The sequence below is a fragment of the Pseudomyrmex gracilis genome, unplaced genomic scaffold (assembly GCF_002006095.1).
Source record: "Pseudomyrmex gracilis isolate BER0280 unplaced genomic scaffold, ASM200609v1 scaffold_11, whole genome shotgun sequence".
Taxonomy (NCBI): domain Eukaryota; kingdom Metazoa; phylum Arthropoda; class Insecta; order Hymenoptera; family Formicidae; genus Pseudomyrmex; species Pseudomyrmex gracilis.
Genome location: NW_018020595.1, coordinates 117,675 through 406,032, shown reverse-complemented (window position 1 = coordinate 406,032; position 288,358 = coordinate 117,675). Strand labels below are relative to the sequence as shown.

The 288,358-nt window shown below is 41.3% G+C and overlaps 16 protein-coding genes and 2 long non-coding RNA genes across 44 annotated transcripts in view; 9 read left to right on the top strand and 9 right to left on the bottom strand.

Annotated features, from left to right (window-relative positions):
- Positions 1-4,251, top strand: part of LOC109863261 — a 20,713-nt gene extending 16,462 nt beyond the window's left edge. For both annotated transcript variants that reach the window (XM_020443501.1, XM_020443498.1), the window contains exons 3-5: positions 1,434-1,574; positions 1,684-1,821; positions 2,497-4,251. In XM_020443501.1, the coding sequence (XP_020299090.1) occupies positions 1,434-1,574; positions 1,684-1,821; positions 2,497-2,715 (498 nt within the window). In that variant the 3' untranslated portion in view covers positions 2,716-4,251. The remainder of the gene's footprint in view (positions 1-1,433; positions 1,575-1,683; positions 1,822-2,496) is intronic.
- A 63,829-nt stretch (positions 4,252-68,080) lies between these two features.
- LOC109863615 lies at positions 68,081-73,436 on the top strand. Its single transcript, XM_020443939.1, has 4 exons — positions 68,081-68,106; positions 69,147-69,409; positions 70,365-70,673; positions 70,929-73,436. Exons 2-4 carry the CDS (start codon positions 69,263-69,265, stop codon positions 71,424-71,426), a joined length of 954 nt encoding a protein of 317 aa, XP_020299528.1. The 5' UTR covers positions 68,081-68,106; positions 69,147-69,262; the 3' UTR covers positions 71,427-73,436.
- A 2,926-nt stretch (positions 73,437-76,362) lies between these two features.
- LOC109863654 lies at positions 76,363-78,772 on the top strand. The gene is made up of 2 exons (XM_020444038.1): positions 76,363-76,707; positions 78,259-78,772. Exons 1-2 carry the CDS (start codon positions 76,363-76,365, stop codon positions 78,580-78,582), a joined length of 669 nt encoding a protein of 222 aa, XP_020299627.1. The 3' UTR covers positions 78,583-78,772.
- A 14,075-nt stretch (positions 78,773-92,847) lies between these two features.
- LOC109863608 lies at positions 92,848-142,868 on the top strand. The gene is made up of 3 exons (XM_020443921.1): positions 92,848-93,141; positions 136,555-136,592; positions 140,943-142,868. Exons 1-3 carry the CDS (start codon positions 93,057-93,059, stop codon positions 141,888-141,890), a joined length of 1,071 nt encoding a protein of 356 aa, XP_020299510.1. The 5' UTR covers positions 92,848-93,056; the 3' UTR covers positions 141,891-142,868.
- Positions 142,869-143,833: 965 nt separating this feature from the next.
- On the bottom strand, positions 143,834-145,664 carry LOC109863609 (ES1 protein homolog, mitochondrial-like). 2 transcript variants are annotated; one of them, XM_020443922.1, is made up of 4 exons: positions 145,382-145,664; positions 144,765-145,051; positions 144,355-144,518; positions 143,834-144,265 (listed from the first exon to the last, which is right to left on the bottom strand). In XM_020443922.1, exons 1-4 carry the CDS (start codon positions 145,538-145,540, stop codon positions 144,051-144,053), a joined length of 825 nt encoding a protein of 274 aa, XP_020299511.1. In that variant the 5' UTR covers positions 145,541-145,664; the 3' UTR covers positions 143,834-144,050. The 2 variants fall into 2 exon arrangements, with proteins under 2 accessions (XP_020299511.1, XP_020299512.1); XM_020443923.1 differs by having other exon boundaries at positions 144,765-145,059; positions 145,382-145,466.
- Positions 145,665-147,299: 1,635 nt separating this feature from the next.
- LOC109863641 (ankyrin-2-like) lies at positions 147,300-228,446 on the top strand. Of its 18 annotated transcripts, none has more exons than XR_002251369.1 (38): positions 147,300-147,605; positions 149,471-149,836; positions 170,702-170,803; positions 170,917-171,049; positions 171,282-171,445; positions 171,731-171,886; positions 172,034-172,162; positions 172,250-172,447; positions 172,535-172,831; positions 172,977-173,174; positions 173,258-173,404; positions 173,476-173,625; positions 173,713-173,853; positions 173,952-174,107; positions 174,191-174,289; positions 174,493-174,690; positions 174,785-174,968; positions 176,981-177,085; positions 187,518-187,646; positions 188,151-188,256; positions 190,520-190,597; positions 193,575-193,799; positions 193,895-194,055; positions 194,168-194,379; positions 194,570-194,774; positions 196,461-196,650; positions 196,760-196,895; positions 197,025-197,355; positions 197,482-197,685; positions 198,611-198,852; positions 199,160-199,211; positions 199,679-199,906; positions 202,091-217,405; positions 218,712-218,783; positions 219,981-221,273; positions 222,766-222,943; positions 226,504-226,582; positions 226,866-226,886. XR_002251369.1 is itself a non-coding variant. In XM_020444010.1 (38 exons), the coding sequence occupies exons 2-38, from the start codon at positions 149,645-149,647 to the stop codon at positions 226,996-226,998; spliced, it is 18,954 nt and encodes a 6,317-aa protein (XP_020299599.1). In that variant the 5' UTR covers positions 147,300-147,605; positions 149,471-149,644; the 3' UTR covers positions 226,999-228,446. The 18 variants fall into 18 exon arrangements, 15 of the variants coding, with proteins under 15 accessions (XP_020299599.1, XP_020299587.1, XP_020299585.1 ...); XM_020444010.1 differs by lacking the exon at positions 222,766-222,943 and having other exon boundaries at positions 202,091-211,455; positions 214,672-217,405; positions 219,981-221,303; positions 226,866-228,446; XM_020444000.1 differs by lacking the exons at positions 147,300-147,605; positions 222,766-222,943 and adding exons at positions 148,005-148,148; positions 148,385-148,833 and having other exon boundaries at positions 149,488-149,836; positions 219,981-221,303; positions 226,866-228,446.
- LOC109863643 lies at positions 168,782-170,060 on the bottom strand. The gene is made up of 3 exons (XR_002251372.1): positions 169,955-170,060; positions 169,212-169,512; positions 168,782-169,130 (listed from the first exon to the last, which is right to left on the bottom strand). It is a non-coding gene; the product is annotated as an uncharacterized LOC109863643 (long non-coding RNA).
- Positions 228,447-229,971: 1,525 nt separating the features above from the next.
- On the bottom strand, positions 229,972-232,371 carry LOC109863017 (eukaryotic translation initiation factor 1A, X-chromosomal). The gene is made up of 5 exons (XM_020443195.1): positions 232,214-232,371; positions 231,820-231,903; positions 231,488-231,724; positions 231,255-231,355; positions 229,972-231,026 (listed from the first exon to the last, which is right to left on the bottom strand). The coding sequence occupies exons 1-5, from the start codon at positions 232,227-232,229 to the stop codon at positions 231,021-231,023; spliced, it is 444 nt and encodes a 147-aa protein (XP_020298784.1). The 5' UTR covers positions 232,230-232,371; the 3' UTR covers positions 229,972-231,020.
- A 347-nt stretch (positions 232,372-232,718) lies between these two features.
- LOC109863002 lies at positions 232,719-238,796 on the top strand. 3 transcript variants are annotated; one of them, XM_020443179.1, is made up of 5 exons: positions 233,138-233,285; positions 233,542-233,760; positions 234,924-235,262; positions 236,153-236,332; positions 237,825-238,796. In XM_020443179.1, exons 3-5 carry the CDS (start codon positions 235,202-235,204, stop codon positions 238,064-238,066), a joined length of 483 nt encoding a protein of 160 aa, XP_020298768.1. In that variant the 5' UTR covers positions 233,138-233,285; positions 233,542-233,760; positions 234,924-235,201; the 3' UTR covers positions 238,067-238,796. The 3 variants fall into 3 exon arrangements, with proteins under 3 accessions (XP_020298778.1, XP_020298772.1, XP_020298768.1); XM_020443189.1 differs by lacking the exons at positions 234,924-235,262; positions 236,153-236,332; positions 237,825-238,796 and adding exons at positions 232,719-232,977; positions 234,012-234,226 and having other exon boundaries at positions 233,124-233,285; XM_020443183.1 differs by lacking the exons at positions 236,153-236,332; positions 237,825-238,796 and adding an exon at positions 232,721-232,977 and having other exon boundaries at positions 233,124-233,285; positions 234,924-235,206.
- Positions 238,797-239,800: 1,004 nt separating this feature from the next.
- On the bottom strand, positions 239,801-246,742 carry LOC109862980 (protein spaetzle 3). 3 transcript variants are annotated; one of them, XM_020443164.1, is made up of 8 exons: positions 246,030-246,742; positions 245,042-245,120; positions 243,746-244,658; positions 243,363-243,603; positions 240,935-241,059; positions 240,463-240,735; positions 240,254-240,379; positions 239,801-240,019 (listed from the first exon to the last, which is right to left on the bottom strand). In XM_020443164.1, the coding sequence occupies exons 3-8, from the start codon at positions 244,207-244,209 to the stop codon at positions 239,824-239,826; spliced, it is 1,425 nt and encodes a 474-aa protein (XP_020298753.1). In that variant the 5' UTR covers positions 244,210-244,658; positions 245,042-245,120; positions 246,030-246,742; the 3' UTR covers positions 239,801-239,823. The 3 variants fall into 3 exon arrangements, with proteins under 3 accessions (XP_020298753.1, XP_020298750.1, XP_020298747.1); XM_020443161.1 differs by having other exon boundaries at positions 245,050-245,120; XM_020443158.1 differs by lacking the exon at positions 245,042-245,120.
- On the top strand, positions 241,067-243,356 carry LOC109862995. Its single transcript, XR_002251272.1, has 3 exons — positions 241,067-241,165; positions 242,477-242,578; positions 242,891-243,356. It is a non-coding gene; the product is annotated as an uncharacterized LOC109862995 (long non-coding RNA).
- Positions 246,743-253,021: 6,279 nt separating the features above from the next.
- LOC109863590 (ring canal kelch homolog) lies at positions 253,022-256,250 on the bottom strand. The gene is made up of 9 exons (XM_020443894.1): positions 255,617-256,250; positions 255,305-255,451; positions 254,804-255,208; positions 254,451-254,704; positions 254,149-254,376; positions 253,874-254,046; positions 253,655-253,795; positions 253,315-253,570; positions 253,022-253,235 (listed from the first exon to the last, which is right to left on the bottom strand). The coding sequence occupies exons 1-9, from the start codon at positions 255,694-255,696 to the stop codon at positions 253,045-253,047; spliced, it is 1,875 nt and encodes a 624-aa protein (XP_020299483.1). The 5' UTR covers positions 255,697-256,250; the 3' UTR covers positions 253,022-253,044.
- A 1,289-nt stretch (positions 256,251-257,539) lies between these two features.
- Positions 257,540-264,431, top strand: LOC109863319 (U2 snRNP-associated SURP motif-containing protein). Of its 3 annotated transcripts, XM_020443567.1 has the most exons (21): positions 257,540-257,585; positions 257,681-257,800; positions 257,912-257,957; positions 258,044-258,160; positions 258,243-258,339; positions 258,420-258,734; positions 259,066-259,130; positions 259,228-259,393; positions 259,463-259,626; positions 260,309-260,368; positions 260,868-260,911; positions 261,102-261,206; positions 261,286-261,513; positions 261,693-261,935; positions 262,036-262,222; positions 262,319-262,505; positions 262,587-262,720; positions 262,810-262,898; positions 263,007-263,166; positions 263,255-263,412; positions 263,543-264,431. In XM_020443567.1, the coding sequence occupies exons 3-21, from the start codon at positions 257,934-257,936 to the stop codon at positions 263,817-263,819; spliced, it is 2,820 nt and encodes a 939-aa protein (XP_020299156.1). In that variant the 5' UTR covers positions 257,540-257,585; positions 257,681-257,800; positions 257,912-257,933; the 3' UTR covers positions 263,820-264,431. The 3 variants fall into 3 exon arrangements, with proteins under 3 accessions (XP_020299156.1, XP_020299166.1, XP_020299160.1); XM_020443577.1 differs by having other exon boundaries at positions 257,542-257,800; positions 259,069-259,130; XM_020443571.1 differs by having other exon boundaries at positions 257,542-257,816.
- A 139-nt stretch (positions 264,432-264,570) lies between these two features.
- On the bottom strand, positions 264,571-269,293 carry LOC109863593 (WD repeat-containing protein 87-like). Its single transcript, XM_020443896.1, has 9 exons — positions 269,105-269,293; positions 267,773-267,970; positions 267,265-267,672; positions 266,893-267,188; positions 266,731-266,821; positions 266,273-266,347; positions 265,701-265,943; positions 265,283-265,597; positions 264,571-264,743 (listed from the first exon to the last, which is right to left on the bottom strand). The coding sequence occupies exons 1-9, from the start codon at positions 269,154-269,156 to the stop codon at positions 264,571-264,573; spliced, it is 1,851 nt and encodes a 616-aa protein (XP_020299485.1). The 5' UTR covers positions 269,157-269,293.
- A 226-nt stretch (positions 269,294-269,519) lies between these two features.
- LOC109863622 (adenine phosphoribosyltransferase) lies at positions 269,520-270,729 on the bottom strand. Its single transcript, XM_020443957.1, has 4 exons — positions 270,619-270,729; positions 270,293-270,524; positions 270,135-270,213; positions 269,520-269,985 (listed from the first exon to the last, which is right to left on the bottom strand). The coding sequence occupies exons 1-4, from the start codon at positions 270,717-270,719 to the stop codon at positions 269,840-269,842; spliced, it is 558 nt and encodes a 185-aa protein (XP_020299546.1). The 5' UTR covers positions 270,720-270,729; the 3' UTR covers positions 269,520-269,839.
- Positions 270,730-270,882: 153 nt separating this feature from the next.
- On the bottom strand, positions 270,883-273,245 carry LOC109863621 (zinc finger HIT domain-containing protein 2). Of its 2 annotated transcripts, XM_020443956.1 has the most exons (6): positions 272,858-273,244; positions 272,407-272,695; positions 272,042-272,305; positions 271,754-271,957; positions 271,508-271,586; positions 270,883-270,959 (listed from the first exon to the last, which is right to left on the bottom strand). In XM_020443956.1, exons 1-6 carry the CDS (start codon positions 272,896-272,898, stop codon positions 270,952-270,954), a joined length of 885 nt encoding a protein of 294 aa, XP_020299545.1. In that variant the 5' UTR covers positions 272,899-273,244; the 3' UTR covers positions 270,883-270,951. The 2 variants fall into 2 exon arrangements, with proteins under 2 accessions (XP_020299545.1, XP_020299544.1); XM_020443955.1 differs by lacking the exon at positions 270,883-270,959 and having other exon boundaries at positions 270,966-271,586; positions 272,858-273,245.
- A 1,136-nt stretch (positions 273,246-274,381) lies between these two features.
- On the top strand, positions 274,382-276,803 carry LOC109863614 (lachesin). Its single transcript, XM_020443938.1, has 6 exons — positions 274,382-274,798; positions 275,010-275,251; positions 275,332-275,588; positions 275,665-276,068; positions 276,379-276,496; positions 276,610-276,803. Exons 1-6 carry the CDS (start codon positions 274,753-274,755, stop codon positions 276,629-276,631), a joined length of 1,089 nt encoding a protein of 362 aa, XP_020299527.1. The 5' UTR covers positions 274,382-274,752; the 3' UTR covers positions 276,632-276,803.
- A 1,790-nt stretch (positions 276,804-278,593) lies between these two features.
- LOC109863650 (D-arabinitol dehydrogenase 1-like) lies at positions 278,594-281,015 on the bottom strand. Its single transcript, XM_020444024.1, has 5 exons — positions 280,725-281,015; positions 279,767-280,024; positions 279,336-279,573; positions 279,044-279,222; positions 278,594-278,954 (listed from the first exon to the last, which is right to left on the bottom strand). The coding sequence occupies exons 1-5, from the start codon at positions 280,863-280,865 to the stop codon at positions 278,751-278,753; spliced, it is 1,020 nt and encodes a 339-aa protein (XP_020299613.1). The 5' UTR covers positions 280,866-281,015; the 3' UTR covers positions 278,594-278,750.
- Positions 281,016-288,358: the final 7,343 nt, after the last annotated feature.

The following is a 288,358-nucleotide window of genomic DNA, read 5'->3' as shown; positions in this document are numbered from 1 at the left end:
GGGACACGCATTATCTACCGCTGGAAACAAGCGTTATCGAGCGTAAGGTTGAATAAATAAAAAAAACAACCATTTTTGTAAATTGCACTTTTAGCGGACACGTTTTTGGCGCAGAATATTAATATCGAAATTCAAAACGGTTGTTTGAAACTCCTTGGTTCGGATATCGCGATTGTTTGTCATAACAAAGAGGCCAACGACCTGCGCCTGAAAAGTTTATTGGACCGCGGTGTTGATGCATCGGAGCATTGCGCAAGCGCGAGATGCAATTTCAACTGAACAATCATTGCGCAAAACACATGCGCATATATTATGCATATATTATGAAATTTTGTTATAAATTACTTTTCTAATAAATGTACGATTAACGGTACTTGTCCGATCATCGGGACATTTACCTTATTTACGATACACCGAGTCGACCTCGAATCAAACGACTACTCGCATATTACAAACATCAAAGCGCGGCAAAGCGACATCGGACGTATTACGCAAACTGCGGCGGCAACCGTTTTCCCTTGGCTATTTCTTCCGACACCTCCCACCTCGGTGGATGATTCATAATGACTCGTGCGATACGTAACCGATCCCGGATGAAACACATTTTAGCGTGTGTCCCATCGAAGCCGGCGCTCCGAATTTCCGAGTAAATTCTCGGTAAAGGGACTGAGCTGGTTTTCGTCAGCCGACCCATCTCGGTATTTCCGAAAAGTCAGCGCCGCCGCACGTCGAAGGGCACGCGCCCGAAGACTCCCCGCAAACTGTCCGAGTTGTTACTCATTCTAAACGGTTCGCACGACCGAGCCCGCTCTGCGTTTTCATCGTACCAGGAACTCAGTGAATATCAGTAGAACTGATCTCGCGCGCGCGCGCGCACACGGGATGTTACACTGTACAATCGGTGACTAAACTCGACATGCAGTGGCGTCGCTGTGAGAAATTAACGCCGATACGGAGCGCAATTGACGGTTACTCGGAAAAACAATAAGCTGTTTTGCACCGGTTTTTTTTTTTTTTTGCAAAGCGAAGCGACGAGGTGCATTACCGCTGACATTGCAGAGTAACGTGAAATGTTGCTGCGTGCGTATTTTGTGATTAAAAAAAAAATATATATATCTCTTTGAGATAGCACGTCGCGCTAAGTAAAGCAACAAGTGATTGCTCTTCTCAGTAATTTATGATTGGAGGTTGTAGCTATAGATGCGCGTTACGCGCACCGTTTCACATACTTCAATCTTCCGCTCCCGCAACAAAATAAGAAGAGACATGCAAAACGCTCGCGGCAATAACGCGCGACACCCACGCGGAATAATTTTTCTCGAATTCCCGTGAGATCGCGAAAGAACGACGAGACGCGGAAATCCGACTCCTTTTTCCGATCGTGGCACAATCGGCATCTAATCGCGTCCACGTTTCTCTTCTTTGATTTACAGCTCGAATACACATTCGGGTCGGATTTAAGCAGCCTGCATTCGCCGCAGTTCAATCTCCACTACGGCTGGTTGCCCGGCCAGAAGGAAATTCCCAAACAGTTAGGAGAGAATCTCGACCAAGATTATCTCAAAAAAATAGAAGTGAGTATATCTTTTGGATGAATATATTTTACGAGCTTTTCTACAAGCGAGCGGGTTGAAAAAAAAAAAAAAAAAATATCGGATTTTCATCTGTGTCGTTCGGTTTTAGTTGGACGAGATTCTGCTCAACGTGTACGAAAACATGCAGAAATTTGCGGTGGGTCTCGAGCAGATAGTCTGGGATCAAGAGGATTACGGGCTCTCGTTCCGCAACGAGTTCAAGGAGGCCGAATTCAAGCTTCGCGGGGTGAGTTGTTTTTTTTTTTTTTGAGATTGATTTTCCGTTACACCTTTCTAAGTGCGCGCGCGGTGAGAAAAAAAATGAAAAAAAAATCTAGAACCGCCGACTTTCACAATAGGCACCGGCACAATTAGCCTGAATTATTCTGTCTCCTGTTGCCGCAAGCGCGATAAAAAGCGCTTCGCCGAGTTTTACGAGCGTTTTACGCAAAGGTTGAGACGTTAAGGATCGTCGCTGAGAGGCGAAACTGCCGTTTTATCGGCCATTCCGACGAATATAGCTTTCGGCGCTCAAATTCCTATTGGACTTTTCTGCCGTGTTTTTATTTATTACTCCCTTCCTATCTCTCTCTCTCTCTTTGATATAAATTGCGCAGACTTCGCGAATATATACAGAATCATAGTGGAAAACTGTCCGTCGAAAATGATCAGTTCATGTCAATTTTCTTCTTAAAGAAAAAAAATTCTCCGTTTCTTTCTAAAAACAGCGTTTCTGAGCGTTTGCGGACGGAAATCAAATACACATCCAACGTTCTCGGTTTTGCTTGTGAGCTTCAAAACGCTCTTGAAACGCAAAAGTTTTTTCCCCTCTAACAAACGTTAGACACGCGGACAATTAAATGTTTCAACACGCGTACTGAGAAGTAAATACAGATCTAATGTGTCCCCGTTTCCTCTCCAGGTACTTTGTGAGCTTCAGGTGGCTCTGGTAGAACGCGGCCTAACTCCACGTCCGGACATCACTCGAGACATCATGACATCCGAGTTCCGAAAGAAGGAATCGCGGACACAGACCGAACTGAGGGACTGGCTGATCTTCCGCGATTACATGAACGGATTGGAATACGTGGTGCAAGTGTTCGAGCATCTAGGTCAACGATTGCGAGCGGAGCAATCTTGAGAACGGCAAGGCGAAAGCCGAAGAAGGGTCACCAGGCGACGTCCTTCTCATCTTAGGAAACTGGCGCAAACTTAGAGGCTCTATATACTCTCTCCTGGATATAAACAAAAGAATGGCGTAAAACAAAAAAAAAAACAGGAAGAATTTCCGAAGGAAAAAATGTTGACAAAAAGAGCAACGAGTCAGATTGACACATAACTCTCACACATTCACACTCACATACAAACACACATATCTGCTATTCAGTATCCTCAACGCTTTTCCGTCGGTGCTCTGGTGTGATGTCACAGTGTAAGAATGAATGAATAAAGAGGTAAAAAGGAGGAGGATTAGAGTCGCGCCGTTGCTGGCCTATTGGCTTTCGCCGATTTAGTTCACCATCATCATCCCATCATATCGCGATCATGCGCAATTTCACCGCTCATATTTTACCGTGACGCCTCGTGCAATGATGAACAGCACACGTTGCGCGTTTGATATTTCGCGCGCGAAAAGAAAAGTGATAGATTCCGCGCGCGAGAGATTGTCACCAGTAATGCTCGTTTGGATATATAAATTTAAGTAATATAAATTAATAATATAAATTAAGTATAATAAATTAATTAGTAATCCGTATGTCGTAGAGAGAACGCACCGATTGCCGAGAACAAAGGAGCACGATATCAAATCCGAAGTTTAATTTAATATCAGCTGAGATTCTAAGCTGAAAAGAAAAAAACTAACAATAGAAAAAGAATTTACTAGATTTAGGTTTACTAGAATCGAATCTCTTTCTTTGGCACCGTATTCATAAAAAACTACGAAAGGTTCTCGCTCGATCGTCGAGAAAATATCACGGTTGTGAGAGATTTTTCCGGGAAACGTGTGCAACATCGTGGCGCGAGCGACACTCATCTCTCGCACTTCATAATCATATACAATAATCACACACAATAATTTATTGACTAATTGTATTACTAATACTATTATTAACTAATTGTATTAGCATATTTATTTACAGATTATTTATTTTATTTTTTTATATGAAAGTTTTTACACACATCCCGAATAGCGCTGTATTAAAAAAAAAAAGTGTATAGTTGAGCTTAAAAGTGCTTAGCGCATTTGAATGAAACAGGGATATACCATTATATTATATTAGACTTCGTGCATACACGCGTGCTACCGTGAAAAAGCACCACCAGCGCGCGACGTTTGTATTAATTACGTTATTGTGTGCAGCGCGGAGGAAGAAAGGCGGCTTCGAAGACGCGAGGGGAAAGAGACGAGAGTCAGCGACGTCGCCGCGCGCGTGCCGTTGCCGCTTCTCTTCTGTTAACGTGCAATATACCTTTGCAGGGTATGAGTACTTTAATCAGAAACCTGACGAGGCTCCATTTCCGCACTTTTGATCGCAATTATCTCACTCGCAAACACGAGATTTTCTTATAGTATTACGTTATGTTTTTTACACATTGTATACAGTTCTTTTTTTTTTAAGTTTTTTTTGCCTTTATCTTTTTTTTTTATACCAATGACATTTTTTTTATTTTTTAAATTGAAACTGGCAAAAGAATGTGTTTTATTTCTTTATTTTTTTTTAATCGATCCGAGTTTACAGTTTTTTTTACGTCTCACGACATTCTCTTTCGGCAATGTTATTTTATAACTGCATTATTAACAAAAAACCGATATACACGTATTTTTTATATGAAAATCGTACAACATATATTTTTATATCGCAATCTATATCCATCGACGTTTTATTTTTATACGATGTTTTGAATCAAAGAAGAAACTCCATATTTTCTGATATGCCTTACACACTAGCGGTCTTCGAAACTATCGGAAATACACTTTTGTGGTACTTACACAGCGTGGCCGTGCTTTTTTTTTTGTAAAAAACAAAAAAAAGATCGGTCTTGCTACATATACATATATCATTGTGCATTATGCGTCTACGAATATACAAATACATCAATAGACGTAAATTATCATACTTAATTTTCTCATCAGTGGCGTGAAAACTCGTAAACTTCTCGTAAATCTTCATGTGTACAAGTAGTGTATGCGTACAAAAGAAGTTCGCATTTATCATCGACGCAATTGTTCTGCGTAAATTGTTATTTATATAAAACGCACATCATACAAAAATAATTTTTTATTCTCATGTCATCGCGTCTGTGATATGCATCCTATATAGAACATCCTCAGGCGACTAATTGTCCATTAAACGAATCGATCCACGCTTGCTTCCGTTTTGAATGATGAAAAGAAAAGAGACGGAGAGAAAACAAGCAGAGACGAGAAAAGAGGAACATAAAATGGCCGAATATTCGTCACCTTTTGGTTATTCTTTAATATTTTTCTTACAATTTACGCTCTGTTACGTTTCGCGATGATTAGTTGGAGTCTTTACTGATAAATTTTTAGTTTGAAAAATTTTCTCTCTCTGTCTTTTTTCTCAACACAATTTGTATACAACTATAAGAACACACGTGTGGAACGCAAGAGTAATGAATAACGTACAAGTGACAACAAATTACGTGCGGTTTGTAAGAGCAAACGGTTCCGTCGATGCGGAACAAAGTGAATATCTAGCAGAATTGTAACGGACAAGGATTAAGCGCGTTCCGTGTATCGCGATATATGAAGTAAGATCATAAATCAACTAGCGCGATCGCTTCACACATAAACATTGTACATAAAAACAGATCTGATAAGATACAGTAAATATAATTTAGTAAAAATAAAGTGCGAATATATAAAATAAATATATATATATGTTAAATATATATATATATACAAATATATATGTATAAATATATATAAATATATATGTGTTATATGTAATATAAAGAGATATACCGGGCTCTCTTCTTAGAGAAAATCAATGCCCGTTCTGTTAAGTATTAAACCAAAGACAACGTTCAAGATACGACAAACTGTTGTTAGTTCTTTACCCTTTTCCTCTTGTCCAGAAAAATGTAATTTTTTAATTGTATATATATACGCATTATGCGCACATTTCTCTTTCTCTCTCTCTCTCACCCTCACTATCTTCTTATTTATTCTTTCGAACGAGCATATTAACGAAGCAATTCTCCGATCATCGGCACGTGTTGCTCGAGCAACATTCCGCTCTCGTACGTTGCCGGCTTTGAGACAAAGCCGGGATTTGTCTTTTTCCCATGATCAGTGTCCGATGCCGTGTCTCCGTAGCTGTCGACGTCGCCGGTGTTTGAGAGGAAACGCGTAAATACATGATCATCGGACTCAGGTACGGCTCTGTTCCAAGCCGCCTCTGTTTGCGCACGCTGTTAGCTCGCTTGTCATCGCTCTCGCCCAACTTACTTTCTCATAAGGATTTCCACTTCTCTCGTGCGCCAAGACTCCAGTGTGTTTAACGATCCTTGCCGAGTTCTCTCCCTTCGCCCGAGTCCAGATGGTCTTCTGAGCGCCGCCCGCCGAGGTGTCAATGTTTTGCCTAGCCATTAAAAGATCCTTGGCTCTCGTCTTTCTAAGCCGCGCACGACAAGCGATACGATTCTCAAATTTTACAAGCCAATGGGATAATTGCCTGGCGTCTCGAGAAAGAAAAAATCATTTTTTCTCAACTCGTTGATTGAACAGCGTTGTGCAGAAACGTTGGAAAATGAATTTTAAAAAAATACTTTTTTCCTTCAATAACAAAAAATCTTATTTCTCTCATCATAAACGACTTTGTAATTATTGCAAAAAAATATATTTATAACGATAATTACATTGAAACTTGAGATCACTTACGAAGATGACTCCGGCCGAATACCGAAGCATTGCCACCGAGCTCGATGAATCTTCTGCAAAGGGATCTGGGAATATCCGGCGCGTACATGTCGAATCTCTGAAAGAGAAGAGCCGCATGCCAGAGTCTTCGTTGGTGTAGGGATCGACGATCGAATCTCATAGGGTAAGGTATGAATGAATCGTGAGAAGAGGCCGGCCGAAGAAGATCGACCGGCATTATGAATGGCTAGGAAAATCGCGCCGTTTTTTTCTTCGTGAATCACACTTTGCCTCTCTTCCCTCCTCTCTCTTTTTATCTCTCTTTATCTTTCCTTCCCTCTCTCCTTTGTTCTTTCTACTACTATTATTTGGCGTCTCTCGTTTGCTTCATCATCGACGATGTGCCGACGTTCCTTTTGCACTTCGCTCCAAATGAGTCCTGAGAGCGGCCCGGAATTGTCTAGCCCCCGCCATTGCCGCGGGCAAATACTTCGGCTCCTTTCAGAATCTTGAAAAAACAAAAACAAAAAAAAACAAAAAAAGAAGCAAAAAAAAAAAACTAGGAGGCCTCGTTGTAATTAGGACAGTGCGCCCGCATGGGCTGTTAGAGGGAGTCTCCGCCACTCGCTGTCCATTCTTCTTCATCACCCGCTATCTGACTCGTCCTGTCCTTACCCGTCTTCGCTATATCCTCGAATATCCTCCCGCTACATTCCTAGTGACCCTCTCAAGACAACTTTCAATAATGTCGAGACAAGAGTCTTCTAAAGTTGAGTGGTTTCTCGCAGAGGAGAGAGGGAGAGAGAGAGTGAATACGCCGTGCTATCCTTGAAAATACGACACGTTATTCGATATATATCTCTAAAAACTACAAATAGCATAAATTTATCGTTTTTTTTTGTTTTTTTTTTGTACAAAACACACAAATTTGTTTTCAGTAGCTTTTTCTTTCTCTCTATTGACAAAGGTGTTCGAGGATTAAACCCTGACATAGAAGTCGTCCGAGTAACCCGAGGAAAATGAGCACGGCACACGATCATCCTTAACTGCTGCTGATTGGGGGGCGGTGCCGCGCTAATAGGTTCCATCCCCTGCTCTCCTACGCGAATACCACGTTCTAACTCAGTCTAGATTTATTTCACGACTAATTTTGCCTTGTTAGCCGACAGGACGTGACTGGCGAAGGGGTTCTCTATTCGCGCGCGCACATCTTTCATCGAGAGAGAGAGAGCGTAGATATTAATATTCCACCACTTTGCATCGAATTATAGTCGATGAAGTACAATATTTTACTAAATATTATAATTTTTTTAAACAACAAGTAAAACAATAAAATTTTATTTCATAATTCAAACATATGACATAATTCAAACAAATATGACAAAGAAATATCGAGACACAATGAATCGAAAAAAGATAAACGGAGTTAATGTTCTCTCGCGCCTCATTCCGAGTTAGCGATCGCGACGTGATTTCTCTCGGCGGCGGAATGGCTTCAGAGAAAAGAGGTGCCATTCGTGGGAACCGTGGGACAGCTTCCTAGAAGCGCGAACACACACGGACGCAGATATCACTCGCGAAAAAGAAGAGAAACCGCGCGGGGAAGGAGGACGTATGACGAGGAACGATCGGCATTATGGAAATACCCGCTCTTTCGCAATATTGAAGAGATCGCTCTCTTGCGCGCGGACGACGACGTTTTCTACTGTCGCCGGCAGCTCCGGAGCCCGTTTTTCGGCCAGATGTTCCGGTCAAACGAGATGCATTTTGTCGCGAGATAACGCAACGGGGGAACGGATTCGGGCACGTGGGTGGGACGACGATAACCGGTGAAACACACGAACACTTTTAACAGCTAATTGCCGTAGATAGGGAACGCGCCGAGAAGTTGGCCGTGGGGAGTTGCTATATATCGATGACCATGTTCTCGCGAAATGCATGGGAACCAGAGCCATCCCGACCGGTGAATGCGTCATCGTCAGCCTGTCGTGCGAATATTTGAGCTTCGGATGATGCGCCAAGATTGATTGATCGTTTTCGAAAGTTGCCAAAGCGAAAAAGTGACTTCTCATGTACATCAGTTGTATTTACGGTAAGTTTAATGAGCGTCACTTTATTTTCTCATCGAAGCGGGATAACGATGCGAGAATCGTTCTCTCCGAGGAAGTCATTTTAAAGAAAAAAGTTTTTCACAATCCGTTATACACGTCGCAGTATTATAAATAAATAATATAAATTTAACTCTGAAGGACGCGAGTTCAAAGGTCTCACCAACTGATGAAAATTGAAAAATTATATCGCAAAATGTTTGGAATTTATTCATATTCGTCATTTGTTGCTGCAAAAAAATGAACTTGTACTTGTATCGAGAGTTAATTATCAAATTGATAATAGATTTAATTCTCACGAGTGAAAATATACTCTCTTTAATCCCGTCCTTCCTTCGCTGTCGATTATCTCTGTAAGGTTTCTCGCACTGGCGCGACCATTACGTATGGTTACATATCTTCCAGACCCTTAAAGGGGAGTAGCTTCAAGCTTTAGTAGTCGGTTTGGTTGGGCGGTGATGGTTTGAGGAGGCAGAAGCAGTACGACGAGGTCGCGACATCGTGACCACGGCCAGCCACTGATTTACATATTGTCCACCGGTGAACCAGCATCGCGCGGCTCTTTGTTTTGGAATGCCTGCCGGGAACGAGGAGAGAGACGCTCGTCTTCTCCTCGTCGCGCTCACCCGAGCGTTTCTCCCGCTCGCTTCTACGTTGGTAATAGCGACCAGATCCAGACGCCGCTGCTATCCGCCGAACCACCAACGTCGATCTCGCCAACAACTCGACGCGAGAGAAGGCGTCGCGGTAATGCATTCTCAATTTTTCGAACGGCAACACCCTGTCCTTCCATTCCCCTGAACGCGCACGAGTCAATAACGATACTCTGCCGATTGCGACATTCCTCTCTGAGACACGAACGAGTCAGATTTTTTTTTTACCACAAAAACAGTTTTAAATATTTTTCAAAGAGAGAAATGGACAAATAACTACAAGTAATATAAAAAGACCTTAAAGCAAATTGAGACGTTGACATGTATTTCACAATTATTAATTACAATATACTTAGTACGTTTTAATCTCTGGGTCTTTTTCAGCTAATTTGTCAAATTAACACTAACATAAAATATGTTAGTGTCCATCTGCTTTCGATCTGTTAAACATATATTCTGTTGTAAAAAAATTAAAATACTAGAATGTAGTAAATCGTAAAACGTGCCGCAAAAACTGAATGTCTCAAATACCAGTAAGGTGGCAGTCAACAGAAACTCACTCGGAAAAAAAAAAAAACGCAAGAACATGCTGTGCGAAACATCCGAGATTTTGCTATTTGATGTTATCCGTTCTTGGTCGGTCCGGATACCAGCCTTTTTGATCACTTGATCTTCCACTTGTTGCCGACCGCAGTCAGGCACGAGACTCATGTTGATGACTCTTGTTAACATCCGCGAAACGAGCGATAGGAATCCCAAAGAGCCTGTCGCATTAGATCCGGTCGAAAAGAGCTGTTTTACGCTGGCGCGCATCTTCGCGCGAGGTCCGATTAAAACTGTACCGGGGTACAAAAAAATCATCGTAAAAATACCGAAGAACAGAGAATCTTTTATTGGTTGTATCCTTCGATCCTATTTTTTGTTCTATTTTCAAAATTATCGTAGAATCTATGTTATTTCACACATAAAACGAATTACGTTTTTCCGTTGCGCGTGTTCACCAAAGAGTTTTCCTGACTTTGATAAATTTCAAGAGTTTTAAGACTTCAAAGTTTTCAAAAAAATTTCTTTATCTTTCGAAGGAGAGATCGCGGCGCGAAATGTGGCACAGCCACAAGGTGAGACATCGCGTCGGCACGAAAAAAAGAGATCACCCACACGTGGGAAAGTGCGAGGTCTGACCGTGGGGGGTTCTCAGTTTTATTCTATCCCGTGTGTGTCTCGCGTACCCTTGTTCTTTTTCTTTTTCTTTTTCATTTTTTTTTTTTTTTTTTTATCCCGAGCTCTCTCGCTCGTATCTTCGAGAACATAGCTCTGTGCAATGCGGAATCGTATTTCTTTCGGCGCGGTTGTATGTATAAACCGGTCGGTATGTAACGGCGCGTTGGAACGAATAGCGCGGGAACTAGTCGGCCATATTGTCGGCGACTTAAACAGCGAGAAATATCCGCTTACCTGCGCTAAGAGCTCACACACATATCTCGCTAACGAACAGCTACAATAATGTCCTCTCAATGTGTATTACATTATAAAATAAATAATAATAATAAATAATTTATGTAAGTATCGATAATCAGTGGAAGCTTGCTGTGTATGTGTATGTGTGTTGATTTCTAAAACATCTACTTCGTCTAAATAATTTAACAGTTAAATCAAATTTTAACACACAGCAATGTTTCAAACGTGTCGTATAGTTGAGGGAGAAATTATGTCCGCGCGAATTTTGATACTTTTGTCTTCCTCGACCTGACGTGTTCTTTGTGAAACATCGAATGTGAAGCCGCTCTCTCTATTAATGCGCGCATATTTGTATCCAGGCATCTCCGATTACCGTAGAGCTAGACCTTTTTTCGGTTCGCGATCCAGTCGGACCACCGGCGGTAAGCAGAGAGATTGCTTTAATTTTTCCGACACTCACGTCGCATATATCACGTTTGCGGTGATAATATATTAGCCGAGCGAGCGGTAAAGCGGCGACCCGAGTGAGTAATAAAAAAAAATGACACTCTCGGAAATTAAATGAATTGCATTACGGAACGTTTCTCGTAATTCAATATGTAATTTTGCGACAAAGTTCTTGTAGAATAAGTGAACGTGACGCGTGTCGTATATAACAATTTTCAAATTAGCAGTTACGCAAGAAATTTCTATGAAACGAATCTTTTAACTATGATGTAATCGAGACTGTGACGTACGTCATAGCGATAATCATCACGATTAATCAATAATCGCTCTGTGTGCGTCACTCTTGTTGCAATTAAATGTACTTTCGGGCGTAACTTTACAACGGTCACGGGCGCAAGTGTAATAGCGTGAAAACGCACGTGCTACTTGAGTAGCACGGCATCAAGTGGCGTCACGCTCCACCCTCTCGGTTTCACGCTTCTCAAACTTCGGGATCTGCGATCTGCGAACATAATCTGCGAGCAAATTGCGATTTCACGGCTGGCGAGTTGCGGGATGCTTCTCTCCCAAGATCTACGAGATCCGTGTCTGATTTTGAAGCTGTGCCCGGCTCTTGAGAAAAGAACCGCCGACTGGTTATTCGAGAAGCGCTCGGTCTCTGGCGCCAACCATTTATGAAATTACACGGAACGAAATTAATACCCATCCGAAAGTCTTCTTCCGTATCATCAAAATAATTTGATATCTCCGGTTCACATAATAGATTTGTTGTTAATAAATGTTTTCACAATCGCGTTCTAATCTTTTCATAACAGTGAACCCACGAACCGGAGTATAATAACACACAGCACGAATGAGAAAGAATTTAGTTAACAGTAAATGCACACAATGCAGGATATGTATTTTATTTCTCCTTAAAACTGTGAAGAAAATAACATAAATTTTTTAATCCAAACAAATTTGAACAAAAATATTTTGAAAACAAATAAATAAAAATAAGTTTGTGACATAATGTTCTCACGAATTATTTGCACGCGTGTTATTTACCGAAGATCATGACCTGACCATGTCACTTGAAAGAGAGGAAACGCAACGATTAAAGCGAGAAATTCTTATATCCAAGGCGCGTTCGCTTGGACGACGGGGTGTGCAATATGGTCACTCGCGATTCCGCTAGCAAGCAGATCGTATGCCCAGGCACGTTTGGGCCACATAGACCGTGGAAAAGAAACGCCGAGGAGAGAGGTCCATACAACGTAGCGACGACGCGATGCAATTACACAGAACGTGCAAAGTCGACGACAACGCGCCGGTTAATTGTATGCACACCCCGGCACATTGTTCACCAAGACGGGCATTTGAAACGACCGCCCGTGAGTCTTGCCGGCGGGTTCTCTCCTCTCCGGAGAACCGTAAATAGGCCCGGAGGAGAGACGACGTTGACCGTTGGTTAAAGTCAAGTTGATAGAAAGTCGTATATCGCCCCATTCGCGAGACCTTACGTTGGCGCGAGCGACATTCATATCATTCGTTCACCAACATTTACGACCCGGCATTATCGCCCGTCGTTTCTCCAAAATTCACGATTATGGGGCGATTATATGACAAAGAAAAAAAGCTAGTAAATTTGCGCGAGTGACGGTAGAATATAAAAATTGACAAAACTAAATCGGTAAACTTACTAGCAATGTTAAAAAACCAAAACTAAAAATAAAAAAAAAAAACTAAACTGAAATAAAATAACAAAGGTCACGTGAAAAAGTTTTTTAGTCGTAACCGAGTAACAGATGAGAGTCGAATTTCAAAACTTTTTGGGAATTTCCTTTGCCTCTCTCAAGGCAAACGAACTTCGCAGAATTTCACAGAAATTCTAAGGTTTACAATAGCAAGTTAAAAATAGCAAGTTTAAAATAATCTAGGATGCACAGGTTATATATAGCTACTTTAAAATGCCTCTCAGTTAGTTACTGACTTAAAAATACGACCCTACGTGAAGATCTCCAAAAATACACTTTTTGTTAGAATTGTATAGTATCTACCTAAAATAAGATACGGTGGCGTCAAAACCAACAGCATAAAATCGTCGTTAAAATTTTCTTGACCGACATAACAGGAAAACTACGCAGAACAAGAGTATTTTAACGCCAGGCAAAAAAATCTTTTGTTATATACATATGTTTGTTCGAAAACTAGTTTCGGCTAAATCGTTTTGTTACTCATTGATATTTCAAGGTAACGAAAACACAAAAACGGCAAAAACCCTGATGCAATTCTAGCTGTGCGAATTCCCAAGAGAATCAACGAAGAGCCAGAAATACGATTCTTCAAGCTGCACATATGATTTCCAACAATTCACGACGCTGTTGAACCCTGTAAAGACCGGCAAATATTTGATCTTTTGTTGAAAAGAAGAGAGGGCGCGCGGACGTAGACGCGTTGGCGAGAAAAAGGACAAACCTCGTCTCACATGGGCACGAGGCTCCCTTAATGAAATTACAGGGCCGGCGCTGCCGGCCAATTAGCGTGAGAATGTCGACTGGCAGTGGTGTCGCACCTCAGAACGGAAGATCCTGACTCCAAACGAGATGGCGGGATCGTACGCCAAAAAGAGAGAAGACGGACAGACTGCTATCCTTGTCATTTCGTTGAGGTCTACCCAAGTAACTCTCCCTCCCGCCCTCGGAGGCTCATCCTTAGGACCAAACACGATGATATCGGGGACGCCGAGAGAGCGCCTTGTTCTTCGTGTGTGTTATGCGCGGCTATTGAGTTGTTGGACCCGCCAAGAAACACATACCGAAACCTCGTGAAACACGATCGGACACAGATGCACACGGGCGTTCAAACAAATGAAAAACTACACACGTCTTTTATAGACAAACCACGTACGGCACAAATTCTTGCAAATATATCGAATATGGCAATATATAATAATATAATAATAATTATTTGTTAGAAAATTGCCTATTGATATTTGAATTAAATTGAATTCAAATTAAAAATCTTAATTTGTGCAATTAATATACATTGTATTTATATCGCGCGTACATGTATCAAGCGTTTGGCTATTATTTGCTTTGTCTGTGTAATCGCTCGTTAATATTTTCTGTCACGAAAATTTGTCTCTGAAAAATATTCGACAAAATTGATCACACCGACTACGAAAAAAACTATACCTATAATATTTTGAATGCTCGAAGAACACAGTTAAGAGTGACGATGACGGAGCGGTGATGCACAAAAGCGTGATAATTTCGGTGGCTGTCAAAACTAGTTAACCCCCGAAGAAAAGGCCGCGTTCCATCGCGACCGTGAGCGATATCGAACCTCATAATCTTGATCCGATTTAAACTCAAAAAACCTCCTACACGGTTTTCACGAGGGAACAAGGAGGGTCGAAGACGGGTTAAAGGCGAGACGTGAAGCTATGTTTCGTATCGCCGCGAGAGTGAAATACACTGTCTTCGATTTTCCTTTGCTCTCTATAGATTATTTGCGTCACAAAACAAATTTACTATAACAAAACACACACACACACATTCGTCTCTTTCAATGTCGGATTTGTAAAGAACTCTTTTTAATCGGTCACATAACGCAGCGTCGTGAAAAAAAATCCGAACATGTTCGTACGCAGATTACCTGTTAACCGCACAAGAAAGATATTAATAAAGTGACGATTGAATCATGAGAGCTGTGACTCGTCGTCGTGGAGAAGATATTATTGACGCCGAGCGTCGTTGTCGTCGTGAAACGTCATCGTCGACGTCGAGCGTCGAGTCACCGTGGGACGTCTCGTCGTCAGTTATAAAAGACGGAAACCAACGAGAGAGATAAAAGTATAATGTGAAACTACAAAGGCGCGGTTCCGACAGCCACGGATTCCATTCATAGCTAACGAAGAAGTGATCTCATGCTGATTTCACTTGAGATGGCGCTCTTATGATATTCATCATAATTCGGATGGTGTCAAAAAAATTATAGGATATTTCCGTAGTTTAGTTCTCATGCCGAGAAATTTTCTTTAGATTGAAAAGAAACATAATTGACATTGGAAAAGAAGTAGTTCAATAAATTACATTTATTCTATTTTCTATGTGCGTCGTGGTGGTCGAAGTGATAAATGTTTGAAAGAAGCAGTGTGGCGAAAAAGTGAGGTTCGGAGTTAGTGGTTGCAATTTTGTTCGAGATGAATGAAAGGAATGGCGTTCACGGCTACCAGTGCGCCAGCGTGTCCATTGAGCTCCTACATCGTTCTGCTCTTTGTCGGAGAGGAAAAGAGACGCGAGGCGACGGCGAGGTGGAGGAACGAAGATCGAATTAGACGAAGCTGATTGTGAGAGAGAAGCCGGCGCGGCGGGTCTGGGAGGGAGAGGGTGTGTTCTGGTGTCGCGTTACCGTGTGGAGGCCACAAAGGATCGCGGAGGATTCTTATCTTAGTATCGCCTAACTTGTTAACATACCTAACCTACCCAAGGAGCTCACGGAGGATTCATCCGGCACCTTGGGGAACAACTCAATTCTCCAGGTCTTCGTCTCTCCACCGCGACAATCTTCAGTCCTCCTTATTTCGCCTCTCTTTCGCCTCCTCTTGTCTCTCTCTCTCTTTTTTTTTCACTTCGTCGCGGTCTCTCTTTTCTTTCTCGCCGCTTCTCCCTTCCTGTTTTTACTGGTGCCGCGTTAAGATAACGACCTTGTACGCATTTGGGTGCTCATGCCCCGTTTATATCAGACCGACCTGAGGACTAGATCGACCATTTGCTAATGTACGTCTCGCGAAACGAACGAACGGAAAACGACTCCGAGACATGAATATTTATCTCTCTCAGGGGTAGGAGCACTTTTGCTGAAGAAAAGGTGCCGTGCTTAAGTACCGGTCGTTGTTACGAACAACTTGAAATACTCCCACGGTCAAAATCTATCTCGTCAGATGGATCAAGTTTTCGCTTTGTTATATTAATTTTTTTTTGTAATGACTCTTCGCTGAGCAGACTGCTCCTAATGGAACGTTAATGATCACCCGAAAAACTTGTCATTTTCTACTCTCCCGTTTTTTTTTTTTTTTCCTAACTTAAATTGGCAATTCCGTTGAGACCGAAGAAATATGTGAAAAATCGTGATTTGCGAGTTTTCTGCAACTTCATAAATTCAACCTAAAGCTAGTCTGAACCTACGACATAATAGTATCAAATAATTGTTTTAAAAAATACTTCAAATAATTTATACATTAACAAATTAGCCACCATACGCTAGTGAAATATTATAACATAAACTCGCCGGTCCGTTAAAGGCGCGATCAGATGTCAAACGGAGGCGCCGCCGCATTTTTTTTCTCCCGGCTTACAAAGGCTTGTGGGAGTGCAGGACGAAATGCGAGGTAGAGACCGCTGATAACGCGCACGATAAATAAACCCGAGAGAGTTTACGCTCGTTAAAACGTCGCTGGTGGACATGCCGAGTAAGTCATCCTCGGTTTATGCTAATCTTGTGGCGCGGCTGGCCGGGTCTCTCTCCGTCGTCAATAAATTCCGGAAAAATACGCCCCAATTACAGAAATGACTCATCAAGTAATTGCGTATAAAACAAACCGCCTTCGCGGGAGATGCTTGTGCGGCGATAGCGACGCGGCGACCGCAGTGGCGGCTCTGCATTCAGAGCACACACCGGACACCAAATAAAAACGCAGATAAGGCACAGCTTTCCCAAGCCACCCGATGCAATCGGCTAGATCTACAGGTAACTAGTCAGACATTTCGAACCTTGCGACCACTTTCGGCATTTAAATTTCAGAAGAGATAATCGTCAAAATGGCTCATTTCATTTAAATTCTGATATTAAGAAACAATGTGAAATAAAGCAGCATCATTTTTATTGTCAAACGTTCGGATATGAATTTTCCAAAACTACTCTTTTTTTTCATGGAATAACTTTCATCTTTAAATTCATTAAATGCAAAATTCAGAAGTCTAAATGCGATACAGATAGTTTACGATTGTTTGGACATAAACGACTTTATATGAAACAAGAGTAATTGTTTTCATATTAAATTATGTACATATATGTTATATTATAGCTCCTACAGCTTGGTTTTTGATAAACAATCTCGGGTGTCTGGTTGCATTTGCCAGGCGCCGAACATGTTTGATGTGTGAAGTAGTATATAGTCATTCTCTCTTCCTCTCTCTCTCTCTATACTTCTTTTATCTCAATTACTTTGCTGTCGTAATTGTTATTTAAAAAATACAGAACTCTACTTTTATTGAGTAATGCTACATAATCCGTTCTTTGTCAGTTTTATTCTTGTGTTTTAATTTTTCTAGTTTGTCCAAGTATTTTAACCTTCAGTGACAGACATAAAAAATGACATACGAGTTGTCCAGGCTGGGTTGTGAGATCTACGCGGTTTTAAGTTTAAATATCTCCGCACAAAAAGCAATATTTTTTAATTTCTGTTTTTTTGAATCGAAAGATTTGAACGATTCTGCGTTGATCAAACGAAACAGATTAAAGAAATCTCCAGTAGTTTTAAAGATACAAGCGTTTAAAAAAAATCTGACAACTTTTTTTGAAAAAAAGGCTTTTTGTTTACAATTTCATAACTTTGTGTAATTAAGATTTTTCCAAAATTTCAACGCAGTTTTATACAAACTCGTTTGTTTTTTTTTTTACAACAAAAGTGTCTTCTAAAACTTGTAAAATTAAAAACGTTTTCACAATGGTTTTTTGGGAAGAATTTTGAAGAATGCATTTTTTTAGCGTCCAATTGACATGCAAAGTTTTGAGCTGATGATTTATTTACAGATAAAAACTATTTTTTATTTGAATTTGTCTGCGCGCGATATAATAAACATAAGCTTCCAGGAAAGAGTCTCCACCGTGACCAGTAATGAAACTACTGTGCGATACTTAACCGATAATGAAGATATCTGCTCGTCGCGGTTTTCGAACTTTCTGTGTTGCAGTTTTTTTAGTTATTTTATTTTATACTAGCACAACACAAGCGCGCGCTACGTGCACGCTGTTATTGTTTTTACTTTAACGTGTTGCGCCAGTAAACTTAACCTGTTACCGCGATGACAGCTAATATTACGTCTTACAAACCATATAATACACATGATGTACATATAAGAGATGTCAGAAATAACGCAAAAAAATAAACTCAAAAAATAAAAGAAAAAAGAAAGTGGAAAAACGTGACTAAAGTCACGTGTCTTTAAAAACGTGACTAAAGTAAGGTCACGTGACAGAGAAAAAGGTAAAAACGCACACGCTTTTTCTACTAGAATATATACTTACTTCGACTTTATAATAAAATGAAATAGAATTCAACAACTTTAGAGACTTTACGCAGCTAATATCTATACAGCTTCGTAACAATAAAAGTGTTTTTACACATACTACTGGCTTGGTGCAAATTAATGTTTAACAAACAATCGATAGATGTTAATACATAAAAAAGAATCAACAACTTCTGTACCAAGCCAAGTTATGACAGCCACTTCCAGTCGGATCAGTCGCAGTACATCACCGAACGAGACGTATAAATTAGATTTCACGATAATATAATAAATTCCGTTTGAATGCGTTTTAAACGTCTCGCCGCGTTCTCGGGCGAGAAAAACGATATTTCACATCACGGTTTGCGCAGGCGGCGCACAACGCGCTTCTCTTCTGTGGGACACATCGCGTCCAAAGGGGTAATAAATATCGCGCGCGATTCCCGAATCGAATGATTTAAAATTTCATAAAAGAAGATCGCGACGGAGATCCGTGCGTTGGGCGGTCGCGACAATGTGTATAACTCTTCTCCGCGACGGGGTCCGCGCGCATATAGAAGCCAGTTCAAGCACCTAAATAAATCGTGGGAAAGACTCGTGGTTTTGCCTAGAACTTTTATGGGAGATCGTTTCCCCGCGCCACAGAAAGTCGGCGAGGTGATAGATTCTTGTGCCGAGTATCCGCTTCCACGAAAAGCGATCGCTAAGTGCTTATTGCGCGTTCATTACGCTCGCGCTGCCTTCCGCGGTATTGTGGACTTTACGAAACTTACACGTCCAACTTCTTTTTCTCTCAGACAGTAGATTTCTCTTAAATATATAAAACCCGCGGCTATTTTCCGTTCCCAATATTCGAAAGTTTCCGATTCGAGGTTTTGTCGAACCACTCCTTTGTGTTTCATTGTAAAATGAATAAAGATATTGCAAGAAAAGGAGTAGGCAATGTACGATAAGCGCGCGACGAAGTATAAATTTAATAGAATGTAATTTTACACGAAATGCAAGATAATGCAGAACGTGCGTGGAATAAGGAAGCGAAATTCCGCTTCGTTATGTAAGCATAAAAAAACAAATAAAATAGGACAAATCCCCCCGAGGAATGCGTCGAAGATTAATGCAGTCTCATGGATCTGCATAATTTGCATACTAATACGCGGAGAATTCAATGCGCTCGAGTTGTTGCTCAACCGTCCGACGCGCAACGTGCAATATATATGTGATCAAATATGCCAGCCGACGTCAAGTCATCAGTCCCATCACGTGTATTTAGCCCGGGCGATTAAACGCCGGCGGTAATCCCGACCGATATTAAGACAGATTGATCAATACAATTTTTAATCATACTGAAAAAAACCTCCCGTGTATTGTCCCTTATTTTAAGGAGGGTCGTATACCTTCCTTTGTTCTTTGAATAATGCGCAGTAACAACACGAGCATTTCGCGCGTGCGCGCATTTCCCGAGGAAAATTTTATCTCTCGCAAGCGATTCGAATTAAAAAATGATCAACTATTTGACGTGTTAAACTCTTTTTCTTTGAAACAATAATAAACTTCATAATGGACAACCGGTTCGACAATCAGCTCGCAACCTTGATTCTAACGCGCCGCCGATAAGAGAGATCGTCGACTACTCGCGGCGCTCTTCTTTGTCACGGATAACGATCGGGAATATCTCCGTTTTCAATCCCGTTTCATGGCACGACCGATGCCTCGGTTACAGCGCGATTTTTACGGCCAATAAAAATATTAGTAGGTGATCCTTTTTCTACCGGACCGTGGTCGCCCCGTCCGTTTTTTCTGCCGCGCTCTGTACTGTAACCCTCTCGCACGGTCACAAATTCCATCGTGATTCTCTCCAAATGGATTTTTAACAGAACGATCTTTCCTGACGATATATTTCATATTTTATGATTTGTAAAATGTTCTCGCTCGCATACACGCGCTCTTTTTAATCGCCGCGGATCGTCACAAAGTTGATTCGTAAAAGAAGACGGTGTGAGTTGTGACTCCGAGCGTCCGCTTGGTTTCGCTATTTTGTCTATTTTATTCTACACCGCGTTACTGGAAATTCGCGTTTGGTGCGTCGCCGACTAAATCGTGAATGAGCGGCGAATTCGGTGGCGGCGCGTAAACGGTGGCGAGAATAAAAAGAACGAACAAAGGCAGCTCTGATTTCCAATTACATGACGTTCCTTTAATTATGCAGCATCGGCAGACCGGCCACGAACAGTTCGTAGGAGGCAGCGACCGGCTTTAATTTGGGTCTCTGGAAGTTTTGCTTAGAACCTGCTGCCCGGGGCGCCGTACGTGGGAACACAACCGATCCACCCGATCCACGGAACGGATCGGTATGGGTGGCCGTCTACACCACACTCCGTCTGTGTCCTTGGTCCTTGGACCAAGATAGTCCGATCTTGTCTTCTTCTGCGGTTGGTCTCCCGCGAAAGACCGAGATTCTTTCCCGTATCGGTACGGGAGAGCTCCGTCCGGTCTCGAAAACTCAGAATTGGCCCGAAGACGCCGCTTTCTAATCAACAACTTTTTACCGCTTAGCGAATTTTACCCCGGAATATCGGGTCCGCGTCCGTTCTTCTTTTAGCCTCTGCTGCTGATGACTAACACACTTGCGCAAAAGAATCCGATCGAATTACCGTACCTGTGTTTCGTTTGCTGTTCGAAGGATTCGAAGCGAAAATCGTTATCCAACGTCTTTTTACGTCATAAATACAGATGTAATTATTAAGTGGTGCAATTTTTTTAATCTAACAACAAAAAGCTATTCAGTAAAATATTTTTTCTATACAAAAAACAAAACATATAGCTTGTTCAAAACACGGTAAGAAACTAGATAATTAAAAGTAAAAAAAAAACAGCTGGATGTTAAAAAGAATTTTCTTAATTAACGTGATATTATTGTTAAATATTTTTTCTTACCTTATAAATAGCCTTAAAAAATATCAGAAAGAGATAATTTACTTATCACACAAAAGGGGGAAATATAAAGAGCTTATACGCTGTAGCGATAACCGGGATTCCACGCTTCTGCTTTTTTTTGTCACAATCCCCCGTTGCTATTGCGATCGTAAAGAACGGTTGACCTTATAAGAATCGCGCAAGGAGAAGTTCACTTTATAGAGCGAACGATCCTAAGGTTGTTCGCGAATACAAAGAGGCGAGTAAAGCATAGCGAAACTCCGTAAACCGAGATTAGAGTAAAATCAGCGGACCATTGAGACGGGTCTCGATATCTTTCGCGTCGAAAAGCCCAATGTACGATTGCGCATATTTTTCAGACGCGCACAATGTGCGCGTAATGCTAATCCACTTTCATTGCGGTGCGTGGCCAACTCAAACGATACGACTTGCAACCGAAAATGGCGCGCAACGACATCGTACGGTGCTAGTTACGAGTGTCTATATTTTGACGACTCCCCGTCCGAAGGGACGACTTGTCGGATAATCGTTTGAACACGTCTCGTTGCACATCTGCGGCGCCGAAGAAATATTTCGACGGCTACGTCGATCGTCGGGCACGGCTCGGTCTCGAAAATTGCAGGTAGACGAATTTCGCTGGCGATTACGTTAATCTACTCCGATGACGACGATCTTCTCGAGCGGATAATAAAGGCGCCGTTTCTTTGCGTGTCGTTACGATTTACCGGAGATCTTAAATCGTTGTCTTTTTCTTTTCTTTTTTTTTTTTTTTAAGTCGCGCTGTTCGAATTTCGCAACAGAAGCGCGCACATTAATTACGATCGAGATATATATATATATGTATCCGCAAACCACACACAACTTGCAGTTATCTAATTATTCATCTAATCAATGCCAAAGTACGATTTGATATATTCCGTTACGTCGAATCTGTCCTAGATCTCGCTAATGCAAGACGTTAATAATTCCTGGCAGATAAATTACTTTTATGCCCCTGCGTCGGGCGCGGATGATAATTTTCCACCTACAACGAGCTCCTTTCGAATCCGATAATATCGAATCTCGATAAACATTCTAACGACTTTGCCCTCCGGTCCTGATAGTTTTTTTTTTTTTTTTTCTTTCTGTTCCACAGAACCGCGCTAATGCGGATTGGAGATAATTAGCTGATACTTGTGCTCGACATAACGCGGCGTTCCCGCCATTTCCATCTGCGGCTGATTGTGGGACGGAAGGTGCGATGATGACGCTCCCGTCTCTAAGAGATCCGCGCAAAAGTATTTATACGGTATTTCTCAGAAGAGAAGCGCGTTACGTTTTTGCGCGCTGCGACTTATCCGGCTCTCTTTTCCTCCGGCACGGCTCATTCTCCGGCCGAGAATTATTTCCACCTTGCTCACCAATCGGCCTCTCCGACTGGCGACGTTGCTTAATGACCGTTCAGTGACAAATAGACCCGAACAAGCTACAGCAGGCTCCAGATGTTCGCCTTCGGCGGCGTGCCATGGCTGTTGGATAATTGCACCCCGATGGATGTATAGGTACGACTTCAAACCGCCTAGCACCGCCTTCGCGCGGAGTACCTAGTACTTGCGGTTACAGTTGCCTGGCTCGCGCGCACCGCCCCATGAATGCGCGCATTATAATGCGAACGAGTCGAAACGCAAAAAGATTCGACGTTTAATGAACTTCCTAAGCGTTGTTAATAAATTCTCTCTCGTATTTCGCTTCGTACAAGTACGCGAATGTGCAACAATGTTGTGTCCTTTCGCATCTGCAGCGCGCGTTGTACAATTGATTTGAATATAAAGGACGTGTCCTCGAGCTCAAAGCGACGAATCTAACGATGTAACAAACAACTCTAGAATATAGAAGCTGCTTTTTTCGTGTGTTTGAACAAATTTTGCACAAAAGTGATTAAATCCAAAAATTCTTAATGTTACACAGTTCACTTGAACATATACGTCGAGAAATAAAAAGATGTTACAAGTCTTCAAATAATAAAACTGATAAAAACGTCAAAATTCTTCCAATGAGCGTTCGCATCGCAAATTGCACATTACAAAAAACGAGCGTCCGTGTTTTGTTGGAAAAACTGACTCAAAACATACATTTGGCGCGTCATACAATATCGGTGCGCGCACTTCGATCTGATTTGGCTTGTAAATTACGGAAACTTACAAGCCTCGGATACATCAACGCCGTTGTTCGAGCAAACGACTCGTTTCGACACGCACCCTACGAACGGACGCGAATAAAGGGGGCGAGAGAGAGGAGTACCGAACGAGATGGATCGCGAAGAGGATCTGCCTCGCGAGAGAGAAAGAGAGAGAAAAAGAGAGAGAGAGAGAACGAGCGGTAGAGCGTTTCGGCATAATTTTTCGACGTGCCTCGATCTTTATGCAGATCGGGAGCAAACATCTAGTCCGACCGGCTGATTGGTATTCCTGACGGCACGCTCCTCACTTTCCCCCCAGATTTATCGTACAAAATTCGGCCCGCATTTTTATATTGATAATCACTCACCGGGGGACTCGGCAAGGGGAGGACGCGAGGAATGTGGAATGGTCGAGCGCGTATAGTCGCGACAATGACGTCACAGCGGCTATGGTAGCGGGTATTGTCGGCTACGTGTGTGGGTAGAGATAAAGAGCGCGCGCGAAGATTCTCTCTCTCTCTTTCTCTTCGTACGTTTTTTTTCGCATTACTTTTCCGTTACATCTCGACTCTCGAGTGTGTCTGATTCACAAGACCGCGATTACAATGTTAATCCGTCTCATCATCGAGTTATTTTTACACGAGCAATCAATTATCATTCGCTCGATCATCATCGATATATAAAAGAGATTGCGTTCCAATTGTTATCGCGAGGCAAAATCTCGGTTATTCTCGCAAGCTCGAGAGAAATATAACTGACACTGGATGGACACAGGCGAATGGAACGCATCCACGGTACGTGATATTAAGATGTTTGGCGAGTAAACAAAGAGCGACATCGAGTACCGCTTCGTGAGCAGAACCAAGTCCCCGTCACACGCTAGGCACCGCGTCAGGTGGCTTTTTGTGAACCGCCCAGGGTGTGTCCTCGTGCAAACTCAGTCAGAATGAAAGAAAGAGAAGATCTTTTCTCCATCTTCTTTCTCATCTTCGCTTCGCTCCGTTCCGTGTCCTGTTCTCGATGCGGCGTGCGAATGAACTCGTTAAATGCCGAACCGATTTCGCCTTGCGTCTGCGACCCACCCGACGTCGTCGCGTCATCGCGGCGAAAGAAAGAAAAGTCCGCAGGGACTTCCGCCAGTGTTGTCGTCGAACTTCTCTCGCTTGACCTCATCGCGCGCGCGGATTGAGCAAACGACGCGACGATGAGTTTGCAGATAAATCTCGTCGCGCGAATAAAAATTTTTCCCCGCGCGTTCGAACAGCGACGCCTCGCCAGACCCGCACGAGCGCTCGATGGATGACAAATAATAATAATCGCGCAATTGTGTGTTCGTACGACAATCGTCGATACGAGATATGGTCGATAAGATCAACGAACAGATTCGATGTAGCAGTGATCTCACTGCCTCGGCATGAGCCGCGCTGTGTGATGGTATCGGGCCCCGCGAGATATTGTGTAACACTAGCATTGTACACTTTACGAGTCGAGAAGTTGCGATATACGGTAGGTATCGGCAAATACATGCGCGATTTTTACACGCGCAAGTCTACACACGAGAGAATCGCAATAAGCTCGAGATATAAAAAGCACGAAATATTTCGCGAACGCCGCAAATGGAGTGTTAAAGTAAAAAAAAAAATAAGGTTTCATTCGAGCATCTCTTTGCTTCACAAAAAAAGCAATTCCCCGCGCTTTTGTGATATCACGTGAATTCTCAAATTAATCGGTAAAGGCGCCCGTTATTCGGGCGCGAGTTTCTGGTAATCGAGTAAAAAAGTATGTCGGCAGCATCCACATAATAGACGATCCACACGAATAGAACTTGACATTTAGAGTCCGATACAATTCAATCTCTGTACCGCGGGAGGCGCATAAATTGGATGACTAACTATAGCTTCTATTTCCATCGTCATCTTCACGCTATTATTACACACGATCTTGTAATAGACGCAGACAGCGTTGAATCACACAACAAATCCATTTCTGCTCGCGTTTTATCGTTCTTTACCGCGAAAAATCATTTTCAAATTACGTCAAGAAGTTCCACGCGCGCGCGCGCGCGCGTCATAATTGAAACAATATAAATCAAACAAATAGCTCCGGGGAATTGAATCTAAAACAAATATCATCGGACATAAGCAGCTGTAATACAAATGTCAGCGCGTAATCTCGAATGATATAATTGGCGCAAAAAAGTGCACAAATGTTTTGACCTACGATCAGGTTCTCTTTAATTCATCGTTTAAAACCAAAATAAATTTTGTTTCTAATTGCGCAGTGTGTTGTAGTTTTTTAACCCTGATAATATTTGTTTATTTAAGTAATATTCACTATCTTCACCGCGTGCGCGCGTTGCATAAGACAGAGAGAGAGAGAGAGAGAGAGAGAGAAAAGATAACGGTAATCTATTTAAAATTCCTCAATTATCAGCTCGATTTCTTCGTAACATTGTCCTCGGTCGCGATGAGAATGTTGTGATTCCTCTCGGAGATTATTCACATGCCGAGGTTGCATCCGCCGCAAGTGACGCGGTTTTAAAGGTAAACGTCGGTCCGATAAGGGCTCGTGCTTATATACAAAGGGATGGCGAGAGGAAACGAGATGAGGGTAAACTGAGACGATAACGCGCTTTGCAGGTGTCTCGATGCTGATCCGCACGGGAAGTCTGACGCGATATAAACCGTAGCTACGTAGTTCCCGGAGCGACCGATGACATAATCACGGCACGTCCGAACTGTGTCACCTGCATTATATCAGCGGCGAGTGTGCACGGACGGCAAAAAGTTGACCCTTTTCCGAGTAATAACGGTCGGGAGACGAGGAAGAGAGGGAAAGATTTTCATTTCTCGCGTCGGTGCTGACCGCATATCACGCGTCTCTCGCTCGAAGGGAACGGGAGGAGATATCACTCAGATATTTCCCGTATCAGTGTGACTTGTTAACGTCGCAGACGGCGACGATGTCATGCCTGCGATTGAAAAAGAACGTATGTAACACACACGGCGAGGGGTAAGAAACACTTCGTGTGCACGTTTGCACCAGATCTTTGTTTTCGTAGATAAAATCAAACGATGACGAGGTGAGGACTCGTATCTCTGATCTTGCCGCAATAAAATTGTGCGATCGAGCGTGCTGATTCACAAGACGTGCGATTATCGCTATCTCGAAGTCTCTCGTCAATAGATTTCGTCGATCTTTTATTCTCGCGCGCGTTAACGTCTTGTGCGTCGAAACGAGAGATATTTTGGTTCCGCCCAGAAAAAGAAGAAGAAGAAAAAAAAAGACGCTTCCGATGCGTCTTGAAAATTTGTGTTCCTTTTGCGTTTTTTTCCGTCTCGCTTAAATGATATTCGCCGCATTAATTCAGCCGCAAAGAGTCTCCCGAAACGCATTGTTTAGGTTTTGAAAGAGTGTTAAATTGGCAGCCAAATCTTCCAAATTGCATTCCGAGTCGAATTAATCTTTTCGAACAGACAACACAAGCGTGAACTTCTCTGCAATCTACACTGTTACGGCACGTTGCGTCGATACGCGCGAATCGATTGGGCGGCGGGATCAAAGGTGCGAGAGCGACTTCTGCTCGATTGTTGTGCAAAAGAAATATACGTTATCTCGAAGGATTCGCGCGCGGAATCTCTAGTTAGTGAAAGAAAGTGGGTAGAACGTTCTGTGCCAGAACGCTGCCAGATCCACAATGCGATCTAATATTAGTTTTATCGTCCGCATTTTCGACAACGCGCGTAAAATTACCTTTCAAACCTGGCTGATTCATCACCGCAAGTTTGACCAGAGACCACCGCGCGCGGAGGATTTCCGAGTGTGAATCATAACTGATACGTTCGATACTCCGATAAACTGCGATCGGCACACGGATTCAATCGTGCGTAGGCACCGACGAAGCCACCGGGATCCTGTCCGGTTAGATCAGCTCTAATTTTACGAGGTTAGCCGGCGCGTGTGTCCGCGCGCGGTTTATTTCAACCTGTCAATTTGTTGTGTCGCGCGACCGCCTCCGACGTGTCGCTGAACTAGGTCTTCCTCAGTTATTACTCCACGTCTTAATCTTTTTCAAGAGAGAGAGATAGTAAATACAATTAATTACACTTATAACAATCCCGGCTTGACAATTGTGTCAATTGCTTTGTAAGCCGCTGATAATAAAACGCCGGCTTCAACCGGCTTTACTTTTTGCAAAGCTCCCATCGCTCGTTTTTTTTTTTTTTCTGATCGCAAAGCTATTAGCTCGCTAAGAACAAAATTGTCGCGCGCGAGATAACCATGCAAATCATATCTTATTTTCAAATTAATCTGGTGGCCTTTCATTATCGAGGGATCTAATGGATATACGATGTTCAAAGATCGCCGAAGCGTGATCGTCGCCGAGATCGACCACGTCGTAGTTAGGAAAGCGGAATTCGAAGTGTGTGTGTATGTGTGTGTGTGACATCACTCGCCCAGAGGAACATGTGTTGCCAGCCTGTCTGGTCTGTACCGGTCGTGATCCTCGATAACGAAAAAACCATCACGATCCTATCGGGTATATTGGCTTGAAGTCGCGCTTGCCGCAGGTAATCGACACCTCCTGTACACAGTCGATACGCAAAGAAACGATCCAACTGCAATGATCGTTAATCGCGTACACAAATTTCTGACGAAATTGTACAATTGCTTTGCGTAAGTCTTGAAATAATTTATTAATTTAATGATTTGTTTTTAGTAATTTCATTATTAAAGATAATTAAGTCGACGTACGAATAAAGTAATCGCGAAAATTGTAACCAATTACGTAATAGCGATGAGAGAGAGAGAGAGAGAGCTACTTCTTTTCTTTACAACGTAAGACTGTGAGAAATAACTGCGGCGCAATTCGAGTCACATTTTTTTTTGTTTCGCGAAATTCAAACGCAAAAAGTGCGCGATATTGATTTTATTTTCAGAATTTGCCGTCAAGCGACCGCGTCGTAGAGAGGGCGTGGTGCGAGTCTTTCTTACACATTGCGTTATTAAAGTTTCTCCGGCGCAGAAAATGCGCAACGGATCGACAACTCGTTGCTTATTACGCGGGTATGCAAGCAACTGCAGCATCCAGAGCGCCTTGTCATTACGCAACTGTCGACAAATCCCTGACGAAAGTATCGGGTCGTTGTTCAATAAGGTCGTAACGCGATTTTCAATAGACCAGCAATCGAATACTCGCCGGCGCGTATCGAAGAGACTTTGAAACTCGCGCGCGCTAAATTTAAATGGTAAAATTTCAACATTTCGAAGAGACACGCTTCGTGAGAGACAACATCGCGGAACTTTCGGAACTTCCCGATCGGCTCGATATTTCTCTTGCTCCGCTTTCGGAAAGCGGACTGTAACGCCTGGGCGCCGCGCGAGTCGTCATTCTGGTTCGATGCGCAAACAAGCGCATTTTTTATTTTACGAACAAAACGCTCGAATATAATACCACGTCGCTTTCTCCCTCGACGGGAACACCAAACGCGATACTTAACGGCGATGATAGGGGGAACGCAAAAAAAAAAAAAAATGTGTACAAAGAATCTATACACGCAGGACATTAATAAGCAATGACAAAATATCTTGTAGCAATGAAAAACGTCATTTGTAATGCAAAAATTCACTCAAATAACGACCAATGACAGTAATCACGTTTCTTTAGCGCGCTGCAAGATGTCATTATCCCTGGGAATGACTTCTGAGGTGAAACCGGAATTCTCTTTCTCTTCTGCGTTAGTCGGATCGAACGCCGGAAGAGACAGTAATCGTCGTTGCGTTTTAGTTATTGCGCGTTATATGAACGCCGAACCGATATAACAAATTTTCGCGACAGCACAATATATTTACCTAATGAAAAAAAAAAAAACAAATAATTTAAATAAATCCATTAAACTCCCGATATGCTGCGCGAAAATAAATTGTTAGGTGAATTTCGAAGTGTATAAAAATTAATAAACCGCCGAGGCGTGCGAGACAGCGACGCTTTCACCTTTTTTTCGTATAATTTTATCGCGAAAGTATCGCCCCGACAAATCGCGAGCCGGGGAACTGTGTGCGTAGGACGGACATGACGGACAGGTAAAGAGCGGCGGTTCGCAGGAGAAAGAAAGAGAGAAGGGAAGATAGCGATCGATTAACGAATCCCATCGTGACTCGGAGAACTCGCTCTGTCGTCAATTTTGTCATTAGGTTGTAAACGCGATTGCGGAGTTTCTCATCGCTGGTCGCGATTTTTCGCGGGTTGATCGCATCAAAAATGTTCTCTCCCCGAGTTCTATTTATAAAACGCCAGCTTTTATCTGGGGATAATGTCATCAGCCGAGCGTCGCTTGTAATAATACTATCGATATCTCGCCGAGAAGTCATAATTTAACTCGCGCCGAGGCATATATCAGACCCCTATCGCCGAACGATGTGTGCGATGCGCCTAACCACTGTAATCTCTTGGCTCAACTGGAGTATATCTCACATACCCGTGCACCGAACCTGGCGCATTGTCTTTTTAAGCGCGCAAAACGTACCCGAGTAAAACGTACACAGGGATGTAACGTGCGCGCGTTTCTTTGTTTTAGATGTGTTTCAATAAAAGAATTAATTTAAAAAGTGTGTGCTTTCTCTCTCTTGAGAAAATACGCTTTGAGGCGCACGCAAACTCTAGAACCGTTTCGTGTGTGTGATAAATATGATTTTGGCGCGCACGGCAAAGTCGCGAGAGATGAAGCATTATTTACGCATACAATAGCGCGAGAGACTACCACCTACGAGCGGCGCCGCGCGCCCTTCGGCCCCCTCGAACCATAAAATCGGGTCATAAGATACACATAAGATGCAGTTATCGCGTGCCCGCGCCGCTCATTACCGCGGTGAATTTTCGAGCGTAACGTATCCGCGCTGCCGCGACATAATTCGCCGTATGCGGCCGAGGTGCGTGTACAATCCCCGTAATTGCTCGTTCCGGGGGCGTCGGGGCCGCATTATGAAGCGCCCTCTCTGCGCGTTGCGCATTCGTGCCGGTTGCATGGCGTGCGCGTCACGAGCAGGAAGAGAGAGAAAGAGAAGAAGGGAAGGGGCCTTCATTTGTCGTTGGAAGTGTTAATGGCCCGGCGTAAAACTCGGCGACGACAATGCGGGGCCCCGTTGGCGTGTGGGCGCCGGAGATATGGGCCAGAGTCCGCCGCCCAGGAAAGAAAGAAACGCGCTCTGCACCCCGACAGAGAGAGACTAACACACGTCTCTCTCTCTCTCTCTCTCATTTTCTCTCACTCACTTGTAATAACGGACGAATGATTATCTCGCTTATTGCAAGATACGCTTCGCACAGCCACAGCTGCTCGTTTATTCGGGAAAAGCGGCAATTAGGCGAACCATCGCCGCGCGGACTTTCACGACGTTTCTGTTATTGGACCGGGTAACTGTACGAGTAACTGCGGATTTCTGTATATACACACTTCGCCACGGCCGCGCCGTAGAAAGTATCCGCGTTACAAACGAGAGTAGGTATTATAATTTCCCTCGGCATGATATCACGTACCTTCGCGGTCACTTTCGCACACCGACGATCGAAACTTTTTTCTCTTCCGTTCTTCCCGCTGCTTTTTTTACCCGATTTTCTTTTAGTATTTTTTTTTTTTTTTTTGTAATCTTTAACGCGCTCCTCAGATGAATACTTTTAGCCACTTATTTTTTTTTGTTTTCACTTAAATATTATAGAACTGTAAATAAGCAATATAATATTAATAAAATGATTTTTATAACAGTAACAATTTTTTTGTTACAATTTATATTATCACTAACCTTCTAAAACCGGGAAGCTGACTCATTCATTGATCTTTCTGTCAGAATTTTCTCGAAGCGCTACCAATGATAAGGCGCAATAGCCGTATCTTCATCGACGTCCGCCTTTAGACGTGCAATATGGAGAAACCGTGTTACTTCGGTCATTCCGAACCACGGTGAACACCATAACGAACAGCGCTGCGAATTGCAAACGCAACCTGCACATCCCAGTATAGGTAGGAGGAATAAACCGCGCATCGCGGCAATCGACATCTTCATAATATCGGCCGACGCGCTAAAATTGTCACGGAACTCGCGAGCCCGAGTGTATCTCCGCGCGTCGCGAGGCGCGACAAAACTTCCTCCGGTGATGACAACCACCGTGGGCTAGTAGAACACGTGATTCACCGGACTGCGTAGAGTATTGAGACGCGTGCGCGCATAATACGATCGTTGTAATGGCGACATAAACTCTCGATAGATCGTAAAACCAAAAGTGTGCGTATGCGCCAGGTTCCAACCTACGTGGCGGAATTGACTGGTGAGTAAAGAACGCGCGTCGAATGACAATGCGGAAAAATCCGATAGAACACTTGTAAAGCAACAGACACGATTTCTGCGTTCTTTTGAACTACACACACATATAGCGTGTAATATATAAAATATTTGTTCTTTTCCTCTAATTAAAATCTACTGCGTGAAAAAAATCTTGAAAAACTACGCACATCCGCGAGATAACGCTGAAATATGTGCCGGTGTGTGAAATGCCAACCTCTCTCTCTCTATCTCTCTCTTGTCAGAATCCTCGCGCCCTTCGTTGCCTCAAAAGCCTTCTTGCGTGCGGGACAAAGATTATACCTCGTCGCATGCATCCACAGCAAACTGCCCCTCGACCCATCTATATTCATACGACTCGTAAATGCGAACAGCTCACGGACGCCTTCTAAGCGTTTTCGATGCGCGCGGTTTCAGGTTACGCCCGCGAGGACCCGCCTCGGAACTTTTGTGTGTATTACAATTTGCAAGGATAAGCACCTACCGACGATTTTCGGCGTGTAATGGTCGCGCGTATGCACAAAGGAGCGGTCGCGGCGACGGAGCGACCCGGAGCGTGTGTGTTTGACAGCGGCGCGTTAAAATGTACGTCCATAAAATATTCCGCGGAAGGTGAAGAATACGACGCCGCGCCACGCAAGTTCTTCGGAGGATTGGTTGCCGTGCGAAATAAATCAATAATATAAATGTGATTAATTAAATAACTATCGAAATTGAAAACTTTCGGAACGCAATAGAGTCAGCGCGCCGGTGCGTGAAATAATTTAATTAATTTAAGAAACTGTACCGCGTATACATCCACGAAGAAAAAATTTGACGAAATATTGGATAAACCTAATCCGAAAAGAAACTGCGTCTTGCGAAACGAATTCTCTCTCTGAGACTAACAGACTCTTTCGCTTTACGTCGCGACACGTTCACGTGACACATGTACATTTACGAAGTCGCAACGTGTACCGAAACGGTTCGAATCTTGTTCGCCGCCTTGTTAACATCAAGCGCGCCTATTCACTAATATTCCATACCTCATTCACGCGATATTCAAACGGTTTCACCGCAGCGAATCCGTTCGCGGCGAAGGTGAGTTACGCGCATGAATAAGGCAGGCGAACATGTATATTATCGACACATGTGTATTCCCGGTATATCGGTCCAGGATCCGCATCGTATCACGCGATACGATGGGATCATTAGTCGAACGATGTGGAATACTCGTTATTGTAATCGCTCGCGGTTCCTCTCTTTCCTCTCATCGTCTCTCTCTCTCTCTCTCTCTCTCTCTCTCTTGAGAAAGAGAGAATGCATTGAATTTCACGACGCGCGTTGAATCCACAACGCCGCGACACGCCGAGTACACACATCGCGTATGTGTTGACGACGTTGGCGTACGTACGATTTGTTGGGAGGCTAAGGTCCGATCGACACATCGCGCGGTATATTTTATTATGTACACGTCACGCATTACACAGAGGAAGGGTAGCGCAGCGCGCCGAGGAATTAACGAGCGACACGAGCAGAGGGAACAAAGGAGCTTCGATCCAACATGGGAAATAAGTCCCTGGTTAAATACGCCACATCCGGTAATAGATAACAACGTGAGAGACGTTATTGATGGCGGCGAGTAATTAGTACGTCTGCCAAGAATCGTTTGTCAGATTGGAAATGACGACCGGTCATGTCAAATGAGCGCGCGTGTGTGCCAATCAGATTGAAACCTAATAAATCCCACTGGGACCACCTCACTTTTGCAAGAACTGGTCGGGAGAGCCATTTGCTATCGATGTTCATATTTATTCCGGTCGCAGTCGGCGGTAGTTTTTGCGGCACGCTCGTTTGGTATTTCTTATGCACCGCGAAGCCTCGCAGAACTGGTCGGAGACCGTTACAACGCAGCCTCCATTCGCAATTAACAAATCACAATGCGCGGACGAATCGGGGGAAGATAAATGTGTCCCGAAGATTATATTATATTTGTCTCCGTCTCCATCCGTTTGTATTTTGCATCCGTTTTTCGCGAATTATGTTTTTTTTTTGTCCCTTCTCCCATATATTGCGATCTCGCGAGCCGCGTATGACGCAGCGAATGGGTTCAAGGTACGACTGTGAGAAAGACCTTAAGGACTCCTCCTAGGGCGTGGGCGTGCAGACGGGCGCAGAAGAGATGCAGCAGTGGGGCAAAGATGAGGACGCTGGTGCGTGCCGCCGGTTCACCGACAACGGGTTCGCCAAACCGTCGCGCGGATGAGTCGGGGGAGAGAGCCCCAGGAGAAACGGAACACCTGAGCTTTCGTCCTGTCCCACAGCCTGACCCCGCTCTCTCTTCCTCTTCGTCCTCTTCGCCGTCGCTTCTTCCTGCCTCCTCCCCCGAACCCCTCGCCGTCCGGTGGGTACCCTATCGGATCGCACCGCGTCCTCCGGCTTTGGACACCGAGAGCCGAGAACCAAGCGCCGAGGAAGGATGGCTCCGCACTAACTCACCCACGTGGGACGCGCATTTCCGAACTCTCTCGTCATCGACCCTTTTAGCTCGATGCCGCTTTTGCACCTCGAACCGGAGCACCTACGAACGAAGGTCGCGAGATCGATCGCGAAATCCCGGAGGGTTTACATCCATCGAAGGGGCTCGTCGGGACTTAAGCTCGTTCGAGGCCGAGAGAGTAATTCGCCGGCACGAAAAAAAACACGGTGGTCCCCGCGCGCTCGCTGACCCAATTTGTCTCTGATTCACGAGCATCCACCTCTTATTTGCGATATAACGTGAAAGTATAACGTGTCATTAAAGACATCAATTTGTTGCTTGTTAATTCTTACATTTACGAACGGAAAGGATCACTCGTTTCTCACACGGCCCTCGTTATTTTTACACACAAAATTCGCGTTCTCCTTAATTTTTAATGTCGTCTGCTCGACATCCGGTCCGCTTTGTCGAACAGGTGTGAGATAAAGTCATCTTGGCGAACCGTTTCTCCGCCTAACCTTTTGCTGAATGATTTTCTTTGTCCGGGGAACCACTTTCTTTGTCGCGTAATGCGAACATCGCACAGGAGAAAGAGAAAGAGAGAGAGAGACACCGTTTTGTGCGCGCGGCAACAAACCTTATCCGAAGGCAGTAAAAGGGTACAAATTCGCGCGTCATGTCGCGCACTAAAATAAACACACACCGAGATAATCAGACCGGATTAACAATTTACAACGTACGGTCGGTCTCGATACTCTCATTATCTCACCCGCTCCCGATAACACTGCGCGATATTTTCCATCGCGTCTAAAGATGGCTGAGGATTTCTCAAGCGGCACGTCGCGCGCGTACAAAGAAAAGCTCGTGACTTTAATTCATCATTGACTTCTCGCTCGCGCTCTCTCTCTCTCTTTTTTTCTTTGTGATACCGCACCTTACCCACGATATTGCCACACGCCCGCCGGCTATCTCTCGTTCGGTCTTCTTACGGAATAAACGACGAGAAGGAAAAGGATAAGATGAATAGTGCCTACTCGTCCTATCGCGCGCGCGCGCGCGCGCGTGAGCGCAGCGCTCGAGCAAAACAAATGGTACCGGAGGCCGCCTACGTCCCCCTCGGCGTCCACAACGAATTATCCGCCGTCTCTTTTCGTTCTACGCCACTGCGCGCGCTAATGATATTTCGCGACTCCGCGCGCTCTCTCGTTACCGTATCAATAATTTCCTATTACACTCGTGACAAATACGCTTAACTTACGAAAAAAATCGCCGAGCGTATCGGTAACATACGTCAAATTTTTTTATGAGCGATTAACCCAGCGTGGAGACTTGTAAGTACGTGTAACGACCGAAGGGATATCGTTTACACGTTCGAATTTTTCGTCAGTTTTTCAAACAATACTCGATGCCGTTTGGGTGCGACAAAAATCGCAGGAAACTACGTTGCGTACGGCGACGCGGAAAGTTTGTAATGAATGTTCAGCGCATTCAGCGGCGCGAAATTGTTACATTTGAAAATACGTCATTACGGTTACAAGCGCGCGCGCGCGTATATCTTTCCTGGAAATGTAATCTGATTTCAGATTTCCTGAAAAAACTCTGCCGTGGCTCGTTAAAACATATTGAAAGCCAACCGTGGTTCCGGCACGCCGTCACCACGTCTCGCCATCTAAAGCGACACCAACCGTGCCGTGTGTGCGCGCGCGCGCGTTCGGTGGCGATATGGAATTAGTTTTAAAATATCCCTCGCGGGCATAGGCAACGCTCGAATCTCTCGCGATCGGCTGGCGCGCTCGTGTGTGCGTGCGACCGGAGCAACAAATGCATCCACGCGCGTGTCAAAGACACGTGCGTGCACACTTTCGAGCTTGGTAACGCCCGTGAGATCGCTTATTGGTTGCCAATCCCAACCGCTTTTTGCCCATAAGAGAAATTGGCGCATATCGCGGAGGTGCGGTACCAGTTCGCCGGGACTAGATTTACGAGGAGACTGCTTTGAAATTATTGTCGCGCGCTCGCCTCGATTCGCTGACGCACGAGCGAATCGATAAAAGCGACTCAAAATTCGCGTACGCGCGAACGGGGAACTCTCCGCGTTCAGAAATCGGAGCGCGTTTTTTTCGATGATAAAACTTTCGTCGAGAGCGAGCGAGATTTGCGCCGAGAGACACACGGTGTCGCGACACTGCGCGCGCGTTCCCTTCAGGGCGGTGGGACAATACTATCGTGATCGGAGGTGAACGCGCTCGCGTGCGTTGTGTGCTATAAATTGCGGTATGCAAATTTAATAACCGCGCTGAGATACGGTCGTTGCTCACCGCGCGAATCTTCATTGCGCGCGATTCCCGAGAGACCGTATCGGTACCTTGTTGCGAACGAGCGTTGATGCACGAGATTTATAAAGCACAGACCGTAGTATATTAATAATTCCAGAGATATGTACAACGCGCGCTTTACTTTTCCGCGAGACCGAGTCGAATTCCATTCGCACAGTTGCATTTTGCGTCTCAAACTTATCGACGAAGCACATTACGTGAACATAAAAAGTAACATGTTTCAAGAGAGAGAATAACGCGCGTGTGATTTATCCTAATCGATCCTGCGATCATCACTCATATCGATCCGCGTGCGATTCTCGAGGATTTTAATCGCCTCCGAGACACGTCGCGTCGTCGTTTCTCGATCGATTCCAAGTCGGAAAAAAAAAAATAAAAAAAAAACAATACACGCGGAATCATCCGTTAACGAGCGCGATGCGCAACATCGCCATTTTCATCCTCGCGGAGAGACTCGCGGATGAACATAATTACATCGTATCGACAGCAGGCGTGCCTGACCCGCGCAACGCGCGACGCTCTGTGATTTACAGTTGCGCCGCTTGAATTAAATGCAATTAAGTCGCAGTAAATTACGCGCGTTCCCGCTGAGACTGGCAGATAAATCAGCGTCGTGTTTGCCTTCGTGTGTAATCGCAGACGAGGGCGACGTATAGGGAAAAAGAAACCTGGAGATACAGAGAGGAAGAAAGAAAGAGAGAGAGAGAGAATGAAGAGAGAAGGAAGACAATGAAAAAAGAAGACGCAAAGAAAACGCAAGTGATGCGCCAGAGGGTTGAACGGAGAGGAAAGATATCGCGAGAGAGAAAAGAGAAGGAAAATGCGCGCAGTGGCGCTTCTTCCAGCATCTCTTGGACGGAACTTTATACCGTAAGAGGGTAGGATGCGCGCGCGTGCTGCAACCACCCTGCTCTCCGCCTTCTCTTCGTCTCCGCGCGAGCTGACCTTCTCTCTCGCTCGACCCCTCCCGCCCAAGGGCTGCACACAAATAACTGTCGGCCCGTAAACTCCCTCTCTACGACACTCAGCGCGGAGAAAGAAGCGTTACTATATTCCTCCGGCAACAATCGGCCGCTCGTCGAGACCTGCCTCGTTATAAGAATGAGATTTGCCGTTCTCCCGAGGTCGTCGCGCCGGGAGCAAAAAAGAACGGCGCGTAAAAATCAGTCTCTACGACATTTCGCGCCGAAGACAAGCAGGTTACCGGGCTTGGCGCGTGCTCTTTTTTTTCTTTTTTTTTTTTTTATTTATCCGCGCCGCTATTGGACCTGACGTTTTGATGCCGCTTTAATTGATCAACACGCATATGTACACCGTCGTCGTCGTCGTCGCACAGCCTCACGCATGACAAATGGCGACGCGTTTTTTTTTTTAGTCAGCGTAGTTCTCGACGAGAAGAAACACTCCGGAAATTTATTTAAGGATATTCAAATTTGCGAGATGCTGCGTCGTAAATTTTTGTAACGCAACGAATTTTCTCGAATTTTTTGTCGTGTGTGACAGCTAAGTCATTTTTTCAGATCCTCTTTCGGAGACGATTTGACATCGTGAACGCAGCGCCCGGATCACAGACGCGCGCCACACAACCCCAGGAAGCCGCGCGCCATCGCAGTTTCTCCTCTTTCTCTCGTCCAGTTACACACTCCGGCATCCCGGCCTTAATTTACATATCTCCGTATATCTCTGTTACTAACTTGCTTTACCGGGCGCATACTTTCAGCGATACGCGCTGCGGGCTTACGTTTCACGATCGGCCGCCACTACATAGATTCCCGCAATGGGCAAGAAGGTTACCGGAGTAGAGTAACCTCCAGGGGTCCATTTATTTCGTGGAACGGCGCGGAGATTTTCACTTTTGTGCCACCGGCATTATTTTCTCGCTGATATCTACGTATATATAACACGTTTACGACCGTTCTCTTCTCTACGCGCGCGCGGAGAGAATACGCGTATGTATATATACATTATATTTAATACATCTACTGAAAACGCAAACGAACTAACTTCTCGTCGAGTGATCTTAACGGAGAGCCAATAGTCCCGATATCGAATCATCGAACGTGTCATTTGCCGCCAATTGCTGTTATTACACCGAAAGTCTTGTTGCTCGTTGCGAAAGGGAAGGGAAAGAGCCACGGTTGTACCTATATGTAAGAAAGCACGGTATGCCACAATAATTTGCGGCAAAATTTCCGATCAGCTTTCTCCGCCGACCGTTGCGTTTCCGTTTCTTCTTTTCGACGCGACACACACGACGGCATTGATGAAGAGAAATCTCACATTGTTAGGTGCGGGTCGTAAATCACATTTTCTACGTTGTTCCTCAAGTAATCGTGGAACATTTTTTCGAGTTAAACTCCGTTCTCTGAATAAACATATTAAACGGTAGAACTTGTGATAATAATCACATTGTACATCGCGCGTTGTAACGTCGAAGAATAATTAGAAACAAAATGACCATAATTTGCGGCAAATGCAAATAGCGGAAAACGGATATTACAGAAATGATTTAGTGAGAGATTCGTTCGGCGACGTGTCGTTGACGTCACGCGGAACTGAAAAAAAAATTTAATAATTTTCTACTTCTAATAATGCTCGGAGCGTTTGAGGGGGAAATCCTTGGATCTCTTGAAATCAATTGCATAATGCAATTATTTTGCTTATTGTTCGTAGTCGCGCGTCACTCCGCGCCGTGTGACCGTCGGTATCTTTCTTAGAACGTCACCGGGCGACGCAATTTGCGTGCCCGGCACATCGCGTGCAATCGTCCTGTCCGAAGGATGACCACTACGATTTTTCGCGTAAAACGTGTACTTCTTCAATTCGACAAGAATATGTCGCATACGAATACGCGTCATCTTCTTTTTACGATATGTCCAGTTCGTTTATTCGTTATTACGTCGGTTTTACCTTGAAGGTTCTGAGGAAACATGCACGCATCTTTTTATCGCCATTACGTGTGTATAACATCAAAATAGGATATCTCGTGTCTTGTGTGGAATAAGAAAGAAACCTGCACGAACAATATATTTCGCACACAAATACATTCATGACACAAGATAAATATTATTATTATTTTATATATTATAAAACCAGTATATTGTTATTACTGTAATATTTATAAAATGTGATATATTTAAATATTATGTAATTTGTATATATGTATTTATTTATAATTAATTATTATATTAATTTATTTCGTTCTCTCAAATTTGTGATTTTTGTTCACATCGCAGAAATGAAAGAAAGAGAAAAAAAACGAGGCAATGCCGTAACAAAAGTAACGAGGCTAACCGTCAGAACTTTTGTGTGAGAGATCGTGTGTCGTCTCACTTTTGTGCGTATAGAACGAACTCTCGGTTGTTTCGCCGTCTCGATCGATTGAAAGTATCGAAACAAAGTTGAGGAACGAGAGGCGATCGCGTCGAAGTTGCGATGCGTGGCCGAAAGGCACACGTGCACCAGACGATCGTGCAATTAAGACAGAGACAAAAGAACAGATTCCGAAGATAACATCTCTCGGGGAGGGGCCTTTTCTCCCCTTCCTAACCAGCATCTTGTGAAAACAAACGTTATCCTCGTGTCATCAACATTCTTGGCCGAAGTCATTACCGTCGCTTTTGTATCCGGTGTCTGTAATATTTGCACCGATAAACGATGAGTAACAAGACGAGCAGGAATCCCCGCGAAATGACGTATCATTATGCGTATTCGTTCTTCTCTCGTAGCGGCGGCTACGTAAGAAAGAAAGGATGAAAAGGAGTCTCGAGGAGAAAGAAGAACGAGACCCGGGGAAAGAGCGCGGTGAAGCCGCGGAGCGAAAGAGAAAGAGAGAGAGAGCCGTCGCGTTTTTCGCGATTTTCTCACGAGGATAATTTCGACGATTAGCGCAAAAAACCGGGGTCCACCGCGCGCGGGGTCCGCGGCGCGGTGCGGTGCGCGCGAGAAAATGACAGACAGAAATTGTTTTGCCATGCCGTATAATTTGCAGGGCCGCAGCCATCATGTATCATTTGCGCAAATTATAAATTCGTTATTTCACAATTATCATAATGCATTTGCGAAAACACCGATGACCCGGTCACATCGGATTGGCGTATACCGATGTAAGCAAATGAGCTTCCACTGGGAAGAGATCGGGACTCAAAATGAGAGCCGCGAAACGAGACGTGTATGTGAAACATCCGAAATTATACCGTGTCCGAAAAAATCACGCGAGATGATAACTACACGAACCGCCTCGTGCGCGAGAACCACACCGTCATTTTACAATAACGGTCAAATATTTAATTTATATTCTGCACAATCATCGACTATTGCCAAGTACGTATCCATACGCACGCGCAGCATTGCAACACGCTAACAACAATAGATTATTCAACGCTTGTTTGTCATTCAAAGCTATCTTTTTATCTGATACGCAGAGTGTTGTTATTATTAACAAGAGAGTACGATAATTCACATCTTGCCACACGTTTGAATTTTTCCGCTTCGCATAAAACCTATTATCGCGAGGCTACACGCTGAAGGAGAGAGAGAGATTATATCGATATTTCGCGTTTTTCGTTTTTATTGCGAGAGAGAGAGAGAGAGAGAGAAAACTCGAGCATTAACAGATAAATTGTATGCCAATCCGTATCCGGGGTCGTAAATCGCGCGCGGCTTTATCTTCGCGTTAAATCCGCCCCTGCGCCCGTGACTCGTATTCTGCCTCGCGGAGAATCGGCCCGTTGTGTATTGAAGAGGAGTCTCTCACGGAAGCTCTCCCGATCAATTGTGAAGATCGTGAAGGATCGCGGCTACTGTCAAGTGTACTGTCAAGACCGCGTTGGTGTTATCCAGTCTGTTGGCCGGCGCGACTGGAATTAATTCGTTCCGCGGCGTGAACGTGTGCGCGCGCGCTGTTCTCGCGTCGCGTCGCGTTCGCGGCTTTATATCGCAGTCTCGTAAACAGTCTCTCGTAAACGTTCACTTTATACAGAGACGTCGCCAAGAGATTCGTTACGGCGACGATAGTCGTCGACTAGTTTCACGACTGACTAATGCACTTTGATGCGAGCAAATCGCATATTTTCACGAACTTTACTCACGTTTCGTTGTTGATTTTTACACGTTGAAAACAAATAAAGTAAATAAATGATCACATTAATTTTTTTACAATATTTTACATATACACATTTGTGTACGTACAAATTATCGTTCTTACGTAAGAGTATCGAAACACAGCACGCGTGTTTCGAGTTAAATGACGTGTGGTCATGAGTTCGAACGAAATTATATAAACAGAGAACACAGTACTGACGGCAGAGATTCCTTTGATACACGCAGCAGGTTGGGGATTTCCTCCGGAAATAATCTTTACATAGATCGCAATAGACGTGTAATTTGTCTACGCGCACGCGCGTTGTCGGAAATGACATAGCCGAACTGTGTGTGACACTTGCGTCGCGGTCGTCTTCCAATTATGGTGACACCGGGTGGGCGTGAATCTCTTCCCGGAAGGGTCCGATTCAATCGCGGGCAAATATTTAGAGACTCGGTCATATCGCGCGTCGTTGGCGACGTCATCGTGACGTTGTACTCACGATGACGCAAGAACGTTTCTCTCTCTCTTTCTCTCTACCTCTTTCTTTCTCTCGCCGAGCTGTTCGCTCGTGCAAGTAGGCACAACAGAGAACAAGCTAACAGCCTACAGAAGGCGACGTTAATTTTCTTCTATTTTTAGCGTTACCTCGTCTTTCCACTCACAATGGAAACGTGTGAGCGGCGAGATTACTCGCGTTTCAGCACGTGGAAGAAAACAGCTGACAGGGAAGAGGATTTTTTTTTTTTTTTTTTTTTTTAATAGAATCCGTTGACACACACATATACAACACGATTCTAATGATAACAATCTAAAAAAAAAAAAAAAAAAANAAAAAAAAAAAAAAAAAATTACGTTGTTCTGTCGCGTCTTCGACTGCAGACTATATGCTTACGTTAATTAACGTTACGTAGGTTGAAATATACTCCTCGTGTTTTGCCAATTAAAAGACGCCATTCCTACGACAAATCTCTCGTACGCTTGGTTGCGAGAATATTGCAGGAATCTTGATTCGCGCTGCAATGTCGCTATAATAGAATGACTATTGCGTTATCGGCAGTCTGTGAGGAACGAAAAGACAGGAAACAGGATGTTCCGATGCGTAATCCAACCTCATAGATATTACATTTAACGCGCATTTTGTCACAAAATTATTTTGAGTCATTTTTCTTTCGCGAGAGAGCGTGTTACGTCTCGGTAAAGTAAATCGCGTGCACACTTTTCGATACACACGGCCGGTAATATTTACGAAGATACACAAGTGGGAAGAGAGAAGAGGACGGAGAAATTTGTCGGCGGGACATATCTAGACGGACCTGCATCGGCCGGTGCGGGCTTAATGGACGCGTCAGCTTGTTATTAATTGCGGCCGCGGGCGACCTAATTCAGTCACGTAATCAGTGTCTCGGTCAACTTTTTCGGCCGGTGACGCGGATAATCGCCGTACCGGTCGATTAATACAAGCCATTAGGTATTGAGAGAATGCTCCGCGTCGCCGGTTGACAGCTGATACCGAGTCACGTTCGAGAAAAAAAAAAAAAACAAACAAACAAAAGAAAAAAAACTGAAACAGCTCAAGATACTCGAAAACCCGCGACCACCGTGCTCGCGCCGATAGCGTGGCTCTGTCATCACACAAAGCGATCCCATTTCTGTGTGTATCGCGAATGAAAGATGTCTCGGATGTATTTGTGCGGTCTCTCACCGAGTACCATTTCTCGTTTTTAAGTCTCGCATTCAGAAAGAGACGAGCCGGTTTTTTTTCTCATCGCGCGCGATTAGATATTCTTCGAGAATACATTTTCGAGACTTGAGATCCGCGCAAAGTCGCGTCTCACCTTTTCTCGTCGGGGTGGGACGAAAAGAAAGCTCATTGAACTCCTCCGCCGAAACAAGTGAAATCCAATTTGACTACCGAAGAGCTCGCGAGATCGCGAATGTCATCGACAATAAAATCCGCTGACTCATCTCACATTTGCCGATGCTGGCTCTTTCTCTTTCTCTTTCTTTCTTTCTCTTATCTGTTAGACATCGTAAAGTCGCGCGCGAAGGTAAATGACTGACTCACTTGTTTGGTGCGCATTAATCGGCCAGTCAATAAGTGGCAGCGCGGTGATACGCGCGGTGCAACCAGCATCAGCGAAGGAATATATTGAAACTCAAACAACACACGTCGTCGCAAAGTACATTGCACGCGATTGAAATTTGCATAACGTCAGTCCTTCTGCGCAACCTCTCGCGCGAGCTCACGTGACGCGGCTCTTATCTCCTACACACTATTGAACTATTCCCCACCTCCGAGGAACAGAGGCTGAATTCATGAATGGAAAGGCTCTCCGCGCTTACACCTCCGTTCTCGCGCGTCTCGCCGCGCGCGGACAGAGAGATACCGCCGCCCGCGTATGAAAGTTCGCGGAAGAGAAAGTCCGTCTCTCCCGCGTGATGACGATGACATCATCGCGCTACACCATGGTCATGGTCTTCGCCGATTCTGGATCAGAGAGCGTGTCGAATATTTCAACACAACTTTCCCCCGATGACCTTTAAAATGCCGCGACTTTAAATCACCGCGCGCGATTTTGTAAATTTTATTTTTAAACGAATATAAATAAAATGATTTTCGCGCGCGCCTAGTGAAATCGCGACTTTCTAAACGCGGCCGAACGCGTATGTGAAGTCGTGTAAAATTAAAAGTTCACGTTGTTAAATTTTCCACGCAATGTGTATAAGCGCGCGACATTTTCCAATTAACGGCTGTCGCTAATAACGAGAGTTAACATTTAGCGATTTAGGTTCGCGACCAACGCGAGAGATCGTGTTCCAACCTACCCGCCTTCCTCCGCAGGAGAAGGCCTACCGGTCTGTGTGTTAGAACCGACTCTTGCTCACTTTGTTCCTCGTCTAGCGATAAATACTACACGCCGAGGGGAACAATGGGGCACCAGAAAAGTGACTGACGTCACGTGGATACCGACACAACGAATTCTCCTTCCTACCTTCTATGGTTTTCAATCTAGGAAATCACACAATGTACCTACGTAAAACAATTGGAAACATAACGTTTGAAGAAAATACGGAAGAGAAAATAGCTAGACCTTAAGTATTAAGTAAATACAAATTACGAAGTATATGTACAAGTTGAAAACTTTTTCATGACAAGACTTGTCGCGTTGTTTTTTCTTTTTTTGTTTTGCGAATGTGATTTCGAAAAAAAAAATTCGACCAGATCTAGGAACCCTAACTATGGCGCGACTCTCGCCGAGCTTCGTAATCCGTAATTCTATTCCCCTCATTAGGGAACTGGACGTGGAAGGTAATTGATACTTTCATAACCTGGCAGCATTCCCACCTGCGAATAGCTGAGTTTTTGCCGCGGCCTCGTTAGAGGTGACAATAAGTAGTTACCAGTTTCCAGGTACCTACCTGCTCGCTTGCCTGGAACGTCGCAAATTGCAAAGACGGCGCAATTGCACTGCATTATTACGGCTGCGATTTTGCGATTTTTTGTTACACACGGAATCCAACGAGAGCGCGTCGAGCGCAACAATAAGTCAAATATTTCGAAACAAAAGAATTCACTGAATTAATCGCATTGCAGTTTTTGTTTGAGCTGTAAACTAATTAAATTCAATCTCCGAGTTAAAATTGCAAGCTGGTTAAACATTCTTTAAATTTACATAATTTTATTTTGCACCCAAAATAACGATTATTATTATTAACAATGATAAAATTCAATAATCAGTTCTCTAAATAAACGACCGGTCTTATATTTACAAATTGCTACGAGATGCGTTAACAATTAATTACTTCGTTATACAAGCGTTGCACTTCCCAACGACTACATTCTGGCGAACTTTTTCGCATCCAACCGCGAACGATTCTTTTCTCTTTTCCCCCGTCTAATTATATAAGTTGTGTACACATAAAATATCCGTACGAGTCGCGCCGATACCTACGTGTGTGCATGTGGTACGTACGCGCGAGAGTTTACAAATTAGCCGCCGTTACGAGATGCGTGTATACCATGAGAGAGTGTCGGCGCAACACTAATCACGGTGATTGCAGGGGAGTGCAAATCGTCGGCGGGATAATATTCCGTGTAATTGGTTCAGCCCCTGTCAACCTGTCTAGCTACCGGACGATGTCTTAACCGAACATCTACGCCTATATACGTACACATACGTATGCGTGCGCGGGACGCACGCATTTTCGCAAACTAATCCCCCGATACCTCTGTCATCCGTATCCGTTCGTGGAATCTATTACACGTCACGATCTCTGCGTACCGCGCGAGCAATTGAATCCCAGTCAATCGCGATCACGACATTCTCATCTCACGAGAAGATTCAGAGAAACAAAGAGAGAGAGAGAGAAAGACAGAGACCTCGTGTCGTTTTGAGTTAACGCGTGGACGATCGAGTGACTACATCAGCGAGAGAGACGTAATTTTACCGCGGATGCAACCTAAGCGTCGCATTTACAACTGAATAAAACGTGCAATAGATGTCAACTTCGTGCAACTTCAACTCTTTCTTGTTTCATTAATGACAGTGTTATTAGTGCCGCGCGCTCTTCAATACAAAGATTATTTTTATACCTCTCGCGTATCTCAGTTTTCACGAATAGGCGAATATACTTGGAAAATGAGATACAACTGTGGACGGAGTAAAATGCAGAATAACAAGTTTTAATGTTTATTTAATTAAAAAATAAATAAATTTTTATCTTTATTTGATTGAAGAAAAAGAAGAATTTTAATCTTTATTTAATTAAACAAAACGATCTTAAATATAAGATCTGACTGTATAAATATTGTCGTAAGAGAGACAATGTAAAATGTAAAATGGAAATCGATATCGATCAGATAAAAAAATAAAATTAAAAATTATATCAGAGTTTATTTGTCTACGCACGTTCGATGTGATTATGTCATTTGTTGTGTTATATTTTGGTTCTTCTAAATGAAGAACTCTATCCCGTATTGACGTATTCTATTCTGAACTTTTGCCGTCATATTAGCATGCATTTAAATCTCTCTTTTTTTTTAATAAAATGTTTTCTGACAAACTTAGATTTACGCTAAGATACGTTAATTTCGTAACACTAGCGTCATAATCAGTAATTACTGTCTGAAACAATTGAACGTGATTATGATAAATTAAACTATTTGATAATTACACTGTGTAATACATAATAAAGCGTTTGTGTGTATTACGATTAATTCTGCATACGACAATTAAGATTGTTATCGCGCGCGTGGTTGCTAGGAAATTGACCCAATATATGCGCAAGCAGTGATGCAACTGATAACGAGACATCATCACAACGCTGAAACTTCGCACAAGTGTGACTCACACAAGACTGCGCTTTAAATGTTAATTTTGAAAGAGTTTGCAATAATAAGTTACAATCGTGTAGGTTTTTCTCACTTTATACTAAACTTTTTCTAATCGAATTTGTAAAATGGAAACAAGATAATTGTCTGTCTTAATAATAATCACGTCTTTTTTTTATGTATATTTAAAAAAATATTAAATTTCTCAATATAAAATTATGATAAAAATTTATATCCTAATTTTAAAAATCATATCAAATATTTCTACTTTTTAATTTTAAAACAAGAGCGTAAGAGTCACGTCTCATGTTACTCTGAATAATTTTTCATTTAATTTACATATTTTATATGTAACATTTTATATGTGCACATGTATTATACATTCTATATTCTTGTATAAAAAATAAGTTTTTAAATAATTAATTTTTTTCTACAATATTTGTTGTTAATTTCTCTTTTGCCTACTTCTTTATATCAACTTTGCACATTTCCTTCATACATCCTGTCCGAAAGAAAACGACAAGAGGGAGTGGAGTCGCTTAGTCAAGCTGTGAGGAAGCATATGTTCGATGATGTCGATACACACTGAGGGAACCTCACATTGCCCGATCAGTGTCGTTTATGTAAACTTCCAATAAAAAAAATTATAGCGCCCGGATGTAACGTCTTGCCGCGTGTAAGTCACTGCAAGACGATCTTATTGGCCGAGAGCGGACGGCCCAAGGTGTAGAGGACGCCCACAAGGTTATATATGTAGTACTCTAGCGTGTGCTACGTTCATTCATAGTTCCACCTCAGTCTAGCCATTCATTAGCCTGATACGGCATGAGTGTCCTTACTGAGATTGCGCGGGGCAACATCTGAATCGCTCGAGTTGATCCGCTTTAATCCCCCGATACCCCGCGTGGCGATCACGGTGTATGTGTCTATGTGTGTGTGACACGTGTACTCGAGAAAAGCATCAGCGCAAGGTGTATTAAAGACGAACAATCAAAGAACCGCAACAAGGTCGATCGAATACGCAATTTAAAAAAAATGAGTAAGTAGAGCATCTGCAATTTGGATTTGATTTAGCGAACAAACATTCTGTTGAAAACAAAAAAATCTATCCCGTCAGAATCGACGAATTTGTTCAATCTGTCACTTTTTTAGTCGAACTAAATTTGTTTTTCTTTGCACGCCGGTAAATAATTCTTAACACTTGAGCGTCTTAAGAGAAAAGCTTCGCGCGTTCAGATCCTTCTTGAAGTTAATTAAAGAAGATAGTCTAATGGTCTGTTTTTGATCTGATGACAATCTGTATACGACACTTATTTATTTGCACGAATGACTCGGTGTCTGTCAACTGTTGTAATTGATAATAGCATTTTACAATGCGATATCGTCTCGCTCGTTTATATCGGCTGCTAAAGTTGTTAATTACAAACAGTGCCGTAGGGTAAGAACTTCCTCGTGATTGTTTTTATACATAAAACTCGCGATATACACCGCGCGTATCGTTGCGGCGAGCCGACGACGTCCGAAGAAACGTGAATTGTTCGGATTTTTTTTTCTTTTTCGTCGATAGCGGCACTTGGGGCTTCTAATCTCGCGTTTTTAACGGAACCGATGAAATTTCACGGTTTGTGATCTCGCGGCGGGGGAGCAGAAATACACCTGCGACAAATCGCTCAGGCCACAACGTTCCACCGACAACACGACGCTCGCGTATTTATCCAACGGTGATTTTTCATCTTTCTTCTATTCCTCTCATGTTGATTTTATCGAGGAGCGGGAAACGTCGTTCCGTTTCTTTCGATAACGCATCTGTCGTTCTTCTTCTCTTCCGTGTGAAACCCGCCGCTGAATGCCGCGATCGAGAAAACTGAAACCGGGAGCGCGATTTTGCGCGAGAAATTGCACAGTTTTATTTTTCATAGAAATTCTTCGAAGATTTTTTTCCAACATTTTTGCCTTTCTGACGTGGGCGTCGTGGCGCGCGGTAAGGTATCGTTGCCAGCGTCGATTTGTCACTTGTGTACTACATTACAAGACAATTTGCAGCAAGACGGTAACGTAATCGACTCGATAGTATCAGATAAGCGATCCATCGGCAATTGCGCACGTAAGTTGACAATTCCGCAATGAATAAGCAGGACTTGGTGCGCTCGGCGTAGTTATCATCGTGAATCATCTTCGTGGCGCCTGTTTCAACTTGACTTCGCGCTACCTGTGTGGTGTTGTATCGTTTTTATCGCAACTCGTAGGTTTCAATGCGCGCGATTTCGACTATGTTCAATCTTCCACATTCGATTATGCTTTTTCTTAAGTCGCGACGATGTACAAACGCGCGTACAACAGATGTAGTACATTTCGATCGAATTTGTCTTAATCTTATCGCCTGCTCGGATCGGATGAATACGTGCAAAATCAATACACGCAGGAAGCACAGATTAAAAAAAAACGTCACTACTGATACGCAAATCTTTCGCTCCGATTACCGCCGTAAAAACAATCTTCGTAGCATCTCGAACGCGTCAATAAACAACATTTTTTTTTTAAATGTTGTTTATTGACGCGTTCGAGATGCTACGCGCAAGTAAACATTCTTCAAACACAATACAAATTTTCTGATAAAACGTGATTCACGCAAGACAAACAATGTGAGAACGTTGCGAATGTGTTGTTGGACAGTTCGCTCGCAATGTTCACTCCTACTTTGCTTTTCTCACGGGCGTTATTTGCGCGCGTAAGTTATAACAAGCGAGTCGCCGGCCAATCGAACTGGGCAGTTCAGTTCGCGAGACTCGACCAATCGTATCAAGTCGAGCTAAGATGGCGGGACAGCGAAATAAAAAAAAAAAAAAAAAAAACTTGTAAGTGAACCAAGGACCTGGTGGCGGTAGGAGAGAGCGGAAGGTATTTCCGTTCTGACGACTGGCAAAAACTCGACGTTACCATCGACATAGTAAGATCAAACTTGGAAAACGCGCGTGCGCGCAATGTGTGTCGACAGATCACAGCCGATTTTTTAAGTTAGCCGAGCGTGACGTGAGAATTTTCCATTTTCTCCTACCAAAGCGCCGCTATTCCCCTCGGAAAAAGCCTGCTGCAGTCGCGTATCGCGGCGTTACATAATGGAAACGTTAAAAAGGTGCAATTTAATTGCACAAGTAAAACCCCGGGGAAGCCCGCCGCTAATTTTGTTTCCCTGACGCCATCGATTCTTATCGGAAAAACTTTGTAACGTTATGTCGGCGCGCGCGCGATCGTTTTCGATTGTCGTACCGATAACGACGCCACGTAAAACCCACAAGTTGTTTCAAATATGTAAATGCGCGCGATAAACATGCGCGATATGATATTTGATATATTGTATATTGTCCGGTAAAAAAACGCGTACCCATCTAACCCATCAACCTAATGAAGTAAAAAAATTCAGGTCAATAAAACATCATAACTTGCAACCGCAAGAATTATATGACGTGTATAACAATCAATAACGTAATTTTGCAAATTGGTTTTACAGTTTGTTTTTCACACATTTATTGTATGACGCGTACGCGTTTATTTCGAGGTCTTTACTTTTCGCGCGCGTCTTTTCATCGTAGGATGGATTACCGGTCAATTAACGACGTGACACTATAATTGGCGCGGTAATTCGATCCCCCTTACGGCCGGGAGTCCTCTCCGAAGATGCTCGCGCGCACCTCACGGATCCCGAGAGAGCTTAAGCGGCCGCGCGCACTTCGTTAAATTAAAATCCCGAGGCGATTCGCCGGCACCGAGTTCGTGGCCCGCGGCGAGCCGTTCAGGCCGCGCTGCCGTCTAATTTGTAGCGCATAATATTCGAATAATTTGCACGCGTTAATGGAACCGGCCGTGTGGGACGGTCTCTCGTCGTCGTGCCGACGACGCAACGCGCGGAAACTTTGCGAATATATTCCCGTGCAATATAAAAGTGATTCGATCTAATGAGTGTCAGACGGAGTCACGCCAGAAATTGGAGCGAAAAAAAACCGCGCGTTAAAATAAAACAAAAGTATCTTTCGAACGACAAAGAAAAGAGAAAAAAATTGACAATGACAATGAAACACGTTAAATACATTTAATTTACTTTTTATTTGTTTACCCGGATATGTTTGCTTTATTTGTCGTGACTTTTGTAATTAAAATCGATGAGATTAAAATCGACTTAAACGTCTATAGTCGCGGATGTTACATATCTTATCACGATGACGTATCGTGTAGCGACAACGCGCGTTTCGATTCTCTCCCACCTCTCTCGCAAAGAGAATAAAAATATCCCCGCCGCGCGCCTTCCACGTTATCTTCAGACCGGACGTTGTTTGCAAACTTCTACACACGCGGAACGGATCGCGATTTTGCTCTCTTTTATATACACGTAACAAGACTGTTCGGGACTCGGGACGCGATTGTGACGAGAACTGCATCTTGAAGTGAACGATGTTGTTCTATCTTTAATTGAAAAGAGCATAAAATTACACGGTAATTTTATTATATATCGCATCTCCGTGAGAAATGTTAGTAACTCGTTCTCGAATTGTTTCGTTCGGGCAACGACTGTTCGGACAACGCGATGTTAAATATATATATAAACATCGACTAGACAAGCCGCATATTAAGTATTTTTTTACGTACGTATATAGCGAGGCCTTAGTCATCAACGTGTCGAGAATACACACATCTTCCCCGCGAATATTGATTTACGAGCCACGTGCTCGACACAGAAACTTACTTTCCTGGTTGTGTACCAGGTTGCGCGATTGGTTTCCGCATACACATTGCTGCGGTTATTTCCCCAAACGACGCCGACTCCGATCGTCGCACGATGCGATGCGCCTTCGGCAGCTTGGAAACAACAGCATGTAATACGGCGTGGATGACATCACGCCGCGTATTGGTTTCGATGCAGCAAAATTTTCTAAGTAATTGGCATTTATTGTTATCTTACACGCAACATCTCGATTGCGCATCCCACACATTTTATAAAAGAATCTTCTAGTTTAAGACTCTCTCATTTTTTCCTCTCCTCTTCGCGCATATCGTTACGCGCTTCTTCGACAAGACGATTCTTCGAATTTGGAACAATCGTCCGCGCAATCGTCGAAGAGCCGGCAATTTTCCTTCTGACATATTTTTCCGTGTATCTATACCGAAACACGTTGTTTCGCATCGTGTGGTTTAATACCCGCGTCTCCGATTTCGCCCATGCTCCACGCCTCGTTTCGTCTTGTCTATCAATTTTTATCTATCGCACGGGTTGTGTCCGGACCCCGTGAAAGCGAGGCCCGGTACACGTTTAATGACGACTCGTTCGTGTAACGAAATTGACGTGGCCCGGGGGTCCGGCGCGCTATACGTCTCTCTCTTTCTCTCTCTCTCACTCCCCACGCGGGGATCGCGCTCAGTGAGGGTGGCGCACAGGTGGGAGGACAGGGAGGACGTGCTGGTAGGCCCAGGATCACGGTGGGGTACGGAAGGGGGCTGGAGGAAGCGGCGGCAGGAGGGAGAGAGGTGGGACCGAGTGGCGGTGTGAGCGAGCGAGAGCGAGAGGACGAGGTGAGTAACTGAGTCCGTGAGCTCGAGTGAGTAACTGGGAGTGAGCAACTGGGGGACCCAGTCAGTCACCACGAGATCGGCAAGCCGAATGGTCAACCGCGCCGGTGGTTCTAAGAAGTTTCGCGACGGTGCGAGAGGGTTAGACTCTCTCGAAGGAGTCTGTGGCGTCAGTTCTTCGTCGAATGTCAAACAGGCGCGACAACGATTTGACAACGTTGCCCACTTGACTTCGATATATCGCGGATGCAGGTGGAGGAGAATCGGTCAGCAGCCTGTTGGCGGGAGAGCAGAACGAAAATCGTTTCGCGAACAATGTGGAAATTTTTCGTTCGTTGTTATGTCACTTTTGACGTCCATCTAATACGCAAGTAACAATCATTACGTATCGGTGCACTCACACGTTTGTTCCGTGATCTCGGATCCTCTCTCTCTCTCTCTTTCTCCCGAGCGGTGACAGTTCGCTTGGACAGTGAGACCCCCGCGCGACGGTGCCGGTACGTCGTATTTTTTCGGAACAACCGGATTAGAAGAGGGGGGTGGTTCGCCAAGTGCGCAAGTGGATGAGAGCGGAAACCGTCGCCCGGAGCAGCCGAGGATTCTCCTGCAGGAGGACGAGGAAGAGATGATCTTCGAGCTGCTGGTGGCCGGAGCGTTCGCCCTCGCCACACTAAGGCGGTGTGTGTACATTGCTGAATTCTATCCACTTTCTCTAATGCGTATATACACACATATATCCTCTTTCTCTCTTTCTCCCCGCTTTCGCATCGCGCGTCGTCGTCTCGCGGAGACGAAGTGTCCGACGCGCGCAAACATTTGCGCTCTACACAACCGATTCGAAAACGAGTCGCGCGCTCGCGAGTTGCGTTGGCGCGCTGTTCGTTGCTCTCGCAATTCGCCGGTGCACATAGCAAACGTCGCGGCATTGACGTCTCCGCGAGATCTCATCTCCGCCCCGTTTTACCCCCGGGAAGGGGAAGGAGCAAAAATCGCGAGGTGCACTCACTTGCCGCGGAAACCGGGGGGGAAAAAAAAAAGAAAAAAAAACAGAAAATGGTTGTTTGCACTCGTTCGAGCCGACGACAATGATGCAATGACACGTGAGGAATTCGCGCGATGTTTAAGATACCGTTTCTCCGCTCGGCGCGATGAGCCGTTCTTTGTCGTTTCTTTTATCGATTGCGCCTCGCAACGGTCAGTGTTCTTGCACTTGCGGAAGACCGACGGAATGAAGAAGATAATCGAGCCGCGTTTTACGTGCCGTAAAACGCGGAAAACGGAAAAGTTTCGCGAAGGCGCGTCTAAACATCTCATTGTATAAAAGCGATAGGTTTTCTTCCTGGTACCGATTTCTGTCCGCTTCTGTGATGTAAAAATGCCCTTTTTTCGCAGCTTCCATTTAAGAAAATTGAATTTTTCGCTTAACATTCCTTTGTATGGTTTTGCTTCATTCGAGTGGAATCACTCAGGAGTGTAATTACGACGTGACGAAACAACCTTGTTTTCTTGTTGTCACATTGTAATTACACTTTTATAATAATCGTTAATTACATATACGATTAAATAAACACATGACTGTACATTGTCGTACTATTGTATAAACATCAATTTAGATATTGTAATATTAATGTGAGCAATCTTGAGAGACAACAAAAAGATTAAAAAACTATAAAATATATATTTATACGTAAGTCTAGAATTGATCATTCATTAGAATCTGCAGAAATTATTTATCAACTTGCACAACTTGCACTTTTCAGATTCTGAGTTTATAAATAAAAATATATGAGGTATTATATTTCAACGTTTTTCTTTTCTCATGAATTAAGAGTTGGCAATCAAAATACATAAATTTATTTTCTACTAATTCAAAATACTAATGAATCCTGACGCAATTCAAATAGCTATAATTTAAATACTTTAGATTACCAGCAAATAGCAAAAAAATCGAAAATAATTATGTACCGATGAAATCGCACACGCTCAATTATGCAAATTGTCGTTATAAATAAAACAAAACGTATGCGTTAACATGAATGATGCTCGTCTGTTGCGCGACCATTCCAATAATTTAAATCTCAAACGCTAATGTGACGAATACGTTTAAACTTTACCTTTAATGATAACACAATGCGCACATTTCTCACACACAATGTGTAGAAAGACTGTGATAGTTAAAAAATTTATGGTCTCATTGTTTGCGGAAACAACACGACGTGCAACGCATAGTTGACGTTCTATTTGCCGATGTAATCTCGAGCGTTTTCTCGAGAAAATATTAACATTTATTCTTTTGTTTTAATTATTTGAAGTATCTCATATTTATCACTAATTTTAATATTTATATTATCTGAGACGTGTTGGTTTTTAAATTATCTATTAAAACAAAAGATAAAAAAAAAAACAAAAATTTAATGATTTCTCAATTGTGTCTTTATTTTGCGCGAAGTCGGCGCTTTCGATACACCACGCGCGCGCTTGAAACTTCTTGATTGACTAATTAATGACTAAGCGATAAATCGAGTCGGTGAGATTAGACCGCTCGTGTGTTTATTTGGCTTCGACTCCAAAATTGATGTGCGTAAGAAGATACTATCGATAGCTTAGCCCTACAATCTCGTTAGCGCTCCGCTCAATCGTTGATTATCGCGCGTTGTGATCTGTTTGACTTTTGTGCCAGATAAATTTTTATACGATCTCTCTCGAGAACGATGCAAAATCGTCGTATACATTTCGGAACAGAGTAACGCTGATGCATAAAGCCCACGTGATGAGTCTCTCTCTCAATAAGCTCGTAAATTTGTTTAGAATTATTTATACATGCAAACGGAGTCGACGTGGCTGGTGTGAAAAATTGTTTTATTCACGTGCAAGCAAAACAATTCTGCCACGAATAAAACTGGTTATCTGTTTTAATCGACGCAAGTACGCAACGCGCTGATAAAAAAATTCCAAGAATTTATATCTATTGGTCATTTTTCTATTTTAACTAATGTTTTCACTCTTAGTTACCAAGCGTGATTCTGCACGACCGCAATGAATAATTTATTCAACCACATCTATTTAATCGTGTTCATTTTCTACGAATCAAAAGCGGTTCCTCTTAACCGCCGACGCCGTTGTTCCGCGTCACCGCCACCTTCGAATTAGTCTCACTTATTGCTACTTAATCCGTCATGCTTACCTAGATTTTCAACCCGTTATAAGTGACCGCTTGAATTAATTTGCAATTAATCTGCCGCAAGTGGCCGGTTGTGATACTTCAAATAACAGTTGTATATAATGCGTATATCATTAAATCAAGAGTTCATAATAAAAACAGACATTTCTAACTCTCACAGCGATAAGAGAAACGACGAACGTTTGTTTATTTTTTATACTCTAAGCAAATTACGTAACATAATATTTGTCAAACAATATTTAATTGTGCACTGCCTAATTCGTTTAGGGACCCGAAATCGATTGAAATAGCAACCGCGATACAAATGGTGTCCCCTTACAATAAGATTTTCCCATTCGAAGCAGTGATTTTCTAACGCCGAGCACACGACAAATTTGAACTCGTCACCGAGCACTCGGTCTGGTCGCTCCGCCTCCGTAGGGTCTTTCACTTCTCTGCGGAAGGTACCAGCCGCCGATAGAGCCGCGCGCGCGTTGTGTTGATACGGGACACACACGGACTGTTTGTTCGTGGTACCATCCGCGGACCCTTTTTTCATGTAGACCTCGAGTCTCGAGTCACAACACTAGTAAAGTTACAAAAGCCGAAGGCAAACAGATCCGGGGACGGGCCTTAACCGGTTTATTAAACACTCGTGCGGGTCCCCGGAGGTGGTCCGCATCGTCGCTCAAAGTAGCGACGACGCGGTCAAGCGAGTGTATGAGAGAATGACAGCGACGTCGACGCCGGCGTCTTCCGAAACTCGCGTACGTGCCGCGTTTTTTTTTTTTTTTGTTTACAATGTCACTTTTCTGAAGAGATCGCGAACGAAGAGGCGCGTTGATTACGTGAGAAAGTGCAATTTCAACCGAGATATCAGAAAAAAAATTAAATATTCAACAAATATCAGTTTACCGTTTACACATCGCGAGCAACTCTCGTTCGCAGATCCAATTATAGACGCAATTCGAACAACTCGTACATGTAATTTATTTTTATCCATAAAAAAATATTTTGCCGTATCCTTTTTGATTCTACACAGATCATCGGTTGTTGAAATAAGTGAGGGAATATTTCTTGCGGCCTCCTGTACAATACAAAGTTTTGACGAGGCACATCGTGGAATTTTTTTGTACGTCCCTTAGTGTCACCGAGTGACTTACGTCCTACGACAGAAATAAAAGGAAAGTAAAGGGCCCGGAGAACGGACTTGGACGCGTACTGCGTTGTGGTTTTGGGTTCAGCAAGGTTCACTGGACATATTATGGGACAGACGACCACTCCAGCGTGAAATGAAAATATTATGCCAGCGCTCAGACTGCTGTACCACGCGTGACACATCGAAGAATTACTATATGGTTGTAAAAAAAAAAAACAAAAACAAAAAAGAAACAATAAACAAAAACACAATCGAAGATTCACATATCGCGCGTGTAACGATATTTTTTTTATCGCGAGTCATTCGTACGGAAAGATCACGGTGACTTCTACTTAATCAATGGTGTGTGCGTCGTGAGATCCGATCTATGATTAAAATCGAGCAATAAAGCAATATTTTTCTCTATAACGACACAGATGCCGATTTTGCTCATTATTTTTTGTGTTTACTTTGTTTTTTTATTCTTGTACGTAAGCAATGTGCACAGCAATTTTCGTTTTATAATTTCTTTTTTTGTTTTGCAAACATTGTTATTAGTCTTGTTTAATAAGCAGTTACCAGCTTGCATTTGATCCCGATGAACATCGAACACACGTTAACGCACACACAATTGCTAACGGAGCGTCTCGAGCGATCTTACCGCAAGACCTCGAGGTTACTTTTTGCGGCAATTTGTTAATCGTACTTAGTTACAACCGAAGGAAAGAAACGTGAGCCGGCAAAAAAAAAGCGAGAAAAGGATGAGTATAAATCATGCCCGTGACAACTTCAATTTTACGTAATTCTCATCCTACATATTTTTCTCCGACGACGCGACGCGCAAGTTTACGTCCGCAAGTAGTCTTTCAGATACCTGCCTAGCCAGGCGCGCTGCGCGATCCAATCAAATTGATCGCGTGCGAATCGGAACTTTTACAAACATGGCGGTAATACTTTCGCGTCCGCGTCCCCGTTTTCCTCACACACACCTGATTTGTGCAACATCGCGGAGGCACTTTTTTCTCGCTCGGTTGAAAAAAAGAAAAAAAAATTAACGCGCACATGTGTGGACGCTTTGCGCGGCAAAAACTCAAGTGGACCGTCCATTATGTTGTGATGCGAGTGGGGAAAATCGCGCGTAATAACGCTAATTATCGATAAATAATGCGTATGTTAATCACGTCCTGTGCTAACGCGACGATAAGCGAGCGCGACACACGTACCAAGACGTTGTACGTATTAGAGCTGTTTATGCAAGATACAATGTAATGCAATTTGTTATCCTTGAGTCATCTCTCTGTCGCTTGAGATAATACACACGCGCTTTCTTGCAAAATAACATCGAGCGCAGCATCTCTTTTAATGTCATTTTCAGTGCTACTTCTATAAATACTAACATTCTTCAACGACACATTGACAGACCGAGAAAAACTAATTAACACTAGAACGCCCGAGTCGTTCGAGTCGCATTGACTGCTTTGAGTCTTGTTAGAAAAAACAGCGGTCTCTTGACTTCTTCCTTGTTGAAAAATGCTCATCTGTTAACGACAAGATTTCAGATAAATTGAGAAATCTGATGTGTTAACTATCGCAACTGTGTCGAAGTTTTACAACAGACAGATAGATCAGACAATTCGCATTTGCACTTGACGTCCACGATCTATTTCCACGCGCTCGACGACGTTACATTACACGAACGGATTTACCGCACTTCGTAGATAACAAATTCCTTGCGACAATTTATTCAAGAGTTGCGAAGGTAGGTAATCTCGCATTGTAATTTAGAATTAGCCGCGCGCTTTCGTTATCCACGTCGCTAATTACGTCGGATTTACGAGCGCGCGTTGAGTATCCGGCGACTCTTTTATATCGCATTTTTATGTCGCGTCGGCGGATCGTTCTCATCGCTTTCTCAAGGTGATTCTCTTCCGATTCTGTTCCAACGCGCTACTTTCTGAACGCAACTTTTTGTCGTTTATTTTGCCGATATTTTTCAAACTATTTGCACAAAATCGATTGCGATATTCGTTAATCCGATTGATAACGAGCGGATTGTATCTTATCGACATTATTTCCTTGTATATATCACCGACGGGGCGATTGCTTAATAACCGGTCGGTCGCTTTACGTCATAAAGTATTCAAGTAACCCGCAAAAATCGAATAACGCATGATTCAGAAATTTTTCGCGAAATTGTTCAAATCCGGTCCACGGCCGATCCCCGCGATCATGTTTCTCCGTTATTGACATTAGCGGGCTATTACATATATATGTATATCGGTCGTTTTCGCCGATCGCGTTTCTAAGAGGGTTCGCCACAATGCGGGTGGTAAGCGCGCGTACAGAAGTGAAGCAATGTTTAAATTACACGCTGTAGTACAGTGAACCGAGCTTTACGAGGTCCCGTCGCAAACTCCTCCGTTCCACCACCTACGATAGCAATTACGAAGCCCGAAGCGAGTTCGCGCGCTTGGCACACACCACAATAATAATGTGTTCACTTCCGCGACCAAGCGCAACATCACGTGGAAATCGTATATCCTTCATTCTTCGAGGGACGAAAGTCAAGTCGCGGGCTTCGGAGACGAAGACTTTAACGCTGTGCCGACACGTACCTATATAGTGTGCATGCGCCAAGTGGGCGTGCGCGGATATTCAGCCGCGGTATCGCATCAAACGCGCGCGTTTATATGCGTCTTGCGCTCTTTTCTTTCTTCGATTCAATTATTTCCGCTCTTTCGATTCTCGAGAATCTGTTATGTTCCATCGTGGGCGCGTGCTCGATACCTCGAACAATTAAAATAATATTAAAACTTGACAAGGCAAACGTTAAAAGTAACCTTTCTCCGTTATTTTTGTCGGTGTCGAAAAAATTGGAAATTATTTTATCGCAAAGAATCAATTAATCGTGTGAACACGTTGCGTGTTTGGTTTCCCGGCGAGTCCGGGCAATTACAGACTAATTAGCGATTAGCCGCGCGACGGATCGGAGTGCGCGATCTCTCTCGCCACCTGACGCTATCCATCGTTGCGACGGCTTATTGCTATTCTCTACCTTGAGGCCGCGCGCGCGCAATGAGCAATGCGTTCATTCATGCCGCAAGTGGAAGTGTGTGTTCGCCGCGAATATACAGACGGAATAATACACGAAGGGGAGGATCGATCCCGTCGAGAGACGGGAGAGATCTAAGCCGGTATATAAGCTCGGCCGATGCTGCGCAATCCGCGGGTAAGACATGTTTATTATTCGGAGCGAGGGAAGCGGATACTTAATGTCCCGGTTGCCCGTGCGTATATACTTAAGGGGCCATTGTGGGTGGAAGGTGAAGAGAGCACGCGATGAAATGTGACGGGACTGATTCGATATTGTGTACACAGGACGGACCGTGTGCCCGCGCGTATCTTCCGCAAGTTCCTTCACATATCAACGCGGCCGGTCGTTCTAATATTCTTTTAAAAACACGTTTCTCGTATGATCTACTATTCCCGTATATAATCGCACACCAAAAAAGTGATTTAAAGCGCGATATGCCCGACGAAATTTTGATAATTTTCGCGGCGAAACAAGTTGTCACGCCGGTCAAACCGTGAATTGATTCAGTTCCGCGCTCGATAATTTGTTTTCTTCGCGTTTTTTTTACGAACTATTCCGGCCATTTGTCACCTCGGGAACGAACTGGTTGCGCGCTGGTGTGTGCACGCGTAGTGCTGACCACACTAAACCTATCAACGGGTTTCGTAACTAACTGCATCGCCGCGTCGTTAAAAAGAAACAATACGAATCGGCGGAGAACGCGTAGGTAGAAGTCGTCCGCGTGAGAGTGAGAGAAAAAAATTCATTTCGCGAACGCTTCGTAAAATCGCTTGCGATATCGACATCGTGTGGAAGGATACTTCCTCGCGTGTACTTCCTTCGCGCGCAATATCGTGGGTGGAGCGAGAGACTCCGGCTTCGTGCCTGACCACCGACAACTTTGATTCAGTGCGATTGTTGCGAGCCGGTTCAATGATCGGCGCGACACACCAACCGCGCGCGCGGCAGCGGTGGCGGCGGCGGCGGCGGCGGCTCGGGTCTGTATAACGACGCGCGCACGCAAAACACACGTACGCGATCCACTAGCCGGCCAAACGAGTCACGTTTACACACGAAGCACCACGTGCTCGCTCGATCGTGCTCCCGGTAATGTATGTCGCAGCTCCGACGATCGGCCGGGGAGAAAGAGAGAGAGAGGAGAGCGCGCGTACCGATTCCTTCGTTCTTTTGCGCACGACGCACGCTCAGCCGCTGGCATCAGAAACGGCGAAAGACCGTGAAGGGTTAATCTCTAACCGGCGGGCATCCGATGTTGCAGCGCTCGTTCCTTACGTCCGGCGAATCGACGGGCTAGTTAGAGACGCGGAGAGATTGAGACAGATATAATTTCGATCGAGACGTATCGCTACCACGAGTCACGCTAGGCTAAGTTCCATGTTTATTCGCCACAGCTAAAACGCGATAATTGACAGTGAGGCGAGTTATACAAACGCGTTTCCGCGAGGTTCTCTGTGTTTATATTATCTCCCAACCCGCGTTTGAAAAACTTAAACTGAAATTATTAGCGCGCACTTCCGATGAATTATATTTTAACTGACGACTTTAAATGACGTAACGCCGCATAAATTCCAATACACGTCGAAACCTCGAGGATCATTGTCGTCGATTCAGCACGGACAGTCTCGGTCATCCGAGCGATGACAGAATCTCACCGTCTTTTACGATCCGATGGGTCGTTATTGGGATTTCTCGTGTCTCGGCGCTACGCGAAGGAAATCGTAAAGGGCCGAAAGGGTCGACAGTGAGGCGTGGTACCGTACGTGTACGTTCTCTGGTCCCGTCTGAGGGCTCTCCGCTGACGTCTCTGTATATTCACGGTGCTCGAGATCGTCGTAAAGGGAGTCCGTATAGAGTCGCGGCGTGCGAGAGTTTGATTTTATGCCCCGTCCCGGACCGCCCGCCGCTAGTCACACGATGAGTGTCTTCGCTTTTCTTTTTAACGCACACGTACTGCGTATGTATGATTTTTTTTTTTTTTTATTTAAAAGCTTGCGGTGTTGGATGTTTCGCCGTGAAAACAATGTCATCTTGTTTTCCGCGCTATCGGAGTCATCATTCTTTCTTGCGGATCTTGAAACTCGTGCGGACAGAAAATCGTCCCGGTTGCTCGTAAAAGAGACGACGCGCGACAAATCGGCGAATTATCGTCGGTCGCAACGAGCCCGAACGACCAATCTCTTGTCCATTGTACTCTCGTCCTTTTCTCGCGAATCCAAGTGGATAAAGAGAAGTTTAAATACGAAGAACGATCTGTAAATCAATGCGAAAATATTTCTTGTACATGTGACGCGTAAACAAATTACTTTATTAATAGGAAAGCAGGAAAAGATGATTGCGAACAAATTACGAGAAAAATAACAGCAATAAATTGATTGATACAGAGAGCTCGTTGTCCATTTTTTAAAACTACATTTTTGTAGTTTAAAGTCACACCTGAGCGTGATCCAGACCGACAGGAATGCACACAATGAATAATTTATGATGCTGATTATTAATTACATACACCGTACTGTGATTTTATCACGTGTATATACCATTCGCATTGAAGTGCGATAGTGTCAATTTCCAGCATAATTTATCTTGATGTCATTAATGTCGCTGACTTGCGTTAGTTCATTAAAATGAATGGTTTTTCTCCTCTATCCGTGCAAAAGTAAGAGAGAAGCCACGCTAGCGCGGCGAAGAACGATGATAACGATTCGTATCATTTTGATGAGGACACAACAAGAAAGATAAAATCCGACTTCGTGATAATAAATCATAATTATTGATTGTCGTTATCTACGAATGGCCAAATTAAAAGGCGGCTAATTGAGAAGCTTTTAATTGAAAATAAGATCTCAAACGACACATGTTGTTTTGAAGTAGATTAACCGAAAGATTAATCTTCGCTTTATCTAACTATGTTACATCGAGATCTCTACTCGAAACCAGTTATCTGAAACCTGTTTGTTTTGTTTTTAAAGATTTTCTTTTAAATATCTTTCAAACAAATTTTTTTAAATAAGTTCGCCAGTGAATTTACAATGTTCCGAAATTTATCTCGACAATAATAATATCAAGCGAACGAATAATTGCACGAGCACGATACGCGCGCACGATAAGACGATTAAGCTCGACTGACACACAATCTGAGGGAAAAGTGCTTCCAATACGAAGCACTCGCGTTTTGATATGACCGATCGTACGACGCGTGATATGACAGACTGCGAAAGCAAGCAAGGATTTGCGGAAATTGCAGATATTTCTTGCTTCGCGTATTGCGAGAATTTCGAGAAAACACACACGCTGTCAAGATATCATTCCATTTTTGTCGGTGCTGGATATCTGATTTGTCGAAACGCGGACGGGATTAAACACAATAAAGTGCAGATAGATTAAAGATCGCGCGTATACTTCGCGAAACGAATATCCCTTATATACGCAAGAAGTCATTCAACGACGGATATTTTGCTCCCTTGGCGCGGCAAAACAAAAAAACAAATCCGGATAACTTACGTAATCCTCGGTCGAAAGAAAAAGAGAAAAGGAGAAAGGATCGCGGGAGAGAAGATCCCGAAGAAAAAAGGAGGAGCAACACACATCGTCGCAGCCTACCGTCAACCGAATCGCGATTAACGCGCGCATACAATCGGGGCGCAATTTCTTTACGCACGTGTGCGCAAATGCGTGCGTGTGTGTGGGTGAGCGCGCGCGCGCGCGCACGGCCTATCGCCCGGCCGCAGGAATCGAGATAACGTAATCGACGATGACATTGAACGCCGTAGTAACCGACCGCGTGCATTCCTGCGCGCCGCGCCTCCCTCCCTTCGTCCTCGATGCTGCGGTGGCGGAACGTCGTCTCGTATCGAGTCTTGCACCGATGCCAACGGTAGGTTGTCACCTCTGGATATAAACGACGGATGACGTCAGTCATGACATCAGTGATCCATATCGTCGTAACACCGTAAGGCGCCTCCTCGCCTTCGCATCGCGTATTACAGACGCTTTACGACGCGTCAGCGTAAAGACACCTTTGATAATTCGATGCGTCGGCGACGCAGCAGGTAGACCGAAGAAGACGCGAGGGGAAGAAAAGAATAGAAGAGATTCGAGAAAGAAAGAGGACTAGAAGCCGAGGCAGGGAAAACAAAAGGAGCACGCTGAAACGGAATTGGTGAGAGAGGATGTAAAGGATGAAGGTTAGCGCGCAACTCCGGCGCAACTTAAAACCCCTCAGCATTTTATGGGTGGGGTCGCCTTCCGAGAGAGAGAGAAAGAGAGACGAGAGACTGTCCCGGTATACGCCTAGTAGTCCCAACCCAGACTAAAATGCAAATCTCGCGCCCCGCTAATCTGTCTGGTGCATCCGTGAGGTCGGGACAAACCATTGGCGGAGACTGTGAGTTTTCCCGCGTACCTCGTAAATCAAAGTCCTTCTGCGAGGGAAGGACTTTTTGCAGTTGGCTAAAGAAGGAAGTCGGAATCCGGCGCGCACACATGACGCATATTCCCGATTCATATTCAACGAAAGTGGAAATACGCGCCGCCGCGAGCTGACAGAGAGAAATCTGATCCGGGAGATTGTCAAAGTCGAAATAACGCGCCGCGACATGTCGCAAAATGCGATCCGCTCATCTTCCTTTTTCTTTTTTAGATTTCGTCAGAAATTACACAACGAATGACAGAGCGCGCAACAAATGATCTCGCGATTAAGTTATCGTTTTTGTTTTGCGCGTTAACTTCTGCACCCTTCGAGCACTCGGATCGGTTCCTCGTATCTCCGTCGACTTTTTTAATCACTCGCTCGGATTCAGAACCCGAGTGGGGAAGAAACCCGACGCCTCTGCAGGCTCCCGACGATCCCCGATGCGCATACCGTATCAAATGTTGCGAGCTACGCACAATCTATCTTTTCTATGGCGCTCGCCGAGAGCGCGTTCACCCGCGTGTGGTGGTGCGACACTCTCGCCACATAGGTGCCGATTATACCAGCGATGTTTCGCTCGGCTTATAAACACGACTTACGGATAGGACAAGCGTTCACATAACGTGTATACTTTACTCGAAGAAGGAATAGAAAGAGAGAGAAAGAGAGAGACGCCGCTATGCGTCCCACATACCTTTATGAATGACGTTGCAGTATAACGAGAAAGGCGCGCGTTTTTCATGATAAAGTGTGTACCCGACAGTCGCGTGTCGCTTTACACGTACGATGTCTTTACATATCCAAGATGCGTCATCATTACCTAATGATTCTCTCTCTCTCTCTCTCTCTCTCTCTTTCTCTCTTCAAGAACTTTCCTGCAATATTTATTACCTCATTAAAAAAAGATAATAATCTGCAAATAAACAATTTGAAGTATTTTATAATTTCACACTTTTTTTTTAACTTGCAATTAAACTTGTAAATTTTTCCACCATCTTATTTGCGCTCCTTCTCGACTCTCTTATTTGCTCGCCCGTCCTTTTTCGGTGGTGAAAACATCAAGTGCGTAATGCATCTCATTTTCTTCTTTCGGAAACACACGCGCAAACGCTAAAACTCCCTCATTATCCGAACATCTACGCTACGAAAACTCCTCCGAACGAGAACTCGCTACTTTATTATTTCGCAATCGATAAAGATTACCTTTCCCGACTAAAGTAGTACCTACAAACCGCGCCGCGCTGTGTACAAGCAATGACACGCGAGTCGCGATTTCCTGCTCTCTCTCTCCACCCTTTTCTACGTACTTATCCTCCGTGCGTGCGTGCACTTTTGAACGCACCGTCTGCACACTCTGTCTTTCTCTCTCTCTCTTTCTCGCTCTCGCTCACCGATATGGGATCCGCGCGAAGCCAAGTCCAAATGGCTCCGTATCGGGCACCTCGCTCCCACACTCGCTCTCGCACAACGGCGATAATATTGCGCTCTTTCTACCACTTCTGCGCGTCCTCCTTTCATGTGTGTGTGCGCGCGCGCGCGCGCGTGTGTGTGTGTGCGTGCACGCGCGGCCGTACTTTGTGTCTCTCTCCTTCGCTCTCTCTATCTCTCCGCGAGCTCTCGCTCCTTTTCTCCATTCCGTCTTCCAACCCGTCGGTCCAAGGAGGCGAAGGTGGAGGCTAATCACCACGCAATCACCGCTCCCGGGACTCCGACCCGTTCCCAGAAAGCAGCAACCGCCTTTTGCCGCCCCGGGGGCATTCACCACCGCCGCGTTACCGCTGCTGCAAAACCAACAATCTTCGTCCTGTGCCGCGGAAAAAAAGATCACCGCCCTCCCTCCCCGCGTCCCGCGTACCCTTCCCCGCCTCTTTTCGCCAAATCAGCCCGGAGGGCCGACCGATCGTCCGACTACTGGCATCCGGGGAATCCATCGCGAGAATAGCCGCGATTCCATCACGGGGTCCGAGAGGATCCTCCTTCCCCCTATCGAGAAACGGGGAAAGAAAGCATGCATTAAACGCGCGCGCGAAAGGATAGCCCCCCTATTTCCCCGTGTCCGCACGACATGCCGAATGGTCGAAAAGAAGTATATTTTGGGATAATTTCCTCGCGCGAATGATGGACGTTTCGTTTCTGAAACGCGTATTTTCGAAATCGACGTTATCGCGCGTAATAAGAGTGCACCGTGGAAACACAAGCGAGGATGAGGACGCCCGTTTCGAATAATTGCGCGCGCCGAAAGCGCCTACAACCTACGAATAACGTGATTATCGCGTGCGATTTGGGAGCCCCCGTAGGTGGCGACGTCGCGCGATTACACGAGATAGTTTGCCGGAGGAAAGTGCACGCCGCACTTACACAACTTCTCTCGGCGCGCTTTCGTGATGAATTAATTGCCATCTGCTATCAATTATATTTTATACGCCGAAGAAATGTTCGAACAATTTTGTACTCACATTCCGAGCGGATAATAACGGACGGCTAATGCAAATCTGAATATAAACCCGTTCTTCTCTGATGGCGCTACAACTCACGGCCGTCTTCACTTTTTTTTTTTTTTTTTTATCTTCAGACAATTCGACACGTTAAGTTTCTTATGTCATTTCACGAAGTTTACGTTAAATTCGGTTTTATCGGAAACTTACACCGAGACTGATCATTGAGATTTTTTTTACAAACTAGGTTGCCAAACCTAGCTCTTTTATCCAGATTAGAGGATAGTTCCAAAAACTTGTTTTTTTTTACATTGAAATTCCGACACATTGTATTCACTTAATCGCGTTCTGTACGAAACTAGGGATTTGTTCTCGAAGAATATTTGTTTTACTTCTCAAATGGAGATTAAATCACAGCCTGTCAGAAACAAGTAAGTTCGCACGAAGGTACTTTGTTGCTCGTCTCTACCTTCGGATGCGGGATAATGCTTGCAGAAAATCAGTAACTGGTAGGTAAGAAGGTAAATTGATATAGGAGAGAGTCGGGGGCGATGGTCGTTACGAGTGTATATAATATTGGATGCACCTTTAGCGCACGCCCACGCGATGTGCGCGGCCAACGATACCAAGACGCCTGAAACTGCGCGCAGCGGCTCGGGGCGAGACTCCGCAAAAAAGAGAAGGAGAGAGGCCACGAGTTTACGATAAGATACACGGCTACACAACTTCCTCCGGTTTGTCTCGCGCTAACGGGCTAATCGAATTGGGACTTATTGTTATGTCGTCCGCTCAGGATTCGCTCGATGCGTTCGTGCGAAAACTTACGAATCGAGATTATCGAAAGATGCAAAAAATGCTGAATAAAAAAAAAAAAACACGCAAAGATTCAGAAGTTAAAATTAAGAAGTGAATAATCTCGAACGGATCAAGAAAAACTTCAAAAACTGAATAATTGCAATAAAAAGTTGAAAGTCGAGAGCTGTTCTTATCTCGAAAAATATTGTCGAGGAAATTAACGTCTTTCTCGATCAAATATTGTGCGAGGAAGTTTGATATCTTATCTTCTTCTAGAAGTTTTTACTTCCACTTCGATCCGAGGAGTAACCAGACGAAGTTTCCAGTGATAGAACCTACAACTTCTAAAGTGCATCACACAGATATTAAATCCGGAAATGAATATAAGAGATACACGCGCGCGGGTTCACGTAGCGCGTGTGCCGAGCTTTCGCCGTTTCGTGACGATGACTGCGCGCCGTCGCGCGCGAATTATAGGTACGAACCGCCGTATCGAATTGTCATTACGCCTCGCATCTATCGTACCGCTCGCGCTGTCACTTTTAATGGATCCACGTACACACACACACACATTGTTTTTTCCTGTCGACAATCGACGCGCGCGTTAATTGTCCGCGCATTTTGTCGGTACTCACGGCATTAGCGCCATTGACGGTAGACTTTGCTGAAGCTAAGTGGCACTAATCGATTCGAATTGATTCGATGCGTAGCGCCGCAACGATGAGTACGACGGAGATGTTCGCAAATTCATCAATATGCATGGCTGCAAATCCAAACTACTTCAATCTTTTTGACTTACAATGGAGATGACAAATTATGAGACTCTTGTCTCTGTTTATTTGTATACTAGATGTTTGAATTTTTTTATATTCGTATTTACAAAAAAAAGAACAAAAAAAAAAAGAACTTGGAGATCACGCGCGCTAAAGATCGAAAGGGTCGCACATACTCGGGGTAGTTCGCGGCGAATCGTGAGGGAAGTCGTAAGCTGTGACGTTTAGTTGCGCAATAAATCCCGATTCTCCGATTTGCAATCCATTTCCTATTGCGGGGGCGACGATTGGTTGTTGCTAAATTGGCGCGTAGGTGCGTTGGTACGTACCTACGTACCGGTGTAGGTACGCGCCGAGTGTGAAAGTCGGAAGGACCCTCATCTTTTCCTTTCCCTTCTTCGCGCGCGCGCGCGCGAAATGCCACTCGGTCTCTTCTCGCGAATCCGGTTAATAACGTCATCAACTCAGACCGCGAGTTGTCTGGCAATTTCGAACCGTAAATAAAATCGTCATCTCACGGTTTTTACGACATATTTGTCTGATTGAAACTGATATCTAAAATCGTTAACACGTTAATTGAGTAAAGAATTCAACACAAATATTAACTTCCGAACATAGGTTTTACACGAAAAATAACGAGGCATGTAATTTAACACGTGTGTTAAAAAGTTACCCATTCAAGCATACACTTAAATAATCTCCTGACATTTTTTCTGACGATTTGTTTGTGTTATTTATTTACAGATTCGGTGGCAGGAAGTCGTTTCGCGTCAAAGTGTCACGTTTTCTTGGTGATTTCGTGGCAGGTGGCGGTCTGCGGTGCGTCCGATCAATCTGTCGCGACCACCGCACCGGAATACATGGCCCATCAGCCCTGGTTGTACCCTTGCGGTAGCTTAACGCCGGAACAAGAGGACGACATGTCCAAGATACTCAAGCTGGTGCTGCTGGAGCTGAGAATCGTGTACTTCAACAAGTCCATCTCGCAGTTCGAAGCGTACTCGGAGGTAAGGAGAAGCACACGAGAGCGCTCTGCCGCTCGCGACCGCGATTCCGTAATTATAATTGCAGCACAGTGTCGCGGGGCAATGCCGCGTGGGTAGCGCGCTCGAAGGGGACTGCGCACGTGCGCACAATGCAACCGTCGCGCTGGTGCACAGTCCTACTTTTCCCGTGCGCGGCGATTTGCATCAATATTACGATGTGCCACGCACATCGCCAAGCGTAATTACCTTTTCTAGAGCCCGCCGGCGGCGTTTTCAGACACCTCGCGGATTCGAAGTAACAAATTGCTTCCGTCGAACAAGAGAGAGTACCGTTCGATATAAGAAAAAAAAAAATTGTCACGTTCTCGTAATGTGATTTAAATGTTGCTCTTGCGAGATAGATAAATGTGGCTGCGTTTGCGCAAAAGGTTTTGTGTTCGTAACGTCGCGAGAAGAGAACGAGATGAAATATGTTATTGTTTGGTCTACTATAGAGAGCCTGTAGGATTGAGTTTGTCACGGGGCAAATCTCGCGCAGCGGCTTTGATAGAGAGATTTATTTATCGATTTTTATCACTTCAAATCTTAGTTCGGAACGTAACCGCATTCCCCGACACAAACTTCTAGTCTCTTGTATACTTTTTCGAGTGCGGTACGTGTACGTGGCGCTTCATTTGTATACGAATCGAAATCGCAAACAAATACTACAGCGGATAATACAATTCTGATTCATTCACGAAAACAAATGTAAATATTGAACACGTAACAATTCTCAATTTTTTAAGATATGTTTTTAAACATTAATTTTTAATTCTACGTATAAATATATACTTTGTGTTACAATATTATTTCTCTAATGTCCGATCACTGTGTGGACTTTAAAAAAAAATCTCTCGTAAAGAATTCCACAGACGGTACTAAAACGCGGCGTACAAATCGTAAAATTCTGGAAAATGACCAAATGTTGTTCTTTCAGGAGCCTACGAAGAACCTGCATATATCGCACAGTTCTCGCAACAGTCTGAACTGGTTGCCCAACAAGAACCAGCTGGCGTGTTTTTACAGAGAGATTTGCAACTTGGACAAGCCGGTGAGAAGAAAAGTTGCGCATATCCTTCCGCATTTGTACAACATGCTTCAGAGGTTTGACATCACGTTCTACGCTCTGAAAGAATTTCAATACGACGAGATCGAGCCTATCGTTCAGGGAGAAGGAGGAAGCAAAGTCACGCTCAAGACTAAACGACACGAATTCTTTTTGAAGCTGCACACTTACAATTTACAGGTAAATAATCTAATATTCATTTTCTATATATAATATTCATTTTTTATATATAACGAGAGTTATGTGTCAACAACAAGCCGGAGAAACACTTCGCTTTTGTCGCTCGTCAGAAATGCTCGTAAATCAAATCGATCGTTTTAGTTCAAGTGGAGATACGAGTTTGCGCGCGCGCGCGTCTTATATTTCGCGCAGTGAAAGCGCGAACGTGTGCGTATTGTAAAAATTGAAACTTCTGATCTCGCTGTATGATTGCAGATCATGTGCGAGGTCCAACGGGGTATCAAAAAGTTGAAACTGAAACTGCCCGCTCCGGAAACGATGCAGATCGTGATGGACAATCCGCATTACAAGAGTCGCAGCAATCAGATGACCGATATGATACTTCAGGACAAGGGTGTGCTGGCCATGTACAAGACTTTCTTGCACGAGTGGATGAGGATTATTCGCGCGATTCGCCAGCCCGCGCGTTGCGCACCGGTGAAGAATCAAACGATGAAACAGATCGGCATGGAGGAACACGCGAGTCGTCACGCGTACTCGTCTCTGCGACAGGTTACGAAGCACCGCGTTCAACATCAACCCGTGATAAGACATAGCGCGTATCAGGGAGGTGTGAAGAATCAAATCAAGCGCGCGAAGAATTCTCAGCTTGATCTGACGAGCGCTACGCACGTCAGAAAGCAGAGAAAATGGGCCAGAATGAGGAGGCAAAGAAAAAAACCGTTCGCAAAGAAATGCAAGTGGGGCGTGTAAAACCGTAAACCCCAACAGCGCAAGTCTCTAACTTGGATCTGGCTCCGAGAGATCTTAGACGCTGCTCTGTTTGAAACGTCGAAATGTATATTTATTAGATTGGACTTCAACACTCGCGTCACGAATAACGAACGGCTGATTTAACGTCCGTGCGATTTTTATACTCTATCGTGCTGGGATCACTCGTTATTCAGTTTTGTTACACAATGAATCGAGTGAGTGATTTGGATCGGTACTTCGCAAACTCGTCAATCGAATCGCGACCGATTATTCTTATAAGAGAGATTAGCGTTAAGATTATTCTCTGCAGCCATGTGAAGCGGTTTACTTTAGCTTGATAAAATTGTCTTCGCCAGATAGGACGGATCCTGATTGTGTTTCACGGCTGCGCGTACTAGGGACCAGTATTAAGAGATCTATTTTTACTTGGAAACAGTATTATATCTCATAACGTGTATTTAGATCGTAAGAGTTACATCTAAAAATATAGCGTGCGTAGGTGATAATGAGAGAAACTTTAGAATCGAACTATATAAAATATCGGAATATCGTGACTACGATTTGTGAAATCTGTTGTATCGCGCAAAAGAAATGTCAAACTCCCGTACCAGAGCATTTAACCGAGAAAACGAAAGACAATGTGTTATCACAATTTTGTAATTTTTTTTTTTTTTTTTTTTTTTTTTTTTTTTTTTTTTTTTTTTTTTTTGTTAGAAGCAAGTACTTACGCGATCAGAGCTAATCATTGTGTAAACTAACGTGTATGTTTTTGGAACCAATTCCAAAAACCTTACACGTGATTGCTGCTCTGATCTGAGATTCATAGTATTCACGGTCGGATTTTGTTTGAGATCGTCTTCAGACGGAAGCTAATGAGACGGTTCGTACCGTTCATCATCTTAAAATTTAAGAATTACGAATATATGAGACCTCACTCTGCCGAGTGAACAACGTAATCTGTGCGCGATGCGCAAATGTCGATAGTACGTGAAAGGATTGACAACGAGTTCGGCACATTTAGATGGCGAGAAACGTGAAACTTATTTATTGTAGCTTTAACTCGCGAGCGGATGAGCTTAATTTTGTTTTAGCTGTGATATCCCGAACGTACATTAACGTACAGAGTTCCTACATTTATATATACTTGCATGTACATAACATACACACGCACACATACAAGTACACACACATTACTGTATCATGTAATACACACTATATAGATAGACATCGTGCTTGAGAACATGTACAATACGTACTTTAGAACGTAAGCAATTCTTCTTTTTCCCGTCGCACGTAGAATCTCTCTTGTCGCGCAAAACGTGACGACATCCCATTTTCTCAAGCTGGTTTCCGCGTTGACCACGACTGACGTCGCGCGCAAATCGCGCGAGAAACCGAGCGAATTTCAGCGGAATCGAATTTTTCGAGGAGATTTCGCGGTTCCTTTCTTTAGATCAGATTTTTTTTAGTATAGTAGCCGACAGTGCGCCGATAGAGCTCGACAAGGTGTATCGTTAAGAAAGTGTAAGAGAAATCACGCACGCGTGTGCGTTTGAATTCTGACCTGCGCATGTAATTTTATTCCACGACGTTGCGCACTTGAGTTTTACCTGTTGTACACGTAACGTATACGTACGATAGAGTAGAAATATTTGTAATTGCGTATTCAATGTTTCTTTTTTTTTTACACACTGTACTTAAGCTCGATCGTAATTTAGTTTTGTTACATAACTTTTTTTTGTACCGCGAATACGCCGCGATATTGAACGTAGATGCGTATTTTTTTTCTTTTTTTTTTTTTTTTTTTGGCTTAGAACATTCTGTTCCCGATACACGGTAGAATATTTATTCGGACACGTTTCCACGACGTTTCTCTATTTATTGTATCACGTTACCATTGCATGTATTATACGTATATACATATATATATATATATATAATATATATTTATTGTCATTGCTTTATTTATACGCAACTGTCTCGAATAAATACGATATTTTGTATCACGAACTGAACGCGTGAATTTTTTCTCCTCGATGCAATTGCCCCAATAATAATCCCTTGAATGATTATCTAATGTAATTAATTAAATGACACAAATATTGACTTGACCTACAAACACACACACGTACACACATGTGAATGTGCAAAGTGTACATGTGACCGGAAATATCAGGAGTGCATAAAGTGCTCCTCTCGCGCGTTCCTCGTAACGTTCGATCACCACCTGTAACGTGCAACGCGGAAATAATGCAGATAAGAGCATACTAAAATGTAATAAAACATGACTCATCGCCGCAAAGTGAGATATTAATATTTTAAGTAAAGACGATTGGATGAGCAATGCGCGTAATGACGTCGTTCTTTTCTTTTTTGCGACCGCAAATGTTTACAAACTTGTTTTGCACGCTGCGCGAACGTGTAGCCAATGCACCGTGACACAATTCACGGAGTTATTGTTGTTTTATAACAATAGTGACGACAGAGACGAGATAATCGGTTGTGATTTGATTTCATTCACATGGCGCGGATGTAACGTGTTGCATCGACAAACGTCGCGTACGAGAAGGAACTTTTTTATAGGATTTCTTTTTGTATATATATTTATGTGCGCGCGCGCGCCTCCGAAATTATATCACCATTTTTATGTACATAAAATGATCAAGCTAACATCGGGGCTTAGCTGCATCGTCGAGAGAACGATTTCCCAGACGCATTAAATATTGTAATAGGAGTGCACGAAGAGCGGATAGGTTGTAATCTCACACACGGTTTTCACTCGTATGTACGGTTTTTACTCGTGTGATTACAAGAGAGAAATTTGAAAACGTGTTCATTTTAATTACCCGTTGCGTTAATGAACTAATTGCGATGTACATGTAAAAAACAAAGCGGTGATAATATCTTTCTGTTCGGCTTAATCTATTCGCTCAGACAAACATGTGTAATAAAATTTATTGTTTACATAGTTGTCTAATTTATTTCTTAATATTTTTTTAATTAAATGTAACGAGTTACACTGTGTATTGAACTATTGTATTGAATATGTATTATAGAAAATAAAATCTTTATCTCAGAGAGAAAAAAAATGATAGTGATAAAACTTTTAAATTTCCGTTCTCTTTGCCGCGACTGTGTTACCGCGCTACAGTTTTTCATTTTACAATAAACGCGCTAATTTTGCAACAAATATATCAGCGAATAAATATTGTGTGCATTGAAATGCGATTTCAACGAACTTGGGGAGGGGAAAATCGCGTTCTGCTGCGTATGATGCGCTTTCTGCGGATGAATCGGGGGCCGCTATTTGTTTTCCTTTGATCGTGATACGTACGCTCTCGCGCCACTCGCGAAATAAACGCGTCACGTCGCAACCTAATCGGGCGTGAGAAAATCTCTAATCTTAGTTCGGTGAATTCACGAGCAACCTAATTATAGTATCGCCTTTTATGGCGTATCCTTTACGAGCCGCGGCACCGTTTACGTGCGTTACACGCGTCGACGTACGCAAACCCGTTACGTCTACTTCATTCAGTAGTTTTTGTCAACCCTATCGTCTCCGTATCTCGACGGGAAAGAATTGACCTCCTGACGTCAAGATTCCTCCATGAATGAGCCGTTGAATCTGCATGAAGCAAATTTCAAAACAAATTTCTAATTTATAAACACAGAAATTTTAATTTAAAATAACAAAAGCGTGCACCGCGCGAATAGACACGAATCAAATATTTTGCGGACTGCAAACTGTGCCGTGCAAAAAAAAAAAAAAATTCCATTGTATGTGATATTGCATACATTCAACTTTCCGGAATCGCATATCAAATCTCGAAATAAAGCAGATGCGATGATACGCGCGCAGCAAGAAGTCGATGCGCCTTCTGTTATAAATATTTTTCGTTTTCTTTTCTCGCTTCCAAGTATAACATTTATGTGAAAAATGTTCGGATAACAATCAACATAAGTTTGCTACAAATTTAACTCAAGAAACGGGGACGGGGGGTCGAATCGATCGGACGAGCATTTGATTTCCAGCGATTTTATTTGACGACACACGGCTTTCCCATTTGATTCACAGTGCAAACACACACCGTCGTGTGAATAGCGCGCGCGGCATTCGCGAGAGATTTCTCTGACGGAATTGTTGCGCGCAGTTGCGAATGCATGCGCTACAAACACGTGACGACAGGTATATACACCGTTGGTGTTTCGGGGAAAATCTCAATGTTCATGTGGGCGAGATCCGCCTAACGCATAGCCGATGAGGGATCATTGCGCGGTCTAAGTGAACACGTCACTTAGATAAATTTGGATAGCTTGACGTGACAGCATATCTATGACGGATGTAAGACTTCATTCATTAATACACACATACACACACTTATAGCACAGACCGGCGAGGTTGCTATCTCTCAGAATCCCACAGAACCTGAAATTCAACTCTGACGTATTTTATGGTCGCACATCAAATACTAATTATAAACATTGTGATTCGCGATAATTTCGTTATTAAGCAGCGACTTGCGCATCGCGACTGGCATTGCATAAGTATTTGCGTACCGAAAGTGGTTTGATAAAAAAAAAAAAAACAAACTCTCTCGGTTTCAACGACGTCGGAGGCTCGTTCATGATATCTCTGGGGTTCCGTCGACGGAACAGCAAAAAATCAGCGGACAAAATCTTCGCCGCAACCCCACCGCGTCTTACCGCAACGTGCGTGCGTATACGTTCGATTTGTTTACACAATCCCATATATAAGGAGGAAGTACGGGGAGTTTGACAATCTCAGTTCACGATCTCACGTCGATCGAGAACATCGTTCTCGGTGCTTTTGTCGCGTTAACACACGGTGCAACAAATCGAATTCGACGAGATCGTTCGATCCGAACTTTCAAGAAATCCGCGCAACAAATACAACTGCGAAAAATAATTTCGAAACATGTTCCCGCAAAGATTCGGTCTCATCTCGATTATACTCGTTGTCGTTACTGTCGTGCCGAAAAGGACGATGTCCAGACCGACGGTACCGACGTGGCACCTGCCGTGCGGTAGAAACATCGTCACGGAGACGATCTCGTCCGACGAGAACGACCTCAGGGGCGGTCTGGACAACGTAATGCTGCAGCATCAGCTGACGCTGAACGATTACCTGAAGCAGGACTACGAGTACTTCTACGAGAAAGTGAGGATTAGCGTTCGCGACCACCAGTACATACCCACCTGGGTGCCCGGCAAGAAGGACGTGAATCTCGTGAAGAGACTTGCCAACGCCGATTCGCAAACGGTGAGTGGACTTAACTCAACATTGTTGCCTGTCCGTGTTTTCGCGACCTAAGCTCGCCGTCATTTAAGTGTTTCGCGTAACGGCCGTCGTCCGTCCGGCCATCAAAAACTCTTGACACCAATGCGCGTTGCAATTGCAATTACCTTGCCAAGTTAAGACGCGTTGCAAAAACTCGATGAAAAATCGGCGCGATCTTTTCTCAAATTGCATCTCTAAACGACACCCTTAAGTTCTCGCGACGCATAATATGTAAGACTCGCATATAATTTGCCGCAACATTGTCGACTTGCGCGAGCTTCCTCGTCCCGTCGCAAGTTTTCTTTGCGACATTGTGTCTCGTTAGTTTCTTCGCGATCATTAATATTCATCGTTGGTAAGCGTCGTTACCGTGTAGCAGAAGCGAAAGAGCAACCCGTTGCAAGGTGTTCTACTAGCGTGCAGGTGTGCAACGAAGAGCGAAGTTCGCGGGACAAAAAGAGAAAGAGAAAGAAAGAGAGAGAGAAAGAGAAAGAGAGAAAAAGAGTTGCAACGCTTCGTGTTTTCAGCGTCCGGCCAACCTGCTGACCACCCGGTTGCAATTGATTAACGCAACGTTAAATAACAAATTTTAATGAGACGGTAATTATTATAAAGTAGCAGGCGAGCAGGAGCGAGCGCGGTCTCTCTCGTTGTGGTGCGCGCGCAACCGCGACCGTACTCGCGGCAGTTATGTTCGCCGGGTCGCGCGGCTGCGTAATCGCGCACTTCTGCCTCCTCGATGCAAGCTCGCTGATAATAACGCGGACTGATATCGCGACCCGCGGTACTCCCCAGATGCCGGTATTCCGCGTGTAAAGGTAGAGAGAGAGGTGGAGAGAAGAAGGGGAAGAAGAGAAAAACACGCATCTCTCCCTTCCCGCTCTCTGCCACGCCTCGATCTCGCCAGACCGAGCGGAGCATTGATCCGCGTAATTGCGCTTATTTTAGGATTTTCGTTCTTTTTCGGAAGATAACATTTTTACGGCTCTCTCGCGTCCCGAGCGGCAATTAACTTGCTGATAACGACAGAATAACAGGTGAATTTGTATCGCGTTGCTCCGCGCGTCTCTATTTTATTTACGTTTCATTTCCTGTCAATAAAACATTCGTTTTAGATTAGGCAACTTTAAAGCCGGATGTTGTTCGATAAATACCCGACGTACGATGAGCAATGAGAAGAGGAATAAAATTGTTACACTTGCGTGCGAATGTGTACGCGACGCTAAATTTACACACGCACACAACTGAACTTCATATGTACAGGGAGTTCCCCTTTTATAATCTTGCAAACATCACTGAAAATAATACTAAAACAAACCGCTCATAAGTATGTATATAAACGAATACCTACTAACAATGAACAATATTTACAAGTTGCATTAACAGTCTTGCGAGCTGCTTGAGAAAAGATGTAATTCTATTCGCGCGGGACTTCAAGTCGAAGTTTATTAGATGAATAAAATTTTTGTGTGAAAAAAAACGTTAATACGAACAAGCTGTATAATAATTCTTTATCTTGTTTTTTGTTTACAGATTGTTAATCACTTGCCAAAATTGCACATGGACCTTCAGAAGTTCGCCGTGGCGTTCGAGGAATTGATCGAGGACGAGATCAACTCTCAGCTACAGAAAGCTCTCAGAGAGACGCAATCGCAGTTGATGATGATGCTGTGCGAGGTCGAGAGCAACATCATGACCTTCCCGACTCTGCAAGTTCCAACTCGCGTGGAAAGAAGTATCATGAACAGCATCGAACGCGACCCGGTCGACGAAACGAGGCGACTCATCAGAGATTGGGGCATACTTCTCAAATACCGTGACTATTTGCACGCTTGGAGACATGTGTTCAACTATTAAGGACAAAGGGATATTAGACTATTGTCAGGTGATCATCGATCATCAGACGTGAGACACGTATGTGAAAGATGGCGAGCATAGTGCATTTGCAACTGACGTAAATTGATATTTAACACCTGCTGAACATCTCTAAGCCGTAAAAAGCGCGTCACTATCCGCAAAGCGGGTACTGCAAAGTCATTGACGATCATCGTTGGTCACGTAGCGACTATTGCGAAATCGAAGTCTACGCGAATTTGCCTTTAGCTCGTGAAAGTTTCCTATCTTATTTATATATTACCAAAACGATTATTTATTATTTATTATCTCAAGCAAAAATTCACTGCTTATTATTTATTCTTTTTTATATATGTATTAAATTATTTATTTAATATATTATTATTATTTATATTTAGTTCGCGAACTCTCGATAGAACTGTGACAGACAATCGTCTCAAAGTTAACGTGCAACCAATGTCGGTCTACTCGATTTTTTCGGTTGCATATGTGATAATCGGTCACGCGGTTTCAACAATCCATTTGTTGCACCTCGTTGACAAGTGATTACTCGTAGCGATAAATTATTTATGAAAGACATTTATCTCTAAAAGAGACAATTTTTATCTTTCACACAGTATTATATATTTATGATAATCGAATAAGAAATGTAATATATATATTTATATATATTGTATGCTTTTTCATAACTTATTTATAAATTTTATACACACAAAATTATACGCAATAAAGTGATAATTTATTACAAATATTTAATCGTATCTGCTCTCATTGTTAATATAATCAATTAATTTCCGTTTTTCTCTTTCATTTCCTCTCTCTTTCTCTCTGTAATATCCTTGAATCCTTACAAATCACAATCCTGAGATGCACACTTTGTTTTAAGATATCTACCAAGGGTATCTCATCGATAGCAAATATAATAGTTGAAAACTTATCCGGTAACGGGTAAAACTTTGTATCGAATCGGTACGTTCCGTCGATACAACAGTTTTCTCATTTTTCTTACACGCACGTGTGTACCTTTCCTCTTTGTGTATATCTCGAGAAACGCGCGTTACAAGAGGAAACCTCGAATGTGTGAATATCGCACATTCAAAGTGATGAGTGAAACAAATGCATGTGGGTGGTAAAAGTAAAGATGAACAAGGAAGTTGAAACCGAACGTGAGAAACTCGAGTTCGACAGAAGAAAACGAACGTATTACGTAGACACTCTCGCTCCACTAATCTTGTACTTTCCACGAATGTTCCGCGAGTGATTCATTTGTCATCTCGAGTTTTGCATATTATTATTACAACATTAATTAATATGTACGTGTTACTCGTTTACTCCGCGCAAGATCATCCCGCGACGAATAATGAAGTAATTAAAGCTTGACGATCTCTGATGTAAATGCGAACGATATGCAAATGCGTTTATAATAGCGCGATGAGATATTTCCGGCACTCACAAAGTGCACGTAATTATCTTCCTAATTAAAACCCGCCAACGAGAAGAAACACACTCGGCCACCCTGATGGTAACATAAGCAACAAAATTTGTGCAAAACTGCATTCATATGTTAATTACACGTTTTTTTTATAAGCTTTATATGATATTTTATTAGTAAACATTACACGTTTCTTAAGAACGAATTGTAAACACAGAGATTTCTCTTTGTGTCGACTATACGGTTTTCTCAAAACTAGAATTTTTGCAGCTTTCATTTTCGCAACTTTTCCACAGAAGAAAATGTTTTGTTATTACACGAAGCAGAAAGCTGTGTTGTCTACTGAAAGTTTTACAAACAATACTTTTTGCACAGCACAACGTTCCACCGACCGAATCGCGCACCAATTATTGGACATTTATATTTCAAAAAAATAAAAACTAAAAATCGCGATTATTGGAATATTTTCATAAAATCGTCAGAAATTATTAAACAATAAATTAACGTTTTTAATTCAATAATTACATGCACATCTTTCTTATGTTTATGTTGCTTCTGTCACTTTCGAAAATATGTTTTGAAAATTGCTAGCACATATATTTTGTTGAGCAATCAATATAATCTCGAAAATTAAAATGCGTTAAGTTTTGTGTGTCAAAACGAAACTGGTATCTCGGGCGTTAATATCGCAATTTGCACGCGATATTTGTCATAAATCGTGATTTTAATGTGATTCCCAACTAAAATTGGCACAGCGCGTTTTACATCAGTTCACTTTCTCCACTCGCAATTCATTTTAAATACGAAATCGATTCTGCTAAATATTGCGCGAACTTCTTTCGCTACGTTAGTAATATACTCATTATTACTTGCCGAAGCACAATAAAACCGAAAGTTTCTCAGCGCGTTCTTATTAAATAAGAACTCTTTTGCCGCGTCATTTTGCAACACATGTCGCACCTACACCAAATTCAAATAAACACAAGAAAATTACACGGCAGTAACATATTTTGTATGACGTTAAGGTTAAATTCGAATTGTATCTTTTGCGGATTATTGTGTACGTGTGTCGAGAGCGCACGAGAAGTTCCACGAGCGTGATTAAATTAAAAGCGAATTTACAATAGAAGAGAAGTCTCGATTCCACAAGGATCACGAAGTCCGTGCCCGATCATAGCAGATGCCAGCCCGTTAGTCGCTGGCATTCAAATGCCAGGCTCTTTGTTTGCCCAGTTTCCACACCGTGAATTACACTCCTGCAGATGGTTGCCGCGCCACGGCAACACATCCACAGAAGCATTATCTTTCGTACGCCTCTCGCATCTCTCAACAGAGAGCTCGCAATAATTAGACAGCGCGGGACGCTCACGAATAGTGTGTCGAGTCAGCGGAGATCGCCTTCTTCGTGGTCGACAGTCATTATCGATCGTCGTGATTTATCAGCAGTCGTTGTCGTGAGAGTTAAATCACGGAGAAGAATCGCGGTGACACCGGAACATCGACGGAGAAGGAGAACGTTTCTACATCATCTTGTATCACACAGACAAGAAAAACCGAAGAATGTTCCGACATATCTCGTGTCCTTAATTTAAAAAATCGCAATTATCGATACAGAGTTATACAAAGAAAACCGCTGACGACACACACACACACACAAGGATCTCAGGCGACAAGAAGTTAATAGCGTCGAACGACCGTGGCCGCCTTTTTCTGAAAAGCGAACAAGGGAGGTATTAGGACAACACATCGTCAATCACCAACAAACGATCGCGTTTGGCATCGTCACCGAAGTGTTCGCCTCGAAAAAAAAAATGCGCAATGATTCTTCAATATTATAATTCACGGAACCGCCCATCAAGACAGCCCGGCGTCGCGGAATCGCGCAATAATCCCGATGACGGTTCGCGTCGCGCGAAATTGCCGGTACTTCACCTTCACTCGACGTGAATCACTAGTCCGTGGAGTACCGTGCGTTCCCCGTCGCGTACAAGAGAAAAAAAAATCATCTTTCTGCAGTTAGTTAAAAAACTTTTCGGAGTCACTTCCACCCGGAATGATTACCGATTTCTATCGTTTTTTCATTAAAAAAGAAATTCTTCCTCAGTCAACATAAAAGGTAGATATTTTTTTATACGCGTGTCTGATTGATTTCGCAATCGGTTCGTACAGCGAGTAAGAAAAATGTGCGATGCCGTCTGTCGACGGCTTCGGAATCCAGAAATCGAGAAAACGCAACCGGTAGTCGACTGAGTTCCGACTCGGTGAAGTGACCGATGTAACCTACGAGTCAAGAATCTCGATAAAAATCTACCGGAAAAAGTTTCTCTTAGTTATGGTTACTATCGCCTATTGCTCGTGACGCAATTTGTTAACGCTTCAACTTGATTCTCCCTCATCCGAAGTATTTCACTCTGATTATTATAAATTATAATTAATATTTACATATCTATAATAATTATTTCTTCAAATGTCCGACGCTATTGTACGCGCACGCTATTGTTATTTTTATTTAACGTGTTGTCAGTGAACACAACCTGTCACCGCGATGACAGATAGTATATACGTCTTATAAACCATATAATACACATATGAGAAATGTCAGAAATAACGCATAAAAATCAAACTCAAAAAATAGTGAGAGAGAGAAGTGGAAAAACAACCCGTGACTAAAGTCACGTGACAGGGAAAAGGGTAAAAAAAAGAATATTATATATATTATATGTAATATTCTATATCCATATATAATACACACACATACGCATATATATAGATATATATACCGTAATCACGTGACCAAAGTCAGTAACACCGCCGCGGTCGCGCGGCCGAGGTCAGTGACTCCACCGCAGTCACGCGACCGAGGTCATTGACCCCCCCCCCACCAAGGCCGCGCGGCCGAGGTCAGTGACTCCACCGCAGTCACGCGACCGAGGTCATTGACCCCCCCCCACCAAGGCCGCGCGGCCNCAAGGCCGCGCGGCCGAGGTCAGTGACTCCACCGCAGTCACGCGACCGAGGTCATTGACCCCCCCCCCACCAAGGCCGCGCGGCCGAGGTCAATGACCCCGCCAAGGCCGCGCGGCCGAGGTCAGTGACTCCGCCAAGGCCGCGCGGCCGACGTCAGTGACATTACTGTAGTATGTATATAATACATACAATACAATATAAAGTATAATATTATAAATATATAATAAATTATATGTATAATATGTGTATTATTTAATGTTATATATAATATAAATTACAGTCACGTTATTTTCACGTGTTGTTTTTCTACTTTTTCCTGTCACGTGACTTTAGTTTTACGTTTTTAATTTTCTCTACATATACGACGAACTGTCTCAAAATCGCTTTTCATTATTTACTCTCTTGATCTTACCGATTCGATTCGACTCGATCAATCAACCAATCAATCGGCAACGCGGAAAAGAGGAAACAATAGGTGCGATATATTCGACTCCAAACGCGCACTTCTCGTGCCTTTTTTAATATAGGATTGTCTCATGAAAATCTCCTCATTCTTAATCGCATGAATTTCGCGTATAAAAGGCACTACACCGTGCCTCTTGATTTACGGAGTTGATTTTTTTCTTGCTGCTCCTCGACAATCGCATACCGTGCGATTTGTACGCACTTCACGTGTTAATAATATACGATACGACGCTGAGAAGAAAATACATTCCCGCACGTGAGCACAATCGTGCGGGCCTGTCGGGGAATGAACGCGATGCGACAAACAAAGATCGCCCTGTTTCTTCGTTGAGCACGTCAACGACCACGAAGTCACCGCATTGTGCATGCTTCATCGGGACGTGCTCGTGTCGGCGCGCGGGTGAAAGACACGTTGAGAAAAGAGCGTCCTGGCATTTGGGACAGCGATTGTCGGGAATGCAAGGGCACGAGATGTTGTAAACATCTTTGCATCCTCGTATAGTCGTGCCGTTAAAATATCGCCATTACATTCTTATTTAAAATTGTGAATATTCAGACAAATATCGCCGTACCTGGAGATTTCCTCCGTTATAATAAGAAAATAAATAAATTATCGTCAATACAAGACATTCGCGAAGAAGTTCGAGCGTGTGCAGACATCGAACATCGAGGAGAAATCGGGAAGCGAGCTGGGTCGAATTCTTTCGTCTGTCGACGATCGATACAAAGATAGCATTATCGATACTTACGCTGATTTGCGAGCTAATAAGTTTGTCAATCGGATGCACGCGCATCCAACAAACAAATTGGAAAGCTGAAAGAGAAAAGACATTTTCGCGTAGTCGCGAGCGCGCGGGCGGCGAAGCGATGTTACGTTTTGATCGAGGAAAATTACACACACGTATCTGGCAATTTGAGGCATATCTCGCACAGTCTCCGCGCGATTATGTATCTCTCTCGTTCCGACAATAAAAAATCAAACGTAAACTCGTAAGACGAATTTGTCTCATCTCAATCGTCACTTTCACTTTCACCCACTCGACCGATTCTGAATTTCTTCTTCTTCTGTTCTCAAAGATACGAAATAATTATATGGTAATTTATTTCTGCAGTTAGCAGGAGGATTTCCTTCTCGTGATTTATTCCAAATTCTCTCACCGGTCGCGTTATAACTCTTCGAAGCTCGTAAAACCCGCAGCTAACTCGACAAATTCGCCGTGAAATGTCACGGTTTGAAATGCCACCTGTTTTTGGCATCTCAATCTCGCACAAGGAGAATGTATAATCGATGTGTCAACGTGTTAAAAGAGCGCCGCGGGTCTCTCTCGCTAGTTTATTTTTTCTTTACACACACACAGCACCGCCACACCAGATGACTCGAAGGCGTGATCGCGAAATATGTAAAACGCGTAAACGTCAGCTTGTCGCTTTAAAAACTAATTTCCCGCCGAAGACAAGAGAGTTACTGCGCCTGGACGCGGCCCGGGCGGGTGATTTACGAGCGTGCTTCGGGTGGATTTCTGCTACAATTGCTAATTATACGCGCAGATCGCGACCCGACAGCTCCTCCTCCTCACTCGCGTTGTTGCGTGCGTTGCTAACGTACGGGAATAACCGCGTTTTATATCACGTCGTAATTTATATACGATCTCGTACGACGATAATTCATAAAATACATCTCGTTATCATTGGTCGTTAACGTGCTTCCGCCGTTAATTGTAGTTTTCATTGGCGCGCCTATTATTTTACGACGATACGCGGCAGATTTGTGTATTTCGCAAAAACTACATCGCTAAGCTTTACGTGCGCTCTTTTGTCAAAATATAAAATATGATACACCTGACATCGTTCACTCGTGTGGCAAACGCGTGAGCAATGTGTCCGTACAATGAATAGCAAAGGTATTTATTAAGGACCACACCTCGGTGCATGACTTTCAAATTCTGCACTTGCGGCAGGATTTCACCGTACAACGCGCAGATTTCCAGCAATCGAATACAGCAATCATCTCGCATTGTTCGCGACATCGCGAAAAACGCGAGGATATAACACGCGTATATTATACTATCCGCTAATATTGGCCGCAAAGAAAACAAGTTCTGTTTGTCGGTCATGGGATTGTTTATCCAACACGCGTGTTTTCCCGCTAAAGATCATTGACGTCAACCCACGACGACAGTCGTATAATGGCGACGCGCCATCTACCTTGGAAAGACCTATTCTTGGAAAGTTCACGCGACAAGTATGAAACCGTAGATGCACCGCGCATGAGATACGCACGAGAACGTTAAATACACAGGTGTCTTCGAGCATTGACACGATATGCCATTAATACACGAGTCAAGCAGCTCGCGCGTGGCCGCTACGTGTAAGCCGCGCACAATGGTGAGAGATGCGCATTGACCTATTCAGCGCCGCCGGATTCACCACGGCTGATTTAATGGCGAGTCGAACGGAGGCTCGAGCAGCACCTTACTCGTCGCTCGTGCAGGTCAACTTAAAGTCACGTGAATAGACCGCGGCAATCTCGCGTCGCGACCGCGAGTACACGTTTCGTGGGGAAACAGAAACGCGACCTAGTTTTTGTACGGTTTAATTGTACCACATTTTCTCCGGTCTTACACACGCACGGCATACCGAACTGAGAAACACGTCAAATGTTTTAATATGTATAAGTTCTCTCGCTTTCTTAATTTTTACAATGGTGCGGTCCACAAAAGATCTCATTACAGTTAATGTAATCTTTTCTCTGTACACCAACCATTGTAATGTTTTTTTTTTTAATTTTAATTAATTATTCAAATCAAAAATTTGCACGTATAAATTAGATTTCTCCTTTGGAATTTCATCGATCTCATCGTTGTAAAGGTTAATCGTTCTCTTTTGACGGGAGATTCGGAGGAACATTCTCCGACGAGCAGGATTTCCGCTCGCCTGTCACATTTGTTACGGCGAGAATTACTGAAGAAATGAAGGTTGCGCTGTGTGCGCGTGTTTATATGTGTTCTGTGTATTTCTTTGTAAGTAAAAACTACTTTGAACGATCTCGCTTAGACAGTATTTGTCAATCAGACGCGATTGGGAGAAGCGCGCGGCCGTCGTTTATTTCTCAAGAAGAAAGTTATGTCTCTCATCTTGTCGAAAACGTGACATTCGCGTGAACCGCACGTCGATCGTTTTCTACCGTAGAAACGTTTCAAGTGAAAGCATCATATTCGCGCGTTATTTTACACCATAACGTCGCACACACAGGAAACACGACGGCAATTTTCTATAAAATGACAATTTGCTCTTGCCGTCGTGCGATGTAACGCGCAATCTGCAAGACGAATAAAATTTGTTTTGCGCAATCCCGACTGATTGTGCGACCGAAACGTGAAGACTGTTACGATACGAGCTTTTGATATCTTCAACAGCGACTGTTATTGTACCACTCTCTTCAATTATCAATCTCTCTTCTCACAATAAATACATAGAAACTTTGGTGTATAAAAACATTTATATAATAAATAAAAAAGGCAATATATATATATATATGTATAAAATTCCAAGCGATATGTAACGATCGAAAAAGAGGATCGAATTACGTAAGATTATCCGCGAACAATGATCAGGTTGCGTAGGTAAAAATGATTGTCGCACCAGATGCTAGACACGTGTTAAGTAGGCAGATAAGCGCGCACTTGCGCGTAGACTCCGGAAACGATAATTGCGCAAGTAACAAGACTCATCGATATCGAGTCACATAAAGCCCACCGTGAATGCTAATGACGTTCGGCTATCGCTGACTTTTGAATTCCGTACAACGTTCCGTATAAGGACACAAGATCTAATGTAATCGTACATCGAAAGGTCGGCAAACCCGACCGATCCGCACAATCGCTCATCTCGACAATGTTAAGAAATCATCAGGCACAATTTCGATCAGATGATTATTGTGCCGTTATTGCGCTCATAACGGTGAATGTTGTAACTCTCAAGGTTACGTAGTAAAACTTTGGCATAAAATTCCGAGACGAAATTCGATCTCGACGCGGTTCAACCTTCACCGATGTGAACTGGTTTACGTTTGAAGTACGTATTTGGAACAATCCGCCAACGTTCGCTCGAGAATCGATCCTCGTTTAATATTCATCCATTCGAGTTGCTTTACAGCTTCGTAAAAAAAAAAGAGTTTGCTCGCGAATTCTTCCGCAATTTGGCGGCGACGTTTTTCTCTCGACAAGATAATTTATCACTTGCCTGTTTACCGACTACGGAAATATAAAATGTCTTTTTTTTTATCCCGCCGTGTGAATTTCTCAAGATTTTCGTGGAACGCATCAACATAATTGTTACTAGTTCACGTGTGTAACGAACTAATTGTACGAGGGATATAACTCACGTCACTAATTATAATTACATGCCTATCGTAGTTGTTGGCTTGAACGCTCGACTTTAAAATACATTGTGTTTAAAACGGCGTGTGCGCTGTGAGACACACATGACGAAAGTATCGTGAAACAAAACTTTACTGCACTGTTTTCAACAACGTGCAATTGTGCGTTAAAAGAGTTCACCGATACTGCGCACTTTACCGCGCGTACTTCAAACCGAACCTATAATACAGCGCCGCGAAATGTGTTATTACGCGGTTCTCCAAAGTTTTTTTTGATGCTCCAGTATTGCAATAATTAGTAATAATTAAAATTTTACAGTATATATACATATTGAAAAACAAGAGTTACATACATACATCGTATAAAAAAAAGAAAAAATAATTTTAAATAAAACTTCCGCTAACACACATCCCACTTATCTCGCACACAATCTCCATTATAATAATTTTTAAACTGACAATGACGGAATTACGCGCGCCGAAGCGACAAAGGACGCGTAATTGTAACAAAAGAACGGAAGAAACGTGAAAATTAAAATTATACACTCGAGCGCGCGCCTGTTCAAGTCACCTTCAACAGCGAGGACGTAAAAGGCACGGGCGATTATTTTTCATACTGTCGAGCTTTATAATAGTTGTAGAGATAAGATAGTTTTTGTGATCATTAATTAAAGCCAAGATGAGATAAAATTTTACGGCAATGCATTGTTCTGAGCGCGTCGTCGACGCGCGGGACATAATAAATCGCGAGTATAATAAATCAAAATTTATTAGTTTGCTACGGACCGTTATTTCTCCTTTGAGTAGAAAAAAAAAAAAAAAACGAAATCGAGACTTCGTATCGCATACACGGGAGGATTAACAGGAAGGCGATGTAACGATCGATCACGGTAGATCGAGCACTCGGAATGTTCGTTTTTGAGAAACGAACGGCAGAAATGCACGCGCCGATATATATACGTGATATATCGATCAATCCGATCGGACGCGTACGAGTTGCCTGTAGGCTTCACGCACCGCGACACCGTAGTAAGATTTTTCCATTTTTATCATGGTGGTTTTCGCCGAGGTGTCGATAGACAGCGAAAAAAAAAAGGATCTTTATCGCACATACATTTCACCGGCCTAGCGATAATATAATTGACCGCTCGCCATTTGCGAACACACGTATACGGAGGACGCACGTATTACGAATTTCGAAATCGCGCGATTTATCGAACGGACTTCATTTATTTCCCTCAGCGAGCTAACGAGGGAGCTATCGCCGAGTCCTTGAACGATAATCGGTATTAATTGGCAAACCGCGTACGATACCGCAGATCTCTCTTTCGCATTACTTAGCTGTTTCGTTTAATATACTGTTACTTGTATCGGCGAGATAAAAAATAAATAATATCCACAGCGATGACTGTGTGTTCATGTTTTTTTTTTCTTTTTTTTTTTTTCTTTTTTCCGTCTCGAGATGCAAATCTGAGTTTCGATAAAAGCGCGCGATATCGGGACAAGAACCGCGCGGGTTCCAAAACCCCGTTCCCGAATAACAGCAATAAACGCTCAATGTTTTGCAATATTTAACAGACGTTATCGACTTTACGTGTCACGTATGATTGATACTCAACTATTCATTAGTAGTCTATAAATATTAGATACCGGTGCGCAACGTTTACGGATACACCTTGTAAAATATAAAAGACCAAGTTTCGCAAGCCTCGGTGAAAAATGCGATTGCTGTACCGTGATTAAGTTCAACCGTAATAAATTGCCTATTTCTAATTAAGTGTAAATTGAAAAAATGTTGCCACAATATATATTTTTTTAATGCAAAATCTTTTCAAAGTTTAAAAAAAAAAACAATTCAAATTTACCGCAGCATCAAAGCAGATTAAAGAAGCGACTGCATTTAAGATGTGTACTCGTGTAAGATGTGCGGCAATTTAGAACGATCCGTAAGTTTCATCAGAGCCTACCCACGATCCCGTTGTGTGTGCACCGTGTGTTCTCCCCCTCTGATGGCGGTAAATGTTGGTAAACGAGCGGCAGTAACCGCGAAATCATGCGCGTTTTCTCGTCGAGATAATTAATAACGCAGAGCTCGGTCTGATGGCATGAACGTCTGTGGCTACAGCAAGTGCGAATGTAATTAACCGAGTTCCGATCGCGCATAAAAAGTTAGTTAGTATGTATTTTGAGATCTGAGCGTGTCTCGTACAAGTCATTTATCGATCTACTATGTACTGCCTTCGCGCAAAGACTCCGACTCGCATCGAGGAAACAAGTTCCTGAATCGGCGTAAATGTCTTAATGATCGCAACAAGTATCTCTTAGTTGGAAATTTATTCAAGAAATAATTACGATCAAGTATATTTGTACAAAGTATCTAAAACTTTTTGACAAAATTGTGAAAGTAGATTAGATCACGTTGAACCAAAAAGTTACGTACTACTTTGCAATATTTATTTGCAATTTATTGCAATATTTATTTTGCAATAGTTATTAATTAATTACATAATTCGTCTCTCACGCGCTTACTGGTTTAATTGGCACGTCGGTCTCGTCAAAAAGTTACTACGTGTAAAGTCAGAAACTAATAATTAAAAACTACTTGAAACATTGAGAACTGTTATAATTAATATTGGCACGTCTAATAATTATTTCCTCAACAAATGTCACTGCTCCACATCCGGTCGTTTATCTCGCAAACTTTTTACTTACAGTGAAAACGCGCAGTGCGTGTAAGAAAGAGGAAGTTCCTGAACGCGAGCTACTTGTTTTGATTTTCCCGTTAATTAAGATCAGGGTCAAGTACTTTGACACACGTTGCGAAAGACAGCACACGATGCAAGAAATATAATTAAAAGGAAAAACGTTGGAACGAGAGAGCGATGGTGTGTCGACATTTCCCTTAGCGTGGCTAATTATTGAGGATGTTTGCACCACCCGAGATTAATGTGTCATGCGCGAACTCGCGTATAGTCCCTCTCGCCGAGAGACATTATTGGCTCGAGGGAAAGGAGGCGAAAAACGCTGGTTTAATTAAATCAGCATCCGTAATTAGAAATACCACTTGGCGCGCGCGTGATTAGTATCGCGGTTTTCCGTTTTCTTCGACGTTATCTCACTTTCGACGTCTCCGAAACGCGTAATGAGGGAACGCAAATTGAGACGTGCAAGTATCTAATGATAAATAACGTGCCGTTACAACCTCTCTCGTAACTTTGACGAAAATCACTTGGAGATCTGTCTTCTCACAGATTCTGAAATGATTAACGAACTCGGAAACAAAATCTGCCCGAACCTCGGCATAACGATGTTTGCTAAATCGCGAGAGAACCGGTTCGTATGTTCGGGATGAAATACATTTTCGACGCTTCCTCCCTATTTTAACATGTCGCTCGGTCTGTGCGTAATTTTCATAATATTGCGCTTTCTAACAATCACCAATATTATCGCGATATGAGGTCGCTCGTTAATGCACACGCACACCAACGTCTGTTCTACGACGTTGATGCACGATTCTGAAAGTGACTCCGGGTACGTCAAAACTCTCGAGAGTTAGATTGGCGTCCTCCGCGCGTTAGCTAATGCAAAATGCATACAACTCGGGAAGATTGTCGAAGCTTTCGAAACGCGCGAATTATATGTCCAGTGACCAAGGATAATGATCTCGAGCGCAATAATGATTCATCTAGACAGCGACTGACCGGCAAGGTGCAGCGGATAATGAATCAAACCGCACGTTATTCCGCGACTAACTCTGTATGAAACGAGAACGTTCCTCAAAGAAAAAAAATCCACTCGATCAGCCTACGTTTCTTCAACGTGAGAAACGTTGGACATTGACCTAGGCTTGAGAGAAATATAATAAGGTCGATTAAAAAATCCATGCGCTGGACGTACGTGACTATTTTTTTAAATGTAACTATATCTTAAAAGTAATTTTAAAATTCAAAAACCTACACCAAGTTGTTTTTTGCGATGATTTTTTCAAATAAAATTCACAGGAAGATGAAGAGATTATTTTCAGTACGAGATGCGAATCGCGCGAATTCGATAGTTCTTCAAAATATAAAATTAATTCGAATTACAAATGTGTGTATCTCTTAAAACTATTTCGTTCGTGGCTTTTTTATTGGCTTTTATTATTGCTCTTATAGTTCGACACTAATGGAGCTACGTGTGATTAGTCGATCGATCTAAGTTGTTACTAGCAGCGACAGACAACAAGTATAATATCTCGTAAATGAGCTTCGGCTTCTCCATCAATTGCAAATTTGTTTCTTTCCAACTGGACTTTTTGCGTGTAATTTAAATGCCACTGTGCGTCGTTTGTTGTTCGCATTGAGAATAATATTTCATATACAGACCTTATTTCTTACAAAGATGTGTGACGTACGTTGAATAAAAGTCCTTCGCGTTGCTTTCTCACACAAGTATCGCTCTCACAGATAAGAATAATGATGACTCATACAATAATTAAAAAGAAAACTCGCAAAAATCTTCGTTTATCGACCTTTCATCGTACGTTTCTCGGTTACACCGACAATTAATCATGGAAACGGTCTGCAATAATGACTGGTTGCTTTGATAATGACCGACGTTGCAAGCCGAGACTGTATGATTTTCGACTCATCCTGCATGCAGTCGATAGCGCGGAACGCGCCTGTAATTCTGGATTCTTCATCGGTAATCAAATGCGCGTTAAATAGTGCAAAGTGTCTTATCTGTTGATAATTAGATTCAACATGTATTTACTCTCTAATTCTGAACATTTGTTTGAGGCATCCTTAAAGATAAACCGTCTTCGAATATTGAAAATATCTTCTGTAATTTTAATTATTTTTGTCTCCCATCGCTAAAATCCCGTTCGAACACTTCGTAAAACCGAGAACTTTTTTCGATCTTCTGCCTCGTGGACGCGCCACGACACAAGAGTCGTATAGAAGTCCCCCTCTTTCCAGAAGAGGTGCTTTCGCGCGCGCGTATAAAGCCAGTGAAAGCGCCAGACGACCCTCCAGACCACCGCACAGTCCCGACAGCGACAGGAGAACCTCCGCTGTATCGCACGGCGGACATTAGATTATACACCACCTGAGATTCTCTCTCGCGTGAGTTCGCACGCCTAACGGCGGTTTCGAGGAATCAAACTAAACGTGCGCTTTGGTTTTGTTTCGTCGTGTTTCGTCGCGAAACTTTTCGTCGTTCAACTTGTGACAGGAATAGAAATCGTCCGTGAAGATGCGTCTCGCTGGGACTTTGGCTATTTTGCTGCTCGTCGCTACCAAAATGTCGGGACATCCTCCGCAAGAGAGATTAATGCCAGGTATGTAATAATAATTGTGCTTTTGCGTCGTTACTGCGCGCGAAAAAAAAAATATACGTCGACGTCAGACTGAATTCTGATAAACTTACAACGCTCGGTGTGAAAATAACCAACGCGGTTCCAAATCCGAAAACTCTATATTCAGGAATTCTTACACAACACACCGCGAGAACATTAAATATCAAATTATATACTGAGAGAGAAAGAAAGAGAGAAAGAAAAAAAGCAATTGTTGTTCGCATTGTCGTTAAGACATTCTATAATTCTATATAGATGACTTTAAAGTTCATGGTTGAACCTTGCACAATGCGCGGTCGTCCAATGTACAGAGAGAGAGAGAACTCACAATGAGACGTCGGTCGCGATCGCAGACATTATCGCGTTTCCACACGTATCGTTTTTGTATTATCCAACACAGATGTATGTACGTCTTCAACGGAACGGCGGTTTCAATAGCGGATAAATTATCTATTCATACTATTGCTCTTTTTCTAATCCACAAACATAAATATTGTAGTGTTCTTCTTTGTGTTAAAAACTTCTCCGCTTCACGTATGATCCTTCAACATTCTTCTCACGCGCCCTCTTCCGTTCGAAACTTCGACATTTGCTCAATAAACATTGATAAAATGTGCAATTACAACACGTGTCACTCGAACGCATTGAAAAGTCGCATTGAAAAGAAACGGTCTGTACAACGATCGTATGTGTACAAGCACGTGAATTTACCTCGTCATAAACCACGATCACGAGATTCGCTACCTACGCACGCATGTCATCGCCGTCGCTGCAAGCGGTTTGCAAGGACTTCAACTTTGCTGCATTTTTGTCACAGACGCGCTGACGTTAGAAGCGAACTCGCCCGAATAGCGGATTTTAAATTGCAATCACACAGAGTACCGTTTTAGCAAACGATGACTTTGTCAACTTTCGATAAAGAAATATTATATCAATCTTTAATAATATTAAGAAAAGTTTGTAAATTAATTTCTTGTGATTAATAATAATTTGAAAGTTTCTGACACTTAAAATATGTTTTTAAATAAATAATCTATCTATAAAAATAATTCCACAAATTTTAATCGTTTAAAGTGTTCCAATTAAAAATTCTAACAGGCGTACAATTTGCTTGAATTTAATTTAAAATCAATTTTTGCCAAATTTATTTTTATCATTTAAAAAAATACGTCTCAGATTTCTTTTGCAAATTCTGTGCGATGCAACTGTGAAAACTTTGAGAACATTCTCGCGCACGTATTCTCGTACTTGAGCAAAGTTGGTTTTACCGAGATTGAACCCTCTCCGAGCGCGTTTATGTCGTAAATACGATCTCGCAATCGCGTAATAATTGTAACATTTAGCGTTCGCACTTTACACATGCGTGGCGCGTGTATTATAAAATTCAATGCCGTTGCATAGAACAGGACACACGGACGGATAACAACAATTCCATGTAGCCGCGCGCGAAGGAGTCGGTTTCACGTGCCGCACGTGATCCCATGTGCTTTTGCACGTGCCCGTTTATTGCCGATCGACGGCGAGCGCCAAGAGAAAGACGGAGAAGGAAAATCGCGGTTGTTCGCCTTTCTTTTGCGGCGGCATTTAACGCCATCGAAGGGAAAAGTCCGACAACACCTAGTCACGTGCACTCGCCTCGAATCACGCGACCTACCATTCTGTCAATTAACAACCGCGCGCGCGCGCGACGTCTTCTCGACCGCACAGCTTCGCTTGGTTCCACGGCGCAAGGCCGCGAACAAAACTCGTTCGTGTCTCGGCGCGATCAACTTTCGATCTCTCAGAAAAAGCGCGACGCGTACTCTCATAAAAATGAAAGTTCCAGCAATATTGTTACAATTATTCTTACTCGTAAGATTGCACGACACACTCTGTTTGCAAACTTTATAATTAAAAGACGAAGAAATATATTGCGTTTTCATCTAATATGTTATTTTCGACACGAGAAAGTGTGCGCACAAATGAAAGTTATACCCTCTCCGGTGAGAGAACTAAGGTTTCCGCGACATTGACCCTGGAAGTTTCTCAAATCAGCCTTGTATAAGCGCGCAAGTGATCGTTAAAAAGTGATAATGGTCTTCGATGTCAGTCGGAGCTATAGTCGGCAAGGGAAGGAGAAAGTGTGAGAATTCAGGTGAGAAACTTTGCGGTGGTATTATTTTCCCGCAGAAAAAAAAAGGACAGAAAGGCGACGTGTATCCGTCATTGACACTGATTCACTTTCCCGTATCTAGCGCGCCGAGGTAAACTCGTACATATATTTATGACATTCTTCAAATCGAATTAGCGCATGACTAATCCCGGCATAATATTCATGTATTCCGAGGTACGTGTAATGCCTCGCGGTAGATTTTCGATTAGCTGCAGCTTCCGGAGACACCACAGCGTTCAACGCGCTTTCTCCGTTTACAAAATACGAAGAAACGAACGAAACACGCGAATTGAAACGCGTCGAAAGAAAATCACGCGAGTTGTGTTAATATTATTTCTGTGTTTTTTTTTATTCATTTTCTTTTATTTCCTTACACGATTCGCAACGCTGCTGAGAGAACCGAATCGCCTGAAAACGCGAGGTTTTTGTGCGCGTATTTTCTTCAGTCCCTTCGCGTGTTAATGCGATGATTAATGCGTCATTACTCTTCGGAACGTAATTAAAAGCGTCTGAGTAAATAACAGAGTCATAACACGCATTACCACAAAAGTGTGTTGCACCTTACGCAAGTAATTATCGGAGAAACGTGTGCACGCGATAAAGGTAGACTGGCATTATTATATATTAGTAGTAAGTGACCTTCCATTCTTCAGACACGTGACTTTGCCCTAACGCGACAGTTGAAAAGATTTAGCGAGACTTCTTATACGTATGATTAGCAGAATAAAATTTCTGATTCTCAAATTATATATTTCTTGTTGCAGTTTCCTAAAAAAAAAAAAAAAAAACCCTAAAAATAATTTTCATACACTATAATTTTGCAACACTATTCCACGTTTTGTCCGTCACGGCCTTAAAAATATTATTCAAAACATAAATAAACACTCTTAAATACGCGACAGGTTTGTCAAATAAATATTTCAAATAATTATTAGCTAAATCAATTTTTCATCGTTTGCGCGGATTGACGTACTACTAGTAGATCTACTTGTACGATCTATCTTCGTGTAATTAAACAAGCGGTACGATTGTCAGGTTTTCCTGATCTAACGAACAGTTTCAGTGACATTTCAATTGTACAAAAACGAGTAATGACTATGATCGCCGGTTTTATAGAATTGCTTACACGTGTATATCTCGATCCGGCTATAATATAATCGAGATATAAATTCGTCGTTGGGCGCGGTTCGTTTTTTTGGCTCGACTTTCCACGATTCACGATCGCGATTCGATATACTCATGGGATTTTTACGCAGCCATGCAATATCGCCGTTCGCCTCGTTGCTGGCGACAAGTGGGTGAATTTAAACGTCAACTTTCTACCGGACGGTTTCGACCATAATCAATGTTATTAGTATCGACGTACTGCGCGCCCGCTGTCAGACAGATTTACGACAATACGAATTTGTTAATTAAGTCGACGCGGAAAGGACCGCCCGCTTGGAAGACCGCGCCGCGATTCATCGTAATTCGAGCAATTAACGGTGTTAAATTGTCAGTGGCACAAACCGCGTGATTGATTGAGCGGAGCATTTTAAGACCGACTTCGGCTACATGTAACTCCGCTCTGCAGGTTTTGTTTTATCACAAGAAACGACAAATTCTTTCTCGGCAATTATTGAGCGCGCCCTAAAGCCTCCCAGCCCTCTTTCTTCTTTTCCTTTCCACTCTCGATGCGTTTGCGAAATCGATACAAAAGTCTAATTGTTATTCCGCTTACTTTAAACACGGAAACTGCAAAATTATGTATTTCCTGTTATGCAATAAATGTTTAATTCATAATTTACTGTGCATGCGGATTTTAATTACCCTTACGCTTTGGTTTAACTTTCTCAGCGTTCCAAAATGCAAACCTCGTGTCAAAGGGTCAGATGTGCGCCACGTATTTGAGATAACTTGCGAATTCCATGCGGAATTAAATTTTCGTTTGTTCGCGCGAGAACGGTTGTTTATTTTACAGGTACACATGGTGCGCAACGCGATAGAAATTTCCGCAATAGGCGCATTTATTCTCGTTCGCTTTTATGCAGAATTCACGTGCACGAGAGCGTGGCCGACGGTGCACTGTCCGATGCACGTGACGAGCGCTTGCGATATGCTTGCGCGCGGTCACGTGCACCAGTCGCGCGCTAACGTTGTCTCGCTACGATAAGTCAAGTTATGAGATGTGGCATTTATGAATCTCTCGGCGCACTGAACAAGCAGGAAAAAAAAATGATGCTACACAAAATCATTTAGATTGAGTAAAAAAATCGCGTTTTACGAGAACCTTTTATTTTAAATGTTTTAATTCTAACCTGAGTTAACATTATGTTGACACATGGTAATAAGTATATTTTACTGCACTCTGTGATTACGCGAGTAATCTTTTTTTTCTCTTTCTCTCTCTCTCTCTCTTTTTCAGCGAAATTTATTATAGTAATAACTTATCACAATAATGAGATTTTATTATGTCTAAAACGTACACGTAACTTGTTCGTGTAATTTAGATTGCAAGTTTGTTAAAACAACAACGATATATTTTATCTTACGTTACGATGCTACGTGTCGGCGTTACGCTCGCGCGGCAATAAAGTTTCGTCGCGCGTATCGTGGTAAGCAGCGGTAAAATAAGATTAAAAATAACAAAAAAACAAAAAAATAAGCTGCAAGGAATACGGACAAACATGTATCTCTACTTCTTCGGGAGTTTAATTGCGTTACCGGCAGCACAGCGACCGTAATTGGACGGTGTTCGGCGCGCGGTAAAGGCCGTTCGAAATTAAAGCACTGATAATAACCCTTATACCTTAACAGGGAACGGCTTCACGGCAAATCGTAATATACGACGTTGTTAATGTCTTCTTTCGCGTTTCGAACGCGGACTAAATAAATATTCGATGCTGTGGCGAGAAACACGCTGGCACGGCGAATTCTTGCACGTTTTATTCCACGATATATACATGTATATCGATGCCGCGTGTGTGGCAACAACGGTTCGTTGAGGTTCTATCTATCGCGACCAACGTCGGCCCCCGACGTCGGCGTTTCTAGGTCGGAGCTCATGTTGCGCCTAATAAGTAATTACGCCGGTGAACGCGCGCGAACTACCCGCGCGTTTGACCGCGCGCGCGCGCAGACTCGGGAATGCGGTTCTAAATTCACCCCGGTTCAATTTTTACGTTTACATCGATGAGCGATTAAAGACAAGTTGTTGCGCGAACACACTGTGTTTACGAGATGGTGAGAACACATTTGATATTTTCGAGACATTTATTTCTGTACTTTTGCATATCGGCAACGCTATAAATATATCAGTCTCGCTTTTATATATCCTTTATGTAAGCGAAATTGTGTTGCTTTCTTTCTGCAATGACCCGCGACTTCGTTACCGTGATAACATGTTAATTAATCTAATTAGAACCAACGTTCTACAAGTAATTAATTGTTTACTTTCTAGCAATAATCTAATATGGTTGATAGCTGTATCTCTATCTTTCTCTCCTTGTTTTTATAGTCCATATATCGTGTGCAGAAATTGCATGTTAAATAAACAGTAAAATTCCGCGTGCATAAATTCCGCGTTAAGCGAACATCTGAGTTTCGTGAGAGAGACCGCGCGAGCTCTCGGAAATTCTCTGACACGTTAACATCGCACATCTGGTTTGCTGTGATCTCATCGTGGTATCGAAGCGCGCGTGATATTGTAATACGTCTCGTGTTAACGATGACGGACGATCTTTTCTCTCGGCGACACGTCGCATTTATGTGATGCTGAACGAGAGAGCCAACCCACCTGAGACTTCGGGGTCGAACAGTCAACGCTCGTGCGTGTCATGTCTCGTACCAACGTCATCCTGTCATCCTTGAACGTAGAGATGCAGTCGCGCCTGCCTTAACAGGCGAACAAAAGAGATACGATAATGAGCAACTTCTCGGGCACGCGAGGAATTAGCGCCTACGTATCTCATTATCGACGATTTTTTAAACGTTCCTCTAAATTAATGACGCATTGAAAGCGCGTTGCGAAACCCATCGGCCGCTTATCATTTGCACGTCATAGCTGTCACTGTGCTTGCACAAATTTACAACTGATCGTTACGCGTTCGAAACTTCGGCATGCGAAAAGAGCATTTGAGACATTAAGACGTTACGCGTAATAAGGATGCCGATGTTCGCAAATTTATTGTTCATTAGACATTAAAATTTACAATAATTTTGTGTGTTACTGTTTATGGCTTTACATCGTTAGCTCATCATCGTCTTTCGTTCAACTTCACGTATGTGCGTGACACTAGTTTGCCAACGCGCAAACAATTTTAATGTGCAACAAACACTCTTGCATTTCTCGCACGCAAAGATACGTATCGAATATATTTGTATAAACACTTTATTAGCCTCTAATTGCGCATCGATGAAATCGATTTCGAACGCGCAATTGATTATAAATAAACATCTTGTTATCGAGTGTCTGCTAAGTATGTTATCTAAATATTTAATTATTTTATATAATAGATTTGTTCTTTTTTTGGGGGGGGACTATGTGTCGCTAACGGGCTTGCGATTCGAAACAACGATACGGCGATAACCATCTAATCAATAGCGCCATCGATAGACGCGGCGAGTTACAGACATTTCCATCGAGAGATTCGAAAATCAAACACCAAGACCTATCGCACCTCTCTCTCTCTAGCTCCGTTCACATTTTATATCACCCGACACGTAGCAAATATTTAGAATGTAACAATTAAGTATTGCTGTGATAATTGAAGTTATCGTTGCGAGCAAAATCATTGATTCATTTATCAGCCCGTACACAACATTCACCCGTAAGTTTTAAATTACGTCAGAAACAAAACAGACGGACTTTTGAAAACGCATATTATTCAAGATCTGAGATCATGAAAATGGAGATTAATTACAGAAATTGGGTCCACTCGCTTTTTTTCGACGCATTTTTTTCGATGAAGGCGAGCGTCGGTTTTTTCTATGCGGAAAATTGTCTGATTTCTTAATTAAAGGCGAGCGTGTTCAAAATGCAACTTGTACACGGTTTAATGTAAATTATTTATGACACATTAGGAAAAAAAAGAAAGAGACTAAAAGATTCGATTTATTTCCTGGTATGCGATAGAAAAGAGAAGCAGAGAGAGAGAGCGATGATAAATAGTGCAATAATTAAGAATATGCGCGCATATCGTCGAGCGAGCTGCTCATAAAAACAGATGATTGATAGAAAAATCCGATGGTATTCTTAATATCCATCTCTCAGGTCCGAAATATGCATTTATGCGATTATACAATCGTTCCGAGCAAATCGTACGTGAGCAATTTCTTACGTACGAAAGAAAACGCGACGACCATCTCGTATCTCTGGCACCGGACTATCAGAATCTTGAGAGCAAGAACAAACGGTTTTTCATCGTCGATAAATACCGCGCATAGAAATTTCATTATACTTAATTAACGGTTACTTCAAACAACCGTCTCCGGTATTCGCTTCCTACAGGCAACATCGACGTCCGCCTGTTGTGCAATTATCCGATACGATTTAATCGTTCTGCGTGGCAATAAACGTCTCTCTTATTGTGTCAAAAGAACAAAACCGCGCGGCGTTTTCGCAACGGAATTACATTCGCCTTTTGCGCGCGCGCGCATCAACGCCCCCGCGTGAAAACGCGATTGTCCCGCGAGACGCACAATAAGTAGCCGCCGCCGTACGGAACGGTCTCTCGTCCGATTAGGATCTAAAGAATCCGATTATGTGGGTCACTCGTGATCGAAAGATAATATCTACGAGCGAGCACAACATTGTGCGCCGAACCGTTCTTTCTTTGTCACGAGACGCGCGACGACTGGTTGCCGTTTATTTTCACGCAAATCCGCTCTAGAACGTCCGGATGTGCGTATAAATAAATAGAGATTTCTCGCCGAAGAAGTCGTAAAAGTTTTTACCGAAGGTGATTCTCGGATCGCATTGGCACATTTTCCGAAGATAAAAATTGCCGCTTCGAGTTGCGACTCTTTATTGCACGCGCGCGCACACGTGCGCGATTGTCGCGCCTACTCGATTTAGGGTTTTCACGCTCGCGCATTGTACGAATTGCGCCTTTCGTAAAGCTCACTCAAGTACTATAAAGTCGCGTGTTCAAATATATTGCACTGCTGTTTGACCGTACAGAGATGCCAATGATTGGCGCGTTTGTTGTTGATTTATAGAACATTACGAAGTTACGGCGGTGGTATAATTAAAACCATCGCCTCCGCTGCGACTCGTGTCTCTCGTTATCGCGCTCCATTAGCATTCCGCTTCGGACCAGATCGCATAAATTATTTCCCATCGCCTGAGCGGTTTTGTTCGCGGCGCGCGTCTAATGATCCCCCCCACGGAGAGAGAAAGAAAAGGAGAAAGAAGGTCGAGATGTCAATATAACTCGTCGTTCTGACTCACGTTTACTCTCGAGAGAAAAACCAACCGATTTTTTCCGTCCAAGCCACGCTTGACCTTTGGAGGCGACTAACAATATAAGTTGGAGTCAGGCGAACGAAGCGTAAACACAGTGTAAGTCAATCGAGCGGATCGAATAAGAACCGCGGCATTCACACTTATATGCGCCGCTCCGTGAAAACAGAAATCGCAATGAAAACCCGCAAATAGAAGAAACAAATCGTTTCGTTCGATTTGAATCACCAACGCGCGCGAAAAATGCAATCAAATCCGATTTCATTTGAGATTGTAAAACGCGCGCCAGTTTTGAAATCCCATTCGATTCACAATATTCGTTCGTATCCACCGCGCCTATCCACGTAACGCTGTAATCGAAAAGCGCGCCAATTAGCGGCACCAAATCATTTCGCGAGAAACTATCGCGGAAACATAATAGAAGCTGGAGGTTCCTGCTGAGCACATACAGTTACCATCATTTACGTCGAAGGAGCTCTTTAGATTCTTTTTCTTTCGGGTTATTTATCGGCACTCCGCGGATTTTCTCTTGCCGCGATTCGAGTATGTATGTATTACTTTGGCCTTTAATCGATCGTAAACGTGAGTATATACTATAATAGTAAAAGTTAGGATGGGCTTTTTTCATGTACAATCCATTCCTTTCTACCTGTGTACCGACACACATTTCCGGGACATTTACGTATAAATTATAGATGCGTGTGTATATACAACATAAATAAACCTAATCTTATGCAACCAAATTAACAAAAACTTCTTTCATTTTCTAATTAAAAACATTTTTTAATCTACAATTTTATTTTTTTTTTTTTAATGTACGCAATATTCGGTGCATCTCTCATTTGCACTCCGTCTCTTCAAAATGTTGGTATTATTTATATCTTGTCACGTGACGAAAACATAAACGTACGAACTAAAGCCACAAGCGTTTTAGTAAGCATCGGGTTAGTCCACAGCTGTTTTTCGCGACGAAACATCGGTCACTCGGAGAAACCGAGACGGAAATAGGGCAAAAAGACAGCCGTTCGGAGGGATCGGAGCACAGTTAGGAAATCCTGGCAAATATTGCTACAATATATATATATATATATAGTGTCTGGTAATTACAACAGAAATAGGCGGACCGTTCTCGGCACTGAGCGTGTCGTGCAATAAAGTATCCTCCAGGATTTATAACGCGTTGCAAAACGAACAATCTCGACTTGTTCGCGCGACAGACGTACAAGTGTCGGCGCACATCGTGAAATTGGGCGATTAGGGTGTTGCTTGCGCAATTCGAGCGTTATTGAAGCAGCGCCGTCGTTACACATCTACTGTGCGTTAGTTAATCTTCTTACATTCGTTTCTCGTGCGCGAATTTCCACATGTGTGAACGTACACATAATGCCGTCAATCGCGTTGTTCATTAGCGCGCGGATTAGCAGTATCTTGAATTTTTTTTTTTGTAACATATTCTGCGTACAGATGTAACTATTCACCGGCGACGCAAGATGACACTCGCATGATGATGTACGACGCGATAAAGCGTTTTCGAGTAATTGAATATCTAAATATTACGGAGATAATTGAATATAAATATTCTAAATGGCAATAATTGAGAAAATCGCAAAAATTTGCTACAAGTTACTTCATAAAAATTACAATTCTTGCGCGTTGCTTCTTTCAAAGTGGCGCCGGCAGCTGCCAATTGATTAAACACCTACTTCGCAAATAAAATTGCAGAATTGCACATTGAGAGATGGAAACGCGAGTGGAATGGAAGAGCCCGTCGTAGTAGCTACAGCTCGCCATCGCTCTTTACCCCTCCTCCTGTTTCTCAAGTATTTCTAATTGACTCAAACGATAATAATGATGATTTGCAACGCCGAGCCGATTCTGACGCTCGTCGAATCTAGGATGCGCGCGCGCGCGCGCGTTGCATCTCATTGCACTCACGACGACGGGTATACGTTTCAAGATCCGCGTGAACTTTAGCCAGTCCTTGAAATCGAGTTTTTCTTTACGACAACGTCCGATGCAACGCGGTGTATTCGTGACTTGTCGCGGATGATAAAGTCGCCGGCAAAAGTCGTCACGATTACTTTACGATCTTTCTTCTCGTTCGTCATCCGGCGCGCGGTGCACGATCTCGTGGTGCAACCCGTCATCCCTGTCGATCTCGAGAAATAAATCCAATAGGCGATCGTGACGACTTTTTTGTCGACTCGTGCCTCGAACGCTCGAGCTAATCTCGAAGCAGCATTCTGTGATCTCCGCCTCGCCGTACGTCGATTCTTTCTTTTTGAAAGAATCTTTGATCGTACTATCTATCACTCGAAGACGTAATCTGTCCTTTTGATAAATTTTTAAAATTCCAGTTTTTTAATATCTACAACACAGGCGCGCGCTATTATTGTTTTTATTTTAACGTGTTGTGTCAGTGTCACATTATAGTTACGTGGTGTTTTTCCTCTCCTTTCTGTCACGTGACTACTTTAGTCACGTTTTTAGAGTTACGTGATTTTAGGCACGTGTTGTTTTTCTTAGGATTAAAATTACTGTTTTCTCTTGCTTGTGTGACGTTATACTCTCGGTTCTTTTTTTTTTTTACACTGTCAATATGTTCAGTTTGACATAGTCATCTAATCTTGCCATCTAAACACACATCGATATTTCGCGACGTAGAATAATAAAACACACAGCCGGTGTCTCGCTGTTTAGATGAATCAGATTAAGATATAAAGGGTACCAATAATAATCCGCGATATGCATCTCGCCGCGCGAAACTTTTACGCCTCTGATAGTATGCATTCTTTGTCGCATAATTGCCGACCGTCGCGCGCGTTTGATCACGAGATCTCGCACGCGGCTTCAAAAAGGTGCCTGCCCTTTCGCGCTGCGGCAGTCCTTGAATCGAGCTTCTGGAATGCAATTCGCCGAGCACATTGTTCGTGACTCGCGCGGAAATAAAAATCGCAGAAATTTATAGACTTATCTCTCTACTAGTCTTCGTCTGCCCGTTACGGCGCAGATCATCGTCCGAAGATGTGTTTTATCTTCCTAAGCTGTTCGAATCATTTTAGACTCATCTCGCAACATTTATAACAGCTACTAATTTAAATAGAAATTATCTTCCACTCGCGATATTTTCTACGCCTTTCTCTTTACTTTCTAATTATTTCAAAATTTTGAATTTGGTCATAACGATTCTATCGATCTCGCAATCCATTTAGACGCGAAATTTACTAGCAGAGATACGGTCACAGTTCGGAGAAGGATTAAATACAGAAATAAACTTGTGTCAAGATGCGACGTATACATCTTCAAAGCGCGTGTTTCCGCGCAGCGAAGAATCTTCGACCTAAACATTTTTTTTCTATGTTTAAAAAAAACAATCCTAGAGAAAATCACAGTCTCTAAACTGTGTGCAATGCGCGTTGCGCAACAAGCGACTCGCGCGGGTTGAGATAAGAACCCACACCGTAAGTAACCGTCTGCAATTTGTCGAAGAAAGAGAACTCCTCTTCTCTCGGTGGGTTTCGTGACGCGCTAAACTTTATTGCCGCAATGCGAGCTGCGATTGCGAAACGGCACGGCTTTCCTCAATGAATTTAGACTTGTGCGCGCGTCGAAGAAACAACGTGCGGAGACACTTATATACTGTCTTTAGAATCGGAAGCTTTATTCGCGCGCAACGCTCGAAGCAACGATGCCACCGCGTAAGGTGTGTATTCGCGATTTAAGTCACGGCTTTCCTCCGGCTTTCGCGTGTTAACTCGCAATCGCGCGCGATCGCACACACGCTTTTACCGGACATACGTGGCAAGCATCGCAACGAAGTTCTCGGTTATTAAGACCTAGATTTACGCGAAAGATAAGAAAATCTATTCCTCTTCTGTGATGACGTAAAGCTCCGCGCGCCGCTTTGGCAACGACGACGGCAATGTGTTTTTGTACACAACTATCGAACTTATACGTATATACCTACTCGGCCGCTTTCGAAAGCGAGCGGCTATGCTCGTTGCTACGTTGCGCGCGATACGCGTTTCCGCTTTTTCTCTCCATAAACATTCTTATAAATCCGATGACAGGAATTCGGTAAATTTCGCTGCGCACGCAGGCTGAGTTTTTAGCAACAAAGCCGCTTTCCCTCGCACGACCCTGATCTTTTCAAGAGCAAAAACTTGATGTTTGGCGTAGACTCGCGCACGGATTTATTGTACAGGCTGTAACACAAAATACTTTATGTATCTCTCTCTCTTGTTTTTCTTTTATGTTTTACTTTGCGAAACATTCGCTTCTACTTTGGATATGATATTTCTATTAATTAGCCAGCAAATCTAAATTGACGTCACTGACACACCGGACTTAATCAAATCGTTTTTCGAGGAGAATGAACTTCTGTGCAATTACGAAGCGAATTCGTGTGATTTTGCATATCTAGTTTTTGCGAATCAAAATTATAATGTGACAGAGCAAATTGGCGGAACTGGAACCGATCGTGATTCGCGAGTCGGAGCGTTCGCGAAACAAACAAGCGACACGTGCACGGATGAGCACGTGCGCGGTTTGGTTGGCCTACATGTTCAGTGAAGGGTTTTGTACAGTACAATCCAATCATGCACAGTAACCAGTATAATTTTCATACATCTAAATATATTAGTTTCGATGAAACACAAATTATCGATGTGTACAACATAATTACTGTGTAATTAGAGGCGGGCGCAGAAAAGTTTTGCTCCAGAAACATGTGCGTCAGAATCTAAAATAATTATATTCATTATATTGAGACTCATTTGCATAAATGATTCCTGAGCGATTTTGCACGCGAGAGCGGATTGCGATTGGTAATTCGCACGTGATTTCGTAAAATTTGCGAGCACGATCGACCGTGTTTTCTGCAAGAAACAAAAAAAGCAACAATGATTCGGAATCGAAAAATATTTTAATAACACATTTTGTGTTTTTCAAGTTAAAGAAACAAAAAATATATATATGACAACTTGTACAGCCTGTTGCCACAAACTTTCCAAACAACTTAGTGTAAGTTACACTACTAAGATGCTGAGAATATCAATTATGAGATATTCTCTTGTGTGACCTGCTCGTGTGACTTAATGAGGCGAATTGTCCACAAAAAAAAAAAGTGAGACAGCGATTACGTTCGTGTGCTGTTGATCTATTGGTAGCCGCAATGTTTGAAAAGAGAAAAAACTATTGTTTTCACACCTTATTGTGTGTTAGCGTAACAACGAGGCAACGATTTTATTACGCGCGATCGCGTGTGTGTGTCGTTCGTGAAAGGCGCGTGGAAAATATAAATCGATCAATTTTATTATACGTCGCTCCGATCAATAAACTCAGACGTACACACGTTCTCGAACTATGTATGTATATTGCGTGCGTCCACCGGCCGTCACGATATCCCGTTGACGCGATTATTCGCCGCGGGTCCAGCTTAATTTGAGTTCGCGATTTCGTCTGTCACAATATTTCATCGTTCGTATTGGCCAAGCGCGCACATTCGAATCTCGATTGCCTGTTATTTCTAATACGGTATTCAGCTTTCGAGCTGCGTAGACATTCTGTGCACAAAGAGTCTAATCATCGGTACGCAGACGGAATGATCGTTTCTCAATTACGAAATCAGTCTTCGTATCGTATCGCCGAGAATAACGAACATTTGTACAGTGATAACACAACTGTATTCAAAAGATTTCACATTTATATTTTCAATATTTTTGCATTATAGTCTTTTCTACAGAAAAAAAAACAAAAAAATGTTTTACATTTGCGCGATGAGATCTACGTCTTCATAATTTCTCTTCACAATACTGACAACGCATCGATAAGTAAATAAATGAGAACGAGTCTAAACCCGCTGTTTAAAGTAGCCTATCGGTAAATCAACAATCCGCCTACCGTTCGCGCGCCGAGAGTTAGTGCGCGAGAAAAAAAAAACGCTTTTCGCTCGGATTATCGTTCGGCGAATCCACGAGCGCGAGAGCGTTTCACCGCGCGAGTTATATCGCCGATTTCCGGGTGTACGACGCGGCGGCGTGATACGTGAAATTATACGCCGCCACGTATAGTATCGCGAATTTCGCGATCGTCCTCCGACATGCCGGCGCGAGTTTCTTGAAAGAAAACGCTCGAGTGGGAACACGATGGCGTGCGGTTTCGTTCTTCGGCGGTGACTTATGTACTGTCAGCTCTCGTGCGGAGCTCACATTAAACACTTTCTCGATCCCGATCCCGCTTAAAATACCCGACCCTCGAGGATCGCGCGATAAGAAGCCGGCGGATCGCGTTACGAAACACACAATGCAACGATCTTCCTTCCGCGCGCGCGCGCGCGCGCGCTACCGCCTGCGAAATCGCGTTCTGGACAGTTAACGCTTGCACATGTCATGACCCAAGAATTGTCGGGTTCGAAGTGACTTAAACGGATAATTATCAACCTTCGCCCGTTCATGACTGTGAATGCAAAAATCAATTTATATAACTGACGGTTAACAGATCTCTACGCGACGAAACAAGAAAATTACCTTGTTTTTAAGAGAAAAAAATAATTTCACGTAACAATGTTTAGAAAAACATTATTGCTGAGAATAATTTATACAAAAAAATTATTAAAATAATTTTATGTGAAAAAAGTAACATGTAATTCTCTTCAAACGAGATAAATAAATGATTAAAATATGTAAACAAATTAATTGCCTTTCTCGCTGCCGGTTGTTTTTTTTTTTTTTTTTTTTTACGTGGATTCAGCTACCAACTATGCAATCGACTCGAGAGCATTGGAATCGCAAGCGGGGTTGCATAAGACGGTCTCTATCACACACCGCGAAGTATCGAAGGCATTTGCCGAAGAATGCATTAAATATTGCGGTAAAGATTTTTGCCACGCGCCACACTTTCTATCCTTTGTGCCGAACAATTACGTCGTCGCACGAAAACAAAAAAAAAAAAATGAGAAACCCGGATGCGATCTGCGCGCACGATTGGTACGCTTCGAAAAGGAAAACTCACACGCGCGCGCGCGCGCGCAATTACAAAGAGACTCGTCTCTCTCTTCCTTCCGCCGCCAGATAAGTTTCATGTAACGGTTATTCAACGACCATATCTCAATGTTTCACTCTAGTTGCGTATGAGATTTTAAAAAGTTGATATTATTATCTGTGGTGTACGAAAAAAAAACACAATTATTACGAAATAACGCCGTTGTTTATAGAGCAGCTTCGCTCAGCGCGAGAATAGTAAACGTAAACGGCGACATTATGACATCGGATTAGATAACGGAGGAGTCATTAAACTCAAGGAAGAGAAAAGTACCGCGGGACGGAGCGGGCGCGAGAGGAGAGCGAAGCCAGATGGAAATCGTGCGATGCGCGATTGCGCGCCGAGAGAATTTCAATTTGTCTATTCGGTCGGATCGCACGGGAAACCAGGTGGCGAATAACAGTCTTCTCCGTTCATTTGCCAGAAAATCAATTAATGCGAGAGAGAGAGAAAAAAAAGAAGAAAATAAACGGACAAAGTGGAGTATGCTCGTCTTCGGGTGGAAAATAATCGAAGAGAATCATCAATTTTCTTGACACGCGAGAAAAGTCGAAGATCCTTCAATTACGTCGCTTGTTGACACAAGTCCTCACAATCGCGAGATTTGAATCGACGATTATCGTCCACGACGCTCGCGGTCAAACAGTTTTCCCTCGGTGCGATTATTTGCGTAGTTCGCGGGATTATCCGCTGTTGTGACGAGAGACTTCGCGAACGCGTTAGGCAAGATCGCGAACACCAGACGACGCGCTTTCCATTTTATTTTATCGTCTCTCCCGCGATTTAATTTCAGAATAACGGACGCTCGTCGACGCGACATACAGTCTCCCGGCGTGTATCCCGTCTGTTTATCTTTCGTCAGGATATCGCTCCTTTGATGAAAACGCGAGATAGAAGATTTTCACCGCGCAATACATTTGAGACAGACTGAGTTTTGAAGCGCATTTTGAAGCGACACCGCACGATCTTCGGATAAACGAATACACATGCGCGTAAGCGCAATTCGCGAATAAATCTTTATTATTTAGAGAGATGATATCTCGCGTCTTGCGGTAACACACCCGCGGCCGATTGGGAAATAATGAGATTTTGCACAACGCGCGTCTGTGTGTCGTCGGACACGGGGATTTCAATTAGCAGGAAGTTTCGTTAACTGATTATTTAGTCAGGAAGTTGCGAGTTTTTAAGCAAGGAGGTTAAAAGCGGTGACGATATATGTTCTCTCCAAAAGTTAACTTTTGCAATATCTCAATATAATTGAAAAATTACATATACAGAGAAGAGAGATTACGATCGTTCGATTTAATTAATTCGTTTCGAATTCGAAATTCCGCAACTTCGCGGACGACCGCGCGCATAAAAAAATATTCGACAAAATAACAATTGCTCAATAAAAGTCGCACTGACACAACAAATTCGAAACCAAAACGAAACGGGGCGTACACGTGAATTTAATTATTACCGAAACGCGCGAGTAAACGTTTCGTACGTGCGCGAATGCGCGCACTTGCATTTCCTCTCCGAAGTCGGCTGAGCTCTCGCGGCGGCGAGAGGTTTCCTACACGGTAAAATGAACGTGTGTGTGCCAATAGCTTGCACGATAATTACATCAATTATATCCACGTACAGAAAGAGAGAGAGACGAGTCGGTGCCGAGAGTTTCACTTCTGTTTTCCCAACGGCTGATTAAACAAATTCGATTCAACACCCGCTGGCGTTTCCTAAACGCTCAATTGTGTCGCGCGTAATTTCACCCGCGCGCGTTCCCTAATTTTCCTATTGCGACACACGCATTAATAATAAATTCTCTCGTATATATCTCCCGATGATTCTCAATGGAAAACGTGTTCGCGAACCGACGACGAGCGGCGTTTTCTTTTACACCGTTTTCGAGGCTACTCTCGACGCGCGCGATCGCGGGTTTAAAATGCTACGTACTTTCTTGCTCGAATTGTGAGCTCGCAAGAAGCGCGATTACATCGTGCTTCAGTAAATTGCGGCGTCTAATAATAATCATCGTCCGTGTAATCTCTCTCTTGTAACACCCGCGTTATTATTACCACGTTCTCGTAACACCGGCGCGAAATTATTTTGCTGCTGCTCGACAATGCCACGATTTCAAACGGCGGCGCGCGCAAGTGGCGCAAGTGCGATCTTAGTGCGATTAAAAACTGTCGACTTCGCGTCGCGTGATTCGACAAAAATTTTCGTTAAAAATGATAAAATGGCCTCGCCGGTCATTGTCGAGAGCAGATTGCAGGTTGATCTCGACGTGGTCCGGCGAGCGTAAAATCGACTCGAAAGTATCGCTACTCGATTTCTTTTTGCGCAGTCGCGCTTGATCAGCCCGTTGAAAGCCGAGAGACATGTCGACCTTCTCTTTCTAAATCCTTTAATTCAATTGCGCCCGAGATTGTGCTTCGAACAATTACATAAAAGCGTATGAAAAGCGAATTTAAGCACCGTTGAAGGTGGGTGTCAAATGTGTGAGTTAGCGCGCTAATCGTATCTATCGATTTCGTTTATTGAATCAATCAGATCGCGCGCGTATCTGATCAACGGTTACAAAACGACGAGTACGACAGTCCGTTGTCGGGGGTAGTGACAGTTAATTGCCAAGCACCGATATGTACAAAATAGAGCTCAACGCACGCAACCGTCAGTCGTCGAATCAGCGATAATTAATTATCGTTCATTGCAACGTTTTACGCGTGTGTGTGTGTGGGAGAGTACATGTGAAACAAATTGGTATGCATGTAGCATTTGAAGTTTCGTATTTCTACATTAGCAAAAATAAATCATTCCACTGAATTGCCGCTGATTGAATAACTACTGTATTATGGTTGCAACATTTTTTTTACGCTCCAAAGACGAGAGCGCGATAATCTTTATGACCCGTAAAAAAATCCGTTGCGCAACATCAACGGCAGCTTTTTGCGTCTACGAAAAGAGCAAAAAGAACTTTGAAAATTTTATTTTTATTATTATTATTTTTTTTATTATTATTTATCACTCTTTTAAATTATACGTATATATATAGCTACGTCAGTCGTATCAAATTCCTATATCGGTGTTCGATCTTAAGAATCAATTAATAAAGCGATACGGATCGTTTCTCAACACATTATCTCTCCGAACGAGCGGATGATCTTTTTCGACGTCGGGCGACGGGGATCGCTTTGCGCATCGTTTGATCTCTCAATCGAGATCGCACCTTGCTGCCGATTGACTGACAACGGTGTAATTACCGGCGCGGGAGAGCTGTACATTAAACGTCGGGTGTGTGCGCGCAATATCGACAGATGCGAACGTCTCGTAACGAACAGGTCGTCTCTTCGCGATTTCGCGACTCGGTCACGTGTCCGATCGAATGAAATTCTCGTACCGCGGAGTTTCGCGTTTTCCTTTTCTTCGCATTGCGACGATATCTCCGACTAATATCATTTACCTGTCATGCAATTTTACGTGCAATTACGAATATTTGATGACGCGATATATCGCGAGGTAATACAGCAAACTCCATTTATTTCCTCGGCATTCGCACTCCTTTTGCCTCACGTGTGTGAATTAGCAACCGCGATATTCGAGCGAAGAAAGGGCGATGTTTCGACTTTCTCTTTTTGATGAAGACGAATTAGACTCTAAACGATTACCCTCGCGATGTGTTATTATAGAAACACCGATCGTTACACCTGATGTAATTACACAGATCTACTGTGTAAAGCTACTGTGGAAAGTTGTGATATATTATAAAATTGAATTATTTTTATTTTTATTTTTTTTTACGCTCCGTGCCTTCAATATAAATAAATAAATAAATAAAATAGTTTTTTACCATTTTGTCATACCCCGCGCGACGATTATCTCGCTGGGTTTTTGCGTGAACAACAATGACAAGTAAAATTTGTTGAAATTTTCTCAACCTGCCGTTACCGAACGGCGAAAGAAAACATTTGTGCCGGAACGCGGCGGTTCGGTTAATCCGTAAGAGTAATGAATTGCCGCGGCGGACTTGTAATCATAGTTCACGGAGCGACAATTAAGGCCAAAGTAGACGAGATACATTTTCTCGTTTCAACGATAATTTATCGAGGAAGCGATACGGTCAGGCGGTGTTTTATCGTTCCACACGGATTCAGGGATTGTGAAAATTCGCTCGTCACATACCTACTGTACTATACTTACGACGAAACGATTCGAATCTCCGGGGGGAATTGCGGTCATCGAGGGAAACTTTTGAGATGCATTAGCGCCGAGATCGACAAATCGATGCGGCACGGTGCGTTATTAACGTCATTAACCGCGCGCGGTCTTTCATCATTAGAAAGCGTTTTCGTTGATGCACGAGAAAGTGTTTCGGTGCGAATTGACCAGTCATCGATTCTCCGCCAAATTGCTAATCGGAAGAGCACGTTGTTAATGAGTATCGAAACGCCACGGGTACGGGCACGCAGATTTCTATAAGCCTTTCAAATTTCTAACAATAACGCGAATGTAGGCGAAATATATTTCTCGCGCGGAGAGAAAGGTTCAAAACAAAAGATTGTAAATAACGATTCAATCGCGAGGGATTATGTCATCTCTCTGTCGGAATGTCTTTCAGGCTTAATCTGCATTGTAATTTATGCGCGCTCATAATCGAATTAAATCCGAGATCTGAGAGATGTGTGCGGTTTTGATGCGTGTTACTCATCGATTAATTACAACGACGCGTCGCTTTGCATCTGGCAGGACTGGTTTTGCATATGGTTGCGCGCAGATGTTAGAGAGACGAGCGACGTTTAAAGTTTTTGATGTATATGTACAGGATGAAAGCGCGCTGTGCCCACGTAAATCAATTGTGTTACGCGAGGAGAAGAGAGATAGAGAAAATGTGGGGAAGTCGTGAGAGGAAAATATTACCGTAACGATGCACCGATAAGAAGCAGCGCACGCGCCCGAATGCGTAATTACTAATCCCACGTGATTCTTATAATACGTAAACTTTCTACCGATAACAGCTTCATTCCCATCGATACGCGGAAAAAATTTATATGTATAAATAAAAATTTGTTCTAATTCTTTTTTTAATAAATAATCCGACGGTAATACCCGTCCAGTCACGAGAGACCATTTGTCTAATCGCTTTGCTGGTAAAACTTTTGTTTCGACACGCATTCTGGTCATACACGGTTTTGTTATTCTGTTGCGGGAGAAAGAGAGCAAACGAGGGAACTGCTATTACTGTCAGCGTTAACCGTGACCCGTAGTAACGGTAATACGTAACACGCAACAGGTGCGATACACCCCGGGACAAACGTCGTCAATCGCGAGCGGAATGGACGGTCGCGATGCATTTCGACGATATTTCGTTGCTACATCGAGAATAAGCGACACGCTAGAGTTTCTACGGAAACTAAAAAAAAATCCTAACCCTCAAGAATGATGAAAACGCTGGTTGCGTCAAGAATTAATTACAAACTGATCGACGGGACTAAACGATACGTCGGAGATTATGAGTAGAAAATTGAAGTACGCGATCTCTTCGAGAGCTGCCGTTAATAATATCTTAAATACGCGATTGAGACAAGCAAAGATCAAATATATATATATACGTCTTGAAGAACGAACGGACGAAAACCGGCAGTCGCGATTTTCCTTCGGGCAAATCACGCAATTAACGGGCGCGCGCATAAGCTCCGCTAAGATATATCGGGGCGGCAAGTGACTGCCGTTCGTTCAAAGAACGATTCAGAAACGAACACAATCCGACGCCCTGCCCTGAGATTGCACACTCCTTTCGTAAGTTCTTTTACCTATTCTATTGTTGCGCACAAAGAACGACCTTTGAAATTTTCATTAGAAGCTGATGGAGGCGCGCGTCGCGATCTTAAACCACCTTCGAATTAGAATTCAACGCGACGTCGTCGACTCGCGAAGCGACAAAATACGTTCAAATTCTATCGGCGATCGTCATCGAGAATGGAATTTTCTGTCTCGTCCGCGCGCGTTGGCAATTACAAGGAAAGGCTTTCCTCTCGATCGCGCGTACCGGAATATAATATCGGAAATATTTTTAACGCAGCACGCGCTTGGCCCCCGTAAGAGATATTACCCGGTTAAACCAGTTGCTCCGACTCGTTATCCTTGACAAACATGAATATTCGTATCCAGAAACACGCGAGAAACTGATTTGATATGCAGTTCAGACTGGCGAGTTCTTAACCGGCTCTAAAGTCCGGAATTCACTTCCGAATGAAGCTGAAAAACAATGAGCGGAGAAATCGTACAATGTGCGGACCGGAATAATAACAATCAAGTTCGCTCTTTTCTCTTTTTTAACAAAAGTCGAAATTTGAAATCCTATACTAGATCCGTCTGTGGTTTATCACAAAATAATTCGGTTTCTATGGGACAGGCGCGTGATCAATGTAATTTACATTTTATTTTTTAATAAAAATAAATTTCACGAGTTTTGATTCTATCTACTGTTATATTTTAAATTGCCTTTGCACACGTAATTAACAAACGCATCTCTCTTGTTTATTCGAACGTTGTGGCAAAATACAGTGCTCTTGCGACACGACCACTTGGTCCCGATAAGCTCCTTTCGTGCTGCAGAGGAGCGACCGTTGTTGTTGCGCCGCGCGAGAGAGTTGCACGCGAGATTCGTGTCAAACGAGAGACAGCCACGGTATCGATCACCGAGGTTGCGGCGCAATGTCCCGGTAACGACCGTGGAAACGTTCCGCTCCGACATTGTCACTTGTACATGCAAATCGCGGCTGCCCCATGACAAATCTGACCGGCCAAACCAGCTACACGACTCGTAGATGTGACACTTGACTGTCTTCGCGTTTTCTAGCGGTTTCAGACGCGTACTCGCGTGAATACGAAACAATTGTTAATAACGTACTTGAAGTCTGTAACGAGTTTCTATATACTGTGTTTTTCTCGGATTTGCAAACAAAAACATTGCAAGAGCGATCTGATCCGCGTATCTAGTAATTCATTTGTTTGTACGCACAAATACACGTTCTTTCGTTACGACTATAAAAATTGTTTGTTATTGTTTCGCGATGTCATCATTTTTATATTTTATTTTTGTTGCAGGTAAGTTCGAGACAATTTTGAAGGTTCAAGAAGATTTCGAAAGGGTATGCGATATAGTCTGACATTTACATCCCTAAGATGGAAAAAAGAGCGCAATATATATTTGCATGCGCAACAGAATGTGATCGTATATCTTCGTGTGTATCAAAACATCCTATGCAAATAAATATACGATCGCTCTCTAAGCTCTTTCTCTTTCTTAGCGAAGCGTGGTTGGTAATCGTGTCAAACGATTCGTTGCGCATCGGAGGACGAACTTCGTGTTCGGCGCCAACCGAACGTTTTTGACGCCAGAACGTTGCACAATTTCTGGACGATTACCAACACCAACGATGCGCGTCGCGCACGCGATTACCCACTTTGGAATTCCATTCCAATTCATTTAATGTGATTACGTATGCACGCGCTCTCTTTTTCTCACCACGCTCTCTTTTACAAGCGACGGATTTTTATGTGTGCAACTTTCTGTGATGCAACCGGCGATAGTTCATGCACTCGTTCCTTCGAATCATCACGATTAGACGTATACATACACATGTATATCGCGCGTATATCGACTTGTTTCCCGAAATATGAAGAGTCGACAGACTCTAACGCTCGTGCGAAGCAGACTATGACGAGTGTATGAAACAGGAAGTGCGCGCCGTAAAAAGAGATCGTAATACATAAAATATTTCCCTACAATATCTCCGTTCACGTAACTTATATTTCCCTGCTTCTTATTCCCCACGAGTTTTATTTTATTTATTTTAACGCGCGTGAAGAAGTTTATATTTTATGTTTGTCAGAATGTTTATACGCGTTGTTAAATGGGAAACTTGTGTAACAAAAGCAGAATAAAGGGGAAACACAATTTGAAATTTCAGGGATACACACATATAAAATATATAGCAAGATAAAAACATTGATAATAATATAAAAACTTCTGTAAAAATTCACATATAAAACATGTTTATCGAAAACATATATGATATAACAATAATTGCAAAATATGAATCATGCAAAACTTAAATGGTAAATAAAGAAAGTTGGTAAATAAAATGGTGACTAAAGAAAGTTACTTCTCTCATAATGCGGAACCTCTTTATTTACCATTAAAAATCAGTGCGAAAATTAATGCGAACACTACTCTACATATGAAATATTTAATCTGTTCTTTTTAGTTGTCTGATGTTTGCATATAGAGAGTATGTATTTAAATTTTGTTTTCGTTTCTTGAAAAAAATATACACGATGGAATATATAAACTAAGGTTTCACTATACGTGATAATTTCAAAAAAATTAAAGCCGGTTTTACAAAAAAGTAATTACTTTCATTTTTAATTTGATATAATTTTATCTCAAATCTGATATATTTTTCTCGCATCAGCATATAAAATTAATCCAATGATATATAAAATTTATAAGAAAGAAATGTTTATTTTAACTAAAAGGAACAGAAACAGAAAGAGTTTTCATTTGTACTCATGTGTGCGCGGCGTCCCGCGTCGTCCATCGAAGTATTTTCCTCTCCTCTCGTCTCAAGAAGCGGGTCCACCAGTCACTTCACGTCCTCCTGTCATCCTGTCTTAGAAAGTGGTCCAACGTCTGCGGGTTTACCAACTCCTCTGCATCTTCCTGTCATCCTGTCTTAGAAAGTGGTCCAACATCTGCGTCGTGGTCCATCGGTGATTTATGCTACCTCGGTAGCGTTCTCGCAGATTTGCGAGTATGGTACGAGGACAGAGTGCCTCGCAATATAATTTGACCGAAGCATAATTTTGTCGTACGAGGAGTAAACAAAAACGTTTGCATAAAACACGCGTAAATTTTTTGACTTTAACGAGTAATCCGACTTTTAACAGTTAAACCGAGATTGTATAATATTTACATACGTATAAATCTTATGAACAATTTGACGCGTCGTTAAAATTTTTATCTTGCAAAACTAACTTGACAAACAATCGAAAACAAAATCTCGTGTTTACGATAAACTAATAATCTATCTAAATTCTTTTCTTTAAGATACGTGACTCTACTTTTTCATAAAATATGGATAATATTCAATAAAACAATTCGAAAGTATATTTCAAAAGTAGCAAAACTATAGATCTTCGCGAATTTGTAACATTGCGCGTGATTCCACGAAATTGCTTCACAATATAAGTGTCAATTTCGACGCTTTGCGGACAACAGTCCATCTTGGTTTAGAAAAAATAATGCAGTGAGCACGCAGTATAAAAAAATATTAAAATATATACTATCATATTCATGTTTCTTTCTTTCTCATTTGTTTTCCAATTTATATTTTAAAATTTTATATGAAAATTTGTAATATATTCAAGTATAAAAGACAAGAAAAAGTTTCCAATATATTTTTTTCAAAACAAATATGAGTTTTTGTTAATGTGCGCAATGCTTTATTTTCTATAATTTGTTAGATTTGTCAAACTACTATACATCTATTGTTAAATATGTACTAAGCGTTCGCACTGATTTATAGCAAAAAACACCACCACCTGTTACCTTAAAATGTACTAACCAAGGGCTGGTCACTTTCAGCTACAACACCTCTGTAACAAAAATATAAATTTTATCGTTAGTTATAAAAAAACTTCAATTATCAGATTTCTTTCATACAAGTCATGCTATAATGTTAAAAAGAAGATAAATTTACAAAAACCATGTTTTCAAAAAAAGTTAAATGTAAAACTTTAAACTTTGATTTATTGTAAATCTTTCAGATGAAATTTTGCTAGTTTGTGAATAATTACAAAAACTTTGTTTTCTTTTTATTAAAATTTTGAATCTTAGATATTTTACAAGTTTATTTCAAATAAAAATATAGATAAATCATGTACCTTCGTACCAGCCCCCATATAGCCCGAAATAGGCTTCTCCGGTACCACAGACATCTGTCCTGTTGATAGAAAATCCGTCGATGCCTGAAACAAACAATAGAATACAATAAGAAAAACCTGCAAAGCAATTAAATATTGAAGTATATTTAAAGAGCAAAGATTAATATAAAACCATATATTTTATTTTTATAAAGATATGCACCTTTTCATGTAACTTCAATCACTTCTTCCAGTGTGTTGCAAACACGTATTAGCTCGTAAAACGCCCGTCGAAATCTGTGAAATGTGTGCGAATGTTCCGTACTTCTGTAGTAAACGATGTTAAGGAGTCCATCAGGATTTTCTAAAACATCAAGTTGACTTTTACAGATTTCGACTCTCTCTATCACTAGTTTCTTTATGTAATTTTTATTTTCTGTATCTATACCGATATTAGAATTCGAAATATTTTACTACCGTCTCCTCTTATTGTAGAAAATCGTGATTCTATATAAATAAATCTTTTATTTCAATATTTACTTCTGATAAAACACTTCTCTGTTACTCGCTCACGCCGTTGTCACACGAAAATCCACAAAAAGAATACAAATTAACTTAAACAGAAATCGCGATATTGTTCTTAACGCGACACTTGTACTCGACGAAACAATTTTTGCAAAGTAACGATGCGAATTAAGATGGCGGTTCCGGACTAACTGCGCGCGCATGAAATTGACACGAAAGATACACGCGCGAAATCGTCTCTCTCTCTCTCTCTTATTAATTTTATTTTATTCTTTCTTTAGTTCATCGCGAATATACTGTGCCGTATATCAACGTTGTAAAAACAGAACGTAAAGTAGTAAACAAAAAGTCGCGACATTTTACTCAAAGCAGCACTATATTGCGTATTACCTAATGAATAGTTTTATGTGGAAAATTTCGTCGAAGTAAATGGAGGAAAGGAAGAATGGTGTATTTTTGTTTTTCGTCGTGTTTTGACTCGGTAGCGGAGAACTTGTAGGCAAACACAGCTACGGTGAACTTGTTCCACCACCGCGCGCCGTATTTCGCAGCAACAGTCGACGCATCCATCCCGCTCGGCCACCCGGAAGGAAAGAGACCGAGTTACGCGTGTCCCCACCACTGAGGTGCAACTTCAGCGCACTCCGCGCGCCCCCACTTCTGCCACCGCGCATAGACGAATTAAAAACAGGCCAATGGTCTCGGGCGTCTCTGCCATCGTAATACGGAACGTGTGAAAACGCGCGTTAAGCCCCGTGTCGAACTACCGAGAATTCGCGCTGCGAAATTGAATGGAGTCTCGTCGAGCGGAACGAACAAGGTCAAAGACGGTCATCTCAGATATATAAACCGAGTGTGTAATTCGATCTTATAATTTTATATTATACAAATACCAGCCTCGTTGCGAATAGACTTTGTCCAGATCGAACGAATCCAATCTCGATGACTCGAGATCGAAGCGAGACATCGATCGAGAGTCGCGATCTGTCTTGTTTTGCAAATCGGAGGTGTATCTCGTGTTCAATGTCGCGTGTTGAATCATCTCAAACATCGACCAAACGAGTAACCGGGCGCGGTATTAAACACACCGCGGTCAATTTGGAATCGGTTTATCGTTGCACGAGGCCTCTACAAAGGAGACGTTGTGTCGTGATGGTGTCAAGGTATGTAAAGACCGTTACATGTAATTGATATGTGATCCCGATGGCCGCAATAAAAACACCGCTCGAAAGAGTTACGCGTTTCTCGGCTACTTACGTGTCGCCATAAATACGAGAGACGGCAGTAAAAAAGTACGCGCGTGATTATAGATGTGAATCGGTTGATTTATACACACACACGCTCGGCGATACTTGTGCAACCCTTCCGCAATCGGAACACACACAACAGTGATATTACTACTCTATATCGTACGCATATTTATGGCGCATCGTTTCGCTACACGCAATTAAAATTATAATATGATCATTACGCATTGTAACAATTCAGATTTGCCGAAAGCAATTTTCTGTCGATGCCGACGCGTGATCGAGCGTCTCGCAAACGCGACAGATCGGCGAGATGAAAAAATTCGAACTTGGTAAAAAATTTTTTTATTTCTTTTTTCCAGAAAAAAGAATATTAATTAAATTTCTATGTTTTCGCGAACGTACAACGCGCGGAAGCGGTTTTCGAGAGATATTTTACTTTCTCCTGCTTCTTTGTATTATAATTTTTATTTTTTTTTCTAATTGCTTGACCGCGAAATACAAAACAAAAAAGAAAACAAAATTACTTTCTCCAAATAACTTCGCAACGATCTGTGTTGTAGGGAAGATCGGCTCGCGTCGGCATGCGATCTCTCATACCGATCCACGCACAAACCATATCCGATTCGAAATTACAGTCCACGAGAAACCAGTACAACTAATTACGTTTGTAAAACACCGCCGATCTATGCAATCTACCGCTTCGATCTGTTCTTTCATGCGATCTCATATAATTCGATTCGGACCGGTGCTCGCTTCGCCGATACCTTCGCCTTCCTTGCTCATTACGGATTTGCAAGATATATATACATATATATATATATATATATATAGATTTCTTTTTTCAGATAAATTTACCGCTATTTTTGTACTTTTCTTCCTTTATGATCTGCCGACGCGTTTGTTCCAGTTCGCCAATGAAAGTTTTGTCGAAGAAATATGGAAACGGATTACAAATTAGTTAAAAGAAAAACTAGAAACATTTGCACGCTGCGGTTTTATTTACATAAATAAACACGTTTCTTTACGCGGAATCGCAACTTGTCGTATATATTCTTTAAACTTAGAAAAAAGTTAAGTTACTGTTCGCGGTTTATCAGTGTCAATATTGACGTCTTTCTTAACGACGTTTTGTAATGATTTTTCGTTCTCTCACGTCGCAGTATATCATTCGGTGATTCGAGATAATTCTGCGTAACAGTGCGTGCGGTAATAGATGCGGTCGAGACATTTGGACCCGCTTCGCAATAATACACTCGGTTATTTCAACTTCGATTTTGCGGTTTTGCTACACCACCAACTTGTGCATATTCGATTCAGAGTTTAGAAATTTCTCTCTCTCTCTTTTCTATCGCAGAGCAGATAGTTCTTGAAAATTTCTTACCGTGTATATTTATTTATTGTTTTACGCAAGATCGGTTGCTCTCTCAACAAAACTGTTGAATAAATAACTTCGTAAAATAACAGATCGACGCGGTGCTGAGTGCAAACGCAAAAATCTTTCTCTTCGAATGACGTAAACTGATAATACGTCCGATATAATGATTTACACTTCGAAGGGTTGCATACCTTTGCGCGCGTTTCTCGCCGTGTTTTACGGCGGTGCGAAAGAATTTTCTTGTGTTCCGCGAGAGCAAAACGCCGCGGCGGATAATATACCGCCGTTCACCGCGAGGTCCTTCCCGTAACGCAAAAGGAAATCGAAACGTACAGGTCACCCCGTAAAATTTCCTAATAATATGGTCTTCCTTAAAAGAGAGCCGTTCGACGAAAAAACCGAACGTTCTAGACGTGCCTTAGCACCGACCCGACAACAGTTCCTTTCGTTTTTCCGGTTCTTTCCGTATCTGTCGATTCTTTCGAAATCGCGCGACACCTCACAATTGCACCGCCGATTTCGATACTCGGTCGAATGCCGAGCTAACGAGCTTGAACTCGAGCGAGAGAGATTCGTGGGCGACTTGTCGAACGAGCGCGTTTGATTTTTTTTTTCCACGGTCGTGCAAAGTTACTTGATATTCTGAATAAATTTTTCGGTCCAAAAATTAAAAAAAAACTTCGAGCGTAATACGAGGTGAAGATTGCGCACTTTATACGATAGCGAAGTTAAAAGCCAGTTCCTCGTGTCTCACGCAGTTGCCTTTTAAGAAATCCGACCTGAGGTGAGGTAACGGCACTTGTGTGTGTCTTTCTGGCCTCCTCGGTGCTGCCCGACTTCTGTCAGGATCACACGCACGCGGTAGCTTGATCGACAGACGAAAATGGTAGCCGCGAGACATTCTCCGATCCGGTCAACTCTCGTAAATAAGGACGTGCTATTTGTAACGTTTGCGCTTCGTTAAGTACCGATCGTTTTATCGATCGCTCCTTTGAGACGAATTGAATCCCCTTCCTCTCCCCCCCAAAAAAACAAGATTAAATGTAAGACTGTAAATACCGGCCTAATACACTCATTAGCCTTGTCACGGACTTTAGCGCGTTTTTTCTCGCGTTCATCCGCATAACATCCGCGTGTTCGCCTCGGTAAAACGCAACGGTTGAACGAAAATGGCGAGCGAGAGAGACATTTTCCAGCTGCTTGGCCGTATAAGGGCGCGTAATTTGTAATAGAGACTCGGTAATTTATAATAGGTAGCGGAAAACGCGGAGCTTGTGCGCAAGCGACAGCGTAACCAGGAAATCGTCGTTTGCCATCAGAAATAAGAATGGATGCTTTATATGTGTACCAGAGCACACGCTTCCTCCTTTCGAAGATTATGTCTTATCGTTACTTCGATGAGATCGACGGGAAAAAAAGTAAATAACCACGTCAAACAAAATTTGTATTTTTAAAGATGCGGAATCGATATATCAAACGTGACGTGCGGGCTGATCGCGGGAAACGCGCGAATGGCAAGCATGGCGAATTTTAATTTGTTTCGCAAATTAGGCAGGGGTAGCGCTTGCGGAGATTCAATTATTACAAGAGAAAGCTAATGCGCCCAGGAAGTGTGTGTGTCTATGTATATTTCAAGAGTACAGGAATACACAATCGAACACACACACACACACACACACATTCTTGCATCACGTAGTTATAATATTTTTTGCGCGGGCGTTGCACATTGCAATTCGAAAGTATCATTAGATAATCACCGGCAAAAATGACGTTATTAGACAACACGGGCGCAAGAAGTCCCGATCTTCCGATTAAGGTACTACCGTTATAGAAACTGCGAGGCTGTAAAACCGCATCGAAGTCGAAGTTACTTAGTCGATCGAGCGATCTTAATCTCCCACACACTTTCCCGGCAATCAAGAAGCCGAGATCGCGCGAGTTTTTCTTGACAAATTGCTTCGTATTATCGGTGTATTAACCTCTCTCTCTCTCTCTTTCTCTCTGTGCCGCGGAAAAGAAAACAAAAACAGCGAAGACCAACGCGCGTTCCAAAAGGCGCGCGCGATCGGCGCTTCGAAATTTGCCATTCCAGATAAACGAGCGGCAATTTGTTCTGCGACGAAAGAGCGACGGATGTGCGTCCATTCATCGTTCGCCCGCTTCTTGATCCTTAAACGTCGTAAATCATCGCGTGTAGGCGATTCAGCAGTCGATCACGTTTCCGATAACAATTCTGGAACGACGGGATGAGCGGCGACAACCTCCGTTCAACCTCCTCCGATCACAAGCACTTTCTCCGCGTGTCCCGGTCTCGGACCGGAATATCTTTCACTCGGCGAGTCGTGGATTACTCATCTGCACGCGCGCGTGTGTGTGTGTATGTGTGCGCGCGTGTATGTATGTACATACGTACGCGGTGAAGAGAGAAAAATGAAGAAAGAGATGTTCTTTGTGGGCGAAGCGCGACGATGTTCAGATTCCGGAAATCGATCGCGACAGACAGAACCTGGTGCCGGTCAAGAATGTTTATGTAAATTTCAACTGTCATGCAAATTTTCTTAAATACCGCTCTTTCGATCATTTTTTTAAATAATACTGCACTCGCGCGCGATTTCCCGATCCCTGATTATACTGTTTAACGCGGTCTAACATCCGGCGTTAACTCACATAACACGTAAAACTTAGCGTTACAGAATACCAATTTCTAGTGATAAACAGACGCGTAACGCGAGTGTAATGCAAGCTTATCGCCCGTATGACGCGCATTAGTTACGTGTGTGCGTTGTATATCACAGGTTATTAAAATGCGAAATCACGCGCGTTATGATCCTCACAACGCGCGCGTTACGAAGTGGATCTACAGGACAAGTTCTGTCTCGATATAGAGAGAAAGAGAGAAACAAAACACATTTTACTCGCGCGCAATGTTCTTTCGACATCGGCTCCGCCGTTAATTTAATATAAACTCTTTACATAATGCTGTTATTTAGTTTTTTTTAATTGATAAATTAATTATTAATGTTGTTTACTGTTGTATCGACGAAACTCAATGCGCGCTGGAGTTCGTAATGTAATCGCGATGTTGGGAAACTCGCGGAGAATGACTCAAGGAAGTCATTAGACGATCGGTAAGAAGAACCTATCGACGGAATGAGCCGTAAGAAAGTTTATATTAAACAGGAAGTCATAGAGCGCGTTTTTTTTTTTGCGCGGGATGTTCTTCAGATCGGAGCGCGCGCGCGGAGACCACGTATTGCTGAGAAGAGATTTTCAATCTCTTCCTCTTCGCTGAGATGCTTCGTGAAAGTGATGCCATAATAGCGAAGATGTGCGTGCGCAGTTTGTTGATTTCTATATATGTAAGTATAGTCTGATATTTTTAGAAAACACATTTTAAACTCGAGAAGAAAATCAAAATCACGCGCGAGAGGCGAGAATCAACGCGCGGTTGACTTTGAAACGTGTAACGCGCGTGCAACAATAAACCGGAACAAGGAAAACCGTGTCGATAGATAATCTTGCGTGGCCTGCGATTCATGCTTAGTGATCTCCGCCAGAAGTGCTAATGAGAACCGATTAGAATCGGGGAATTCATTATGTCCGGCCCCCAGAAAGAAAGACTCTCTCGAGCCGCTTTGCAATTCGTGTGTTCGCACATGGACGAAATGCTACACACCATAACGCGAAAGAAAGTGTCTGACGAGAACTCTTTCTCGTGATAACCTGAACATTTTTCGTTCACTTTCACCGGATCTCCTTCTTTCTCTTGAGTCTCAACCCGTTTATCCTCCCGCGCGCTTATGTTTCGCTGACGATTCGCACGATATATCTCGTGCGATCGATCAATCGATCGATCGATCGATTGATCGATTCGCGTTGGCTTTCTAGATACGCGCGTATTCGAAAGCTTATTCGCGCTCACGTGAAAGCGTATTTTGTATTTCATCGCTCACAGCCAAGAAAATTGCAGGTTAATGTAACGTCGCGTTAAAAGCGCTCGATTATTGACTGCCGATAATCAATCGCGCCATCTAAATGACATTTGCTTGAATTCGCGAGTACTTTCTCATCATTGTATAGTTGACAAATTGTGTTCCCGTAAGAGGCAATCAATTATGCCGACAGGTTAAATGAGAGAAGGTGCAGGCGTAACGCGTCGTAACGCAGCGCGAGTTTCGAAAGCAGAACAAAGTCTCTCGTCGACTCGCTTTGTATAAATTCTCCAAAAAATCGTTTGCCCGACTACCAACCGTCGTAAAACCGCGCCCAGTTTTCTGCAAATTTACATATATATCGCGCCGCAAAATCAGCAACGCACATACTAGTCCGACACACAAAGTGAGCGCGGAGACCTGCTGAGAGATGAGGATATTACTGAAACACAATTTCGCGAAGCAAAGTGATTTAAAGAGACGCGAATAAGCGAACACTTGTTCGAAATGCGAAGCATCAAATGAGGCAATTGTTGTAATTGCAATAAACGCAGCATATTTGCTAGCGCCTGTTGATGCACTTTGTTTTTTTTATTTTTTTTTTCTTATTTTCTCTATTTTTATACATTATTTTCACGAGTCACGTAGAACTGATTATTTTCAGCTATATAAAGTTGCGACTTCTTTTTCAAAATAACTTTGCGCTCTTCTCGATGAATTTTCATACTCGTTACAACTAGAAATTACCAGTGAATGGCATTGAAAGCAACGTTAGCGAGTAAACACGCAAACGGTGTGTGTGTGTGTGTGTTACGACAATCTCTCACATCTCTGACATCCGCGCGCGGCGGATTCTCGACACGTCACGCGCGGTAGGATTTACTCTCCGAAATGATATATCGCGGGTCGCGAAAGTGCATCGGGATTACGCGAACGGCGTAAATTTGCCGTGTTATCTGTGTTGCTGTTGTTTGTGAGAAATCTCAAACGAGGACATTCTGAAGACGGCAGGATCGCGTGTAAAAAAGAAAACGTGCGCGCTTCACGAGCGATGCGTGCGTGCGTGCGTGCGTGCGTGCGTGTCTCTTGATTTTTGCACGTGTGTATCGCACGGAGGATCGTCGTCGTTGTCGTTATCACGTGATCTACGGAATCATGCGTGACTCGTGAGCCTTGGCACGCATATTACGCCTATTATTCCGCGTGCACAATCAATAGGCGACACGCTCACGCGCGCGATATGCACATTCCCGCATATCGAGCGGTAGCCGCGCGACGACGACGACGACGACGACGACGTCGACGTCGACGTCGACGCACAACCTACGCATTTCGTCGACGGATCATTCACCTTCGCTCGTGTGGCATTCGTGCAGCTGCACCCACACAGGTTAACGAGGTGCACGACAATGTACACTCTTTTTCCGGCGTGTCGCACTAAAAATAAAACGATCGCCGAGGTGAAGTGATCTCGTCGAGAGACGTTTATCCGCTTATGCATCTCACAAGAGACACGCTCGAATATGCAAAGCGAGAGAGTTATGCAGATATTTCGAAATGCGCCAATAAAATTTGCTTCAGCGCGTAGTAGCGTAACGTAATTTGTAATGTTACACACGGGCGACGTTGTTCCACCGCCACGACAATGTGGCGCGGTGATATACTCTCTTACCGGTTTCTGCCTCCCGAGCTTCCGAGCGTAATTTCCGTCGGGGATCGGTCAGCTGACATTTGCGCGCGCCTCTGTGCAGCGCAATAAAGAAAATGACTGATTGCCGACCGGCCCTCGATCACGTAGGACGTCTATACACAAGCAAACCCCGCGTTTTCTCGTCACGCCACGCCGTCGTCGGAGCGCCAATTTCGCGCGATAATGCCCGTTAATGCTCGGTGACCATTAAACTTCTAATCGAAAAAATATCGCTCAAAATTGTCGCCGTGTTTACTAATCGATCGGCTGGCTCAGTTGTGTTGGCACAATAGAACGGACAAGATGATTGACGCGTTGATATTGTCGTGGGTCGATCGGTATTGTCGAACTTCGATAGCATCGATATTAAATCTCGTTGACGGTGGATCGCTCGAAATGAGTTGATTAAATTGTACAATCCCAATTAAATATATTTATAAATAATAAATACAATATAGTTGTTTAACTGTAAAAATATATATACGCTATGTTTGTGTTTGCTCGAAGCGACTTTTTGATTGTTCAATGGAATACGAGTCAGAAGTGACTCAGCTATCGAAGGACACGTTCTTCGAGAAGCGAAACCCATTTGCAGGGAATAATTGTATTGTCAGGAAACGGGAAAATCTAACGACGAGATCACAATCTCTCTCGATGTGCGTATCCATCAATATTTCTGATTATGGCATTTTCATGGTATTCTCGCGAGAACATAAATCACAAAGCGATGAAAAGCCTGTTTATAACGCGCCACTGACCTTTCTTTGAGAGACTTCACACGAAGTTCGACGAGTGTAAACTCGCTTGTAGCGAGAGTCATCGATTTTCCTCTCACGACAGCATCTCGCGCTCGTGCGGTGAGAATGACAACTGTCCAGCCGGGGAGGAGAGAACATATCGAAAATAATTGTCTTCGTTAAGCGTGACTTTGATTAATGAAGCGCGGCTGGGGAAATAGAAACGGAGCTCTCGTCATCCGGGACTAATTGGTTAAACCGCGGATACTTTAATGATCGAATCGTCCTTGTTGTGCTGATGATGATCGAGGCGCGCTCCACATTCCCCACCGGTTTGACTAAGCTGGAAGAAAACGGTAACAAGGATTCAACGTCCTTCCTCAACAAAGACACTCGCGCGGCGTGTTCTTTCGCGTTTTGTCATCGATACGCGTAACACGAAGGCCTAATAACAGCGTGGAACAGCGAAACACAGAACCATCGGTTGTGTTTCGCAAGCACGATGTCCTAGAACGCGACGACGCGTCTTTCTCGCGCGCATACCTTCGTGCGATCTCGTAGAAAAGTTTTTGTAAAACTTCCAACGGTGCGTAAAATCTGTGTCGATCGGAGGAAACTGTCGGTTTCAGCACAGACAGAGAGAGAGAGAGAGAGAGAGAATTTTCCGTTACAGACAGAAAATAAGAGAGGTATCTAATATGAAGCTCTACAATCATAGCCCGAGGGAGATTATGAAAGCGAACTGCGCTTAAGTGGAGAATTGCGGTTCACGCAGCGGCATTAACGTGTCTCTCGCGATATCGCGAGAAAAGAACCTGCGGGGGAAAGAACAGATTCAGCAGCGGTTTGAATATTACGCGAATCCGCGTAGTCGCCGCGGCGGGATGAGGGATAATCGCGGTAGCCACTTTTCTCCCGGAGCAGCCGTAGAAAAGATCGCTTTGCAACGATCCGGCCAACGATCGTGCCCGACGGGCGATCACGACTCACGACGATTTACGTTCTAAGTCGCGTCGTTAGAACTCATCTACCGCGGTAACGTGAGAAAAAACTGCACGGTTAAGAAAATCGAGAATTCTCTCGTGTCAACGTGTATTCGATGTGTATATGTATATGTATATATATATATACACATACGTGCGTCGTGACACCCGGAAGTTAAGCGGGTACGTCACGACGAAGAAAGAGAGGGAGAAAGTTGAGGAAGTTATTTCGATTGTGATCAAAATTGCGCCAGTTTCTCTCGTTCAATCAGACAAATTGAACTGGCAATTCATTACGTATTTATGACGTGTAACAAATCTAACAATTGCAATTGATTTTTAAGGTGTCGAATTCGAACGGCTAATGGACTACCGATCCGTGTGAAATCGTCGGTGTTATTTTTGTTCTCAAAAGCGAGACAGCTTTTAACGTTGCAAGGTTGATGAGAGAATTTGATGAGAAAACGAGGTGTCAATTAGCAGGTGTCGCTCCGAGGCGAATTATGAACAAAGAGAAAGTAGAGGAATCGAATATTAGATATGCGGTGTCTCACGTCTGCGGAATTAGAGCTAAAACTTGGAAATCATGTGATCGCGCGCGCGCGAAAAGTTGGTAGTGAGATTTGCGACAAAACTTGAGGATATTTGCAATCTTCTTGCAAATGGTCAAATATATATCCCCCGTTCGATATGTTCGTAATGCGATATATGTATTTTGATCGAGCGCGTGTGTCCTACTTCATGCGAGTTTGGAAAACGAGTTTTATATAGGAATCCCTCCGCGCGACGGGATAATTATATAGCTCTGATTCGTGAAAGTGGCATCGACCTGTGTCGTGGTCGCTGAACACCGGCTTGAATGAGTTGACCGCACTGTCAAGGCCAATCTCATCCAACTGCGACTGGTGCGTTGACATTCGCACGATCAGAAATCCGAGACGTGCCGGTTGTACGTGATATTATTAGATTGCAAGACAATAAATTTTGTTATTTATTAAATAACAAAAACAGCAATTAGTTTTGCTAGTGTGTTGCTTAATATACAATTTGTTTTTGCCGGATGTACGCGCTTAGTACCAAATAACATAATAGAGCGAGAAGAAAGTTGTTAAAGAAGGAACATACGCCACAATGTAGTGGTTTGTCGGTCCCGCTGAGACTTCCCTTTGGGAGAAAGTTCGTGATTGAATTCTTGCCAACGCCGCGGCAAATTAAACGAAAGTTTAAAGTCGTCACGTTCCCTATGAAGCCTATCGCTACCACCTATACGCGCAGTACCGACGATGGTGTACCGCTTCGATGGTGTATCGTGTTATGTCGAGCCGGATGCTTTCACTCTCAAGAAATATTTTCGAGAGACGTTCGTCCTTCTGTCTCTCTCTCCTTCTCTCTCTCTCTCTCTCTTTCACTCGGCATCCTCTCGGCAATCCTTTTCAGCGCGATCTTTCAGCGAAGATAAAGGTGTGGCCCAGCTTCAAACTCCCACGTTCTGCACCGTAGAATTCCCATGATATCGTAACTATCAACAATGCAACTTTTAATATTCGCCTTCGCGCATCGTGTCGTCGCAAATAAAAATAAATAATTTTTAAAGTCGTTCGTTGTTGCAATTGTAATTCTCTCAGTTCGAGAAGGAAAAGGATAAAAGGAGAAAGAGAAAGAGAGACAAAGAAAAAGACTACGTATATCTTTTATTTTTTTTACTTTTTCTAAAGAGACAAGTTACGAAATTTACTTATTGGTTTTACTATTTTTTAGTAATTTTGCAAATTGGAAATCTTTACCACGTACAAAGATCGTGTCAACTTTTTATAATTGCGTTAAGTATTTTATTATAAAGACTGCGTCTAAGATCTTATCAAAAATAGTTGTTTTGCCATAGAAGATGTTGTAACGAGAAATGTGAAAAAAATATCTGATTACCGCAACACTTCGTGCGGAACAACCTCGGGATTCTGTAAAGCTCACTCATTCAATTATCGACGTTGTAGGTGACGTTGATTCAAGATGCGGATGCTTGTTGCACGAGACCCGGTGATCACGGGATCGATTAACGGTAGCTCGCGCGCGGTGTAACGTTATTTCCTAGAATGTACCAGATTCGTTACGAGAAAGGTGAACCATCTGGAGCAAATGTCGAAATCGCCCGAGTGTCATTTTACAAGAATATACGAGGAAGCGTCTGTCTCATTAGCGAACACTGACGCAACAACGATTTCTTACGAGTGAAAGAATCAATTTTTCAATTTCTCGAACATCGAGTTATTCTCGACGTAAATTTCAATTTAAATATTTACCTACTTTGTCGTTGCTTTATATACTCGTTCGTTTTCTCCTATCGTTCACTCCAGAACCGGAAGCTCGGTAAATCACGGAGAACGTCCGTGTGCATTCCTTATGGGGGTATTCGGTGTTACGTGTTGGCTTAGCCAGCGGCACGGCGGTCGTTGATTTTTCGGAAAGTTTGAAAGCAGGAAGCAACCAATGCTCTCCGCGATTTTAATTTACCCGACACAAAATTTTCCTCTCGTTTCTCGTAATAGTCCGACGTTTTTTTCCCCGTCGCGACCCAGGGCGAAAAAGAAACAAAAGGGGCGGTCGTACTTCGGTCGATGGTAATCACTTCCTTGTCGGCGCGAGCGACCGCAAGAATCTAACCTGATTTGCGATTTGATTATGTCGTTCGCGTATCCATTACAATTTCAAAGTAGTCGTCGGATCGGAATGGGAAACGGGGCGAGCTGTGCGCGCACGGTGAGACGCATGTCTCGTTTTTTCATTGGCGTGTCGTCCGTTCGTTTGGCACGCACTGAATGTTGCACTCCCATGAATGTTGCACGAGAGAAATATCCGCGCGTTACAAATTCTGTACAACACATGTTTTATCGTAAGTTTCTTTTTTTTTTTTTTTCGATAAAAATTCGCGTTTTACATAAATAAAAATTTCCAAATAATTTTTAGTACGCCATTATTCAACTGTTATCATCAGCATTGCAATTTATTTTGACAAGAAAAACAACCAGAGTGTAATACAAAAAAAAATAAGACCCGCCAATTGGCAATTACGGGTGGGAGCGATGAAATCACTTTCTTCGCCGGGCGCGCGCAATTATCTCGTTATCGATTCTTATTATCGCTTAAAATCCGCTTTTTAACGTCGTAGCGCGTGAATTGCAAACCAGTAACTCTTTCGTGCTAATCGTTTTTACGCGATCTTTTATTATCGATGATGCAGATGCCGCGAGACACTTACTTTTAAGACAACATTAAGCTCCCGCTGCGAACGGCGCTCCCGACAACCGTTTTATTCCACTCCCGAGGTTAATGTTTTCTTAACTGCGCAATCTTACATCTCTCGTGTATAGCAGAAGAGTATATATAAATAAAATCATCGCCGTCGTACATCGACAAAGCGACATAGATCCCGGTATCAACTTTCATTCGAGGTGTGATGATAGCGCAATGTTGTTTTTTTCTTTCATCTTGTTTTTTTTTTCACGCGAAGTGAGCGCGCGACGGATGAAAAAAAAACATCATCTCCGGTCGTGTGTCGCAAATAGCGTCGTCGGGACAATGTTGAGAGCGCGACGACACCAACGCGCGAGGAAGCGAAGCGTTCCCACATTGGTGTCATCTCTCTATTGTCGCCGGATCCGCATATATGGAACGTCATTGAAAAAAGGCCGTGAGTCGTTAACTGACGCTTAATTGCGTATACATGTACGATATGTATAAGCTCTTTCATGGCGAGAATTAATAAAAATTCTTCGCGCTGCGGCGCGCGTCTCCCGACGTGAAATAATGAGTTTTTTGTAATATACTAGCATAACACAGGCGCGCGCTACGCGCACGCTATTATTGCTTCAATTTTAACGTGTAGTGTCAGTGAATTTAATCTGTCACCGCAATGACAGCTAACATATACGTCTTACAAACAATATAATACACATGATGTCCATATGAGAGATGTCAGAAATAACGCATGAAAATCAAACTAGAAAAATAAAAGAAAAAAGGGAGAATGGAAAAACAACACGTGACTAAAGTCACGTAACAAAGAGTAAAAAAGAGAATATTATACATATTATATATAATATTCTATATCTATATATACCGTAATCACGTGACCAAAGTCTGAGACCCCACCGCGATCATCCGGCTGAGGTCAGTGACTCCGCCGTGGTCGCGCGACCGAGGTCAGTGACCTCCCCCCCCACCAAGGCCGCGCGGCCGAGGTCAGTGACCCGCCAAGGCCGCGCGGCCGAGGTCAGTAACCCGCCAAGGCCGCGCGGCCGAGGTCAATGACCCCGTCAAGGCCGCGCGGCCGAGGTCAATGACCCCGCCAAGGCCGCGCGGCCGAGGCCAGTAACCTTACTGTAGTATGTACATAATATATATAATATAATATAAAGTATATTATTATGAATATATAATAAAGTATATGTATAATACATATTTTATTTAATGTTATATATAATATAAATTACAGTCACGTTTCTTTAGTCACATGTTGTTTTTCTACTCTTGTCACATGACCCTACTTTAGTCATGTTTTTAATTTTTTTCACGCATACAACGAACTGTCAAAATCGCTTTTTTGTCATTATTTACTTTTTCGATTTTACCGATTTGATTCGATCTCGACTCGATTCGATCAACCAACTAATCAATCGGCAAAGCGGAAAAGAGATAACAATAAATGTGATATATATATATATATATATTCGATATCGAAACGCGCACTTCGCGTTACACATGGATTTTTTTATATAGGAGGATCCGCGCAATTTATGCGAGCATTGTCAAAAGTAACAGCCGAGCGGACTGTTACTCAAGAATTACATTACGCACGAAACATTCAGTCCGCGTGCTCTTTCATCACCCGGGGACTTGATTGTTCCATTATGCAGAATGCGCTCGCGGTTCGTCGTCGTTAGAAAGTAAGGTACGTCGCGCGCGTGTTTAAGGAAGACCGATGGCCGTGTCATCGTGCAACGCTTCCTCGCCGTGAATCCGACTCGCTTCACCGCTATAATAAATGTCGCTAATGAAACCACGAACGATTGAACGCACGGACTCCGTATTAGCGTTTAATTAATTGACATCTTTATGCTCGGTCGCGGAAAAGAACCGCCGACGCGGAAAGTGAATTTTACGTTCTATTGCGTTCCGCGCTCCTCTCGACGCTACGATATTTTTCTCTCCACGCGAACGTTGTCAAACGCTTGTAATTCCACGCGTTTTATAGTTTCTTGCGAAACAATTCCGCGCGTTACGTGCTCCCTAACGTACAGAGCGTGGATGTAAAACTGCGTATGTAAACATTGTTTTAATTAATAAAAAAAAGATAAATATCATCTGTGTAATATCGCAATGAAATATCGAAAGGTCGTGTAATCATAAAATTAATTAAACATCGTATTTTTTAGCCAAATATGTGAAATTTATTTATATTTGCTTACTGGGATAAGAATATGTAAATTTTTAATTAATCGAATGATTTTGAATATTTATTTGAGCGATTGACATATGAATGTTACAGTGAATACGAATGTGTGTTGTTCAGTTAATTATTTTATCAAGTACAACATTGCAAGAAAATTATATTCTTACCTGTAATTAGATTTATATCAAAATGATAGATTTCTCTCAATTTGCTGAAAAACACAACGCTCCGTCTAATTGCAAGTGCAAGGTAAGTCGGAGATGATAGGGCGATAAATTACGACAATCTCGCGGAATCGCATCAACAAATTGCAGGTTGGTGCCTCATTACATCGCGACGAGGCCGTAATTGGCGTGGTAAGATGGTGAACCGTTGACAGGCCGCGATTTAACAAGTTCATTCGGCTAATTTCTCTCGATCCCTCAAAAATTGGATCGCGTTGCGAGCGCGACTTCGAACAAACACCCCGAGACATTTAAAAAGAAAGTAAGCAAGCGGAATATACACTCGCGCACCTAATCAGAAATGCGTTACGAACGCGTGTTCTTGTCCCCGCGTGATCTATTCGGAGTGTTGTTACATAAATGCCTTGCATATCTCTCATTAAAAGCGATTACATCGATGTAATTCGCTTGTAACGCGCGCTACCGCGAGATTCGTGCCGATCGCGTTGAACGAAAAAAAAAAAAAAAAAAAAAAATTGTCGGAAGGAGCGCCGCGTGTCTCGAATCGGTTGACAAGCGGCGCCGAGGGAGAACGAAGGTGCACCAAAGATCTTAACTTCATTCGACGGACATTCGCGTATATAAGAATCTCTAGAGACGCATACGGTAAGTCGACTTGTCATCGACGTAATTGACTTTCTCTCTCGTGCGGATGATGAAGGAAAACCCGGCATGTAAGATCGATCCGTCGGGTGGGCTCGAACTAATTAAGGAAGTCCGCGGATTAATTAATAACGATCCGACGACTAGGCGCAATGGGCGATTTATTTTTGTCCCGAGTTGTTTTTGTTATGTACATACGCGTTTTTCCAAGAAAACGCGTCCTGTTCGTTTTTAAACGAGTGTTTTCGCACAGCGTCCGGTTTGTAATTCGCGAAAAGCGCGCGTGGGTGGTTCAATTTTCAACGTTCGTAAAAAGCGGCGAACCCACGCGATTGAATTTGTTTTCGAGGACGAACGCGCACAAGAGAGCGCGGCCGGTTTGGCGGACAAAACAGTCGTTAAATTCCAGATTCGCATTCCAGAGAAGAGCGTAACGGTCTTTTTGCATCTTCGCGTACTCGTGAAAGTCGATACTTTACGACGGGAGATTAGTATGTGCGAGCTGTTATAAAAATAACTCGGGAATTGTCGTTAATTCAGATATCGTGTTGCGCACGGTTTATCATTTGTCCGAGAAAAAAAAAAAAAAAAAAANAAAACATGCGCAAATTTGTCTCTTAATTCGATGATAAACGAGAGCGTAAATTATCCGTCTTGCGGCAATTCTCGCGATGTCTCTGCCAATACGTCAGGATAAATCTACGTGGGAGGTTTTTTTTTCCAAGGTGTTCCACGAAGAGCTTCTTGGAAATCGCGATACAATACCGGTAAGTATTAATCGCCGTTGTACGCAAATGATGCATGCGACCGGTTTGATGATCTACGCGCACGCTCTCGCTCGAGGGTGTCGTTAACGTGAACTTGCAATCATATTTCGTCGAGTTCTCGATATACACCGAACGATACACCGAACGTCGCGGCTTGTTTTCGCGTGTTCCGTCGCCGGAAAAATAAGATACCTCGGCTCTCTCGAGGCCCGATCCGGGTCGTAAATATATCGGCGATATTCTTAACCAGATATTTCGCGTACCCAACCACAATACGACGGCAATCTTCCTCACGACGATTCGTTCTTTGTTTCAGATGGGACGCCGGTTTCCGAGGACGGGGTCGAGCACGAGGTAAGAAGAAGAAAAGAGGCGCAATAAAAAAGAAAGAGAAATCCGTAATGTGTACAAGCGCGCCGCTATCTCTCTCGCCGTGACACAAATCGAAAGCCCGATTCCAATTGGAAATCGCGATATATACGCGTGAGGTCAAAGGATTGCGTGTGTTCTGCGCATATTTTACATGGATTATCGCGGATAGGTCGCCGCGCGAACGAGAGAGATATCATCTCGTTCTCAACAGAGAGGAGAACATTGAATCGCGCGTCCTCGTTTCGTATTAGTTAATAATATTTTAAGATACATATCTGCGCTCCGATTAGTAACGCCAAGTGTTGTTCGATTTGAAGAGAAATCGTCTGATAAGCGTTCGACGTATGTATTGTGCAAAATGTCCTTGCGCGACGATCAGCCGCGCGTATAGCGTCGGAAATTAATTTTAAATGAACGCAAAAATATTTCGTTGTAATGTAAAAATAATTTAACAGCAGTTAATTTAGATTGTGCAAGAGTGACGCGTGGTAAATCACACGTGCAATTATATATCTCAGCTGAAGATCATATCGCGACGTGTACCGTAAATGTAAATCACATACCCCGCGACAGCACAAACACGAGCAATCGTCAACGGTGAACCGTAATGTTTTAACGACGCGATAAGAACCGGGATTAAAAAAAAAAATGTGTAAATCAATTGATTTCTACACCGTGACGCGCGTAATATAAATATGCATGTCATGCGTAATATGTACATTTTTACATACATAGAGTTTGATAAGTTTGTAATTTCAAAGCGTTTTCGCCAGATAAAGTGAAATGAATTTTCTCTTTGTTCGCAGTACACACATTCCGTATTTTTTGTGTTCCGTATTTCATTATTATTATCTATTACACTCGTAATTATTTTCAACAGTAGAATTGTTACTTGATAATTTAATGACAAATGTGTTCTGGCCATTAAATTCCAATAACGTTAGTTTTTCCTGCGAACCGATCTGAATTTAAGTAATCCTTAACGAGGAAAAAAGAGATATACGACAGGATTGAACTGACGAATCAAAGAAGCGCAATAAAATTACAAGTCCTTGTCTTTCACGATCGATCGCGGTCTGAGCGATTTCGCTCCGGGATTTTCTGCGCCGTCGTTGTGACTTTCGCGTGTCACAACAGCGTGTGTGCGTGCTTCCATAATAAAACGCTTCACATAAGGTTTCTTTGACGAAGGGTAAGACGATTCGGTCTACGAACGAACGTATTATTCACATCGTGCGACCTCTCTCGTCAGCTGATTGCCTCTAATTCACATATAATTCATATCATCGAAAAAGAGACGGAGAAGATGCCGCGGCTAATTGGATAGCGCGTGTACACAACACATCGACACGCGTTTGAGAGATAATAATCATCGAACGTCGATCCCGCAACACACACGTGCGCGTGCAAACTTTATTCTAGCACGTGAAAAACTCATTGCGAGAGACTCTAATTTGCGTTCTGTAATCGCGTAATAATAGCGTGTCGTTTCTCTTTCTTTTTTCTCGTTGTCAGTTCATCCCGTCGATCGTTACGAAGGATATTGAGAGCCTTTCATGCCGCTTCCTTCTCTGTGTTGGATAGTAATAAAAAACATAAAGTCGCGAGACAAACGCGGCGAAGGAGATAATACGTATGTGGGATCAAGCGAGAGAACGGCGGCGCTGTAAGAACTTTCTGGTTTCAAATAGTGCGCGCGCGCTGGTTTATCAGTAACGCCATAATTCTCGAATTCACAATCACTTAGCATAGTGTGTCCGTCAAGTGTGCATGTTGCGGAACTAATTACGCACCGTAATTGTGTGTAACGGTTATAAAATGTGTCTTTCTGTGTCCTTCTCCCGCTCTTTCTTGTTTGTCGCTAATCGAGCATGATATCTGATATGTTGGGTACGCTTGTCCTAAGAGTACATATTTGGTTTTGCTTACTTACAGGTACACGTATCTTTTTCCCTGACGGTATTATCTAACAAAACACACAACGTATAATCCCAACTGACGCGCGCGGTATTAATTCTGTCGGTCTTATTTCATCGATTTTATTCAAATATGTGAAATGGAATAGCGCGCGCTGACGCGCATACATTACAGTTGGTTATTCAACAAAATTACGAGTAACATTTTTTTAATGACAGAAGTTTAACGAGTGCGCGCGTTTGTGTGTGTTCGAATGTTAGATACATTCAGATCTGTATCTGAGAGAGGAAATTAAAAGTCAGAATGCTAATGCGCTACTTCATTTACAGCAGCCATCTTGCAAGCCGACGCGATCAACCGGGTTGATTAAATTATGTATTATAATTGCATAATTACAGTTTGTTTTTTTTTCTTCTCTCCCTTCTATATTTAATTCTTGTTAAATTATAATATTCTTGTTTAATTATATGATTGTATACAGGTATAGGTGATTTTATCTCTGTCTCCCTTTGATTTCCCGCTTCTATTGTTTCCGATCATTCGTACGCACTTTGTACATTATTGCACGGAGAGAGACTTGCATATTCTTGATATCGTATTTGGATCTGTGTGTACACACCGTACGCATTGCAATTATTGAATTATAATGAACAACAGTTGCACCACACGCAAGTAATTTATTTTCAAATTAAAATTATAATGATTCATTAGCGCTGTTATTACTGTTATTACGGATATTTAATTATATTGTTGCACATCTCTCACGAGAGCCGATAGAGATTTAATGAAAGCGCGTCCGAGTGCGAAATTTAATATCTTCTGAGATGCGGGGGAAGGTAGTGTGTATTTCAATTTGCCTCGGTGTGTAAGAATGGGTAGCGCCGACTTAATTGCATTAGGTAGAAACGGGCGAATAATTACACACCCAGAGTTTGATTTACTGCGACACATTACTTTGTTGCCCGATACGATCAAAAGTCTTCTTCGTGCGCGTAGGATCTCGCGCAAAACGCCGTTCATCCTTCATTTCTCATTACGAGCCGCGATGAGGCATCCATCACGCTTATTGCTCGGCGCATGTAGCATTTATTGTCTACATCCACACGTGTCCGCGCAACATCCGGATAGGCCGTTGTGTGTTATTCGTGCTTGTCGGATTTTTCTCCGCCGATTTGATTTCCAGCCGTGCGACTTTAAGCGCCCATATTTTTCTTCTTCGGCAAATTATGCGCTTATTTAATAAAGAGAGTTTTTTTTTTTAATTTGTGGCCTGTAATTTAGGTCGCAATCGCCTTAATCTTATTTTTGACACGCGAGCTTATCTACACTGATTTCTTCAAAGCGTTTGCGATGCTTGTTTTTTCTTTGAGCAGCAAAAAAAAGATAGAACAGATTTCAGCATCGCTTTTAAATTCAAATTGTATTCCTAGCGTGTTCGAATTGTGATTCGACATACGTAAGAAGATTAGTATCGGATTTGTAGGGACAGACTTTGATACGGGAGCGGAGTGTATTACACTAAGGCGGAACGCTGACCTGACATATTCGTAACAATGCTAGGCGTGTCGCCGACGTGTTGCAACCGATTTCAACCAGTCATCTATGTGCGCTTCGTTCGTTACATTACATCGTCGTAAGCGCCCGCGCGAGCATGTGCGTGTGCACACGCGTATACCGCGCGCTATTGTGGCACACTCCGAACGGCGGCGCGCCAACGTAGTACGAGTCAATGTATATGACGTACCTACGGTGGTATAACTAGTCTTGCCGGTATACGCGAAGATTCCTTAAATGTCAAGGCGAGGACACGGTGGGCCGCCGTCACTCTTCGCTCGATGCACCCCGCGAAAGGAAAACTAATATCGCACATCGCAGTCATCATCGAAACCTTTTTATCACAGACTCGAGTAATCACAATTCGCCGGATCAATTCGCCGGATTGTTCGATGTTTTCGCCAACGATCCCGATTCGTCGCGTAACGTTCAATTAAGAACGTTAAACGGAAGTAGAAGAAACGGTTCTCTCGATCGCCACGAAACAATATTGGAAAATTATATAACAAAAAGATTTAATATTCTTTTCTATTATGTGTTCTCGTACGATTATCGTCGATAATCTCGGTGGTTCGAAATCGATTTCCTAGTTTTAAAAGCCCATCGACCGTTCCGCTCGTTACACAAATTCCCCGCACGTTGTGTCCGCGCGCACAAAACACGCGAGGAAAGTTCATGTATTACCGGCAGTCTGTTTAGGAGAGTACTGCAGTCTCAGCAGTGCTCGTAAAATATTTTTCTGTTCGTGCGCGGACTACCACGGCGGACTTTCTCCGCCCGTATTGGCATTTATTGTTTGAGAGACAGCGTTCGTGGTTTCAGCATATATATAATTGGAGAAATTTCTTTTTCCCTTTGTAGGATTCCGTGGCGTCCGCGTCGGAGGTAGGCGAGGAGTACGACGATTCCGACATGTATATGGAACCGGACGAAGTCGAAACTACTCCGCAACCGGAAGAAGCGAGCACGGGAGAGAACAATCAGACGGAGGTGTCGACTATTGCCACCATCGAGAGCAACAACGAGAAGAACACGACCAAGAGCAGCGAGAAGTCATCCGAAGTCGAGAATCCTGACACCTCAAAGGAGGACCTAGAGGCGAAGAACACTCAACACAACACCGCCGTCACGCAGTTCGCTGATGTGGAGGACAAGAGTCTGGAGACCGACAGTCAGAACTTCTTCCCGTCCTTCGCGGAGCTCTTCGCGAATCACCGACTTCCGTTCACGGAACAGCAGCAGCGATACCGTCCGAACAGGTTCCTGGGCTACTTCCAACGCGACCGCGGCAACTATCAAGCCGCCGCGACGAAGGATCATCACTCGTTACTGGGTTCGGGCAACTTCGGCGTGATTCGCGGCGGCACTTATTATCCGGAGGACAAGGACAGCGACGAGTACTCGGTGGACGAAAGTCTGTACAATCCGTATTATCACAGTCGCGGCCGCTCGCAGTATTACAGAAATCCGAAGCCCCAGCCGATACGCGGCGGCGATTTCTTCGCGAACTTCCGCGACTTCGCCGACATCACGGCGCCGCCCAAGTCCAGTTTCTCGCATCTGTCCGTAGTGTACGCCAACAAGAACGGTAGCGCTACCGGACGCGTCACGGAACCCAGAAATATCATCGAGACCCTCAGGATGTTGGAGGAAGAGGAGCTGTCCAACGCGGAGGAGGTCTCTACCACGGAAGTGCCGAGGAAGAAGCAGAGCAAGGGCAAGTGGAAGCTCATGAAGATAAAGCAGTACGAGGACGACAAAGCGAGAAGGTCTCGCATGTCGGTCGAGCCGTTGCTCGCCCTGAGCTGAGCTGTGGTTGGTGTAGATCTAAAAAAAAGTGTACGCTAACGCGAACGCAAAACACGGAATTATTATTCCCAAAACGCGGAATCTGGCCTCGAGATCAGAACCAAAGTCTGAAAAGCGTCGTCTCTCTCTGTAAAAATGAAGGAGCAATGTGCTGAAAAACGTGCAATAGAAACAGAAGAGACTCGCACTTTCGCATATTTGCGGGACAATATTGTGCGCGCGCGCGCATGAACTTCTCGATCAACAATCACAATCCGAAAAAATCCAACGATCCGAGAATCGTATTTCGAAATTTAACAAACGCGTGTCGTCGTCGTCGTCGTCGGTTAAAACGGCAATATTCAATTCCTAGACTTGGAATTCTGACAGTGGTACGTAAACACGGACTATGAGCTTGAGTGAAAACACCGGTTCGTAGGTTTTAACTTATAAGCGTCGTACAAAGTTTCATTTCCTCTGAGCGATAAAAACTATTTTAACCAAATAAGTATTTTTAATAAAATAACTGGATCTTAAGATTCCAAAGTATCGCAAAAACCTTGGATGAATAATTGCTGTTTACAATTTTGTGTAAAATAATTGAACTCGGTTAGAAAATTCCTCCCGCAGCGCTATGTGTATTTTCTCTACACCTTTCGGAGGAGAACAGTTCTCGTTTCGACAAGGCGTTCGGCAAAGCTAACTATAAGCGGCGATTATTCACGGAGACCTTTTTACGCGTCGATTGAATTCACTTGCTCGTACGCGAACGTTCCGCTCGAGTAAGTCACGATTCCGGAATCAGTAATTCTTTCAACGACAATCGCGTTCGGTCAAAAGAAAAAAAAACGAATTTCCACGAGGCTTGCGCGCGCGGCCTCGTTATCTTAATTATACAAAATACGCGTAAGCGTGGCACGTAGGATATATATTACATGTTTATTTTAGAATATACATATATATATGAGATCTGTTCTTTTTTTTAGTTGCAATTCTTCTTCTCTCTCCCAAGGCAAGTGACCTTGGTTTTATTTTTAGGTGTCGAAAGAAGATGAAAATATAAACACAAAAAAGAACAGAGATCTGCAAAAAACTTGTCCGGCAGAAAAACTTGTTTGACTTGTGCGCAAAAAATACGATGTCGTAGAAATAAATTTATATCTCGATTCGGTTTTTTACTACTTTAGTTTTTAACTTTAGCTAAAGCGAAATGTGACAAATGTTGCATTCGTTAGAAAAAATGTCTAAACGCGTGGCTGATGACCTATTTGCGGTAAAACGCGTACGTAACATTTCGAAATTCTACTCTTGAATCTAATTAGAGACCCAAGTCTAAGGAAATTACATTAAAGACTGTACATTTTGCATTCGCTATTGATTACGAAAACTCGCTAATTACAATTTCCGTCATGCTTGCGGTCTGGAAGAGAAGACTGCTTCGAAATTGTAGACGTAAAAGAAAGACTAAAATAAGGAAATCTCCTTCGAGAACATTTCTTGCCACATTCGCAATCGTAATGAAACAAAGAGAAAGAATAATAATAATTAACGCTGAAATTTCCAAGACTTCTCCCCCTCATTTTCATCTCAAAACGAAGTTCGTGGCAAATATCATCGCGTTATCTAACGAACAAGATCCCCCACGAAACTCTAAATCGACGAAGGAATCTTGTTAATCTTTCGGTGCAGATCTCGATTTGTTGTTTCACTTGTTGTTGATTACTTTAACTGTATCATTAGGCTTACGTGTGTATTAACTTACTATAAAAACCATATTCGAAAAGCGTGTCCCGATCGTCTCTCACGTCGCTTTGAAAAAAGGCGTGATAAAAAAAAAATTGAATAAACTATATTTTTCGACAAATAACACTCCTGACCCCGCTCTCATCCATGTTAATCCCGTGTTAAAAGAAATGCGTATTTGTAAAAATGAGTACACAATATGTGTATTATTTTTTAAATATTTTTAAAACAAAAAATCGCGCGCATATACAGTACGTGCAATATAAAATTGCGAAAGCACTTTAATTACACAAGTTGGTGCAAAAAAAAAAAAAATAACAGACTTTGTCTGTCGAAAGCACGTAAATAGATAAATATAAAAAAAGTACAAACGTGAAAAATGGCAACAACAAAGAGCGTTGTTCATTTCAATAATTTCCAGAGACAGTAGCCGACGTATCAGTGATTCATACATTTCTTCAACATCTTGACAAGGTTGCCAATACCTTCGTGAACTTCCGCGTAAGTAGCTTGTTCGCATAACCAGGCTGGCGTGCTAATAACTTTGTAATCTTTGTCCACCGCTATTTCGGTAACATCTTTCATTTCTAGCTTAGCACCCATTTCCTTGATCCTTTTCATGAATTGGCCGTGTGGCCACCGTTCCTTAGGTGCTGCAGAAGTATTTATTTTTTTTTTTTTTTTTTATGTTAGGGAAAAAGAAAGGGTTAAACAACGAAGAGACTCAACTCAAGTGACTCACAATCTTTGCCAAGCGTAACCGTCACGCCTTTCAACACCCTGGCAACAATTGCGCTGGCAATGCACATCGAACCGATTGGTTTTTTCTCGCAGTAAAAGTCCTCGATAAGGTGCTGTAAATCGGGCAGAACGGTGCACTGAGCACCTTTCTCAATAAAATTGCTCCTTTATAGAAAGCGAGAAATAGAACAGAGTTAAATTTTTGTCTTAATCCTCTCGGAGGAAAAAACGTCGTACCCTTCCGTGTCTGGGTCACTTCTGATTCTACCGAATAATCAAAATGTTCCGCGTATGCACTAAATATATTTTTTGTACTTTTTTTTTAATATTTATTAAGTGACCCAGTCGTTGTCAACGAAGAGTTTAGACATCAAATTTAGACATAAAAAATAGATTGTTGCAAACACTTACAAAGTGCGCGCGGCGCCAAATCCTCCTGGTATGAGAAGACCGCCGTGTGTACAAGCTTCGCATTCGCACAAAGGTTTGCAGCACGTTCTCGCTAATCTGGCGCCTTCAACGAGAGCATTTCTCTTCGGACAGGTGGCATCCGGTTTTTTGGCGAGATGATCAACGGAAGGGTATTCAATGTCCGGCGCGTAAAATTCCGGCTTCATATTGTTCTGGCGCAAGTTTATGGCCGCCGAAATGGCTTCCGAAATTTCAGTACCGTCGAGTCGGCCACATCCGCACAGGATCTAAAATTCTAGGTTTGTTAAACACCAGCCAAGTAACGCGAAACACCTGTGAATTCGTATCTGATAATTTAAATTGAGTATACATAAAATACACGCGTAGGAAAAGAAGGTCATGAATTCGTGGAAACATGTAATAAATAACCGTATCTATCTTTTCAAGGATAAATTGCTATCAACCGTTTCTCTCGCGGTAATTTGCAATTAACAACAGTTTTTGTTACTTTCTTCGCGCAGATAAACTTTGCGCAATTTTTTTCTTCTATTCGCGTATTTGCTAGAATTTACCCACGCTAACGTATTATTGTTACAATGTTATATTTGATAACTTACTACAGCTACGGGAATAACTTGAGAATTTTTATTTCGTTTTGATTTATTTTTCCCGGCAGAAATTTGCGGCGATGTGTAAAGGTTATTGGTAAGTGCGTAGACGAAGGTACGAAGACGAGTGTCGTGTCTCAGAAAAGACGCGATTCGTGATCGCAACATGGTTATTGTGCGCGGAAAGGGAGAACACACGCAATTTGGTTGTTTATTGAGTAAACTCTCATGGACATTTACGATTTTGATCAATAAATAATCGTACCAGAAAAAAAAAAAAAAAATTGTCTTCCGCGACGCGGCACTGCGATTTTGATTTGTTTCTGTCATTGCGCGCTTCAAGACGAATATTTACTTCCCGCTATTTTCCGCGAGAGTGCAGATTGATTCGGAATCTCAGCCAGTGCCCTCTCTGATGTCTGACAAAAGTTTCTTATCTCCGTCGATAGTTTTCTGACAATCAGACGGTTAGTTAAAAAATTTTGCAAACTTTATAAAAGAGCGGACAAAAGGTTTGGATGAAAAGATTTTTTTTACACTATTTACATGTGCAAAAACACAAGCAATAGTACAAATGTAAGTCAAATATCGTTGCTCATTGAGCTGATGATATAGACGTTTTCATGACGCTGCCTATATTATCCAGCTCGGTACGCGACGTTTTCTGTTTGACCAGAGAGAAGACTGAGAGCGGCCAGGTCTATAAGAGAACGTGTATAATCGCAGAGAGAAAAATGAGAGCGGCCAGGTCCATTCCGATAGAGCTTTTCCGTTCCGTAAGCTAGCGCATGTCCACGAGTGGTATACATTGGCAACTACGTAGCGATGTCCACGAGCGACTTGTCGATACGCACGCTATGTCCAAATGTAGACGTGGTCCTACATTTGGCACAACAACGTGTTAAGCCTCTTGTACATACAATGGACGGAATAGCGATAGCGATAGAAATAACAAAAGTTTTAAGCCCCTTGCACAATGAAAGGAATAGCGATAGCGATAGAAATAATACAGTTTTTAACACAGAATTCCAACTCGTCGGAAATTTTATCGCTATTGCTTATTCCGATTTTCTGATCTGCATTGATACATGTGTAATTTTGTACGTTAGATTCCGCTGTTCCTACCTTTATTTTTAAATATAAACTCTTTTAAACTTTTGTTATTTCTATCGCTATCGCTATTCCGTCCATTGTGCAAAGGGCTTTAAAGAGTTTATATTTAAAAATAAAGGTAGGAACAGCGGAATCTAACATACAAAACTACACATGTATCAATGCAGATCAGAAAATCGGAATAAGCAATAGCGATAAAATTTCCGACGAGTTGGAATTCTGTGTTAAAAACTGTGTTATTTCTATCGCTATCGCTATTCCTTCCATTGTGCAAGGGGCTTTACGCGCGTCTTTAAAGCCCCAATAGAATAAACCAATCAGAGTGTCCTCTCTTCTAGCCTGGATATGAAAATGTGATACTTTGATTAGTGCATTCCTTCATGTGAACGCGGTTATATTGTGTGCGTTCAGATTTGCATCTTTGCACAAAACGAAATTTTAATCGTAATCGTATAAGATCGCAAACCTACATCACACAGACCGTTTCATCGCTTTGCGGAACGTCTGAAGATGAACCTTAAATTTCATCTCAAATAGAAGATCCGACTGTGAATACGACGTTTTATGACAAGTAAGTTTTGTATGTATAAATTTCTATGCGATATTAGCGCATCCAAGCGGAGATACGTTCAACTATAGAAATTCACGTGACCGACGATTTCGTTCTTATCGGCTGTAGATGATGCGACGGCTGTTACTTTCGTTCGCGAATTCGCCATTGCGCGCGCATTCGCGGTGGGGAACTGTGGGTGGGGGAAAAAAACTCCTTCTCTCGAACTGACTCTCCGACGTCGTTGCGCAGAGTATCCGGGAGGGCGGCCGTGTTACGCGTTTCGTACTTTCTTGGTACGCGACTCCGTAGTTTTTGAGGTAGTTGTATATGTGTCGCGCACAACCGGTTAATGTGAAGAGGCGAGGAGAACACGAAGAAGAAGAACGACGTGATGGGAAACATGACGGCGCGCTATTGTGTGATTTGACAAGTGGAAACGAAGAGAATCGCCCGATGGGAGAAGTGTTTCGTTAAATAACCGCGCGGTGGTTGATACACGCACCAGAGTAGTGGGACTCGGAGAAGGTATCCACCGCAACCCCGCTACGTACCGTAGCCTCCTCACTGGTTAGTGCGCGACCTGTCTTGTTCTCTTTTTTTCTCTCTTCTTCTTCTCCCTTTTCTCTTTTTCTCGTCTGTCTCTCGTTTTCTTGCTTCCTTGCTGCCGCATTTTTTTTCGCTGCGCGTACTCGGAGTAGCGTTCGACGCGTGATCGTTCGATAATCGTGGGGAATCGAGGCGCCGCGCGTCATCGAACAGCGACAAAACTCGGCCGAAGTGCGGGAAAAAGGGTTCGAGAGATCGATCGCATCGCGAAACGTTACCGCATCAGAGAAGCCAGACCCGGCGCCGTCGACGCCGCACCGACGTGCACATATACGTACGATATAACGCTTATATGTGTGTACGCGTATATGTGTGTGCGTATAATTGCGAGCGGAATCCCGGTTTAGCCGTCGTGGAACGCTCGCGCGGGATGCGGCTGTCATTTTGTTACATATTATCCACCGGTTTTCCCGCTGAGAGAGATCGCGCTCGATCCGGTTTTGTTCGAGATCGACTCGCAGCATCCTTAAATGACCGAGGCAATTTATTCCGCATAAGTTCAAGGTAGATGTTCGTAAAATCATTTTTTCAATGACGAATTTACAACAAATTGCAAAAAGTTGCGATCATAGAAATTCTTTTTTTTGTTTTATCTTTCATTAATTTATTTAACAATTAATGTCAAAATTTGTTCGGAGAACTGCTTTTAAGTTTTCAATTGACAGTATGATAAAAAAAAACAACAACATTGGCAATTTAAAGGGAGCGCAGCAGAGGCTTATAAATTTTAAATTTCAAAGGTACGCTCCTCGGAGTGGATGCTGAGAAACTGGTCTTCGGGATATTCAGTCGTAAACCCAGAACGATCGCGCGCGGCCACTTTTATCGCTGCGGCTCTCGGAGAGGCGCGCAGAACGGACACGCTCGGAATCGATTTTCCCTGTGCCTCCACCGCGTCGACCGTGTGCGGGACTTACGCTCTCTCGCGATTTCCTAGAGTTCTTCTTCACGCAAGTCATCATCAAGAAGTCTCTCTCTTGTGTTTGCGACAACGCAATTATCTCCGGTATAAATAATATACGTGATCGCGCAACAATGTGCGGGTCGCCGCCGTTATCGTCGGTGCGCAACGTACGTTCCCCGTAAACGCACGTCGTTTCGTGCTTTATCGGAGTATTCGCGATCCCGGCCAAAGGTTGTTCCCGCCCAAAAACACTTGGACCTGCTCGATCGTGAGATTACTGTTACGGTAAATATTTAAAACCTTCGCGAAAACGTTTCGAATCTTCGTCAGCGACGAGATTGTAGCTCGAAAAAATTTGCTGCGTCGAAATTTTTTCCCTTGACAAAATAGTACGCGAACGGTGCTCGCTCGCACACAATGTGTGCCTGGATCTCGTTCCATCATGTACGGTTATACCACCCGTATCGTTTAGTAGAGACTAAAAATAGCGTTCCTCAAGAAACAAGCAAAGTAATTCGGCCATGGTTGTGTGTTTGATGAAAGTCCGTAGTTGCGTTCTTGATATATTTGATTTTATTATGTACATCGCGTGTGTATCTTCGTAAAAATCGTTAATTTTTCAGTCACGTGATAGATTAAGTTTGCAATTAGATTTTTGTTTGTAAAACTAATATAGATATTTAATTTTATTATACAATCATTATCTAAAACAAATTTCAGACAGACACGATTCGTACTTGATAACTTCTTCTATGACGATATGATTTTAGAGATTCGTATGTTAATAGTTGAAAACAAAAACACATAATTCGTGCTTTGAACAACAAAATCCTCCGCCGTAAGATCGAAATATAAATTGCACGTTATTGCAATCAAATGTTTGTTATCGCCGTCGCGTTTTTGACCTGATCCTCTCTGATAGACTCGATCAACCGTCAGATATCGGGATTTCTAACCGTGGACCGAGGTTGGGATTTAACAAGCGGAAGTATCAACGGGACGGGGGAGGAGAACAGGCGAGGACGGCGGCTACGGGGGAGCGAGAGAGTGTGAGACAAGACGAGAGGGTGTGAATCGACAGAAGAGCGGCCGAAGGATGACGGGCGAGGACGGAAAGCGCGGTGGCGGCACCGGCGACGTTACTAGCGGAGCAAACATGAATACGAACGTCACCGACAACGTCAACAATGTCAACGCTAACATAAACGTCAGCCAGCAAAACGGTGGACCAGAAAAGGCACCCGTCGTCGGCGGCACCAACGTGGAGACACTGCCACGCGCCGGAAAGGTAGGATTGATGAAACTTTTTTTCTAATTGAAGCAATCGAAATCGCGAATGTGGGATTTAACACATTGCGGAAATTTTATCTTATGACGAGATATCTCGTCACTCGTCCGCATGTGTTATAGAGTCAAATAGAGAACTCGTTTCGCGATCTGAAAACTCGGTTTGATTGAATGTATCTTTAATTATAGTTATGATGTGAGAAAAGAAATTTAAACCGAACTTTTCTACAGTGTCTTGAAAATTTTTTGGATGTTTTTTTATATATTTTTTTTTACCTAAAGATACAAGTAGAGAGGAAATCCTGTCAGAAAAACGATAATGCTTCCAAATGTTTCTTTTCACTTTTAATGAACAAAACACAGGAAGTCACATTGAATCTCTGTTTGAATTTTATTTATACTTTACATCGTATTTCGGACGACACTGAAATTTAACATATTTTCACACCTTTTTGATTTTGGATTTTTACGTATATTTTATGTGCGTTTATTTAAAAGTAAATTATATTTTATTAATTGTCAGTCATCTCCGGCTTGTATTGGATGTTTATTTTATTTGCGTCGTTTAGAAATTTGCTGTTTCACGCAATAATGTTGAAGTTTTTAAAGTTGAGTGCTGCATGATGTGTGTGCATTGGTTCATCACAAACCAACGTACATACATACGTGATGTATTTTTGACCACGAGACAGGAACAGTAGGTAGCATTATCGCAAATAATAGCCGTCGTATGTATTACATGGCATCTAATAGCATGTACGGGCTCACGTTCTACTGTGTCTCGCTGTGTGTCAATCCTCAATTTCTATTGCGTGAGTGAAATGCGAGAGGGGAAGTTTAATACAGTTGCACCCGGTGCAGTTTAATGGATATCGAATGTGTATATCGAATCAACGTACGTTGCTACGACTTGGTCACAAAACTTGTCTATTATTTTTCAAAGTTGCGTATATGATGGTTGAAGAAATTGCGAAAAATTCAGAGAAACTTTAATATATTTACAGAAATGTGTAAATTACGTTAATTGAATTAACTTCCGATAAGATACATCGCTTAAACGAATCTTTTTATGAAAAAATATTTGCAATGTTAACACGTCAATATCGTAAAAATAAATCGGAATTAAATTGGCGACTTTAAAGCTCCGGGAAAACGTTGCAAATCCATCGCGAAAAAAACTGTGCGAGCGATGGAAAATCTTTTCCGAGTTTATTTTCGGATTCCTCGCACGTATATACGAAAACACACGCGGAATCTCACGTGACAGATTTGTCACGAACCGGTATTATTTCGCAATAAAATCAAATACCAACGTTAAAAAGCGTATCTCATCGGGTATTTAGACGTGGAGACGAAAATAGTGCCGTTTGTCAATGTCCGCTTACACAGATCGCGCGAATATTGCGACAGAGATCTTTACTTGCTCTCGGGGATACACCCGAGAAAAACCGAATGCTTTTGTCGCGGATCGTTATATGTTGAGTGCGGCTGTGGCAGCACATGCAAAGTGACTATTAAGACGAGCCGCGGTTAGCCGGCCGATTGTTGCGGCCGAAAGGTCACGGTTACTCTAGGACGTAGGCTGTTGCGAAGGTGTAGCAGCAAGTAGGCAGAGAGGAGTGGTAGGTGCACGTGCACCGCGGGTTCACGGTTCCGGAAATCCCGAACACACTTCTCGTAGGGAACTCTAAGGAAAAGGATCTTTCTTCCTTCTCCTTCAAGTCGAATCAGTGCGCGCAATTTCGAAATGACCGCTCGGACAATCAAGCCGCTTCGTTAATTACAGTCTCGCTCCGAACTGTTCGCTTTGATTACGTCGTTAAGACGACTAGTTACGTACAACGGAGAGCCGAGGTAGTAGTCAGGTAACGGAGAGACAATCCGAACACAAGAGAGTTTCGGACAAGGTAAGTTTCTCGCTCAAGGATGAGAAACCAGTTGCGACATTGCTTGGAAGAAGCTGTAAAGTAATAAATAATTTTACCTCTTGTTTAAGTTTCTTATGTTAACTTTACGAAAAAAAGTTTTCCTTGACCTATAGCTCTCTTTTACTTCGTCTTCTTGACTTCGGCATACGTTTGTATTCATCTCTCTCTCTCTCTCTTTCTCCCTGGAGGCATGTACACCTGCGCCTGCATAGATGCATATTTTATTCGGATGCCAAAAGTAAAATATTTTCTACTTCGCTGTTTTTCTTTCACGTCTGCCGGAATGATGTCACACACGTGTCTATATATATATATACACACGTATTTACGAGAATTTGTAGTAGCTTAAGAAGGTGGAGCTCTGACGGCACACGGCACGTGTATCTCGAGAAGAGCATAAGTTACCGTAGTAACGTGAGTCGCTTTTTCTCACGACGAGCAACGTGGCGAGAATATAAATCGTTGCTAAACTATTTTATTTCATCTGATGTGACGTCATACGCTATGATACTTCTTTGACGTCTCGATTCACAACATGTATATGTACATATACGTGTATGTCTATCGTTATACTCTTTATCAAATCTAAAAAAAAAAATCGATACGTATATCGGTAAACAAATCAAACATTGATCGTTATCGCAAACAAGAAAATCCTTGACTTAATTTTATTCGAATGATTTTTTTTTTAACGCAATTATATTCCAAGAGTACAAATTTTACACTCAGACATTGTGACGTTAATTAATTTTTTATTTTATATCAACAATTTTGTTCCTAATATAAACTGTACTGTGTAGATCTTATGATTTGATTTTCAGTTAATAATAATTTATGCCGAGAAAAAAGTTTGCGATTATTACACATTTATATCTTATCGCATTAGAGTTGAAAGGTGACATATTAAATTTCACTGATACACCAGGCCAACGATAACGCGACGTGTAAAGCGATCGTCGCGGCGATTATCGCTTATCGAGATTCCGTGAAATCTGCATCAGTAAAATTGTCTTACGCATCACGTGCGTAGACTCGAGATCGAGAATCTTGTTACAATCGATCTAACATCCAGTATACGCTCTTTAGCCGCTGTTCTTATGTGCGTGTTCCGAACTCGGTGATTGCGTCACAATTTCACCATGGACCCTCGCCAACGAACCTTGAACAATGTCTCGAGGCCACGGTTAACCAATCCCGTTGAGAGAAAGAGAGAGAAAAAGAGAGAGAGAGATCCGGAAAGCGAGAACGCGATTGTAAATAAAAATACGTTTCCGTCGAATTACGCTCGCGCTGACTCACATTGTTAGATAGCGAATTGATTAATTGATCGGGACGCTGGGCTTAAAAGATTGCCGGCCACTAGAGATTGCGTGCTCTCTCGATGTAAAACAAACTCACTGCTTTTTATCACGGGTATCTTTTGATATCAGTGACCTGCGCGCGTCTACGATTAAAAAATTCCGAGGCATCGAATTTATGCCACGACCTGCAAACACGTTTTTCCGTTATTACTCGCCGAAATTAAAATCTGTTTCACAACTCTATACAGAAAAAAAAGTTTTGTTTTTTAATAGCAGAAGATTAGTTACCATATATAGCCGGCAAGAAAAAATTTGAATTTTTTGCCAATAGAAGATTTCGTTGGCTCGCAGAAATAATTCTGTGGGCTTAGCAAATTTTTCTTTCGCTAACCGTATAATAGCGAATTTTTTTTTTTGTGCGGTCTTACAAAGAAGAACTTCGTCGAGAGGCTGCAGGGTTGCGTGTCGCTTTTCGTATTGCGGAGCTATTTGTATTAGCAGAAAAGCGACACCGCAATTTGTGCCGGCTGATTTGAAGCCGCATAGCTGTTCGCTCAGGACGTCCGTGCGCACGATAAAGGACACTAAGGTGGTGCTGCAGCGATCACCGAATGTAGGTCAACTGTGTAGAGTTATACATATATGCACATCGTACGGAGGTTTCGACCGGGCTGGATTCGTGTTTAAACGGGCCTTTTCGTGATGCGCTTTTAGACGATTACGTTGTCGTTACTTGACGTGTCGCACGAAGGCTGACGAAAGCGTGATGATGACCAAGTGTGACGTGTTACGTACGATTGCTCTCAATAATAAGACAATACGCGTTACACCGCGTCGTGACACACACGCGTGTGCGTTCTTTTTTTACGGATGACGATGTGTCATTCTTCTTCTTCTTCTTCTTCTTCTTCTTCTTCTTCTTGTGGCATACTTAGTCACACAAGTGCCCTAAGTACTCGAGTAATTTAAAGGAACAGTCACGGCGCGATCGTATCGCTAATTTAACGCAGCGTGTCTCATAAGAGCCATACAAATTGATTTATTCGTGTTCTGGAACACTTTCTCCGAGAACTAATTTGAACGAGCTAAAAAAATTTACGAATATATTTTCTACGAACGTTCCAATTTTTAGCTCTGTTTGAATATTATAAAAATGAAAGACCGTGTGCGTGATTTAATGAAACTGAAAGATACAATTTTGAACAAAAACGAACGTAATGATCTTTAAAATCGCGCGCTTTGGAGTTTAGAAAAAAAAAAAAAAAACACGTGATGTGAAATTTGCGCGTACGTAAATCCCGTGCTGCGCGATGGTCGCGGATATTATTTGCCAATAGAATAGCTTTATTGAAACGTGATTTGCGCGAAACGATTAGATAAACGATTTCATTGATGCGAGAGACCGGCACAGCCACATGAAAGGATTTTCGATCAGTATCTTCGCGTATATCAATTAGCAAATACATTGCATTTTTACGATTCAAGTTGCGCATGCGTGCGTACGTACGTGTTCGTACAATACGCACATCACATTTTCCATTCGGCGATTTCTCGCCGGATGAGATCGCGATGCTAAAACGCCGACTAACGCAGGACGCGTGTTATGTATGTATGTGCGGTAACGTGTGTACACTGACCGGCATCGAGTCGTTCCGCGAGAGAAAGGAAGGAAGTTTTCCTCCACCACGCATCGTCCTTATATGTCGCGGCTTAAAAGTCCGCTATTGGATAAAAAAAAACAAAAATGCTTTTCTCACTTTTTTCCGTGCGTGTATACAAATTAGAACGAGACACGCGAAAGACACAGGAGGGTGTGAAAGAGCTTTCTTCCGTCTCGCGGAATCGAATCACTGAATCCCGTGTACATCGCGTCTCTTCCGCAAAGGTGGGCTGAAAATAAATGCTTTCGCGCCGCTACGTTGTTGAACGCAATTGCGTTCAGGTCTGAGGAAACGCGGCTTCCCACGTTTTACGCTGAACGAACGTCCGGCGACGACAAGCGCATCTCCGTGAAATTTTCGCTTTAGCTCGCGGTGTCTCTCGAAATCGCGGCAAATCGTCGGATCGTCAAGTATTTATACGACATCATCTGGCACACCGAGTGTTCAGGAACGATTTATTATAATAGGATGATGAGTCTATAGGGAAATCGTCGAGTAAATTATTTTCAATGTCTGTTTTATGACGAGAATACGACGAGCGATGAAGATCGTTGTGTCGGAATATGTTGAGCGAATATTAAATATGCTGAAACACTTAAAATATTCAAAACAAATGTAAATTGTCACTACGCTGCATAAAATTAATATAAAATAGTTTTTTTTTTTTTACAGAAAGATATACTTGTTTGTTATTAGAAGTCGAGCTTGTGATTTAATGTAGAAATGACGTCATACAAAGTGACAGCTTAAAAAGTGGAATTATTAATTATCTTGTGGAAAGATTACGCAATTGCATGTTCCAACAAGAGTGTTTTATTACGTTCTTGACGAGATCTTCCGGAGAAATTTGGCGTTTCGCCCTTGACAAATTCGCGAACATCAAACGCACCATCGGAAGTCGTGATTGACCCACTTTATTAACACCGCGTACAATGTCATTGTCGTTAAAAGCAGCAGCAAACATGAAACGTTATTACTCGTCATCGACCACGACCGGCGATTCTTTCACTAACAACCTGATTTAATTATTAAATCTCGCCCTCGCGCGGAGAAGCGAAGATGTTTTTAATTCCAATCAAAAAAAAAAAAACTTGCAAAATCGAAAATCTAGATTTTCTTTTTAAAAAACTGTTTACAGGTAAAACTTCATTATTTTTAGAAAAAACCGTTTGTGTTTAATGCACGATCGCTCCTCGTCGACGCATTACTTTGCTTTACAAACCCAATCCGTGTCCTCAACGGGCTTGAAGATCCTTGCTTGAAGGACTTCAAAGGTGCTGTGTAAACGCGGAAGCGGTCAACGAAGCGCGATAATTCGAATGCGCATTTCGGCTGGTGCACACTTTAAACATACTCGCGATAAGTGGCGAGCTGTGTGAACGCGACATAGGGGTTATAGTCCTCGTCGCGTCGCCGATACCTTTTTCTATCACCCTTTGCTTTTCTCGCCTTGTCGAACCCTTCCGTGAACGTCGGGGTGTCTCATCACGCTTCGATCGAAAAGGGTTTCACGTCAGCCGAACGTTCCTTAATTTGTCCCCCGACACACGAGGGGGAAGAAAAAAACACGTCGCTCGACGCGACGCGCGCGCGTAACGATTTCGGAATCCTTCTCTTCTTTCCTTTTCCCCTTTTGTCGTCGTTCTCACGACGGAAACTCGAGAACGCGAGATAATTTAATGCAAGTCCGCCACTTCTGGGAATTATACGTATGCGTTATGGAACTTGCTCACGCTCGTCTTTTCTTTCGTTGTTATTTTTCTATACGATCGCGATACTCGTCCCGACCTTTAATGACATGCGCAATAACTTATGCACGCAAAACGCGCTAGTTCGTTTGTATGATAAAAATTTGAAGAAAAAAACATCGTCGAAATAATTCAGCAAGTCATTGTGTTTATCTTTATCTTCTTCGCGTGAATAAATTCTTCGTTCTATTAATAAATTTCGCTTTTTAAACTTGTTTCTTTTCAAATTTTTCGATGATCTTAATTTAATTTGCGAGTATTACATTACACTTCTATCTCTTGAAGAGGATACACATAACACGGGATTATAGTCGTATTTATCATGTGGTTGTGACTTAAAAACCAGTTGACGCGTCCGGTCTGGCATTATTCGAGTCCGTGTACTTTGAAAAAAAAAAAGAGAGAGAGAGAGAATTACCGAATAAAAAGGAAGCATTCAACGGAGAGCGGATTACGTGTTTCGTTTTTGTTGCTGCCCTAATTCTCGCGTGACATTTTACAATATATTACACGCTCGTGTGTGCGATGGCTTTCTATATAATCGATAATGACCCACTTCGCAAACGCCGTGTGATGCATGCGTGAGATGAGACGCGACCTTGCAAATTGTGTGATATTTAATTTTTGTTTTAGCGAAAATACTTACGCGAGGATATTTGTTGTGACATTTAATGTCTAAGGCAAATTTCAATGTATACACACGAAATAAGTTGCGACAAGAATCGCGTTATCGCAATTGACAACGGCAGCGGTGCAAAAAGCGCGGTATATCGAGTTACATTGTAGACGAAAGTGAAGCTATTCGCGAGTTGGTGCAATAACCCGCATCGATTATCGAGTAGGCAGGTTAGGTCAGCTGCTAATGCATTTATAACCGGCTAAGATTATCGCGGGTTGCGCGCTAATTTATACTCTATAATAGTGTAAGCAAATAGAGCGATCATCAAGGACGCGTGTTTTCCTCGTAAATTTTTTTTTAAATTAATTTCTCCTCGCGTGCGAAATTGGCGGTGATTAATCGCTCTCTTTATTCTGTTATTATTACCGATGATGATGTTTCATCACCTCGGAGAAAGTCCGTGAGAAGTGTGTGTGTTGCATTATTAAAAGATTCTCAAAATAAAATAGCAGAAGGTCATCCGTGTTCCCGCGCGTGTTAATTATTATTTTTAGACCCGAACGTGTTTTCCTATATTCAAAGTTTCGAAGACACACAATCTGCGCGATATAATATATTTCCTTCGAATTTTTTTTTCTCAAAACCATCGCGTTATAAACATTTTTACGAGGCATAGAAATGCGATTTTATACGTAAATTGCACTCTCTTGGAAGTGATTTTGAGCTTTAAACGTGTTAAACGCAAATCGTCAATTTTTTTTCAATCGCATTGCGAACACGAAAGAAATCAAACGTACTGCGGGATCTGCGGGAGAGATCGAAATGACGTAACACAATTGAAACGGTATCCATTGAGCACGCGCTTTGCGCGGGCAAACAATCAATTAGTCGAAATCGAATGTATGTGTGCGGGATCAAAGAGAAACGCTTTTTTTTGCGCGAGAGTCGCAGTCCATTTCATGTCATCTTTCTGACGTCGGATAATTGATGTCGCTTGCGACATTAGAGTTAAAAATCGCAGTTGATTGCCGACACTTGTAGAGAACGCGATTGTAAAAAAAAAAAAAAAAAAAGCACTGTTTGACGTCACGAACAACGTCCGTGTCGATTTTCAATTGTAACATTCATTAACATTTGCATATTGCAAATCGTCGCGACGATTTATTTCCGTCCGATTTCCATTCGCATGATAATTACGTATATTAATTACGCGAGAAATGTGAATTGCATTCTAGAAAACACAGATGTTATATTTATATTCAATGTAATAATATCAATAAAAACATGATTTAAAAAATTTAATTACACGGCACCAGCAGCGAATCCCGTTGTGTGAGCGACAATGCGAATTCCGTTCCGTGCGTTCGCGAGGATCGCATCACGATTATTTTTGTTTACACGCGCACACACACAACGTTTTCGCGTGTGACCGGGATTACATCATCGCTGAAAAAAATTGAAAGGTCAAAGAATGAAAAAATCATGTCTGTAAATATCGCGAACGGGAAAGGAGGGCCGTTAATTTATGTCGTCGGGGTTCCTCGCGATACCAAACCGCAATCTTTATTTCGCAATCGCCGCAACCGTCGTCTCGGGAATACGTAAGGACGAAGAGAATCGTTCGGTATTACATTGCCGCCACGTCAGCTGCTAATGTAAAACGAGTTTTATATCTGGACTCGTCCAGGCAAACACCAACTCATCACGATGACGAGGCAGCGAGCGGATAATTGCAAGAAGAATTCATTAAAAGTGTTTACCCGTGGCTTCTTCATCTTCATCGCGTTATAAAAATTATGAACACTTTTTCTTGGCGGCAATTACCGCGTGTGCAACAGATTGAACTCGGCGACTTGATAGTCGCGCCGCGAATTAAAATCAATACACACACAAGAAATTGAACAGCATTCATTTGCCTTGTCTTTTTATATTATTTTTACAATATCTCAGAGATAAAGTAACAAGTGCACAACAAAATCTCTTATATCGATTACAAATTGAATATTTCTCTACGCAGACATTTTTCCGGAAAAAAACACGTTCGACTAGTCGTAACGGTTGAATATACTTTCAACCGTTCGCCACGCGCTGTGCAGTGGCGGTGGTGTGGGCTTTTTTCCGCGGTTTTCTGGTCTGTAATTAATCCTCTTGCTCTCTCACTGATCACGCAAAAAGTTGCGTTTTTTCTCAAAAAACTAACAACAAGAAAAAAGGAAACACGCGTGTCGATGAGCAAACGGTGTCGATAGCGATATATATCGGTGATAGGAGGCTGGAGAAATAACGGGAATTACTGACAGAGAGAGCGCATACATTGAAAGAGAAGGAAAAAAGCAAAGGTGGTGAGAGAAGCAGGAGACCGCGGAGGAACGAATAGGGGGCGGTTTGCTGCAATAGCGCTGCCGCGTTCATATCGACCCGTGCCGGAGACTCCATCTTGCCTGTCCCACATATACCCACGTACAACGATAGTGTACGTTTGTGTATTTATTACCTGTATAATGCTCCGTGTTGCTCTGTTCTGCCGTGATCAGTTCTCGTCTATGTACACACTACTTTTCTCTGGCCCCGTCGCTTTTTCTCTTTCTACTCTCTTTCGCGCTGCGAAAGGCAGGAAGCGCTTCATAACTTCAATTCCCTTCGTGTGGTCTCCAGTTTCGAGACCCTCGTATCGCCCAAGGACATTCATGTGATCCAGATACTCCGGCATTGTCCGGAGTGAAATGAAGAAGAGGAGTAGAAAAGCTCTGCTGCATGAAAAAAAAAAAAAAAATCAGAACTGCAGTTATTGCATCATCTCGTTTTAGAGATCGATTACGCTTTTTGTCTGTATTTTTCTTTTTATTTTTTATATCGATGTTATTTTTCATTTTTCTGATTTTATCTCTGCGCGAGAGGACGATTGTGGCGTGTTGTTATTTCACATAATTTTGCAAGGAAAAAAATTGCAATTTGTACCGTCAAAAATTTCCCATCGCGATTTCTTTTTTAAATCGCAAGAGAGAGAGAGAGAGAACGTGTGTCAATGGAATTTGCAATAGCAAATGTTCCAATGGGAGTTTCGGGGAATATAGAAATATGCAGACTCCTGAAATTTAGTTCACGCTGTTGTGCACACGCCGTATAGTCGGCGACCTCGACCCTTTCAACCGCGCTCTCCATTTGCCCCCCAGTCAGAGAGAAATCGTCGGGGGGTCCTCCCGCTCTCGTTTCCTATACCTCGGCACACATCCAACGTACATTTAATTAAGCCCCAATGAAAAGGACACGGCGATGAAGAGATTTGCGTTGTCGGATAACGTTGAGTGACGTGTGTACGCACGAATATCAGAAACGGCCGAAAACGCGAACAAAGGGGTTCTTCTCCGCTTGAAGTGATTCAATTTTTTTCGTCGAGTCCACCTCGCGCATATCTTTTGCTCCAATTATTTTTAATAGACTTTCGTAATAGCTCAAGACAAGAAGAGATAGACAGAACAAAGCAACAACGACGTTTTTGTTTTTTAATTTCCGTCGACTCGATTTCGTCATTTTGTATTTTAAAAATATTCGGTATTTTTGTTTTCGAATAATTGTTGGGGACATATTTGAAAACAGTTTTGGGTTCTTAAGAGAATCTTCAAGAAAAAGGACGCGGTCTGTCTTACAAATTATAGAGATTACTGGTATTACAGCGGGCTAAATAACAGACGAACACGAAACAGGTTTGATTAATTGCCGCGCGTTACATTGGTAAAATCACTTCGCGCGTTTTCATCATCTCTTCGGAGCTATTTCCGCCGCGCTTAACTTACCGTAACAAATGGCGTGTTAGAATGTGACGTCGTGCAGATATAATTAGAAATTGTCTTTGAACCTAATAACCAACGTGTATAATGGGTTCAGAGTTCAACCGTTTGACGGATACATATGCGTATACGGACGTCGTTAGAACAGTTCGAAGAGTTAATAACGACGCAGATGCGAACTGCATTTTTTGTCTGTGTAATTAAGCGCGACGTCAAATCTTTGAAGATAAAATTGAAAATTGAAAGAGAATTTAAAAAAAAAAAAAAAAATAGTAAGCGCCAAAATTATTCAATCAGTTTCATCCTTCGAAAGTGCAAATGTCAAACGCTGTTTATTTTCGCGCGATTTGTGTGTCGTTTCGAATATTTGTCAATTCCCCGTCGTGTTGCGGAAAATGATTCTTTTTTCACGACGACCTGTTTTTCCGAGAGAAGCGACCGATCTCGCCGAACTCGGTCGGGGATTCTGAAGAAAGAACTTCCGCAAAACACGATCGGCAGGAAAAGCGTTTTTCTTCGCGGAGGAAACGTTTCTCTCGCGTGAACGCGTTTTTTTCGCGCGCTGTTTGTCGTCTCACTCTCTTTCTCTCTCTCTTTCTCCGACTTGGGTTGATATCACACAGGCGTATACTTTTCGCGATGACGATACGGATGACTCACGATCACATAAGCCTCGCAAGGGAAAATTGGAACGTGGCAACGCCACACACGTTCGAACAAACTGGTTGACTCGTGTCCCAAATTCGATCGCGGCAAACGTATTGTGTGAAAAACGCGCGCAATAAATATGTATGTATAAATATGTATGTTCGAATCAAATTTTGCAGCATTTTCATATACACGCGTCGATCGCAGCGATCACGTGTGACTTCATTATAAATAATGACGTTGATAACACTTAGTCGAGCAACTGCCGCAAGATCGAAATCAAAAGTTTGAAGAAAAAACGAAAAATTTACAGACTCGTAACTTTCACGAGACCGTTTAACCGTATATATATATTTAAAGACAAATGCTTTTTCCTTTTCACGCTATTTTCTCTTATTTAACTTGTGATGAAGAACCTAAAATTTCCGATGATTATGTCCGACGATGTCGCGGTTGATTAATAGCTATCGCACAAAGTAAGTACACGCTTGTCTGCATCAGTCTGTGCTCTTTTCGAATGGCTGAACATTCTACTGATTTTTGGCCCACGGCCAGATCTACTTAAAGGAGGCAAACTGGATTTTGATACTTGAGCTACACGGGGAAAGAGTCGATGCAATTGTGTGCCGAGTGTTAACATTTGCTTGACTTTTTAGTCTTTTTACTATACATTGTTATCTTTTGGTCACTTCTATAATACACATTGGAGGAGTGGAAAAACAACACGTGACTTTACTTTGATCACGTGTCTTTAAAAATCGGTTCAGTCGATTCTTGAGATATTACCCCATGAAAATCTTTTTTCACTTCTCGATCGCGTAAATTGTGCGTATAAGAGACACCATTGTGCCTTTTGATCATCTCCTTCAACAATGTTTCTCAATCGTGACTTCATCGATATAACATGTACGCACGCGTAATACGTTTCGCTATCTTTATTTGCGTATACCGTTTCCGAACAAAAATGACTTAGAAAATCATCGAGAATAGAACCGGTAAGAATAATCATTGCGTTTCTCAGATGTTTGGCCTCGACACAGACCGAGGCCAAGTACGCGTTCGCTCTATCGAGAAATGTACTCCATCTACCTGCGTGTACATACGTACATACGCGCTGTCATCTCGCACACGTATAGTACGTGACAAGATGGCCGTAAAAAAAAAAAAAAACTACTATCGGCCCGACTCGGTACCTGATGACCTCAACGCTCGTAACGTTGGACGTGATGTCATTTTGTCGGCCGTAATACTCGCGATTACATAAGACCGAATTATGCATATATACAGAGTGCGCGTGTTCAAAGGGAAGGAATTTAATTCGTCGAGCGAGGGAAGAAGAAAAACGGACGAAAATTGTCAGGTTTAATCGATGTGATCGCACATATTTTTTTTTTTTTTTATCGACCGCATATGAAAGATCGTGCAATCGTAAAACCCACGTGTGCAAATTTATCTCGAATGCCATTAGATGAATTGAATAACGACCGCGTATATCAATTCGAATGTAAATTCACTTTCGGAGCAGACGCGCGAGCGATATTCAATTTATACTCTCGGTTTACTTATGACGTCACTCGTTGGTTAAAAAAAAGAAAAAAGAAAAATTACCGGCGTGCGCAACCGGTTTTTAAATTCGAAATATATAAACTTCTTTAATTTTTTACACGTTATTACGGTTTTTCTTACTATCTTGTTTTCTTTTTCAAGAACACTTTGTTCAGTTCGCGTGCTCCAGGTAGAAAAAAAAAAATATCCAACTGGTCTAGTCATCGTTTACCAAGTAAAACGATCGTTAGCAAAGCGATGAGCGCCGCAAAATCTTATCGGGCGACGCGATCTCAAAGTTGAGACATTAAATTCGCCCTATGAAGGAAAAAGTCTCATTTGTCTTGCAGAACTCGCGGGAACCGCATTGTGCATGGATTCCCAGCAAAACAGATAGATTTAATTGCAGCTGCCGAGCGGAAAGAATACGCGGAAGAGGGTAACAAAAGTCTGCTGCTTCTTTACCTCTTCAAAGAATCGGCGGATGCGCGTTCGTCCGCCCGGTTTCAAATTAATTTTGTACCGCCGCAATTAATAACATTTCTAATTGGTTCGGAGCAATTAGAAAAAGTGGAATAATCGAATAACTTTAGATCTTGATGTTTTAAAATGAGTTTTTGTATCGAAATATTTTTAGAAATGTTTTTATATAAAATGTTTTCTTGCGCACACACACACACACACACACACACACACAGCATTGTTTGACTTTGTTGTGTCTAGCCAACTGTGTCGATACATCATGATACTTTTTGTCCCCAGGTCACTTTTACTCGAACACGTCTTTCACGCAAGCCTTCGAGAATCGAGGTTTTGTTCGTCCAGACCGGAATTCCGTCGCGCGTATTTCGCACCTTGACGTTATTTTTAACTGTTACGTCCGGCGTGCACGTTTTAGGCGAGTTGACCGTCTCTCGAACGCAGAGAGTCGCGCACGCTGGCGTGTTGCTACATTAGTGATAAAACGTCGGATCGGGTGGAAGCGACATCGATTGCGGCGGGCAATCTTTTTCGAGACGCCGAAACTGGGGCGAGTATCGGAATTTTAATTTATCGGATTTTTAATCGCCGGTTGCCGAACACACAGAAATTTAGTTTACGCTTTCGGAAGAGACGATCGCGCGCGAAGGTGGAATCCTCGTCGCGTGAGAAAAAACGCGCGTTAATGGGAGAACGTTTTTATACGATCCGTTCCTCGATTGGTCGACAAAAATCATTTTCTTTTTGTGCGAAGACAATTTGTTCTTGATATTGTATTGTGACGTTAAAATTGATGGCTGGAATATACGTATGAATGCGCCAATAAACGATGAGGGCGTTTTCTGAGCCACAGTTGCTCAATGACAACTGAGCTACTGATCTGGCCGCGATCTTTTGGTTACTCCCTCGGCCGGTGACCGATGCAAATTGTCATTAATCATCGGCGCTGATGGGTCGAGACATTAATATCCAGAACACCGGGGATGTCCCTATTATGCGCTGGGTCTTTGGAGAGGACGTGTGCTCATTATGTACAATAGCAACTTATTCACGGCAACCACCATTGCCCATCTGTGTAATTAAGTAATTGAATTAAATATTTATTTTCCATGACCTCGCAACTCTCGGTGCGTGCGAGAGATTTTGCGGCAAAAATCTGTTTTCCGTGTAATTCAGTTTTTGTTAATAGCTCGCGACACACATTTCCATGACGCCAAAAAATAAACTGGTATTTTTCTTGACGTAATTTATAAAAATTGCAAAAACTCTTAAAAAACACATTCGGTATAAAAAAGACTCGTAATTTAAATGAATGTAATATAAATTTTATTCGCAGAATAATTCTATTCATTCGCACACACACACACACACATAACGTTTCTCGAGTCTGCGAATTAGACCAATCAGCGAAGTCGTTACTTTTCAACTAAGTCCACGCTACTTAGCTGAGATTATTATATCGCTACTTCGTCTTCATTAACGCGACTGCTAATTGCCTGACCAATAGCGCCGGCGACTCCGGTTCACTCGCTTGACATCTAGAATCTCTGAAACGTGTTCGCGAGCGACGACGACGGTGTGTTTAACGAAGGCAAGATCGTTAATACACATGGCGAAGTTTATTTCCTTTTTCTTATCGCTTGACTGATAATGACCTCCCTCTCGAAACGAAATCCTTCCTTTGCTGTTCTACGCGGACATAATGAGCGTGTGTAAATTACACAAATCCGATACTCAACGCATCAGCCAACTTCCTTCATTACACGCTATCGCAAATTGTTTGGAAAATTTTCCGCTTTGTTGTTTATTCGCTTTGTTGCAGATATCGGAGAAATTTTTTTGCTCATCGAACTCGAGCTTATTTAACAAAATTAAAGCGAGCGCGAAAAACGCACCATGCAAAGATTGAACTTCTGCGAAATTCTGCTGTCGTCTTTTTTCGCGGTTTTTCGCGCTGTGAGCTCGGAACGATCTATTATTTACGTGCTAACGATCGCTTAAATGCGCGGTCTCGACTCTTCCACCCGGCACGCTTTTGTGGCACTCTTACCGGGCACCGTTGCGAGACGCTTTTGTGAAAGGGAAAAAATGTGTGATACCTGCACGAGGTCCGTTGATCCCCGCGCGGCAGTTCGTTGAACTCCGCCACGCCGCGCTATCATCTTGACTTCGCGCCACGACGAACCGTGACGATTTCAAAATTTGTATTATTTCGAATCGCTTAAGCGATTTCGCGCGTATCTTATTCGTCGCTTGTTCGACTCTTGTCTGACAATTTCCTACTCGCGTCGATTCCTGCGGTTTTCTCAAGGATCAGACGAGCATCTCGTTTCGTTGTGGAAACCTCCTCGAGTTCTTCCTTCGCAGACGAGTGCCAATTTCCGCTTTTGTTTTGCGAAAAACTAGCGCGGTCGCGCTCGAACGCATTCTACGTGGCTACGTGGCGATCCGTTAGTTTGGCGCATGGCGCGGCTATAGTTAGCTTGATGCACCGCCAGAAATTGCAGAGCGGGCGCACAGCCATTACGCTTATTGCGGCCGACGTACTCTTTCTCTCGTCAAAAGAGACTCTCTCGACCGATAGATACTTGCGAAGCTCTCCGCGATCTCTCAGAGGGATCTATTGTTACTTATACGGTACGGAAGTATTCCGTTTTCTTCATTTCGAAGCGATTTTCTTCAAGCAACCACGCGATGCGCGATGTAACGTAACGCCGCTGCCGCACCGCGATAAGGTTCTACGGTGGTGCTACGTGAGCGCGATCGCGCTGTTACTCGGTTAATGACCCAAGTCGAGCTGTCCGCTAAATTATTCCCCGCCCCCGCTCGTTTCCAGCCGGTTTGCGTGCGGAATTATTATGTGACGTTTGTTTCGCTTTGAGAGAACTTCTCTTTGTCGTGATGTTGCTCCGAGCCGACGACGATCTCTCGCGATCTCAACCTGTCCCTTGCATGTATGTGCATCGCGAAATGTAAGGGAGAAAATTATTTCGGACTATAAATAGAACGATATATACGGAGAGTGTTTTATTTTTTTTTAAACTTTGGGGGAACAAGGAAGAGCCGGACGTTATAAATTGCCGCATTGTGTGCGAGAGTTGATAGCGTGTTGCTGCGATTTTTTTTTTTCCTCTTCGTCGTGCGGTCTCCGCGTTCTATGTTTAGCACGACGACTCCTTTCACGCTCCCTAAGGGAAATCTCCTCCCGGAAGCCCTTGAGGCGCATCTTTCTGCTCAGAGACGACACGTGAAGCGAGTACACTTGCGTGGGAGACAGAGAGAGAGAGAGAGAGAGAGTACGAGAACGGGTGTTCTCTTTAGGTCCGGGAAGAAAACCGCAGCCGTGTGATCGCCGAGACGCCGGCGGAGTCATGTTTAGCAACTCTAGACGTGTCGGTCGTCGCGATCGAAAACCAAACCGTTTGTCTCTCCGCGAAAAGTCGTAAAGAAACGTTGCTTTTGCTCGTAAAATTCAGAGATCTTTGATGTCGTGTTTTTCTATATAAGTTTTTTTAATAATTATATAAGTTTGCATGTTTTTAAAAAGTATACAAATCGTACAGATCATACACGACTTATTTTTTCAATAATTATAGCACAATAAGTAATTAAGTATAGTAATATTAATTAATCAACATAAAGTACAATACTTAATTAATATTTATAATTATTTGTAAAGAAGATAATCGAATTTCGATGCGTTACCACGTTTTAAAGCGAATGTTGAAAATGGAACGGAAAACTGTAGTTAATTACGTCGCAACGAGGCGTGTGTACTTATTCTAAAATGAAGTTGTCATTTTTGTCACGTAATTGACGTGCAATTGACGTCTTTAAAAGCGCTTCGGGTACTTTCGGGCGCGCACGCAACATTTGTTAAGTGCATCGCACGTCTGAATTCGAAGGAGCTTGTTTTTATTTTTTTTTTTTTTTTTTTTTTTTATGCAACGAGAAAGTATCTTAAGTGTATTTGTTCACCCGCTCTCTCTCTCTCTCTCTCTCTCTCTCTCTCGCCGAAGACGTTTCGAGCGATAAACTTTGCTACTTACTTGCCGACTAAGTGCTTCACTCGAAGTTATCGGGACATCAGTAAAGAAACTTGCGCACGTTCGCGTTTCGTTTGTATTGTGTGCATTTCGATTACTTTCGATTTCTCGACGCGTGTCGTCGTTTGTCCGAATGTAGGTTTCCACTTAATACGTACCTTTTACGGAAAAAGCACGCGCCGATTCGCATCGTCGATACGTGCGCTGCAAATGAAAACAATTACCTTTAATTTTTTTTACGGTCGCTACGCACGTGTAGAAAGTAAGCGCGGTTCTGAGAAATTTTTCAATTAAAGACCGAACGAATGTAGCGAATCAAACGCGAAGAAAAAAAGAGAGAATTATTTTAATAAAAATAATAAGTTTTGCACTAATGTAATAGGTCTGTTTTATACACGTATACATATGTACGTACGTATGTGCGCGTCCTTCGTGTGCAATTTTTTTCACACGTATTTGCGGAGCTACGGATTCCTCTTGTTCTGCGTTGCACAATGCCTGCGATATTTGATGAGATGAGGACTTTCCTCCAGGTTTCATTTTTCTGACAAAATTTTTGCAGTCGTAAAGAACGGTATTTTCTCTCGCGCGAATTGCGCACGCGAGTTATTATATTGGCCGAAAGGCAATGGGGGGGAAAGCGTTGTAAATGAGCGTAAGAGCGCAGCGACTATCGATTTAACGCCGTAGACCCCGTGTTTCAAGCGCATGACGATAAAACGTTGCGTCTCTCGGCACAAAACCACCCACAGCCAGCACGCGCGCGCTATAGCAGTTTTCACCGTTACATCTCCCACCGCACACGCTCGGTACTATATACAAACGTCGTATCGTTTCTGCACGCAATATTTTATATATACAACACACAGTCGCAAAAGCAAGTCTCGACAAATGTACCGTACATTTGCGTATAGTTAATTAAGGCTGTGAAACACAAGGCTGTGGCGCACGTCTGTTTTCTTTCGTTTGAAAAATGTTTTCAACTCAAATTGCGCGCGAGTTCGAGATTATGCAAGAGAGCACGCAAAGATTAATTATACAAATTACGTTTTGACAAAATGTTTCCATTGAAATGAAGAGAATAATTAGCACTTCTGTCAGAAGAAAAATGCGTGTATTGTTTTTTTTTTTTTTTTTTTTTTTTTTAAATTTTATTTTCAAGATTTTTAATCAAGTCTTTACATGCACTCATCTCTTCCGTATTTTATCGCAAAGCTCGTGTACTTTTACAATTATATGGATGCGGCGCTCGTGTTATGCTCGCGCAATTTTTATTTCAGAAGTCTGGCAAATGTAGCAAATTTACGCGTTGAGACTTCAACGAATCTGACACGTGTGTATTATCGTATGGAACGTGCGGTTGCCCCAAGTCCATTGACTCGGCTCGATCTCGACTTGGCTTTCATCCCGCGCAGATCATCGGTCAGACTGAGACATCTCGGTTATTACCGCAGGGTATTCTCGAAACAACATCCCGGAAGTTCTTCCCACTGTCGCGGTTAGGTAATTTAGCCGAGATCATTTTTCCTCTCTATACGCAAACAACATGAAAACAAAGTTTGTCCAAGTGTTTGTGGGGAAATCTCCGAAAAGTTGAATTCGGCAGACGTACCTTTTTCCCGCAGGATTAACGGGAACGCAATCCGACGCGTGGTGACACCCTGTAGAGAGCCGGTAGTTATAGGTCGTGGCGGGGCGTTTGCTCTGGACACATATGTATATGTTCACTCGGTGGTATCCCGAACGAGAGGGATATCGAATATGCGGGGAAGGAACGGGGGTGTCGCCAGCCCAAGGGGTGGCGGTGACACACGGAACAGACGGAGAAAGATCTGGATTTCTGTCGTGTCGTCACAGACTGCTCGGCGCCCCACGCTCTAGATCCACAGTTAATTACCAGCTCGCTGTGTGATCTGGAAATAAGCCGGCCACCATGATCCACTTAGACTCCCAGGTATTAACGTCGATTACATTAAGGTTGATTGACTCGGTCGAGCGGGAATGAAAATAAAACACGGCGGAGAGTACGCTCAGGATATTAGACGTAATATATATGCGATACTAATAAAAAAAAAAAAATAAACGTACTACTTATTAAATTAATTAATTAATTAAAGCGACCACACTCTTAATTAGGATTGTGAGAAAGTCGCGACGTGTCGCGCGTTTCTCTTTGATTCGATACAATCGTTAAACGCGATCTTTTCTTTCCGTAAAAATACCTCAGAACCTATAGCTTCACACGTGTGGGAGAATTTTTTTTTTTAAGCGCGATATTTATATATTGCAAAAAATTAGAATGAAGATAAAATCACGACGACATTAGGTCGTTCGCAGGAATACTTTTATGCGCACTTGGAGGTACTGCGGTGTCCTTGCGTTCACGCGAACGAATTAATTTATCTGCCATCGCGCGGAAATTACGCCACGATCGCTCGATAGCGACGATGATAAGTCGCTGCGGCGACTTCTGTCCTTTTCGTTGTGTCCTGAAGTTGCACGCGAGGCCTCGTTAAGGCCTGTTTACACAAAACGCAGATGCGCGTCGGCATCAGATAGCCGGTCTCGCGAAATAGACTAATCACATTGGCGAACCGATCCACGATGATTGGTCACTTTCGCGACCCGCGACCCGCGTTTGCGTCTTGTAGTGTGTAGATAGGGACCTTAAGAGTCGCGTTTCTTCCACGTTTCTTCACGAACACGCACATAGTTGCGCAAAAAGGAGCAGAATTCTTTGCGAGCTGGAATATCGTTTTCTGCGTTCCCATTCGGGCGACGTTGATTGCACCGAGAAGAAAATAAAAAAGACAGTCGGATTAACGGCGACACAAAGTCGTACGTGACACGAAAGAAAAAAGAAAAGCTTTTTCGGTATGTTGCGCAACTCAAACATGCGTTATTCAAACCGATATTCGCTCCCGTGAGTATCGAGCGTTTAAATTGATATCCCTCCCTCTCCCACGTGAAAGAGAAACACACGGTTTACAAATATCGTAAAAATGCGAAAGCTTGAAATTTCTTTTATAATTGTCGTGTTTTCGGATATATATATATATATATATTATAATATATAAAGGCGTGTTTCATTGTTGCTTTCAGAGCGATCCCAGTACCACGTTTTTACGAGCGGCTCGAGCCGGTCAGCTCGACAAGGTTTTGGAATATCTTGAATCCGGAGTGGACATCAACGCTTCTAACGCTGTAAGTAATTGATTTCGTCGTTTTTCTTTTTCTCTTAAACAATCAAAAAAGTTTGTCTTTTTTATTTAAAACGCAAACTTAATGACACTTGCGTTCAACAATGTGTTTCGCAGAATGGCTTGAATGCTTTACATCTGGCGGCTAAGGACGGCCACTTAGAAATCGTAAGAGAGCTCCTAAACCGCGGCGCGATCGTAGACGCCGCTACCAAAAAAGGGAACACGGCGTTGCACATAGCTTCTCTTGGTAAGTGGACAATCTCTCTTTCTCTTTCTCTCTCGTTTTTATTACTTCGTGCGAGCATCACGGTTGTCATCGTCGCTCGCTTAAATGCATGCGGGACAAGGCCGCGCGAGCGAGGTTTTTAAAATCGCGAACATTTACTTTGCAAACTCTCTTCGGATATCTCTCGCGGCGCTGATACGAATGTATAATATAAATTTTCCCCGGTGACACATCAATATGTATCTTCTTCCAGCTGGACAAGAGGAGGTTGTACAATTGCTGGTACAAAAAGGTGCCTCTGTGAACGCGCAATCGCAAAATGGATTCACGCCGCTGTACATGGCCGCTCAGGAGAATCACGACTCCGTGGTCAAGTACCTCCTCAGCAAGGGCGCGAATCAGACTTTGGCCACCGAGGTTTGTTCATGAAATGTTTTTTTCTATCGTAATTTTTCAATAAAATCATCATAACGTTTTTATTGTAGGATCAATTTAATTCTATAAATTTGTATTTATTATATGATACACTATATGTTGTGTATATATATATATTTTTTATATGTATTTTCTCAAATATTTATACTAATGTCTTATACATGTACGTTATATTTTGTAGTGATTTCATTTTGTTGTTGTCAGATTCAACTGTTCTACAGCGATCTCTATTTATAGCTTGACATTTAAAATATGTGTCTCTCGTAGGACGGTTTCACTCCGTTGGCGGTGGCCATGCAACAGGGTCACGACAAAGTGGTAGCCGTTCTATTAGAAAACGACACTCGCGGTAAAGTTCGACTACCCGCCCTACACATCGCCGCTAAGAAAGACGACTGCAAAGCGGCTGCCCTACTTTTACAAGTGAGTTTATTGTGAGCGCGCTGTGTGTCGCGCGCGCGCGACTTGTATTTTAAAGAGACAAATGATATAATGATGATAATAATAATAATAAGTAGAAATTAGTTCACGGCGTATAGTTTCTACGACTTGGTTCTTTTGTTTCCGCAGAACGACCATAATCCAGATATAACATCGAAAAGCGGTTTCACCCCGCTGCATATAGCCGCGCATTATGGCAACGACCGAATCGCTTCCCTGCTCTACGATAGAGGGGCGGATGTCAATTTCGCGGCAAAGGTGTGGCAAAACTCTTATAAAACAAACGAAATCAAATCGCGCGCATGTGTGCGTATATTTTTTTCTCTATAATTTTCTTTCTTACAGCACAATATCACACCAATACACGTGGCCGCCAAATGGGGTAAGATCAAAATGGTCAATCTTCTCATGAGCAAGGGGGCGAACATCGAAGCGAAAACGAGAGACGGTCTAACTCCTCTGCACTGCGCAGCCAGATCCGGCCATCACGAGGTGGTCGACATTCTCATCGAGAAGGGAGCACCCATCGGTTCGAAAACGAAAGTAAACACAAATTTCTATTGTTCTCGAGCGAACAAAACCGCGCGTAGCATCACGAGATTAAGTTAACACGTGAGCTTCTGTTGACAGAATGGTCTTGCGCCGTTGCACATGGCTTCCCAAGGGGATCACGTTGACGCCGCGAGGATTTTGTTGTACCACCGCGCGCCCGTAGACGAGGTAACGGTGGATTACTTGACCGCGCTGCATGTAGCCGCGCACTGCGGCCACGTACGCGTGGCCAAGTTACTTTTGGACAGAAACGCCGATCCCAACGCGCGAGCTCTGAACGGATTCACTCCCCTTCATATCGCGTGTAAGAAAAATAGAATAAAAGTGGTCGAACTTCTTCTGAAGCACAAAGCGAGCATCGAAGCTACGACTGAGGTAGTTAATTTCTCTTGATTGTCTTAAGATTATTTTGAAATATTCTAGAGTTAATAAAACAGATCGTGTAACATCTTTAGACAATCTCAAATACAGGATCATTGCGAATACTGGTCCGAGAGACTAATTAAAAATATCATTTCAGTCCGGATTAACCCCATTGCATGTCGCGAGTTTTATGGGATGCATGAACATCGTGATTTACTTGCTGCAACACGAAGCCAGTCCCGACATACCGACCGTGAGGGGCGAAACGCCGCTACACTTGGCTGCCAGGGCGAATCAAACCGACATCATTAGGATACTTCTCAGGAACGGCGCTCAGGTTGACGCAAGAGCAAGAGTGAGTATCAATATTTTTCAAGAAATAAATAAATTTACATACGCGCAAATTGACGTAAAACTTTTCGTTATTTGCGTTACAAGGAGGAACAAACACCGCTTCACGTCGCTTCCCGCTTGGGTAATGTCGATATCGTGATGTTGCTGCTGCAACATGGTGCGAGTGTTGATGCCACAACAAAGGATTTATATACTCCGCTTCATATCGCTGCTAAAGAAGGCCAGGAAGAGGTGAGGACCTTAAAAGTTTTATCTTTTTCGCGCGAAGTATCATAATTCTATCGATTGTTTCTGTCGCACAGGTCGCATCCGTTCTACTAGAAAATAGCGCATCGCTCACTGCAACGACCAAGAAAGGATTCACTCCTTTGCATTTAGCGGCCAAGTACGGCAACATGAACGTCGCTCGATTATTGCTGCAAAAGAACGCACCGGTTGACGCTCAAGGAAAGGTAAAATATATCGTGTTTAACAAGATTAATTTTATTTTAATTCAGAAATGTCTTTTTTTTCTACGTGCAATGTGGTTTTAATTTCAGAACGGAGTAACCCCTCTTCACGTAGCGTCTCATTATGATCATCAGAACGTAGCTTTACTTTTACTAGATAAGGGAGCCTCACCTCATGCTATGGCTAAGAACGGTCATACGCCTTTACATATTGCTGCACGTAAAAATCAGGTATTATTCATATAATTTTAATTATTAACAGGGGAATTTCGCAAAATATATAAAAATGTAATAGAAATGTAAAATAAATTTTCTTGGTTTCTCGGTAGATGGACATTGCAACTACTTTGCTAGAATACGGAGCAAAAGCTAACGCCGAATCGAGAGCTGGATTCACGCCATTACATATTAGTGCACAAGAAGGTCATACTGACATGTCGACTCTTCTTATCGAACATAAAGCGGATACGAATCACAAAGCGAAGGTAGGTAAATAGATAATGGATAATTTTACGCAATATATATATATATATGTTTTATATACAAAATTCGGTTGTATGTTTTACAGAATGGCCTTACGCCTCTACATTTATGCGCACAAGAAGATAAAGTGAGCGTCGCCTCCATTCTCGTAAAGAATGGCGCTCAGATCGACGCTAAAACTAAGGTAACATAATTGACAAGTTTTTTGTTTAATACTATAAATTAAATAGTGAAATAAAACCTTGAAAATAATATAGAAAAATATGATTTGAATTAAATTGTCAACTTTTGAAATTCGAATTAAATTCAAAATTAAAGCAAGATTTATATAGAGAATTGTGATCAACAATATAATCTAAAGATAAATGTTATTCGTATGTGTCTCAGGCCGGATATACGCCGTTGCACGTGGCGTCTCATTTCGGCCAGGCAGCTATGGTCCGGTTTCTCTTGAGATCCGGTGCCGCCGTTGACAGCAGCACCAACGCCGGTTACACTCCTCTCCATCAAGCCGCCCAGCAAGGACACACGCTCGTCATCAATTTGCTGTTGGAGAGTAAAGCCAAACCGAACGCTGTGACTAATGTAAGTCTTTTATTCTATCGATTCGCGCATTAAAATTCTACAACAGTTTGCTCGTGACGTAACGCAATCACATGCGAAATGTAATTTCTCACAGAACGGACAGACTGCCCTGGACATCGCACAAAAGCTTGGCTACATAAGCGTGATTGAAACACTGAAGGTTGTCACGGAAACCGTCATCACGACGACTCACACGGTCACCATCGAGGAGAAATACAGAGTCCAAGCGCCCGAATCCATGCAGGAGACATTCATGAGCGACAGCGAGGACGAAGGAGGTGAGTACACATTTTACGTTTCAGGGAAATATCTCTATTATTCTTTTATATGTATATATTATATATATTGCTGCTTTTACTATTTTCTATCAAAGCTGCGTATTGGGACAAAGCAAATTGTTATAAAAATAATTTTTTCAAATATCAATTGAGAATTATTCTTTTTTACAAAAAATTTCTAAACATGTATTTATGGACAGCTTTATCGCTTAGAGTAATTGTTTGCTTCGCACATGTTAGATTTTTAGCGCTGGAGGAAAGGTAGGGATGACATGACGTTAGAAAGAAATTGGAAGTTGAGAGACGGCGCAATGCTTTTGCTTTAGCTGATATTGGACGCGTATGCGTCTAACGTTATTGAAATTTCTTTTAGCTCGTAAAACCGACGATTTTATCCCTTTTTAATGCAACTTGCGCGTAGGGCAAGTATGATGCAACGCGTATTACCGTGACAGGCCGAGTATTCACAGTTTGACCTAATATTTGAGATCGCCTTAAGGTTCATTTTAAAATAAACCGTTTTATAAGCTACGGAGTTTCTCAAGATGAACTTCAGACAAAATATAAGATCCGACCGTGAATACCTTAAAGACGAAATGTAGAATAGGTCGCCAAACAAAAGACGAAGCTTTTAGTAGACGCGATATGATTGCACGCCAGAAATTAAAATCGATAATAGATTTGTTGCATGGAAGATAATATCGAGAGAGAATCCAATTAAAATCAGCACAGATACACAGCGATAGAGATTAGAAATTTATATCGATTTTTCGACAAATTACAGAATTAGAGAATAGTTGTTTCGAGAACACAACACAACATATACAATTTTTCGCATGCTCGCATTGCACGACACAAATCCCAGCATGTGTGGAGTCGAAGATTATACAAACGAATTTCCTTATAGAAAACGCATCCTTTCCTGATTCATATGTAATCACAAATATACATACACGAGGACAGGGTAGAGATAAACGTGTGTAAAAAAACCGCAAGTTATTATTAAAAAACAAAAAAAAAAGAGAGAACTATTAAGGAAAAGTTTTTAGGAATTGTTTCAAATTTGTCAAAAGATCAAAGTGAAACGGAAATTTATAAAATGAAAAAGTGCCAAATGGAACTATTGTTTGCTTGATTGTTGCATTTGTGTTATCTTAATTTCGCAAAAAGCATGCATCTAGCCGATATAATTCACTGGGTTGTTGTACGTCGAGTATTTCTTTTCAAAATTGCGCGACGAGCAACAGAAGTAATAAAATCAACATTAAATTCTCGATAACGAAATGCAAATGTATAACGAATTCTCGCGATATTAATTTTCAAAATATGAAGTTGCAACGTAAATATATTTTCATTTATCTCACAATTTAGTATAATATATTCAAACGATATGTTTAAAACTAATACATTCAAATGATGTGTTCAAACGGCGCATATTCAAGTAATGTATTCAAATAACTAGTATATTTGTACACATATATTCGCAAATAACGAGTAGATTTAGACTTTTCTTTTTTAAAGATCCAGTTATTAAAAGAGCATGCAATAGCGCAGCAGTTTACTCGGGAACAGTAGGGACCTTTAAATGAACTAGTTTCCTATCTCTCAGAAATTTTTTATCTGTAGTTGAGCGCGCGCGTAGAAAGACGCGCTTGTATACGTCCAGCTAACGACAGAGGTGTAGTTCATGCCGTACAATCTTAGCGATTGCATTCACGAGTTGCCTGTACAAGATGCTAGAACCGCATATATATATATATATATACATATATACATATCGCGTGCGCATCTCGCTCCGAAATTCCTGTCACGTTAACTGTCTCTCGCTAATTAGTTTTTTCCAATATATATATATATATACATAAATATTTACCCATTAACAACCCAGTGATAGAGCGAAATTTAGAGAAAGAAAAAGAGAGAGAAAAAAAAAACAAAAAAGTGTATATGGTGCGAAATTAGCGTCTCTAATGAAACCATGACCTTACCTCGACGGCGTACGATGTATGTAGGTGGTGATGAAATCGGCACGGCAGCCATGAATGTGTACGGGCAGCCTCCGCACGCGCAACACGTGTACCTTCCTTCTTACTACCAGGGCCAAATGACCTATACCCGTAAGTTGTCTGTACTCTGTTTCTGTCATTTCTTTTTCTCTTCACGCGCGTTCCGTCGCGGAACGCCATCGCGTCGCAAATTTACATTATACATGTGTAATATCTATATATAGGATAAGACCACTAGTTATGGATCATTCTGAGAATAAAAATTCGTCACTTTCGTCCGTCAAAAGTGTGCGATAACATTTTTAAAAAGTACATTCAATCGTGCGGAAGATAATTTTAATGATTTCGAGTAGGTAATTTATAGATTTTTTAAAAAATAATACGGTTTTTTTAATCGAAACAGAGAAATCAATGAATACAAGAAAAAACTTTTTATATAATAATATAATTTTAATCATAAACTATACGTGACAAACTAAAAAACAAAATATAAATTAACAAGCAACGTAATAATCGAAAACAATTAACAACTTTTTAAAACCCAATATTATAAAAATCAACATTATACAAAATTATAAAATATTACGGAATCAGCTATTTTTTATCTTTCGCAATTAAAAAAAAATTAGTCGTTTCGGCGCATCGTTTGACAAGATTTTGATAATCGCTTGCTGCACGGTATAAAACATACTTAACGTATCAATAATGTTTTCTCTGATAATTTGAAGATGTGCAATTTTATATTCCCGACAAAGAAAACAACTGACGATTAAAAACACTTAAGAGAAACCATTAACGAATTTGAAAATATGTCTCATTTGGCATAAAATATAATCGCTATCTAGATACGCGAAATAATCCGCAACTATAAATGTTCGATCCACATCTAGTGGCCTTACCCTTATATACGCGCGCAATTGTATACACCAGCACTGTATCAGCAAACGACGCAAAACGTCGTGAGATAAACCACGTGTTCGTCATTTCTTCGTGTACGCATTAGCTGCTTTGTTATTTCCGACGATTAGAGCATCGAGACATTTTCAGCGGCGATACGTTACGTCAGAACAGTACTCGATCATTGCAGTCATCATCGTTTATAATTTCATTTCGAGGCATTCGCATCTCTCGCGCGCAAACCGGATCACGCTCCAAACTCATTCACGCGTGCGCTCTCGTACATATTATACATATATTTTGCGATCGAGAACTTCGAATATTATATATATTTATATACAGAGACACGCACAGACACAAAAACCTTTCCTTTTAGCCCCGCTGTGTGTTTTCATACCCATTTGATTTGATTTCGTTCGCACACACACGTGTCCCTGCTACCTCCTCCATATATACATATTTTCACTGATAGCGGTGTGACACACAACCTCATCGTTGAATCATAGTAATTAATTCTCCTTACAAATACTAATCCAATTCAGTATTGCGATATATTTTACATAAAAAAGTACGAGGAAGAGAATTTTTTTCATTGACTCGCAATTGTAAAATTAAATCGCAAATGCCATTTCTTATTGTTTTGAGCAAATAGATAAAAGTATTTTTTGTTTTTTTGTTTTTTAATTCTGTTTTTTCCAGCACGAAGGTACGAAAGACTAAGTTTACACACAATTTGTAAACTGTCAGTTTGTTTGATAACGATATCTCTGTGTGGTAGTCAAGGATGTGAGAAAGCACTTCGCGCACTTTGTTTTTTTTTTTTTGCATAACATTTGACTGAAAATAGAAACACGTTGTTATCGTCAAATTGAAATCAAACGGAACAGCGTCCGATTTGGTATTGATTCTGTTGTGCAATTTCTGCTGAAGTTTTCACGTAGTCGTTCCGAGCTTAGTCGGTGATCTTATCTGTGTGCTCATTAATACGATCGTTATCGATGTCCTTTGACGCAAGAACTAAACGATATTTTTTTTTTCGAGTTATTTGTTCTGAAAAAAAAAATAGGATTGTAAAGAGTCGACTCACAAGATCGCGTATTTTTTGTTGTGTTATCGATTATTGTACGGCGAATGCTGTTCAGTTTTTTAAGGAGAGAAGTTTTATAAAGAGGTACGATATATATATATATATATATATAATGATGTTGCAGATATTGCTTCTAAAACCTGAAACTGCTTTTCTACACGTACTTCGAGAAATACACAAATGTGTTGACACGTAAATAAAAGTCTTAACGAAGAGACTTCGCTAAAAAGACGCTGAACTATATGCAGTTTTAAATGATAAAATGTGTAAAACGAGACGATGACGTTTGCAAGCGAACGGGGAGTTTACTTCGAGGTGTGTACAAACGTCGTGTACCGAAGTTGCGCTACAAACCAGACGTCAAAAGCGATAGAAAGGATTTATTTGCCTTGAAAAACGAGCGCTTTCGGGTTTATTTGCACTTGTCTTCGGATCTGACGAGCATTTCCGGAAATGTCTGCGGTTCTTCCACCGCGAGTGCGACAACAAGTCGTCTCTCTCTCTCTCCGATGCGAGATGAACTCTTCGTGACACGAGAGAAGCGTACGAATTTAATGCCGCGGTGTGGGCTGTTAGCTCGTCGGCGCGCATCCTCTCGTTGATGCAATTTTATGGAACGTTATTTTATGCGCCGCGGCGAAATAGGGCATGTGTGTGCCGCTCTACTACTGTTAACGCAATTTACATAATAACGAGTTGCGCGATTATTCGATGGGCTTTGACGACGACGTTGTGGCACTGTACACGTCGTTGTTGTTGTGTATATATGTGCACAACATATACGTACACAAGCAACGCCCTCTTCAGCCTACCTGTTATGCAACAGCCGGTAGCTTGTTGTGCGTGTTGTGTGCCGCGTTATTAGTCCAACCCCTGCCGCCTTGGCGTGCCGCCAAATACACACGATCGCGAACCGAAATAATCTCGAATTTATATAACGTCGCACGCGCGCGCGCGCGCGCGGCGGAGGGCTGTCAATTAAACAAACCGAGAGAGGATAAACAAGCGCGCGCGCAATTATAACACGCACTTCCGTGTAAACAAACGCGCGGTTCAAGTGCGCGTTTTCGAAAACGTCGTCGCGATAATTAACGGAGCAGAAGATATTCGCACAATAACAAAACATATCGACGAATTTCTGATAAAGTGCAAACAAAGAGAGAAATTAATTAATCCCGTTGTCACTCGCGTGACAAGCGCGAATCGACGAATTTTTTTGATAAAGTGATTAAAAAAGAGATTAATTAATCCCGTTGTTGTTCGCGCGCGATGAGCACATCGGCGAAATTTTTGACAAAGTGAAACAAAAAACGCATATATCATCAATTAGCGCGTTTTTGTTCCGTAGGTTTTATCGAGATTGTTGTGCAAAAAGTGTTGTTGTTTCGTGTATGAAATTTGTTTTATCACACAAATTACATATCGTGTTGACGATATTCAACGTTCCGGAAATAAAAAGTCGCGACGGACAGATAATTCGCTCTTATCGGCGCGCGTATTTGCGACGGCGGCGCCTTTACATTTTTTTTATTTTTTTATTTTTCTTCTCTCGGTATAAACTTTGACCTAAACGTCGAGCAGCGATACGTTACAAATTGACGTTATCTACTTGCGATTCGATCACGCGAAACGCCAGTAAAAAGCAACCCTCGCGTGCTCTCTACCGCTCCTTCGCGTCTTGGTCGCGGCGCGTAGGGAAAAGCGCGGATTGTATCGTACGTATACACACACCTATACACATCTATGCGTGGAGCGGTGGAAAAGCTCAAAAGCAACACACACACACAGTCGCTGCTATTATAAAATTGGTGATTCACGGAATGAGGTCACACGTTACTCTAGCGAGGCGATTCCACACACGCGGGGGGGTTCGAACTTGTATCAATCTTTAACCGAGCAGTCGCTGTTCCTGACCCCGTGTCGACGGTGCGAGCGACGTGCGCGCGCGAAAATAAAGGGAAGTACTCGGACGCGCGCGTGCATTAATGCAATTTAGATGAATTGAATCTAATCGAGCGAGAGTACTTGGGTTCTCTTCTCAGCTTCTATTCTCTCGGCGGTGCCGATCGCGCGCCCAGTCCGATATTTGAAGTGGAGGCCACGGCCTGTGTCCGATAAGCGGTTCGGTTCGCGCGATAAAATCAAGTTCGAAAAAGACGCGGGTTTTCTTGTGAAAGAAAAAATAAACTACATATATACAAGAGCGCCGATAACGCGTCCAATTGCTAAATCGCCCCGTAATCGCCGCGATAGTTGAAAGATCAAGCTATCACTCGTCGTTATGTTACTATTCGACATGTGCCACCTGCGTATCGAGTGCACGCGTTGCATATAAAGGTTTCCGGGCCGGTTTTTATCGCCGATACACCGCAGCGCGCGTCAGTGCGTTAAACGACGAGGATACGGGAACGTCGTTCCGCCCTACGGAAAGAAGGAAGACGAATTTTCTCCGCGCGCTCTATCAGCGCTTCATCTTCATCAAAAAAGAAGAAACGGCGAAAAAGGACGAACATGGCGAAGGGAAAAACGAAGAAGAAGGGATTCAAGTGCGGTTGCTCATGCGGGTGTGGCAACAGGAACAGCGACGTATTATGTAAATATCGTGCATCTGTTACACACAGGCCGGCTTATGCCGCCGCAAAAACCGTTCGTTTGCACGTACGTGCGACCCTTTCTCAATCTAATCACTCGCGCGAGCGAGCTACCGGCGAGCGGAAATCGCCCAGATGTTACGAATTTTTCGTCGACTTAAAACGCTGATAAACTACGCGACTTTTTTTGTTATTTTATTTTTTTTGTAACGCTAAGTGTATTAACATATGTTAAATATTGATTTCCCACGGGCTCTTTGTGTTCACGGCTGCTGCCGCTCATAAACGTTGTCGAGCTAATTAAATTTGAAATACCTTACGTCATCAGCTCGAAATGTTCCGTGGAATTGAGCTAGTTTGATGTTTCAATGTGTACTTTCAGAGAGAACATCTTTATTTCTAAACAGTGTGGAACGCAGAAATTTAAATAACGAAAAAATTTCTTGCGATTGAGCCAACGAAGTTATTGGTGTGGCACCAATTTGTTTTTTCTCTCGTAAAATATTGTCTCTAGATTTGAGTTCTCCTTGGTAAACAAAGTTAATACCACAAATAATTAAAAAAAAAAAATCCTATTTTTACTTCTCTTGCATAATTAACTTTATTTTGATACTAATTAATTTACAAGTAACTAAAGAAACAAAACTGTGTGGATGTATTACGTACATTTTTTTAGATAAAAAAAAACTAAGAATTCCGCTGAGACAGACAATTTTGCAAGAGCGTGCTCAAGTTCAGATAAGTTTCGAAATATCACGAGATACTCTTATCCCATATAAAAGCAACACATATGTGTGTGTTTGACATACTAAAACTCCGCCGCCGTTGTGTACTTTACTAACGCCAGTAGTACATACGTGATAATCGACGCTTACGAACAGATAACAGACACGGCGCGCCCGCGCCACGCGACCTGTGTTTTCACAAGCTCCGTAAGTGTTAATGAAAGCTAAACGCTCGTATTCTGTGGCTTATTGTCTCGGATCGAGGGCGCATCGCGGCCGTAGCAAATGACGGATATCCATTTGGGCGTGGTGTGCGCGCTCAAATATCAGGAACGAAATCCAGGTCGGATCTTTTGAGCGCGACGACGTGCTCGAGAGGATTTCCGAGTTGCTTCGGATAATCCGTTGAAGTGATGCATTTTTTGTATCACAAATTAACAAGAGAAAATTCGGTTATTTAATTTGGAAGAAATGGTATTTTTGCACGAAAAAATTTAAAGAGAAAATAAATCGCAAAAAGTCATTGTAAAAAATTTTTCAACGAAGAAATGATAAGATCTTTGTGATTTAATACAGGTAATATAGTTCAAATTAATTTCAATTCGAAAATCTACATCTCTCGGATGGATATTTGCATCTTGTATACAGAAAATCCTTTTACTCTCCTGATTTCAATTTGAAAAAAAAAAAACGAGAAAAAAAGTCACTGCGAAAGAAAAACGTCAAACCTCTCGGCGAGAAGTAAATCGCAAAAGAAGTTTTTAACAATTTTTCACAACTTACTCGTTTGTTATCTTCTCACGTTTCGAGCGTCGTAAAGTTCGATTCGCATTAGACGCACACACACACAGACTAGAGCGACAGCTTTCGTATAGAGCTTTAATTTTGTATTGGATATATAGGGCACCGCAGCAAACTTCGAGAATCGTCACTGATTTTCGAGAGAGAGAGAGAGAGGCGCGCATTTAGCACTGAATGGCGCACCGTTGTGGTGTGTTTGGATTCTCGTGTATTTCTGTATATACGAAACGCCGACGCCGTCCGCTCCGCGAACAATTCGCTCGAAATGCGAATTTCGCGAAATTTATTTTCGACGCCGAGAGTTGCGGTTCTCTTTTGGATTCTTCGCTTTCGCGTCGCGTGAATCGCATATCTTTTGCGTTCTCGGCAAATTTTACAAGAACGCGTGCGCCGTGACGTGATGTGCGCGCCGTGACTTTTTTTATTTCCGTTTAATTACCGGTTGCGCTTCTGTTCTGTTAAAGACGGATTAATCACAAGGTGAGACCGTCGATTATCCTCCAGATGGAATGTGGATTTGTGTACGTACACGCGCCGCACACACATGTGACAAATAATACGCGATTGTGCGCGAACGAGAGACGCGAACAAACGATCGCGCGCGTCGCGAAGATTCAATTTTATATCGCGAGGTATCGCCAGTGGCGAGCGATTCGCGTGCAAAAAAAAAAAAAATTAGTATTTGCGTGCAGCGCGCGCGTCGTTCTCAGTGCAGCGTGTCGCATCGTCGCGGAAAACTTGTCGTCCGTCCCGTCCGCTCTGTAAATTGATACAAAGCGAAAGAAGAAGAGAAAAAGAAAGAGAGCGGACGCGCATTTTTGACGCGCAACAACGGGATCAGGTATCGCGTGTATTGTTGTCTTCACCGCGAGCTAATTCGTACGATATCGAATGCGATACGTGTATTCCGGCCGCGAAAACGCGACCGTCATCGCGCGCATAATTGAGCGAGGAACGTGACCCGTCGTGGCCATACGGCGCTGTTGTTACTATCACCACTACTACTACTACTACTACTATCGCGCTATGTGTACAAGCGAGCGACAATGAAACGGGACGAGAAGCCCATCAATGACATAAGAAGTGAATGATGATATCGTGCGCTTCTTCTCGCCGACGCGATCAAGGGCGCGTCTAAAGATCCCACTGTCCGTCGGAAGAGGAGAGAAACAGTCGGACTCGCGATATGCGGCTTGCGTTTCTTCCGGTATATTTTTAGCGTCTACGTACTACGCAGGCCGGAGATATACATACGTATACGATAGCGCGATAAAAGTTCGTCCGCTTATATCGCCAAGCCGGCTTTAATTGCCGTTGCCTTGCGGCGAGCAAACTGGGTCGGCTCTTGTCCGTCTTTCTGGTAAACGAACTTGGACGATAATAAACATCACATCGCCTGTCCGAGAAAATGTAATCCCGTTGTAATCCCGTTTGGGAGATAATCTCGCAGCGTTAATAAACGCGCCGCTGGTTCCCCCGAGAGAGAGAGAGAAAAAAAAAGAGAACTGTGACGCGTTTCTCCGATGAGAGATCTCGGATGACGCGAACGACGACGCCGTTGCGTAAGATGTGTTCCGCCCGCTTCTTATCTCCCGTTCGATCCGATCTTCCCCCGAGCGCTACTGAGCGCGAAGAGAGTTTCTGATTTCCGGAATTTTGAATCGAGAACGCGAGTTAAAACCTCGCGAGAGAGCGAGACAAATCGAGAACTTCGCGCGCGTCGACTTGTTTGTCGCGAGATTTCGTAAATTCGTTCATTTTTTTTGCGCAACGCCGCGATACGCAGGAAACGCGAGACGAGCGATATCGCGGCTCGATATCAACGCGGCGGTGATCTTTGCTTTTTTTTCGTGTCTTAAACAAGTCAGTCGATCGAAACGCGGCGTTCGTGCGCGATTGTAAATTTTATTGCGTGCGCGGAATAAACAGATCGTGTTGCGCGGATCAAGAAAGAGGATTGAGAAAAAGTTAGTTTCCCGGCACGCCCCGATTGTTATAAGTATCCGCTACGTGCGTTCACAATGTTGATGAATTTTTTTATCGGCACGTAACTACTATACTAGTTGCGCGCGTCGATCCGATTAGTCCGATCGGCGCGCGCTCAAAGAAAACGCGCGCCGATCGCGATTAAGACGACGAACTATTCTGGTGCATGACGCAGAGCGCGCGCGCCAACATCTTAAATGCACTCAATTTGATGTGATCATTTGTACGTGCAGCTCTCTTTCTTTCTCTTTCTCTCTCTCTCCGTGACTTTTCGTTGGTCCGCGGCGAAAGATATATGTAGGTCACTGATGTTCGTCGCGGGTTTGCGAGCCCGTGCGGATAGGTAGAGAAACGACATTTCGCGGGAGAAGCGCGGAATTCGCACGACTGTTCGCGCGTCCTTGAAACATCGTTAAAATTAGCGCTCCTACGTTACAGTTTCTATGGTACACACACGCCGTGCCATATAATCGCTCGGTCGTCCGCGCGGCGTTTCCTCGGATGTTTACATTAATTTTAGATATTAACGAATGTGCACGCAACTCTCGCGCGCGCGTGAGAGTTCCGCGCGCGGATTATAGGCGCTTTGACGTCATCGCGAACCATGAAGTAAATGGGGGTGACTGCGAAACCGTATCCGCGCGAGATCTTCGTAGAACCGCGCGCGTCCGAAACCGCGTCGGAAAATGTAGATCAAGAGTAGAGCCGCTTGAAAGAACACGCGCAATCTCTCTAGCAATGTTAGATATTCCCGTCGAATTCGTTACATTCCAGAGAAATAATCGAGCGAATAGTAATTAAATAATTGAGTTCTCGCGTCGATTTTGACGTTTGTCAAACAGAGAAAATCTGTATTTTAGACAATTTCAAATATTGATGTTCAAAGTTCAATTATTAGTTATAGTATCGACTAATACATCAATATAATTAATATTACTATAGTAAGAGTATTCAGTAATATAACAAAATTAATATAAATTAATATAAAAATAACATAAATAATGTCAGTACAATATAAAATATGATAATTAATTGATATTGATAATTAATATGTAATTGGTATAATGTGTGAAAAATATATAATATTAATAATTAGTATAATATGTAAAAAGTTTTCATATTTTTATAAATAATATTTAAAATTATGTCGCGCGTTGTTTTGCATTGCTGCATATATATAACATACATATATATATATGTTAATATATATATATGTTACAGCGCATTCTTGATAATAAGCATTCCCGATCGGCATTAAGCAGCGCGAAGTTAATTCATAATTATGCTAACGGTAACGACAGAGTGCGAGACGTGGGAGGTGAATTTGTAGGCTGACCGTTCATTAGATAATTGTGGCCTACATTCTTGAAATATCTGATAACGCGGGATCGTAAAGCCGAGCGGCTCTCAGTCGCATGAAAAATGTGATACGGTTCGTATGTGTTGCACGTGCACTCGTCGTTTTGTTTTTACATTACCTATCTCAGAGTGCAAGATAGATGTAATGCAACCGTGACCCCCACTTGACACAAGGTACAACGTGATTTGACGACATTCTTCTTTCGCGGTTAAACGCCACCGTGATCTTTAAATCTTTTCTGATTTGTCGATTGTAGATACGGGGCTGATACACGCATCGCGTGGCTCGCTGATAGAGACCGTGTTTATAAAATATACCGAAGAAGTTTGAAAGAACATTGATTTTTTTTTTTTTTTTTTTTCATTGAATATTAAACGTAGAACGTTTTTAAAGTTAAACACCAACATGTTGCATTTAATTCGACATTGAATAATAGCGAAGTGACACCGTGCGCACGATTCGGAATATTTCGAGCAATTAAAAGTAAATGACGGACAACCAACTGCGCAAGCAGCTCTGTTTCTCGTCCAGACAAAAACGAGTGCTGTTTCGAAGCACTCGAAACTGTCGAAATAATTCTGAACACACGGTTCGAAATACACTTCTGATCGACGCGAGATTGACGTTCATGACTTATTATGTACTTATTGTCGATTTTTGCGACGTTAAATTCAACAGAACGGAATCTCTCGTCAGCACACATACTGCAGTTTTTGTTTTAATTTCTTTATCGGACATTCTTAAGTCGTTTGTCATTTTTTTATAGCCCGTAATGGGACGACGCCTCACACAAAACACCAATACGAGCAAATCTCTCGCTTCTTCGGCTTTGACTATACAATAATGTGTTTGGCAATGGTTTCTGTTTTTATTTGCAGGCTCTCATACTCATAATTCTCTCACTTATATGCGCATATATTTCTGTAGATGAAATCCTCTGCGACGTTCACATGTTTTGTGTACCGTTCATCTTAAAAAAAAAAAACTTCGTCAATACTCTTCTACTACCGAAGAGAGAAATGCAAGAGAACGCAGTTCTTCTCTTTCGCGTACACGTCGTTCATCTTCGTTCATGTTCGTTTGATGTTTACTGCAGGTGAGGATCCGATGCTCAGCGACCAACAGCAGTATCGTTACATGACTGTTGACGACATGAAATCCATGGCGGATGACTCGATGCGCATGAACGTGACGGACGACGAGAGGGACAATCGACATTCCGCAGGTACGCATTAATTTTTCTTGTTATTCGTTTCGTATTTCTTATGCATACCGTTCGAACAACTTCATGCGCGCGCGCGCACACACACACACACACACACACACGTAAGAGAGATTAATTTAGTTTTCAGATCATCGCGCTTTTTCTCTCGTGAGATCTTTGTGAGATAGATTTATTATTTGATTTAGCAACTCTCTAGATAACAATTAGACGAAATCTTTATCTTCGTATTTACACGTGATTTATTATACACACAATTTGGATTGTAATTTTACATTGAAAGTTGTTCGTCTATACAATCTCAATGGTAATTTGCAAGTTGTTGTATTGACACTGCGCAAAATATGTGAGAAAAACAAAATCTACATGCGTTCATTAGCGTTTAAAATGATGATTCGATGATTTATCATTCATATTCGATTTACGCCGCATCGCGTTGTTATAGACGAGATTAGATCACTCTCGGTAAATCAATTTTAATTTGCATGACAACGATGTGTTTTCTAGCACCAACTATAACAGAGATGATTACGAAAGAAAACTATCAGCGTACGACCGCCGCCAATCTCAAGCCGGACAATGTTGACATCAACAGGCATCCTGTGCATGTCGGGTACGTATTCTTCCAATCTATGTTCGCTTTTGTTACCTTTGAGAGTGACATAAATGATATCAAAATGATAATAGTTTAATTTTTTGTTGTTTTGACAATTACATTAAGAGACTTTGTTGTACAAATAGTGTAAAAAAACAAAAAATCTCTCTTGCACTGTACATAATATTGAAAATCAACAAAGTATTTCTACTTGTTCCTATTTGAATCTCTATCAGTAATAACATAGTGTACACAGAAAATAAATTTGACAGAATATATGCATGGTTTGCCGTGAGATTTTATACAGTTGATAAGTGTATAAATTAAAAAAAAAAAAAAAAAAAAAAAAAATTGACGTAACATCACGACATTCTCTGTACAAAATTCAATGCATGTTATTTTGAGGGTTTTTGATCCACCAGGATCGGGCGTTTTACATTTTTTGAGGAATGTTTCGCGCACGTATTGTCTTAATAAAATCTCAAATTAATTTACATGAGGGGGTAGAATGCGAAATAATTATTATGTGCAATAAAAATTTTTGTGTAAACTATCTATTTACTCTGTTCAGTGAGTTATCTCGGATTTTAAATGCGTATATCAATTCGCGTGTCATAATAATACGACACATGAGAGAATTTTTTCTGAAATACATTTCGATGTAAAAATTTTAGCTCAGCTTTACACGCAGCAACTTCTATCTATTGCAAAAACTGAGGGAAATCTCAGGTGTGAGGGAAACACTATATAGACAAACGTTATCCAATATTGCGAGAAATGCGATATCCCGCGTGCACGCGACCTTGCACCTTCGGTGTGCATATCGCGCGCCGTATCGACACTGTACTGTGATGCCGCGAAACAATAATGATGTGTATTATAGTGTGATATATATATACGGTGTGTGATGGTGAAAGTTTTCCCCGCTGTGATTAACCCTTAACGTACGATTATCGGTCTCTTGTGTTAATTTTATCTTTGTTTTTCTTTTTTTTTTTCTTTTCTCTTCGGCAATAAGAGAGGCAAATATTTGCACGAGCGCCAATCGCGATATTTTTTTGTTCAAATAATGTCGCGCGAATTGAGATTATGTGTATCTCTTTGGCGGAATAAAAAGTCGGGTACAAATAAATATTTAATCAGAGATTAAGTGTTATCGGTGAAAAGATGTTAACGAGATAATTTAAATTGCGCGCAAGTTTCTTTCAAGAAAGCGCGAAAGTAAATTTGCGTTTGCGCGCGAAGAGGAGGATACGCACGATCGCGTTCTTCTGAATCTCTTCGCTAGATTTTGCAAGCGCGTGATATAAATTAACACAATTAAAAATCCTCGGCCGATGCAAATATAGATTCGATTGTTCGCGACGCGTAAGAAGACAATTTAGCGTGGCGCGTGCGCGCACGCAATGGAAGGATTTCTCAATTGAGAAATATGTTCTCTGAAGAACATTGCGTCGGTAATTCAATAACTCGCGCGTTTAGATCGCGAAGAAGACAGAACAACAGTCACGCAAATGATATCACAACACAACGTAGCGTCGAAAACCACACTCATGTATTCTAGCGAATTTTGTTGCTCCATAGTTTTGGTTTGGATTTAAATGTTGAGACGATATAGGAGAAACATACATGCGATATATATTATATTTTATATCTACATAGTCATTCAGTCTGCTCGACAGGAAGCTTGATGTTATACAGCCTGCTTGCTCGTTAGCCAAAGTTATACGACTTAGTTGTTGAGCATGCCGTTTATTTATTTATTTATTTTTTTTTTTTGGTTTTCCTTCACGTTTCACTTGTGGATGAACGATTCTTTGACAACAATTGTGAATAATTTCGTTTTATCGCCGCGACTCTCTCTCCACTAACCACTTGACTTGATTTGTGTGATCGAATTTTTTGAAGAAGAATGTCTCTCTCTCTCTGTCTCTTTCTCTCGTAACAAATCGCCGTGGTGAATTTCCGCGAGAGAAAATTCCGCGTGTCTTTTCTCTTTCTCTCTTCTTTCATGTAGAAAAAATCTTGACTATCGTAACGAACAATATCTAACAGCAACGTTTATAGTCTGTTCTTCTGCACGAGCACACATCGAACATCTCTCTCTTTTCTGGAGACTTACATCTGTAAAAAAAAAAAAAAAAATTGAATGCCATGGATGCAAAGAGAGAAAGAGTGTGCGAATTATATATGTGCGAGCGAGAGCAGCATGAGAAGCATGACATCGTGAGAGATCCGTGTTGTCGTGATAATGAAAATCGGTTCTTTTCCGAGGATACAGCGAGTCTCTAGAGTCCCTATGCACTTCGCTGGCAGCCCTCAGTACCGTGCCGAAAGGACAAGGAATGTGGAGGGACAGGTACACCATATATATCCTTTATATGTTATCTCTCTCCCATCGCGTTTTAAATACGCGCCGCTCTCTCTCTCTCTCTCTCTCTCGAGCCGACGTCACATCAAACGTCATTGTCCGACATCGAGAATTTTACCAATAACGCTTGATAGTAACAAAAATCTCGCTTTTTATTCAGAGACAAACGGAGTTGTCAACATTTTTCTACGAAAAGAAACGATGCGGAGAGCGCGCACATTTTTGAAAAAAAAAAAAAAAAAAGAATCGTTCGTCCAACGCACAAGTTGTTGAACAGTAGAGCGTAGGAGATTTCAACGTTGCAACAGCTGTTGCTGTCGTCGATGTTCTTGTATAATTTATTTTCTTCTTGTATTTAATTAAGAGTCAAGCTAGTTCGCGCGAATGCGGCGGAATCTGTTGCGTTAATTGCGCGTGATTTGAATACGCGCGCTATGTTTTTTCTTTTTCTTTTTCTTTTTTAACAACAAAAAAATATGAATTTTTTCAGATTTACATGCGCGCGAAATTGAGAATCTCTCACAACAGATTTCGATTGTGCCATTGTATTTTGAGTTTCACACCCTCGAAAATGTACAATTGTCTTTTTTTTTTTTCGCAGAGCGTGAATGGTGTGTGTGACGTCTCTACTATAATACATAATTATTATTGTTATATTTCTCTCGTTTCGCGTAGTCATGTATCGATTAGAGACACTTGCAATGTTTTGAAGTAGCTTGCGTGTGGTGAGTTGCGGGTTTTCGAAGTGATCAGCGACGATCGAGCTTGACCGAGAGTTGAAAAAAAAAAAGAAAAAAGGTAAAAATTTAAAAAAAAAAAAAAAAAAAAGAAGAAAGAAAAAAATTGACGTCTCTCGTCCGAGACGTCGTTGAGAGAATCAGAACTGTGATGTAAAATAATCGTGCTGATTATGAAACCCGAATACGTATTCGAAAATCTGTCAGAAATGTGATCAGTATTAGTGATATATATTATGTATATCGCAATCTCATCTGTCTCTCTCTTTAATTATGTCATCTCATCATCTCATATTTATGAACGAATGGATACTAACGCGTTTTTTATTTTGTTCCCGATCCTCTCTGTTATTTTATTTGCGCTACTCGCAGAATTCCACAGTGGAGAAAGTAAGTGATCTTCTCTTCAATCTTAGCTTCTGCAGTTTTTCCATGTTACATTACACCCCCCCCCCCTTTCTCGATTTTTTCTTTTTATTCTCTAATTTTTCTTCCTATCGTCACTACACGTACACGTGCGCGCGCCTGTCACTGCACAAACCCACTCCCTCGTAGCCCCGCTGACTTGATTATCACTAGAAGCATATATCGTATTGCACGGCGAATGCGTAACTCGTTAAAAAGATTATTCAGAAGTCAAGCACGTGTTCTCTCTCTCCGTGGACCTTATCGCGTCGCAGAAACGCGCGAGTGATGAATAAAACAGCAGAGTCTCTCTTTTTCTCTCGATAATAAATTATTGAAGTTCTCTGAAGTTTATAACGCGACGATGCGAATTATTCGACAAACGTGCGTACGACGGATGCGCGTCTCAATCTAAACACGCGTGCAATTAAATGTAAAATTTAAAGAAATTGATTGTCTCTAAATGAGACGGGGTTCGCGCGAGCCGTTGATACCGCGATTTCGCGTCGAAAAATATGACGTCCTTGTTTCGACTTCCGTGTTCGCTGTGCATTACACAATTTCCTTGTGAATAATTTATAGACTCATCAACGGAACGGCCTCTCAGCGCGCCTGGCATTGCCGTAGTAGTTGAGAGCAATTGAATGGACCCAGTTCGTTTTGAATCGAATTAGATGACACCTCCACCGTTCAATGTTCGTTAGTTTGGCGCTTGTTGCTACATCACACTCTCATCTAACAGACAAATATATTTTTATATAAATCTGACTCTCTGTGTATAGGTAGTTGTTTTATTTATCTGTATTATTTTTTGTCACACATGTAAACTCTCTCTCTCTCTCTCTACACACACACACACTTCTCGTTCAGATTGTATAAAACTCTACATACCCATAGAGATTTGACTCTTAGATAGATAGCTGTTTTATTTACTTATTTTTTATTGTCACTTTTTTTGTCGTTCACACCTCTCGTGTAGCTCTATTGTCGCAAGTTTACTTTTGATCGTTTATTTGAAATTGTTGTGTATTTTTTGTCTTTTTGTTTTTTGCGCACGGTAATTGACAAGTACCATATCATACTGAATTTATACTGTTACTAATATCCATCCTAGGAGATACATGTCACGTAATCTAATGACGACGTCACGACATTAACGCGATCGATGCGTATATGTAGCATCGCGTTGCAAGATTTTAACAAACTATATCTATCTCGCCGATAATTTTCGACACACGTGTCACGCTTAAATAGTTTTACATAAATCCTGGAAAATGTTGCTTCCCGGCTTCGCATACTTGTTCTTGCACCGTTCAAATCGCGTGAGCGATTAAATACAGTGCATTGTGACTGACATCAATATATTAAACTTTGTATATTTATGCGAAATCGATCCTTTTGATTTTATTGTGATATTTAATCGTCGCGAATCTTTCGTCAAATTGATCAGATATATCTTTATAGTAATTACGCAGATTTTATTAATTAGACATGTTACGTAAAAAGCAAGTTTCATACTGTATAGGATAAATTTTCTAAAACCTTACAAAAATTTCTTTTGCAGTAAATACAAAAATTTGTTTTTATTGTATTTTTTTTTTTTTTTTTTTATGATCAGTGTGTGAATATAGTCGTAGTAGTTTGAAAGCTCTCTCAACGAGAGCTTTTTCTCAAAGCAACTTTATATAACAATAAGATAGACACTTTGATTGTATCTATGATAGTCAACCTGTATATGTATATTTTTTTTTCTGCAATGTTTCCGATGGCTTATCGCGGCGCGTCGTTAACTCCGAGTTAAACTTTCGAAATCTCCTGTCTAGCTTTTTGGTTTCCTTCCTGGTGGACGCGAGAGGTGGTGCAATGCGCGGATGCAGACACAGTGGCGTCCGCGTAATTGTTCCACCGCGCAAAGCCGCGATGCCCATGAGAGTCACGTGCCGGTACTTGAGAAGGGACAAACTAACCAATCCACCCCCCCTGATGGAGGGAGAGGCTTTAGCCAGCCGCATCCTCGAACTGGGCCCCGTGGGTGCAAAATTCTTAGGGTATGTACACTACTGCGGTGGCAAGAAGTGATACGTTTTATCACTCCTCCCCTGGGAAAACAGATCCTTCTCAAATATAATTTTTCCCTACGCAGCCCTGTTATCATAGAGGTGCCACACTTCGCGTCGCTGCGCGGAAAAGAACGGGAAATCGTAATTCTACGGTCGGACAACGGGGAGACTTGGCGCGAGCACACCCTGGAAGCCAGCGAGGAGGCTGTCCAGGACGTGCTTAACGAGAGCTTTGAGGGAGAAGGTGAGATGTCTTTTTTTTTTGTTTAGAGAAATTATTTATCTTGTCAGAGTATACGAAATGTAAATTTTAACTTACATGCTCTCAATGAGAATTGTATATTTTCTTTTTCTAGAGTTAAGCCAGCTGGAGGATCTCCAGACGTCTCGAATCGTGAGGATACTCACTGTAGATTTTCCACATTACTTCGCGGTAGTGTCGCGCATCAGGCAAGAGGTTCATGCGGTTGGTCCCGAGGGCGGAACCGTGTCGTCGTCCGCTGTGCCACAGGTGCAAGCTATCTTCCCGCAAGCGGCACTCACAAAGAAGATCAGAGTCGGTTTACAGGTATTTTTCTTCGTTTTCTTGTTCTCGTTGTGAAAAATCGACGTAATTTTTACGTTTTATCTAATATTTTTAATTTTTACTTAATATTAGTTTATTTGTCAATAAATTATGTTGGCGCAAAAATAATTGCGACTTGCACCAACATAATGATATATTGTTAATTCTTTCTGTTATTGACGCACTTGTGCAGGCGCATCCTATACCGGCTGATCTCGTCGCCAAGTTACTCGGGAACAGAGTAGCGGTGTCACCCATCGTTACCGTGGAGCCGAGACGAAGGAAGTTCCACAAACCGATAACCTTGACTATTCCGGTGCCGCAGGCGGCCAACAAGGGCATGATCAATCAGTACTCCGGGGACGCGCCGACTCTGCGACTTCTGTGCAGCATAACTGGTAATATATGCTTGCACGTAACATTGTAGAGCAGCGTACCGTCTTACTGGAGAATCTCTTACCGACAAAAAAAAAACACGGCTACTGAAACTGATATTATATATACATGTATACGCCGCATACACACCTTCGGTGTACGCTCTTGTGTCGAACTTATATATTATTGCGCATTCAAGTATATACCAATCTACTAGTAGTTTTAGTATAGGCATGAACGGTAGGCTATCTCGCCTGTTCTCAGGTCATCGGGACTACGGAGTCGAGTACATTGCACGAAGATATTTTGCTTAAATGGTAGTGGCACTTTATGTAACTCGTGTGTGTCTCTAGTATGGTGAACAGTTTGTGCGTGATTTGCACTAGTGTAAAAATATTTCAATGTTTTGAGGGTCTCTTCACTCAGATAAGAAAAATCTACATACATGTTTGCCTATGTTGTAAGAGACGTTATGTTTTGTTTTTGTAAACAATTTCTTACTGTTATACGTACGTATTGTTAAAAGCAAAAACAAAGAAAAAAGAAGAAGAACAAACGTCCCGAGGACCTTCGGATAGAGATTTAAAAGGGAGATGGTAGCTGCATGTTTCATAGTAAAGAAAAAAAAACATTTCGTTGAGTATCATTATTGTATACATATCTTGTTGTGATTCATTGTTAATGCTTGCATATTGTTAGGATTGAGTCATTTAGGTATGGATTATCAATTAATGCGCGTAGATAACATTTTTACTACCTAGCCCATTGTAAGCGTTAACTTCGAAAAGTTTTTGTTTCAGCACATTCGTTTGACTGGTAATCGCTTCGATATTATTAGTAATTTGTAACTCACGTGAATTTATGCTCATGAGATATATAATTTTAGATTGTTGATATTATTCTCTCTCTCTCTCTCTCTATTAATCTATACATACATCCAGTTTTATATACAGTTCAAAAAAAGATACACAGTAAAATATAAAATATATTACATATACACTGAGAATATATATATATATATATTTTTTGAGTTTATCGCGAGAATCTATTGAAAATATATTTTGTGTATCAATATTATAATTTTACAATAACTCGTAAAATCTTTGTATATATTTTTTTTTCTTTTTAAAAAAATTATAAAGACGTACACAATTGTTTTTTATTTTTTATTTGGTCAATTAACGGTCATTTTTTACAAACGATATTTCTTATGACAAATACACGTTGAGTTTTTTTTTTGAGTTTCTTCACTGTTATCATTTTTATATCGCTTTATAAAAATTTACACACCTATGATTGCTTTCTACACACAATTCATATATAATAGCGCTTTTTTTTATTTTTCTAGCATTATCATGCGGTCGATACTCCACTGTCATATTACTTTTACATATATTTAATAAAAAGCACCTAACAAAAACGCACTCGCAACGATCGTCTTTAAATGCGCCTTAAAATTTCTTCAGATTTGTCACAATTTTATCTTCGGTTATTAAAAAACAATTATTACTTAAAACAACAAAAATCTGTTTTGTAAGATGATTTTTATATTAAAATTATTGACTGTTCGTATTTAATCTCGATCGTGCAAAACTATTTACACACACACACATATATATATACACACATATTTCACTTTTGCTACTTGTGCATTTGCAACACGGACATATTTTAATAATGTTATTGGACTTGGCATATATGTCGTTCAGGGGGTCAGACTCGGGCAGTCTGGGAGGACGTTACAGGCTCGACGCCGTTGACCTTCGTGAAAGATTGCGTCTCATTCACCACCACAGTTTCCGCGCGCTTCTGGCTGATGGATTGTCGCAACATCTCGGACGCCACGAAAATGGCCACGGAACTCTACACGCACGCGACACACGTGCCCTTCATGGCCAAGTACGTTTTTGTTCGCGAACACGTAATCACACACTTAAATAAAAACAAAACAACGAGAGCGAATTACATTACACACAGGAAACGATTATCTCACTCTCGCGCTTTTTAGATTCGTGGTGTTCGCGAAACGCGTAGACCCGCTTGAAGCGAGATTACGCGTGTTCTGCATGACGGACGACAAAGAGGATAAAACTTTAGAGAATCAGGAACACTTCACAGAAGTTGCAAAGAGCAGAGATGTCGAGGTAATGCTAATCGACGATAAAAATGTTAATTGCGTAATAAAAAATTCTAAAGCTACGCATAATAACGTATGGTGATGTATCTGCGGACTCGTGAAACGCCACGTAAGTTTTGTCTGTCGCGTAACACAGGTTCTGGAAGGAAAAACTCAATATATGGAATTCTCGGGCAATCTCGTACCTGTTCTGAAAACCGGCGAGCAGCTTCAGCTGCCGTTTAGAGCGTTCAAGGAAAATAGAGTGCCGTTTACCGCGAGAATAAAGGACCCGGACGCCGCTGACATGATGGGCCGGATTATGTTCATGAGCGAGCCCAAAGTTCCGAGGGGCGAATTGCCGCAGACGCCGATCTGCACGTTAAATATTTTGCTGCCGGAGAAGATCTCTCCGGACACGGCTACGTCCGAGCTCGATTTGCTGGAATTGTCCAAGAACTACAGTTTTCTGCGCGACGGCGGAATAAGTACGTAGAAAAAAAAAAATAATACGCAGCAACACGCGCTTATGTAAGAAAGTGAGAATTGACAATATTTGTTTTGTTTTTTTTTATCGACACCTCTGACTTTGCGCGGTAAATATTTACTTCTAGGCAGACCGGATGCTATACACAGAGCGACCATCCGTTTGACGGACATCGCCAATCTATTGGACAAGGATTGGGAGCCGTTGGCGGAAGAGCTGAATATTCCACCCAATGACATAGCTTTAATCAAACAAGAATATCCGGATAAACCCGCGCAACAAGCTGCCGCGATGTTCAAAATCTGGCAGAATAACGGAAACAAAGCCACAGGCAAGTGTTCTCGCACATATTTTTTTTTTTTTTTTTGCGCTTTACTTTAACTCCGCTTCAAAACGACACGATGTGCGAACTTTTGAAAATTGCGGCGATTTCGCCCCGGTGACTTTTAAAAAACCTGTTTCTTAGACAAGGTCAATTAAACACGCGCGCTATAGTTGAGTCAGACGCGAGGAATCTCTTCTAGCAGCGCAGATGATGATCTCACTTTGCATTATTATGCCTGACATAAGTCCCACAAGCACCATTTCCCCTCTCCTTCTCGCTAACGGCATTGACTCGCACGTAACTCGCGCGCGGCCTTTCTGCAATCGGCAAAAATAACAAGCGGTCGTGATTCCACAGTACGTGATCGACAGCCGCGCGGTGAAAGTGATTAAAGACCCCGGAGTGTGTTCTCCGAGTCGCTTCTTTATTTTGCGTCGCTTTTATAAATCGCCGAATCACAAGGCCCGAATCTGAAATCATCTTCGACAGACGCTTCTCCGACAATTTTTGCTGAAATAACGTTCTTCTTTTGTAATTTATTTCTAACAAAAAATTAAAATATAATTAATAGCCAAGAAATTTATTGATAATAAATAGAAAATTAAATTAAATAAAAAAAGAAGAACACAATATGTTCATAACTTTATATCAGGAATATGAAAATCAGAATCATTACACAAGCGAACTTCTTTTAATATTTCGGAGAGGCCCTTGCTTGCGTCCTCGATGTCCAATACATTCAGGTTCGTGCGAAAATTAAAAAAAAAAAAAAAAACTGAGGAAACAAAATTTTATGATATACCTAAATGCCAATGGCATACGATCATATCTCACAATTTCGTCACAACTTCAAAATTTTTTAAAAACTCATTTTCAAATACGCGTTAAATACATATTAAAAAACCATCACGCTGTATTATTCATTTCGTAGGAAATACGTTAGAAAAAGCTTTAAATAAGATTGGACGAGAAGATATAGTGAACAAATGTATTTTCAACGTCGAGCTGGTAACTGACGACGTAGAGAAGGCTGTGGCGAGAGTCAGATTAGATCAGCCAGGATTTGATTCATTGAAAGAGGAATTGGGACCGTCGAGGAACACATCACTTCGCCGTGATGCGACCATGGATCCTAAAATGGATCCCGATTACGAAGAACCCGATAGGATGAAGGTACGCGCTTGATGCAAATTTCTTGATAAAAATTCTTCTCTTATGCTAAAACGTCTTTAATAGAAAAATGCTATATTTTATTGCTTCGTTCTCGTTATCTCTCTGTTCGCATGCTATTATTACGCGCAATTAAGGAAGATACAATCCGTCCACGTTTGATATCTTTCATAATCTTTTATGCCGTAATATAGTCGGAACGTTTATACGTAACAGTTTAATTTACTCCGCGAGATCTTCTGCGTTTCCATAAGCGTGGGATTCTCATTTAATTGCCAAGATAGAGTGCAATTCTCTTTCTTCGTTTCAGGATTCCGAGTCAGTCGAGGATCTCAGTGTCACCGGCGCTGCGCAAGACAAACGTGAGTGTGTTACTTGTAAATTTTTTTCTGTAAAAATTACTTTCTTATATTACTCGCTCTTGTGCATTGCGATTCTTTTTCTTATTATATTAGACATACACAGAAATAATTCAACACACACACACACACACATACTATTCACGATCTTACACATTTTCTTATATGACAAATTTGCATTTGAAACTGTGATGTCACACGGCTAAATGTCTGAATGAACGATGACACGCCAAGTCTCACACACATAGCGTGTGCTGTTATAATTGTACCGATTACACATAGAGAAACCGGCCACTTTTACTCACGCTTATACTTAGGAAAAACGATGTTAGTCAACGCTTTGTCGGGCGCGACCGTTCACCACACACATCCGTTAGTATATATTCGTCATGCAACCGGTTCACATCAGCTTGTTGTGTGTTACTTCTCGTGTGTTTCCCCTGTTTTTACGCATTTTCTGCACTTCACAGCCAAAGAGCACGTCACAATCACAAACGGCACTGTATTCAACGGAACCTCGACCCCCATCAAAGACAAATACGTGAGTGACGAGAAAGAGCTCGGCGACATGATGGCTGATTACCTTGAGCACAAATGTCACGTGACCGACACGATGAGCAAAAAGTCGCGCGACGAACTGGACGATCCGGACAAAAAACGTCAGAAAGCGATCGCCGACGCCAACAAGATAGTTTCTGGTAAGTGATTTCAAAGCAATTGGAATGCGAATGGTGGGGTTGAGGGGCCGTGAGCTTACGTAACTTATTACTTACTGGCAGAACAGGCAGAGCAGCCATTTTTTTTTTTTTATTAATCGTTTCTAGCGGAGCTATCGTCGCCAAAATGTGCAGGGACTACGCATTTTTTAAACTTTAAAATTAAAAAAATTCAGCAGCAGCATGATTGGATTAATGCTGCGGGTGATGTGTACTGGCGCACGCTTTGATCCTTAGGGGATCGACCTGCTCGATCTACCATTAACAATCCGTCGACGAACTGCGTCTCTCGCCGGATAATATTAGCTATAAAAAAACTAAAGATCGGAGACATACTCATACCTTTCTTCCGGTGATATCGTGTTCATAGTTATAAGATGTACACTCGCTTATAAAGAGAAGTTTCGAATGGTGCACGATTGTTTGTCTTAAAATAGCTTTTTATGAATTTTATGTTCGACGTTATCTTCTTCTTACGATTGGTTACGCTTCTCTTCCACGAATGTCGTTTACATATACAGATATATATACGTACATATATATTTATAAATGTATGTATATAAGTATATATATTATATATTGATATATATTGAAAACTAAATGCTTACGTAATCTCCACGTAAATGTATTATTTTGTGTGTAATACTGATCTTTTAGCACTAGACTTTTATTCGTAATTTATCATCGTTGTTTTTTTTTTTTTTGACAAGCACAATTTGATTTCTGCGTAAGTATTAGATCAACGATGTGATTTTTATTTTACTTTAGCGTTGTCGTCGAATGAATAATATGTTTCGATAGAAAGAAATACGTAACAAGGGAATTATTGTTTCTTTTTGTTTTTTATGTGTAACGCACACAAATGATTCTGGACACGATTCACATCGACGCATAATAAAATTTGTCTGAGCTTACAATGACCACATTGTACGTTCTGCCGAGTGCGATTAGCATACATGCACTAAAAAAACGTTTATCTCTGCGTTCTCTTTTTTACTTCTACTCACAGGTTCTGGATGCCAGTGTGGATCTGTTCGGAATTTTATCAGCTTGCTTTCATTTTTAATATAACGTATATATATACCTATACCATAACGAAGAGTATATTTTAATTTCGCCTATTAAAGCAACAAGTTTCTTTTTAGCTGTCGTGTGTCACACACGATGGTTTTGATATCTCATTTTTAATCATGCCCGACTAATATCCTTTCACTTCGCGATGGATTAATTTTGTTTTAGCGAGGTTTTGCTACAATTATTTGGCGTTGCATGAATGGCCAGTAAATGTGTGGCCCAATTGTGTGCGCGCACGGAGCAGCTGTCATTGGAACTTGTGCGGACAATACTGGAAGTCGATCTGAAATCTCGAACAAAATTTCAGTTTTTTTTTTTTTTGCGGAAATTTGCCGATCGCATTGGCTAATGTCAAATAATTAAGTTTCAGCTTAATTAAGTTTTAACTTTTTTTTCGAACTGAGATCTCGGATCGATTTTTCAGGATTGTGCGAACACAAGCTCTTGAAAACGACTGTCAACGTCATATACATCAAAGTATTCTCCCTTTTATATCAATAATTGATAGATTAAAATTTGTTGAATTATCACTAATAGAGTAATGCTATCCTTGTTCAAAACAGTAGTCAAGTAGTTTTGGTTTTAGTGAAGCTGAACACACGTACTACTACATTGTTTGTATTCTAACAGCTTCATTTTTCAAAAGCGTTTTGATTCATGTAATTATATTAATTCAGCACTAATCGAAATATTTTCTTTTGAGAGATATTTTGAAATTGCAAGTTACTGTCAAACATTTTTTTTTTTTTTTTTTGCCGGAAACTGGTTACGTTAAAATTTGAGAAATTTTTCTATTTACGTCACGTATTGATTGTGACACATTAAATTAGCATTACTTCTCCTTCTTGAGCCACATGTTCGTCTCGAAATGTAACGTATTGATGTAGAAGAGAAGATGGCTGCTCCACAGCACATACACACTCCACGCACAAATCACACTACAGTCTAACAGCAGTACAGTAAAAAAAAAAAGAGCAATCAAAGAGCGAGCCAGCTTACACTAATGATGGCGAAAAATTGACAATAAAATTGTGTTCCTTTATTTTTTATTACATATACAGATGGCTAAAATATATGATACTTAATTAACAGGTGTAATAGCAGACGCTGAGAAAGAGAAGGGGAAGTTAGCAAAGGAAGGGTGGTCGGTGGTTTATGATGATGATGCGCGGGACGGTAAAGAGGCACGGGGTGCTATAGGGCAGACTTTAGTTAATGTTCAGTTAGACAAAGCGGCCGCCGAGCCGAAAGGTATTGTTTCCAAATCGGTTACCGAGCAATTGCCGAGCGTCGAACCGCCAATGATTAGGCAGCATCGCGATGTAAAGCCAGTTCCCAAAGTTAGTACTTCAAAAACAGTAGTTTCCGTTAGCGGTGATCCGAAAGTAAGTCAGACGGTAGTTACTAAAACCACTACTACTACGGTAATCAAGCAGTCCGATCAGACGCCGACTAAGACTGTGACCACGAAAGAAACGGTAATTGTTTCTCCCGACAAGAAAGACGTTGTTAGTGAAAAAGAGAAGCAATCTAGAGAAGGTAAGGAAGTTGACGAAAAAATAATTCCGGACGTAACTTCTAAGACGGACACGCGTAGCGCGCAGAAGATTGTGAAGGTTGAAAGTGTGACTCGAACAGATCAGAAGAAACCGGAAGTGAAAGCTCCTGCGGACAAGGACAAAGCGAAAGATCAAGATCAGGATAAATTGAAGGATAAAGAAAAGGACAAGGAAACTGTTGCAAAATCTGCGAAAGTCTCGGCTTACGAAGACGTTTACAACACGCAGCATCCTGCAGACAGCACGGAAGAAAAATCGGATGAAGAGACGAAGAAAACGAAGGACAAGAGCGGCGGAATATTCTCGGGCATTTTCAAGGGTTCCAGATTGAAGAAGAGCAAGAAGGGCTCCAAGGACACGTCCTTCGACAGCGGCGACGAGGAACCGAAAGCTGTTGCGAAAGTTTCGGACAAACAATCGGAACTTCCGTCCGCCGAAATAACGGATTCGCATTTCGACAGTAAACTCGCAGAAATTACTGTCGCGCCTGATGTGAAATCCGCTACCATGGAATTCTTGGACGACTCCAGACGAGTTGCCGCGAACATGCACGTACCTTACGAAGGTCCCACTAAGGCTGCGGAAAGCGTTGTAAAAGAAGAAAAGACGGAAGTCGTCGACAGCGACGACGACGGCAAAGATAAGTCGGGCTTCTTCTCGAGTTTGTTCAAAGGCAAGTCGAAAAAGGAGGAGGATGGTGCGGTAATACCCGCTATTCACGTCGAAAAGCCAAAAGAATCTGCGGAACAGATTGCGAAGAAAGAGAAGAAGAAGCTGGAAACAATTGCGAAGGAAAACGAAATGTTGTTGGAAATTCAAAAAGAACTGAAAGAGGCCGAAGCGTCTAAGGAACTTCCTGAAGTGTCAAGTGCACTAGACACTGAAATTGAAAAAGCTGTAAAAGTCATCGAGGATGCCAAGAGCAAACCGATCGAGAAAGTTGTCGCATCGGCGGACGAACAGCCACGAAAGGACGACGAAAGAGATGACCAAACTAAGGAAAAAGGTAGCTTCTTCGGTATCTTTAGAAGTCCAAAGACGAAGGAGAAGAAACTCGGCAAATCGAAAGAAACGTCGTTTGATAGCGGTGACGAGGAAATCAAAGTCATGACGGAGAAGCTTTTAGATGACACACGCAAGATTGCTGATACCAGCGTATTGCCGGTGGCATACAAAAGCGACGGCACGAAAGTCACTCCCAAAGAAGAGGTGCGTACTTTTACGTCGACTACGCACTACGACGTGGATATACCTGCAGATAAAATCAGCAAGTCTTACGATGTGATCCAACCTAAGACCACAGTCGTCGAGAAAACTGTCGTTCGCGAAGTGATACAAGAAAAAGCGGATACCGACAAAAAACCTGAACAAAAGTCAGAAAAAACGAGCGCTGAGAAATCTGCCACGGAAAGAAAATCTGAAACACCGGAACCGAAGACATCCGAGGCGGAAAAAGAAGCGAGTGACGAAACCAAGGAGAAGAGCGGCGGTTTCTTCGGCATGTTCAAAAGTCCGAAGTTGAAGAGCAAGAAGAGAAGTAGATCTCGGGAACAGAGTTCTTCCAAAGAGACTTCCTTCGACAGTGGCGATGAAGAAGTTCGACTGGCAACGGCAAAACTTCTGGAAGATACAAAACAGGTAGCAGATACCCTGCATCATCCCGAAGACAAAATATCGGAAGTAGTTTCAAAATCCCCACCTGTTGATCACGAGCAACTTAAGAAATCTATTATTCCTGAGGGTGAAGTCGCTGAAAAAGACAAGGGAAGCGGCATTTTTGGCATATTCAGAAGCCCAAGACAAGCGAGAAGTTCCAGAAGCAGATCCAAGGAAAAGACACCGTCACTCGAGTTACCAGAAAGCGATCACGAGAAGCTACGAGACGCAACAGCGAAGTTCCTGGAGGATACGCGAAACATGTCGATTCTCACAGGCGAACAAACGGATACAGACCATTCCAAAGATAAACGTCCAACCGAACCAAAAGATAAAAATGGTAAAATAGCATCAGAAGTCAAACAGGTGCGAGAGCACGTTGTCACTACAGTAGAAGATGTCGGGAAAGCAGTCAAAGATGGTAAAGATGTGATCGACAAGAAGGTAGACGAGAAAGCGCGTGATATTACTGACAGCGTCGAAGTTGCGAAAGATAAAGCAGCGAAAGAATCTAAGAAAGCTAAAGAAAAAGGATCGGGCTTCTTATCGGGAATATTCAAGGGCGCGAAACACGCTGTGGATGAAGTATCTGATGATGTCAAAGAATTTTTAGACGAAACCAAGAAAGAAGCTGCTTTGGAGGAAGCGCGAACAAAAGAGGCAGCAAAAGATGGCTTGGAAACCTTGGAACAGAAAAAAGACAGCGTTGTAGCTACTACGAAAGATATTGCTGACAAAGCTGCGACAGACGTTAAAGATGCAAAAGACAAAACAATATCATTTGTAAAAGGGAAAAAAGATACAGTTGCAGAGAAAATATCAAAAGATGCGGAGAAAGCTGCGGATCTCGCAAAAGCAGGTACCGAAAAAGTCGCGAAAGACGCAAAAGAAGTTGCAGATGCTACAAAAACAGCAGGCAAAGAAGTAATTACAGGAACAAAGAAAGTTGGTGAGAAAATTGGCGACACTGCGGCAGACATTGCAGATGGCATTAAAGATACTAAAGAAGCGGCGGTTAAAGAAGCAAAAGAAGATGCAAAATTAGTAAAAGAAAAAGTGGCAGCTGGAACTGATGCTGCAGTGGATGCTGCAGATGCTGCTAAAGATAAAGCAACGAAGGAAGCAAAGAAAGCAAAAGAGAAAACAGGAGGTTTCTTCTCTGGCATATTTAAAGGCGTAAAACACGCGGCAGAAGATGCAGCAGACGAAGTTAAAGACTTTTTGGACGAGACGAAAAAAGAAGCTGAATTGGAAGAAGAACGTCTGAAAGAAAAAGCAAGTGGGGAACTTAAAGAGGCGAAAGATAAAACAGACGCTATTGTTAGAGGAGTTCAAGATACTAAAGACAAAGCTATTGCCGATGTAAAAGATACAAAGGATAAAACAGTTGCGGTTGTAAAGGACAAAAAAGATAAACTTGCCGAAGATGTTTCGACAGAAGCTCAAAAAGTTGCTGACGCTAAAAAAGAGGTCAAAGAGAAAGTTACCGCAGAAACTAAGAAAGTTGGCGAAAAGATAAGTGACGCTGCAAAAGATGTTGCGCAAGGCGTTAAAGATACTAAGGACGCAGCTATTAAAGAAGTGAAAGAAGACGCAAAACTCGTGAAAGAAAAAGTAGCAGCTGGAGCTGATGCTACAGCGGAAGCTGCAGATACTGCAAAAGATAAAGCGACAAAAGAAGCAAAGAAAGCAAAGGAGAAAGCTGGTGGTTTCTTCTCCGGCATTTTTAAAGGCGCCAAGCACGCAGCAGACGAAACATCTGACGATGTCAAAGACTTTTTGGACGAAACAAAACGAGAAGCATCTTTGGAAAAAGAACGTGCAAAAGATGCAGTTGCTACTGGTCTCAAAGAACTAAAAGACAAAAAAGATGATACTGTAGACGAAATTAAAGACGCTGCAGACAAAACCGTAACAGACGTCAAAGATGTGAAGGACAAAACAGTTACTGTAGTAAAAGATACAAAAGATAAATTTGTCGACGGCGTCTCGAAAGAAGCTCAGAAAGTTGCCGACGCTACGAAAGAAACTACTGAAAAAGTTACTACAAAAACAAAGAAAATCGGCGAGAAAATTGGTGACGTTGCAAAAGATGTAGCGCAAGACGTTAAGGATACTAAGGACGCAGCTGTTAAAGAAGTGAAAGAAGACGCAAAACTCGCGAAAGAAAAAGTAGCAGCTGGAGCTGATGCTGCGGCAGAAGCTGCGGATACGGCAAAAGATAAAGCGACAAAGGAAGCAAAAAAAGCAAAAGATAAAGCAGGTGGTTTCTTCTCAGGCATTTTTAAAGGCGCGAAGCACGCAGCAGACGAAACAGCTGACGATATCAAAGAGTTTTTGGACGAAACAAAACGAGAAGCGTCCTTAGAAAAGGAACGTGCTAAAGATGCAGTTACTACTGGTCTCAAGGATCTGAAGGACAAAAAAGACGATACTGTTGCCGGTATTAAAGACGTTGCGGATAAAACCGTAGCAGACGTAAAAGATGTGAAGGACAAAACAATTACTGCAGTAAAAGATAAAAAAGATAAGCTTGCCGATGACGTCTCGAAAGAAGCTCAAAAAGTTGCTGACGCTACAAGAGAGACCAAAGAGAAAGTTAGTGCAGAAACAAAGAAAATTGGAGAAAAAATAAGTGACGCTGCAAAGGATGTTGCTCAAGACGCTAAAGACACAAAGGATGCAGCCGTGAAAGAAGTAAAAGAAGATGCAAAACTAATGAAAGAAAAACTTGCAGCAGGAACTGACGCTGCGGCGGAGGCTGCAGACACGGCTAAAGATAAAGCGACGAAAGAAGCAAAGAAAGCAAAAGACAAAGCAGGAGGTTTCTTCTCCGGAATATTTAAAGGCGCAAAACACGCAGCAGAAGAAACAGCGGACGACGTCAAGGACTTCTTGGACGAAACGAAGAAAGAAGCTGAATTGGAAGAAGAACGTCTGAGAGAAAAAGCTAGTGCGGGACTTAAAGAGGCTAAAGATAAAAAAGATGTCATTGTCACAGGAGTTCAAGATACCGCGGATAAAGCCGTAGCCGATATGAAAGATGCAAAAGATAAAACAGTTGCTGTTGTAAAAGACAAAAAAGATAAACTTGCGGAAGATGTTTCGAAAGAAGCTCAAAAAGTTGCTGAAGCTACGAAAGAGGCCAAAGAGAAAGCTACTGCAGAAACTAAGAAAGTTGGCGAAAAAATAAGTGACACTGCAAAAGATGTTGCGCAAGGAGTTAAGGATACTAAGGATGCAGCTGTTAAAGAAGTGAAAGAAGACGCCAAGATAGTGAAAGAAAAAGTAGCTGCTGAAACTGATGCTGCATTGGAGGCTGCTGATACTGCTAAAGATAAAGCGAAGAAGGAAGCAAAGAAAGCAAAAGAGAAAACGGGTGGTTTCTTTACGGGCATTTTTAAAGGCGCAAAACACGCAGCCGAAGAAGCAGCTGACGACGTCAAGGACTTTTTGGACGAAACAAAGAAAGAAGCTGAATTGGAAGAAGAACGTCTGAAAGAAAAAACCAGTGCGGGACTTAAAGAGGTAAAAGATAAGAAAGATGCTATTGTCACAGGAATTCAAGATACGACGGATAAAGCCGTAGCCGATATGAAAGATGCAAAAGATAAAACAGTTGCTGTTGTAAAGGACAAAAAAGATAAACTTGCCGAAGATGTTTCGAAAGAATCTCAAAAAGTTGCTGACGCTACGAAAGAGGTCAAAGAGAAAGTAACCGCAGAAACTAAGAAAGTTGGCGATAAGATAAGTGACGCTGCAAAAGATGTTGCGCAAGGCGTTAAGGATACTAAAAATGCAGCCGTTACAGAAGTCAAAGAAGACGCCAAACTCACGAAAGAAAAACTTGCAGCTGGAGCTGATGCTGCGGCGGAGGCTGCAGATACTGCTAAAGACAAAGCAAAAAAAGAAGCTAAAAAAGCAAAGGAGAAAGCCGGTGGTTTCTTCTCTGGCATCTTTAAAGGCGCAAAGCACTCAGCAGAAGATGCAGCTGACGATGTTAAAGAATTCTTGGATGAAACGAAGAGAGAAGCTTCATTAGAAAGAGAACGTGCTAAAGATGCAGTTACTGCTGGTCTCAAAGATTTGAAAGACAAGAAGGACGATGCTGCTTCTGGAATTCAACACACTGCCGACAAAGTTGTAGCCGATGTAAAGGACGCGAAAGATAAAACAGTTGCAGCTGTAAAAGATAAAAAAGATAAACTTGCCGGAGATGTATCGAAAGAAGCTCAAAAAGTTGCTGACGCTACGAAGGAGGCCAAAGAGAAAGTTACCACAGAAACAAAGAAAGTTGGAGAGAAAATAAGTGACGTTGCAAAAGATGTTGCTCAAGACACAAAAGACACTAAGGATGCAGCCGTGAAAGAAGTAAACGAAGACGCAAAACTAGTGAAAGAAAAAATAGCAGCCGGAGCTGATGCTGCGGCAGACGCTGCAGATACGGCTAAAGATAAAGCGGCGAAAGAAGCGAAGAAAGCCAAAGACAAAGCAAGTGGTTTTCTTTCAGGAATATTCAAAGGATCAAAACATTCTATAGATAGTGCAGCTGATAATGTAAAAGATTTCTTGGAAGAAACGAAAAAAGAGGCAGCATTGGAGCAAGCGCTCGCGAAAGAAGCAGCGGAAGCGGAACTAAAAGATCTAGAGCGAAAGAAGGACACTGTTGTTGCCGAAATGAAAGACACAAAGGATAGTGTAAGTAAAAAAGTAAGCGACAAAGTTAAGGATATTACTGATGCAACTAAGGCAGCTGGCGATACAGTAGTTACTGATACAAAGCAAATAGCTGGTGATATCACGCAAGGAGCTGCAGATGTTAAGGATGCTGTTGCAAAAGAAATTAAGGAAGATGTACAAGCATCGAAAGACAAACTAAAAGAGGGAAGCGATGCAGTAACAAATGCTGTCTCAGCTTCAAAAGATACGGTAGCAAAGGAGGCGAAGAAAGCTAAAGACAAAGGCAGTGGTTTTCTTTCGGGAATATTCAAAAGCACAAAACACACAGTGGAAGAAGCATCACATGACGTGAAAGATTACGTAGACGAAACGAAGAAAGATCTCGATCAAGAAAAGGAAATTGTTAAAGAAAAAGTTGCTGTTGGTATTAAAGACTTGAAAGATCAAAAGGATGCAGTTGTCACCAAAGTTCAAGAAAGTTCTGACAAAGTCGCAACAGATGCAAAAACCGCCACTCACACACTTTCTGATCTTAAAGATAAAGTTGGAGACGAAATTTCCAAAGATGCACAAAAGGTTGTCGATACCACAAAATCAACAGGCGAAAAAATAGAGGCAGAAACAAAAAAAGTTGGTGAAAAAATAAGTGAAACTGCAAAAGATGTTGCGCAAAGTGTTAAGGACAAGAAGGATGCTGTGGTAAAAGAAGTGAAAGAAGACGCCAAGATAGTGAAAGAAAAAGTAACAGCTGGAGCTGATGCTGCAGCGGAAGCTGCAGATAGTGCTAAGGATAAAGCGAAGAAGGAAGCGAAGAAAGCAAAAGATAAAACAAGTGGTTTCTTCTCTGGCATCTTCAAAGGCGCAAAACATGCAGTAGAAGACGCAGCTGACGACGTTAAGGACTTTTTGGACGAAACAAAGAAAGAAGCTGAATTGGAAGAAGAACATCTGAAAGAAAAAGCAAGTGCGGGACTTAAAGAGGCGAAAGATAAAAAGGATGCCATTGTTACAGGAGTTCAAGATACCGCAGACAAAGCCGTAACCGACATGAAGGACGCAAAAGATAAAACAGTTTCAGCTGTAAAAGACACAAAAGACAAAATTGCAAAAGAAGTTGCGGCAGACGCACAAAAAGTTACGGACGCTACGAAAGCAGCTGGTGAAACAGTAGCAACAAAAACAAAAACAGTCGGTGAAAAAATAAGTGAAACTGCAAAAGACGCTGCGCAAAGTGTTAAGGATACTAAGGATGCAGCAGTTAAAGAAGTTAAAGAAGACGCAAAACTTGTGAAAGAAAAATTAACAGCAGGAGCTGATGCTGCGGGAGAAGCTGCGGATACTGCAAAAGATAAAGCGACGAAGGAAGCAAAGAAAGCGAAGGAGAAAGCTGGTGGTTTCTTCTCAGGCATTTTTAAAGGCGCAAAACACGCAGCAGATGAGACAGCTGACGATGTCAAAGACTTTTTGGACGAAACAAAACGAGAAGCATCTTTGGAAAAAGAACGTGCTAAAGACGCAGTTACCACTGGTGTCAAAGAATTGAAAGACAAAAAAGACGATGCTGTGACGGAAATTCAAGATGTCGCCGACAAAACTGTAGCCGACGTAAAAGACGCAAAAGATAAAACAGTTGCGGCTGTAAAAGATAAAAAAGATAAGCTTGTCGAAGACGTCTCGAAAGAAGCTCAGAAAGTTGCTGATGTTACGAAAGAAACTACTGAAAAAGTCACTACAGAAACAAAGAAAATTGGTGAAAAAATTGGCGACGCTGCGAAGGATGTAGCTCTTGGCGTCAAAGACACTAAAGACGCAGCGGTGAAGGAAGTGAAAGAAGACGCAAAACTCGCTAAAGAAAAACTTGGAGCGGGAGTTGACGCTGCGGCAGAGGCAGCAGATACTGCAAAAGATAAAGCGAAGAAAGAAGCGAAGAAAGCGAAAGACAAAACAGGTGGTTTCTTATCGGGCATCTTCAAAGGCGCAAAACACGCAGCCGAAGAAGCAGTCGACGACGTCAAGGACTTTTTGGACGAAACGAAGAAAGAAGCTGAATTGGAAGAAGAACGTTTGAAAGAAAAAGCTAGTGCGGAACTTAAAGAGGCTAAAGATAAAAAAGATGCCATTGTTACAGGAGTTCAAGATACCGCGGACAAAGTTATTGCCGATGTAAAAGACGCAAAGGACAAAACAGTTACGGCTGTAAAAGATAAAAAAGATAAACTTGCCGAAGATGTTTCGAAAGAAGCTCAAAAAGTTGCTGACGCTACGAAAGAAACTAAAGAAAAAGTTACCGCAGAAACGAAGAAAGTTGGTGATAAAATAAGTGACTCCGCAAAAGATGTTGCGCAAGGCGTTAAAGACGCTAAAGACGCAGCGGTAAAGGAAGTGAAAGAAGACGCAAAACTCGCGAAAGAAAAACTTGCAGCGGGAGTTGACGCTGCGGCAGAAGCAGCAGATACTGCAAAAGATAAAGCAAAGAAAGCGAAAGACAAAACAGGCGGTTTCTTATCGGGCATTTTCAAAGGCGCAAAACACACAGCCGAAGAAGCAGCTGACGACGTCAAGGACTTTGTGGACGAGACGAAGAGAGAAGCTTCCGTAGAAAAAGAACGTGCTAAAGATTCAGTTACTGCTGGTCTCAAGGATTTGAAAGACAAAAGAGACGATGCTGTGGCCGGAATTCAAGACGTCACCGAAAAAGCCGTAGCCGATGTGAAGGATGCGAAAGATAAAACTGTTGCGGCTGTGAAAGATAAAAAAGATAAGGTTGTTGATGACGTTTCAACGGAAGCTCAGAAAGTAGTAGACGCTGCGAAAAAAGGCAGTGAGAAAGTTACCACGGAAGCGAAGAAGGGTGTGGAGAAAATAAGTGATGGTGCGAAGGACGTCGCGCAAGGCGTTAAAGACACTAAGGACGCAGCTGTCAAAGAAGTAAAAGAAGATGCAAAACTAGCGAAAGAAAAAGTAGCAGCTGGAGCTGATGCTGCGGCAGAAGCTGCAGATACGGCTAAAGATAAAGCGAAGAAAGAAGCAAAGAAAGCAAAGGAGAAAGCTGGTGGTTTCTTTTCTGGCATCTTTAAAGGCTCAAAACACGCAGCAGAAGATGCAGCTGATGATGTCAAAGAATTTTTGGACGAAACAAAGAGGGAAGCTTCTTTAGAAAGAGAACGTGCTAAAGATGCAGTTACTGCTGGTCTCAAAGATTTGAAAGACAAGAAGGACGATGCTGTTTCCGAAATTCGACTTGCCGGCGACAAAGCTGCAGCCGATGTGAAGGATGCGAAAGATAAAACAGTTGCAGCTGTAAAGGAAACAAAAGATAAACTTGCCGAAGACGTTTCGAAAGAAGCTCAAAAACTTACTGACGCTACGAAAGAAGCTAGTGAAAAAGTTACCGCAGAAACGAAGAAGGTTGGAGAGAAAATAAGTGACGCTGCGAAGGATGTTGCTCAAGGCGTTAAAGACACTAAGGACGCAGCCGTGAAAGAAGTAAAAGAAGACGCAAAACTAGTGAAAGAAAAAGTAGCAGCTGGAGCTGATGCTGCTGCAGAGGCTGCGGATACGGCTAAAGATAAAGCGACGAAAGAAGCGAAGAAAGCGAAGGACAAAGCAGGTGGTTTCTTCTCCGGTATCTTTAAAGGCGCGAAACATGCGGCGGAAGATGTCTCTGCTGACGCAAAAGAAATAGCAGATGACGTTAAGAAAGGAGCGGTTGCAGAGGAAGAACGCATCAGAGAAGCGACAGAATCGGGATTGAAAAAAGCGAAAGACAAAAAAGATAGTGCGATAAGCAGCATTAAAGATGCAAAGGAAAAGACAAAAACAACAATTCGAGACTCTTCGGATAAGATGGCAGAAAAATTATCTGATGATGTTCACAGAACTGTTGGCAGTCTTAAAGACAAAACCGACAAAGTAGCTACCGACATACAAGATGCGTATGGTCAAACAAAATTAGCTGGACAAGATCTTATAGAAAGTAGCAAAGAGAAGAAAGATGCGATTGTGAAGAAAGGTAAAGAAGACGTTCAAACAGCGAAAGACAAAGGCACTGATTTCATCACTGGTATTGTTAAGGAAGTGAAACACAGCGCCGAAAGTAAAACCGACGATATGAGTAAATTTTTAGACGAAATGAAGCGAGATGCATCTATAGAGAAGGATCGAATAAAGGAAGCCACTTCCGCAGAGCTGAAAGAATTGGAAAAGAAAAAGGACGCTATTGTTACGGATGTAAAAGATGCAACAGATCGAGCAGTTTCTGAAGTAAAAGACGTCAAGGACAAAACTGTAACAGCCACGAAGGATGCAGCGGATCGACTAACCGAAAAGGTGTCCGAGGACATTGATAAAGCTAAAGACAAAACGCAAGCCGCAAGAGACAAGATAACATCAGAAGTGAAAGAAGTTGACAGAAAACTAGATTCAACAGCGAAAGATACTACGCAGAAAATTACAGATACTAAAGACGCAATTGTTAAAGAACTGAAGGATGATTCGAAAATAGTGAAAGAAAAATTAACATCTGGTGTCGAAGATGTAGCCGACGGCGCAGAAGATGCCAAAGATAAAATAAGTAAAGAAACAAAGAAAGCTAAAGACAAAGCAGGTGGTTTCTTCTCCGGCATCTTTAAAGGCGCTAAACATGCGGTTGAAGATGCAGCGGACGACATGAAAGACTTTTTGGACGAGACGAAGAAGGAAGCTGAATTGGAAGAAGAACGTCTGAAAGAAAAAGCCAGTGCGGGACTTAAAGAGACAAAGGACAAAAAAGATGCCGTTGTCACTGGAGTTCAACAGACTGCAGACAAGGCTATTGCCGACGTAAAAGATGCAAAAGATAAAACACTTTCTGCAGCGAAGGACAAAAAAGATCAAATTATAGACGAAGTTTCAACAGACGCCCGGAAGATCGCAGATTCCACGAAAGCAGTTGCTGAGAAGGTAGCCACGGAAACGAAGAAAGTTGGTGAGAAGATCGGTGAAACTGCAAAGGATGCTGCGCAAGGCGTTAAGGACACTAAAGATGCGGCGGTTAAAGAAGTCAAAGAAGACGCAAAACTTGTGAAAGAAAAATTGACAGCAGGAGCTGATGCTGCGGGAGAAGCTGCGGATACTGCGAAAGATAAAGCAACGAAGGAAGCGAAGAAAGCAAAGGAGAAAGCTGGTGGTTTCTTCTCCGGCATCTTTAAAGGAGCGAAACACGCGGTAGAGGACGCAGCTGACGATGTTAAAGACTTTTTGGACGAAACAAAGAAAGAAGCCGTATTGGAAGAAGAACGTGTAAAAGAAAAAGCTACTACTGGACTCAAAGAGGCGAAGGATAAAAAAGATGCTATTGTCACTGGCATTCAAGACACTACGGACAAAGCCGTGGCCGACGTAAAAAGCGCGAAGGATAAAACGGTTGCTGCTGTAAAAGATAAAAAAGACAAGTTAGCCGAAGACGTTTCCAAAGAAGCTCAAAAAGTTGCTGACGCTACGAAAGAGGTCAGTGAAAAAGTTACCGCAGAAACAAAGAAAGTTGGCGAGAAAATCGGCGAAGCTGCGAAGGATGCTGCGCAAGGCGTCAAAGACACTAAAGACGCAGCGGTGAAGGAAGTGAAAGAAGACGCAAAACTCGCGAAAGAAAAACTTGCAGCGGGAGTTGACGCTACGGCAGAGGCAGCAGACACTGCAAAAGATAAAACGAAGAAAGCGAAAGACAAAACAGGCGGTTTCTTATCGGGCATTTTCAAAGGCGCGAAACACACAGCCGAAGAAGCAACTGACGACGTCAAGGACTTTTTGGACGAAACGAAGAAAGAAGCCGAGTTGGAGAAGCAACGTCTTCAAGAAGAAGCTGCCACGAGTCTGAAAGACGTAAAAGACAAAAAAGACGCTGTTGTTGCAGGTGTTCAAGAAGCCGCAGATAAAGCCAAGGCTGACGTGAAAGACGCAAAGGATAAAACACTTTCTGCGGCAAAAGACAAGAAAGATAAAATTGTGGACGAAGTTTCAGCAGACGCTCGGAAGATCGCAGACTCCACGAAAGCAACTGCTGAGAAAGCGGTGACGGAAACGAAGAAGGTTGGTGAGAAAATCGGCGAAGCTGCAAAGGGCGCCGCGCAAGGCGTTAAGGACACTAAGGATGCGGCCGTAAAAGAAGCGAAGGAAGACGCAAAACAAGTGAAAGAACAATTGGCTGCGGGAGCTGATGCTGTAGCGGAGACCGCAGATACGGCTAAAGATAAAGCGACGAAGGAAGCGAAAAAAGCAAAGGAGAAGGGATCTGGCTTTTTATCGGGTATAATCAAAGGCGCAAAACATGCCGTTGGAAGTGCAACGGATGACGTGAAAGACTTTTTGGACGAGACAAAACACGAAGCTGAATTGGAAGAAGCTCGTGCAAAGGAAGCCGCAGCGGCTGGTTTGAAGGATCTTGAGGAAAAGAAAGACGCGATTGTAAGCGGCGTAAAAGATACAACTGATCGGACTGTTACCGGAGTAAAAGACGCCGCGGACAAAACCGTCACAGCTGTAAAACAGACGAAAGACAAGATTACCGAGAAAGTAGCCGAAGACGTTCAGAAAGCTTCTGACGCTGCTAAAACCGCCAAAGACAAGGTAACGTCGGGCGCGAAGGAAGCTGGTAAAAAAGTAGATTCGACCGCGCGAGACATCGCGCAAGGAGTTTCGGACACGAGGGACGCGGCTGTTAAAGAAGTTAAAGACGACGCAAAAGCGATAAAAGAGAAAGTAACCACCGGCGTTGGCGCCGCGGCTGACGCTGCCGATACCGCGAAAGATAAAGCAGGTAAAGAAGCAAAGAAGGCTAAAGAAAAGGGATCCGGATTTCTCTCGGGAATAGTTAAAAGCGCGAAACATACCGTCGAGAGCGCGAAAGACGACGTCAAGGAATTCTGGGATGAAACGAAACACGAGGCGGAACTGGAGGAAGCTCGCGCGAAGGAAGCGGCAGCGGCGGCATTGAAAGATCTCGAACAGAAGAAGGATAGTGTCGTCACCAGCGTGAAAAGCGGCACGGAAGATGTGGCAGCTACTGTCAAAGATGTCAAAGATGGCATTTCCAAGGGAGCTGATCAGGCAGCGGAAACGACGAAGGTCGCGGCTGACAAGTTAGCGATTGAGACCAAAAAGGTCGGCGAAAAAGTAGAATCCAAGGCCGCGGACGTTGCGCGCGAAGCGAAGGACGCTAAGAAAAGTCTGGAGAAGAAAATCGAAGAGGATAAAAGAGCGGCGAAAGATAAGCTAGCGACGAGTGCGGACGCTGTTGCGGACAGCGCTAAAACGACTAAGAGCGAACTTGAAGAGAACGTGAAGAAGACGAAGGAAAAAGGCGCCGATTTGCTCGCTGGTGTTGTTCAAAGTGCGAAGCAAACCGGGAAGGAAGTTACGGACGACGTGAAAGACTTTCTGGAAGCGACCAAGCGAGAAGCAGCCGCTGAGGAGGCGCTCGCCAGAGAAGCCGCGGCAACGAGATCGAAAGAACTCGAACTGAAGAAGGATAAAATAGCCGAGGGGATTAAAACCGCGAAGGATAAAACGGTGAAGGGCGCGAAGGACGTCAAGGAAAAGAGCGTTTCCGGCGTAAAGAGTATAAAGGAAAAAACAGTTTCCACTGTGAAGACGACGGGATCGAAGATAGAGCAAGGCGTGTCGCGGGCCAGCGAGAAAGTTAAGTCAGCCGGTCAGGACGCGACGCAGAAGGCTAAACGTGCCAAAGACACCGTCGTGAGCGAAGCGAGGGAGGACACGAAGCTAGCGAAGGAAAAGTTGGCAGCTGGCGTCGGCGCGATCGCGGTCACCGCGGAATCCGTCAAGGACAAGACCGCGAAGGACGTGAAAAAGACCAAGCAGAAGGCCGGCGGTTTTCTGTCGGGTGTGGTGAAGAGCGCGAAGCACGCGGTTGAAGGCGCGGCGGACGACATGAAGGACTTTTTGGAGGAGACCAAGCAAGAAGCGGTCGCGGAAGAAGCTCGTGCCAAGAGCGATTACGCGAAAGAGAAATCTCCGAAATTGACGGCCGACAAATTCACGGAAGACGCGAGAAAGAAAGTCGCCCAGAAAACGTCATCTTCTATGACGAAAGACGCGTGGGCAGACGCTCCATCTGTTTCAAAAGTAACCGAGACAAGACGAGTCGTTGAGAAAGCAGGTCCAACATTCGCAGACGAGTACGAGGTCGAGGAGGAGGTAGTTGTTCGTGGTAGTTCCGAGGTGGCGGACAAACCGGAGACGTCGTCGGGCGACGTCGAGCATTTAACCGAGACAGTTAGGGTTAAGAGAATATCTCGCATTCCACAAAAAAAAACTAGTCCGGGCAAGGAGGCGGTCGCGCCGGACGATTCAGGTACCTCGCGTAGTAGAGTAGTAGAGACGGTAACTACGACAATAGAGCACCCCGAGCCTCGCACACGGCAATCCGTCACGACTACAGTCGTGACAAAATCAGTGCGAACGACTCCACCACCACCCGGTTTACTCGCCGAGTTCACTGACAGTAGAACCGAAGGTATCTTGCAATAATCTTGCGTTTATACTTATAAATATATATATATATATATATATATATATATTCATATCTATATATATATCTATACATTATGTATTACATACCAGCTGTGTGTAACATGATTAATGATTATTAAGTTGACGCTTCTCTTGTAACTTAAGTTTTATATCTACGCTCTAGTTACTCTCGATGACATCCGAGAGAGTAATGATACAGATAGAGAGAAAGATATATATTTTTATATATTCTCACGTCATATACGCACCCCCTCATCATATTTCACTTTTTATATTAATGAAGTCTAACATTTTCTCTAATATCTATCTGCCATATATTTCCAGTTCACTAATCAAATCAACTCGCCGTTTCTCACTCGGCTCTTTCGCGAGCCGATCCATCATCAGCGAACGATCATCATCAGAGAACACATTTCGATATACTACCGCTTGTTAGTGTTTATAATTTTCTGCGTATTTTTGTTGATTTTTGAATTTATTTACTCCTTGTGCGTCGGATGTGGGTATATTGTTGACTGATTGTGCATTTGCGAATGACACAATCAGTTTTATTTTTTTTGTTTTTTTTTTTTTAAATATAAAAAGGTGTGTGTTCCGAGAGTCGAGATTGATCGAGTCCGAGATTCGTCGAAAATAACCGACGACGAGCGCGTCTCTTTGCGCCAACGACTTAATGGAAAATGAGACGATATACCTATGTGTGCCCACGTTCAATAGAATTAATTTGCTGTTACTTATTTTCAGTTACGTCTTTTAACAACAGTAATAATAATTTTTAATAACTTTCGTTATTTTTAATGCATGATTCCAGGACGTTATGTGTTGTTTTGTTACGAAACTAGAGTATCTCTTGACCACGATGGATTATGAATTTTCTTAGTTGACTTTTTTTTTAGTTCGAAACCAACTCTCGTTGGTCGTCAAAATCGGGATCTTATTTGTCAACCGATTTGTCCCTTCTTTTCTTTCCGTTTTTATAGCGTAATCTATCTATATATATTTATATGTATATAATAACAACAAAATAGAGATCACATACGTGTTTTGTTATTTGTACGATTTGTGCGGTAATATGTCTCATAATCTTGAATTAACAGGATTACCACAACTATATAGCGAAGCATGAACCGAGGTATGCCATGCAGGGAAACAAAAAAAAAAAAAAAAAATATTAAAAAAATACTCATTATCTCATCATCTCTAATCTTTGTTGAATCACACCGCTTTTAATGTCGCGTTCGCTGATTTCCCGATGTGAACTCAATTTGCGATCTGTGTGAAATTTTCAGACGTGACCGAAGAGGCGGCTAGACGCGCCCAGAACCTGGCGGAGCAGGCGGCGTACACCGCGACGAAAGCAGGTAATGTGAAGTTTATATTCCTCGAGTAAAAAAAAAAAAAAAAAAAAACCAAATACACCACAAAAAGAAAACAAACACAAGCAAAGAATCTCACGTTGCGCGGATCTCCATCATCTTTTTGGTCTTCTTCGAAGAGCAGTAACGAATAGCAGAATCTTGTTTTTTGGTACCCTCATTTATATTTAGCTTTATCTTCCATAGTTAGCACCTGCCGACGCTTTCACACTATACTAACTGATACTGCGCGCACGTCTCTTACTAAATAGTTACCGATCTCTCTCTCTTGTTTTTGTTTTTTTTTTCTCTCACTACCGATCTACTCACACGCGAGGAGGAAAAGACGCGTGTGCGACCTCTCGCGCTCGCGAGATCTCGCTGCGTCGATATCTTTGTAGTTCTAATGTACATAATGTATATCGAGTAGTTCTAGCTTCGTTTTGAAAAGCGCGATTTACGCAATCAAGAAGGAAACAATTCCTCTTAAAATAACGAGAGAATTCTATAGATGGTAGATCTCTAATAATTAATTTTTCTTACAGTTAATGTAACAAACAGTTTCGTTTTTGCACTTGCGTGGCAATAGCGTGTTGTATATTTTGTTGTCCTCGAAACAATCTCGGTGTTGGTCTTACGGCGGATGGGTACGTTTTAGTAAGACTCGAGGCGCTCCACGACTCGACACCATTTTTTATATATTTTTTTTATTTATTTTTTTTTTAATGAGTGTACTCTTTTCGTTTCTTGATAAACAGACTAATCTTGTTCGCAGTATTGATACTAACTAAAAACTAAAAAAAAAAAAAACTAAAAAAAAAAAACAAACAAACAAAACCCCAATTTACGTACGCTGACGTAAAAAAACAACCGCGGTGCACGCCGCGCACGCATCACACCCGAAGGCGCATCTCCCTCCGAATCTCTCTGGTCTTGTCGCACCTGAAACTGAACACGCACGTGTGTGCGTGCGTGAGTGCGTGTGCACCAGCGCGCAAGTCTCTCCTCTTATTATTATTACATTTATTGGTGTGTATGCGCGTGTAACACGTACGTATGCGAAGGCGCGGACACGCTGTCTTTGACATCTTTTTTCCGGTGCCAACTTTGGCGGCTGGGCTAGAGTTGAAATTCTCTTAGTGTGTATCAATGTGCTTTATGTCCTTGTTCCTGTTCTTGTCCATGTCCTTTTGGATGGGTCAGGGCATGATTCGGCTGAAATTGATGGGACTGTAGAGAGGCATGCTACTTCTGCTCCATCAAAGCAACCTGTTCCCGCCCCGCGTCACTCCACCACCAAGCCGAGTACTAAACCCGAGTTCCGTCTGGAGCTCGGTGACGTTACGCGAATGCGTAAAACGTTTGAGCAGCAGCCGGCCGGCAGATCGACGACGCAGGAAGAGCAATCGTCGGGCAAGAGCAGTCCGAAGAGTAAGATTCCCGTTAAAACTGACTCGCGCAGTCCTAAATCGAGCGGCGAGGCGATCCGCGCCGAGTCCGTTCCGCTTGAGTTTTCGGAAGATTGTATTGCCGTCCCGCAAACGGTTTCACGAACCGTCAAATACATCACCAGAGAGTACACAGACGGGGAATTGACCAAAGAGACGGTGGAAGAGAGCGCGTCGCCGAAGAGCGCGACCGAAACGATCAAACCGGATAACGAGACCGTAATAAGGACTGTAAGGAGTACGAAAACAGATCCCTCGGTGGAACAAATACAACAAACAACGACCACGACCACCACCACTACGATAGTGAGTGACGATCCGTCGCTCGATCCGGATAAACTTGAGGAGCTCTTGAAAACAGGCGGAGTCGTGGAAACGGTGAGGACCGTGACTCTGACTTCGGAGGACAGCGCTCTGCAGCCGATGACGCGCGAGGAGGTCGTGAAGAGGATAAATCAGGTCGCCAGCACGCTGCCGAGCGAAATTTTTTACTTCGGCGACAAGTGTACTCCGGACTCCTCGATAAGCAAGACTGACAAATCGGAGACTGACGGTACGGCAGTGCAGACGGTCACGACCGTACAACACGTGAAGGTGAAGATGCCGGAATCCGAGAGGATCGAGAAAGTGATGCGAACGATGATTTCCAGCAGCAGCGGCGACGGCGACGGCGGCTACTCGGCGGACGCGGAGGCCGCCCTGAAGAGTCTTCAGGAACGATTGATCAAGTCGAGCGAGATCGGGGAGACCGCCTCGTGGGCGGCGAGCGAGCAGTGGGAAACCGGGGCGCAATATTCCCAAGACACGTCGCCGAGCTCCGGTAACGGGGGCGCCGACGTGTTTACCTCCAGCAACAACAATAACAACAACAACAACAAGAGCGGCGGTAACTCAAGACACGAAATGCACAGCGACACCGACAGTGACGGTTCGCCCCAACCTAGAAGACGTACCTCCCCGAGCAAGAGGCGTACATTGGGCAGTTCCAGCGGGTCGGATGTAGCACTGCACGAAGGTGCGGAGCTGTCCCCGTTGGAGGACGACCAAGGTACCGCACTCTCACAGCTAAGCCTTCTAAGTAAGCAATGTAAATACTTCCCCTGAGAAACCTCCCTCTCTCTCTCTCTCTCTCGTAAAACCGGTTACCTTTCGGACACTCTCTCGAACGAGCCTGATAAAATAAAACAACGATATATGTGTATGTCTGTCGGTTGTTGTACACGTTGTTGAGCTTTAGTTGTTGAAATCCCAGCTTTTATTTCGCACTCGCCACGCACCTTCCCATCTCCCTACTTTTCACCGTAGCTGCACAATGTTACATAACTCGAGGACACGTGTTCGATGTTTGTGTGTTCAATGGGAAGCTAATTTTCTTTTTGTTTTTTGGTGATGGGATTATTGATCCGGTTTCAGAAGTCATCGCTGGAGTGATGACAAAACTAGTTGAAAAAGTTTTCAAATTTGTTTTTTTTTTTCGAGTGTGCAGTCGCTCCAGGGATGAACATTCGAATGTTCTAGACAGCCAGAGGTCCTTCATCAATTGTGTGGAAAAACTTTATCAATTTATATATATAATTTTTTTTTAAGTTAATTAAAAAGTAGCTGACATTTAACAGCGAGGACTCTCTGGCTTTCTGGACGTATTACCGTTTCAAACTCGATCTCGTTTCAGACGAGGCGATTCTCTGAAAAAACTACTCGCTTGAGAATTGCATGATCTGTGATTCTTGCGTAAGAATTGGGTGTCTCGTATAACCGCGCGCGATGTCTCGTCGCGTAAAAAAAAAGAAAAAAAAACAGTAACAACCCGCAAGGGGAAAAATAAAGCTTGTGAAAAGTGCAGTTTGTTTTACGGTCTGCGCCGCAGTGCGCACGGTGTTCCTCACCCGTTGGGAATTGCGTTTGCAGAGGAAATTGTGTATGTGCGTGGTAAATGGTGATCGATTAAATGTTTTTGCTTTCTTCGGAGGAACATGTTTGACGACAAATAACATGTTATCGTTCCTTGTTTTTTTTTTTTACATCTCGTTGGTTCTTGGATGACATTTCTCTTACGAATCCGGGGCTTTCTGGGACTCAGCATACTTTTCCTCCATCCGGAAAACCTCATTTGCGACTCAGTCGACAACGATTGAAAAAAAAAAAAAAAAAACAAATCGCATATTATGTCAGCGACAAACGAGAAGGACAGATATCTAACCGTGTCTAATAGACTGCGAACAACAACTCTTCCTTTCACGAATAATTTCGAAACGATGCTAATTAAAAAAAAAATAAATAAATAACAAAGAATCTGCGGAGCGACATAATATCGTGTGCAATGAACAACGCAAAAACAAAGCCTGCGCGGACTAAGTTCATCATTGTTTCATAATGTACTAATCACGGCGGTGGAAACGTGGTCATCACAATCAGTCAGTTCATCGAACAAAAAAACCCTCAATAAAAAAATCTCTCATGGCAACTGATGATAAATGTTTAAATGGCAGAAAAAAAAAACCAAAACAAAAACGGTATGTTATACAAATCGGTTTGCTCAGGCGATGCGATAGAAGCGAAGACTAGGACGGAGACGCCAGGTAGATCCAGCTGCGCGTGTTGGACGAGAATAGCCGTCGCTGCGCTGGTGCTTATAATAGCGATTATACTTGCCCTGGAACCACAAATGTTTCGACGTGTCATCCACACCTTGTCTAACAATGCCCCGAGGCAAACCGGGTACGACCACCGTTCACATTATTATTTTTTATATATATTTTCTATTTTTATATACATATATATTTTTTATTTAAAAGTATTTTTTTAAATTATTACCTCGTCGAGAAAAACATTCGCAAGTTGTAAAATTTTTCTCTTTATTTTTCTCTTACTGTGTATGTTTTGTTTTTTGTTTTTTTTTATAAATATCTTTTTTTTTACGACGCAGAAAATTTTTCTCGTTAATGTTTGAAGCTTCACTCATCAAATAACCAAGTGAGTCTTCTTGCTCGCGGTTTTTGATTGTGAAACTTCAAACATCGATAATCAAGAAAAAAATGTTTTTCTTTTAGATATCACAGATTCTTTTTTCAAGAAGAAATTAGATTGGGATTGTGTGCAATAATTCGGGAAATGGATTAAGATGTTTACAAAGTATGCGATGTCCCAGAAGATATATGCGTATTTCTTATGGAGAAATCAATTTAAAAAAAAAAAGCATATAATGAAAATTATTTTTATGTCAAAAAGATATTTTCTGTCGAGCGTATCGCAATACGCTGATTTTAACAGTGGCGTTTTACAAATCTCTCTGTAAACGCGCGACGTGTGTCATCATCTGCGTGAAAAACGCAGAATTGTCCTTCGTACAGGACTTAATTCTCTTCCACTGTATCGAATATTACGTTACGTTGATGACAATTTAAAGTGACGAGGACAGGTAAAAATTCGCGAACAACGTTCGTTCCGCAAGCTTTCTTTTTTCTCGAGTGTCTGCATGAGATTCTTGATTGTTGACACCCCCCGCATGACTGCATCTCTCACTGGCATAATTTAGTTTGCGCTCATCGCAACGATAGTTTTGCGCGGCGCCCTGTGTGTTGTCCACGGGACGGTTTTTTCTCGCCGACTTTAAAAAGATGTTCTTTTTTTTTTTTTTTTTTTTTACGCCTAGTTTGCATGTACTTTTTTGTATTATATTGTAATCGGAAAGAGAAGCTCTCCTCTATACGTATATATANATATATATATATATATATGTGATCTCTTGTTTCTCTTTTTTTATCTTTTTTTTTCTCTCTCCCATTTTTGTCTTCTTTCTCAGTTTTTTGAGCATCCTATTAGTTCACTCTTACCCTTTCTAGCTGTCTTCTGACTCAATAAGCAACTCAAGATAAAGCTAAAGTGTAGAGGGACCAACAGTCGTGTTTTTTTAGTCTCACACGTTAGGATTGTTAGGCGAATCGTCATGTAAGTAAGTCTCTAAGTGTATTGTACATGTAAAATATTTTTTACACGTGCGTGAAAGCACAAGTGTGCGCGAGAATGGCTTTCTCTCTCTCTCTCTTTCTCTCTTTCTCTCTCTAATCTTTCTCTCTGTCGAGAACAACCACCTCTCGAACGGCACCGAGATCGATGCTCTCGCGAGACCTTTTTTTTTTTTTTTCCTATACTTACATATACGACGAGTGTGTTGTGTTGCACCGACTTACAGCTTAATTTCTCAATTTCCAAATCGCTCTCTTTTTCGTTCCCGCATAAATTGCAACGCGTTAACACCACGCAGCACGAGACAAGACCGAAGCGCAACGACGTGATCCCGGCGAGTTCGATGCCCGTACGCATTCAAACGAAAACTCGTCGTGATGACGTTCGTTCCGTCGGTTTCGATTCTCGATGAAGAATCGAAACGGAAGAAACGCTTCTCGTCTTTCGCGATTGTTCTTCTTGAATCGCAGCGGCTCGCTGCTGCGATGAAAATTTAAATAAACGATCGAGATCTGCGATCCACTTCCCGTTAACGTGCGAAACGCAAGTATTAACTTCGAGCTCGTCGGCTTCTCTTGAAGAAAATCATCCGCAACGATCTTATTAACATTCCTTCTAGAACCTAATTTCTCACCAATATACCCATGTAATAAGATGTATATTGACCGTTCGTCTAACAATACTAACTGAAGTAGTTAGTACGGGCTCCCATGAAATGTGGTTGCCGAATTTTTGACGATTGCGTTTTGCAAAAAAAAAATAAAGAAAAACTACGGTCAAAACACAAAAAGACAAAGATCACAGGGAGGATTTTCCACTTATGGCCATTTGGTTTCTACTTTGTGAACAAATTTATTTTTTTGCTGAATTTTTTTTTTTTTTTTGTTTTTTTTGACGACACCTCAACTCCAAACAGTACGTCTCTTGCGCGTGTGAAAAAACGTTAACAATAAAAATTGACGTGTCCGCGACTCTCTCTCTCTCTCTCTCTCTCCCTCTTGAGAGATTTTGCTCCGTCTTTCGTCGTGTGTCACGACATTTCCAAATTTCACTCCCACCCACGTGTTTCAATCACGTGTGGCGGAATAAAATAAATTTTCGACGTCGCGAAAAGAGAGACCGCCACGCCTTTCAGTTTTTACCGTAGTATTATTCTTCTCTGTTGTTACTGAGAACGTTGATTATACCTACATTTCTTATACGACTAACTTGCTACATGCTTTTGTTCAGCGGCTTTTATTCAGCGCTTCACACGAGCTCGCTGCGCGCAGCACAATCGTATAATTACCGAGAAGTATTCAGAATGTTGCTCAATAGTAAGGTCGTCGAACTTTAATAATTCGCTCGTAGGTCAACAAGCGTCGTTACAACGTCGGGGGGGGGGGAGGGCTCGTCTTCTTACAACGTAGCAAAATTCTACCACGAGTAACGTTGCGTATACAAAAAAAAAAAAAAGACTGACGTCCTACACACATAGAAAACTCGGGGATACAATTAAAAATAAATAACCAAAAACTTTATTTATATCTTTCTATCTATATTTTTCACATTTCGTATTACGCATCGTAAAATGTCCGATCTAAACTCGATTGTTGCTAAAACTCTGAAGAATCCGTTGCATCTCACTCGCTGTTTAGAATTCGGAATCGACGCACGTGCGAGATCGCTTTGTCTCTTTCGACGAAACGCGATACATTCAGGAAACGATTTCTCGTGGAATAAAAATTGAAAAAAATAACAACGAGTAAAATTACCTTCTCGTCGGTTGTATCGCGACTTATCGGACATTTTTTTTCGACACGGAGCGATCTCCTCATCGTGCGATTCGATTTTGTTCAATGGCAAACAAAAAATTGTGTTGTTGAAAAAAAAATCTCTCTCGCAGAGGCGCAATGAAAATTTACACTCGTGACGCGGAAGTAAACGCAAAAGTATCATCTGCGCGTGAGAGTAACAACGCGCGCGCGCGCAGATGTCACGAGTTTTTCACTCGAGAAAAAGCAAAACGGTTTGCATATATAGTTTTTTTTTTTTTTTTGGCTGGTTGAGTGAAAATGCGTTATATATTTATATTATGTATCGTCGATCGTTTTATTATTTTTTTTTTTTAGCGGTGTTGTAACTTTTTTTATATGTGTCTAGTCTCTTACCCCCTTGTTTTGGGCATGATGTAAAATTGAAAGATATGACGACTTACTCGTACTTGTTTCTCTATGTAAGACACAGCAACAGAAAAAATAATAACGACAATTTTCGCTCGAGACCCAATGATCGCGCAATGTTGTTTGACTCGTTCTCGTTTGTTGTCGCAGAATCTGACTTTTTGCAACATAGCGAGCCATCCTACATGGAAACGACTACGATCGAGGTGGATCCCGTCACGCATGAAAGGTAAAACTTCTGAGCTTCTTTAGCTTTTCAATCGTGTTAAGAGCGAAAGTTACGTCAAATGTTATCAATTGTTTTTACAATCACACTTTCTTTATTTTTCAAAAGAATTTGTCTTGAGGACTTGTTTTTTATTTTTACTTTATTGTTTTATTTGTTCTCCGTGCGACGATTTAGAAGACAGAAAGAAAACATTGATCCAAATTGTTTTTCACAAAAAGTTTTTGCGTTTTTATACGTGAAACGAGTCGTAAATCGTGTGTAAAACGTAAACGATTTTTTGCAGTATAACAACGACCACGCGAACGGAATCGAGAACAATATCATCGTCCGTGGGAGCCGGTGGCACGGACGATCTGCGGGAATCTATGCAGAAGATCATGGACACGTTCATGACGGAGGAAAGAAAGGATCACTAAATAGGAGAGCGTACGTCCTTGGAATCTCACAATGAAGACGGAGAAAAAATCGCGAATGAGTGAAATCTCTTGATACATGGATTCTCTCTCGTGATAAATCTTCCTTGACGCGAAACAGCTCGAACTTCGACGCGTCCTCGGGTGTCGAACCGACGAGTTTTTTCGATCGCGATCACAGGGGGAGGAGATCGTTTTTTTTTTTTTTTTGTTTTGCGGAAAAGGCAGATGTGGGAGGGCGTGCGTTTCCGTCGCTCCTTTATAGAGTGTCGTCTCTCTCTCTGAAGCGCTACGCGCGAAAAAAAATAATAATAATAAAATAAAAAACCACGCACGATGATTTCATCACCACGCTCCATGGCCTACGCTTCGGATTTGCTTGCCTTTCCGTTCCGCTCGGTTGCCTTAACGTCCCTTTACGTTCGAAATCGCGCGATTGACGACGATGTGTCTATGTGTGTCGCTAGTCCGACTAGCCGTTACGCGCTAGTCCTCACTATGCCAACCCGTCCATACGTACGTACCACCGCCTTTCTCGTGTCGTTCGGTGTGCGAGTCGCGGAAGCGAGAGAAAGATGTTACGGGCGGTATAAAAAAAAAAAAAGAAAAAAAAACGACAAAAAGAACGCGGCGGGAACGCGGCAGACGAGAGATACAAATGTCTAAGAACGAACAATTATCTGCCTGACATTATTATCGACTTTAGATAGTAGGACGATTCTCGCGAAGAAAAACAAAACAATAATCCGTTCACACACAAGCTTTAGGATGGTTGTACTACTCTGTATCCGCGCAATATGTTGCTTACAATAATATATACATATATATATATATATATAGATCGGGGGGCAATATATACATATATATATATAAATATTATATATATATATATATATATATATCGCTAATACTTATCGACAACGGACGAACTATTGAAGTTTGCGAAAAAAAAACGACGATGAGAAAAAAGTTTCTTCTTGTTATTCGACTCAAGTCGCGATATTTCGTTCGCATCTTAAAAGACACGAACTGCTAGAGAAGCGCAGAGATCCGTTCGCGTGCGCACCGGCCGCGTGTTGATTTTGATTAACAGCAAGAAAAATAATAATAATTAATAAAAAAAGAAAATGTTTTTATCCGCGCATCGAGAAGGAGGAGAAAACACAATAATGTGTAAATTTAACTTGTTTAAAGGTATACATTTCCTAACAACAATTTTTAATTGTATATATGATAATTTCTTAGCGTAATTTAATATATATGTAAATGTATTATGGATTACGCGCGATATAGTAATAACCGTAAGATATACACACACGCTATATACGGGAATATTTTTAATTTATACAGCAAGAGTCCCTCTCTCTTTCCCTGGACCACCATCACCACTCACCGTTGTAAACGCTCGTTATAATTTGTATAAGCTCGAGAAAAGAAAAAAAAAAAAAAAAGAAAATAAAGTATACTCTATATCAGCGTCGTATCATTCATGTGAAGCGGTGTAAACTAACTATTATTGTTATAGTGACAAGGCAAATTATAACAATTGTGACGATGTAGAGAAATTACGTTGTGTAACGAAACGCGTCTTAATAATAACGATCTGGAATTCGTTTTTAAGCCAGTGTTAGCTTTCAGTGTACGACACACAGTTCTAACGAGCACAAGAAAAACAAATTATAACAAAAGGAAAATCATATATATTATAATATATATTATATATATATATATAAATATATTATAAACTTTAAATAAAAACTATTAAATAAAAAAGCTATTCTATTAATGTATGATATATATATTGAAAAAAAAGATAGCAATGAATTATATTATATCTGAAGTTTATAAATTATTGTCTATATATAAATGACTGTTGTACTACGTTTTAAAAATAGAGAGACTTGCCTAGAGCCTATCTGACCTAAGGACCAAAGGCACAATCACACGCGCATCAATAACAAAATAAAAATAATACGTTTCCCATTCTACCATGGTGACATTTTATAGCTTGTAAGCGCTTCCGACGCTGGCGCTTCAATGCTGATTCTCGACATCTCGGCGCCGCGATTCTCGTCCCACGAATAAGAGAAGTATTTTCTACAACGATGTATGTAATCGTTACATCGAATTATCGCGAAATGTAATGTAACACGTGTAAAACGACATGTAGCAATAGCCAATACACTTTATGTATTGATTTGTGCTGTCTATTTATCGCGCGTGTCATTTATTTATTGTCGAAGTATTGACGCGCCAGTTGTCCCGAGCCCGACGCTTTATATCTCTCACACATACACACATACTTTTGTACAAGTTAATTTCCGTGAACAACGTCGAGCAGCCAAGAGCTATATATAAACTTCCCTCTATGTACTAATTCTATGTCCCTCTCCTTTATATTATAAAAGGCATTAAATTATCATTACAACAATGGCATTGCATGGTGTCGAGAAATAATATCATAAAACACGAAAGAGACTATAATTTACTATATGATATATTGTGCGATATAGAATTATCAACGGTAATAATAAATAAAATGTTGCAGCAGAATTACAAAATGTCTTTGTGCAATATTCGAGAGAGTGAGAGAAAAGAAGAATTTATTTCACATGTAATAAATTCGTTTTAGTTTGCGTTTCAATATCAAAATTACGTTTATAATAAACGTTCGGGCTTGCGACGAACGAGCTATAAAACTATTAACTAAAATAATAAAAGTAACTTATTATTTCTTTTAACCAATATTCTCTTAGAAAAATAACAAACGTCATCACATTGTGCGTAAAAAACTCCAAGCAGAAGCAATATCTTACGTAAGTATACGTGTATCAATATGCCTCAATTTTATAAAAAAAAAAAAAAAAGAAAAACGATCATGCGTGCAAACGATCTTATTGCTTAGTTATCTGGTATATTGAATCGACTATAAATCTATAGAAAAGACATGCGTGGAAAAGTTTATCTCTAATCTCGTAATTTTTTGAACATATATTTTATTCAACATGAAAAAAATTCAAGTTTATAATAAAATTTTAATGTTTCTCTCACTTAAATCTAATCGCAAACAATATTTGATATTTCTCAGATTCTTTTATTATTACAAAAGTAATCAAGTAACTTATTACATTTATCGTCGTTGTTGGATAGCCAAATGTCGAAATGTAGTATTTATATATGTGTATATACCACATACATGTGTGCGTATACATACACGTATGTACTACAGCTTCTTTCCGATACAAATTGCACTGCTACATAACAAAAACGCAAATTGTCTCCTTCGAGAATTACATCACACATTGTTTGTCGTAACAGATTTGATCGTTAACAAATATATGTGTTCATCAATCGGAGCTACATTAAAATAATAAGTTACTATTGTTGAGAATTTGTATTCATGTTATATGTTTGTTTCTCAATTTTTATTAATTCAGTAATTAGCTAATATTGCATTTTAACTTGTTTTACGCTATCGTCGAAGCTTGATAAGATGTAATTTTTTACGTTCCTTCCTCTTAATTGCTCATTAAAACATTTCAATGTACACAAAATATGAGAATTGTGATATACAACAGTGATATTTCTATTTCCGATTTAAATAATGACATACATGTTACATTGGTAAGTAAATACACGATACAAACATGAGAGAAATATACAGAAAAACTGTGAAAAACACACAGGTGTCGGTTATTCTGTACATTTGAAATCAACGCAAAAAAATATTGCGACATATGTTAAAAAAACCTGCAAAAATTTGCTATTAAAGAAGAAAAACTCAAAAGTTTTATACAAAATTTACTAATATCACAATCAACCACATATAAATTTCGAATTCGAGTACTGCTGTCCGTGAACTGATAATTTATTTCTATATATGTATTTTTATATCGGTACAGAGATGATGAGCTACTGTGGATTAGAAGGAAACTTTTTGATGTTGGATAATTCAGTGAAATGAATAGAGCTTCCCCCAAGCATTTTCGTGATGTACCTTTTCTTTATTATTACACTGCAGGTCATCAGATCTGTAAGAATGGCCGAACATTATAGTAACATTATAAATACAGAGTAAAAAAAAAAAAAAAAACAATAAAAGAATCAAACTTTTGAAGATAACATCTCGAGAAAAAGATTACAAAAATCTATGAAATTTAGTTTCAAGAAGAAAAACAGACTACAGAAATATATAATTTGAATGAAAAGATAAAGAATAGGCAACAATAATTTTATAAAATATCTAAATAAAAACTTACATTGTCAACATCATCTTCATCATCATCACTTATCTCATCACCAAACTCAATATCCTCGTCGAATCCATCTTCCACGAAGGTGACTGTATCGTTGATGCGTACTAAAATTAAAACTTCACATTAGAATACAAAAAAAGAAAAAACAAACTATGAATTATTTTACAAAAAAAATTTCACTTCAGAAATTCTACCGGACTGTAGAGATCTCGCGACAATATTTTCTCATCACTCACCAGTTTCTGGGAATTCACCGTAAGTTTTCAGATTGCGCGCCTCATCGGCAGAGTATTTCAATATAACATCTGCCTTAGCATCCTGATAATCTCGCAATCCGATTAATATGATATCTCCTTGATTTATCCACACCTTTTTTCGAAGCTTTCCCCGGATGTGGCACAACCGCTTGACTCCGTCGAAGCACATGGCTTCTAATCTGCCGTTACCCAGCATTTTTGTTACTTGAGCATATTCTGCGCAGAGAACAAACATTTTATCAATTTATGTCAACCGACGCGAACACGATTTTCTCAAAATCGTTATAAAAACTTCTACACCGCACTCTCACCTTGTCCATCTTCCTTGAACACCAACTCTCTTTTTTCGGTTTCATTCTCGTTCTTTCCTCTCCTCCTGTTTTTACCTCCCTTTCCTGTGGGCAAATCGTCAATGTGATAAAAAGCGTTTGAGCAAAATTTGCGAAAAAAAAACAAAAAACGTTTGCACGTGCGAAATCACTTCTACAGCGAGTAGAAGTTTTTAGAAAAAATCTATTTTTTTTTTTTTTTTTACTTCTCTAACGCGACTCGAACCCCAACCGAGAGTTTTGCAACCAACTCTCTCGTTTTCTGACAATCTTAACCAGGTTATGTGGTCAGCTTGACCACATTGCGACATGCAAATTCGCGACAATCGGGGGGCGAGGTAGACGAACACTAATCGAATCGGCAACCGCCACTAACCTTTATTCTTTGGCATGATGATCTAAAATCAGATCGCAGGAACGAAAAACGAACAAATCGAAAGAATTCTTAGCACCGAGAACGCAAGCACGTCAATCCTTCTGTTTTGGAGGCGACGGAAGTGAACGGTGAGCGGAACGTAGTTCATTCGGATCTCGTTCTACGGAAGTAGGTCGCAGCATCGTCGCTACCCGCCACCATTTCTCTCAGCTGCGACCTGGGTGGCTGGCGGAGGAGCACCTGTTGACCCGCGGGGACCTGGATTCTCGAAAAAAAAAAATACCACGGCAACGCTAATCCGATTTAATTAAACAAACCCTTCTGAAATTGGCCGATCACACTTCGGCGCTCATCGAGCACCCCCCTTTTCTCGCAACAAATCGCATACTTCGCCGTGTAACAAGTTTAAGTTTTTTGAAGACGTTCCATTTAATTGCGCCAACATACATCGATATTTTCAAAGTAAATAAAAAACAGTATAATTGTGTTATATACACACACGCGCGCGCGCGCGCATCGATTCTTTTGAAGAAATAATAATCTTTTGTTATGTATTTTCTTATGCGCGCTGTAAACACACACGCTTCTCTCGTCGCACTTTTCATATTTGATTATCATAGATAAGATATCTCTCGCGACACGCGGTATATATTTTCAAGCAACCGAGTTCCTTTCGTCTTTTCTTGCTCTTGATCGAAGATCGCTCAGTATGATCAGATTTTTCTTTATTTTTATAATCGTATCGTTTGGATTTTTTCACGTGGGTAAGTTCGATTGTTTGTTTGTTTGTTTGTTTGCATTGTTACAAGTATAAAAGTAACGCGGACATTTATTACATTTGTTATACAAAACAAATAAGATATATTGATTTGTGTTAAAAAAAGGGCGTTCAATTGTTTTTGTTTTTAAGTAATTCAATCGAATGAGGACGATTTGTGGTGCTACACGTGTAACACGGATCTAGGACAAGGACATAAGGGATACTGTAACGATCCTTATTCGTCTGCTGCCGTTGATCTGGTCGCTTGTCCTCGGAACGAATCTCATCACTGTCTCAAAAGCATCGTGTTGTGTACGTAAAACTCATTTGTATATTTTGTAAAAAAAAAAATCTGATACACACGCAAAGTATTTCAAAAATTGTTGAACGTAAATCATCTCTCCGACAGTAACTTGTTAATAAATATCATATTACGATAAAGTAGGAAAAAAATCTACTTTTCTACTACTTTACCGTATGTGATACGTGACGTTGTACTAGCTCCCTTTTTTTTTCGAAAAACTGAAATGAAACGAGAAGTACCTAATGCGAACATTTATTATTGCAGATAGGAATATTTTAGTGACCATACGTGGTTGCGTGTCATCTCGACGAGTCAACGGATATTGCGACTACGAGGATAGTTTCCCGCGCTCGAGTATCGAGTGTTATTTCTGCAAGGAAAACGGTTGCAACAACAAGGAATCGCTCGGTCCGATGTCAAAATGGTATCTCGGCGTGCTCGCAATTATTTTGTCACGGATATAATCAATATAAAACTGCGCAGGTAATAAGAATTAATTAAAAAATTGATAATTTTTTTTTGTGTTCACTTAACTGTATATTCACGTAACTTTATATATGTAAAGTAATGAAATTTGAGTGAATTTTTAATGTACTTGTTCTTAAGAAATATTCTCATTTTTTAAATATTTCCTTTCTCTTTCTTTCTCTTTCTCCTTGAGTATATTTTCTTAAAACCAAAGACATTTAATCTTGTTGCCGGTCACGCAAATTCGGATAATTTGGACAAACAAGTTTGGTCACTGGACAGAACGTACGTACTCTAATATGAATAAAAGACTAAGCCGCGCTTAGTCACGCAGTTAGCATTTAATTGTGCGACCACTTTGATAGTAAGTTTAAATATATGTTCGTCGATGATTATGTTTTACGAGAAATGCGATAGATCGGAAATAAGTGATTCCTTTTACCAGTCCTGTGAGTTGCGACAGCGAAAACAATTGCGAGTTTATTTAATATGAAAAATTGAGAATTTTAACAAATAATTTTTAATATTGTAAATACATGTGTATATATATATCGCGTGTAAAGAGAAAAACAGACAACGTTTTTTTTACGTGTCTTCGAAACAGATATTCAGATAAAAAAAAAAAAAACTAGTTATTTTCATCAAGCACGATAAAATCATCGTGTGTTAGATGTATGAATAAACGGTGTGGAAGCGATTACGAAGGGGAACGGGTTAAATACGGGAGTCAAGTTGATAATCTTTAGCGAGGTTAAGTGCTTTCCTGACCTCTCTTAATGACTCGGTAGGATACATTTTTGCAATATCGAATTAAATGTCTTGTACATGTATTTCGACAATTGTTTACAACAATATGATTGCAAGGGGTGGCTCACTTGGGAATCTTCTAGCGCCTATTTCAAATCTAACGGCACGGTGTGTGTATTTAATGAGAAAAAATAGTTTATATTGTATATTTAAATGAAAAAAAATAATATAAATGTCGATGACACGCGATCGAAGTTTTATTATTACAGATACAAAATTTTGTGTGAAAACATCGCATCAATAACGGAATATTCTCTTAGAATCTTATTTCTATATGGTGTTTCGTAATGTAGTATATGATGCATGAGAGAAATTTGCATACTCATTACACAAAGAAGGAGCGACTATAATGAAGAAGACTGACTTTTCAGTATAGGAACAGAAGAGAGGCTGAGAGCGAGCGAGCGAGCGAGCGAGAGAAGGAGGGAAAAGAGTACTCTTGGTAAAGAGGGTGTTGGTTCTTCAGTATCAAACCGGACAGGTTCGACAGTGGCAGTTTCGAAACGGACATCTAGATCGTTGGACCGATAGTTACTGCCTAGTTTTCGAGGACGCAATAGTTGCGACTTTTCGAAGCGATCTTTCGAAAAGAACACCCGTGGTTTCGTGAGATCCTTTGAGAGAGATATTATTGTTTAATATATTCAAAATGATCTCCAACGAACGCGCAGTGTTGATAATCTTCGCGATAACTCTTTTCGTAACGTCAGGTGAGATTTTTGTATATAATATATTTGAAGGAAGACGCAGATCGAGAGCTTGTGACAAGAAATGGTAGTTTTATGAAGATTTTACATTTTGGAAATGTTGAATTGTTTTGAAAAAACTGTGCGTATGTGTGTATAATAAGCGCGATTATCAATCATGTTGATTATATCTGCAAACTAAATTAGGAAAACAATTTTGCTATTTCAGAGGATTTAATTATTTGTGTGTAAATTGTTGGACATGGTTTAGATTGGCAAACAATCAGTATCGTTGACAAAAAAGTGTGTGTTATCCAACACATTGCTTTGCTTTTTGGGTGCAGAAATAGTGCCAACGCGTTATTTTATTTTTTCTACGTTTTTTTTTTGTTTCGTCTAAACGCGGCTTTCTAAACTCGTGTAGTATTTCAATATTTGATGTTAAAGTATCAAAAAGAACGAGTAAATTATCGCCGTAGTACTCGTTTTTTTTATTGTTGCTCCGAACTACGACGTGCGTTTCACAATATTTTGTTATTATTTGCTCTCAATTATTTTCTCGCAATACGTTGCGCATTTACGTTGCGCTCCAACGTATTTGAACAATGGCGGCAACTTGACTGCCACTGTGATACAACCTGCTTAGTTTAATACGATTACTCACCATTACGTCACTTAATAATAGCACCGCACCTGTTTTTATAGTACTGCGCAGTTTACTGTCATGAAAGATTTCAGATTTAGAGATTATGTTGTTGTTTTCTCTCTTTTTACAAAGATCTCATTTTATTCAGTTAGAGGTGTTATGAATGGGCTCGATCTTAGAAAACACGGAAAGATAACAATAGTCATTTCAACTTGTTGGATTCGAATTTATTTAAAATATTGTTATGTGAATGTTTGGTCTTCAACAGGTTCCGCCTTACGATGTTGGGTTTGCTCGTCTAACGTGAATGTCGTGTGCGACGATCCGATGAATACTACGGAGCACCACACTACATTCCATGCAAGAGATTGTAATGAATATTCCAGGGATCACCTCTCAGGTCACTACGGCAATTCGAGAGCTGTTTGTCGCAAAATCGTCAAACGAGGTAAAATTCTCTGAAAAAAAAAAAAAAAAAAAAAAAAGAAATCGAGAAATAAGGCCAAACGTTGAATGGATATGTGGGAAATATATTTTTCAATGTATAAATTAATGCACATAAGTAATGCGAATTGAATTCAATTCAAGAATTGCTCATCAGATCAACACGTTCACATCACACAATCATCAACAGTGTTTGGCCTTGTTTTTTTTATTAGTTTGTTCCCATAGTAAGCCGTTTACAAAGTATTTGATTCAATATTTACACAAATATTTCACAGAACAAATCTCGTACAAATTTTAATTAGTTTTTAGTAAGTTTTTATGTTATGAATGGACTCCTCTCCCACATAGTTTCGTTTAAGGATCTACAAGTGAAATGTTCTGCACTATATATTATTTGTTCTCTCGATATTCGTCCTTGTTGAGCGTAAAAGAAAAAAAAATAGAATGACAACAAAAGAGTTTCGCTTTGAGGACGCGAGATTATACGCAGCTTGAGTAAATCATCCACATCTTGAGGCGCGAGTTTTTCGAGGATGGATGACGCATTACAGAAATGAGGGAATTTAAATCGCGCGTTCTTTAATACGGTGTATCCTTTCAAGTGTAACTATACGCGCACCGTAATACGCTTCGCACATTGAGTCATGCTACTTGACCGGAAAATAACGATGACAATTAGAGGCTGGTAAACAACAAGGTCAAAACCACACCTTGCGAGAAAAATTATTCACGGCGAGTTTGATCAAGTTTTTTTCGTATATCTCTGTATGTGTGTGTGTGTGTGTGTTTGACACACTGAGATATCATATCGTACATACAAATCAGTAAAAAAACAAACCAACAAACTTCACAGAAAATATGAACGATCAAGTGAGACGGAAGTGTGGCAAAATCGTGTCTTTCTTGCGTGTCGTTAAAATGTGTCATTGGTTAAGTCTCAAGGTAAAAACGCAGCGTTATTAACTGCACGCCCCGAACACGTTGATTTGACCGGGAGTTTTTTTTTTTTTTTTTGTTAGCATTGTATAGTAAATCGGCGTGCGTGAAACAGACAGCAGACAGATCGTAACTAGGAATCTCGGAACGCGAAAATTACGTAAGCGACAATATTACGCTATTATAAATCAGTGGTGTACATACACAGATTGCTATAGAAAAAGATGACGCGAAGCTATTGCGTACATAACACTCGTTCGTGCAAAATATATTTCGCGTCCCGACATCGTCGCTCCCGAGCGCAAAATGTTACAGGAACTTAGAAAAAAAAAAAGAAATCACAGCTCTAGGTCGATGTCAATATATATATACAAATATATGTATATAATAATTATATATATATATATAACTAGATATAGAGTAGATATAGAGAAGATATAGAGAACTTAGTTACAAAAAAATTTGTTCACATATGAAGAACTTAATTTTCCCGGATAGTAAAGAACCACTTGACTTTTAACAAACATATCTGTGTAATGAAACTTGTGATTGTTTAGATTACGGTCAGCGAATTGTCGTGCGACAGTGTTCAACCCTGAATCATGACGAAATTGATATCGTTGACGGCACGTGCGGCGCTTCCGCGCAACAAGGTCCCGTCGAAATTGAATCCTGCCACATCTGCAGCACCGATTTGTGCAATTCCGCGACGAGCGTTTCCACGATGCAACTGCTTTACGCCGCTGTTCTGGTATTCGTCACCTACGTCTTCCATCAGTCGAAGTACTGCGGTCTTTAATCATTTATGAACGAGACCAATTAGTAATTAAGGAGAAGAAAAAAGAATTAAGTCACAAATAGCTGCTAGTTATCATGTGTGTGTAACTAACCATTTTTTTTTCACCAACATTTTTACTTTCGTTCGATAGCGATTTAAGAGACGTATGCGAACGGTAAGAGGTGCAATTGAAAAAAGAAACATATGTTTATATATGCGTAATCTTCTTGCTCCGTAATTATCTCGAAACGAAAATTATAAATAATCGTCGCGCGTACTATGAGTAATGTTGATCTATCAGTTTATTGTATATATAAAATAAAGGACACATAACATATATAATTATAAAACAAAAAGTCTACAGAACTGTTTTTTGTTTGTTTTAGATTTGTTTTTACCGTCCGTTCACAATAAAATCGGCTTCACATATTCGTTACATTCGATTTTACGGTAGAAATAGATGATACTTAACTGCACTTGACAGACCGTCTCTCGCACTAATTCCACCACACAATGAATTAGGTCGGCCACCGTTGTGCGTCATCTTCATTGGGTCAGCCTTATTTCGTTCTAAGTAGACATTATCTCAAGTCCGTCTTAAATGAATGGCACTTCCCCTCGTTACTTTTTACACACGTTCGTCTCTTCTCTCGTTGCGTTGTGAGATTTAGATATGTACGAAGCGAAAAACGAAAGTGGATATAAAAAAAAAAGAAAACTTATCAGGTATCCGTCCAGCGTTAGAATATAACAGAGAAATAATTGTCTAAATGTTAGCCATTGTGTTAACGTTTGTTTGTTTTGTTTTTTTTTTTTTTTTTTTTTTTTTTTTNTTTTTTTTTTTTTTTTTTTTTTTTTTTTTTTTTGTTTTTACAAATCTTTTATGTGTATATAATGACAATTTTTTTTTCCTTCATTCTTACATTGTAGGTTAATAAATAATCTCTAGCACGTGTCCGATGCAAAAGTGTGTGTATCCGTCTTAATTAAAAGATGTAATTGTGTGTATTACGCAATCTCTAAAGATTAAGAAATTATTTTAAGAGAAAGTTGTGCACTTTATTATAAAACAAGTTTTCTGGAAAGTCACATTCTTGGAAACTTTATCCAGTCCATCACGTATTTTTTCGCATCGCGATTGAAGAGAAATCGCACGTATATATATGTCTGCAAATTAAACTAAATAAGTGTGTGTGTGTGTATGCACACACTCATGTACATATATTTCACGTCGGCACTGCCACTTATTGTTTACGAAGTAAAAACGCTTAAGAAGTGTCTAAAGACACTTTATTATATATATATATATATATATATGATCAACATTTTAGAAGAGGATTCTAAAGGAGATGATAACACATTTAGCTTCTGCTTATAAATAAAAATGTCAACTCATGAGAGAGAAAATATGGCTTTACGCTACGCTTTGTGAAGCGAAACTTTGTTCGCGATTTTCATTTAGGCTGAAGATCAGATTGCCGATAAAAATTTCCGATTCACAGGTGAGAAAATATATTACTGCACGTCATTCCTAAACTATTAACAAATTGAATTTTTCTAACTAACGTTTCCGATTTTCCAGGTCGAGACGATGAGAATCGCTCAAATCGCCCGACGCACACAAGTGACGCGCCTGTGTATAATTTACACAATGAACATAAATTGCTTGAATGTACTAATAATATATGTGTAAACCGTCACGCGTAGTTTGACACATGGCACGTTCCATGGCGCGTTATGCAGATACACACGCAACTGACACACTTCGCGCTTTTGTGTCAATTTCGACTGCTTGTCGAAGAGAATTTGTTGTTGTGCATCGGATCGCATCTGCAAACGCAGCAAGAGGGAAACAGGAACCAATCCATGAATATGCCCTTACAGTCGTTGTCCGGATCGTAAGCGAGCAGTCTGTGCCACTTGTACTTCTGCTCGCATCCGCAGTCTCCGCTGCATCGATTAGTCTGTGTTTTTCTGCGAAGAGAAACGCAGCCTGTGAATACGGTAATGAACTAACTCCTTTTCTATATTCGTATCTCAATATCTATCAAATATTTTTACATGGTAAAAATAACACAAAACGCAATTATTATCTATAACGTTATAAACTTATTTTATATTATTATTATTTTTATTAATATTATTTGTGTTATCTAGAATTATTTTATCTCGCGAAGTTTAGCTCGCGAAAACAATCTTACTACTTACGAGCACACTTCCTGATGTATAGCTTGCTCGAAATGTTGAGTGTTGACGATGGCGCGAATTTTTCCCGCACTGTTGCTCGCCCAGTAAGGAGTCACGATTTCGACTTTTGATTCGCACGCATCGATTCTGCAATTATCGCGCACAATGACGACAATTACAAAGTGTAACACCTAGACAAAAAAAATTCTGTTTTCTCAGATTTTTTTTACCTGCCGCTGCTCTCCGAGCTGCGATTTTTTCCAAAAGATTGCCTGATATTTCTCTTATTATTGAAATATCCTTCGTCTATCTCCTCTATATTCAACTCGTCGTCGGGAACTCTCGGCCCGCCATCCGGAACGTCGTGCTTTCGCGTTTCCCTGCTTTTTCGTCGGGTTCTAGTGCGATGTCCGGGTTCGCTCGACCCTGGATTCATCTCGAAGTCACCGTACATCCTTTTCATCAACGCTTTATTTTCATCGATAAAACGTTCTATTCGTTCTCTACAACAATCGATCTGATTTAAATTACGCATTCGAGAACACACACACACAGACACACATTATATAGTTAATTAATTATCTCGTATATTTGTGTCTCGCTAACAAACTTCGTGTATCTATTTGCTGAATAAGCGCAGAGAGACTTGTAATTTGTCACGTTTAGTCGTGTTTTCAGAAAGAACATATCATTTAAACTCACATCGGATACGTGTTCCCAGCCGTCGGACAAAACAGCTGATGATATCTCTTGATGCACGGCGCGCCTCGTACGAGATCTCCTCTTAATTCCACACCCAAAGCTACCGAAAGTGCGGTCCAGAGTATCTGCGAATCAATATAATCGTCGCATCACGTTTGAAATAGAAATAATTTACGGACGTACGGCGATTAGAATAATTCACTTACGTAAGATTCTTCACAATGTGATAAGGTAAATGACCTCAAAGATATATTTATAAAAATATATTTTTTATATATATTTCTTAAATATATATACTATTTACTTTTACTTATCAGTTTCTAATATTTTACATATAAGTATTTTACATATAAATGTCTCAATTATCTTTTTAATAAATGTTTCCGGTCGGAGTAGCGTCATGGCCGGGTCATTGAAACGTTTATCTCACGTATTTACAAAGCGTTTTGAACGCGCGTCTTTGAAATTTGCGTCACGCGACGCAGCGTATGAGAAACATGCCACACCGGCGAACACAAATTATTCTCCCATGCTCGCTCATGCCGGAAGTCGGCGGTGGTTAATTAAATATTGTCTTCCTACACTCGTACTTCCATTCAACTTCCAGTCAGTATTCAGTGGGCGTCATTCATGTTATGGCTGAATTCTGATGGTGGTTGCGCCGCGTGGTGCATTGCCCACAAGAAATGAATCATACACTGCGCGCGCGCGCGCGCGCGCTGAATCGATTATCATACATGTGCAAATCAAATCTCAATGTTTCTTTTTTTTTTTAAGACTCTTTCATTTTTCTCTCAGTTTTTTGTACAAAAATACATCACGGCAATTAATTTTCCACTATCGCATCGTTGACGATCGTAAACGATGAAACTCCATGTCGTGAGAAATTCAACGGTAGCTCGTATTGTCGTCGTCTACGTGGGCGTTTCGACAATCGTCTCCTCATGAACGATCTCGGCCAATAAGAATATTCGATGACATTCGCGTGTACGTGTGATTATGCGTCTATGATTTCGTGAGAGTCCGAGAGTCGACCCGTTTTATTTAAAAAAACAAAAAGCTTTTTTCGAGCATCATCGGTCGGTCGATTGCGAATCCTCGAATGTCTGTTAATTCTTACGAGAGCCTTTCAATTTACTCTCGTTTGAATAATAAGTAGAATACAAAAAAAAAGAAGATATATGACTCACGAGAAAGAAGATACTATTACAAAATAGAAAAGTGTACGTTTAAAAGTGGCGTTGCTTTATACGGGTATTGCAAGAACGTTGCACGAACTATGCGAAACAGCTGAAAAGAAAAGACGAAGGTCACAGACGTTTCTCCTTGACTTTCTTCAATAGGAGACGGCAGTCGTTGCAAGATCGGTGTGTGACGTTGAAAAAAAAAAAACCAAATTATCCTTTAAGAAAAAACTGCCTTATAAGTTTTTTCACTGGACGCGATACTTGATTAATCGTGATATTAAAATCGTGATATTAAAACTAGAATGTTGATTAAAATATAATGTAAGTCACAAAGAAAACTTCTTCTTGTTTGTAGCACCGTCAAAAATCGATTCCCTGCGAATCGCGGAGAGACCGGAAAGACCGGATTGGTTCGATAATCCGTGAAATATACATATGAGACAAGTTTACGTATACGGTAAATATAATGACAATACACAAATTTTCCGATTCTTTTTCGTTTTGTTTTTTTTTTTGATGACCGTAAATAAATTTAAATAATTTAACGATTTGAATGTTTCTCAAATGAGATTACTGGAGTCTGTGTCAATATTTATAACAGATTAAAAGTTATAAAATATTGCCCGTAAAGAACCCAACGCAATATTCAGACGCAACAAGACGCATGTATATATATTTAACAAAAAGACTGAAATAAAATAATTTTAACGTTTCGACGACTCTCTCGCTTTGGATACAGCGAGTTAAAAACTGTTTTTTTTTCTTCCAGCCAGAGAGTGGACAAATTGCCTCGTTGGCACAGTACGTTGAGGAGGAAACACTCACCGTGTCTCAATGTCAGCGATTAACCTCAAGAGACTTTTATTCGCGACCTCACGCGCTCCGGCGACCGAAGTTATCGCAAAGCGAACGTCAAGCGAAAATGGAAATGAGAGAGGTAAAAGAGATAGATACCCACAGGAGAGACGCTGGAACAGATGTAACCACCGGCTCATGTGGATCTACCTCGATCGCGCGCACATTTGCAATAGATTCTAGCGAAGATACTCGGGGTCACGGGTGCTGCGGAGAAATGTCACGCGTTTTGCCATAGAATGTGTTCGCGCAGCCCACGGTCGGATTTGTCGATCATTACCTTTCGTTACGATCCTCGCGCGCGCCGTCGTGATTCGAGAGAGAGAGAGAGAGAGAGATTCGACCTTTTTGTCAGAAAGGAAAATTGAGGAGGGAGAAAAACTCACCGGTATCTGCACGAACGTTCCGTTATTTAGCTGAGGATACGAGTACAGCGGAACCACAGGCACGGAACCATTTTTCAGAAAAATCGGACCCTGAATAGGCGTGACATGCGCGTTCGTTGGTACATTCGGATCCTCGTCGTCGTAGTAATCGTCAAAATCGTCGTCGTAGTCGAGCACCGCGTGGACCGAGGTCTTCGCACCCGGACCGAGGGAACTCCCGCCGCCGTTAACTCTTGTGTATCTTCAAACAGAATTACAATGCAAAATGTATTAAATAATATTATTTTCCTTACCACGCAATTTTGTAAGATAGGAAAGGAAAAAGAAGCAAGAGAGGAAGAACAAAAAAAAAAAAAGAACGGAGAGAAGGAGGTTTTATTCACCCGTTAGGCCTGTCTGGATAATTTTCCTGTTCCTCCGTGTGAGATTTGATCGGTTCGGACGATTGCGTTTGTTGCTGCTGCTGTTGCTGCTGAAACAAAGAGGGTGGTGGCGGCGGTCTCATCTGCTGTTGTTGCTGCTGCCTCGGTTGTGTTCTCCTGAAGTCTTGATTGTACACGGTGTAGCGAGTGTCCTGCGAAGAGAAGGACGTGTTCTCCGTGTAGATCTCCTGATTCCTCTGCTGAGCGGTCGCCTGACGTCGCTGATGATGATACTTGACCGGCGGCACGTAGGGCTCGTTACGGAAGTTGTCTTGCTCGTTGTAAACCGGCGGCACGGATGCCGACGGTAAAACGGCGTTCAGACGAAGATTGTTGGCCGTCGTGTGACCTCCGACCGGTCCCGTGTAAAGAAACGGCGCCATCGTCGCCGACTGATAAGGTAGACTAAAATTCACCAACGCCATAATTTTCGCGCGTCGCTCCCGATTTTACACCCGAACGAAAGCTCGCGTTTTTCTTCACAAATCACTTGCAAATTGTCAACTCGGGAGGCAGCTCGTCGACTCGTTTTTCTAACGTGCGAAGAATTCGTTTCCTGGTCCCGGAGATCATGATCACACAAATCGATCGGCGGCTCTTTCGCAAGTTCCAAGGACGCCGTATCACGAGGTGACCGAAATTACGCGGAACAAAGGCACTGCCCTCGTCGCGAACATGTCGAATTCAGTTCCGCTTTCCGATTGCGTGATACATGTATGTAAAAGTCCGTCTCTTGTTTGATTTTAAATTCGCGAATTTAATTTATCTCTCTCTCATTCAGCTACCAACTGTAGCCGCGCGCAAAACTGATCGGATTACGATCGAGATCTATACCGTTTTTTTTTTTTTTTCGCTTCTTTCACGAGATCGAGAACTGAAACATTGAAAAAAAATTATAAGAATGATAACGTGATCGGCTGACAAAAGATGTGCTTGTCTTTGTTTTTAAAATTTTTTCGAAGAAAACCATTTTTTGTTACAACATTTCTCGACTTATGCAAACGGTATTTTTATCTTAATTTTGTTAGCATTTTCATCAAAAGTGTATTAAAGATATTTTTATATGCTTCTATTTACTTTAGTCCTTTACTGGATATTAGAGTTATAACTTGTCTAAATACAATTAATCGGAACGTATTTCTGTAGCATAAAAACTCCAAAATCTGTCATTTTGATTGTTCCAGTGTCAAGATTGTCTGTTCTCAGTCGAGCAATTGTTTGGGAGAAAAGCCGTGGTCGTAAACTTGGATCACGTACAACAGTACCTGGCCGAACGAAAGAAGAATAACGAACTCTCATTCGTTGAGTCATCCGTTCGTAGAAAGTGCTCCGCGTCCTGGATCAAGTAGCGGGATATACGCGCGTTGATATAACGCCGAACGATGTGCAAACGGTCGGATACATAAATCAAAATTCACGAAGGAACGGAATTTGTTTCATATATATATATATATATATATGTATTAAAAAAAGAAAATTGGGCAAAGAGAAGCGTGTTTGCGAGATTAAGCACGTGCAGATTTAAAGCGCGATGTGAAACAATGAGAAAGAAGAAAAAGAAAAAACTCAGCAATTGTTACGCCAACGCGGTAGAGCGCCGCGACCACAAAATTTATTTGGAAAGTTGAACGAGTTTGGCCCGCTCGTCACTTTCGCTCCGCGGATATTGCCGTGTGTGTTTCCATGTTGAATATGCAAAACGTGTTTTCACTAGAGGTAAGAGCGGGATCATCTCTACCTGGGATGTGCCGCGCTCTCTAATTTTTACGAAATTTATACTCGCGAGATTAGTGTTAAAAAAAAAAAATCTTGCAAAAACGAATCGAGGCTGATCGATTCGCGAAGCAATAAATTTGCGTGACTAACGCGCGCTCGATTAGTTTCCGCATATAATAACGTCTATTTAATAAATTGCAAGAGATTGTGTCTCGATTAAGCGTATTAATACGACACAGTAATATCGACACACACTTACACACACACGTGTGTAAATTATATATTCACCGCGCACGTGTGCTCTTATGTAACGAGAACACAATTGAATTATAATTAACACGTAACAACGTATATAATAATACACGTAATAACGTATTGTAATTAACATGTAACAACGCGTGTGTTTCAGCGATCGTAATGACATATAAACAAGAAGAAGCAATTACGCGTTCGTGTGGCAAAACAAAAAAAAAACTGAGGATCGATCACGTAATTAACGTGCGACCCGACGAACTTATTAAATTCTTACCTGATACCAGCGCGCGCGCGCGGGATGTTCGGCCTTTCAAGACTCGCTCGCACGGGAGAAACGAATCGATCCAGAATGTGTTGAAAAGTTCATCCGACACGTGTCCACTTTCACTTGGCGCGTGAGAGAGACGTGTCGATCTCACATTGATCTAAAAAAAACCGAGCGAAAAGAAGAAACGTCGGGAAAAATTTTTTGTCGGAAATAAAAAGATCCGAAGAGGCGATCGCGGAAGGATCTTAGCGGCGCATAAACACGCGCGGAGGAACACACGCGCGCCGACAGAATCGCGCGGTGATAAGACCGTGCGGTGCGCGCCCGTCACGTCGGCGACTGAAAAAGCTGAAGAAGGAGAATGCTCTTAACCGGGCGGCCGCACGTAGAAACGGGAATAAAAGAGAGAAGTGTCTCTCGAACGAGGAGGCGCAGCGGAGTAAGCAGCGGCACCGCGGCGCGGATTCTCTTACTTTTACGCTCTACCAGTGCGTATCCCTTCCAGCTTTGTCTTGTCGGGTTTGTTGTCTCCCTACCTTTAAATTTCGATTGTACCTTCGATTCCTCCTCCTCGTAAGCGAGAGGGGTCGTTTGGTAATGTGACGCTTTCAGCGTCTCTTATCTCTAGCGAGATAAGAGACTCTTTATTTTTTGTTATCTTCGCGCGCGTATTTCAAATACAGCAAATGTGTCCTAGCGATCGGACAGGGTCGAACATTTTTTTAAAGAAATAATTTTGTAAATATTAAACGTAACAATTCTCAATGGTTTTTAAGTTAATTTTTAAGATATATTTTTTAAATATAGTTTTAAGATTAGTTTTTTTTTCTAACTTTACATATATGTAAATATTTGGCTTTGTTAAAGAAATAATTATATATTTATTTGATATAAATGAGACGTCCGGTCATTGATACGTTTTACATACGAGATAATTTCTGTGCGACTTAAGATTTTGTTCTAAATAACGATGTATGTGCGTATCTCGTCCGATCTGACGAATTATCTTATTCGCTGACGAATTGTTTGATCTGTTGTCTCATTATTTAAAAAAAAAAAAGTCGTAAGACAAACGCGGATAAAGATATGCGCGCGCGTAATTTCAGTTAGCGCCTTAGGTACGTAAGATCCGAATATAAAATTACAATTGCAAAGTCATGTTCGCTTCCGGGGCAAATCCGATGTCGATTCAACATTTTTTCTCGGTAAGACGCGATTGTTACATGCGTCACCGTGTATATATTCGTTGCGAGAGATGTAAATTAAGCTTATGTGAGACCGAAATGGGAAAAGATCATTCCCGCTTGCACAGCTGCATAGATGCAGATGCGCCGATCGGGTCTGATTCCACTTTGAAATTGCGCAACCCGCGCAAGCGCTTTTCTTCTTGTTCGCTTATATTCGCCTCTGTGTTGTGCAATTGCGTAACGGCAATCTTGACATCTTTAGAGGAATTACTTTTATATGCGCGCGCGAAACAAATCGCTGGAAACAGCGTTAAAATGTATATATATATATATATGGACTAGGAAAATTTTTTTCCAAGACCTTGTGTTCTTTCCAAGGAGTTTTCCAATTTCAACGTAACGTTATAAATATCGTAAAAAAAAAAAAAACACACAATGCAAGGTGTAAGCGCACTGACGCATCTAGCGATAAAAGACTAAACAATAATTTAACAATAACGTTTTGATCCTCGCTTTGGATATCCTTCTGAAAAAAATTTGACAAAGAGAAGAGGTTTAGTCCTTTATGAATTTTTTTATTATAAAACAGACGCAATTGTTGCTCTCGAAATTCTTGCGTTAGATCTTCTCCACGACCAGTGCATTTATATTTTTATTTTAGTTTTAGAGTTTTTTAAATCTTATTTTTTAACGAAATTACATTAATATTCAGTTTAATTAAAAAAAAAAAACCGGAAAGTGAAACATTAATCTCAACGTTAGGAGTGTGGTTTCCTGCGCGAGCTGTAAATCCGTTGACTTGTAATTATTATGACACACGGTTTGTTCCAATTGTTCGCACGCAGTTCCGCGCGTAATGCTTAAGAGGATTTATAAACCGCGCGATCGAATAAAGTCGTAAATTCGCGCTAATGACACATGTGTGTCGGCAAAGCCCGACGAAGAAAGGACTGGAAAGGAACCGAATGCCTGGCGCGCATAGGCCCGTGATAGGCTTACCCTCGTTAGAGTTCATTGTTGTGCAACCAACAATGAACCATGTGCAAACCGTTGGCAGGCGACACCTTTCCTTACCCTTGAGAGAAGGAAGCCTCCGCGCTGTAGATCGGTTTCCTTTCTCTGTGTGCAGTATAACAAGATGAGGTCTGATACGACGATTCCGATCGAATCGCACGCCACGTTTCAGAAGGCAAATTGTTTTGTGCAGCCACCTGCGAGAAAAATTGAGCGACTTTCAAACATTAAGTTTTTATTTCGAGAAAAAGCCTCTTCTCTCCGCTCGTTACATTACACATCGACGCCAATGTAATCAAAATACCACACACGTTATTTTCTATATATTTTTTTTTTGTATAGAATTAAAAAAGCGCGCGCAGTTCGTCGCGTTAGCGATTAAAAAAAAAAAAAAAAAAAAAAAAAAATCCAACCGGAACCGCGTTAAAGGAAAGAAAAACTATAGCTCGCGCGTGCACGTGACACGCGCCATATAGGATTATATACAGTACGGAGTTTCGCAACCCGTACAGAGAGAGAGCAGCGACGCGCGGGACACACGCGCGACAATTCAATGATTCACGCGCGAATGATTGTGCGTAACGGTCGCGCGCGATAAATTCGCATTTTGTTATCGCGCTCGCGGTTTCCTTGTGTCAGCCCCCCTCGATCGGCCGCGAGCGATAGTCGTGTCCACCTCGACTCGCTGCGATTGTCCGTCGGTGGAGCAAAAAAAAAAAAAAAAAAAAGACGGAGAGAGAGAGAGAAAAAAAGACACTCATTATGTTTTATCCGCGTCGGGAGATTTTAAACCGAGAGATCGATAAACGAAATGGAATTCGAAGGCGACAACTGGCGTAAGGTGCCAACGCCCACATACTTGAAGTGTCGTTCCGGCTATCGATCATATATACATAATACGTCAATGACACTTACGCAAGAGAGCGCGTAATGCTCGGTCTCCCTTGAGAGATTAATTTCAAACCGTTACCGTTTTGTCCCCCGCACATTGTCTATTTTGAATCACATTAATAAAGTTTTATATAATACACACACATATATGTATATATATATATATATATATAACACGCATTATGAATATATATCTCTCATTCTGACACATGATGCAAGTAGCCTCGATCTTACAAAATCAGAACGGACCCAAAAAAAAAAAAAAAAATTACATTGTTTCTCGCGAAACTTCGTTGTTCTCGCTCTTCGTTCGTTTTTCGTTTCGCTCGCTTGGGAAGTTTATTTAAAAAAAAAAAAAAAAAAAAACCACAGACAGGAGTTAAGGTCTAACACATAAGCGTTTATACAGAAACTCAGTAAAACTGTTGCAATATATACATTTTCAGATACACACAAAAAAGGATTTGACCTGTTTCCCATCATTGCGTATATACAGGGTGTCCCAGAATTGCCGTACAATCTCTCGTAGGCAGGTAGAAGGAGTAAAACTGAGTCGAAAAGTCCTGAATCATTTTTTTCTATTATTTATAATAAAGGAGTAATTATAGAGTAAATCAGGCCAATCAGCGCAGACGTTTAGCCAGGCACACGTCAGTGAGCGCTCACACACACCAGGCGCGCGGCTCACTTACGTGCGTCTGGCTAAAGGTCTGCGCTGATTGGCCTGATTTACACAATAATTACTCCTTTATTATAAATAATAGAAAAAAATGGTTCAGGACTTTTCGACTCAGTTTTACTCCTTCTACCTGCCTACGAGAGATTGTACGGCAATTCTGGGACACCCTGTATACTATAACGAAACAATTCGCAATTACAGCATAATCGTTTATCCTAGCAATTATTAACTAGTCTATTGAGAGATCTAAAAGTCCCCGGGGCGCTAAGTTGTCGTGTAACAATGTTTTTATGCCGCAAACTGTTATACGTAGTTCACACGAGAGAGACACACCATGTTTGCAAAAACCAAACGTCGAAAAGTTGTACAAAGTGTCAAGTTTCCGAGTGAAATCAAATGTAAAAATTACACAAAATATCTCAAAGACAATTACATTTTTATATAACTTCGTCCTCATGGAGGATATTTCTCTTTCAAAAGCTCTATACAGTCACATACACGCGGACACGCACATATACAATATATCAATTGTGTATCAACACTTGCGAAGTGCGTGTGTGAGAGTGAGTGCTTGGCGCCACGCGCCGCGCTTCGGAAAACCAATTCGATTTTGCAAACATTTTTATTTCGCGACAAAATTAAACGCGCCGACAAAGTTTTGTGACAAACACCGTTGTGTCGCTTCTCCAAAGCGTTTGTACATTGTTTTTGCATTATTTGCGGAAGAGAGCGCTCGATTCCGAGCACTTGGCGCAAACACTCGCTCAAAGATTTTTAAGCAAGCTAAAGCACGTTGTTGAAAAAAAAAAAAAAAATAATAACTTATAATACTGATTGACGTCAGTGTGTGTATATATATATATATATTATACGTCGAAAAGTGATCACGAGAAGTGATATGAAACGCATATATTACGCCAGTGAAACCGCGCAAAGGAAGTAAATGTTCTCTCCCCACCCCCACATCAAAAGTTCGTGTGAATCAAACGATCGCCAACTTAATTTTTATATATATATATATCACAGTTAAAATATCGACTAAACTTATTGCGACGAGTCAAAGGTAAAACGTGGACTTGTCTCTACTGTTATTAGACGTTATTTAATATTCTCGAAGATAAAACTAACGAATTGATAAATAAAAACACGAAACCAAGAATCGCAAATCGCGCTACATACTTTTTTTCGCAACAACGACACAATTCTATGCTTGTACATTCATCGTAACCGACACGTTGAACATAAAACACAAAATTTTCACGACGTTCACATACATCTAAAAAAAAATTATTAAAGTTAAAAAACATAATTGAGAGATAAAATTGCGTTACAAATATTAAAACCGTATTGTACAATTCTTTTTATAAACAAACGTTTTCAAATATATATAAATTTAATTTGTCACTGTGTACACACTTAAAAACTATTGTTATTATTATTATTATTATTATTTTTACTATGTCGTTATGCAGATGAGTTCCTCAGTTATTTACGTTATTTACGAATGTGTATGTGAGTCAATAAACAAACAACAATCGCGCAGCAGCGAAGAGACGAAGAAAAGAAGATAAATCAGTCAACGTTCGGGAATACAAAACTGAGGAACACTTCGTCGAACACAGACTTTTCTTCGGTTTTTTTTTTTTTAAGAATCGTCGCTATCGCTCTCTCGTTGTTCCCGAGATCCCTCGTCCGCGCATGACGCACCGTCCACGTTCCTGTCAAGATTGTGAGAATACCACTGAGGAAGCCACTTGTTTACGAACCACCAATATATCTCCCGCTTTCCGTGATTGCATTCCGTCGTTTTCTCGTATCTGCCGAGAAGCTGACACATCGCGGCCAGATTACCGCCGTGACTCTGCTTCGGAATGCAAGAGTCGTCGCAGGTGTGTTGACGTTCTACATGTCGACTCACGGGACAAATCGGAGCGTTTGATGTTGAAGCGCCGGGAGCGAATATCGATCGCAACAGCGAGGACGACGGATTCGCGTCGTTGGGTCTCGTGGCGTTGGACGTCGCGTTGCCGGACGTCGACGGGCCAGGATCGACGTTCCCGTGATTACCAGATACGGGAGCGCGATCCAATCTGCTGACGTGAACCATAGCGTAAAGCGGATTGTTAACCGATTGTCCGGTTCGATTGATCCAATCCAAGTATCTCCCGACGTAGGTTGCGGAATTCGAATCTCCCGACGTTGTTTTGTTGCGGCAATTGCAACCGGTGGGACTTCTGCAGTGGCAGCTTTCCATTTTGAAGAGTTCGGCGGCGCGGAGAGCGGTGGCGGGAAGCTTTGTATAAATGTATTCGCCCCGGCAGAAGGGACATCTGCAGTTCCTCGCGATCTGATACACGTAATGTCTGGAACTTGAGGCGTCTTGAGATCGCAATCTGTTGTGCAGATTGTGACAATGATGGCAGATGTATCTCGCGTCCGCGTGTCTGCAGTACGGACACGTGCAATTGTACACGAACGGATGAACGGATCGTCTTGCGGAAGAAGCGTACGCGATGTTTTCCGTGGAGAAACAGTTACGGCCCAATCTGCTCAATGAGCTCTGAAAGTTACCGCTCAGTCGGGAATAATCGATGTAGATGTGTCTCGGCTGATCGTATTGGCCGACGTTTCTGTTGGCGCCTTCCATGTCATTTAAGAAACTTGGAGCAGGTACATGATTCAAACTGTATTTGTAATAACGGCAATGCGTTCTGTTGCTGCACGATATTCGCTCGTCTATTCTCTCGTACATGTGATTCGCGTTGTTCGGAATGTTTTGCGCAAGCGGTTCGTTCCGCGGTAGATCCGGAGAAAGATCGTCGTCCTCGCCATCGTCATTGTCCAAACGCTCGTAAATATTTTCCTCCGGTTCCTGATGCTGCTGCTGCGGCGGTATAATTCGCCGATTGTAATTGCGTATCACATCAATCGGATTCTGATAATTCGGATTCAAATTCGGATGAATCTGTACCGCATTATTGCCGGGACGGTTTTGAAAACGAGAAACGTAACTCGCGTTCTGATAAATGTCGTCTCGCTCCTGATTACTTCTTCCCTGATTCATCATCGCCGCGGCTAATTCGCCGTTCTCGTATCTCTGACAAACGCAACGCGGGCCCTGACAATTGTGACTCGCGCCACCGCGATTCTGTACTTGCACACCGCTGGGCCCGGCTTCCCGCGAGGAATCCGATGTCTCGGCACCCGGGTCCGTGTTCTGTTCCGTCGTATGCCCAGCGGACTGCAGACCTCACATCGTCGTAGCGGAGGTCATCGGTTTGTCGATGATCGCTACACCCGCGTAACTGCGTCCAACTCCCATGCAAGTAGGCAGGGTGGTCCAGGTATCGGTTCTTGGACAATAAACTTCTACCGACGCTAAACTGCAGGAACCGTCGTCTCCACCCACCACGTACAAAAGTCCGTTTAGCGCCACAACACCTAAGTGCATTCGTTGTAACATTAGATGTGGGCGAAGATACAAGTGAACACAAGTGTCTAACGGACATTAGCTGCTTACCGGCGTTACGACGACAGTGTGCCATGTCGCTGACAGTGGTCCACTGGTTCGTGTCTGGATTAAACGCTTCTACAGTTTTTCGAACAAGTGGACCATCGTGACCGCCTACCGCGTACAATATACCATCGAGGACACCGACACCCGCGCCGCTGCGACGCGCTGACATCTCAGGCACGGGTTTCCACTGATCTTTTTCCGGATTATAGCACTCGACGCTGGAAAGACACTGACGGGATTCTCCGTCGTAGCCTCCAACCTGAAATCGCGACCATTTTCTATTACACCAAATGTACAAGATCGTTGTCAAAATGATCGATATATTAATTCGTTGCAAACTCACGGCATAGAGCAATCCTTTTACAACGCCGACTCCTACGCTGCTGCGCCGTGTTGACATTCGTGCTATTGGTCTCCATTCGCGAGTGCGCGGGTCGTACACCTCGGCCGAATTTAATCCAGTCGATCCATCAAAACCGCCAACCTATAAACAATAATTAATTTAAAATATTAGCTAAAATAAAAAATTTTTTAAATTTTAAAATCTTCGATTTAAACATACGGCGTAAACACAATTGCCAAGCACGGCTACGCCGAGTGTCGATCTTCTCGCTTCCATTTCGGGACAGGGCAACCACTGATCAGCCGCAGCATCGTAAATATCAACTGTTCGCACTCTTAACGATCCATTAAATCCGCCCACAGCGTACACACGTCCCCCGAGAACGCACAATCCTAGACAACAATGCGATGACACAACATTAGTTCCCAATCAAGAAATGGAACACAAACTTGTTCTAACTCAGTGTTCTGAGAAGTCGATTAATATTTAATTACCAGCTCTGCAACGTCGCGTTGGCAGTTCAGAAACTTGATACCATTTTTCCTCCTTAAAGTCGTAACACTCGACACTCCTGATTGCTTTCGGAGCTTGACCGCCAACAACGAGCAACACCTTGGGCAATCCTCTCGGTTGTCTCGGTTTCGTGCGTGGTGTTTTGAACAGCGATTTCTGTTCGCCTTTCAGCAAATGATACTTCAAGGCTTCGATCAAAAAGTCTTTGCCTATATAAAAATTCAAAAATAAAGACTGTGACTCTTTTAACCCAACATTTTTATCAATTTTAAATCTAACTTACACTGCAAATTTGCCTTGAGTAACGGTTCCTCCTCTACGCGCTGTACTAAATATTCCTGAGAGAGCAGAGGCAAGCGCACGTGCTCCATTAAGAGAGCTAAATTTTTCTGTCTTTTCTCGAGATCGTGGTGCACCCACGAGATCACACATTCGAACACCTTTTCCTCAGAAGGCACCATTAAACGGTCGCTGCAGATGAGCTTAGCCACCTGCTCAGGTTCCAGGGTTAAGAATTCTTCCGCATCGACTACTTCTCTACAAACAGCACAAAAAACACAAATTATAAAATAACAAGACAAAACTGTCAGTATAAACTTATTTGAGAAAATTGCAGCGGTGAAAAATGCGACTTACGAAAAATGCTGTTCGATGTAACTATCCGCGTGTGCCAACAACTCAAGACATCCGTGCAGATCCGCAAAAGCTCTGATCCCGAGACAATTAGACGGGTGCAGTTGAGCTTGTAAAAAGTCACAACAGGCATCCCGAACGTCCGTAAGTTGCAATAAATTCGCGGCAGGCAAGAGCACCTGTACGTTTTCCTCCGAAACATGAACTTCAGCGGAATAAACGTAATCAACCAGCAATTCCAACGCCGAATAATCCACACCTTGCAACGTTATTCTCTCCTGATCCCGTTCTTCGAAACTTGTAAACATAGCGTAGAAGTATGGACTACACGCAGCGAGAACCATTTTATGAGCAGGTACTTCCATCCCGCCGTCCGCCACCAGAATGACATCGCAGAGTAAATTTTTCCTAGAACAGCATAAATAGCATTTTGCATTTTAGTGTCAATTGATGTGATTCAATTACAATTTTGACACTTTCAAATGTAGATAAAAAAAAACATACTTTCTCATCTCATTGATAACTTCAAAAGCTCGATTTGTATGATGGTGATTTCTGTACGGCGGTTTGTCTTTTCCATTTTCATGAGGAATATGTTTCTGCGAGCTCTCATCGAGAGAATTCTGACTGGCGTAGCGAAGCAACAGACAGCTGTAACAGTTTGATAAAATAACAAATTAAACACATGTACTTTCTCATAAACTCTCTGTTCTGTCGAGTATTACTTTTGGTATTCAGTTTAACACCTTCTCTTACACGCTCTCTACAGAAAGACAAAATTATTGATAAAAAAACAAAAAAAAACAAGAAACTCACCTGCCCTTAGTGTCAGAATTGTCGCCCATGTTATTTGAAGAGTTATTAACCGACTGATTTTGTCCCGATGGATTGTCCATCTCAATGATGTTAACTGCTCCGACGTTAACTGCTCGGCGATCAATCAATTGTGTATAATTAGACACACAAGAAATTGATGATTATTGAATAGTAGGAGTCAGAAGTGAGAGTTATGTCGTTAAGAGGGATTTAAAAATGTCATCGGATCTCTCACGGTCATCGTCGCGATAAGATTCGACGGAGTCTGGGGATCAGAGACCGGAGAGACGATGTGCCCACACACACCGATTTCGCACGTTTTGTTTTATCGAAATTAATTGATACCGAAAATTCCGTACCAACGCGCGTTCCGTCAATCAAAGACAAAAAAAATAAAAAATAAAAAAAACGCAAACTTGGCATTAAAATCGATGCGTGCAACGCTGACGGTGCGAAGAATCGCGCGACGTTCGAGAAAAAAAAACTTGCTTTGCTATTTTGACAGCACACACACTCCAATTTATGTATACAATATATGCGTGCACACGCAATATGTTTTTGTTTCTTTTTTTTAGTATATGTGTGTGTTATATTGTGTGTAAAAAAAAAAAAAAGAAAATACATGCGCGACGCGTACGTGTGAACTGGTGCGGGGCGTTTTCGCCCTCTACCGACGTAAACAGAAATAAATATACGCACGATTCGAATCTCGTCAGAGAGAAGAGACCATAGACGTATGAGAGAGGAAAGACCGAAAGCGAGCCAGGCTCATGAGAGAGTGTGTGTAAATCGCTTTTCCGCCCTGTAACCCAGCGCAAGTGTCAACGGGGGTGGTGCGCATTGGCAACAACGTTAGCCATATCCACGAACGACTTTGTCGGTACGTACGTTACGTTCAAACGTGGACATGGTTCTGTTCCGTGAGTACGCACAACAAAATAGCTTTTGTGCGGTCAAAGCTTCACTGCAAATGTGTTTTGAAGCATCATTCTATCTTTATTTCTCGTTAAATGTGGAATAAAGATAGAATGATACTTGGAAACATTTGCAGTGAGACGTTGACCGCACCCTGTGTTCCAGAATTGCTGCCAGCATGCAACACGCTGCCAGTGCTAAAATTGTACAATATATGTGACGGAAACTATAGATATTTAAGCCTCTTGCACAATGGACGGAATAGCATAGCGATAGAAATAACAAAAGTTTTAAAGAGTTTATATTTAAAAATAAAGGTAGGAACAGCGGAATCTAACGTACAAAAATACACATGTATCAATGCAGATCAGAAAATCGGAATAAGTAATAGCGATAAAATTTCCGACGAGTTGAAATTCTGTGTTAAGCCTCTTGCACAATGGAAAGAATAGCGATAGCAATAGAAATAACACAGTTTTTAACACAGAATTCCAACTCGTCGGAAATTTTATCGCTATTACTTATTCCGATTTTCTGATCTGCATTGATACATGTGTAGTTTTGTATGTTAGATTCCGCTGTTCCTACCTTTATTTTTAAATATAAACTCTTTAAAACTTTTGTTATTTCTATCGCTATCGCTATTCCGTCCATTGTGTGCAAGAGGCTTTAAAAACTGTGTTATTTCTATCGCTATCGCTATTCCGTCCATTGTGCAAGGGGCTTTAGAGCTGGCAGTGAATTTTGGAACACAGCCAATGTGACTGAAGTAAAGTCACGTGTTGTTTTTCTTGTCCAGTCTTCTCCGCGAAAATTATAAGAACGGTGTATCGCCATCTATGATGCGTATACAGTGTTCCGTTAGCCAATGATTGCGTTCAGCCAGAATTTATTGCTTTGCGTCTGATGTCTGCGAGTGGTCTATTCCTCTGGATCCAATTTCAATGTGAAAGGTATATGCCAATGACAATTCGCGAAACTATTGTTACATCGTTCGTAGAAATAAAAGCTTTTTTAACAAAATCAGTCCTCGATAGATCACACGTCTAATTCCGTATGTAAATTGCGCGATTAGTATTTTGTTCCGTCAAATGTACGGTTTTTGATGATATTGTTGATAAGAGAAGTTTTTTTAATGATTGCAACTAGTTTTAGCATTTGATTTACTTGTAAATGTGCGGCTTCATCGAATTGGCTCTCATCGGCTGGTCACGTCGGCGTTTTATTGATCATCAAAAGTTGTGCACGTCTCGCTGAATAAAATTTAAGGTTTTTATGACGGAAAGTTTGTAATATTGCTATTGTACACGTTTGAATTTATTTTAAACGGCAATGGGGATTGATGCCAATAATGTGATTTACAAAATTTTCTTGTTTTAGGTTATAGACTGCAGTTTTACAAATGGCGGATAAGTCTTTGATGAAGGTATGCGTGTGCGCTTTAAAAATATTTGTATCATATTAACATGTATTAAGTTAAATAATGCTTAATTATGTTTTGTATTTATACAGCAAATTACCGAACAGAAGCTTAAAGCTTTTTCTATTGGTACAATGGGTAAACGACCATTGAGTAAAAAAGAACTGGAGGAGCAACGTAAAAAAGAACAGGAGCAAGCAGCAGCCCAGGTAAAAATACTGTTGCGGATTGATTTGTTTTTTTTTTTTTATGTTGAATAGTACGTACGTGCAAATTACATCTTCTTTACAGGCATTTGAAGAATTTGTGGCAACATTTCAAGAAACTCCTAGTAAGACAACTAGTAAGGTTTGGGTTAAAGCAGGAACATACGATGCAGGCAAAAGACGTGAGTATAAAATATATTTATATATACAGGTTTGAGAAAACTTGATGAACGCTTGTATAAACTTGTAACAAAATCAACAGAGGAGGACACAAGAGAAAAAGGAAAGATTTACAAACCACAATCCAAGCTCTCAGAACTTGTAGATAATAGATCGTCAGCTGAACAAGCTCAAGAATATGCAAGATTGCTTGGATCGAATGAACGAAAATTAGACAGACTCGGCAAAAAGAAGAAAGAGGGTGAAAAGAAAAAAAGCAATCTGGAATTGTTCAAAGAAGAGCTGAGGATGATACAAGAGGAACGTGAGGAGAGGCATAAGTACAAGGGTGTGGTGAAAACCGTGATATCCGCACAATCCGAGGACCCGATGTTGGCTGCTTTAAAATGCGTGGAAGGTAAATATAATCATATTTTAAAAATTTGCGTGTGTCGTACGTTTTCAAGTAATAAATTTGATCCAGTTTTTTTTTTCACAACGATGCGATTTTACAATAACACTTAAATACTGTTCGTACGTTTATTACTACACTTTTTACTTAATAACTTCAATAGGTAGTAAATCTTCATTTCCGGATCCGCGAAAGGCTAATCTTCATAACTTCATTGACGATCCCCGTCTCTTATCCCTGATATACGAGGGTAATCCTTGTCCTTCCTCACCAATTTCCTTGTCACTTTCTTTTGGTTTACAATTGCAGAAAATGTTGAAGGATGTTTGTTTTACAGATGGTTCCTTTGACAATGGCGATCCAAATACTACAAATCTATACTTAGGAAATTTAAATCCAAAAGTAAAAACATTTTACTGTTTCCATATTTAGAGTATGTTGTTACACCACATGTTACATCAGATTCATACAACAGGTATTTCTGTATTATTTATCATAGATCACAGAACAGCAACTGATGGAAATATTCGGTAAATATGGTCCATTGGCTAGTATAAAAATTATGTGGCCACGCAGTGACGAAGAAAAAGCCAGACAAAGAAATTGTGGGTTTGTTGCATTCATGAGTCGCAAGGACGGAGAGCGCGCATTGAAAAATCTTAATGGTAAGAATATTAATAAATCCCAAAAGAGTAGAAATTGATTTGCAAGAACACGTATTTCGATGTTGACAGGTCGCGACATAATGCAATACGAGATGAAGCTGGGATGGGGAAAGAGCGTGCCAATTCCACCGTATCCCATTTACATTCCACCTGCTTTGATGGAAATCACACAGCCACCACCTCCGTCTGGTCTTCCGTTCAACGCTCAGCCGCATCGTCGCGACAGACACAAGGTACACAAAATAAACCACTTGAGAAGCACAGTTAATAAAATGCTCAATTATATGTTCAAACAATTCCGTTTTTTTTTTCTTACCTAATAATATTATTACATCCTCAAGAATAACCGTAATTTAAATGTTTATTTATTGGTTATAAAATAATTTTGTTCCTTTTATGTATGTCTGGTACATATGTCCGATATTGTTGTAGGATATAAAAAGGCATCTTTTGTCGAAAAGTAGCCTTTTATGTAGCTAGTATATAAGATTTTTATGAAATATATATTCATTAGATACGTACATTCCATTGAATAAAAAAAAAAAGTTACGTTTATAATTTTTCGTTCAATCATTGATTAAACGAAAATGTTTTCATACACGCTATCATCGCGTCAAATTTACCAAAATCAAATAGGCGCACACATTTATACACAAAATGTCACACTTAATAAATTTATCATATTTACGTACTTCATAAAAAAAAAAAACATTTGTCATATTTTAACGTAATACAGAATAAAATCGCGCAACAAATATGTAAATCGTTTTTTTCTTTTTTTTTACATGCGGTTGTGATAAAATCCTCCAACAGAATTAAAATATCAAAATGTCATTTAAAAAAAAAAAAAAAAAAAAAACTTTTTGATAATTTACATTTGGGATTGTATAACCATTTTTGAAACAATAATCTCAGATACCACGTATTCGCAACCCCCAGAGCGCGGACCCGCAGGAAAAGGAAAACTTTGAAAAGGTAAAATTATTCCTATGCACATTTAACGTATTATCATAATAGCTCGAAACTTAAGTATTTAGCTTAGTATAAGAGAGCTGTTCTTTTGTTCGTAAAACTATTTCTACGGATATATATATGTGCGTTAAAAGATATAAATAAAAATCTTGATATAGATAAAAATTTATGTATAAATGTATCTATTTATACATAAAATCTCGAGGAAGAAAAATGTTCTAAGTGCGTAAAGTTGGTAAGTTTCTCTTTAAAGAAGGCACTTATATTTTGTCTATAAAGACACTAAATTGTGATGAGAAACACACAAAAAATATATATTCACTTTTAAGTTTACGGTTCGTGGAATATAAATTCCTCTTGATGATTGTTTAAAACACACATCTAATTATGTTTACGAATTGTATTGTGTTAAATTTGTTGGGGACCATTCTGGGAATGCGCATTTGGATGATTGGCACATCCCCATCGACTATCATTGTTGTACTGTGATCTGGGCTATCAGGTTTTGCAGAATGCCGTTGTCAAAGTGGTTATACCGACAGAAAGGTATTTGTTGATTTTAATAACATATTTAGCACATCTGTGTAAGTACGTAACTAAAAAAAAAAAAAAAATGAAAAAGATGTTTGCAAGTTTTATACTTTTGTTCTCACACATACGCACACAAATAAAGATATTTTGTGCATCAGTGTGAATTCATGTAAACGATTTTGTTTAATCGAGTCATGCGTTATAGGAATTTAGTTATGTTGATACATAGAATGGTAGAGTTTGTCATTCGGGAAGGACCGATGTTCGAAGCGATGATTATGAACAGAGAACTAAATAATCCAATGTTCAGGTAAGTTGCGTATTTTTGTTTTTATTTTATTTTATTTTTTTTTAATTTTACAACAGAGCTAACGTTCTTAATTTTCCAGGTTTTTGTTTGAAAATTACTCTCCCGCACACACTTACTATCGATGGAAATTGTACTCTATTTTACAAGGAGACGGGCAGAAGGAATGGCACACGGAAGATTTTAGAATGTTTAAAGGTGGAAGTGTGTGGAGACCACCGCCGATCAATCCCTGGACGCAGGGCATGCCAGATGAATTAATAGAGATGGAAGAAAGACAAGAACCTAGAAGGGGTAGTCTTTCCAACAGGTAACGGTTAAGAAGAGCAAATAGTTGTTTGTATGTATGTGAAATATGTAATATATATTATATATATATACAAATACCGTGAAAAAAAAAATTAATCGAATTCAATTGTCTACTACGGAGTGTCATATCTTGAAGAGAAACATACGTGTTAATGTTTTAAATATTCTATTTCTTCATAGTCAACGAGATCGTTTAGAAGATTTATTGCGAAACATATCACCTGAAAGAATAAAAGTTGCAGAAGCAATGGTATTTTGTATAGAACATGCGGAGGCAGCAGAGGAGATTTGCGATTGTATTTCAGAGTCATTGTCGATTCTACAAACTCCTGTTAATAAGAAAATTGCAAGATTGTATTTGATATCTGACATATTACATAATTGTGGGGTCAAAGTGACCAATGCCACTATTTATAGAAAAGCGTAAGGAACTTTTTTAAAAAAAAAAAAAAAAAAACACAAAACGGGAAGAGATACTTAAAAATCCAGAAAATATCGACATCGTTACTTATTTATCTTGCAGATTCGAAACGCGTCTTTTAGATATTTTCAGTGAAGTTCATCAAGCGTACAAACAGTTCGACAGTAGACTGAAAGCAGAAGGGTTCAAAGTTCGCGTTATGCGAATGTTCCGAGCGTGGGAAGATTGGGCGGTGTATCCGAGAGATTTCTTAGTCAAGTTGCAGAATACTTTTCTAGGACTTGTTTTGGTAAACTTCTTTGATTTATAAGTAACACATGATGACCTTTTTTACACTAACAATCTGTATGGAATGTAACATAACATTTTCAATTCCTCTTTGAAGACGGACGAGCCAGAACCTGAGAACGACGAGGATATTGATGGTGCACCATTATCTGATGTTGATGGTGACGGTACTGAGGATTTGGATGGAGTACCGCTTGACGGTGCCGCATTGTTGAAAGGCGCAATGAAACATGGTCTTACACCTCAAACAACTTCAAATTACGACGATATCGACGGAATACCAAGTAAATTTCGAATAAAATAAATATATTTATATGTTTATTGGTTCCATACGCTAATTAAGATTTACATAATCTTTGGTACAGTGGATGAAGATCTTGACGGAGTTCCAATGGATGACGATGACAGCTCAAACGCGCGAAATAAAGACGATGAGAAAAAGTCGACAATCCCAGCTGGATTTGTCCCATCGCGATGGGAAACCGTTGACCCTGATCAGGTTTCAAATTTTTTTTTTTTTTTTATAATTCTATTGATATTTTTTTCTTGCGCGTCACATATACACGTATGCATAAATTTTATTGTCAGGTTGAGGCACAGGCAATGACTACCAGTAAATGGGAAGAGTTAGGTCACAATGAAGATTCTAATTCTCAAGATAACAGTATGGATTCTAGGTAAAACTATGTAGTAACAATTTTTGACCGAAATGTTTTGCAGCTTGTATTTAGCTGAAATATATCGGGAAATATATAAAGTTAGAAATACACAACTATTTTTAACAGTGGTCGAGATTACAACGAAGAAAGGCGGAACCGATTACGTGAAATTGAGGTGAAAATTATGCAATATCAAGATGAATTGGAAAGTGGCAGAAGAACATTGAAATCCGGCATGACAATACAAACACAAGTGGAGCATTACAGAAAGAAACTTATAAGAAAGGTAGAATTCTTTACACATGTAATTACTTAGTCTGTGACACGCTAACAATACAGAGAGTTACATAGCACAACAATGTTGTTGTTCGCAGAGCGAAAGAGAGATGAAAGATGCGAAAAGTGAAGAGCGAGACGATGACAAGCGAAGAGAAAAAAAACGAAGTCGAAGCTTAACGCCGGAATCTCCTAGTCATAGCTACAGAGATCGCAGACGATCAACGAGTCCGTCTTCGAAAAGTTCAAGATATAGGTAAGTATAGTGTTGTATATCAGATTATTGTTTTTGTAATTTTTTTTTCCACATTTCTCTTTGTCTTATAAAATAATATACGCTGTTTTTGTAAACTTAAAATGCCAACTTATTTGAAAATAATTTCTAGATCGCGCAGCAGGTCACCTCGCTGCAAACGCAGATCACGATCACCTTATAAAAAACGCGTACCTATTACCCCGTCCCCTCCTCGTATTCGACGTACGCCTTCGCCTTCCTTTTCCTCAAGCAGAGGTTCGCGCAGATCACCTGCTAACGAACGCGATAGGAAAAGACGTAGGTCACCTTCCTTGTCGCCGCCGCCGCCTCCTCGTACTTCCTCTAAACACAGAGCTAGCAGTCCTCCTTCACCCTCACGTAAACACAGACATAAACACAAATATTAAACCTCACGGTACGCTTATTATAGAAATAACTTTCCAGGATAATTGTGGGACGCTAGTTTTTAGACTGTACGTTTCTTATTTCAATAAGTTATAGATATAAATAAACTTTAGTGACACATTGAACATACGAAGATTAATCTTTTGACAAATCTTTTCTTCTAATACAGCTAAGATTACCTTCAAAAGATATATCGAGCAATTGTCGCCTATTTTCTTATATTGTAAAATATTTGTACTATATAACTTGCGCTAAAACGATACGATAAACTGAGACAGCGCAGTTCAGAAGTATATACAAATCCATAATAAAATCCCATGTTTTATTGCATCATTGAAAATTGTTCTTACGTGTTTACGTACACACATGGATACGTACGTATAATGATTCAATATCTTTCAAACAATATACACGTACTGGAGATATTATGTATATATAGTGAGTGATAAGATACAACAATTATATAGAAATAGTCTTCTTTAAATTTACGTGACCTCTTGTGAAGGCACCTGAACCTACTTCAGATCTTTAGTGAGGTAATATATAATAATATTATATACTGTATGCGTATTGAAAATATTGTTCTCTTGCATTGTGAATATTTGAATAAAACATTTTACATATATATATATATAAAAATATGTACGTATATTATCATTTTATATAATATTTACGTAAAATCACATATGTTAATAATATGCGTTGTTCTTAAAGAAACGCATATATATTGTAAATGTAAAATTCCTTGTCAACCTAGGATTCTGTAATATCATTTTCTTTATCTATATTAGACACGTTATTAAAATTATAAACTTTTTCTTCACTATCCGTTGGACTATTATCTACTTGTTTAGTTTCTATTCTTATCTGTTGAATAGGTCTTTTTGCTTGAGATTCCTCGTTTGAGTCCTTTACCGTTTTAACACCTGTTCAAAAAAGTAAGTTTTTTGCAAAAATTATACAAAAGTATGTTTAAGGCTCGACGAGTAGCCGAGTGTAAAATGTATAAGTTTTAATATCTCATATCTCACACACACTAAGGTTTCTATTATATGGTTATTATATAATTTTTGTTTTGTTTTTTTTTTTTTCAATTAAAGATTAAACGGAAAAAATATTCTGGTAAAGAGAGACGTAGATCCTCCATGCTCGTTATACCTCTTGCGTCTGCCAAAAACTTAAATAATTCACATAATAATTATATATATAATTAAAAATATAATTAAAAATATACTGATATTTAACCTGTTCTAAACAACAATCAACCATTTTATGAGATTGTCAAGTTAATGTGCTATAAAAAACTTTCCAATTTTATGACTACAATTTGCTTAATGATATAGAGATAAAACCACCTTGGTATATATCATGTTAGAGAAAAAATTTAAAACTTTTAAAAATTCTATATAATATGTGTTTTCTTCTTTATTGCACGTATTGTATAATTTATTACTTTATTATTTACGTTTCCATTGTGGCATTTTTTTATCTACTTCCTCTATTTCCTGTTCCTCCTCTTCCTCCTCTTCCTCCTCCTCCTCCTCCTCTTCCTCTTCAATTTCACTATCTTGTGGGGTTGGCAATTTTCCATATTTTGCTTCGAGTCTAGCTATTAATTCAGAATCATCAACATTTTCAACTACTTCTTCTTCTTCTTCCTCTTCCTCTTCCTCTTCATCTTCTACCTCGGAAACATGCTCGCCTTCCGATGTTCCTAATTCATCTTCGCCTTCTTCTTCTTCCTCAGATGATATTATTTTAGGCTGACTACTGTCGACTTCTATAGTAGTGACAAAAGTAAATAAATTAAATCTGTGAGACATACTGTTTAAATAAAAGAGATATAACATGTGAACAAAAAAATAATGAAATGTTATTAATACCTTCTGTGTCTTTTCGAGTTGACAATTTTTCTTTTACTTGTGCTATTTCGTCTTGAGCTTTCTTTAAATTAGTTAAAATATTTTCTTCTTGCGATCCATAGTTAGATTTTTCTTCTTGATGCTTTACTTGTGCATCCGTAGATGGTTTGTTCGCAACACTTTCAGTTGACTTGATTACTTGTTTGCGAGAAGGTTGAATTATTGTATTACGTCTGGATAAAGCGGGTATGTCGTTTATATCAACTGAAAAATTGAGTCAATATTTTCTCGTAAATAAATTAAATGTGTGTATCAATCTTGCATTTATTTTGTATTTTTTAAAGACGCTAAAACATACGAGTTTGTTTATTCAAAAATTTGTCAAAGTTACTTACCTGCTGAATTTTAACTTGATCTTGTTATATATAAATATACAACAGTGGTACGATATCATAAACTTACGTATCATATTTCATACATCTAAATATCAATAATAATTTGTTTTCCGTGTGCTATGTGTGTTATATAATATTTGCTGCAAAAAATGCGTGCGTGTGCTGATATAATATATAAATGTGTAATAGAAAATTTACCGTTGTTCCATCGTCTAACGAGAACAAAATGTGCAGCAACGACTAGCGCAACACCAATCCCGAACTTCACAGCCACTGCAATCATCATATGTTACTTCTGATTGCTACCTTCTTATTATGAGAAAGAAAGGTCCATTACTAATATGAAACAGCGATATTTCTGTTTATTTATTCTTATGTGAATGCGAATACTTATGTATATATTATTCTTATATGATATATTCTTATATGATATTCTTATATGATACACTATATGCGGAGTTAATCGACAGAGAAATATGAGCATGGAGGATCACGTATATTTATAGACTAGATTTCATTATGTAAATTATCCAAAGACAATATTTTAATATGCAAGATGTCCTATTGTTATATATATATATATGTGTGTGTAGTGTTATATCACATTAAGAGAGACATTCAGAACGTTTCACCTCAGATTAGATACAGATACTCACCGCTAGTTGATTCTTCCTCCTCAATATCTTCCTCTTCATCAGAGTCATTTTCCGCATCGTTTATGTCTTCCTCGGATTCTTCACCTTCTATCTGATATAAGAAAGTATTAATCCTTGCGCGTAAAAATGTAATTGCAATAAAATAATGAAGACAACACGTACCTCCTCCAGAGGCTCAGCACTATCATCGATCTCATTAACGCCAGGAATACCTGCAAACTCTTGAGATACATCTTCGTTATCTTCTGCAGAATTATCATCAAGTTCTACATCGAAGTTGTCCGGTATATCATTGTCTCCATCTGCATCTTCGTTCTCATTTGCCTCGTCAATTTCTTCCAGTGTACCAATATCATCGAATTCTTGTTGAGCATCATCATCATCATCTGCTTCCTCGTCGGCTTCTCCTTCGTCAATACCTTCATCTTCCTCTTGCTCCTCTTCTTTGCTCTCACCTTCTGCAGCAGATGTCGGTTTAATAAACACACAGATGTCTCTGGAATATTTGTATACCTTCTCGTACTTTTCACATACCATCTGTTACCTCTTCAGCATCATCTTCTGTGGTTTCTTTTTCTTCTTCCTCTTCTTCATATTGTTCCTCAGTTTTGTCTTCTCCTTCTTCTTCTTCTTCTTCTTCTTCCTCCTCTTCTTCTTCTACTTCTTGCTCTCCTTCTTCTGTTTCTTCCTCTTCTTCCTCTTCGCCAATTCCTTCATCTTCCTCTTCTACGTCTTCTTCTGCACTTTCTCCTTCTTCTTCTTCTTCTTCTTCTTCCTCAGCTTCAGCCGATTCTTCTTCGTCGTGATCTTCCTTGTCTTCTTTTTCTTCTACGGCTTCTTCGCTTGTTTCGGTCTTTTCTTCTTCGTCATGACTCGGCGGTGACTCATCCACCCAACCCTCAAATATGTTCGCCCAACGTGACGATGATACTGGTGTATCAACTTAAAACACGAGATGCAATTTAAAAAAGAGACATAAGGGAACGAATTAAAAATTTTAATTAAAAGAACACCACACAAAGATTTTATTTTACATATTTACCATCTGTGGTTCCTCTGTGTTCGATGATTATCACACCAATCAGTCCCACAAGAACAGCCAGCAAAACAAAAAATACGATCCTCGCGCACCAATGTCCGCCCGTGCTACTTTCTTTATAGACATGAATAGTGATATTTTCGGTGGGACTATCCGTCGGATTGATCAATATAGGCGGTGGAGTACCAGTATCTTCATCCTCTGTATATATAATACAATGATAAATAATTGAAAACGATTTTGTACATATTCCTTTTATCACATGTACTTGACACACACGCACAATACATATATATATATATATGTTTACAAAAATTTATATATAAAATTCAGAGATATCTAACTTAACGAGAGATGCTTTTGGATCGGATAATACAGTTTAATCTATTTTTGAGAGGAAGGTTGGCCTGAGTTTCTAAAACCCACATTTTCCGACTTAAGGGAGTCTTGCCAAACTTTACCGAGCAATCGAGACTTCATATTTTAACGAGAAACGAAACCGATTTTAATTTAGCATCGTGGATTACAAGCTGGATGACACGTGTTAAAAGCTGCTCAAACCCACCGTAGCGTAGAAGAAAACAGTTTCTCACACGTGCGAATATGAGATGTGTCTCTTAAATTATGATAGAAAATGTGTGATATACAAAATATCTTTTTTATGAGAGCAAATGCAGATAAAATTCTCCGAGTTTGCACAAAAGTAAAAAACTTTCTAGCGCGCGATTTAAGCACAGTAAGTAAGTATATATATATATATCAATTGTTTCTTCGTGTCATTTTGTTCCTTGTTCTCAAAAACTTTGCGGAAAATTTTGCGCAAAACGAATAAAAAAATTGAAAACGCGAGATGAAACATACACGTATATATCAGACACGTGCACGTGGTGGCCAACGAGCAGCTGCAGTGTGCGGATATTTTTGGAATCTACGGGAGAGGATCGTAACAGAATAAAAATCCATTATGTGCTCTCAAATATTGTATAGTCTTGCAGCGATGCGTCTCGCAAACGTACGTACGCAAATAAACGTAGTACGTGACAGACGTAAAAACGTAACGACGTAAAGATTTATATCCAGGTGGCGAATTTAAAAATCAATGAGTAAATGCGAAAATTGCGATGAAAATGTAATGTGTTTAAACAAGCAAAGAATTACTTGAAATAAAAAAGAGCGCGTATTTTCTAAGGATAAAAATAAGAAAAACATATAAACACACTTTGCTAAAAATATCGCACGACAGTGGGATACGTGTTACGAAATGCGATATTAATTGCGCTCGCATATATATATATATATATATATACACGTACCTTGCTCGCCCTTGGTTTTTACCTTTTTTACGTCGCTTTTCCTTCCGCTTTCTCGGCTGCACATCACCGGACATAGTCTTCGATTTGTGAAATGCTTCTTCGAGCGCGATTGTTTCGAAGAATTTGACTTTTCAAACGTCGAACACCCTCCCGGCGGCGTACTACTCTTAAAAATTTGATTCGCGGACGGCAGATCAGCGTTACCAACACGAAAAAGCTCACGGATTGCATTCGCCCGAGACATCACTAGAGCGCTCTAAGCGTCATCTGGTATTTTTTATTTACTTCTCTATAAAAAATATTTTTTAACTAAAACTATATGTTAATATTACTCACGTACAAAATTTAAAAAGAACAACATTCCCGTAATAGGTAACTTATAATAAAACCAGTAAAGTTTAATTCGGGTTTCAATAAATTTACACATTCACAATGGATTCGTTATTAATTAATTTTATTCAATATCTTTACAATTATATCTTTGTACCTTTCTGCATTTTACATAGTACAACATATGTATCTCATATAAAAATATTTGTACTTTCAACGCTATCTTGCATAGCAAGAATGTGATAGTAGTAACAATTGCATTTTTTTTTTTTTACCACTATGGCTGTATTCAAAATTCATTGCCAACTTGACAATCTGCAGTTTTGTATATTACAGATTTTTCAGTAGTGACAATAAATTTTTAAATCGCTTACATTTGTTTATTTAGATGTCAATTGCTTGTACTTGTAAATTCACAACTATTCTGTTAGTCGTCGTATTGTATAAAGGAATGAACAGGAATCCCAGGAAGCTTATCTCGGCCTCTCAAAGAAGTTAATTCTATTATCACCAAGCATTCAATCACTTCAGCTCCCGTGGATTTCACTAATTGAACAGCTGCAGACATGGTACCTTTAAAAGAATAGAATTTTGTCCATCTATTAGTAAAACATACCGACACACATATGCATTAGAAACATTACAAACATGCGCACGTGTATGCATGTACAGTTTTTATATCTTGTAATTTGTTGAAATGTTTTTTTTTTTTTTCACATTACCTCCAGTTGCCAACAAATCGTCAACAATGAGTACTTTGCTTTCTTTGTCAATAAAATCTGTTTGCAGTTCAAATACAGCCTGTAAAACACAATTCTGTTACATACACGAGAAATATAAGTAAGTAATGTATATTATTTCAATTTTTTGTTTTACTTACTTCACCATATTCCAACGTATACTTTTGCTGCGCAACCTTGCCTGGAAGCTTACCCTGTTTTCTAACGGGTAAGAAAGGTTTGCCCAGCTCCATACAAATAATAGGACCAAAAAGGAAACCACGAGAATCTAATCCCACAACCAAATCAACTTGGAGAGGTGCGATATGTTCAACAATTAAATCTCTCATTATCCTTAATGCTTTGATATCATTAAACACGCCAAATATATCTCTGAAAACAAGTAATCGTCATGTAAATATAACAAAATAACAATATTGATATCAAAGCACTTCAATACTTGTGACTTATTTCAACTTTAACTTACCGGAAAATAATTCCAGGCAAAGGAAAATTAGGATAACTTCTTATAGCATCTTTTAACACTTGCAATTTGTCTACTTTCTCTTTGTTCATTTTCTTTCTCATGTGTTTTTGCACACTTAATTTAATTCTATTGGTAATGTACAAACGGAATGCAACAGGTTGAGAGTACTGATCAAATAATGGCTTCTCCCCTCCAGCTTTCGTTTAATAGAGGAAACACGTGAGGCATGTAGATGCGACTCTATTGCTTGTTGCAAGCAAGTATCGCATCCCGATCCAATGCCTTTACGCACTATGCGCTCACGTGCTTTGAGAATCCATCTTTGTTCTACGTTTACAGAGCTATAAAGACGCTCAAAGTGCAATAGCGCATTATAGCAACGTGTTTTTTTTTTTTTGACACGCACGCGCACGTTATCAGCTGATTAAGTATGTACGCATACACACAGCAAAGAATTTTCATAAATGTCGAAAAACTTTTAAAAGTATATCGCACAATATAATTTCTATTTAAAAAATCATCTTCTAACAGTATATTCATTTCTTTATTGATCAGTTTAGCGTTATTTAACCAATTATTTCGGAAAAATATTAATAACATATATGTAATTTGTAAAATTTTATTTTTCTTTGCTCTCTATATACATATATATTTTTTCACACAAGATTTTTATACGTTTTCACATACGATAAATAATACTCTAATTTTTTCAAAGACAAAAATATGCTTTTCTTGGATAAATGTATGCCGTTATAATACTTTTGCGGAAATCTTTTTGTAAAACCCTGTTTAACGTTTGTATTCTTATCCTTTGAAATTTCTGTCTTAGCTGCTGTCAATAATCTATGAAGTTCGGAGAGTGCTGCAGAAATGTAAATAGTTTTCTCACCAGTAACCGGTCTCATAATGGAATTTCCAGCTTCTCTCAACGCTTCCAGAGTTGGTTTATCTCGCGCCAACCACTCAACCTACATTTTTGTTATATATATTTCTATTTATTAGTAATATTATATTTATATAAAGTCTTCCTTTTATTCTAGCCATTGTTTTTTAACAGTAGTCGAAAAAGAATGGCATAAGAAACTTTCTTCTTTTGTAAAACAAATTATTGCCGATAATTATAAAAACTACTTACACTCTTTATACATTTTATAACTGATTCAATTGCCGAATCTGCGTTTTCAAAGATTGTGTTGTTTCTCATATTTTCACATATCATTAGAAAGACATGTGTAGCATCCTCCGAACAGTTCAGATAATCTCCATAATAATATAGAGCTATATATGCATAAGCATATATCACATTTACTATATTGAACTGCACAGAAGAAGATGCTTTCTAGAAACAGATAACAGATATATATGTAATATATGTATACATATAGTATATGTGTATCTATATATATATATACATATATATTACCTGTAATTCAGGAAATAAAGGTACATCTACTATAGCAGGAAGTTTTGAAACATCTGTATCTTCAATGTTCTCTCTGTTAAGCTCAGTTATTTTCTTTTGCACACTATGAGCCCACCATGGTGTCCAGGCAGGCAATATTTTTTCCAATTCTCCATTCTTTAATAGTGATTCAAATTCTTGTTTTTCTGTATCTGATAAAACTGACCAAAGCTCATCTGGATTTTCAAAATTAACATTTTGCAATCTGGTTTCCAAGTCAAGAAGCTAAAAGGATATATATTTATAAATCGTGTTAGAAATTCTAAAATAAATATGTTTAAAGTGTGTGTATATATGTATATATATGTCGTTGGTTTTTAATTTACTTCTTCATCATCTGAATCCAATGAACAATTTTCGTCATTACATATATCATCACCCTCTTCGTTGTCTTCTAAAATCTCTCCTAAATCTGCTGCCTCTACTCTTTTAAGAATTTCTAACATCTTTTTTCTATTATCTGGATCACTTTCCTGATATTTTAATTCATCTATCACACATTGTTTGTAAAAGTTTTCAGAACAATCCAGATGTGCCTCTGATTTATAACATTCCAACCCACAATACTTTATGCCACATTGAGGACAGGTGTACAAGTGATTGTTCTTTTTACATCTAATGATATAAAAGACAGTGCTTATAATACACAAGACAGATAAACACATATAAAAAATCATAAAACAAATTATTATACATATTATGTATAAATTTCTAACAACTAAAAGGCTTAAAATATAATCTTGCAGTATATGTACAGAATAATCTTTGTAAACTTACAATTCACAAATAGCAGTTGAACTTCCATTGGAATAGTCCATAGTTAAACTTCGTCTACTTTCTGTGAGATGTATTTTATTATGATTTTATATGCTGACAATCATCTGACTTCAACAATGGACGCGAAAAATCCTATTCATTGGATAGAATGACGTTTGACTGACTAATCAGGATACAGAAGCCTTTGTTAGTTTGTCCTCATTGGTTGACTAAACGCTATCAAACAAAATTTTTGAATCTTTTTGTAGATAATATTAGTAGAGTAGTACAGAGAAATAGTACGTGCCTGTGTGATGTTTCCACCTTGTATGTTACATTGGTTTGTATATTTTTATGTAATGTTGTCATACAGGTGAGATGATATCATAGCTGTGTTCCAGAATTGCTGCCAGTGCTAAAATTGTATAATATATGTGACGTAAACTATAGATCTTTAGCGCTGGTAGTGAATTTTGGAACACAGCCCATATGTACTTATCAGCGCACGTTGAAGTAAAAGCCGAATAATGACGAATCAAACCGAAATAGTCCGAAGTGACTGAGTTCCTTCCCTTACCGCAAAGCTTCCGATTTCATGTCTTTTTCTATACACTAGCACAACACAGGCGCGCGCTATGCGCTCTCTATTGTCATTTTTATTTTAACGTGTTGTGTAAGTTAACACAATCTGTTACCGCGATGACAGCTAGTATATACGTTTTATAAAACATAATATACATATGAGAGTTGTCAGAAATAACGCGTGAAAATCAAACTCGAAAAATAGTGAGAGAGAAGTGGAAAAACAACACGTGACTAAAGTCACGTGACAGAAAAAAGAGTAAAAAAGAGAATATTACATATATTATATATAAAACTCTATATATAATACACACATACACATATATATATATATATCGTAATCACGTGATCGGGGTCAATGATCCCGCTATGGTCGCGCGACCGAGGTCAATGACCCCCCCCACCAAGGCCGCGCGGCCGAGGTCAGCGACCCCGTCAAGGCCGCGCGGCCGAGGTCAATGACCCCGCCAAGGCCGCGCGGCCGAGGTCAGTGACCCCTCCCCCCACCACGGTCGCGCGCCCGAGGTCAGTGCCCCGTCAAGGCCGCGCGGCCGAGGTCAGTGACCCCGCCAAGGCCGCGCGGCTGAGGTCAATGACTCCATCAAGGCCGCGCGGCCGAGGTCAGTGACATTACTGTAGTATGTATATAATACATATAATATAATATAAAGTATAATATTATAAATATATAATAAATTTCTGTCCTCAATACTTAAAGCAACTTTCTGATTGGTCAAACGCTGCGCATCTCGGGAATGATTCTTGTCTTCTTACATCACATGTCTCTCTCAATCTTTTTTCTCTATACATATAACGCATTAATTGCGTTTAGGGAACGCGCTATCTGCGTTATTGCATTATTTATCTTTATCGCTCATTAGATACGAGACAAAGAATGAAGCAATAACGCATTCGTCGAACGCAGCTAGTGCCATGACGCGCTGCGCATGCGTTAGAACGTAGAAAGATTAAAGCTGTTTTAGTGTAGAGACACAAGCGAGAGATAGGCTTACTCGGGATTAAACGTGATTTTTATAGAAAGTGTACTCTTCTATATATTTCTGCTGTGTCAATGCTCTGACGCTTGTGTTACATACAGAAGCTTCAACAGAGTTTGTCACGTTTCTTCTTCTCACATTGTTTCGCAACAATCGAACGTTTATTTGTATCATAAGCTCGTCGCATCTCGAATGAAAAGAAGCTTAATCTGCTTGATCCAAAAGAAGAGTCTGATGTTCAAGAGTAAGAGTGACAACTGAGTTGCAGAGGAAAATTGAACGTTTGCATACGGATTGATACGGATTGAATCAAGTGCTGTTTTTGGGTGTGTCACAATGCAAGCTATTAATTTAGCTTTGATTCTTCCATTTTTGTACACAAGTGAGTACCCATTCACTTATTAACATGTGTTTTGTATGTGTTTAATGTGTAGCATCTTTTATATATTACCATCATATTTATTTTGTAACTAAAATTGTTGTCTCTCTCGTGAGAAGTAAACACATTCTAAGATACAACATATAGATTTTCATATTTTTAAGTATGTTGAAAAAAAAAAAAAAAAAACTATGTTCTCGTATAATTATTTCAGTTGCGGCCCAACGTACTCCAACAATATCTTACATAACTCAGGAGCAAATCAAAGATATTGGTGAAGTTGTTGAATTTCAATGCTCTGTTCAATATGCTCAGGAATATCCTGTTTTATGGATTAAAGTCAACAAAGACAATAGGGGGGACTATGTAACACTTACAAGCAATGCTGGATTAATAATTAAGGACAGTAGATTTTCTGTAAAGTATCAGACTGAAACTTCTACTTATCATCTCCAGGTAAAACTTAATCTGTCTTAGCTGTCATATCTCTGCTATTTAAAACATAAGTAGGAATTAATACACATTTTTTAATTCAGATTAAAGACATACAAGAAACAGATGCTGGATATTATCAATGTAGAATACAAATGTCTGTGAGCAATTCTATCAGTGCGGAAGTAGAATTGCAAGTTCGCAGACCGCCTATAATTAGTGATAATTCAACACAATCTGTAGTGGTTGGTGAAGGAGAATTTGTCGAATTACATTGTTACGCCAGCGGCTATCCATTGCCAAGAATATCATGGCGAAAAGAAAATAATGCAGTTTTACCTACTGGAGGTTCTATTTATCGGTAAGATAATTGACAACAAGTTTGTTATTACATATTTAATTTAAACTACATTTTCGATAATTGAAAAATATTACAGGGGTAATATATTGAAGATACTTACCATAAAGAAAGAGGATCGTGGAACATACTACTGTGTTGCCGAAAATGGCGTTGGACGTGGTTCTAGACGCAACATTAACGTGGAGGTTGAATTCCCACCTACAATCGTAGCTCCGAGACCGCGACTCGGACAAGCTCTGCAATACGATATGGATCTAGAGTGCCATGTAGAAGCCTTTCCTCTAGCAGCTATTTCTTGGTACAAGGACGGCAGTCAGTTGTTAAACAGTCAGCATTACAGTATATCCCATTTTTCAACCGGAGAGGCATACACTGACACCACACTTCGAGTTATTACTATAGAAAAACGGCAATACGGAGACTATAAATGTCGCGCATCGAACAAACTGGGCACCGCCGAAGCGACAATCCAACTTTTCGGTAAGAAAATGTAGATTAAAAATTCCTTAACTTGTTTTTGTAATGCGTATGTTGCTGTAGTCGTCTACAGTAAAAATGATGATGCTAGATACATGTATGTCGTAATTATGTTGATTATGCATAGTACTAGCTGAATATATATATTTTTTTAAATCTGTTACAAATTTTATTTTATACATTCAATATTTTTTTTTTTTTTTTTTTAATTTTAGCAATTATCAATAATTTTGTTGTTAATCTTGGCGTTATTACGATGGATTTATTTTTGTAGTTAGCATGTTTTAGATTTTTCCCTTATTTGTTTGCGCAGAAACCATTATACCTGTTTGCCCGCCAGCTTGTGGTCAAGCTCATTATGGAACTGGCGTAGTCTCAGTTTCTTCTGGATCTTTGGTAGCTCTAGTTTTATTAATTTCAATGATACTGAGGTAACGTATCTTTCATGTATTCTTGATAGTTTTCGTGATAATTGTTTCGTTGATGTTTCATAGATTTTTAATTGTCTTGTGTGTACACATTTGTGTAATTTATTTTTTTACAGAAATTTCTACTCCAAATATTAATTACAAAGGTCTAATATGGGCAGCGGGAAGTCGATGCGATTTTTTAAATTGGTTCTACACAACCATCAGTTTTCTTGTTGCCACAATAATGCTGTGAGATCCAAAAGTTAAGAATATTGCTTTATTACACTTTAACTTTTTATTGTGTTTTTGTTCTGACATTGATTTCATTTTTTATAATTGCGTAGAAATTTTTTTCTAAGCGTAATCTTTGTTTGCTCTACGCTCATTACAAGTGTTTTACGATATTTTCAAGATTTTTAGAAGCAAAGGTTTAGATATCACATGTTGTATAATTTTTTTATGAATTCTGTCATCAGTCTGTTGTATATGGTACGGTAAAAGCGTCAAATTTAGTAAATACACTTACTGGTTAATGTATATGCATTTTTATACGATTTTAGCGAAGTGAGTGTATATATTTATCGATTTAACACATTTACTGTGACATATATAACTTTCTTAGGCTTATATAACTGATTTATACGATACCATTATTTTGCAATGCTCAATTTTTACATCGAAAGTTTGACTGTGTTTAAAACACAATATCGAACAAAAACATCACTTTTTAAACTCGAAAAAGATACTTTAGAGCAAGTGGTACGACAGATATACAGTACAATTCTAATTCTATCTACCACGTCATTTTGGTACTTGTTGTTGTGTGTTGATATTTAAATTAAATTATTAACAACTAAGTCTTGAAGATGCCAATGACATATAGATCTTGGTATGCAAGGTACAAACTAACATTCCAGGTACACATTTATGATGACACACTTGATGTTACGTAATGCAACGTACAGATAACGAAAACTTCTTGGCCTCGATAATAGGAGACGTAGAAACGTATAAACGAATAATGTAACGATGGGACCAAACTATGCGCGATTCGTGATTCATAAAGATTTGATACCTGTTCGCTAGTTGTAAACTCTGTGTTTCATGATTTTTAATTCGTGATTAGTAATTCAAATCCATCGTTCTTCAATATTTTCAAATTTTTTTTTCTAAGTTTACATATACTGTTTATTATTCTTATTTATATCTTTGAAAAAATTTGACTAAGTTTGGTCAGTTCTCTGACCGATCGTCTTGGCCTGATTTCTTGTGAATGGAAATCAATTTAAATACTCAAGAAACAAATGTTACTGAATCACGCGCGTAGCCTGGCTCCATCTTTTTATACATATTACAACATATATCATCTTACTGATAGGTTTTCAAATCGACAATATATGAATTTGTTAGCATTATATATAAAACAAAATCTTAACAGTAGAGAATTTTATGCACCCTAACTCTGTTAACGAAAACGTTTGGAATGTCATGAACAAAGAAACCAATGTTGATTGTTAGTGCCTTGTTCGTGATATATAATATAATTCAAATTAGAAAATATAGAAATTATAAATGTGTATAGTGGCAATCAGTACTCGTACACGTACATAAGTAGAGTATTTCGTGACTTGTATATCAAGCACACCTCTATTCATTGCACACTTAGGCTTAAAATATACGAGAGGAGTTTTTGTAGTTGCGCGGCAACAAAATCAGGCCTCGTAACTCATATCTCTTGTTAATTTAAAACAAGGCTTATCGTATAAATGTTGTGTGTAACGCAATATACATACTAATAGTAGAATCTCATTAAAAAATGTCTCATTTAAATTTAATAATAGTAGAATATCATTTTAAAAGTTTTTATACACTTTTTTTTCTTATAAATTTACACGGTTTTATATATTATATAACATTTATTAACTTGTAGTTTTATTTTGACGATACGATAATAACAATATCTACAATATAATATATTGTTAATGTATTGTTAATAATAATATCTACAATATAACTACGTAATATTTATACACGATGTAACAATTCTTGTATTTTGCCGCGTATATTACGGCTATGATGTCATTGTCAAGGTTTTATAAACAAGTACTCATTTGTAACTGCGGAGTTTAGTATATAACTTTTATTGTAAATCCCCTGAGCATTTTTACATACCCAATTAAATATCTGTATACAACATAGATATAATAAAGTAATGAAAAAGAAAAAGAGTCAATTTTTTTTCCGTGTGTATTAATACACGTGAAGAAATCTCTATTTATAATTTGAAAACAGCTTTGCTTATGTCTCCCTTCTTCAGAGCGTCAAGAGCGTCTTTATATTCGGACAACGAAAACACCTTGATTCCCAATTTGCCGTAGTCAAGATACTTCCCAGACATTGACTGCAGCAGAGCTAGACCTTTGGGAAACGTGTACGGGTTTATGTTCACGCCCACAATGGTCAGTTCCTTCTTATAAATCTATCAACAGAGTAATTAAAATTCCAATGAGAGCATCGAAACATGTGTAATTCCAGTTCCTGAATGTGAATGTGACACTACAAGTATACCTGAAACGGTTCGATCGTTAGCTTCGCTTTCGGACTAGCGACACCGAACACGCACAAACGACCACCTTGACTTAGCAAAGACACGGCCGCTTCCATGGCGGCGGCGGAACCGCTGCAATCCACAGCTAAATTAAATTCCTCCTTGACTTTCGACGGATGTTTCACCTGGTAATCCAGATCTATCGGTACATATTTCCGATTAGAGATCAATCAGATTTTTACGCAGTGATGTACAGAAGGTGATTCGGTCATTGTTTTTTATTTTTTATTTCAGTATTTTCGTATTTATTACCAAGCTTGGAAGCGAGTTCTCTTCGTTTTTCGTTCGGTTCGCTGACGGTGACGGTTCTTCTGAGTCCGTGCAAATGGAGCACACAGGCCCACAACAAACCTATGATACCGGCGCCGATTACGAGAACCTTGCTTCCTATATTTACAGGATTGAGCTTGTCCCAGCCGTGGACCAGACACGACAACGGTTCGCTCAGTACAGCTTCGCGCATCTCAATCTCATCCGGAATCAAGAATACCTGTACGAAACGCAGAGACCCAAGTGTATTCACAGTCGGGTCATACATTTCAGAACCGTTCTGAGTTTATCTTACGAGATACGTCCCATTGGTCTCGGATAAACTTAGAACGATCCTAAATATAAAGACGACGAACATTCGGCCGTCGACATTCGATAAAACACGGCGCTTTTTTGACTCTCATGTTTCATACCTGCGTTTCTGGAACGAGCGCGTGCGTGGCCCATCCCCCGTCCCGGAAAATTCCCAAAGTATCGTTTAAGCCGCCGAGCTTGCAGAAGTGATAATTCGCATTGTGGCAATGATCGCACTTGTTGCATCCGCTATTGGGATCGACGGCGACGCGTTGACCGACTTTGAAAATGGTCACCTCCGACCCGAGCTCGTCGATCGTACCTACGAATTCGTGGCCAAGAGTCAGAGGTCCGTTCTCCTTGCAGGGAAAGGCTCCCTAAAACGACGAAAAAAGAGAAAGATCTGCGTTACTATCTCGCGCGCATTATCATACGATACGAAAAGCGATGACATAACAAAATGACACGAGAAGTAGTCAACAACATATCAGCTTCTTTTTTTTTGTTGCAGACGCACAATGTCGCAGATAAAAATATATCATCAGACTTCATAAATTAGATAACGTATCGTCACCTCTTCGAGGAGGTTTCAAACTTTTTCGACAACCCGATACGATATTTATTTATTGTCCCTATACGAAAAAAAAACCGTGTGAAAATTAAAACAAAAAGATCTCTAAAACGAACGAGCGATTGTTTCGCCGTCGTCGTTTTGCGACGCGGCGCCGAAAAAACCGCCGGCGAGAAGCAGATGGAGCGCAGTATTTATTATTATGGTGATGTGCACGCGAGAGAGTTTTTAAAAACGACACGGTATAAAATAAAATCGCTCATGTGTGTCCGTCGTTTCGGTGTTTTTCATCGCGCGGTAAAAAATAACCGACGAAAAAATCGCCCGTCTGTTTTAGGCCAAACGCTATTTCGCGTTAGTGAAATTGTTTTTACCGCATCTCGTCTCGGGGGGGAAAAAAAATGCCGCATACACACGGACAAATTCAATATCCCCCGGTTATAAAAAAATGACAACCAGATGTAGAATTTGTCTATACAAGAGAACTAAAGATATATCGCACGTACTTCCAAAATATGAAGATCCGTTCCACAAATTCCGGAATACGCGATTTTGACTCGAACCTCGTTCGCCGCTGGCTTGGGAAGAGTCGCTCGCTTCTTCAAAGCGAGCGACTTGCTCGAAGCGTCGAAGCTCAAATATTCCATCGCGACGCCTCGCGTATTCGCATACCACAATTTGAAGAAGCACTAAAAATTCAAACGCCGTAACGCCTGATATTTATACGATGTTTAAAACGTTATCAACAAGCCTCCGTTATCAATAAGTGTGGCAAGAGCATAGACGTATAATATATAGACTGCGCGTTCCCTATCTTTGCCATGTTAAGAAAATATCTTCAACGTTGAGAGAGACAGCTGGTGTTGAACAGTAGCCTCATCTTTGTCTCGCGAAGTAATGGGGGAAAAAGAAATTTTCGCTGATTGATAGAATAATAGTGGAAAAGTGGGGATAGAAAAATAGTGGGGGTGAAGAAGAGTGAAAGAGATTAAAGGGTGATGAGGTAGATTAGGTGGTGTGAAACAGTAGGCCCTGATCCCACCACGGACATTGATAGACAGAGAAAGAGTTACTATTCAAAGTACGTTGTCTCTCTCAACGTTGAAGACATCTTTTCAGCCAAACGCGCAGTCTATATATTATACGTCTATGGACAAGAGACGAATGCCTCGGAAACATTTCGATGCGATCGCGCGAAGCCACGATCGTCGTCGTCGTCTCGTCTTGCGTCACACGCAAAGGTCACAGCGATAGCGATGTGTAAGGATTTTTAAACGAGTAAATACTGTTCTTATAAATAGGAGATGTGTATAACTGCAGTTTGTTATATAAGATTCTGTGCGCAAGAACGAAATCAAAAAAATGCGATAACATCGATTGAATAATATTTGTTGACGCATTTTTTTTCTCGCTGGAACGCCGCATTATTCGGTGTATCAGCAGCGATTCTACTTAGAAAATATTTTTCATCGTATGCAATTCAATTCCGGTTGTTTCTGGTGTTGATTATAAAATTGCGTCAATTGAATGAACATAAAATTGCATCAATTGATTGGTAATATCCTCACAATAAAAGTTTCATGTGTAAAGTCATTAATCTTCTATACATCTGCCTGCACATCAATGTGTTTGTTTCTCTCGCGTTGTAATAGAATAATAAATATAAAGCAATAGAATAATCTCGCGCATCAAAAAAAAAAGAACCAATTTACGCGCGCGGCATTTGAGCGACGCGCGCGCGCGCGCGCGTGTACACGTTGCCCGTGCGTAACTACAAAACGGATTTTTCTATCCGTTGAAGAGAAAGAAATGTCATTGATTCTTGAATAGAAGAGGCGTTGTCTCTCGCGTGTACGGTAGAGATAAAGACTGGGAGAATGCGTGCGTGTATATGAAATTGCTTAGATTTTATTTAAAGCTTGCATTCTCTCTCATCCGGACGCGCAACAGTAATCCAGAAGCGGAAAATTCATTCATGCACGGCAAATCGGCTCGCCATGAACGAGCGTCCTTCAATTCATGAGAAATTTCGGGTCAACGGGACACAGAGCTGGATAACTGGTTGCACTGGGAAACCGGAAATGGGGTCGCGAATGACGTCATCTCGCGTTCAACGCCGTTCATTCAACCCCCGCCCGGGGATAAACTGGGTTACTGGGACAAGCTATCCCTCTGATATTTTCGTAGGAGGAGATTCCCGACATAGGAAAATATAGGATTTCGTTCGCAATGCGGCGTGTCAGTTACCGGTGACAGTGTCACCCACCACCAGTTGTGTGTGTGTGTGTGTATATGTGTGTTTCACACACAAGTTTTAACATTCTCGACTATCTTTTCAAACGACAAAGGGTACGACAACAAAGTTATACAATCGTCCCGGATACAATTCACTTTCGGATCACTTGGTTGTCCAAGAGAATAATCAATCGCTGATGACATCATCGTTTTTACAATTCAATTAAAGGGTATTTCAAACAACGAAACAAAGAGTATCTGTTGTTTCTCATCGGCGCGTCAAATTTAATTTCCCCCGTGCCATTTTCAAAAACCGAAGTGGTTCTCTCGAAGAAACGAGGACCACTTTATGTTGAATTAGAATGAAGAGCAAATATAAACGTAGCTCACAATAGATTTGAATCTAGTATTATTTAAAATTGTAACGCGAGAATGTGGGAGTTGTGGGAAGTATACGAGTGTGGTTCGTGCGTTTGAACGATATTTAATACGTCGAAAATAGATCTGTGATCAGGTCATTCTCGCTGTGACACAACAAACTGGTGAACATGTAAAAAAACACGTGTAAAAAAACTGATATTAAAATTTTAAACCGCGTGAAAATTCGCACACGAATTACATAACAAGTAAATCCTCACGTCAGATCCAAAAACTCTGACTAACTTCAATCTCACAATTCCCCGGCAAAATTTCTGACAATTTCAGAAAAAAAAGAAAAAAAAATAATAAAAACGATCACACGTCTTGAACGACCTACGTGTTGACATTTACGTGTAAAGTGGTGTACGCGAGCAAACAGTGATATAAACACAAAGTAATTGTGACTTATTTTTACTCTCACTCTTTCTCTCTCGTCTTCCTTTTCTTACTATATATAAAACAAAGGAACAAACAACGAAGGCGAAGTACCGAGAAACACACAAAGTTTCAACAAACACGGATATTGCACACGTATACGTCACCCTCGCGCGTGTGTACATTTCCGCGGAAGCCGAATTAACATGAGAACTAGATATTTGCTGAACAAATTACACTTTTTACGTGACCTGTTTTTTGTTTTTTGTTTTTTATCGTCATCCACCAGAGATACGCGTTTGATATTTTTCGTGAAAGATTCTTTTTTTTTGTTACAGGATCTCATCTCTTTCCGCGTGTATCATGCGCGATATTAGATATAATTTTCCGTGAAAATTGCTTCTCTTGTATATGTTTCTAAGTAGCCGATAATGGCACGTGCTTCGATTTTAGAACAAGCTGCAAGGTGAATGGACCGTTCGACGTCACAGCCTCGAAGTAGGTCGTTGTTGAGAGACCGGGTCGCGTGTCGTCTTGTGTCCCCCTTGTCTGTATGTATGTGTGTGTGCACGTACACACTCCACATAGCGCACATACAACGCGCGCACAACGGCAGTACACTTCATTGAAAAACCGCGATTCGATCAATAATACCCCCCTCTGATAGAGAGACATATTAATAACAATGTTGTGTGTGAAGAGTATGAAGGAACGAACAATCATATCTCGCGTTCTCGCGGCGGGTCTCTTTGCGTCTCGACGAGAGAGAAACGAGAAGAATCGAAGAACCAACCCCCCTCGGGTTGTTTTACCCTGAATAATATGGGACGTGGAAAAACGAACGAAAAAACAAAAAAAAAAAAAAAAAAACCTACCTAATGGAAAAAGGGACGGAAGGAAGAGGAGGAAAAGAGAGACGAGAGGAGCACAAATGCATGAACGGAAAGCGGAAGCGCGACCAGGCTCAATGAAAGAGCTGTATCCCCGGCGGATGCGAATGGTAAGGCAGTTCCATTGAAGGTTTGCATTGCGTACGCGCGCGGGCTTTATATTCTCCGCCGCGGAAACTGAATTAACATAAGTAACCATCTGCTGAAAAATTGCACTTTTTGCACGACTGGGTTTTTTTTTTTTTTTTTTATTACCCACTAAAGAGACGTTTGATACGTTCTTTTGTGAAAGATCCGTTTGCGGGATCCGTTCTTTTCTTCTTCCGTACATACGAATGATATATATATATATATATACGTAGCGAAATGTAGTTTCTCTCCCTGAACAACGAATATTGTAAGAAGTTTTTGGAGAAATCTGCTATCGCAAGATCGAGAAATGCGAAATCTCTCGAACAACCGATCGGAAGGGCGGATCTTGTGATGTGTCGCCTGGACCGATTAGAATCGTTCAAGCTTTTATTCTTGCGCAGTCACTGAGTTCAGATAAATTATCGCGAACGATTTACTGTCCTGTACCGATGATTTTTGTCATGGCGCAAGTGTATCTAAATAATTTTCGTTATAAGAAGCGAAAGAGAGAAGATATGTGAAAGTAACTTCCTGGAACGAGAAAATTCTCAAATGATTCTTGCAGGTGTGATGTGTATTCTGTGTCTAAAATCGATCGAAACCTCTACGCGAAAACGTCAATCTCATCGGGCTTCGCGGAAAAATCATTTCGATAATTTCCGTTGAAAAAAAATTGTTCCGCACGTGTAAACCGCAACGGGAAGCGCAAGAGGATATCGTGAAGAAATATAATTCTGTTTTTCTTCTTTCCCTCTTGTAATAGTTTTTCTCGTGAAAATTTACGCATTACCGGCGAAACAAAAATGAAAAATTGACGAGAAAGCGTAAAAGTTTGCTGCGTGCGTATCGATTGGGGATGCTGTTCGCCGACGAGACTAGCCTACATTCCATCCCCTATTCCACCCTTCCCAGCGCCGAAGGACGGTTTGTTACCCTCTCTCTGCATCCTCTCGTCGACCCACAAGTTCTCATTCAACGTTTCCCTCCTCTTCGCTTTTACCTAACCTTGCACCTCCTTGTCACTCTCTTTCTCTCCGTCTCTGTCTCTCTCTCCCCCTCTCTTTTTGTTTTTCTTCTTTTTTTCTATTGCTTGCCTACTTTTTTTCGATTGTTACATATTCGTTAAATACTTGACAAAAAAAAAAGAGAGTGTGATCACACAATGTGCAACAAACGATAGTGAAGTTTCGCTCTTCCACAATGAAAAAAAACAGTTATCGTTTTAAGTTATATTTACATATATATATATACATATATGTATATATATTAATATTTGAAAAAATATATAAAATTTTGTGATAAATTCGCAAGATAATAAATATTAATTTGATTGTTATAAGTGAGAATGTCAATCTTTGTTATAAACGAGAATATATAATTCGAAGGAACACACAAAAACGAATGTCAAAAATTATAAGGGTTGCATCTTCAAATTCGAACACGCACGGCCCAATGACCTGAGAATTTCAGATCCCACCCGAACACGTGATACACATCTTTTTCACACAGATCAAATTGTACGAAAAACGTTGCGTCAGTTTATTTTTCTTAAACGATCTCAGTTTCGTCCGACGTTTTTTGTGATGTTGAAAAAATTCGCGTTGACAGCGACAAATAATAATCATCATCGGTGCATGTCTTTCGCTGTGTGTATAAGGGGTGGCGAAGCGAGGCCACGTACCGCCACAAAGAGGGAGGAGGGTAGGTCGGCGGATCGTATCCGTGTCACGAATGCGCGCGTCTGCTTGTACGCCACCCCCTCGTCGCCCCTTTACCAGCGCGAAAGAGCTGAATGCGGTTGGCCGTCATTTCGCAATCCGTTCAGACGCCGTTCAGATGCGGCCGATGCGAGTCCGATTCGACGCAGCCGCGCGATTCATCCACGGAGCTACTACGTTTTTATCGTCCACCCCGACGTCGATGTGCACGGGGTAATGCCGGCGGACGCGACGTCTTAACAACAACACGTGTCCAAACATCTCGCACGAAGGAGGGAAGAAGGAATCGTCTCCTCCTCTCACCCTTTACATTCTTCACCCCCGACGAGATATATGACCAAGGCAAGTGGGCGAGTAGATATGTTTTTGATATTGCCGTCATTCACGAAAAAGAAGCGAGAAATTCATTTATTTTTTTCTTTCCTGTGAAATTAAGTACGTAGAGCTCTTATCCAAAATTTCACGATTCCATCGGATTGACTTTTCAAACGTGTTTCCTCTCTTAAAGTATAGATACATACAAGGTCGATACTCTCGAATGTATCGAAGTTATCTCTCGAATATCTCGATGTTAATTGTTGCCACTTTTATCGCGATCCTTGAACTTCGATACATTCGACTATCGAATATGTATCTTTTTTTTGTTTGTTTGAGAAAGAATCGTGTTTAAAAATTTGTTGCAACAATCGTACAAAGTTTAAGAACATATTCGCCAATTAAGTCAACATATTCGTATTCGTAGAGTTTGCAAAACAATTATTAGAAACATGTATCTTGGCTAAATATATGTACGTACGTACATAAAAAATATATAGTTTCTTTCAAAACATAGTTTCTCTTTTTTATGCTGAATATTTTAAAATAGTTTACGAATTTATTAATACAAAGTTATTATAATTGTAATATTTAAACATTTTATGGAATGGGATATTTTTCATTTTTTGAAATTAATAGATAATGTAAAAAATATACATAAACTGTTAATTAATATATTAATGATAGTTATCGAAATATGTGATACTTCAAGTTTTAGCAACATTTAAACGTTTTATCGAATGGGACATTTTACTTTGAAATTAATAAATAATATAAAAAAATTAATTAATATATGTAACTGATATATTAATTAATATATTAATAATTGTTATCGAGATACATCTCAAGTTTTTTTATTCTTCTTTGTAAGCATTTTAGAAAGCATCGTCTCGTTCATTTTCTGTTACTCATAACATAATTTTACACAAGTGCACATACTCTAGGATGCGTGCGCCTCGCGAGGCCCTTAAGCTTCTTGCGGAAAGATGAATGGAGACTCTATGTCACACACACACACACACACACACACACATGGTCAAGCAGTGCGGCATTCGTGCGGACTTGATGTTTTCAAACGCGCTTTTTTGTGTGTCTCTTTATTTCCCGCTCTCAAAAAAAGTATCATTCACAATGACGACCGCGTGAATTTTGAGATGATACAACAATCCAATTTGCTTTTATAATTCTCGATTAATATTTTGCTACACAAAAATGGAGAAATATTTTAATAGGTTTTTCGCGATTACTTTCATACTTTTATAAGCTGTTTGACGCAGCAATTAATTTGCGCTAGCGCGAAATCAGGTGCTTTTGCAGAGTCGAACATTTTCGGGGCACGCGGTGCTGATTGATTTTTTTATTACTACTATAATAATCGGCGGTTTCTATTGTCATTCTACTCATCGATAAGTTACGTACGAGATATCGATTCTTTTCGCTTGTTAAAGAAAAAAAAAACACGGCTGAATCATCAGATAAATGTCAAACTGGAGAGTTGCACGAAGCGTCGAATCGTTCGTACTTTTGTTTCTTTTTTACCATGGACACACTCGAATAAGTAAAAACAAAAAAAAAACCAATTTCTTCTGAAATACTCGATGAGCGGTGCCATTGGCATTGAATTTTTGTATGTCTGGTTCAGTTGAGCTTACAAGATATACTTGATTGAGTTGAGCTTGTTAGCGTGAAGTGCTAGTAGACGCCTCGTTAATTGTAGATGCGTTAGTCATTATCGTCGATGATTGAGCAGCTGGCACCGTTGACGCTAACGCAACCCCCCATTGTTCCACGCTTTTTGACATGCTCGAAATTCTCTCAGACGCTGTAGGACAGTTTTTGGGGGGTTTTTTGGGTTCATGCTGTCTTTCACGAAACGCTCTCACGCGTTCTGTACTTTGTTTTTCTCGGCATTGTTAATTCCGTTCAATTAGTAATCGCCTAAAATTTAATATGACATTAAAATACAAAACGACACAATAAAAATTATAACGCAAATCAAAAACGCGCATAACGCGTCACTAAACAGAGTATACGGGAGAGAGAAACATATACACG

Coding starts and splice junctions, on each gene's coding strand:
- LOC109863615 (XM_020443939.1), top strand. CDS start 69,263: ATGGCCCATCAGCCCTGGTTGTACCCTTGCGGTAGCTTAACGCCGGAA. Junction 69,410..70,364: donor AGTTCGAAGCGTACTCGGAG/GTAAGGAGAAGC, acceptor TTGTTCTTTCAG/GAGCCTACGAAGAACCTGCA. Junction 70,674..70,928: donor TGCACACTTACAATTTACAG/GTAAATAATCTA, acceptor GTATGATTGCAG/ATCATGTGCGAGGTCCAACG.
- LOC109863654 (XM_020444038.1), top strand. CDS start 76,363: ATGTTCCCGCAAAGATTCGGTCTCATCTCGATTATACTCGTTGTCGTT. Junction 76,708..78,258: donor CCAACGCCGATTCGCAAACG/GTGAGTGGACTT, acceptor TTTTGTTTACAG/ATTGTTAATCACTTGCCAAA.
- LOC109863608 (XM_020443921.1), top strand. CDS start 93,057: ATGCGTCTCGCTGGGACTTTGGCTATTTTGCTGCTCGTCGCTACCAAA. Junction 93,142..136,554: donor GCAAGAGAGATTAATGCCAG/GTATGTAATAAT, acceptor TCTTTGTTTCAG/ATGGGACGCCGGTTTCCGAG. Junction 136,593..140,942: donor AGGACGGGGTCGAGCACGAG/GTAAGAAGAAGA, acceptor TTCCCTTTGTAG/GATTCCGTGGCGTCCGCGTC.
- LOC109863609 (XM_020443922.1), bottom strand. CDS start 145,540: ATGTTGCGATCACGAATCGCGTCTTTTCTGAGACACGACACTCGTCTT. Junction 145,052..145,381: donor AAGTTATTCCCGTAGCTGTA/GTAAGTTATCAA, acceptor CTAGAATTTTAG/ATCCTGTGCGGATGTGGCCG. Junction 144,519..144,764: donor TTTGGCGCCGCGCGCACTTT/GTAAGTGTTTGC, acceptor CTTTCTATAAAG/GAGCAATTTTATTGAGAAAG.
- LOC109863641 (XM_020443998.1), top strand. CDS start 149,645: ATGACGGGCGAGGACGGAAAGCGCGGTGGCGGCACCGGCGACGTTACT. Junction 173,626..173,712: donor CGGTTGACGCTCAAGGAAAG/GTAAAATATATC, acceptor TTTTAATTTCAG/AACGGAGTAACCCCTCTTCA. Junction 173,854..173,951: donor TTGCTGCACGTAAAAATCAG/GTATTATTCATA, acceptor GTTTCTCGGTAG/ATGGACATTGCAACTACTTT.
- LOC109863017 (XM_020443195.1), bottom strand. Junction 231,725..231,819: donor GTTCAAGGAAGATGGACAAG/GTGAGAGTGCGG, acceptor TTCTCTGCGCAG/AATATGCTCAAGTAACAAAA. Junction 231,356..231,487: donor CGGTGAATTCCCAGAAACTG/GTGAGTGATGAG, acceptor TTTTAATTTTAG/TACGCATCAACGATACAGTC.
- LOC109863002 (XM_020443179.1), top strand. CDS start 235,202: ATGATCTCCAACGAACGCGCAGTGTTGATAATCTTCGCGATAACTCTT. Junction 235,263..236,152: donor AACTCTTTTCGTAACGTCAG/GTGAGATTTTTG, acceptor GGTCTTCAACAG/GTTCCGCCTTACGATGTTGG. Junction 236,333..237,824: donor TCGCAAAATCGTCAAACGAG/GTAAAATTCTCT, acceptor GTGATTGTTTAG/ATTACGGTCAGCGAATTGTC.
- LOC109862980 (XM_020443164.1), bottom strand. CDS start 244,209: ATGGCGTTGGTGAATTTTAGTCTACCTTATCAGTCGGCGACGATGGCG. Junction 241,060..243,362: donor GAACGTTCGTGCAGATACCG/GTGAGTTTTTCT, acceptor ATTGATTCGCAG/ATACTCTGGACCGCACTTTC. Junction 240,020..240,253: donor ATACATCAGGAAGTGTGCTC/GTAAGTAGTAAG, acceptor TTCTCTTCGCAG/AAAAACACAGACTAATCGAT.
- LOC109863590 (XM_020443894.1), bottom strand. CDS start 255,696: ATGGACAATCCATCGGGACAAAATCAGTCGGTTAATAACTCTTCAAAT. Junction 255,452..255,616: donor AATTCTGACACTAAGGGCAG/GTGAGTTTCTTG, acceptor AAACTGTTACAG/CTGTCTGTTGCTTCGCTACG. Junction 253,796..253,873: donor TTGGCAATTGTGTTTACGCC/GTATGTTTAAAT, acceptor TATTGTTTATAG/GTTGGCGGTTTTGATGGATC.
- LOC109863319 (XM_020443567.1), top strand. CDS start 257,934: ATGGCGGATAAGTCTTTGATGAAG. Junction 261,514..261,692: donor AGGGGTAGTCTTTCCAACAG/GTAACGGTTAAG, acceptor ATTTCTTCATAG/TCAACGAGATCGTTTAGAAG. Junction 262,223..262,318: donor CTTTTCTAGGACTTGTTTTG/GTAAACTTCTTT, acceptor TCCTCTTTGAAG/ACGGACGAGCCAGAACCTGA.
- LOC109863593 (XM_020443896.1), bottom strand. CDS start 269,156: ATGTCCGGTGATGTGCAGCCGAGAAAGCGGAAGGAAAAGCGACGTAAA. Junction 266,822..266,892: donor GTGCTGAGCCTCTGGAGGAG/GTACGTGTTGTC, acceptor TTCTTATATCAG/ATAGAAGGTGAAGAATCCGA. Junction 266,348..266,730: donor GGAGGAAGAATCAACTAGCG/GTGAGTATCTGT, acceptor TGATGATTGCAG/TGGCTGTGAAGTTCGGGATT.
- LOC109863622 (XM_020443957.1), bottom strand. CDS start 270,719: ATGAGAAAGAAAATGAACAAAGAGAAAGTAGACAAATTGCAAGTGTTA. Junction 270,214..270,292: donor ATACGTTGGAATATGGTGAA/GTAAGTAAAACA, acceptor TGTGTTTTACAG/GCTGTATTTGAACTGCAAAC. Junction 269,986..270,134: donor CGATTTGTTGGCAACTGGAG/GTAATGTGAAAA, acceptor ATTCTTTTAAAG/GTACCATGTCTGCAGCTGTT.
- LOC109863621 (XM_020443955.1), bottom strand. CDS start 272,898: ATGGACTATTCCAATGGAAGTTCAACTGCTATTTGTGAATT. Junction 272,696..272,857: donor TCAACTGCTATTTGTGAATT/GTAAGTTTACAA, acceptor TTATATCATTAG/ATGTAAAAAGAACAATCACT. Junction 271,958..272,041: donor CTTTATTTCCTGAATTACAG/GTAATATATATG, acceptor ATCTGTTTCTAG/AAAGCATCTTCTTCTGTGCA.
- LOC109863614 (XM_020443938.1), top strand. CDS start 274,753: ATGCAAGCTATTAATTTAGCTTTGATTCTTCCATTTTTGTACACAA. Junction 275,589..275,664: donor ACTGGAGGTTCTATTTATCG/GTAAGATAATTG, acceptor AAAATATTACAG/GGGTAATATATTGAAGATAC. Junction 276,069..276,378: donor AGCGACAATCCAACTTTTCG/GTAAGAAAATGT, acceptor TTGTTTGCGCAG/AAACCATTATACCTGTTTGC.
- LOC109863650 (XM_020444024.1), bottom strand. CDS start 280,865: ATGGAATATTTGAGCTTCGACGCTTCGAGCAAGTCGCTCGCTTTGAAG. Junction 279,574..279,766: donor CGCTCGTTCCAGAAACGCAG/GTATGAAACATG, acceptor CGTTTCGTACAG/GTATTCTTGATTCCGGATGA. Junction 279,223..279,335: donor AGAACTCGCTTCCAAGCTTG/GTAATAAATACG, acceptor ATGTACCGATAG/ATCTGGATTACCAGGTGAAA.